This window comes from Paramisgurnus dabryanus, chromosome 13 (assembly GCF_030506205.2).
Source record: "Paramisgurnus dabryanus chromosome 13, PD_genome_1.1, whole genome shotgun sequence".
NCBI lineage: Eukaryota > Metazoa > Chordata > Actinopteri > Cypriniformes > Cobitidae > Paramisgurnus > Paramisgurnus dabryanus.
Genome location: NC_133349.1, coordinates 35690032 through 35978389, shown reverse-complemented (window position 1 = coordinate 35978389; position 288358 = coordinate 35690032). Strand labels below are relative to the sequence as shown.

Here is a 288358-nt window from a genome sequence, read left to right as displayed (position 1 = left end):
CTTCACCACATCGGCACTGGTGAACTTTGTAAGACAGTAGAGTCGAAAACACTCTGGCAGCCATTTCTCCACCAACCACAAAGCTTACACCGGAACACTTTGTTGATGTATTTTCGTTTTTTGCGTAAATGGTCTATAACGTGTAGAATGATCAGTACTTTAACACATGAAACGAGAAACACAACGCATTATAAGAAAAAAATGACTGCTTTTGGAATTTACTACTCATGGTTTAAAACACCTTTTGGATCTACACACAGAAAACGCTGAGTAAATAACGTGATATTTGTCAGCTTTGTCAAGGGTTTGTGTGCTAAAGATGTTATCATAGTTTGGGATGCAAATGTTATCAGGGCTGGGAGAAAATCGCTTTCGTCCCATGTTACTTTCGCCCCGGTTCTCCCCTACTATGAATCTGTCAAATCTGAGTATATTCATGTGGGTTTATTATCAGTAATGAACTATAGGTACAGTAATCATTCACCCACACACCAGAGTTTGCGTTAGACATTTTCACTTTTAAAAATCCCGTCATAGTCAATTATCCATAATTTAATGTTTTAATGATAATAATTGTTTTTGTTCACCTGTTCATTTCTAATCATTACCTTACAAGGCGAGCATACAAGTTCAAATGTTTTTATTTATTTGTGAAGAGAACAAATAAACAGAGACTGTGCATCACTTTACATGTTTAACATCACATGAAGCAGATTAATGAATTAATTTTTCTCAAAGTGACAGTTGAGGCAATAAAACACACAAACTTTGTGCTGATCCGATCTGCATGTGACGTCTTAGCACCGCGAGACCGATTCAACAGTAAGTGACTCAGTATGCATTTAAATCGATCTCATGGTCGTGTGATCTCACAAGCCAACAGGTCTGCGCCCCATAAAGTAAGAAAAAGTCAAATTGACTCCCAGATGATGAATCAAATCACAGACAGAGGTGCAACTCAAAGGAGGACAGCTGCGTGATTCCTCAGATTGGAAGTGCAAGAAAGATGTAATTAAACGCTTACTATTATACAGCTGTATTAGATTCAATTCAATTCAATTTTATTTATATAGCGCTTTTCACAATTGTTAATTGTTGCAAAGCAGCTTTACATGAGTAGATGTAGAGGAGAACACTGAAAATCTATAGATAGGATAAGAAGTAGAATTTAGCGGCTAAGAATAAACCGTACAAGCGAGCGTATTAATAATGTAATGTATACAGTAAAGTGCTAAGTTAAAGAGTAACTAAACCCCAAACCAACTTTTTTTAGTTAATGATCTGTAAGAATGATGCTTTATTAGTGCTGTTCATTGATTTTAGTAAGTTTTTTGACATTTGGATATAAAGTGTTTCAATACTATAATATATGGTGTAAAAACGTCTGAGTGCTGCCCTCTTGAGGTTGAACGGTGGCTACTGCAGTTGAATTTTCCTATTGGATGTTGGGTCCAAGAAATGACTCGTGACGTAAGCAGTTTCAAGCTCACCACGCCCTTGTTACGATCTCACTACACACTTGGGACGAGCTTAGTTCATCCCCTCTATCTCCGTTGGGATCTGCCCACTTTTCTTGCATTTTTCAAATATTGCAGTGGGTGGAGTCAGGCTCTGACCAGGGGTTTAGTTACGCTTTAAGCCAAAGTTGGCTAACTCTCCCTGGGACTAAAAAACCCCCTTAGGAGAAAACCCGGTGGGAAAAACTCCTAGAAGGACAAAAAACCCTTGGGAGAAATTAATATATATTTATATATATATAGACACGGTAGGGATAGGAAGCGGGTAAGCGGATTAAACTGGTTCAGCCGGTGGTCGTTGGTCGCGCATCGGCTGGGCATCACGTTGAAGGACAGCCAGTAGATCAGTGGTGCGATGACCTTCACAGCAGCAGGAACTGGGTCTGTTTGTCTCATTGTCCTCGGGGTCGAGGACGAGACAGGGAGACAAAAACAGAATTCTATTAGCGTAGGGGCCGTTCACATGTAATACAAGTGTCATACATTATAGTGGTTTAATTCAGCTCGGTTCCAGACAGGCTAACTATTGCGGCAAGAGTAAATTACCCATATGAGGTATGTGAGTGCTTTGTTCTAGAAAAAATAACACTTATTGATTCACAGCCTTGAACTTGTAAATCCGACGCATCGTGCGCGGCACAATGCTTAAATAAGCCCATGTTCGTCTTTTTGCTTAAACGGACAAATTCACATAACATTTGTGGATGTAGCTGTCTTAAATGTAAACATTTTATTGCATTTGGTCTAAAGCCTGCCTAATAAACACTATCCATTTTGAAGTCATTAAAGTTAAACAAAAGAAGAGAAAATCACTCACTTGTCTTGTCTGTAACTTTGTTAAAAAAAAAGGATTAATCCATATTTACTTTTAAATAAATTACTTTTTTTGCCAAAAAATCTTAGTGTTGAGCTTTCTATTGAAGTAAGTTTAAGGTTATTTGTGGAATTTAGATTTCCTGAACAACTTTTACTAAAATTACTTCTTCATTAACAGACAGTAAATCAAATGTGAGAAGTTTAAAATGCAGCCTTGCATTATATCTTACAGCAGGAAAGCTCAAAGATGATTATTTGTTACACCTGACCTAGATAATAACATGTGAATATTAGCCAAAGCAAAATTCTTATGACAGACAGGAGGCTGATGGACCATTATAAGGGCCCAATATGTAGTAATTTCCTGAATATAAGCACCATGCATTGTTTTATTCACCGTGTTTTATGTAAACATAAAACAAAACCATGTATTAACCTCATCTGTGTATTAACCTCAGTTTACTAAAACAACATATTGAATCAGATCATGAGTTGACGATAAAGTTGAATAAATGCAATGCCATGTATAGTCCTCACTCATGCATTAACCTCATAAATTATGACCTTATAATCAACAGTACTTGATTCAGGGGAGCTTGATGAACTTTCAGCTCTCTTTCAGCAAAGCCCCTATCATAACAATCACATAATAAATCAAATAGTCAAAGTAACATTTAACAAAAAGAAACTTATCAAAACAAAAAGAAACTTGCCAGAAACACAAAGAAACTTATCAAAACAAAAACATCAAACATTTGGAAATTAATGTAGTCGGTGTAGGTTTAGATGTTAAGAGGCTTGTGGTGTCCACCGGCCAAAATTTCCAGTAGGCCGCTGCATGCGCATGTTTGGGGAAAATCTCACTCCAGACAAATCACCAAAGTTGGCAACCATGCTGGTATTCCTATCTAATTGGTCCCCACAATGTGATAATTACCAGGTACACACACACGCACGCACACACAGTAAAGTTGCCTAATTACAGACCAGTATGTTGCAACAAAGTTGACCAAGCCACGGAAAATACAGGATTATCTGAGCATCATGTCCATGCAAAGCCAGCTCAAATGAGGCAAAAAATATCATGCAGTATATCATGCAGACAGGGAAAACAATAAATATGACTTACAGAGCATCCAGCTAACATTAGCCAACTTGGTTTGCCATAAGTGCTGGAAAAGCACACAGTATAAGCTCATTCGCGATCACTTCTTGCTGCTCAATCTGTTCCAAGCTCCTAAATCCTTTATTTATTCTTCAACCAGACGTCTTTTAAAGGGTGATTTTGAAAGCATGAAATAGTATTTTCTTTAGTCTTAAGGTATTTCACTTGCTTTCACTGATCAGGGCTGGGTTACCCGATAACGATTGAACTTAGCACTTAAGAGCACTTTCTACGATCTACTTAACGAACATTCATTGTTCATTTACGTGCATTTCCGAAAGGTGCATGTAAAACGATCGCTCGCAGCTGGGTTTTAAGTGCTACTTACGAGCTGCTATCCATTTGTCAAGTGCTGAAATGTCACCAATAGAATGACTTTGTTGAATTTGTAGCAGAAGCTTGTTTAGGCTAATGATCTTTAGCCGATGTGCACTAATATTTTTAATATTATTATTCATAATTGTTAAATGTTTTAATAATTTGTGATTAACAAAATATTATTTTCTGTATTTAGTAAGGACTCGTCCCACTGCGCAATACCTTCTGCATTTTATATTATAGTTTAGATTATTATTATTATTCGTTTTTTATTATGTATGTTTATTTATTATTATGTAAATATTATTATAGTAAATATTCATTTGGTTTCTTTAATTAGATGCTATTTCCCTTCAATTTTTTAAGATGAATTATAGCAGCAATCTGGAACCATTTACTTTTACCAGAATACAAAATAAACTTTTACAAACTTGTACCAAATACGTTTTCCTTCTTTATTCATTTATGTTTAGTCATTTAAATTTGATTTCTCATTTGAATTTTAAATATATTATATTATATATTTAATATAAAATAAAGAAAGAAGAATCCAATAAATAAATATACATTTAAAACATTACATTATCCAGAGGACTCGTAGATCTACGATGATTTTCAAGTGCTGCTTAAGTTACAAAGCTTTTGGGAAACGGCCCGTAATTGTAAGATGATTCATACGATCGTTTTTACAAATACTTAGCCTTACGATGCTTTTGGGAAACCGGCCCGGTACTGTATGGCAATCTGCAACGCAATTATGAGAAGGATCCAATCACATGAGGTCAAAGACATAAAAGACAATATTGATTCGCTTACAACATAAGTGGGAGGGATCCGAAACCAGCCAATTAGAGTTCAGCCTCAGGTCACATGTTTTTACCCTTTTTACTGACCTACATAGACAATCGTTGGGGTGCATCCCAGACACACAAACATGACACACACACAACAAACTTTTGATTATTATTTTTTTAAATAAATGATAACATGACAAAAAGTACAACTTAACGATTTTATTTTGTATTAATTTTAGTTAGAGACTCAGCTGGCTATGGATAAGTGTGTTGTGTTATGTTGTTGATTTATAACATAAGAGAATGTATGATGATAATAATAATTGGTTTCTTGAATGTGATATTTAAATGTTACACAAATTTATTGAAATGTAAAGACCTTTCATATCTGTTCTTAGATGTGTAGGGTACTGACCTTTTAAGAATATTTTTATCAAGGAATCTATCTTCTCTTATCGGCAGAAAATCTTCATCACAAATAGTACAGTAAACAAGGGTGGATGTTTTTTAAGTGTTGCTTTAATTTGTGCCTGTCCTGCCGGAACCTTGTCGTGTTTTAGTATTTAGTCCAGTATGGCAGGGTTCTGACAGTAACATGTTTTGTGTGGGAATACGTGGTCTGTATACTACACCATGTATTTCCTGTGTCTCGTCACTTTTTACCCGCTCCCCTACCAGTTATTACTATCACCTGTTCCCCTCGTTATTTTTTTCCCTATTTAAAGTCTTTGTGCCCAGTGTTCTGTCTGCGATCGTACTGTGTTATCTAGATGTGTACCTGTTTGTTTCTATAACAAGTAAGCCAAGTTTAGTGTCTGTGCATTGTATGTTATTAGTGTTTAGTCAGTCAAAGCCTAATTTAATGTCACAGTCTAGTCTAATTTCTAATTTAGTGTTTATCCGGTCCTGTGTATATTGTCTTGTTTTACCCCCTCGTGGGTTTTTAACATTTTTAATAAGCGCCCCTCGGAAGAGAAGTCACCGGCTGCCACTGATCCTATGTAAATCAAATTCGTATTAAACAAATCTAAGCAGACTGTCACGACAGTAAAAAAAAAACATTTAACCAATTAAATACAAGACTTCTCTGAAATACTTTGCAAATACATAACACATACCACTGTTTTGGAGAAGAGTGACAGCTATTGCTTTTCTTAAATTTTCCACTCCTTCCATTGTGTTAAGAAAAACAATTGGTTCTTCTCTGAGTACAAATTCAGCAAACTAAAAAAGTAATAAAAGGAACAATTTTTACAGAGAGAAATAAAACAAATTGACATTATCAGAATAAATATGCAGAATATAAATATGGAAAATTCATTGTGTTCTCCAAGACCATATTTTATGGCTTTGATAGTTTAGAACAGTGGTTCCCAACTGTAGTCCTCGGGCCCCCCCCCTCCCAGAATGTTTTAGATGTGTTCTTACATGAAACACCTGAATCCACTCATCAGGCTCCTGCCAGAATGTTTGAAACGTTTCCTTAAAGTGCCCATATTATGAAAAACTCACTTTTTCTGGGTTTTGGGGTGTTCATTTGTGTCTCTGATGCTCCCACACGCATACAAACTTGGAAAAAAATCCATCCATGCTGTTTTGAGTGAGATACAGGTTTCTGAATGTCCTCTGCCTTGAGTCTCAGATTGCGCGAGATAAAATTCAGCTCCATTGTGATGTAACAAACCGTTTCGTCACATTCAGTTTGAATTTTTCCGCCCACCACCCCACTCGCAGGTCTCCACCCACCATGGAGCTAGAGAGAGCACAGAGAGAGCAGTCACCTGTGCTGTCATCATGTCTTACGGAAATAACAGCAATTTGGATATTATCAGAGCCATGGATATGGCTCTGGATATTATGGATTATACTCCCGCCTACTTTTAAAAACAAAGTTTTAACGCGTGGTTATAGGGAATGTTAAGGTACGTCACCGCAGTGTTGCATTATGGGACGTGGGCGCCATGTTTAGAGGCACCGCCGACCGCTATGCCATTTAATTGTGGGTGTGTTAAGCTAAAACTAGGTAAACTTGAAGAAGAACCGAAGAAATTGAGGAGTTTGAAAGAAAAAGAGAAGGGACCCTATCGGGAGAAACTAAGTGCTACTGCCAAAAAACTTTATTTGGACAAATAAACAACAGATCCATATGATTTAGCAGCCCATGACTGGATTACAGATCCAGACGCACTACCTCCGCTCACATATCTGTTATTATTACCTTTTTTTTGGGATTGAATGCATACACTTTGCAGGAGTTTAAGAGCTATAAATCCCTTCAAGATCATAGTAAGATGACACTTCTTCTTTCGGAGTTTTATGACGGTTGGCAAACCAGCTAAAAGAAATATGCCATTTACTTACAATGTATTAACACCCAAGTATGATTGGGTATTAATGATTCTATAAAAAAAATATCCGTTGTATTCTGTGCAATGAATCAACACATGTTCATAAGATGGCACTTCTGTTCTTGGCCAAGTTATTAAAACAAACAAAATGCTAAATATTTAGTTAACGTTATGTCATTTTAAAGAGTCACAAGCATTGGGTTTGAGCAGTTGCATTTAATAAAAAATATTTGTTATAATCGTCAAAATTGTCTAAAGATTTATTTTTATAACTCATGTGGTGAGGTTGATCAGAAATGAATAAATAACGTTACATAATTTACATTTACAAGTTAGTTTGACAGTGTTAGCATAAAAACAAGACGATTTAAGTGGTTCTGCTTTTATTAATCACAAATTACTGAATGACAGATGAATGACTAAATGCAGCAAACACACTCTCGCTGATGCAGGGATTTTTTTTAAAAGTAAAAGTTTTTCTCCTGATTGGGACAGGCAAACCACGCGATCCGGCGTCTTTTCGTCAGCTCCTCCACCGACTTCCCCCAAATAAAAGCTGAAAAAACGTATTCCGTTGTTCAGTTTCCTCCCTGAACGATCGTGTGACCTGCTGTGGCAGTTCTTGATCAAGCAGTTTGACCAAACATATCGAAGTTTATTAAAATCTCGACAAAAAAATATAAAAACAACCTCCAACACACTAAATCAAATACAGGGGGATAGGAGGCGATCCTGCAAATATGGCGGATTACTCGCCATGCCACACGGCGTGACGTCAACTCCACATTCCCTATAGGAACCCGGAGTAATCTTATATACAGTGTGTTACCGAAATGTGATGTAAACAACAGACTATCACAGACGGTCACTATGTATATTTCACGGATTATACGCATTTGTGGACAAAAATAGTCATTGAATGTATTTTATTGGACTTTCATGGATCATTCACACATCTAAAACAGACTGGATTCGATTCGCGATCGTTGTTCAACAAAAAAGGTAAGAAGTCACGTTATATTTTGCATGTTGTCATCTTCTGTCACAAAATACTACATTAGAGCATCTATATCTCAAAACAGAGATCATACATTGATGCTAATCCCGTAAATTATACCTTTTAAATGTATAGTGATGTTAAAATTGTTTAAGTTTGGCTATATAGATATTTTTGAAGGCTAGATAGTTTGCAGCGTGGTTTGGAAAGTTAAAAAACATATTTAACGGCTTTATTTTACAATTCTACAAGAACTAATTAATAGTGCTTTGCCAAACTAAAAGTGTTTTGCCAAACTAACCGAGACCGGGCCTTACCGCCCCAGCTTTTCTGACGAGGCTAACCCCCAAGCCTCTAATAACTGTTACGGTCCGGACCTCCCGCTAGCTTCTAGCAATTAGCACCAGGTCCACAAGCAGTATACATCCCCCGCCGGGTCTTAATTTCTGTAATTTGCGAAAATAATGCGTTTGAAAATGTTTTATAACGGGAATATGTTAACATTGTCCTGGGAAAACGAGTTTATTGTTGAAACTGCTACATCACAATTTACACACCGAGACCGGGCCTTACCGCCCCGGCTTTTCTGACGAGGCTAACCCCCGAGCCTCTAATAACTGTAAGGCTGAGTTTACACCAAACGCGTTTTGGGCGTCAAAATCACGTCTACTGCGCCTAGTTTGCCGCTTGAACACTTTGAATGCATTCGCGCGTGTAGAGCGGAGCAGACGCATGGAAAAAGCAAGCATTTGACGCGCGTCTGAAGCAAAATCCGCTCCTTGTGGGAGGGGCAACTGCTGTGCGAGTGTCTGTTTGCAAGATGACTGATGTTACTTGTACATTTATCAAGAGAGTTACCAGTTTGTATTGGGTAACCTTACTATAGGGGGAAAATAAATGGCGCGGGTCAATAAACGTCACGTGACTCAAAAGTGAAGTGTGTATTACAACTTACCAGGTTGCCCAAAGTCCTTACTGACACTCTTCCAAGCGAAGTCCTTTTTATTCCTGTCTCCTCTATAGAAATAACAACTTGTGTCATATAGCTTCGAGTGACTGCTTGAGTGAGTGACTCCGGGCGGGGCTGCCACCACAGCAGCAGGCAGGCTCCTGATTGGTTAACGCGGCCCGAAATTCTGCCAAAGTTCAAATTTTTCAACTCGGGCGTCAGCCGCAAATTCGCGTGAACCGCAAAATGCACCAAAGCACCATTCAAATTGCTCTAGTATCATAAATATAGTATTTTATTACAGAAGTCCAGATAACAACATGCATAATATAAACTGACTCCTTACCTTTGTGCCGGTATAAGGAACGCGAATCGAATCCAGTCTGTTTCAGATGTGTGAATAACCCATAAAAACTCTCCAACAAAGTACATCCAATGACCATTTTTGTCCACAAATGCATATAATCCGTGAAATATGGATATATTTTCCATTGTTTACATCAGATTTCAGATGCACGTCTTGTAATAGATTATAATATACAATCTGAGGACTATTTACATCGTAACACTTGTATATGAGAGCACACTCGCGTTCAAAACCAGCGCTCAAACTTGATTGTACAAGTAGGCGGGAGTATAATACATAATATCCAATAAGATGACGTCATCTGACTCGCGCGTTCCTCCAATGACTTCATGGAAAATATTGATAGACAGAACGTGTAGCCAATTAGAACACGAATTCAACGATCGGTAACACTTTATTTCGATAGTCCACTTTAGACATTTTACTAATTATAAGTAACTTTGCAACTAATTATCAACTACTAATCTTTACAGAATTTGTAGACTGTCTGCTTAATATCTACTAACACTTTATTGTGAAGATATGTCAACAGACATTCAACTGACTATAAGTATCTTTGCAGGTGCATGTCAACTTATTCCACTAACCCAAACCTCTTCCCTAACCCCAACACTTACAGTCTACTAATACACTAATGACAGTTAGTTGATGAATAGTTGCAAATTATTGAAAGTTAGTTGACATGTAGTTGCAAAGTTGTTTATAGTTAGTAGAATGTCTAAAGTGGACTATCAAAATAAAGTGTAACCCAACGATCTTTGTGTGAAGCTTTATTTCCTGGTGTGGATACGGCATTTTATACGCTTATATAAGGATAAACAATAAAAAGAACGAACGTGTATGCATGTAAACAACAGACTTTTATTTTGTGGCTGACTGGCACTTAGAAAAGGCACTAGTCTTACAAAAACTCTTGCAAGAACCTCATTTTTGGGTCTATTGACTTCAAACGTGAAATATAACTTTTTTAGACTTGTGGCTTTGGCCTCATTGCATTTATAGGTTTCACACATATATTTATCATTAAGATTTTTAGTGTTAAAAATAATGTTATGCAAAAAAAAAATTTTTACAATGTACTTCAGCCTCTCTAACTTTTTTTTTAATCTTAAAATAATTTTGAAACATGGAAAACGAAGCTCAAAGTGTCTTCTATCTAATGATACCACAGTTATGCTTATACTATAAATGGTTTAGTAAAAACAGCCCTTTTAGTGAAAGTATGTATTTTCATGGTTTCGGGCCAGAATGGGGGTGCTTTTCAAGAGGTTAATTTCTGTAATTTGCGAAAATAATGCGTTTGAAAATGTTTTATAACTGGAATATGTTAGTATTGTCCAGGGAAAACGCGTTTATTGTTGAATCTCCTACATCACAATTTACTCTGGAATCATTGTGTGTCATGAGTTTCTTCTCCTGTAGTGTAACGTTACTTATTAGTGATACTTTTCTGCTTGATTTGTCTGTTGGCAACATAAACCGTTAATAATAATATATAAAAACAACACAGTATGGTCTGTACTGCTCAGGATACCACTGAGCACGCGCACATGACGTTAGTAGTGGGGCGTGATCAAAGGAGCAGCAGCTCATAAATATGTAATGACTAGCTCAAAACGGCACAATCTGAACTGCCCTGAAACAGAGGTTCCTAGAGATGGGTAACAATCTTTTCCTACAAGCTATTTCGAGCAAACAACTTTTGAAACATGCTTTATGGAACTCATACACCTATGTAACTTGTGGAAAAGCTGTCATAATATGGGCACTTTAATTAACACACTAACAAGCTGATAAACTGAAATAGGTGTTTTGTATATGAAGACATCTAAAATGTTTTAGAAGGGGGGCCCTGAGGACTGGAATTGAGAACCACTGGTTTAAAATAATGAGATGAACAAGCTATTTAACATCACTTACTCTCAAGGCAAAGGCATCACATGATGTGCAATCTTGTTGTTTTGGGTGAGGAAGTGTATCACAAGACCACCTTGAAAAATGGCATCCCTTGTGATGAATAAAAGCCATTAACGAATAAAAATATCATGTTTGTTAAACTAAAACAACTAATTTTAGAAAATTTTAGAAAATATACATTTCAAATGTTAGAAAATATACATTTCAAACATAAAAGGCACCTTTTTATTAATGAACAACTACCTTGTTACTAGGGTTGGGCGATGTCCCCTAAATTGGCAGTTGACGATGGTTACGTTAAACCATCCCGATGGACGATGATATCGTTAGGCGCGGGGGGGGGTTAATTTTTCGTTATTATATAATTATTATTCGTTATTTTACTTCATTACTTTCACTTAAGAAGAGTTGTGCACTTTTTATTTTAATATATATTTTACATAAATACTATTTTGTACTTAAAAGCTATAACTTAGTTATTTTACTAACCCAACTACTCTTTCCTATACAGTAGGTTGCACATAAGGGAAGCTTTATTCCACTTAAGAAGAGTTGTGCACTTTTGAGCACTTTTAAAAAATATCTCTTTACATAAATATATTTTTTTTTAATTTAAAAGCTTTAATTTAGTAATTTTACTAACCCAATGACTCCTCCGCGCTTTCTAATAGGTTGCACGTAAATATCTGTGCATATGTGCCACCAGTACTCCATCAGAGCGGGTCTTCAGCACCGCAGGGAGCAGCCAGGAACTTCAATCCGCAGCTTATAAAAACTAGACAAAGTGAACAAGTTGGTATTTCTGGCCAGAAACATCGAAATTTAAACATGGTCTGTGTATGTAAATCCCGCGTTTCGGTCGGAGTGTTGTTCCCTTTTTCCTGTTCTTGGCGTTCGCTGAATTCTGGGTTTATATCTTAAACTGCAATGAGCACGATCTCCCGAGACACTACAATAGGCTACTAATAAATTATTAATATGGGCTGTTTTCTTGTACAAAATAAAATATTTTAAGTTAAATGTACAACATGTCAAAAGACAAGATTTTAGCAATGTCAAGATCAAATGGCTGACAGGATATTTTCACAGACTAACACACGTCACGTCTCAGGCATAGACTACAGTTTAAAATAGCATATATGCATAAGTTATATTTTCAATTTAATTTATAGAGCAATTCCCGCAAAGATTTTAGGTTAACTATAGTCTATAGATAGTGTGTGACGACTCGCAGCGGAGTGGGGGCGTGGCATCACGATGGTGTCTCTCATCGTATCTCTCATCGTAATATGTCAGTCAACCATCACGATGGACGATGATATCGTCCATCGGCACAACCCTACTTGTTACATCCTGGCATCGTTTCATATTGGATGAACTTTCTCCCATAGGATCAAGAAACAAGGCCCTCCTTTAAGATTGCAGCATAACCTTTTAAAGTTTTAAACATAGAAACATCAGAATACAGAGCTAAACATGCAAATCAATTATTCAACATCTTTAGGAATGTGGTAATTCTGTGTCAAACTATAATCTGATTGGCATATTCCCCAGAACCTTTGGTATACTCTGCTTGCCTGCTGAACTACTTTCTAGCTGAATTTTTGCTGAATGTTAACTTTAAAAATAACCCAGCATTTTTGGGGGGCATTTCATTCAGGCTATCTGGATATGTGTGCATTTGGTTTTAATACATTTGATACAAGACTCACATACCAATAATGTTTGTACACTTGCTGTTTGTAGATTATGTTCATATAGTGGAATCCCTAATAATTTGAGCAATACATTAGATTATCGATGTTCTCAGCAAATATTTATTGGACAAGTTGGCCAGATCAGCTGTGTGAGACTCTTATAAAGAAGATTCTTTGAAAGGTCCAGTTTTCCCTGATCCCATTTTCAAACTTTAGTTAGTGTGTAATGTTGCTGTGAGAGCATAAATAAACCTACGAAATGATAAAGCTTAAAGTTCACTGCCAGGCAATATTTTCTTTAACAGAAGTCCCCTTTCCTACAGCGAATGGCCGGTTTGGACTACAACCCTCTACTTCCCAATTGGATGACGTCAATAAAACAGTTTTTGACTAAACTCCGTCCACAGGAATACGTAAGTCATCAGCTAAGCTCAAACGGTAAGCTAACCCTGCTGAAAAAACCAGCATACCAGCAAGACCAGCATATGTTGTGTTTTGGTGCTGGTTTTCTAGTGAACACCAGCAAAACCAGCATCAAACCAGCATCAGCACCAGCATTAGCACCAGCTAAACCAGCACCAAACCAGCATTAGCACCAGCTAAACCAGCATTAGCACCAGTATCCCATGCTGGTCATACCAGCATATGTTGTGTTTTGGTGCTGGTATGCTGTGACCACCAGCTAAACCAGCATAGACCAGCATAATTCCCATGCTGGTTTGATGCTGTTTTTTTCAGTAGGGAAGCTAAGCTGCTGTCAAATCACAACAAAATTAACAAACTACACAATCAGAACTTGTTACGTATTTCTGAAGGAGGGACTTCATAGAACAAGGAAGACATCAGCCCGTTTTCAGGACAGTGAAAACAGCGGTATACAAATAAGTAAATTGTGTGAAAAATACTGTATTTTTACACACAAAACATGAACCAGTGTTTCCCATATATTTATTTACTCGTGGCGCACTGCCACAGAATCAACACTGGCCGCCACAAATAGATTTTTCATGATTGATTCCCATTTACAATTATATTTTACTTTTTAAAAAAATGGCTTAATTCATCGTTGCAAGTGCTCAGCGCGCCTTTCCCTCCCTTTCTCTTTCATGTTGCGTGCAGCGAGCACCTCTCTCTCACATAACAATGAAAGGTGGCTGTGTTTTTAATGTCCGTTCCTCTGTATACTTTCTTTTTCGCGTAAACGTCAACAGTCACAGATTATACTGACAGAGAAGACTGCTGATTGAGTTTATCATGACTTGACGAAAGGTTAGCATTAGTGTTTCCCAAACACACAGGAGTTCTCTGTATGCCCGCGCACCTGTTTTATAGTAACTCTGTATAACAGTTAAAGTGTATTCTCTTATAGTTCTGAATTTGCACCGAATTGTCTGTGCCATACGCGATATACAATAAAACTCACATTTAAAATAAAATAGGGCTCATAACACAACAAGACATTGATAAGAAGGGCAAGAGCAGTAAGGCTTCAATGTACATGTATGGTCATTTTGTCAGGTGATGTCGCGTTTAGGATTTTAACAGCAGTTGGATGAAACACGAGGTGTAACTGGGTCATGTTTAGAAATGGCAATTCAGTTGTCTTAAAATGCAATATAATGTGACAGATTAAAGTGAAACATATTTCAGGTGCCAACACACAATCAAACGCAAACACATGATGACGTCACATATATGCTAATTAGAGTGTGACGTAATCACTGCCACAGTCTTTCAAAATCCTGTGGGAAACACTGCATTAACACATGTTATATTGCGCACTGTAAACACAATCAAGGCTTGTAGACACATTGGCAGATAAAACACAGGAAAAACGTGACCTTTAAGAACTCCGTAAATCAGTCAATAGATCCTAAAACCTAAAATTTGTATTCCTTTTCCTTTATTTATATAGGACCAGTAAACACAACGGACGTTGACCACTGTGCTTCACAAAGCATGAGGCAAAAAGATAGATACAATACAATACATAAAACATTCAGAGTGTTAAAAAAGACGTAGATTAAATGAAATTTAAGTAAATGCTCGCTCCAAAAGATACAGCCTCAATTTATGTTTAAACTGACATACAGAGGATAGAGATCTCAAGGGAAGAGGTAGGCTATTCCAAAGCCTAGGACCAACAACTGCAAAGGCACGGTCCCCTTTTGACTTTAGGCCTGAGCTAGGCTAGACCAGATTAAAATTACTCGTAGACCTTAGAGACCTTCCAGGTAAATAGATGTTTATGAGTTCGGATAGATAGGTGCCAGACCGTATTTATATATTCATATTTCTTTTGGGCTAAAACACTAAAACACACTATTTCCACAACTGCCAAGTGGTGGTGGCCATTGACAATGCCAATTAGGTAATTGTACATTGAGGAAATTGAGAAATAGTGCTAAAAACACTGCTAATTTTTTTGCTTGAATTAAGTGTTTAAGAAAAAATAAAACTTATTTCAAGATTTTTTTGTCTAAAAACTAGACTTATTTTCTTAGGTCATTTTGCTCATCAAGAAAAAGCATCTTAACATAATATAATTTTTAGATATTTCTACTGAAAACAAGACAAAAATACTAAGTAATAAAGTCATTTGATGTTTCAGAATTTGTAGCTAGCTACACATCTAAAACCTTCAGTTTAGATTTTTTCCCATTCCATATATTTGTCATTTCGTACGAGTCAATGTGGAATGCTTGTTCATTTCATCTTTCATTGAAGTGCTTCACAAAAAGACACATGTAAGCATTGATAACCTTCAAGGAGCAAGACAATGATGAATTAACAGTTGAAGTCAACATTTGATATACCTTTACATTATCTCAAAAAGTTTTTAAAGACTTCAAATTCTTACCTCGCTTTCTAGCTCATTATTTGGCCGCTTCTTTTAATGTCCGTGTAAAAGATTTTGTAATGTCCAATTTTGGACAGCAACACATATACATTCTTTCCTGCCCATGCCTCTTGAACAACTGTATTTATATATGTGAAAATAGTAAACGTAAGTAAATATGATTTTCAACTTCCATAGTTTTTTACCATTGGCCCCATTCCTTCTCCCAGCAATCAACTGTCCTACAAAGTTTCAACCCAAATCAAAAACACCAGCGGCAACTAATGAAAGTCTTTAAGATTACTTAAATTTAAAGCAGGTGTGTTTGATTTGAGTTGGAGCTCTAAACTTTGCGGGACAGTTGATCACAGGAGTAGGATTGGGCCTTCCAGGGCCCAGTTGTTTAGAAGTAATTGGATAATCTAATTGGATAAAAAACTTAAAAAAAACTTAAAAACTAGGTAATTCTGATCCCAGCAGGGGAACAAAATGTAATAAACGTACAAAAAAGTGAGAGATTGTGCAGCCACTTTGGAGGTAATGGGTGATTGTGGCATAGATCCAGATTTAAAAAATTTAAACAACTGGGTCCTGGTTTATACCTTATACCAGACTCACTGCTGTTGATGAGATGTTACTGCACTGCTGTTGTTGCAGTGGTGGGTGATGGTGGAAGAGACGCAGCTAGAGCAAGAGGTGTTGAAGCCACTTTTGAGGCGGTGGGTGATGGTGGCAGAGATGCAGTTACGGCGAGAGAAGGTGCAGCCACTTGCGAGGTGGTGGGTGATGGTGGTAGAGATGCAGTTGAGCCAAGAGATGGTGCAGTCACTTCAAAGGCAGTGGGTGATGGTGGCAGAGATTCAGTTGAGCCAAGAGATGGTGCAGGCACTTCAGAGGCACTGGGTGATGGTAGCAAAGATGCATTTGCACTGAGAGATGGTGCAGCCACTTCAGAGGTAATGGGTGATTGTGGCATAGATCCAGATTAAAAATTTTTAAACAAATGGGCCCTGGTTTATACCTTTACTTTGTTCTATTACGGACTTACTGCTGTAAGGGGTGATTGTGGCAGAGGGGCAGCTCGAGTAAGAGATGGTGCAGCCACTACAGAGATAATGAATAATTGTGGCAGTGATGCAGTTGAGTTGAGAGATGGTGCAGCCACTTCATAGGCAGTGGGTGATGGTGGCAGAGATGCAGTTGCAGCGAGAGATGGGGCAGCCACTTCAGAGGCGGTTGGTGATGGTGACAGAGATGCAGTTGATGCGAGTGATGCTGCAGCCACTTCAGAGGCAGTGGGTGACAGTGGCAGAGATGCAGTTGCAGCGAGAGATGGCAAAGCCACTTCAGAGGTAATGGGAGATTGTGGCAGAGGGGCAGCTTGAGTGAGAGATGGTGCAGCCACTTCAGAGGCGGTTGGTGATGGTGACAGAGATGCAGTTGAGCCAAGAGATGGTGCAGCCACTTCAGATGCAGTGGGTGACGGTGGCAGAGATGCAGTTGCGGCAAGAGATGTCAAAGCCACTTCAGAGGCAGTGGGTGATGGTGGCAGAGATGCAGCTGATGTGAGAGATGGTGCAGCTACTTTAGAGGCAGTGGGTGATGGTGGCAGATATGCAGCTGATGCGAGCGATGGTGCAGCCACTTCAAAGGCAGTGGGTGATGGTGCCAGAGATGCAGTTGTGGCGAGAGGTGGTGAAGCCACTTTAGAAATGGTGGGGGATTGTGGCACAGATGCAATGGCTTGTGATACAGCAGTTGGACAGGTGTTTTCTGATGCAGTTGCAGCTGTGGACTTTCCAGACACAATCTTATGAGGAATGCATGAATCTCCTCAGTATGCAATCTCAGGTGATCAATGTTGATTTTTGGGAAAATTACCCCTCTCTCATCTACAACATCAGCACTCTTCCCTTCAATGTTTTTAATTATGTATGGACCTAAAAAAATTGGATCCAATTTTCCACTTTTTCTCTGCTGACTTCGAATCTTTGACCTCCATACCCTGTCACCCAGAGAGAATTAAAATTTCTGTCCTTTCTGTTTGTTACTTTTCATTTGGTTTTGCATCCGATGAGTGGGGGTAAGAGCAGTCTGAAGAACTTCATCAGGTTTTAGGACATCTTCTGTCATTTGTTCAACTTCCATGACATCTTCAACAGAGTTGTCAATCTATAAAAAATAGTATATGAAGAGTTTGGTTCCAAAACGAGATTCAAGAGAAATCAGTTTTTTATTGTGCATTTCAATTAATATCAATCAAACTGCAGTTGGTTTGTTTTTATTTAAGTCTTTATAACTAAAAATACAGAAAAGCAGCTCAATAAAACACAATAACAACACGATAACATAACAAAAAACATGTTTTGACAGAGTCTAATCTCGTTTTGGAACCACACTCTTTATTTGTTTCTTTTCAACAGTTTTTCTAATTTGCGGAAATATTAACCATGTACTCTGAACCAAATTCCCATTTGCCTCAATTAATTTGTCAAATGCTTTACTCTTTTGGTAAAAACTTGAAACAAGTTCAGGTAGTTAGTAGGGGTGTTACCAGATAAAAATTTCACAAGATTTCTCGTGGAGGTGAGATAACTTGTGATATCTTTTGCAGTCTTTGTTGATACTTTGTGTGTATACAGCCATAAACAACACCACTTCTCACCTTTGTCATCCTTTACCCCCACTCTTGACATAAGAAAATTCTGTTAAAATCTTAATCAATGCCAGATTAGGTTTATAACAGTTCTTCAAAAAGGCAATACAGCTTTAAAATGTCCAAATAAAATCTTTCACATATCTTGGCATAAAAATTGCATAAATGCAGTACCTTTATATTGTCCCATTCATCCTTTCAACTAGACCATTAGTCTGGGGATGATAAGGCGAGGATAAACTCATCTTAATTTCTGAGAATTTTTGACATATTTTGGTTAATCTGATAATAAAACAAAACTATTAATTACAGGTACAGCCAATTTTTTAACTACATTTTACCATTACATGATATGGTAAAGTTTTAATTTACCTGATTAACAAACTCCCTTCCTTGGTCAGTAAGTATGCGTTTTGGTGCCTCAAACTGATAATAAAACTTGATTATGCAGTTTGTGACCTCTTCTGCAGACGTAGTTCTTAGCGGATAAGCCTGTGGCCTTTTGGTCAAATAATCAACCATACCATAACACATACATACTGATAGCCAGAATCTGTCTGAGTGAGTTTGCCAGTCAGATCCATCCCCAAAAGTTCAAAGGGTTGAGTGACCTTGCAAGAAATTTGATAAGAATCAAATTTTTTTAAATTATAAAAATCTTATGTTTCATACCTGTACAAATAACATTCTGGGGGGATACTAAGATAGATAGATTATAGATGGATAGATCTGTGGAAAATGTTATTTGGGGATTTTAAAAGCTGTATTGGCTTTTTAAAGAACTGATATAAACCTAATCTGGTATTGCCAGTATATATGATCTGTTTAAATTATGTTTTATTAACGTTGTTCGGGAGGAACGCGTCAAAATAAACGAATCAATTGTTACCAGCTGTCTACCATCAGTAAGCAAATACTCTAGTATCACCAGCTGACTACGATCAGTAATCAACATATCTACCCAATCAGCACAAAGGCAAGCCCATATTTAAACAGAGTCAAACTCACCTACACTGAAAAAAATGGACTTAGTGGGTCTTTGAATTTACATAAAATAAACATGTATATGCAACACAAAATATTTATATTCCTTGTGTAAACATAATTTAATTGATTAGGATTAAAATGTTTTGTTTGAATACAAAATGAACACATTATTCTCACATTGATTAAAATTGATTGAATTGAATACTTAAAGCAATAAAATTGGGTTTGCACACAAAACGGCACCTCCTGAGCAGCAGGTGGCAGTATAGCTCAATGAGAAGGACGTTGATTGCCATAAAAGAAGAATAAAGATTGTTTGTTTTGGGCGCCAAAATGAAGCACAGCAGTCAGTCAGAAGAACTCTCTCAGACGGACACCACGTTATTAAAGTAAGTTCTATTATTTATTTATGTTCGCTTCATAAGTGATACATCTTCACTAGATAGACTATTTTTTTACAATATGTAGCCATTGCAATGACTTGTAGTAAAAATTAGTTTGGAGGAGGTTGGTGGAGTAAGTTAACGTTACAGTCAGTCAGGCTCATAAAGAAAAACACAGCGTTTTAAAAACGTCAGCTGTTTAACGTTATTTCACGTTTGGTAGTTTTATCTGAGTTGAAAACTGTCAGCTTTGATTTGACTTTTGAGGCACTTTTTACTCAGCTGTTCTATGGAAACGTGTCAGGACAAATAAAACGCTAACCAAAAGTTATTCTGTCCAGAGTAACGTTATCCATGTAAGTAATTTACCAGATGATATCAATTGCCTACATTAATAATGACATTATTAAACAAACTGTCTGCTTAATCAGATTAACAGACCCGCGTCAGTTATTCGTGACTTCGCTGCGCCACAAGCAACACTTGATTCTATTAGAAAAATATTTTTTTAAATGTCTCGCGTGACGTCTGGTATAACTGAAAAAAATATCGCTTTGAAGTGGCCACACCTTAAAGCTGACGTTTTCAGAAGAGAACCTTGTTTTATCAATGTTTTGTCCAACATTGCGTCCTATGCAACCCAGTCTCACCCCATGTCGTCAATATTTGACGACACTTGACCATTCGTCAATATGTGACGCGGAGGGTATACCTTTCGCGTCATTTTTTGACGAACTGGGGACTTCAATACTATTACGTCCGTTGCATTCTCTTCTCCTATTTTCTTACCAATTTCGCGTCGGTTTAGGGTTAGATTTACATAATGACATCCCTACCCAAACCTAACTCTAACCCCAACGCCAGGTGACAACTGTTTCTAACCCCAACGCCAGGTGACAACTGTTTAATTTCGCGTACACTGTTTAATTTCGCATACACTGTTTAATTTTGCGTAATCTAACCCTAAACCGACGCAAAAATGGTAAGAAAATAGGAGAAGAGAATGCAACGGACGTAATAGTATTGAAGTCCCCAGTTCGTCAAAAAATGACGCGAAAGGTATACCCTCCGCGTCACATATTGACGAATGGTCAAGTGTCGTCAAATATTGACGACATGGGGTGAGACTGTGTTATCCTATGACAGATATAATACTTATTTCTTTATTGCTCTGTGTATGTGTGACCTTAATCATTTGAGGTTGTGTGTTGATTTCACCTCTGAATATTTCCTCTTATAGGTCCATCATCCTTGCATGCGCTACACACTCAAAAGCATTAAGTCATTTCTTTTCACTTTTGTACTGCTGTTAGGAGATAAATCTTATTTTTGTAACTAATATAAATGTGTTATTCTTTGACTCGCAGTACTCAAATATACAATGGTTGGTTAATTTGTTTTCAGATAAATGCTGAATTTAAAAGAATCACTACTGTCTTATGTTCCTGTGTCACCTGGACCTCCAATCCAAAAACCTGATGAAACTCTTCTATCAGAAAGGAGGACAGCTAGCAAACAGACTTCAAACAATTAATTATCAAATGACAGAAGTAAGGGTAACACTTTAGAATACTGTATCTTACTTACTGTATAACTAATAAGGAATTACTGCAGAATTAATTGTTAGTTCTTCATTAACACTCAAGTCACTACTATTAACTACTAAGGAATATGTGTTAATTAATCAGTATGTCATAGCGTTTTTTTAATTATGTTAAGTAACTATTAAGTAATCAGTAACTAATAAATTCAGTCATGCCTCCTGAAGAACTACGATTAAGTAACTACTAATTTCGCTTCAGGAGGAATAACTATTAAGTAACTATTAATGAACTGTGATGCTCAGTATCCGGTTATGGCCTGTCTTCTTCACTACTAATGTTAGTTGATTTACTTAGATGGAGCCATGACCTGCCAATACCTCAGGTATGTTTATGGCCTTATATATATATATTTTGTGTGTCTGTTTTTACTCAAGATATTTCACATCACTATTATAAAGTGATGACAAAGAATTCTGTATTTAAAGCGTAACTAAACCCCCGGTCAGAGCCTGACTCCACCCATTGCAATATTTGAAAAATGCAAGAAAAGTAGGCAGATCCCAACGGAGAAAGAGGGGATGAACTAAGCTCGTACCAAGTGTGTGGTGAGATCGTAACAAGGGCGTGGTGAGCTTGAACCTGCTTACGTCACGAGTTCTTTTTTGGACCCAACATCCAATAGAAAAATTCAACTGCAGTAGCCACCGTTCAACCTGAAGAGGGCAGCACTCAGACGTTTTTACACCATATTGTAGTATTGAAACACTTTATATCCAAATGTCAAAAAACTTACTAAAATCAATGAACAGCACTAATAAAGCATCATTCTTTCAGATCATTAACTAAAAAAAAGTTGGTTTAGGGTTTAGTTACTCTTTAAGGCAACGATCAAATAATTACTTTGAACCCATTGATAATTAATGTAGAATTACCACATCATTATCAAGGAATTACTAAGAACCTGGAACAGTATTCTAAAGTGAAAACAATGGGAACCCATTGACAATAAAGAATTACCACATAATTCTCAAAGAATTACTTCAAACCCACTATTAACCCATTTGCGCCTGATGCTGCATGCACCAGCATTAGATGTAATGTTTCGGCGCGCAGAATCAGGCGCAAATGGGTTCATTAATAAAGTAATTATTTGAGAATTATGTGGTAGTTCCCATTGTTTTCACTTTAGAATACTGTTCCAGGTTCTTAGTAATTACTTGATAATGATGTGGTAATTCTTTGATCATTGCCTTGAATACAGAATTCATTTGTCATCACTTTATAATAGTGATGTGAAATATCTTGATTAAAAACACACACAAAAAATATACGCAACTTTCTTTCTTTCTTTTTTTTATTGGAGAATCAAAGATGTTACATTTTACAGAAAGTGAAACAGTTCTCCAGTTTTATTTTATCTTAAACAACTAAGCCTTAGACAACCCCTCCCCCACCAAAAAAAGCAACTTTCTTGTACTTTTACAGTTCATTAATGTGGTATCTACAGTGTTTGGTTTAAGGGTCGACAGCGCATTGTTAAAATGCGATAGCGATGCACCTCTCCGCTGACAGTTGGAAACCCCCAGTCCCATCTCTCTTACAAAGTGGGAGATATTACAAAACTCACAGATATTACCTGTGTGCGCTCAAACTTTAACCTGAATGTAATCAGTATAGTAGGCATACATCTAAGTAAATCAACTAACATTAGTATTAAAGAAGAAGACAGGCCATAACCGGATACTGAGCATCACAGTTTATTAATAGTTACTTAATAGTTATTCCTCCTGAAGCGGAATTAGTAGTTACTTAATCGTAGTTCTTCAGGAGGAATGACTAAATTGATTAGTTACTGATTAATTAATAGTTACTTAACATAATTAAAAACTGCTATGACCTACTGATTAGTTAACACATATTTCTTAGTAGTTAATAGTAGTGACTTGAGTGTTAATGAAGAACTAACAATTAATTCTGCAGTAATTCCTTATTAGTTATACAGTAAGTAAGATACAGTATTCTAAAGTGTTACCGAAGTAAGTAATATAGATTCATAGACATAAAAATGTGTAAACCTTGTTGGAAGTACAGAACATTTAGTATGTTTTAGTTACAACATCTTTTGGCACACGGGTCATTAAAACACCTGGGAAGATTTAAAGGGGTAGTTCACCCAAAAATAAAAATTCTCATCACTTGCTCCCTATCATGTTGTTACAAACCTGTATAAATGATTTTGTTCTGATGAACACTAAGGAAGATGTTTTGAGGAATGTTTGTAACCAAACCAATCATAAGCCCCATTCACTTCTATAGTGGGGAAAAATAATTCTATTGAAGTGAATTGGGGCTCATGAACAGTTTTTTGGCAAACATTTCTCAAAATAAATATCTTCCTTCGTGTTCATCAGAAAAAAGACATTTATACAGGTGTGTAACAACATGAGAGTGAGAAAATGAGAGAATTCACTTTTGCTGTGATTGTCAGGTATGGTAGCACACACACGAAATGTGACCTCTTTATTTAACTCATTCCAGTGTAGTAAACGCGCACACACACCTGGAGCAGTGGACAGTGCAGCTGCCTTGTTTTGTAACCCATGTATTTGTAACCAATTGTAACATGCTGTGGCAATGCACATGGGTCTGTATACTTACATTTATATTTGTTTGCATTGTACTAATTTCCAATGACACTTTTATTGTAACAGTAACCTTTTTTCTGTTTCTTTAACTACATTTTTCTGTTTTGTACAGGGCATGGATGAAGTCAGCATCAGTGTGGTCATTTGAAGACACCAATGTTGGGATTTGTGCTCTCAAACAACATGCTTCTTGTGATGAAGAAGAGGATCTTTGAATAGTCCTGGAAGCCATGAAGGTGTTGCAATATCGTGCCATGTTGTTTAAGCTGATGTGTGCCTTAAACCTGAGCTATCCTGATCTCCGCTTTATTTTTGAGGAAATCCAAAAGATTTTAATGGAACTGCATTGAGAGTAACTTTAACGAACGGTTTCTTTCGGTGAAAGGATCAGAAAGACTGTGCTGCTCATTTTTGACTTTGTTTATCTGTTTTAAGTGTTTTCTCTTATTAAAACATTAACAGTTTGCTGCTCAGAGTCAATTTTGGAAATGGTTGTTGTATTTTGTTTTTGTTGAATCTTTGATTAACAGTTTATACAAATGCTGTAGCTCTGACTTTCTGAAGTATTGATATTTTCCAGTTTGTAAATCCATTTTAAAAATAATAGTACATACTGTTTTGCATGTCTCTTTGGAATGCAGTGTTTTTGCTTTAGCACTTCTAAATCTACTGTGATGGTAACTATTTTAAACATTTGGGTCAGTTTCACAGATGGGGTTTTTCCTAGTCCCAGACTTTTGCAATGCCATATATCAGTGCCATTGTTTTGTCTCAAGATGTACTCCAGTGTTGTTTTTGTAAGGTAGGTTTGTTTGTAAACTTTTTTTGTAAAAATATCCTAATATAACTAGGGCCTAGTCATGGATTAATCTACAACCTGTCTGGGAAATTGCCCCTTTATGTATGTACTGCATGTGCTGATTGTTGTAATAGTTATTGACTGTTATTGAATTAATGTGTAGTGATTTAAGTGAATTGATGATCTGAAAGCAATGGTTTGCCTCAATATCAATAAACATTTGTACAAAACTCTTTGCTTATGCCAATACAAATGTATTTTGTATTTAAAAAACAATAAATAACATTTGGATAATTATGGGTGATTATTCTGGTGCCAGAGACCTAATGAAATTGCTTTAGAGTTACATAATCCCATAATATAAGCATTAAAAAAGCATGTTGGAATTACAGATGAAAATCTAGTCCCCTTACATAATAAAATTACTTAAACATTACAAAATAAATGTGTTATAGTAAAGAGAAATATCACTTTGAGTCAACATATTTATATTAGACTACTTAAAATAATTAAAATGTTTTGGTCTGACACATAAAAATGAATTGAGGAAAATTATTTTGGTTTTAAACAATCGGATCATGTGGGACCGATGTACACATTAAAATTAATTAAATTGAAAGGATTTTTTTTTCAGTGTAAGGATTCTCCACAAATCTTCAAAACAGGTTTTACCTGTCAGCTATCATGTCAGAGATCGAATTATTCCCGTCTGTCGATTAATCCCTCTACTCTCAAGTTTCCTCACCAATTCCAGCCACCCCAAAGAGTGCCAATACATCATCAGGTGCCGTCGCAGAGTCCCCAGCAAATCCGTTCTGATATCCATACTCCAGAACGACGAAAACAGTGGTCACCTCCACCGACGAGAAGCCTACTTTCTTCCTCCTCATCATCATCCTCATCATCCTCCTACTTCCTGGCCAGCCAACCATTCCTGCAATCGGGAAATGGTCGGTGCTGGGTCTAAGGCAGATGTGTCCAGACTTTTTTGTGTGGTGATCTACTTTTAAAATGATAAAGCCCACAAGATCTACCTGTGTGGGATTTGATTTTGTTTTACTAATCGTGCTTTTTATTATCTTAATTAATGTGTATTGTTACAACAAAGATTTCTGTGCTGAGTACAAGAAAGTTGTCTGTGTGGTTTCGGTTGGGGGAGAAACAGCATATGCTGAGGAATGTACGTCTGGAAATTGTTAAGATAAGAGAGAGGCCTGAGGGGGAAAAGTAAACAGGCAACCATGTTATTAACCAATGCTTTAATATTCACAGGATAAAATATGCAATGTATTTCTTACTTAATCAATATTAATCATTGAATAATTGATGTAATAAATATAAGATGTTGTCTTTGATAAATGTGTATTAACCAATGAAATGAAGGTTGCATACAGAATAACCTAATGGGGGCAGGGCAGCTCAACCTTGAAGAACAGAATCTCCTGTGCTTGTTCTTTGTGTGTGTGTGTGTGTGTGTGTGTGTGTGTGTGTGTGTGTGTGTGTGTGTGTGTGTGTGTGTGTGTGTGTGTTTTCTTCCCTAACAGATGGTTTTTAATACTGATTAAAGTGTTTGCTTAGAAGTAGTATTGCAGTAAAAGATTTAATATGTGTTTATCTATCTAAAGAAGTTAATGTGTGCCTTATTCATATAACCAATTTTAGGAATAATGGAATGATGTCATGATATTGAAATATGTTTTACATAATAATCACTTTCATCTTACAGCTTATGTTTTTTATAAATGAATGTTTTATTAATGATTTGTTTTTAAGAAAGCATTATAACATGCTATGTGAAGTCAACCATATGTGAAGTGGAGGAGTACTAGGGAGGAACTGCAGGGCTCCCAGGGATGAGCAGAGAACAGTTTGTTTTTTCTTTGTCTGTCTTCACCGGCAGGCTGAAATTGGGTGTAGTGAGGGAGTCAGATTCACGAGGAAGAGCGGCCTTTGTGGGTGGAGATTCTCAGAAGAAGATCGACGTCACATATTTTATAAATATGCATGTTACTTCCTGAGCTGGTTGTTCGCCACTTGAGACGACTCAGCGCGCTGTTAAACTTTTTCATATCTGATCAATAAATATTTGAACTTACATATTTGTATCTTGTGCCTTTCCTCTAAATTATGAACATGCAATGGACGCCTTAAAGTCCAACACCTGCTAAAAAACATAGTTAATTATTTTTATAACACGTTAAATGCTTGTAGGACTATACTGCATATATCTCTACATTGAATATAGGGCTGTCACCATTACTCTATTCTTTTTGAGGAGTTTTAAAAAAAAGTAAATCGGGCCAGAGCTAGTTGAACACTATCCTTACGGTGTCTTTCCACTCACGTCTAAGTGGAGGAACGCCCCTCTCTCCTCTCAAACTCTTCCACCAGACGGCCATAACCATATGTAAATTAAATCTTCCTACCTTTTTTTCTGGTTAATCAGGAACGTCACCAAAGAATGTTTGCCCACGCGTCCTCCACCATTAACTGTGAACAATGAAATTTCCTTCCATGATATCTCGATTGAGAATTCCTTAAATAGCGGAGATGCGGTTTAGTGAAACAAACTAGAAAATGACAACAGTATCGGAAGCATTCAAATCAGCGCTACGCTGCCTCTCTCACTCGTTTGCTCGCACACACACACACACACACACACACACACACACACACACACACACAAACACACACACACACACACACACACACACACCGTGCACGTGGATCAGCTCCTACGTGAAGGCAAGCAGGGGCGTCATGCACCAATTTTTTTAAAGGGGGAACAGTGTGCACAGCTTACAGAAATGTGTGCATTCATAGTGATGGTCGTTTTCGAAGCACTGCTTCATGAGGCTTCAAAACATTTATTAATCTTTTGTTTTGAATCAGTGGTTCGGAGCGTGTTTCAAACTAGCCCAAGTCACGTGATTTTAGCTAACGAGGCTTCATTATGTCATAACTGTTTCGAAACGTTTAGAAAATCCGATGGTTAATCACTAGGGGGAGTTAATCACAAATGACCAGTGTCTAAAATGTTTAGGTGAACTCGGGTCTCGGGTTTTATTATGCAAGTTCATAAAACATTTATTCGATCTGACTAATAACACTACCATTTTATCTACTTTTTGTTTATATACAGATTTAATGACAAAAATGTGCATAATTAAAAGGATAGTTAGTTTTGATAATTTGTTTGCCCCAAATAAAACTAAAAACACATAATACACTTTTAACTATGTCTTAATTAAGTTAAATACTTTTTAAAACATATTTTAATAAAAATCTTGCTGTTATTTTGTAAAAAAAAAAAAGTGTAAAATGTTTGGACATATCTGCTTTTACACTCTTTTGACCAGCAGGGGTCGCCAGCAGCGGCGGCTGGTGCTAAAAAAATTTGGGGGGGCGCAAACACACTAAAAATCAAACTTTTACTGTAGTAATGCAGTACTCTTAATAGCCATTTATCAGGTGATGAGTATCATTAGCATTTAATGCTGAAAATGTTACAGTTGAAATCAAACGTACGAAATAAATGTACTATGAATCTGTAATTAACTAATATCAAGGTAATCATTCACACGCACGCACGCACTCACGCACGCGCACACACACACACACACACACACACACACACACAGAGCAACGAGAGAGAGAGAGAGAGAGAGAGAGAGAGGTTGCGACATTTTGAATCTCCGTCATTTTTTTTTGAAAAACAGCGTTGTAAAGAGTCCTTCGCAGTCATTTATTATCCGTCATTTCATGTTTTCATTATTTTCATTTTCGTTCACATGTCCATTTCTAATCATAAACTTACAAGACGAGCATACAAGTCAAATGTGTTTATTCATTTGTTTAGAGAACAGATAAACGGAGACCGTGCATCACTTTACCATCACACAAAGCAGATGAATTAATGTTTTTTTTCTCACAGTGACAGCGGAGGCAATAAAACACGGAGCTTTATGCTGAACAGGCAAATATGAACAAATCAAATAACAAAATACTACTGCGATTAAAATATCAATAAACATGTAAAAATCTTAATTAAACTAAACTCATCTGAAACCATCTTATGTAATAAACGCATGAAGGCAGATTAATGCAGACTCTTGTCATTAGATTTTGTATCTTTACCTTAGACAGGCGTCTTGTTGCAGCGCTCCTGACCTGTAGTGTTTAACTTCAGCAGCCATGCGCAGACCAATCAGTGTATGACATCAAAATATCGCGAGAATATCTAGAAACCAGGGCGTCATTTGAGCAACACACTGCCACCAACTGGACATACATAGGAATTACATTCTCAAGTTGAGTTGTATGGGCATCTGCCAAAATGGCGCTCATATTTTCTTTATCCTGCTTAAATTTTCTCCGTCAAAGACTTTTCGTTTAACGCGACCGAATACACACAAAAAGAGACACTAAAGTTGCCTAATCACAGGCTCGTATGTTTCTTTTTGCTTTTATAGCCATAGCACAAGCACATTTTTCCCTCACAACAGGGAGTACATACAGTCCATCAGCTCAATATGCACGGTTCGTGAAGTTTCCTTAAAAACAGTGGTTTTCTCGTGGGTGCTTTTTAAACTCTACAACACTGTACAACAACAAAACTAACAACAAAGTTGACCAAGCCACGAAATATACCGGATTATATGAGCAGCACTCGCTCTCATTATGTCCACGCAACACAAGCTCAAACGCGCCACAAAAGTTCATGTCGTGACGTGCACGTCTATCACGCATTCAGACTTTAAAACAGCAAACAGGGAAAAAATAAAACTCAAGAAGACTTACATAATATCCAGCTAGCCAACTCCGTTTGCCATGAAGTGGTGGAGAACACAGACTGCCATCATTTGACTCCGTTGGTCGATCTAATCCAAGCTTCTTAATCCTTTATTTATTCATCAATTAAATACCTTGTATATGGTGATTTTGTAAGGATAAAAGCATATTTTCCTTCATCTCAAGATATTTCACTTGCTTTCACTGATCTGTACTGTAGCTATCAGTTAACACAGCAATCTCCAACGCGGTTATGAGACTCTTCGAACCATCCAATCACAGGAGGTAAAAAACATTAAAAGCAATATTGATTCGCTTTCAACATAAGTGGGAGTGTTTGGGACGCACAGTCCTGCGCCCCAGGGCGGATCCGAAACCAGCCACTTAGAGCTCAGCCTTAGGTCACATGTTTTTACCCTTTTTCCTGACCTACATAGACACTCATTAGGGGTGCGCCCCAGACACACAAACATGACACACACACAACGAACTCAGTTTTGATTTGTAATTGTTTTAAATAAATTATAACATGACTATAGTACAACTAAATGTGAAATAGTGAAATAGTACAACTAAATGAATTTATTTTGTATTAATTTGCACTATATATTTAACTTTTTTGGTAACATGTCAAAGTAGCTTTCCTCTCTGGCCAGCTTTAAGGGGGCGGCGCCCCAGCGCCCCCTAGTGACCAGCCGCCACTGGTCGCCAGTGTGTGTGGTGTTTCGAACTGCTTTGAAAAACTGAATCAATTTTCAAAGCAATACCAATTGATTCGAAGCTTCAAAAAGCTTAGTTTCTCCCATCACTACACGGACATCAAACGAAATATTATATAGCTTTCAATCTTTTCCATGGCACTATTTTGAGCCTTCCTGTCTTCATGTAGCCTGACTACGTCAGACTTTGTACTTCCGCTAAATTTCATTACGCTTCTGTACTCAGTCTGAGATACCTCCCATTCAAACCGTTTTCCTCAGGTCTCAAAACAACCGGCGAATCAATGAACAGAGGGCGGGCTGAGAGCCGTGACGTAGACGCTAAGCGCCGAATGAACGGTTGTAGTTTGTAGTGGACATGGAGGCACAGAAAGCTATTTGCTCTGTTGTGGAGAACCGGCACTTGCCAACTTAATCCCGAACAAGAAAAGTGTTTGTTAGACATTTTGAATGGAGATTATGTTGTTGCCCTACTCCCGACAGGTTTTGGGAAAAGTTTAATTTATCAACTATTATCGATCGTCAGCAAGAAACTGTGTGCAGCACAGCTTGACGTGCACAACAATCGAGATATCATGGAAGGAAATTTCATTGTTCACAGTTAATGGTGGAGGACGCGTGGGCAAACATTCTTTGGTGACGTTCCTGATTAACCAGAAAAAAAGGTAGGAAGATTTAATTTACATATGGTTATGGCCGTCTGGTGGAAGAGTTTGAGAGGAGAGAGGGGCGTTCCTCCACTTAGACGTGAGTGGAAAGACACCGTAAGGATAGTGTTCAACTAGCTCTGGCCCGATTTACTTTACATAATCTGCAGAAGTCGTTCATAGCCATGTTAACTTCGGTATTTCGCTCGATGGGTTTGTTTTCACATCATGCGTGTGTTTTACAGCAGAAATTTGATGCGGCTGAGCTGGCGCATAACGCACATCATATCCAAACGTTATGTGATTGGCTTACGTTTAGACCAATGATTTTAAACTTCAGACAAGCCCCTCCCACGAGAAGGAAAACGATTGTCAATTATGCCCAGCCAGACTCTGTCTATGAAGCGAAGCAAAATAGCAGAGGATGGTTCTACCAGGCTAGTCTTCATGACTAAAACCTCCAAAATAAAAGTGTTGACTAACTTTCATATCAAATACTATGTAGCATCGGGTCAATATTGAGAAGGCCAGAACTGATGGTTAAATGATTTTTATTGCTCTCCGTGTCATCAACCAACGTAAGAGCTGAGTAAACAAATAAACCATGCATTACATTTCAACCGTAACACAACTCTTTACATTAGTTTTAATCCGTGAACTTTAAGTTTCACATTTCACAATGACATTCATTAAGTAGCTTGAATATATGTTTTATAAACTTTACAAACCTTGTTCCCCATATGACCGAAGCTAAAACCTTGTAATTTATCCGTGCTCTTTACTCTTTAACCGTGAACCTTTCAGACTTTCTTTCGTCTTTTTTCCGCCGTTCTTCTAAAGTGAATTACGTCCCTACACATCCGGTTTTCTGAGGTTGCCAAAATAAAAGCTCAATATTGTAAACATAAAACATTATAGCATAGCAATAATTAAAATGCATAAAAGTAATAATTAAAGTGCATAATTACTCTGTTGGCTTTTACACTCCCACCAAATTATTTGCTGTTACACAACTAAAACACAAATAATTTCTTCAAGTAACTTAACCAAAATATAGAAATAACCTTGTAAGCATATCACAACTTTAACTTTCAATACACTTAAGCATTGTAAATTTACTTTTCACAATCTTCTAGTAGTAGAACTAACTTATGAACTGGGCGTTCTACTACAGACATTTTGTTCACACGTTGACCCTTTTTGGTAAGGTTTCTGTCTGCAAAGCCTAATTTGACCTTTCTGACAAGTCCATCTGTATCTTTTACAGTGTCCAATATCCTTCCAAGTTTCCACTGGGATCGTGGTTGCATTTCATCTTTGTCCATTACTATGTCTCCTATTTGCATGTTTCTTTTAGGCTTGTGCCATTTTTGTCTGACCATTATGTTTTGCAGGTACTCTTTTTTCCACCTGCTCCAAAACTGTTCGAGCAAGTACTGTACTTGACGCCATCGTTTTTGTGCATACAAGTCCTCCTTAACGAACTGTCCTGGAGGAGGCAGAGGGGTTGAGGTTTTCATTGTGACCAGATGATTTGGAGTAAGCGGCTCCAAACTGTTTGGATCGTTGAGACTGTCTGTTGTAAGGGGGCGGCTGTTTACTATAGCAGCTGCTTCGTACAAGAAGGTTCTGAGTGAAGAGTCGGTGAGTCGACCTGGTGTGAGAGCTACTGTTGCCTTAAGAACGTTTCTCACAGTCCGTATCTGTCGTTCCCATACTCCACCTGCGTGGCTAGCATGAGGTGTGTTTAGAACAAATTTGCATTGTTTTTCTGCGAGGAAGGCTGTTAGTTTGTCAGTGTCAATTTCACCTTGTGCTGCATTTAGTTCATTTTTGGCACCTACAAAGTTAGTACCCTGATCACATTTTATTTTTTCTGACAGAGCCTCTTAGAGCGATAAAGCATCTGAGCCCATTTATAAAGGCGTCCGTTGATAGGTCCTCTAGCATTTCAACATGAATTGCACGTGAATAAAGACATGTGAAAAGGAGGCCATACCTTTTATATTCTTTCCTTGCTTGTTTGGTCAGGAACGGTCCAAAAACGTCCATTCCACAATATGTGAAAGGCGGAGATTGTTCCATTCTTTCTGTGGGTAAGTCTCTCATTTTTTGTCCTTCCACAGGTCTCCTTTGTTTCCGACAAAACACACACTGACGTATGTAGGATGCAACCGTTTGACTCAACTTTGGAATCCAATAGCCATTGGATCGTATCTCATTCATTGTGAAGCCCTTTCCTTGATGATTGACCCTTTCGTGACAGTAAGCAATTATCAGTTTTGTGATGTGATGTTCTCTCGGTATGATTGTTGGATGTTTAAATGAGTTGGGCAGCGATGAGTGATGGAGCCTTCCTCCCACCTTGAGCACATTGTCCTTGTCCAAAAAGACATCCAAGTTGTACATCTTGTTGTTCTTTGAAAGCTGTTTGCCTTTGCTTAATGTCTCTATTTCATTTTGGTATGCGTGTCTTTGCAGGTCTTTGATAATCACAGTCTCTGCGTTTTGTCTTTCAGTCACAGTTGTGAGTGTATTTGATTTGTCTTTGAGCAGGTATCGTCTGAGACGATAACCATTGTTGCAGTGAGGTACTGTTGCGGATTTTCTGCACTCTATTAGCAACAAACGTGTGGAACCGTCTCGCATCATTGTTTATGTATCCCAGCGTGACCTTTGAGTCTGTCCAGAAGAACTCCTCAACATTGTCGTAGAGCAGTTCCTCTCTTAGCATGTTACTCACAGCGACTGATACTGCAGCTGCTGTAAGTTCTAACCTTGGGATTGTGACGATCTTTGTTGGAGAGACGCGTGCTTTGCCCATGATGAAAGTACAGTGAACGTCTTCCCTTTTGTTTATGACTCTGAGGTATGAATATTGTCCATATCCTGTGGTGCTTGCATCAGAAAAGTGGTGTATTTCTCTTCTTACCACTTCTCCAAAATCTTCTGGAACATAACATCTGTTGATTTGTACATTTTTTAGATTGTGTAGATCTCCTTTCCAGCATTCCCACCGCGGCTTAAGATGTTCAGGTAGCGGATCGTCCCAGTCTGTTCCTTGACGACACATTTCTTGGAGAATTCCCTTTCCCTTCAGCACATAGGGAGCAATGAATCCAAAGGGGTCATATATTGCTGCGACTGTGGACAAGATGCCACGCCTGGTTGGTGGTTGGTCCTTTAGTGTGATGTTAAATGTAAAGCAATCCTTGTTCACGTTCCAATAAATGCCAAGTGCTCTTTCTGTCTGTGTTTCATTGAACGTCAAGCCCTTTGTTTATGTGTCTGTTGCATGTTCTGAAGCTGGAATGCTTTCTAAAACTTCAGCTTTGTTGGATACGAATTTATGCAACCTTAGTCCACCCTTTGCACATAGTTCACGTGCTTCCTTTGCCAATTGTATAGCATCCTTTACTGTCTCTGCACTGACGACTCCGTCGTCTACATAGAAGTCTCTTGATATAAACTGTGAGCCAACTGGATATGTAAGACTGTTCTCTTTGGCTAAATGTTTGAGTCCATAATTCGCACAACCGGGTGATGAAACAGCACCAAAGAGGTGTACTGTCATCCTGTACGCTTGTGGTTGGCTGTTCATGTCTCCATCTTTCCACCATACAAAGCGTAAGTAGTTGCGATCATTTTCTTTGACTTGGAACTGATGGAACATTTTTTCAATGTCGCACATGAGAGCTACTTGGTGCTGTCTGAAGCGCAAGAGCACACCGGTTAGGTTGTTGATCATATCAGGGCCGTTCAGTAAATGCTCATTAAGACAGGTACCCTTATGCTTTGCGGAGCAGTCGAAGACTACGCGTAACCTCTCAGGTTTCTTTGGATGATAGATACCGTGGTGGGGTATGTACCATGTCTCTCCTGGCGGTCCATTATCGTCAGTTTCTTCGGCATCACCTCTTTTGAAGATGTCGCTCATGTATTCCATGTAGTCCCTTTTGTATTTTTCATCTTTCATGAATTTGCGTTTGAGCTGGTTTAGTCTGGTTTCAGCAAGTTGTCTGTTATCTGGCATTTGTGGTCTTTCTTTAAATGGTAATGGCATTTCAAAATGTCCATTTTCAGTCTGTTTTATGCCATGCTCGAGCTTCTGAAGGAATATTAAATCATCTTGTGACACAGTCCTTTCATTTCCGTCGGTCTCCTTGAAATCTCTTTCCAGAGCACGTATTGCATCTGCTGGAGTGGAAGGAGGGATTTCTTTAACAGTGACTCGGTGACAGAGGCTGCTCGCCTTGTCTGTTTCGCCGTCTGGTGTCGAGTTGCCGATTATGCTCCATCCCAAATCAGTGTGAATGGCATAGGGCTCGTTTTCTTTGCCTAAGATTACTTGTTTTGGTGCAAGAGCTCTAGGACAACTATAACCTATGAGGAGACTTACTTCACAACTAAGCAGTGGAGGGATCTCGTTTACAATCGGCAGCAAGTGACTCCACTGTTTGGCTGTTTCACAGGTAGGTATGTGTTCTCTGTTAGCAGGTATGTAATCCTTTGTGTATGTAGTGGGGAGCTTTATGACTGTGGCTGAGTTATAACCTCTCACTAAAAGATCAGACACCTTTCCACTGCTTACAACTGCATTTTTACCCATCATCGTAGTGAGTTTCAGCTTCACTGGACAAACATCTGCCTGCAACTCATGCGTGACATCCTGATTGATGAAAACAGTGTCACTCTGAGTGTCCAGTAACGCATAGACCAGTTTTTCTTTGAGTGGGTTGGTGGTCGTCGAGAGCCACACTGGAACAATCATTGAAGTGCTGACTGACTGTTCAGATCTGGCAACGTTAAGTGACATGGCTGTTGCTGTTTCAGGTGAGTTACCTTGAGTTGCATTGATTGTGTTTACACGTGTTTCTCTTTGCAGACTGTTCCTGTAATTTTCATCATGAAGACACGTTGGGTGTCGCTTTGTGCAAGTTTCACAGGTGAGGCGGCGTTTGCAGTCCTTAGCGCTGTGTCCTTGTTTTAGACAACCATAACAAAGTCTATTGTCTTTCACATATTTCCTTATGTTTTCTAGGGACATTTTCAAGAGGTCAGGGCACTGGTGAAGTTGATGGGTGCCTTGGCACATTGTGCATGATGAGCCGTTAGGTATTTTTGTTATCATCTTTTTCTCATTTTGTACAGATGTATTTGTGTTAAATACGCTTGCCTTGTTTCCTTTAATTTCCTTTGTGTACCTTTTGTCGCTGTTTGTTTCAGTGTAGCGAAGTGCATGAATGGAGGTGACTGGATTGCAGGCGACTTCGGCTTCTAGCGAGAGGAAAGAGGCAAAAGCGCTAAAACTTGGAAACTCTCCGCCCTCCAATAAAGTCTTTGTTACCTGCCTGTTCCATCTTGCGTTTATCCAGTCTGGTAGTTTGTGCAACAGTTTTTGGTTCTCTTCACTGTCATTGAGTATTTGTAGACCCTTTACGTGAGGCATCGCGAGTAAGCATGCATTTATGAAATCTGCAAATGCTCTTAGTCCATCAGCATCTCTAGGCTGAACCTTAGGCCAGTTTGCTAGCCTTTCTCTAAATGCTTTCTGTATCACGAATGGCTGGCCGTACCTCTGATTCAATTTGTCCCAAGCGTCTTTGTATGCCTCCTCATCGTTTCTGAAAAAAGTCCCTTCAAGGCATTTTCGAGCTGGGCCCGTTACATATCTCTTTAAATAGTACAACTTATCTGCTGTTGAGATGCCCTGTTGTTCAATCAGTGATATGAACGTGGATTTCCATTCAATGAAGCTTAGTGATTCACCACTAAACACTGTTGGTTCTGGCGTGGGAAGTCTATTCAGTTTAATGCTGTCCTGTACGGCTTGAGCTAGTTGAGAGACATTAGGTGGAGTTGTCTGCGCAGGAGTGAAAGAAAGTGCTGATGTGGGCTGTCTGGGTATGAAGTATGGTTTCACCTGTTCACTTTTTATTGACTGTACATCATTCACCTATGATAACTCTCTGTCATATGCTTCAAACCTAGCACGAGCTGCTTTCACGTCCTTCTGTGCCTTTAAGCGTTCTAACTCAGATGTTTGAGCTGCCATTTGTTTCTTGTGCTCCTCTTCTAGAGCTTTTATCTTTTCCTGTTGTCTTAATTCCTCTAGTACAGTCTCATATTCAGCCTCCTTTGCAGCTAGCTCAGCTGCTGCGGCGGCTCGTTGTGCTGTGAGCTGTGAAGCTGAGGACCGTTGGCTGTGATTTGATGCTGCGGTTGAGCCGTATATGGATTGGGCGTAATCATGCTTTAAAAGTTCACGTAAACGAGTTCTTTCGCGCTCTGCATCAAATTCCTCATCAACACCACTTAATCTTTCCAGAATTATCCTTACAATGTCATGAGTTATTGCATCACATGCATCAATCTTCCTCCTTATGTCAGATGATGGTGCCATTTGGTTCCTTATTTCTGAATATAACCTTAATACATCATCTCTCCTTTGCTCTGTTATATCTGCAAGTTCTGACATCTCCTTGTCTGTGATATCTGATTTTAACCTTTCTCTTGTTTCACGTACCTGTGTTTTCCATTGTTCATAAAGAGTTGTTAGTCTTTTTTCCCTTTTACTCATTTCTTCCCTTTGATATGTTATCATCCTTTCCGTTTGTACTTTAACTCTTTCAGAACGTCTTGGTAACTCTGATATGCTTTGAGCTTTGTTTTGAAGCTCTGCTAAAATTTGTTCCTTGCATGTGATTGAATCTTTAATATTTTGTCTATCCTCACTTTCAGCTTCAAGCGAGTTTTTTAAATCTTGAATTTCTTGTTGTAAACTTGTGATCTGTTCATTTACATCCATTTGACTTACTGAAGCAGCCTGTGATCCTTCCATTTTGAGTGCTTTTAGTTGAACTGTTGTATTTTCTGACCAACTTCTGCCACCTGCTGGACGTCGCGGGTATTGCCGTTGAATCTTGTAACTACGTCATGCAGGCTGTAGCGGTGGTCAAGCTCTTACTGTAGCATCGGGTCAATATTGAGAAGGCCAGAACTGATGGTTAAATGATTTTTATTGCTCTCCGTGTCATCAACCAACGTAAGAGCTGAGTAAACAAATAAACCATGCATTACATTTCAACCGTAACACAACTCTTTACATTAGTTTTAATCCGTGAACTTTAAGTTTCACATTTCACAATGACATTCATTAAGTAGCTTGAATATATGTTTTATAAACTTTACAAACCTTGTTCCCCATATGACCGAAGCTAAAACCTTGTAATTTATCCGTGCTCTTTACTCTTTAACCGTGAACCTTTCAGACTTTCTTTCGTCTTTTTTCCGCCGTTCTTCTAAAGTGAATTACGTCCCTACACATCCGGTTTTCTGAGGTTGCCAAAATAAAAGCTCAATATTGTAAACATAAAACATTATAGCATAGCAATAATTAAAATGCATAAAAGTAATAATTAAAGTGCATAATTACTCTGTTGGCTTTTACATACTATTCAATCAGAATAATGACATATTGGCATCATATTTACATCTGGAACGGCATGTTTTGTTTATTTACATTTTGTTTAATGACTTGTTTAATTGTGTCAATGCATTTTGCACAACAACTGCATAATCCTATACAATTAATGTAATGTTAAATCCATAAAGTTTATAAACAACGAAAATTACATAAGCTATAGCCACGTGATTGAGTTTAATGTTCAATAATGATTCAAAAAATTTTTAGATAAAAATTATTAGAGGAACAAATTTTTGCATTTAACTTTACCTAATATGTGAGCATCTGTGATTCCGCGTCCCGGTGAACTCTGGCGAACTCTGGCGTTGTACCAATGAATCTAGAAATTCTCTACTAATATAACGTTGAGATGGTCACATTTTAACCCATACAATTTCTACACAGAGGAGGTTAACTGCACATTACCGTACTGGGGTTTGGAAATGTTGTGAGTGTTTCTTCCACGTTTTAATTCCTCAGATAGCAAAATGAAGCAGCAAAAGCAAAGAGCTCGTGAGCGCGCTCAGACGTTGATGACGTCAGCTACTGCGCTGAATGCAGCGTCTGCCGCCAGAAGTAATGTAACACGATCAAAACACTATCAAAACGGCGAAAATCTTCGAAAAGTGACAAGGATGCAGCACAGAATTAATAATATTGTGCTTAGTAAACAGATTAAAAGACAAATAACAGATTAATAGGCGTTTCTTTGATTTTGAGGCTCAAAAAACCAAGGGGGCAACTGCCCCCTCAGTTTGAATGGGCATGACGCCTCTGAAGGCAAGAATGCACATCCTTGTGAATTTTGGAAGTTAAAGATGACTGAGCTGTAGCGGCCTGGCATAAGATTTATAAAAACACATTTGAGAAGAAAGGCGCAGTTTTCGAAGCAGTTCGAAACACCACACACGCTGGCGACCCCTGCTGGTCAAAATAGTGTCAAAGCAGATATGTCCAAACATTTTACACTTTTTTACAAAATAATGGCAAGATTTTGATTAAAATATGTTTAAAAATTCTTTAACTTAATTAAGAAATAATTAAAAGTGTATTATGTGTTTTTAGTTTTATTTAGAGCAAACAAATCATTAAAACTAACTACCCTTTTAATTATGCAAATTTTTGTCATTAAATCTGCCTATAAACAAAAAGTAGACAAAATGGTAGTGTTATTAGTCAGAAGGATAAATGTTTTATGAACTTGCATAATAAAACTGACCCGAATTCACGTAAACATATTAGACACTGGTCATTTGTGATCAACTCCCCCTAGTGGTGAACCATCGGATTTTCTAAACGTTTCGAAACAGTTATGATGTAATTAAGCCTCGTTTGCTAAAATCACGTGACTTGGGCCAGTTTGAAACACGCTCCGAACCACTGATTCAAAACAAAAGATTCGTAAATGTTTCGAAGCCTCATAAAGCAGTGCTTCGAAACCGACCATCACTATTGGATTGTGGAGTTTCTTTCTATGTGGACTTACCCTTCCAACACGTTTTTTTGGATTACACTTCTATTATATATAAACTGGTGGACACTTTGAACACTTGGACTTTTAGATTTGTTTTAGATTTGGTTTTTATATTCCCTTCTTTTAACAGTCTTAAGTTTTAGTGTGTTGTTTTAAGTACCTTGTGTTTGTAAATACACTTATTTAAGTTGATTACACTTGTTTGTCTCATCATTTTAACTCTTTTAATCTCAGAGTAAAATCTGACCCCTTATTTTGTGACACAACCGATAGGGCTGATTGTTACATAGTGGGGGCTCGTACGGGGGCGTTTTAAGATTTTAAAAGCTGTGTTGAGAAAAAAGTTAAAAGATGACGACTAATTCTTTTATTGCTGCTTTTTTTAAAACATCTTCTGTTTTTAATGATCCATGAATGGATTTTATGTAAATGTGAGTGTACAAAACTGCGTGCTGAAGAACACGGTCCCACCTTATCACCAGGGCCAGATTTGCACTTCACCTTCCCTTACGAAAAATAAGTTTATTCAAGTGTGCTATAAGTATACTTCTTTTAAACTTAAAATAAAAAAAGTATACTTTCAGTTTACTTTTTATGTACCTCTCTAAAATGTACTTTAGGTACTTCTCAGAAATATCCTTAAATTGTACTAAAGTATACTTGACCTATACTGACCGAAATGTCTAAGTATATTTGGCCTATACTTGTTTACTGACATATACTTAACAGTATTAAGTAAAAATGCAACAACGAAAGCTACATCAAGAAAGCTGCAAAAAGCCATATGAATAGCCCTGGTAAAAAATAAATATACTTTATTGTATTTCAAGTATATTTAACTTAGCATGTACCAACTTTTAATATATTGAAAGTATGCTTACAACATATTTGCTTACAATTAAACTTTTAATATATTTCAAAATAATTATAATTTAATATATTTTCTAAAAGTATACTTTAAAAAATATACTTGGAGTTAAAGTTCTGTGCAATTTTTAAAGTATACTAATTTGAACTTATTTTAAAGTTTATTTTAGGTATACTTTATCTGTTAAAGTTATCATTATAATAATGCACTGACAGCATATTTATAAAATACATTATTTAGCATCCTTTAGAAACAGTATATTTTAAGTAAATTTTGAAAGTATATGTAGTGTACAGTACAAATGTGTATTATCTTCATGGAGAATCTTTAGTGTTAGTAAACTAGTAAGTTATTAATTTTGTGCTGCAGGTATACTTGCAAGTATTCTTTTACTATACTTGTAGTTAACTAGTGTACTCATACTGAAAGTGTACATGCAAGTGTTCTGTTAGTGTACTCTTAGTAAACTAGTAAGTTACTAATTGTGTGCTGCAGGTATACTTGCAAGTATTCTTTTACTATACTTTTAGTTAACTAGTGTACTCATACTGAAAGTGTACATGCAAGTGTTCTGTTAGTGTACTCTTAGTAAACTAGTAAGTTACTAATTGTGTGCTGCAGGTATACTTGCAAGTATTCTTTTACTATACTTTTAGTTAACTAGTGTACTCATACTGAAAGTGTACATGCAAGTGTTCTGTTAGTGTACTCTTAGAAAACTAGTAAGTTACTAATTGTGTGCTGCAGGTATACTTGCAAGTATTCTTTTACTATACTTTTAGTATAGTATACTTTACTATAAATATATATATATATATATATATATATATATATATATATATATATATATATATATATATATATATATATATATATATATATTGCACTTAAAGTACAATAAATTGTTCCTGTGTATTAATTTTTATACCTGACATATACCTTAATTGTACTTTCAATTTGAAGCTAAATCTTTCGTATGCTATCAGTGAGATAATCAAACAATAAAAAAAGAAAAAAAATATATATATAATGGGACACTACAGTGGACACTGTAGAAATTAAAAAAAAGGAATGGAATAATTTGCAAATCTCATAAATGTATATTTTATTCACAATAGAATATAGACTATCTCTGCCCATCTTGACTTCTGAGAGGCACTGCCACACTTTTTATACCCAATCATGTTGCCAATTAAGTTGCAAATTGGTCCTTTAGTTGTTCCTTATGTACATTTAACTTTTATACTCTTATTGCTACCTGTCCCAACTTTTTTTGGAATGTGTAGCTCTCATAAAATCCAGATTGAGCCAATATTTGGCATGACATTTCAAAATGTCTCACTTTCAACATTTGATATGTTATCTATATTCTATTGTGAATAAAATATAAGTTTATGAGATTTGTAAATTATTCCATTCCTTTTTTACTCACAATTTCTACAGTGTCCCAACTTTTTTCTGATTTGAGGTTGTATATATATCTATATATATGGCTGAACCCCCTGAATATTAACTTTCGTTCTGGACTCCATTTCCCATAATCCCGCATGCCTGGACTGATTAATCTGCACCTGAAACTCATTGGACAGCCTATATAAACTCTCTGGAAACATTCAGTCAGTCCAAAGTCTTGATTTGTACCGGCTGTCATTGCTGAGCCGTTTGCCTGCCTGCATATCCATCTGTATTTATTGATCTTTATTTGTTTTACCCGGTTTATGAGTATGTTGCCTGCCCTGACCCTTTTGCCTGTTTCACGACTACGAGATTTGCCTGCCTTACATTGCTGTGTTTGCTGTTGTTTGACCTTGCCTGTTGGAATATGAGTGTGTTTAATAAAAACCTGCAGATGGATCCTCAGTGTCAAAGTGCTTTGTTACACAAGCAGTATACAATAAGTTACATACTAGTTTACTAAGAGTACACTAACAGAACACTTCTGCATGTACACTTGAAGTATATGACTAATAAACTACTAGTTAACTAAAAGTATATTAAAAGAACACTTGGAAGTATACCTGCAGCACATAATAAGTAACCTACTAGTTAACTAAGAGTACACTAACAGAACACTTGCATGTACACTTTCAGTATATGACTAGTAAACTACTAGTTAACTAAAAGTATATTAAAAGAACACTTGGAAGTATACCTGCAGCACACAATAAGTAACTTCTAGTTTACTAAGAGTACACTAACAGAATATTTGCATGTACACTTGAAGTATACGTCTAGAAAACTACTAGTATACTCATGAGTTCACTTGCATTACAAATGAAGAACTTATTGTGCACTAGTTGTACACTTAAAGTTGACTACTCTTACACTTATAGTACACTTAGAAGTATACTTTTATATACTAAAAGTGGGCCAATTTAGTCCCAAGCGGTATTCAAGCAGTACACTTACAAGTATACTACTAGAACATAAATGTTAGTACACTTACTACATAAAGTATACTTAAAACTATACTCCAACATTACTTAAGTATACTTAATAAAATTAACTTGAAGTGTACTTCTTTTTCGTAAGGGTTCTCCAACCTCCCCTTCTCCAGACACAAACTTTGCAGCACGCAGGCTAGTGATGACATACTCCAGGGACTTAACATCTCTCCAACCACTGCCCAGACCACCAACATCAGCATGAGGAGCCACCAGGGCCTGCTGTTTCGTCATATCCAAAGGGAAGATGGCCAGGGCAAGATACAACTCCTCATACCTCATAGCCCTGGTCCCCCCGACGATATAGCACCTCCATTACAGGTCTGAGGAGAGGCATCACGGAAAGCTAAAAACTCTCCTCAGGATCCTGGAGGTGGCCTGGTGGCCTACAATCCGCAAAGACGTCTGGGCATTCCTCAGAAGCTACGAGATATGTGGTGTGGAGAACAAGGAGTATGTAGTCACCAACTCACATAAGAAACCAACATCACATCTTCAATCCCGTTCATCTGCTAACATCAACAGTCATCAGACCGGAAAGGAAGAAGGAAGCTGGGTGTAAAAGGACTGTGGGAGGAAAGGTACCGTCTTCCCAGGGGCACTCGGGCTTGTATTGGATTCCACCTCTCTACTGGATTTCCATAGATTTCTCCAGCAAGCTAGTGCCAATGTGGGCGGGCCTAGCACGGACTACTATGAACCAAGGACATTTTATTGCACAGTTGCGAACGGATACCCATTTCATGGATAATGGCTGATGGTAACTTTTAAAGGTCTTGTTCCTTCCCCGAGGCGGTAAGCTAAGGGGGGGGGGACTATTTGACACCGTCACACAAGAAACATGTTGTACCGCTCATTTTATACATTGTATTGTGGTTTTATGTATATTTGAGCCTTAAGTTTTAGTGTGTAGTTTTAAGTACCTTGTGTTTGTAAATACACTTATTTAAGTTTATTACACATGTTTGTCTCATCATTTTAACTCTTTTAATCTCACACAGTAAAATCTGACCCCTTTTATATATTTTGTGACACAGCCGATAGGGCTGATTGTTACATATTGACCTATCATCTTTCCTTTCGCTACTACCCCCTTCCGATTCCAATCGCCAGATCGATTGTGGCAACTTCTCTGTCACCCTAAAAAAAAAAGGTTTTCCCCATAGGAGGTGCAAGCTCAATGACTCAATGACTCTCACAATAGCGGCAGAGCTGGCGTTATCCTATGGGGATCACATTTTTACACGTACCACAAGCTGTTTGCAGCAAAATGCACCGTCCAAATTGCCCAGTAGAACCAGTGCCCATATTGGGGCGCGCTGGACATGGATCTCCACAGTAAAAAATTTCTGTCCGTTCTAAGTATTTTTTGTACAGTTAATAGCAGGGGCGATTCTAGGATTTTAATTTTTGGGGGGCTCAGCCCCCAGTAAGGGTATGATTAAAAAATATTATTTAAAGGAACAGTATGTAGGATTGTGGCCAAAACTGGTATTGCAATCACAAAACGTGTGGCTAAAACTGGTACTGCAATCACACAGCTGGTGGCCAATATACCAAACGACAACATAAACATCAGTTGAGGGCTGCAACTCCACTTTTTAAATGACAATATCCTGGCCGGACTGCTGTTGTCAGTGATATAAGTATTTGAAATGAAAAGGATTTCTTAATGTCTAGTGACATTTCAGGGCCATTTAATGATTAATTGATATAAATTTCTTACATACTGTTCCTTTAACTATTAGGTTGTATACTACTAACCTTATTGCAATCCACTATTCCATTGTATTCCCTGTGTGTCATATATGGGACTAGAAAATGTTCATTTGGGAATGGAGATTTTTTTTACAATGAAGACTTCCTGATTCATTATTCACTGTGCAAATACACATACACATTTCCAGTACAAACACATCATTTTACTGTTTGCATTTCTATGCTCACATAGAAACCTTAGCCAAGGATTTTTTTGACAAAATAAACTTTTAACCAGAAAATAAGATAAATGTGTGTGTTAACATAAATGTAAACATAAACCGGATTTGCTAATCTTATAGGTTAATATTATTAGTTGATCTGGGAATTATACAGATCTAAAATATAGAAAAGGGGAATGACCAACAAGTGATCTACCTTAATACTGAGTTGTTAAGATGCAGTATGATGTGGTTTTCAGGGCAGGGTTTAGATTAAGCCAGGACAAGGCCTTAGTTATATTAGGATGTTTATGTAGTTTTTACAAGCATACCTTACAAAAAGTGTGCATCTTGAGACAAAACAATGTGACTGATGTATTTTAAGATATGTTAGTGCAAGCTACTTTTAGTTAAGAACTAAAACTCAAACAGGCATTTTAGTCTTGAACTAGACTTAAGCCCTGTTTGGGAAACAGCCCCTATGTCTATACTGTAGGTCAGGCGTCTCCAACCTTTTTATAAGCAAGGGCTACCACAATGGATAAAACTATCTGGATGGGTACCCTTACGAAAAAGAAGTACACTACAAGTTAATTTTATTAAGTATACTTAGGTAATGTTGAAGTATAGTTTTAAGTATACTTTATGTAGTAAGTGTACTAACATTTATGTTCTAGTAGTATACTTGTAAGTGTACTGCTTGAATACCGCTTGGGACTAAATTGGCCCACTTTTAGTATATAAAAGTATACTTTTAAGTGTACTATAAGTGTAAGAGTAGTCAACTTTAAGTGTACAACTAGTGCACAATTAGTTCTTCATTTGTAATGCAAGTGAACTCATGAGTATATTAGTAGTTTTCTAGACTTATACTTCAAGTGTACATGCAAATATTCTGTTAGTGTACTCTTAGTAAACTAGAAGTTACTTATTGTGTGCTGCAGGTATACTTCCAAGTGTTCTTTTAATATACTTTAGTTAACTAGTAGTTTACTAGTCATATACTGAAAGTGTACATGCAAGTGTTCTGTTAGTGTACTCTTAGTTAACTAGTAGGTTACTTATTGTGTGCTGCAGGTATACTTCCAAGTGTTCTTTTAATATACTTTTAGTTAACTAGTAGTTTATTAGTCATATACTTTAAGTGTACATGCAAGTGTTCTGTTAGTGTACTCTTAGTAAACTAGTATGTTACTTATTGTATACTGCTTGTGTAACAAAGCACTTTGACACTGAGGATCCATCTGCAGGTTTTTATTAAACACACTCATATTCCAACAGGCAAGGTCAAACAACAGCAAACACAGCAATGTAGGGCAGGCAAATCTCGTAGTCATGAAACAGGCAAAATTGTCAGGACAGGCAACATACTCATAAACAGGGTAAAACAGATAAAGATCAATAAATACAGATAGATATGCAGGCAGGCAAACCACTCAGCAATGACTGGTTCAAATCAAGACTTTGCACTGACTGAGTTTATATAGGCTGTCCAATGAGTTTCAGGTGGCAGACTAATCAGTCCAGGCATGCAGGATTATGGGAAATGGAGTCCAGAACGAAAGTTAATATTCAGGGGGTTCAGCCATATATATAGATATATATACAACCTCAAATCAGAAAAAGTTGGGACATTGTAGAAATTGTGAGTAAAAAAGGAATGGAATAATTTACAAATCTCATAAACGTATATTTTATTCACAATAGAATATAGATAACATATCAAATGTTGAAAGTGAGACATTTTGAAATGTCATGCCAAATATTGGCTCAATTTGGATTTTATGAGAGCTACACATTCCAAAAAGTTGGGACAGGTAGCAATAAGAGTATAAAAGTTAAATGTACATAAGGTACAACTAAAGGACCAATTTGCAACTTAATTGGCAAAATGATTGGGTTTAAAAAGTGTGGCAGTGCCTCTCAGAAGTCAAGATGGGCAGAGATATTCTATATTCTATTGTGAATAAAATATAAATTTAAGAGATTTGCAAATTATTCCCCTCCTTTTTTTACTCACAATTTCTACAGTGTCCCACTGTAGTGTCCCATTATATATATATATAATTTTTTTATTTTTTATTTTTGTTTGATTAGCTCACTGATAGCATACGAAAGATTTAGCTTCAAATTGAAAGTACAATTAAAAGGTATATGTCAAGTATAAAAATGTATACACAGGAACAATGTATTGTACCTAAGTGCAATATATATATTTATAGTATGATGTTAAGTTCACTTAAAGTAAAGTTGAGTAGTAAACTACTAGTTTACTAAAAGAAGTAAAGGAATACTTGCAAGTATACCTGCAGCACACAATTAGTAACTTACTAGTTTACTAAGAGTACACTAACAGAACACTTGCATATACACTTTCAGTATGAGTACACTAGTTAACTAAAAGTATAGTAAAAGAATACTTGCAAGTATACCTGCAGCACCAAATTAATAACCTACTAGTTTACTAACACTAAAGATTCTCCATGAAGATAATATACATTTGTACACTAAATATACTTTCAAAATGTACTTAAAATATACTGTTTCTAAAGGATGCTAAATAATGTATTTTATAAATATGCTGTCAGTGCATTATTATAATGATAATTTTAACAGATAAAGTATACCTAAAATAAACTTTAAAATAAGTTCAAAATATGTACTATTCGCACGGGATTAGTATTACCTGGGGACCCTGTGTGATTTAGAAATTACCTCCCTACGTCTGAGTTTCGTGTGGCCGGTTCGCACGGGATATGCAAAGCCTGTGATTTCACTCAAATTTACTGACTTATCTCCCTGATATAATGTTGAGGCTTTGCATAACACTATCACGCAACACCGCGACATGCTGTAAAAGGTACCTTTACCAAATCATATTTCGTTAAATCATACAGTGAGTGAACGTGTGGGGAAAAAAGTGAAACTGAGATGACAGAATTAGCGTCCTCTGCCTCTAGATGCCGTTTTAAAGATTAAAATTACTTTTAACTATCTGATCAACACAAATACAAGGCGCCAAAATATGATTGCTTACCAGCATTAAAACCGCTTTTAATAAAAAACGAATTTCTCCGCTCCGTGGACGAGGAGGCAGCACCCAATGTAACGTCTGGCTGTATATTAACTGACTGAACACTTAACTCTCGCCCGGGCATTTAGATATGCAAGTTTTTCATCAACAATATCTGCGTGAAACATTAACATCATGATCATCTGCCGACTCGACTGTTTCAGCACGTCCTCTACGGAGAGTCTGCTTTATTAACGGCTTTTCGTTCGCTCCGCGTGAGCTAAATGTTTTTGTTCTGTACTTTTTTACTCGCATATATTTCTACATATTTTCAACCAAGGAACACACGGAATATAATATAAGTTATTATGAATAGCAGTTAAGCTTGTTCTGAAATGATGAAAAAAGCCACATGACTAAAAATGATCTTACAACTTAATTTCAAACGTTATAGATACAAATGAAAATGTCTTAATATGTATTGCCTTCAAGCCTAAACAATGTTCTTTAATATAATATATATATTCTCATAGGGGAAAGATAGCACCCTGCGTTCTACCTCAGTGCATCTCGTTGTTCTGGATTTAAGTAATAATCTTATTTTAATAAACAAAGGTATACCACGCTAGTAAGCCACGCAAAATCACCGCAAATGAAATTCCTTTACCACGACATCCATAGCTCCACCTAAACTTAGAGATCGCAAATATTGACAGTTCTGCATATTTTTAATCATCAAGATGGACGAGAGAGACTGATTAGAAGTTAAAAATTAGAAATATACTAATAAAGTCCTCAAGTTTCACAATGAAAGCCAAACAAATCGAAGGGATGTGTCTCTGTATGTGCGCTTCACAGCTGCAGTGCGAGAGGTGCAGAAACTGAGAAAATAAATAAATAAAAAAGGCTCACTGGTAACAAATGCTGGCCAAATTACAGAGATGCCTATTCGCACGGGACTAATATTATCAGAGGACCTCGGTGTTCGGCGAAATATGGTAGGTCATTTGCGGAGGAATTTTTACTTTACAAATTACAGACATGGCGGATTCGCACGGGATTAAGATCACAGACAACCTCTGTAATTATTACAAATCACTAGAGGTCACCAGGTAATACTAATCCCGTGCGAATAGGGCTTTAGTATACTTTAAAAATTGCACAGAACTTTAACTCCAAGTATATTTTTTTAAAGTATACTTTTAAAAATATATTAAATTATAATTATTTTGAAATATGTTAAAAGATTAATTGTAAGCAAATATGTTGTAAGCATACTTTCAATATATTCAAAGTTGGTACATGTAAAGTTAAATATACTTGAAATACAATAATGTATATTTATTTTTCACCAGGGCTATTCATATGGCTTTTTGCAGCTTTCTTGATGTAGCTTTCGTTGTTGCATTTTTACTTTTAGCCATTTACATTTAATACTTTTAAGTACATGTCAGTAAACAAGTATAGGCCAAATATACTTAGACATTTTGGTCAGTATAGGTCAAGTATACTTTAGTACAATTTAAGTATATTTCTGAGAAGTACCTAAAGTACATTTTAGAGAGGTACATAAAAAGTAAACTGAAAGTATACTTTTTTATTTTAAGTTTAAAAGAAGTATACTTATAGCACACTTGAATAAACTTCTTTTTCGTAAGGGTACTTACTACTTTCTGATATAGTTTAATCAAAACTTTTTTCTTTTACTTGTTGTTTTATTTTCTTTTACTTGTTGATACGTTTTTAGTATTGTTAAAAATGTTAAGATAGGTAAAGCAAGCCAAGCTAATATTAAAAATACCACATTGAACCCTCCAAAAACTGACTAGGAATACACAATGCCAAAGACAAATACTTTACAAGTGCCTTACACTTTTTAAAAGGAAGGAGTTCAAATGTTGAAATATTAATATTTTAAATGAAATGAAACAAACATATTTAATAAGCTATACTTTACTTATATTGTTAGATTTAAAAAAAAAGTTATTTTACTGCAAATATAAGGTGAATTGCCCATTAAAAGCTCGATTTGCACGTTTGATCCAGTTTTTCCACACAAAAAACTAGTTTTATTAAAGGATACACTTCACAATAACCTGGTATTTCGCTGCATGAAATGATCTGCCTGATGGGTTCAGTACAACAACTGTAAAGCAATGCATCACGCCAGCACCTGACTTAAAAACCTGTAACTTTAATAAGCAATATAGATGCGTGCTTTTACTGGTAACTTGACTGACCTGCTCCCTTCTTGGCGAATATTTCTGTGATTGATTTTGCAGCATCTCGCTGCGTCTGTCTCTCTCTGCGTCTCCTTTGCGCTGCATATTTGTTAGATAAAGCCAAAAAGCAGTGGGTTGCCGCCGTTTGGTCATGTGGTGGCATTTTCTCACCGCGATTGACTGACTCGTAGATTTTAAGAGGTCCGTCATTCATTCATATCATATTATTTCACATGTCAACCTGAGCTGACTGCACGGCAGGTTAGAACAGCCGCCAGGTCAAGATGGCCAGTCCGCCCTGTACTACTGATGTTCGCTCTGCTCGGCCCCCTGCGGATTGAAAAACGCGCTAAATCCATGCTGACTCATATCAGGGGAGGAGCCGAACTTGACGCAGCATGCCGCCTTTTCTAAAGAGTTTTTATAGGGGACTGAAGCGATCACAAATTAATATTCAAATATTTTTTAGGGGGGCTGGACAGAATTTTAGGGGGGCTGAAGCCCCCCCTAAAATGAGCCTAGTGACGCCCCTGGTTAATAGGTCCCTCGGCCATTCCACCAAATCTGGCCCCCAAGTAAACCCGTCAATTCCTACAATTTCCAGTTCCGAGTCAAGAAAAATCAAACAGTTACGTTCCATGGCCAGCTACTACAAACTTCGACTCCTCTGATAGAACCTCTGCCTTTTCCTCGAGACGTCAGGTCTGCAACCACACTTTAATACAGGAGGATGAACAAGAAAACAATGTCTGCTCCGTATGCCCTGTAAAAAAACACTTGTCGACTCCTGTGAATATTTTACGCTTGTCATCAGAACTGTCTTAGCAGCCTGATCCCCAATTTACTAAATACTTGCTATCCGGCCTTGAGCATGGTTTTGAACCAGGTCTCGAAAGCATTCCATCACAAAATATGATTTGTGATAATCTACAATCCGCTGTCATAGAACCCCACACAGTAGTCAATTTGATTAACAAAGAAGTTAATTCAGGTTTCATGATCGGACCTTTCAATACACCCCCCCCCCACCCCTGAACACTTCGCATCAGCCCTATCGGAGTGGCTACAAGGAAATTCTCTGGTATAAAAACACTTAATAATTATACCAGCCCTGCACAATTCCCCAATTCCAAGCATAAACAGCCTAATTCCGCTTGAGGAATTGCCAAAGTCGACATTACCTCGGCTTTCAAAGTGATGCCCATCCAACCAGATTGGTGGCATTTATTCGGCGTTTGATGGCACAAAATGTTTACTTCGTCGTCCGCCTAACCTTCAGCTGTAAAAGCAGCCCCAAAATTTTTGACATGCTATCGGAAGCTATTTGCTGGAATATTTTTCAACAATTACCCAATCCCCTACCTCATTCACCTGCTTGACTATTTCTTAATCATAATGCCTCCAAAAGCCATCCCAGCAGCGCATCTCATCACAGTTCAAAAAGTTTTTTTTCGATCTGGGTCTCCCAATCGCCCAGGAAATAACCAGCGGCCCAGACACATCCATTGATTTTTTTAGGCATCAATCTGACACCGTTAAATTCCAGGCTTCTTTACCCAAAGAGAAAATTGACAGAATAATTCTGGTCTCATCTACATTGCTAGACAGCCCAAATTGCTCTAAACTCAAACTTCTTTCTCTGCTCGGCCACCTAAACTGCAATGCGTTTAATCCCGCAAAGGCCGACCTTTCATCTCACATCTTCTCTCCCTCGCATCCTCGTTTGCTGCATTAGAAGACCAAATATCTTTAACTAACCCATGCCGTGAGGAGCTAAAATTATGGATAATCTTCCTTAAACAGTGGAATGGATTATCTTTCTTCTACAAGACTTTAGTGTCCCTCCTAACTGATATCCAACTCTACACCTATGTTGCCCCCTCCATTGGCTTTGGGGGGTTTTACCAAGGCTGATGGTGCACAGTCACATTTCTCCACCTCTTCAACACTGTTTGAACTCTATCCTCCGTCAAGCAGCATTTCTATGGGGCAAAGAATGGTCCACAAATAACATAATTGTTTACTGCGACAATGAAGCAACCGTGCATTGCATTAATAAAACCCGCTCTCTCGCACCTGCTATGATGACACTATTAAGACGTCTCATTTGGATCGCCGCTTGCGACAAGTTTATTTTAACAGCTAAACATGTACCCAGGGCCAGATTAACCATACGAGCAACTGGGCGATTGCCCAGGGGCCCAAGACCTCTAAAGGGCCCAGGGCAGCAAGGGCACGAGCAAAATACTGTATCTGGTAATCACCCGCTGGCCGCTTTATATTAAACACACTGTCAACACGGGCTTTTGCGCTGCACAGAGAGATGCTGCGCTGCCCATGACTTTGAACGTGAGTTGAGTGAGCGGAGTCAGTCTCATGCGGACTGACCAATGAAGAGAGGGCCTCAAGTTAAGACCCTCCCTCATTGGTCAGTCCGCATGAGGTCGGTCAAAGGTTCGCTGAGCGTTACGGATGCAAGGCGTTGCTTCAACTGAAAAAATGAGATGCTAAGTGGGAGCGCGAAGCGAAAATTAAAAAAGGAAAAGGACATCAGAAACGCAGAAAATGTAGAGTATAAACAGAGGTGTAGTATACGTGATACTCGGGTATCTGCACGATCCGATCGGCGTATGAAATCAAATTACTATAGCGGCGCGAAAGTGACTGGGGAGCAGAGAACCCACAGGCGAGTGACAGCAAAGTACCAGCTGTACTTTGACATCACCAAAAGGTCTGCTTAGCGCCAAATGAAGTCGAACCTGCAGTGTAGCTGCTCGTGCGACCCTGTAAACAAACAGTCCATGTGGGGAAGTGAACGAGTGCTGCAACATAAAATCCGGAGAGTTAACAACGCACATGTGAGTAAACAACATTTAAATAATCAGTCCAGTTTATTACTTTATCTGGAGGTAAGGCTCCAATAAAATAAAATAAGCCAGTGTTTATGTCCTGATGGTTTTTAGCTGCCTTCCAGCATGTTTGCTTTTGCTTCACAGTGTTAAATTTCCTTTCTCTGTGTTCATTTATATATCTACATTCAAGATGTATATGATCTTAAACTTCTGTGAGGATTGAAGATTGTAAACAGTTTATTTAATTTTAATTAACAGTTGAGTAACTTTTGGCCCTGAGTTGGATGTTGATGAACACTAAACTAGTCTAAAATTCAGTCCAGTTTCCCCAGCTGTAAACCCATTGGCTGTTAAAGTCTTTTTTTTAATAATAGATAACACATTCAGTTTATGTGTTTATGAGTACACTTTCAGAATGCTCTCAGTTACATGAAGATCCATACTGTATGCATCTGTGAGTGTGGTGCTGCTTATGGGGTGTCGCTCTGGGAAAAGTGAGCATAAGGGTGAGAGGGAAAAATCATAGTATACTCACTACAAAAATCTAGACTACACCACTGAAAATAGGTAATTTCTTCACTCCTATTAATGTTGCAGACAGTTTTGTTAAGTCAGCTTCCGTCAACGACGAGGACAACTCAGCTAGCCAGGACTTTTCTACACCGCCAGCTTACGTTTACAGCCCGGAGATTATACAGATGCTGATGTGCGAGTGAATGCCTTTGATAGGGGACAAAGTAGTGCATTTGTATGAGTATTTAAATATTTGTAAATCAAAATACACCTTATGACAGTTAGAATTTGAAGTATTGAGTATATTTACTGTATATTACAGTAATATATTCTGTATATGACCATATTATGGTGATCATGGGGTCGTGATGATGGGGCCCTTGAATATTGTTGCCCAGGGTATAACAAAGTGTTAATCTGGCCCTGCATGTACGCGGATCAAAAAAATATTGCTGACTCACTCTCACGTTTTGTCTTCCAGAAATTCAGACAGCTGGCTCCAGAAGTGTGCACCCCTACCCAATGCCAGTACTTCACTATTTAGAATTGATCTTCAATTCAATTCAATTCAATTCAATTCAATTTTATTTATATAGCGCTTTTCACAATTGTTAATTGTTGCAAAGCAGCTTTACATGAGTAGATGTAGGGGAGAACACTGAAAATCAATACATAGTATAAGAAGTAGAATATAGCGGCTAAGGATAAACCGTGTAAGCGAGCGTATTAATAATGTAACGTATACAGTGAAGTGCAAAGTTAAGCCAAAGTTGGCTGACTCTCCCTGGGACTAAAAAACCCCCTAGGAGAAAACCCAATGGGAAAAAATCCTAGAAGGACAAAAAACCCTAGGGAGAAATTAATATTTATATATATAGTCACGGTAGGGGTAGGAAGCGGGTAAGTGGATTAAACTGGTTCAGGCGGTGGTCGTTGATCGCGCATCGGCTGGGCATCACGTTGAAGGACAGCCAGTAGATCAGTGGTGCGATGACCTTCACAGCAACAGGAACTGGGTCTGTTTGTCTCAATGTCCTCGGGGTCGAGGACGAGACAGGGAGACAAAAAGAGAATTCTATTAGCATAGGGGCCGTTCACATGTAATGCAAGTGTCATACATTATAGTGGTTTAATTCAGCTCGGTTCCAGACAGGCTAACTATTGCGGCAAGAGTAAATTACCCATATGAGGTATGTGAGTGCTTTGTTCTAGACAAAATAAATACTGCAGGAAAAGTACATTTACTGGACATTTTATGTGAATGCTTTGTTAAAGAAAAAGTTTAGATTTAAATTGCTCGACTGTGTCTGATACTCGAACATTATTTGGTAAATCATTCCAGAGCTTAGGGGCCAAGTAGGAAAAGGATCTACCACCTTTAGACACTTTTGATATTCTAGGGATAATTAAGTAACCAGAATTTTGTGATCGCAGTTTACGTGGTGGATTGTATTCTGATAGTAGTTCTTTAATATACGAGGGTGCTAGCCCATTTAAGGCTTTGTAGGTGATTAGTAATATTTTAAATTGTATGCGATATTTAACTGGTAGCCAGTGTAAAGATGCCAGAATTGGACTAATGTGGTCATACTTTTTAGATCGAGTAAGCACTCTTGCGGCGGCGTTTTGAACCAGCTGTAGCTTGTTTACCTGATTTGCATTGCATCCCCCGAGTAACGAGTTACAATAGTCTATTCTAGAGGTCATAAAAGCATGGATAAGCTTTTCTGCATCTGATGCAGACAGCATATGGCGTATTTTTGAGATATTTCTAAGATGGAAGAATGCTGTGCGGCAGACGTTGGAGATATGACTATCGAAAGATAGATTGCTGTCAAACATTACGCCTAAATTCTTAACCGTGGAAGATGGCACCACCGTGCAGCCATCTATGGGCAACGTGTAATCTGACATATTATGTTTGGAGCGATTTGGTTCAATAATAAGTATCTCAGTCTTATTGGAGTTTAGCATAAGAAAGGTATGTGCCATCCAGTCCCTAATATCACTAATGCAGTCTGTTAGCTTAGCAAACTGGTGGGTTTCGCTAGGATGTGACGAGATGTAAAGCTGGGTATCATCCGCATAGCAGTGAAAACTTATGTTATGTTTCCTGATAATGTCTCCTAGAGGTAACATATATAACGAGAACAGGATAGGGCCTAGAACTGATCCCTGAGGTACACCGTATTTAACGGGGGAGTGATAGGACTGACCACTAATGCCAACATAGTTTTCTAGTCTATTGAGTAGGATTCTGTGATCTATTGTGTCAAAGGCTGCACTAAGGTCTAGTAATATAAGGATTGAGATTTTACCACGGTCGGATGTTAATAGGAGGTCATTTGTAACTCTAAGCAGCGCTGTTTCTGTGCTATGGTGGGGCCTGAATCCTGATTGGAACTTTTCATATGTATTATTTTTCGCTATGAATGTGCGTAGCTGGCTTGCCACTACTTTTTCTAATATTTTAGAAAGAAAAGGTAGATTTGAGATTGGTCTAAAGTTATTAAGATCTCCCAGGTCAAGGTTTGGTTTTTTAATGAGCGGTCTAATAACTGCTAGTTTGAAAGCTGTTGGAACATATCCTAATTCTAGCGATGAGTTAAAGATATTTAGTACCGTGTCGGACACTACATGAAATACCTCTTTTAGTAATTTTGTGAGAACAGGGTCTAATATACAGGACGATGATTTAGATGATGTTACTAATTTAGAGAGCTCTTCTATTGTAGTAGGTTTACATGACTCAAGATGTTCGTATGATAATCTAGTGGTAAATGTACTATTGGGTAGAGTGGTGGCTGCTTGCGTAGTTTCTATGTTTTCCCTAATAAACATAATTTTGTTAGTAAAGAAGTTCATGAAGTCATTACTATTGTGTTGGAGTTTACTATTGGTTTCTGTTTTTTCTTTGTTTCTAATCAGTTTCGCAACTGTGCTAAAGAGGAAACGAGGGTTGTTTTGATTTTCTTTAATAAGCGTGCTGAGATAGGTAGATCTGGCGGTTTTAATAGCCTGTCTGTAGTGTTGAACACTCTCTTTCCATGCTGAACGCCATACCTCTAACTTTGTGTTTCAGTAGTTTCTTTCCATTTTTCTAGCTACTTTTTTAAGGGCTGCAGTATGATGGTCATACCATGGAGCTGGCGTTTTTTCTTTGATTCTCTTTTTTCGAATGGGAGCAACGGCATCCATCGTGCTAGAGCAAATGTTGTTCAGGTTTTCTATTATAATCTCCAGATTTTCATGGTTATCTGCTACATGTTTCATTTGAGACAGGTCTGGAAGAGTGCTAATAAAGCTATCTTTAGTGGTGGAAATTATTGTTCTAGCTAATCTGTAATCTGATTTTCCCATAAACCACTCCTTGAGACCACTGCTTGACGCTTCTCTCGATTCAATTTCCAAGCTTTCTCCCCCAGAACACTCCAATCATATTTAACAGCTTGGAGGTGTTTTAAAACCTTTCATTTAATTTTTAACCTACCCTTTCCGTATTATGGTTAATTTTCGTAAGGGTGTTAATAAAATGGTATCTTAGATGGAGGATACGGATGCATTTGGTGAGAAGGTCTAGCGTTAGGGGTTGTTTAGTGTCTGGGCGGGTAGGATGGGTCTTCTGGATGCCTTTAATAAGCAGTAACGTCTGTGAGTTTGTTAAAGCAGGAGAGGGTGTACCGAAAATTTATTTGTGGAAAAATTGGATTCCACTTAAATAGCCTTTAATGGAATTAACTTGGAGGTTTTTAGCTGTGTTGAGGTAGGAGATGAACGACGTAATGGAGCAGAGAGAAAACCATGGTTTTATTGTGGTAAAAGTGTAGTAACCATGGTTTTTGTGTATTGATTACTATCAGCAAAACCATGGTTTTATTGTGGTAAAAGTGTAGTTACCATGGTTTTTTGTGTATTGATTACTATCAGCAAAACCATGGTTTTACTACACTAACCATGGTTTAACTATGGTTTTTGAAAACCATGGTTGTCAAAACCATGGATATTTTGTGGTTACCATGGTTTTACTACAGTAACCATGGTTTTGTGGTTTTAACTGTAGTAAAACCACCTTGGATGGAGTATTATTGGTCATGGGAAACCTTTATGTAGACTATGGTGATTCTATTGGAACCAGTCATCGTATAGTAGTAAGGCAAGTGTCACCAATTATGAAATCTTTTGTCAACATCAAAACTGAGGTACGTTATGTAAGCCGAATTAAAGTCAAAGAAATGAGTCCTTCAGAGATCATAAAGGTCCTTGAATCAGACTTCTCCGAAAAAACTGGAAAGGATGATCCTGTATCTCAAGTGGATCTGAAGTTCTTAACGATTTTAAGAGAAAACATAACACAAAAGAGCAATGGTCATTATGAAACGCCATTACCATTCAAAAAGGAAAACCCAAGACTTCCTAACAACAAAATATGTGCAATACACCACCTGAAATGTCTTGAGAAAAGATTCAAGAAAGATCAAAGTTACTTTGAGGACTACGTCAAATTCATGGATGACATAATATCACGTGGTGATGCAGAGCAGGTTCCTGAGGAGGAAACTAACAACAGTCTAGCATGGTATATTCCGCATCATGGAGTTTATCATCCACAGAAGCCGGGTAAAATATGTGTAGTATTTGACTGTTCTGCAAAGTTTCAAGATACATGTCTCAATGACCATCTCCTCACAGGTCCTGATCTAACCAATACATTGGTAGGTGTCCTATGCCGTTTCCGAAAAGGTTCCATCGCAGTCATGTGTGACATTGAAAAAATGTTTCACCAGTTTCATGTGAAAAAGGAGGATCAAGATTACTTGCGATTTCTGTGGTGGGAGAATGGCAATCTGGAGAGTGCACCATCAGTCTACCGAATGAAAGTTCACTTGTTTGGAGCTGCTTCGTCTCCTGGTTGTTCAAACTTTGGTCTGAAACATCTAGCGGCAGAAGGTCGTAATCAGTACAGTGAAGATACCATACGCTTTATTCAGAGAAACTTCTATGTAGACGATGGTCTTATTAGTGTACAAACTGAGAGAGAAGCTATCCAGTTCATCAAAGAATCAAGAGAACTTTGCTCCACTGGTGGGTTAAGACTCCACAAATTTGTTTCTAACAGTGAAAGAGTGATGGTAACCATCCCAGAAGAAGAATGTGCCACAGTCATAGACTTTGATATGGCTTTGAGTCTACCTCGCATGGAGAGAGCTCTTGGTGGTGTACATCTGACTCCTTCAAATTCAGAGTTCAAGTTAAATCCAATCTACTAACAAGAAGGGGTGTGCTTTCTACTGTAGCCTCTGTGTATGACCCCCTGGGGTTCATGGCACCATTTGTTCTTGTGGGAAAACAAATACTCCAGCAGATGTGCAGAGAGAAGGTTGATTGGGATGAGGAAATTCCAGAGACATTAAGACCTCGGTGGGAGTCCTGGATCAAAGACTTAGCCAATCTGGCTGAAATGGAAATCAAGAGAGGTTTCATACCTTAAAGTTTCGGCAAGCCAAAATGTATGAGCTCCATCATTTTGCGGATGCAAGTGTCTTTGGATATGGTGAATGCACATATCTGAGAGCAATTAATGAGTCAAATAAAGTTCATTGTTGTTTGGTAATGGGAAAATCAAGAGTTCCACCTACCAAAATAACGACTATACCCAGGCTAGAACTTTCAGCAGCATTTGTTGCAGTTCAAATCAGTGACATGCTACGGAATAGACTAGAAATACAAGATCTAAAGGAGTTCTTTTGGACCGATTCTACAATTGTTCTTGGTTACATAAACAACGACGCCAGGCGTTTTCAAGTGTTCGTAACCAATCGTATACAGCGAATCAAGTCTAGTACAAAACCTGAACAATGGGCTCATGTTGCATCTGAGGACAATCCAGCCGATCATGCCTCTCGAGGTTTAACAGCAGAGCAACTTACTGTAGGACCTCAAATTGGTTCACAGGACCACCGTTTCTCTGGCAAAAAGAACTACCTGACAGAAAATGCAAGGTGGGAGAAATTAAAGATGATGATGCTGAACTTCGTAAGGCTCTTGTGTGTAACACCAAGGCAAAGGAGAGCAGATCAATACTGGATTGCCTACAGAAATTCTCTGACTGGTCAAGGGTGATAAAGGCAGTTGCTAGACTAAAACGTTAAATCAAAGAGTTCAAAGGCATGAAACAAAGAACCCAAGAAAGTACAAGCTTAGAAGAAAGGAAAGAAGCAGAACATGTTATTATCAAGATGGTTCAAAAGGAAGCATTCTCAGATGAGATAAGGGAATTGAAGCAAAAGAAAGTAGTTCTGAAGAGCAGACAACAGGCTGTACAAATTAAGTCCATTCTTGGATTATGAAGGTATTCTAAGGGTAGGAGGACGTTTAAGTCATGCCACATTGCACCCATACATTAAGCATCCAGCAATACTTCCAAAGAACAGCCACATATCAGCCTTACTGATTAAGCACTTTCATGAAAAAATCCATCATCAAGGACGTGGTATGACAATGAACGAACTACGAGCGAATGGATGGTGGGTCTTGGGATGTAGCAGAAAGTGCAGAAAGTATAGACAGCCTACAGAAGAACAAAAAATGAGTGACTTGCCTCAAGATCGAATGGAAACAACTCCTCCATTCTCTTACACCGGTATTGACTGCTTTGGTCCAATATATATAAAAGATGGGAGAAAGGATCTCAAAAGATATGGTCTTTTATTTACCTGTCTCTGTTCAAGGGCTGTACACATCGAGATGATAGATGACATGACGACAGACTCATTTATCAATGCTTTAAGAGCATTTATTGCAATCAGAGGAAATATTCGTCAATTGAGATGTGATCAAGGCAGAAATTTTGTTGGAGCAAGGAGGGAATTTGCAGAAATCATGAAAGGAATGGAGCAAGAAAGAGTGAAGGCTCTAGGATGTGAATTTCTTATGAATCCTGCAGCAGCAAGTCATATGGGTGGTGTCTGGGAGAGACAAATAAGAACCATACGAAGTGTTGTTACTGCTGTTCTTGAGCAGTCGACACAAAGGCTCGGCAATACTTCTTTAAGGACCTTCCTGTATGAAGTTATGGCAATCATTAACAGTAGACCACTCACTACTGAACATTTGAATGATCCATCCTCACTAGAACCTTTAACTCCCAACCACATTCTTAAAATGAAGTCTGCAATTATTTTACCCTCACCTGGACAATTTACAAGAGAAGATCTCTATCTTTGTAAGAGGTGGCGCAGAGTACAGTATTTAGCAAATGAATTCTAGACTCCATGGAAGAGAGAATATCTTCTGAACTTACAACCAAGACAAAAGTGGCATAAGAACCGAAGGAACCTAAAGGTCAATGACATTGTCCTTTTGCAAGATAGTTTTGGACCACGTAACCAATGGAAGCTAGCCAAAATTACAGAAGTCTATCCAGGGTCAGATGGTAGGGTAAGAAAATTGAAGTTGCAAGTCAGTGAGACAACTTTTGATAAGAAGGGGAGAGCCACAACTAGAACAGTTTTTCTTGAAAGGCCTGTGCAAAAGGTTGTTATTCTGAACGAAACAGATTAAAGATAACAATGTTTGATTGAAAATCACATCTAAGTGTTAAATGTTGTAAGGCAGGGGTGCCCAACCCTGCTCCTGGAGGGCTACCGTCCTGCAGACTTCAGTTCCTACCCAGCTCCAACACACCTGTCTGTAATTATCAAGCAACCCTGAACACCTTGATTAGCTGCTTCAGCTGTGTTTGATTGGGGTTGGAGCTAAAATCTGCAGGACGGTAGCCCTCCAGGAACAGGGTTGGGCACCCCTGCCGTAAGGCATTGTGTTTGGAGAAATCTCACATTAAGGGTTGTGTGATTTGGTAGGAGTGTAACTGCTGTTATGTATTATTTATTTGTTGGTATTATATGTAATTTCTTTGTTTACATTTTGATAATATTTTTCATTAAGAATTGAAGCGATGTTTGTTGTGTAGACTTTTGTGTGTTATTCAATTTATTAGATGTCATGGGACTTTTATTTTGAAACCTCATTTCAAGAGTGTGCCTAATTCTCAATTCACGTGAGACTTCTAGTTAAGAGCTAGCAGCAAGGAAGACTGGACATTTTCTATGCTCGGGTTAAAGTTTGTTCAAGTCAAAAAGGATTTGGATGATTATAAGAAAGACTCTTCTCTATTTTTTATAGCATGCAACCAACGAGGTATTTGCTTAATTTTCTGTGTTATCTGTCTGTAAAATATTAGTTTGCGTCTGATTTACTTTTTGTCCAACTAATGCGATTACTTTATTTTGTTGTTAATGTTGTTTAGTTTCTATGGTGGATTTGGAGATACTCTTCAAATAAATCAGTGTTAGGAGAACCGCTTGTGTCTGTGTATGCTTGGAGGGAGAAACAAAATGACCTGTCAAACAATGTAAACAAACCTTGAGAAAATAATAGTGATTTTTTTACTCGCCTTCAATATCATAAATGGCAGATTTCTTTTGAAAATTGGACTTCTGATCCTTGGATAGTCCCTGAGTGTCAGGACTCTGCCACGAGAGTATGGTTTTATATTTATGTTTTATTGTGATGGCAGAGTTCTGACAGTCTCTTGTTTAATGTGGAGGCCATGCCTTGTTTATTGTGGCATGTGTCTCGTCTTTAGTCCCCGCCCCCTTGTTCTCCCTGTTAATTATTCATTATCAGTTTATCCCTTGCACCTGTGTTACCCTCGTTAAGTTTCCCTATTTAATCTCCTCTTGTCTCTTGTCCTGGGCTGGATCATTGAGTTGTATCATGTCATGTCTCGTAGTCTATTGTGTTAATTCATGTCATGTCATGTCAAGCAGTCATTTATGTTTTGCAAATGTTTCATCTTAGTCTAGTTTATCATGTTTAGTCAGTGGTCGTATTTCTTGTTTAATGTTGTGTTGCCCCCTCGTGGGTTTTTGTTTTCAGTTAATGTTAATAAATGTTATATGTTCACTCCCCGATATCGTCTGCGCTTGGGTTCTCCGTTCCTTGTCCCCAGCCCTCACAGAGATGATCCAGCCACAACTGAACCCAGCAGCGATGTCGGGGTAGCCAGCGCGTTCAGCGCGGTCGGAGTCCCCGAAGCCAGCGCGTCCAGCGCGACCGAAGCCACCGAAGCCAGCGTATTCAACGCCGCCGGAGCCATCGGTGTCAGCGCGTTCAGCGCCGCCGGAGCCATCGATGACAGCGCGTTCAGCGCGACCAGAGCTGCCAAAGTCTGCTCGTTCAGCACGGCCGGAGCCGCCGAGGCCAGCACGTCTAGCGTGGCCGGAGTTCCCCAAGCCGGCAGGTTCAGCGCAGTCGGAGCCGCCCATGTCAGCGTGTTTAGCGCAGCCGTAGCCGCCCAAGCCAGCACGTCCAGCGCGGCCGGAGCCGCCCAAGCCAGCGCCGTTCAGCGCAGCCGGAGCCGCCCAAGCCAGCGCGTTTAGCGCGTCCAGAGCCGCCCAAGCCAGCGCGTCCTGCGCGGCCGGAGCCGCCCAAGCCTGCGCGTTCTGTGCAGCCGGAGCTGCCCAAGCTTGCGCAGTTGTCCTGTCTACAGACTTTGTTTCATGGACTTTGTCTTGTGTTACCATGGACTCATGTCTGTTTTGTTTAGTTTGGTTTTGTCTTGTATGTTCCCCTGAGGAGCGTCTGGTAGTCGCTCCTTAGGGGGAGGCTACTGTCAGGACTCTGCCACGAGAGTATGGTTTTATATTTATGTTTTATTGTGATGGCAGAGTTCTGACAGTCTCTTGTTTAATGTGGAGGCCATGCCTTGTTTATTGTGGCATGTGTCTCGTCTTTAGTCCCCGCCCCCTTGTTCTCCCTGTTAATTATTCATTATCAGTTTATCCCTTGCACCTGTGTTACCCTCGTTAAGTTTCCCTATTTAATCTCCTCTTGTCTCTTGTCCTGGGCTGGATCATTGAGTTGTATCATGTCATGTCTCGTAGTCTATTGTGTTAATTCATGTCATGTCAAGCAGTCATTTATGTTTTGCAAATGTTTCATCTTAGTCTAGTTTATCATGTTTAGTCAGTGGTCGTATTTCTTGTTTAATGTTGTGTTGCCCCCTCGTGGGTTTTTGTTTTCAGTTAATGTTAATAAATGTTATATGTTCACTCCCCGATATCGTCTGCGCTTGGGTTCTCCGTTCCTTGTCCCCAGCCCTCACACTGAGGATACCCACCACCTGTTTTGTAGGCCACAATACTGGAGTATGTGGCAGAGTCCATTATCTACAGACCAAAAGCAGAAATTAATCCTTAAGGGTTAGCACAAAATTAACTTTACAAAAGGGTAATATCTAAATTGTTTACCTTCTTAAAGTAAACATACCCTGTACAGGCAATAGGCTTTATGCCCAGCTGCACTACTTCCTGAACTTCAGCCAGCTCCTTGTTTCCTCTCTGCCATTATTGGACAAACTGATTAATCCAGGTGTGCCTGACCTCAGTAGTCACAACAACAATAATCAGACACACCTGAATTAATCAGTTTGTCCAATAATGGCAGACTGGAAACAAGGAGCTGGCTGAAGTTCAAGAAGTAGTGCAGCTGGGCATAAAGCCTATTATAACCTTAATGTTACAATGTCATTGTTTCATTTATTCATTTATTAATTCATTTAATAATTATTTTAGTAATTTAAAATCAAATTACTACAATAAGTTAAGAAAAACATATATTTTCAATATGAAGGCAGTAACTGATTGGGATCATTTTAAATTTTTTAATTAAGATTTGCAAGTCTATAATAAGTTATTTTACAAATAGCTTTCCGTTTTCACAAATTGTTTTAATAGACTGATATTTCTGGAATTGTAATAGGGGAGGGACAGGTTAACACATCACTTGTGGTTAATACACACACACACACACACACACATACATATTCTGGTTTCCATGTTTTGTGGGGACATTCCATAGACGTAATGCATTCTATACCATATAAACTGTATATTCTATTCCCCTTGCCTACCCCATTCCCTAACCCCAACCATCACATAAACCTTTCTTGTACCTTAGATTTTCAATAAACATAATTTTGTTGGATTTACAAGCTTGTTTCCTCATGGGGACCTCAAAATGTCCCCACAAGGTCACAAAAACACTGGTATTCCTATCTTTGTGGGGACAATTGGTCACCACAACGTGATAATTACACACACATACACAAATCTAATGGGCCTAAAACAATTGTTGCATTGGTATTTTGTTCTGTTTTATTTTATTTTTTAACAAAGACCTTTGAGAGTTTTTATGCTGCTAGTTTATATATTTTATGCTGCTAGTTTATACTTTTACTTACCACAACTTACAAATATATTAACTTAGCAAATTGATGTGTGTTTCAAACAATCACAGCCCTAATGTAAATCTGGCTATTATTTTACCTGTTTACCACCATGTAGAAATGTGATAATGTAATCATCTTTACCTTTAAAAGATGACAATTTTGAGAGTTCTCAATTTCTTCACGACCTGCTTTTAACACAAATATACAATATTAATGTTGTCCCTAAAATAGTCCCATATAAACTGTAACAACTTTGTTTAAAACGTATTAAAGATTTTTTTATTGCACTGCAGGTGCATGATTGACCACACCTTTAGGTAGCACTCCTTGATACTGTTCTAGACATCCCACTGCAAACGCAGCATCGCCACACTGGAGACTGAGTCCTGATTGGTCGATCCCTCATGTGGTCCTGCTTAATCGTCACCACAATCCCATAATAGTTGCTGCATTCAGAGCTCTTTATCAAAACCTGAGCAAGCCTATTGGTTTCCCATCTGTATGTAACAACAGCAGTAATAAAGTCATTTTGTAAATAAGGCTATAACTAGTGTTTCGCATTCATTTAAGGGTGTATTATTATAGCATGATTATAGCTCATTGTTAATATTGGTAAATATTGCACTTCACCAGTGCCATGTAACACGGTCACTCACTGAAAAAAATAAAGATTTCTTTGTCATACAGTATTGTTTATTTAGGTATATCAAATTCATTTGAATGGGCATTGAGATAGAAAAAATATGGGGTGAAGAATCCAGGCAGATGAGTAAAATAGCAGTGCCCAGTTAATACCCCCCCCCCCCAAATAATCTTCTTTGTCATATTATTAAATGTTGCATTGGACATAGAGTATTGGTTATGTAGGGGTATATCATACTCATTTTAATAGCATGCAGTAAATAACCCATTCAAATGAAAGCTTTGTTTGTCAATAACAAACCTCTCTATGTCAGTTTAATTAAATGTCCTTTTAGGTATATAATTTTAATAAGGGCATCTAGACAGAAGAAATTGGAAACTAAACTAAAGGAATTAAACCCATCAGTTTTATGTAATTTTCAAAAAAAAATTTAATCATTCGTTTATTGAAATATTACATCTGTTTTACGAAGCGTCATTTCCCATTGTGTATTGTTGGAACATACTTCAGAAAATAACAGAACATTATCTCTGATAATCTTAATTTCTTTGTTTAAGCAACTGGTTTTTAGCTCCAAGCCAGCAAACAATGAAGTTTGCAAAGCATTGAGTTAAATGTCTATACTTATACTGCCATCTACAGGAAAGTTAATGAATTTTCATCTTTATGAACCTTCAAAGGCCCTGTTCCAAATGGCACACTCCGGACTTGTGGACCTCCTCAGAGTCCACACTTTGATGACATCATGTAGTGCAGACCCTAGGGACCCTTGACGCGAGTGGGTGCACAGAAGTTGTATTTTGGGACAGACTCGAGCATCACGCCGGAAATAGGAAGAGAAGTTGCCCATCAGTGTGAACTCCTCCCTTCCCTTGTCTGATTGGTCTGATTTCTCTTTTGCAAGGACTTCTGGGTTTGTAGAGTGCGCGAAGCCTACAGACTCGTAGACTCTGTAGACTAAGTGAGCACGTGCAATTTAAGGCCACGAGACCGAAAGTCCACATGAAGTGTGCCATTTGGGACAGGGCCAAAGTGTGTTAATTGACATAATTTCCTGTCTACAGGAAACACGAAGGTAAGAGCCGTTTCTCAATGTCAAGGAAGGATCCTCGGAAGCCATAATTTCGAGGATGCTACGTCATCGACGATGTCGAGGATCCTCGAAATTTCAGCCAAGGACTGAGTCCTTCGTTCGAGAAATATCCCATATACAGGAAAGGATGCATATGCATATCCTTTGCGCTCTTCACGCGCTGAAATCACCCACAATCATATGCGCGCAGCACCGAAAGCACACCTTTCAATCACGCAATGACGCAATGACGTGCACTTGCTAGCCTGTTCCATTTAACGTCTTCTCCGAATGAATAAGAGGAGCCTCGCCTAGCCTCTGAAGGAAGTGACTTGTAAGGACTAGTCCTGCAAAGGAAGTATCCTTGACATTGAGAAACGGCTACTGTGTGTGTGCCCTGCGAAGAGGGGTAGCCTCCAGGCAGGCATTCAGAATTAGGCACAACACCGGCTCAGTTTCGTTATTTTCCCTTCCTCCACCAGGGGGCGGTCAGACGCTTCATTTTCTGTCTCTGCTCACTGTCCAAAACAGCACGGCGGAGGTGCGCTAATAAACATAGCGCTGTGTTGTAGGTGATTTACGCCTTTCACATTTCAGAACATGCCTATGTGCTTGTCTGCTCTTTTTGTTGTTTACAATGCCGCATTCGCTTCCTCCTCTCTATAGGATGATGTATCTTTTTAACTGTATTCATTCATTCATTTATTCATTTATACTCCATAACATCAGTAACGAAATGTGGTGGAGTAGCCTTGAAGGTAGAAAATGTCTGCTATCCGATGGGATACCAACTGAAATTTAAGTGATGGAGCGGAGGACAGGAATGCTTTAAAAACTGTAACGGACAGAGGTGAGGTACAGCTATAGAGGCCTATTTTTGCTGATTGTAGCATTACATGACCATGCTCCTCCTGAACATAGATAAATAAATGTATATGGCAAAATACATTGTAAAAAGACAAGTGGATGAATCATAAAAATAAATAAATAAATAAATAAAATTATTAAAGACACCTGCATTGTATGAAATTCAAAAGATGTGTTGGGTGTATGACGGTTTTAGTAGGGTCAGTGTTGTCCTATTTGAAAATGGTTTCGGTTTTAAGTGCCACAAAACGTGCATGCATGTTTGTCACACTTAAAAGTTTCAGATCATGAAACAAATGTAAATATTAGTCAAAGATAACACAAGTAAACACAACACGCAGTTTTTAAATCCAAACACAAATGGCCCTGTGTGAAAGTGCTTTCCCCCCTAAACCTAATAACTGGTTGGGCCACCCTTAGCAACAACAACTGCAATCAAGCGTTTTTACCTACTGTAAGAACTTTCAATGAGTCTGTTACAGCGCTGTGGGGGAATTTTAAATTTGTTGTAATTCAGCCACATTGAGAGTTTTCGAGCATAGGCACCAGGAAGTGGTTGGTCATAAAAGTGGATATTTTTATGACCATACTTGGCCAACATGATGACGAGACATTGGAGATGCTAAATTGCAAACAGATTTTTGATATCTCGAACGCTGTTGCCATGGCAACGGGTCAAAGTTTACTTTAATTTCAGGCATATTTAAGGCTCTTGGCGTGCTTAGATTAACTTAACAATTGGCCCAAACATCAGAGTTGTCGACTGTTAAGTGTGGACAAAAAGGTCAGACAAAGGTGTGTCTCTTAAGTGGCTCACTAGCGCCCCCGTTTGTCTAAAATGTGGGGTTTGTTTCACCTACAGTACCCAAATGGGTCAGTAACAACACAAAATAGTCCATTGATATTTACCCACTTGATGCACTTGCCCACTGTGCATAGTTTTCTCAGAGGCACTGTATAGTGATAAAAAATGTGCGAGGGCCTGCTATCACTGCTTGCAGCTTTATTTCTTAGTGTATTCTCGCCTTTGATGAAACAGTTGTGCAACGTTTTGTCGGGGCTGAACGCAGCCCTGTTCTACTGACGTTATTAAAGCAGGAAGTACAGGGCTGTAGTCCAAACCGGCCATTCCCTGTAGTCTTTGAAAGGCGAATTCTGTTAAGGGAAATATATCGCCTGGCAGTGAACTTTGAGCTTTATCATTTTACGACAGTCTTAGCTGGTCAGGCTGGGAGACCACCTGTACTGTTAACCAGATATTGAAGATATTTTCAATGAAGTAAACATCACCCAATATTTTGAGTTTTGGAAATATACTTTAAAAAAAAAATCTTAGTTCAAGTGTATACAATTAATTTAACTAAAACATTCAAGTTAAATAAACATAATGATCAGTGCATGTTGTAAGAAATACATAATCCTTTGTGCCTGAATATTTTGATGATTTTCACAGAATTAGAACTGATATAAGAACTTTAATAAAATGTCACAAATATATAATGTCACAGCTCTTATATTATTTATGTTTTGTAAATTATAAGTTTGTGTTTTTGCATGTTGCCATTTTATTGTAGGCTAGTTCTCTCCACTATACTGACTACATCAAAAACTTCGTTTTGTGTGTTTCTGTGGGAAATCTAGTTTATTTTCAAGTTAAATGTAATCTATTTTAAGTTAAATGTAACCTTACTCTTATTTTAGTTCACATTACTTACGTTTTCCTCCATTTTTTTTAAGTCAACTTGTCCAGGTTTACAGTGTGACCCCCCACCTTAAACCAGCTTGACCAGGATGCAAGCTTTGGCTAGGCTGATTTTCTGGTCTTCGCTGGTTTAAGAAGTAGCTGATTTTAGCTAGTCTTTCTAGTCAGGCAAAGCTGGCCTTGGAGCCAGTACTGATCAACATATAATACTTTTTGTATTAGGCTACATTATTTGTTGGTAAACCCAACTTACATCAGCTTCTATTTTTAATTTATCTATTTGACTTAATCAAAACCCATGTGATGCGGATGATCACAGGTTTTACTGCATTGTGTATTCACTAGTATGCACGCGCTGGACCAATAGTGTCTGTCTGCGGAGTGCAAGAGAGGGGCGTGCCGTTAAGCGGCGTAACTTTTAGCAGGGGGCGGAAATTTAAGTTGTCCAAGTCACACAGAATCCCGCGAGATGTCCGACTTCCGCTAAACTGACACGGCACATCCGATAGCTAGTAATAGTAAGACGATTGTTTATAGCTCTCTTTCAACTTTAGCGCAATGACAAATAACGTTACTGCCGTAAATGTTTTAAATTGAGGGCACGGAGGAAGCTTCATAAGACGCTCTTTTTTTTTTTTTTTTTTTTTTTATTAACTTGAAATCACATTACATCAATACTCATAATAACATACAAAATAGAAATTACAATCAGACAATACAAACAAACAAATAAAAAAGTATAAACATACAAATTAAGTATAAAAAAATAAAAAATAACATAAGAGCATGAGATCATCATACAAATAACGTAAAAGCTTCACATAAGGACCTAGTGCGTTTTGCTTTATTATTTTTCAATCCAAGAAGTAACTCTACATAATGTTTCATATCTATCTGAAATAACAAAAAGTTAGGTTTTCCTTTAGCCCATTTTTGTTTATGTATATGGTATTTTCCCATAATCAATAAAAGATTAACAACAAAAGTCTCATTTGGTGGCAATTGTTCTCTATTAAAATAAAAAAATACATCTTTCTCAAAAAGGTAAACTTTAATACCAAAACACTTATAAAGGAGGCCTTCCAATTCTATCCAAAACATTTTGCTATATATACAATTGAAAAATAAGTGTACAACATCCTCCTTTTCTGTCCCACAAAAATCACATCTGACATCAGCATCATCATTAAACCTAAGAAAAAGTGTTTTAACAGGGTACACCAAATGAAGTATTTTAAAATGTACTTCTCTCACCTTATTTGTTATACAATATTTTTTCGGCAGCAACCATGCATATTTCCATTCAATGCACTCAAATTTAGAATGCCAAAATGTTCTAGAAGATATTGGGCTATATTCTGTAAGTAACTTCCTAATAAAATAATTATTCCATCTTTTATCAGTAATGATCACTCCTTCAAGTGCAATATCAGGTTTAAAACTCACATTCTCATTATACACATATCCTTTAAACAGACATTTTAAACCAGATGGTATAGCATCGAACACTATACAATATTCTTTAGGGACTATTGGAATATTGTACGCTTCATAAGACGCTCGGATGGTCTTATATTGTCTCATTCATCGTCATTGTTAACGTGGGTAGACAATATGGCCATATACGGCATATATGGACATATTTACCATCCTAAAATTATTAAAGTACCGAGGCATACCAATATTTAAATCGTGAACTGTTACACAGTGAGGGTGATTTCGTCTTTTTTTTTAAGTAAATGTGCACCTCAGACAGTTTAATATGTATTAAACAAAGATGAAATTCACTTGCAAACTTAATTCTTTTTAAGTTTTAAGAGGAATCTACAGAGCTCACGTGGTTTTATAAGAAATGGCTACTAACAGATAACATCTGGTGATATTGTGAAGGTTTATAAAAATAACTATTCACAACAGGTAACATTGTAAAGGTGTATAAAATAACCATTCACAACAGGTAACATTGTAAATGTGTATAAAAATAACTATTCACAACAGGTAACATCTGGTGACATTGTAAAGGTTTATAAAATAATTATTCACAACAGGTAACATCTGGTGACATTGTGAAGGTTTATAAAAATAACTATTCACACAGGTAACATTGTAAAGGTGTATAAAAATAACTATGCACAACATGTAACAACTGGTGACATTGTAAAGGTTTATAAAAATAAATATCCACAACATGTAACAACTAGTGAGATTGTAAAGGTTTATAAAATAATAATTCACAACAGGTAACATCTGGTGACATTGTAAAGGTTTATAAAAATATAATTTTAGCAAGATCACCCTGCAATAAATTATAACACAGCATTATGAGAGGCATCAGGAGCTGATCCCAAGTGAGCTGGAAGCTGTTGATGTATGTACAGTATTGGTAAAGTGCACATGAATGCATTTTATAATAATAATGCATCAAATGTCAACCCTGTGTAGAGCTGAGAAATGTGGTTGTTTCTCAGCAGCAGTAATGTCCAATGGTGCCAGCTTAACACATTGGTGCAGTTTCCCAGACAGGGCTTAGTCAGGGGTGCCCAAACTCAGTCCTGGAGGGCCGGTGTCCTGCAGAGTTTAGCTCTTACTTGCATCAGAGCACCTGCCAGTAAGTTTCTAGTATGCTTAGTAGGACATTAATTGGCTGCTTCAGGTGTGTTTGATTAGGGTTAGAGCTAAACTTTGCAGGACACAGTTTGGAAACCCTTTGTTTAGATCAGGGGTGACCCACCCTGTTCCTGGAGATCTACCCTCCTGCATATTTTAGTTCTAACCCAGCTTTAACAAACACACCTTACTATAATTTTAAGGTTGCCCTGAAATGCTTGATTGGCAGGTTCAGGTGTGTTTGATTGGGGTTGGAGCTGAACTCTGCAGGACAGTAGATCTCAAGACACAGGTTTGGTCACCAATGGTTTAGATTAAACCAGGACTGGGCACTTATATTAGGACATTTTAGTTTTTACAAACAAACCTTACAAAAACAAGACTGGTGTGCACCTTGAAACAAAACAATGGCACTGATATGTTGAGATGTGTCAGTACAAGGTGTTTTCTTAATTACAGTAGCTCAAACATGCATTTTAGCCCGGGAACAGTATAAGCCCTGTCTGGAAAACCGCCACATTGTTTTACCATAACAGATATGGGTTGTTTAAGGTTGAGTTGTGATTTTGAAGTGTAGACAGATGGATCATCCTATTGTATTTCTGCATCACAGTTAAGGTGCATGTGGATGGTATCACCCTCACAAGTTGTCCACTGCATCACTTCACATCAATGCAGCTGTGAAAATAATAACCATAAACAAACATATTTTACATTTGTACTTAAAATAAGCTTACATTATGAGAATATACAATGGCACCCATACTTAAACAGAATAGGGTTTGAGAGAGATACATTAAAAACGAGACAGTAGTACACACATCCTTTAACTCCAGTGTTATTATGACGTTTAATAGGTCATTAATGAATTACTGTCATTTGAAATGTCGACAACTTACAGGAATAACTGTAAAATTCGAATGTACTAATATCTAACGTTACTATCGTAAACAGGAAAATATATAGGTGAGCAATGAAACTCATGCAAGATTTGTTGCATTTTGTTAACTACTCGTTACTGATCATAAGTGTAATCATAGAACGGACTTCACAAATCTAACATTAGGCTAACAACACATAGCTAACGTTAGCGAGCTTACCTGAAACGGTCGACCTTAATTCAGCCCCTGCGTGACTTCTTAACATGTGTCGTAGCCGAACCATTTCTCGGGAAAAGGATGTTCGTCAGTCGGCTTCCCGTCCATTAAAATTGGTACGAACAAACATGAAGGCGCTTGGATGAGCAACTTTAATAACGCCTTTAGCCGCCGTATCTCTATGCGGGCAGAAGAGAAGACAGAATGACAACATCTCGTCCTGACGTCTCGCGTGGTTCTGTGTAACTTGGACAACTTAAAGTTACGCCCCCTGCTAAAAGTTACGCCCCTTAACGGCACGCCCCTCTCTTGCGGTCCGCAGACAGACCCATCTCCGCTGGACCGCTGCACACTGAGACATGTACACGGGTTAATCATTGATCGATGACGTTATTGCCGGTGCTGTGGGACTGCTGCGTGTTTGTGGACCGCACAGCAATGCAGATTCTGCATTTCGTCTCTCTTCATCGTCTGATCACAACACTCAATGGGATTATATTATACACGCATGGATGTGTGAGGCGTTTATAAGTGAATCGAGCGTGTAGTGTACTGTATGCGGGTTTGACTGGACCGCGGACAGCTGCCAGCAGCGCATACGGTAAGACACATAAATGTTTTCCTATTGATCTGTATTTACAATTAGATTTTGTGGATGAACAATGATACCTGGGGCGTGTGCAGGTTTAGACAGTATACTTTACTTGTGGGTGTCTGTCGTCTGTTTTGCGATGGGTTAGTAGGATGATGAATATGTTCTGCAATGATGCACCGCAGCCTACTCACAGGCATTCATAAAGTTTATATGGGCTTGAATTACTACTGCCAACGACCTTTAATATAACCACAGAGTTGTCATCTAATATGTGTAACTGACTGTGGCTCTTTTTGTATCCATGCATTACTCTTTATAAAAAGCTGATAAATATTTTCTCTGAGAATGTAATGTATGATTTTTTTTCAGTTTCTACTAGTAAGACGCATTAACCAGTGTTTGTTGTCAAACTTTTGTATTGCAACGTTACACTCGTTCATAACATGCATTAATAACCAGGACTGCACTGTTAAATGATTTTAATCTAAATATGAAAGTCCTTTGTCTAACAGCTACTAAAAATCACATACACATCACATGAAAATGTTTCTAGAAGTGAATTTTCAAACATTATAGAAATGGGAGACTCATCGTTTCTCTTGTGAAGATAAATACAATACAAAATGATAATATACAAAATTGTTACTTGTTCATTGACAACAGTTTTGGGGAAAGTTACTTTTAAAAGTAATGCATTACAATATTAAGTTACTCCTCAAAAAAGTAACTAATTGCGTTATTTAGTTACTTTTCATGAAAAGTAATACGCACGTTACTTTTGTTACATGGCTGAGGCTTGATCTCTTTCAGGCCTTGCAAGTGTTTTTTATGACTGAGAAGTTCTGCATTCAGAAATTTCATATTTCCATTGCAAATTGTTTTATTCAGTACATTATTGTGTTTGAATTCAAATGAATTACCTGAAAAGTAACTTGCATTACTTTTTTAAAAAAGAAAGTAAAATATTAATGTGTACATTTAGAAAGTAATGCGTTACTTTACTCGAGAGAAGTAATATTATTACGTAATGCACGTTACTTGTAATGCGTTACCCCAAACACTGATTGACAAGCAAGCTGCATATCATTGGTCGTTGGCTGTCATACTGAAGCACGCTAGTGTAAAAAAAGAATGAGCTTGTCTTTAACATGAGCTGCAAATTATTTAAAGGTTCAGATCAGGTAACAATAAGGTATGTAACCCTTGCACTTTTACAGTGTACCATAAATGTTCAAACATTGTAGACATAGTTTACAATTCAAAACTTTTATATATGTTACCCAATAGACTTTTCGTCCAGATATTCAAAAGGGCACTATGCCCGCGTCAGGGGTTCAATTTAATGAACAATTACACAGTATAACAATACACGGTTTCTTTTATTAGAAAAATTTAAAACAGCAAATACACTGTTCACAATAGAAGTGTTTGACAATAAATCAACAGAACAAAGACTTAAACAAACATTACACAAAACACTCAAAATGGCTGCAACCGGAATAACGGGCCTAGTTATTGATGGCAAGTCTCTGAATACAATTTAGTCACTCTCAGCAGTGTTATTATAAATCACATCTATCAGAAATGCAACCCACTCTCAGTGCTCACAAGTAAATCCACGCAGGTATTTATCACTACACACACACACACCACCCTCTAGAGGCCGGAGTGATATAATACGCTGGCCCGTTAACCAGGCAGAGAAAAAAAACAAAGAAAGAAACAACCAAAACTACAATCACATCAGAATACAAAGTAAAAGAAAAGAAATACAATCAATCCAAACACTTTAATACTGGGAAAAACAGTGGTCATTTCGTTACAAGCTGGCAAGTGAATTAGCTCTGTCAAACACAATTTCACATGATTAATATTGATACACAAGTTACTTTGTCACACAATTCCACATGATTAATACTAATGAACAAGTTACTCACAGTTACACATTTTCAAGTTATTAATACACTGCATTTAAAATATATTTTTATTATATAAACACTTCCATACAAAAATAATTATAAAAACATGGCAGCATTAAATTACCTTAGTTCCCATCCATTACATTGGAAAGGTAGCGTCGTAACAGTATTTTGCCGAAGCTTACAGCGTCTTGTTGTCACCTTCGTTATTTCCTCCGCTCTCGCTATTAACAAAAGTATCATATTACACACATCAACTGAATAGCGGAGTAAATTCTTACAGGCTCTTATTGGGTCACTCGCCAGCTCATCCAAACACACTTAACATCATGCATGCCACCTACCTAAAACATCGTCCAAGCCTTCGCATGCAATAGGTTAGTAGAAAGAAAATGCACGATACAGTGCTTTTAGCCCAACAGCACCGTATCACCAATGCGCTGCTGCTTTACAGAGTCTATATCTGCACGTAAACAAACGCGCATTACATTACATTAACACATGTCATATACATAAGAGATAAAAACCTACCCAGACACACACAATGCACGACATCCAGGACAAATTGGTGGCATACACGATATTAGTCTAGTCACCCCACAGAAGAACAGTTGTAAGAAGCGGTTGTTTGTAGCAGCACGCCAAACAGCCAAGTGCACACAATTGCTACGTCATCTGATGCGCCTTTTATCATATGCAGGCGGAACTTACATAGAAAGGTCTATAATGACGTCACCCATCATACCAACCCACTACATATAAAAAGAGAAAATGTCTGAATATAAAGTACAAAGTCATAGTTAACATCAGATCCTCTGTACAAACAATTAAGATATGTTCACCTCTTATTATGGGCATTGAATGAGTGTAGTCATAGACTCATGTGTCTCACTCTTTAAATTCATCTCGTAGACACAAAGAGACTCATTGAGATATAATACATATATAGTAAATGTGGCTCAGAATTGCTTACTTTTACAGATGCTGGAATGATCAAGACAGTTGTTAAACCACTTTAGATGACTCAGTTAACAGGGACTGCTACCTTAACTAAAATTAATGGATATCTTTACACCAGAGATTTAACACACTTTGAATTACAGTACCTCTGCTCTGTGTATGAAATTTGCTATACAAATAAACTTGCCTAAGGTACTAATGGGTATCGCCGCAGCGACAGCTTTTCTACCTTTATTTGTGAGAGTGTGTACAAATGCAAATATAAATGTTCTACATTAATGTGGAAATAGTTTTTGCACTTTAATAATGACTTTATTGACTTTTATGTATGTTCATATGTTCTCCCATGAGCTCATAACACAGGTAATGTTGACTTTTTACAATATACATTTTTTTAAATGCTGCTCTAATCTGATTTTCTAATTTTAAGGATTGCTTTATAAAAAAAATTGCCTTCACATTTCCCCAAAAATCAGGTTGGATATTTTGGCCCCTTCAGAGAAGTTAATGTTTACTGCAGGTGTTTGGAGCTATAGTTTTATCAGGCTAATAAACCGCTAGAGGTTATTTACATCTCATTTCCTCACCCTGCTTTGTCCATCAACTTATAACACATATTCATGCCAACAGTCACACAGAACCAGGCTTTGTCACTTTGTGTAGATGTGTAGTGTTCGTGACTGAAGCACAAAATAAGCACCATATAGTTTGCATAGTCACAATAGGTTTGTGTTTACATGTACTTTTGGGCCATTTCCCATAAACATTGCGTTAATTGTGGTAAATGTTAATATTGTGCCTCTCTGAATTGATACCACTATCTACATGACAGGAATAAAGTGTTTATATATATATATATATATATATATATATATATATATATATATATATATATATATATATATATATATATATATGTATATTTTATATATATATAAATGTAACTTTTATATATATATATCACACTTACATAACATTATAAAGCAGGTAATATGTAAATGATTTTAGATATTGCACTCAGGCCGGGGTTAATCAATTACCCTTGATCCTGGCTTTAACACACGTGTCAGTAGCTTAACCTCAGATAAGTTATGTCTTTCTCACTAAACAGGTGGATGTTAATCTTTATATCCTATACTGGGCTTTCAGCGAGTGATCTATACTAAAATACATAGTTATGTAAAAGGCTTTGACACTATGATGGCGTGAGTCTACGATCACAAATGCATTGCAGACATGGTTTTACGTTTAATTATCCTTACCTTACCAATCTGTTACATTCTGCTTAAGATGCACTGGCAAACTTGATCATTTAGCTTGGTCATCTGCATTTTTTAGATCAGATTCGTGCTTATATTCATATAGTAAAGACAATTTAACCTCCTGTTGGAGCTGATTTTCCATATATGGTAAGAAGCATCACATTTTCGCCAGACGCTAGAGGTATTCGGCAAATCACAACGCCTGGCCAATCAGAGCACACCATGCCATTGAGAATGATGGGCTTTGTACAAATTCGTTTCAGAAAGGCAGGGCATAGAGGAGCAACAATAATGTACGGTCTGTGGAAAATAATTTGTTTTTTTGAACCATAAACCACTCAAACACATTGCATACACCAAATACACACACAAAAATATATTTTTAGCAACATAATAGAGTTTTTTAAATGAATGATGTAAAATGAAGAAAACTTAGTAAAGAAAAAGCTGGCAGTAAGGGCCTATAATAGATGAGATCACTTTCAATACTGTTTAATAAGCCTTTTGCAGTAAGACCTTGATGCTGGCCGATTGCCAAGAGTACATTTTGTACAAATTCTAAACAAAGTGTGACCACAAAGTTGGTTAAAATATAACATAGTTTTAACTTATTCAAGATTTGTGTCTTTTCTTGTCACAATATTCTTCTTAACGTTACATTTGTGTTTTTAAATGGTTTATTATTATTATTTTAAAGTGTGAAAAAATGTTAATAAAAAACGGGTAAGTTACCTTAAACTTTTGGTTGGTAGTGTATATGGACCGCATGTAATTTCCTTTAAATGTTGTGTACCTGTAGGTGATGGCTGCTGGCCGCAGGGAGAAACTAAGAGAACTTCCTCCGGTGCAGCAGAGCTCCGGTGACAGGAGCAGCTCTGTAGGAGACACGCTCCCCTGGAACCTCCCTAAACATCAGCGGGTCAAACGATCCAAGTCTGCCTCTGCAGAGGTGCTGGACCCGGCTGAGAGAGCCGTCATTCGCATCGCAGGTACTACTCCACTCTGATACTGGTGAATGTAAGCAACTCCACCCTGCAGTTATTACCGTCTGGATTTGAAAGAGGGACCTGGGTTGCAGTTTATCTATAGAGACACTCTACTGCATAACAATGCTCTGACAAATTTTTTTTTTTGCGTTTTCACGTATGTTCTGCATAGTTTCAAACAAACAATTTGCACCCAGATGGTCTTGCACAGTGAGTCAGTGGGTTACCTTATTCATGAATATCAGTCATGTGACCTTTTACGTCATTCCAGTTGCCTGCCGCCATCTTGAGTACCTACCGAGTACCAGTAGGCTACGGATAAGCATTGGCTAACTTGCTACGATTTACGGATGTCTTATCTTTTACTGTCTATGATTCTTACGGATACAGTAAAGGGCTACGAAAGACAACATTTCACACCTCGACTGTCATGAAAAGAAACGCTACTTTATAAAAAATATCTTGGTTAGGGTGTGATGCCTACTCGATCCCTGATGCGTTCTTCCAGTCTCTGTCCGATGCTACCGAACTACCACAATTTTACAACACTAAGAAGGCTCGACACAACATACATCTTTGCTCGAAGTATCACCTGGATCTTTACACATGAAGAGCCTCACTGCTGCGACAGGCCATCCTTTGTCTAGTATTTTAGAGTGAGAAAGTTGGCAACCCTTGAGCGGACACCAAAACAACCAAAGTCTGTTGTTCAAAACCTTCTTTTTAGTAAACAGTGTGTACACAAACAATTTTCTCAATATTTGAGTTCACGTGTAGAGACACAGGTGATACTTCGAGCAAAGTGTCATGTTGTGTCGAGCCTTCTTAGTGTTTTAAAAATAGCGATTTTGATGCTCACAATATATTAAAGGCATAGCTTCTAGTTCTTTTGCGACCACTTCAGGTACTCAAAATGGCGGAAGACAAGTTTGAGATGTGAGTGACGTCAGCTGATGTTCATGAATAGCAAGAATCTCTTTGAGCATCGGCAAGGTCGGGGGCCTTTTTGTGTTGAGTTTGTATGTTCTCCCTGTTGTCAATGTGGGTTTACTTCAGGATTAGCCAGTTCTTGTCATGAATATAGCCATAGGTGTTGGAATGACATTAAGAAATAAGACAGGCACTACTTAAAAACAGCACAATGACCAGTTTGATCTGTGACAGGGGTGTCCTCTTTGGCAAGTGTAGATTCAGCATCTAACAGGACTTGCAGTACCAGCTCTCATCTCTGTCAGAGTCTGAGTCAGCAAATGCATGCACACTGATGGATGTACACACTAAGAGCTCATGAAGACAGACTATTGAATAGCTCTGCCTTTTCTTATTATGCTGTATGATTTGAGAGATCTTTCTTTTATTTTGTGACTTATGTTGGGAGAATAGATGTCTCACATGCTTATAGCCAAAAATGTAGATCCTGTTTAATTGCAGTCAGTCATGTTTATTGTGAGTATGTGCTTCATTATTCTTATTGTTGATTTAGCTTTTGAGCTGCTTTATTGCCATTATTAACTTAAAATCAGTATTATTTGTATAATATCAGTATATACTCCTGTATAATGTGCGGACAAAACTCTGTACATTCAGAGGCTGATTTCATAAAAGAGTCTGTGTGCTTCTATCCAAGCATTGCTTTGTTTGTTTGACTGGTCTGCATGTCAACTTCTGACTTAACCAATAGCATGTTGAATGGGTTTACCTGGTTAGCTGAAAAACATAAGATATGCAGAATATTTGGGTAATAGTAACCTGTATACAACATTTCTCCATAGCTGTTTGAATACAACAGTCCTTATTTATTACATATACCAGGCTCGATCAGCTACAGCAAATAAAACTGTATGTTTTTTTATATAAACTGCCTTAAATGTGCTTTTGCAGCATCGTTCCTTGACAAAGATGGATTGCATGTAGGCGGCTGCTATAACAGCCCTCAAAAACGCTGAGTCAGTGTGGGTGTTTTGTTGAGGTTCACACTGTTTCACGAGTCCTGCATAAGTGAACATTGATCTCTGAGGACAGTAATGCTCTCCTCCTGTTTCACAACGTTTATCTGCTGTAGGCTATGTGTGTACACTGAGACATAAGGGATATAGATGTGTTACGTTTATTTTATGGTCCTTAAGCAATGACAAACCTGGCCAAATGTGACCCTGTCTATAAACTCCAGGCTAAAGTCTCATAATCTTATTATGAGATTTGGAGCATCAAAGTTTGATTTCAATCATTGATTTCACATTCAGTCTTTGACATCTTGATCTTATTTAGTCAATATTAAAGATATCAAGGTTATATTTTCACAGAATGTTTTTTACATCATGTAGGATGATTTTATCTAGAAAACAGTAAATCACAGGCAAGTTCACATTTTGCACAAATGTTATTACTGCAGTACCATTGTTATCCACTAGATGTCAGTAGGTTAAAGTTGTTAATGTCACCGGAAAGAGGTTTTCACCATCCAACAAATGTAATGTCAAATTCCCCGATAACTTATTAACTCATTCTTTTCAATAAACATTTTCACATTGTAAATGATTCATTCACAAATCAAATTGATTCAGTTTAATTTCCCTGAATCCATTATCAAGCCACTGAATAGCCGTTGGCATTTAATTTACTAGATAATAATGAGATACCATTTTGCTTTGAAATACTTGGAAAAAGTTAATTAACTGTATTGAGCGCAAGTTTTATTGTGATTTTCGTGCATCTATAATGAAACTCTCCAAGTTACTTACAGTTTGTATGATTACTACCTGAGGTCATAAGCGAGGGGTCAACAGTCATGGCAGCTGTGTGCTATAATAGGTAGGTGCGAGGGGTGTTAACGTGGTCAAACAGAGTCGAATCGTTCTTTGAGCGTGTCAGGCATATTTAATTTCACTCTCATGTCAGGTTTCTCTTTGATTACACAGGGATGTTAAATATTCGCATGTTGCCTGCATTCTCTCACACACTGTACAGACCACACACACACATTTACGCATGCTATTGGGAGCAGTGTAATTCAAGCCCACAGTAATGGCCTCACACCAGATCTAACACCTGTTTTTGGGGTCAGGGCTGTAGTCCTTGTAGGAATGTCTCAGGTTGTTAGAGACGTGCATACTGTATGGCCCTTAAACACACATGTATTCATACCCTTTATGCCAACCACATGTATTCCCAAATGCAGTATGTGTGTATGGTATTTGTGCATGTATGGTACAGTATTTGACAGTTAAAGTGTCATTAGTTTTCATAAGATTGTTGTAACATGTTTACTAGAAAGATGACTACTCCTGCTGAAGTCAACATGATGTGTTTTTTGGTCAGTACTAAACGGGCATAAGAGTCACTTCGTTGCTTCCGTAGCCCAGTTTTGTCTTTCACTCTGAAAGCTAATAGCTGCATCAGCAAGAGTCTGCTTAGACATGAGCAAGTATTCTCAGAAACACAGCAATCTCTACAGTGAGTAGGTGTGGGGCTTCTAGATTGCACCATTTGGGGAAGTGTTATGTTTATTTATAGGAAAACCTTAAAACACCCATGCGGTCATGTATATGGGGTTTTTGTATAATCATGGGTGTGACTTGCACAGTACAATAGAAAAATGTGTCATGAATATTTTTGGCAGTTTTGACCAAACTACCTACTGTAGCAGTTTACCCTTAGTTTTACTTTGAAAAAGTTTTCATACATACTTATTTTAGGAATACTGTAAAAATTACAGAAGATGGCTGGTGTATTTGCTGCCAGTATTTTACTATACAGTAATGGATAAACACGGTAATATACAGTATTTTATGTTTAGAGTAATATGCTGTAAAGCAGTGGTATGGAGCTAGAAGAGTCTCAATAAAGATAAATGCACACACTACATTCACATATGCACACACAGGATTCATAAATACACAAACAGGATACACAAATGCGCACAAAATTCACAAATGCACACACAAAATTCACAAATGCACACACAAAATTTAAGAAGCTCAGAAGATTCACAAATGTACACAAAATACAGAAATGCACACAAAATTCATAAATACACAACCAATTCAGAAATGCAAACAACATTTACAAATTCACTCAAGATTCACAAATGCACAGGACAAGATTCAGAAATGTATTTCTGATGCACACACAAATATATCTTGATTTACAAACTGTTTTGTTCTGTGAACTTTACTGCATTTTAGGGCTGTCAAATTTTAATTCGAATTTCGAATATTCGTCGAATGTAAAAAAAATATGCATATTCGAACGTAAAACTTTGCATTCGAATTTTACCTGTGTCAGGAAGCTCACGCAACGTGATAATGCATAACTGACGCGGATTGTTATACAGAGCGTTAGCGGCTCAGCCAACTATGCGGAGCAAGCCAGCGTTATTCATTTGAAAAATAGCAAGAAAAGACAGTGGGGATTACGAGTCGGACAGAATACATATTAAAAGGGCTGTGTGATGCTTCTTTGGTTTTTGGAGCATCAACTGGAATTCAACCGCAAAGTGAAACTAACTGAGATGAATTATTGTCGTCTGCTTCTGAATGCAGTTTTAAAGTTTAAAATAACTGATCAACGCGAAAGTGCCATATTTCAGCTCCTTGTTTAGCAACATTAAAACCATATGTGCATCTACAGAGTCCACACCGCATATGAGAGAGTTGCAATGTAACGCCGCGGTGGCTTTATTTTAACTGACTGGAAACTTGACTTTCACCTGGACATTTGATATGCAAGTTTTTCATCAACATTATCTGCGTGAAATATAAACATGATGATCATCTGCCAACTCGACTGTTTCAGCACGTCCTCTATTAATTACGGAGAGTCTGCTTTATTAACGGCTTCACTCTGCGCGTAAGTTAAACATTTCTGTTCTGTACTTTATTACTCGCATATATTTCTACATATTTTCAACCAAGGAACACACAAAATAATATAATATAAGTTGTTGTGAATAGCGTTTAAGCTTGACAAAATTTAAATGACTAATGATCTTTCCCACTTATTTTGGCTTAAATAAAGATTCATTCGTTTTCATACTTTATTAGAAACACGTTAATTTACTTATATAAAATGCCCTATATTAGTATGCATTGTCTATGTATGGCATTCGTTTTGTACATTTACAGGTGCACAACTATACTGGTTAATTTTGATTTCATTAGTAGTGTTTATAACATTCGTTTTAACAAAAAATATGCTGTGCATGATTATATTATTGGGGCTTTGTGCTGCGCCCTCTTGTGGGCTTTTAGGAGTATTTTCTCCAAGATAAAGTAGGTCTTTATAATTCGAATATAATTCGAATTTTATTATTTTTCAAGGACGAATTTCGAATGTACTTGTTCAGCCATTTTGACACCCCTACTGCATTTGTGTGTGAATTTTGAGACTCCCCTGACTTGGCTCGACACACAAATGCCTTTTTTTAAACTGGGAATGATCTGCAACCAAGGAGATTACTAGCTACACATTTTAAGTTCTACATACCGCTCCCCTGTGGTTGCCAGAAGCCATGTTGAGGTCTCAACCAACCAACTGACAGACAGAACTCCACCGCGCTAACGTTAGCTCGCGCCCGCACCACGTGCATATCACGCTGTGTAAACTTCTTCTTCTTCGGTTTTATTGGCGGTTGGCAAACCAGCTTAAAGGTCATGTGATTGGCTTATAAGTAAACAATCCCCCACGTGGGGTGCGTTGTTGTGATTGACTAAAACAAGGGAGATATCTGATTGGTTGCAGATCATTCCCTGTTTAAAAAAACGCATTTGTGTGTCGAGCCAAGTCAGGGGAGTCTCAAAATTCACACACAAATGCAGTAAAGTTCACAGACCAAAAACAGTTTGTAAATCAAGATATATTTGTGTGTGCATCAGAAATACATTTCTGAATCTTGTCCTGTGCATTTGTGAATCTTGAGTGCATTTGTAAATGTTGTTTGCATTTCTGAATTGGTTGTGTATTTGGGTGATTCTCACGAAACCATTGAAACACCACGGCACTAATGATTTTAGCTATAAAATGTGTAATATAGTAATTTTAAAAAGCATCAGAATTAACACAATACTGTGTTCTACCTTGCACAATGTGTGATTTTAACATAAGAATTTATAATTTGTCAATTTTATCTCCTTTTCTGCTGAAATTCTCATTACCGCAATGCGTCCGGGTGTGTTTGAACATGTGTTATGTTTTAATTTAAACAAATTATAACAAAAATATTTAGAAAAAAATTAAGTGATTTTTTTGCTAGACTACTTTAGATGACAGAAAATAATTTACTGAATATTTATGTATAATAATAATAAAGAAAAAATAGGAAAACGATGTGTCCATGCCTGATGTTCTCATCCTCCGCAACACTTTTTGAGAACAGTTTAAGCACACATACAGAATTTAAATAAAGTTTGATTTTGAATGATCAAGCACATGGACCAGGTACTTCAAGATGGCTACCAGGTAAGATCATCTCTTTATATCTCTCCAGTTAAATTTGAAATATTCTCTTGTCAGAATGTTTACACAACATTTCGATTCTCATTACCGAAACAGGTAGTTTTATACATTTCAAAAATTCTTTAATTCACAATTTTTTTATAAAAATGTTCTTTATTAAAGTCTAATAATATGCACTGAGTAGAAAATTAGCAAAGCCTTCATGGCTTCTCTACTATTAGCAAAACATACTGGGGTACCTCATCCTCCACAACACCATTCTCATATACCACAATGATTTAACAGCAGTTGCGGTAAAGAGAACATCTGTTTCGGAAATGAGAATTTAAGCACATTGTTTATTACTTTTAAATATCTATTATGAATTTAATAAAGTTAAAATGTAATAACTGTTGATATTTTGCCTTACGATTTTCCATTCCAGACAGTCAGCAAATGAAAGAAAAAAAGCTTTGGCAAAGGCCAGGTTGACAAAGTTCAGGGGGAAAGTATATAGCAACCCAGAACTGCTCGAGGAGTACAGAAGAAAGGAGAGAGAAAGGTTAGCTTTGGAGATGTTGCAGCAGGTGTAATTAGCAAAAAACACCCTACAGTGTTAGGAAATGTACATGAGAGTATACATGCACACACACACACACACACACACACACACACACACACACACACACACACACACACACACACACACACACACACACACACACACACACACACACATTCTGGTTTACATGTTTTTTGGGGACATTCCATAGACGTAATGCATTTTATTCTGTACAAACTGTATATTCTATTCCCCTTACCTGCCCCATTCCCTAACCCCAACCATCACAGGAAACTGCCTGATACCTTAGATTTTCAAGAAACATCATTCTGTTTGATTTATTAGCTTGTTTCCTCATGGGGACATCAAAATGTCCCCACAAGGTCACAAAAATACTGGTATTCCTATCCTTGTGGGGACAATTGGTCCCCCCAACGTGATAATTACCCGGCCACACACACACACACACACACACACACACACACACACACACACACACACACACACACACACACACACACACAAACACACACACACACACACACACACACACACACACGCACAAAGCAACAAGTCTATACTATATGATGATGTGTACATACGTTTTTTTTTCTCTCCATAATGTGAGACATGCTAATTTAATGTTATGCTTTCTTTCCACTTCCAGGTATCAAAAACGAAAACAAAATGGCAAAATAAAGAAAACTGAAGTACTGACTAAGAAGCAACATGAAAAGAAAAAAAAGACAGTGGCGGGAAAGCTCAAAGCGTAATTATAAAAGAAAGAAACAGCTTAAAGCGGTACTAGACAAAACACCATCTAGTGAGGAAGATGTTTCACTTCAGCTTATTCAAGTTATTGAAGAAGCAAATGAAGTTCAAGAAAATCTTCAAGCAGCAGCACCAAAAGAACAGCCATTCTTGTCTCAGCAGGTAAATGTCCCAGAAAATTCCAGTTTTCAATAGGGCTGCCTAACGATTAGTCGTGATTAATCATTTGCAGAATAAACGTTTTTGTTTACATAATATATGTGGGTGTACTGTGTATTGTAACTATGTATACATTAATACACATATTATACTTTTAACGTAATTAAGTTCAACTAACACAACACACTATTCTCAAAAGTTCTAAAGCTCTTTTTAGTTTTTGAGTTTCCAACTTATAGAAATATATTTTACAGTGTAGTGACATCAACTTAAAGGAACAGTATGTAGGATTGTGGCCAAAACTGGTATTGCAATCACAAAACGTGTGGCTAAAACTGGTACTGCAATCACACAGCTGGTGGCCAATATACCAAACGACAACATAAACATCAGTTGAGGGCTGCAACTCCACTTTTTAAATGACAATATCTTGGCCGGACCGCTGTTGTGAGTGATATGAGTATTTGAAATGAAAATGATTTCTTAATGTCTAGTGACATTTCAGGGCCATTTAATGATTAATTGATATAAATTTCTTACATACTGTTCCTTTAACTCCCCCCAAAAATGAGATACAGAAACCAAGACAAATCAAAACATCTACCCCAAAAGACTCACCCAAAACGAAGAAAAGAAAAAGAACACTATCCAAACTGAGGGCAAAGTTGCGCAGCACAGAAGAGAAGCTTCTGGAAAGAAATAAAGAGATTATCAACCTAACGAAAAGACTAGGAAGACTTGAGAAGAGGGAGAGAAAGCAGGAACTTGTGAACATGGAATGCAGAGAGGACAAAACAAAAGCTAGAAAGACAGATCAGAGAATGTTACCTAACAGCCAGAGAAGATTTATGCGCAGAATTGTTAGCGACTTCTTTCACCAAGATGAAGTTTCGACTGTAATTAATGGCAAATCTGGTGAAATTCGAAAAAAGGGCCAGATATTTCGCAAGAGAGCCTTGACAAACAACATGGCAAATCTACATAGAAGATTTCAGACTGAGAATCCCAGGCACAAACTTTCTATGTCTCAGTTCTGTAAACTTAAGCCATTTTGGATCATCCAACGTAGAGTAACAGACAGAGAAACATGTGCTTGTAAAACACATGAAAATTTTGGCTTGAAGATAAAAAAGCTGCATCAGCTAGGAATCATAGCTACATCCTCTCCAAGACAGATTGTGCAGGCCAGTGTGTGTTGCGACAACGACATGTCCTGCATGTACAGGACATGCAGCAATTGCAAAAATAAGAAATTTCCCACAACACAGAATCCTTCACTGAAAGAAAACATCATAGTATGGGAAGAGTGGGTTACAAAATCTGTACCAAAAAAAGGTACAGTTGTGCCCACTGAAGAAAAGGAAGTGAGGAAGGCTTTCCTTGAGAAGAGACATACCTCCATTGAAAAGCTTGTAGAACTGACACAGGACCATCTCTCAAACTTCTCAAGACACATATTCAACATCAAGCATCAATATGAAAGACTGAGGAAATTGAGAGAGTCCCTTACTCAGAATGAAGTAGTAGTTCATGTTGACTACAGTGAGAACTATGCTTGTAAATACAGCAAAGAAATAAAAGAAACTCACTTTGGAGGTGGCAACCAGCAGGTAACCCTCCATACTGGAGTTATTTATCTCAGTGGGGGGAAGGTGAAGTCCTTTGCATCACTTTCGGACTGTCTTCAGCACAATGCCATAGCCACATGGGCTCACCTTGATCCGGTACTGAGGAGCATTCGAGAGGAGCATCCAAATGCAAGGGACATCCACTTTATTTCAGATGGGCCCACATCTCAATACCGGAACAAAACCAACTTTTATCTAGCCTCAACAGTGCCATTCATGAGAGGATTTAATTGTGTAACATGGAACTTCACAGAAGCATCCCATGGAAAGGGTGCTCCTGATGGAGTGGGTGGTGCCTTAAAAAATCTGGCTGACAGAATTGTGTCCTATGGTACCAGCATACCGGATGCCAACACTTTAACTTTGAACAGCTAAATCTCAATTCATCTGTAAGGCTCTTTAAAATTACGGAGGAAGATGTCAAAACAAGTGCCGAATTAGTACCACCAGACCTGAAGACAGTGCCTGGTACAATGAGAATTCATCAGGTAAGTAAACATATTGAAAAACATGAGTGTGTCCATATGTAATATATTTTTTATAGATATATTTAAATCAAAATTACTGTTTGTTTCTCTTTAAGCTGACATCAACAAAGGCAGGCCTTATCTACACCAGAGAAGTGTCCTGCTTTTGTGATTTTGCCTGTGGATGTTTCAGTCCAAAAGAGTTTGACTTCAGAGACAATGTTGAGCCAGAAAAGGAGAACACAGAGTCAGTTTTGGAAGCAGGAAAGTGGGTCCTTGTACAATATGAAGGAGAACTGTTTCCTGGCACAATCACACAGGTATGAAGTATTTGGTGCATGGATATTTGTTGTTGTTGATTTAAAATCCTTACATTAATTTATGTATTATGTATTTTTACTCTCTAGATTGTAGATGGTCAGTATGAAGTTGACACAATGAGTTCTGCTGGACCGAACAAATTTTTCATTCCATCCATAAGATATGAGGGAGAAAAAGTGTGGTACTACTTTGATGACATAAAAGCAATCATTCCAGAGCCACAACCTGCCACATCCTCAGCTCGACACTTCTGTGTATTGCCTGAGATCTGGGCAAAGTACACAAAGAAACATGTGTAAAACATTCAATTGGTAAAGATGGTAGCAAGAGATGTTGGGGTGGTGATAGAACCACACCATATATTGTTCGTTTGCAAGGTAATCCCAATATAGTAAACCAGAGTGGCATTTAACCTACTGAAGTATAGTTAACTGATTTTCGTCTATTACAATTTCCTGTTTGCACCAAATCCAATGAATTAAATACCTTGGCAATATAATTAATTCCTATTTGTTTTTTGTTTTGAAACAACCAGTATTCTACATTGAAAGAAAAATGTTTATTCCTGTTGTAATTTTGTTTTCTCAAACACTACACAATAAAGTTTTGAACTTGAATGCATGATTGTGCAAATATTATCTGTTTTTCTACTTTAAAATTAGTTTGTAATTTCAGGCTAGTATACTATGTATTCTCATTACCGAAATAATTAACATCATTTCCGAAACCTATGTATCATTACCGCAACACATTCTTATTAAATGATAATTTAATTAATAGAAGCATAATACTTTGATTTTAAATGCATGTGCAGACTCTCTAAAATATGTTCTTTTAGGTTTGTCATGTCATTTTGAAAATATGTCAGGTTTCTTCGAGATATAAAAAAAAATTGTTGTAAATTGTGGAAGGTGTTGCGGTATATGAGCTAAATAAAACAAAATAAAAAAAACTTTCAATTAAAGATAAATATTATTTCAGAATTTCAATTTACTGTGCATGACTATTAATAATCCATTTTTTAAAATGTGAAAATATATTAGCTTTTCTAACAGTGTTAATGTTTTCTGACTGTTGCGGTAATGAGATTTTTTAGGACTTACTTTTGAAATTATGTTACAAAAAGTGTTAAATGATAAGTAAAAGTTTTTAAATTAATGTTCCCATATACTCCAGACTTTGTTTCTAATGTCTGGTGGGAAAAAAAGTAAATTTAAGCAATTTTTTAATTTTCATGCTTGACATTTTTCAAACCAAGTTTTCGTGAGAATCACCCATTTATGAATTTTGTGTGCATTTGTGAATCTTCTGTGGTTCTTAAATTTTGTGTGTGCATTTGTGAATTTTGTGTGCATTTGTGTATCCTGCGTGTGTATTTATGAATCCTGTGTGTGCATATGTTAATGTAGTGTGTGCATTTATCTTTATTGAGACTCTTCTAGCTCCATACAGTGGTTCTCAAATTTTTCTGTGTGTGGCCCCCCATTGCTGTTGGTTAGTAGCCTTATTTTTTTTTAGGCTTAATTACACAGAATTCATGATAAATTAATGTATTTTATAAAATGTTATAAAATTGGGGCCCCCCTGGGGGCCCTGGACCCCAGTTTGAGAACCACTGCTGTAAAGTAATTTCACAGTATAAATTGTGCAAAATTACAGAACATGGCTGGTGTCAGTGCTGCAAGTATTTTCCTATAAATTGGCATTTTATGTTTACAGTAAAATGCTATAAAATAATTTACAAATATAAATTTAGCAAAATTACAGAACATGGCTGCCTTCAGTGCTGCCAGTATTTTACTATACAGTAATGGATAAATACAGAAATATACAATATTTTATGTTTACAGTCCTATGCTGTAAAGTAGTGTAAAGCACAGTATAAATTGTGCAAAATTACCGAAAATAGCTGGCGTCTGTGCTACAATTATTTTACTGTATATTGATGAATACAAGAATATACACTATTTTGAACCCGTCTCACGCGCCGTGAGGTTACACACACGTTCAGTCTGATTTTCTCTGATTGCTTTTGAAAAGCTTTGAGTGCAGGAGTAAATACAGCCTGAAAGACTCGTTCTGTTACTATACAGTTCTCAGTGCACATGTTTCATTGTTGCATGAATGAAATCACGTCACACCAAAAGTATGCAATGATAAAAATCATATGCAGTGGTATTTTGGCATTGTCACCTGTCTGCAATATGTGGTTCTCATTCATTCATATTTTTTATATTACAATAATCATAACCGGAGGGTATTTTGGTTGTCATAAAAATAATGTTACAAAGCAAAACATTTTATTAATAGATCCTAAAAATACTTTATTTATTTCAAGCAAAAATAATTTACTTTTTCTTTAGATGTAAAGTATGACCTGACACGCTTTTCTAGATTCACCTCCTTCCATGCCAGTTTTGTTTGTAAGAGGTGTGTCAAGGTGTGCGCTGTCATTATTTCCATCTGTGTTTTGTGTGTCTTTAAGAGGCGGCCCTCCTCTGTCTACTGGTATTTCCCAGTCGGGAAGGGGGGAGGGGGGCGTGGCCAACGCTTAACTTTAGGAATGAAGTTTAGAGCATGACCACAGCATTGCTTCACACAATCTTAGCCACACTCGTATAGAGGTGGACATCATTTACCGGCTGAAAGAGAGACGCATACGAGGGGAACCAGTGACTGACCTGCCAATGGCCATGTATGAATCCATCTGCCTTCCACCCAACGCAGACGAACAGGACTTTGTTCAAGCCTATGAGAACGTCAGAGAGAAATACAAAGGTACCACACAATAGAAAAGGGCGGACTGGTAGCGATGACATGCGTGTGCGTGTCTGTGTGTGCTTGCTGGGGCCACGTGCTGCTTGTTTCAGCTGTTGGCTTCTGGGTGTTTATTGATCGGCACACATGCTGTCTGTCAGTGAGTCTCATGAGGTTGGGAACTTCAGAGGAGATTTTTGAATGCTCTTTGTACTGACAGTTGTGACATTTTTCCTGGAGGAAAATTGAAGTTGTCTGTGTACTTTAATTACCTTATCTTTGTGTGGCTTAATTTAAATGTTCATATTTCATTCATAAAAGCACATGCATATACAAGTTCACTGGGGGTCACTTGAGTTGACCACATGCTTTACCTTGTGAAGGTTGTGTGGTTATTCTTTTGCATTTTGCTCACACTGGATCTCATTTACTAATAAATCTGTACAAATGTCATTGCTTGTGTGTACAGATAAGGTTTTCATGCAAAATGTATGCTGGATTCAAAACATATACGACAGCCACCAGCAGCTTGCATTTATGCATTTGGCTGATGTTTTATCCAAAGCGACCTTTCATTACATTCAAGCTAAACATCTTTTTTATCAGTTTAAGCTTTTCCTGGGATCATACCTATGAACTTTACATTGCTAGTACAATGCTCTACCAATTAAGCTACTGGAAAACTTGATTTGTGTGTGTGTTAGTTTGGTTGAATCTTAAATCAAATCACTATATTTTGATGTATTCATTCATTCATTGTGAACAGAATAGATCTTGCTTGCATGACTACTAATAACACACACAGGTTAGGGATTTAAAAAAATATTTTATTTCAGTACACAACTTGTTTAGCATGTTTAACCTTTTCTGTCACTGCGGTGGTACCCTCAAAGGTTAATTTTTGTACCTTACTGGTATAAAACATTACTGTTGTCCCTTATGGGGTGCAATATACCCTAAAGACATATAGTGTACCTTTAAGGACCAATTTTGTACTAGTTTAATGTTAGGGGTACAAACCATTAACTGTACCTATAAAGGCACACAAAAGGTCATTAAGGTACAGTTATGTACTAAAAAGGTTAAACATTGTACAGTTTTCTGACAGTGCACCTTTATTATTTTGTCTTGCCAATCTACACCTAGATTAAAATCTCATAGGATAGACTGTTTTACCTTTGGTTAGTAAGTAACCAACCAGTTTCTGCCATAAACACCTCACTTCTTAGCACAATAGAACCATTACAGTAAAAAGACCCCCAACCAGTGCTTAGCGACACCCCATGGATGTACAGCAGTTTGACAGGTCAAGTCTCTGTCCTTTACTCATCATGCTTTTATCTTCTTTAACTTACTGTTCAGTAGCTTTATTACATCTTTAGTCCTGCTGGAGTAACCCAGAGTTAATTCAGTTTATACATCAAACCATTAGGCGATTTGAACCAACAGCTTTTCAGTTGCCAACCCAAATATTTAATCGCTAAGACACAGAACCCCATTCTGTCTTTTGTTAATCTCGTGTTTATTCCTTCGCTCTCACAAGGGCAACTCAATGTGGGGGTGTGATTTATTGTTGATATAAATATCGGCCCACTTTTTTCTATGTTGAGACTGAGACATAAAGGGGTCTGTGCTGAATCACTGTCTCAGCCTCCACGTACTGCTGGCTTGTGTGTGTTTGTGTGCGTGTGTTTGCGGCAGGTTAATTTGGAGTTTACAGAAGAAGCGTTCCTGCTGTCCCTTCTTCCTCCGACAGATCCTCTATCTGATCTCCTTATTAAGGCACATCAGGCAGGATGTAAGGCACATGCCATCTCTCTTCTTCTGCTCTTTCACTCATACTGATTCAATCTTTCATTTTCCATTATGTCTCTATCTAGTCATAATGCCAGTCTTTCTTCTCTGATTGCTCCTTTCCATTTTAAAGGAATAGTCTACCCTTTTGCCATATTAAACTATGTTATTACCTAAACCTAAACGAATTAATACAAACCTATCTTTTTTCAATGCGTGCACTGTACAGCGTGTTGTGAATGTGTTAGCATTTAGCCTAGCCCCATTCATTCCTATGGTACCAAAAAAAAGTTTTATTTTGTGGCAGCATACTTACTGGTATAACTCCTCATGTAACAGTCTTTAAATAGGGAAAACACGGAAGTGTTTGGTGGCTTCCCTGTTTGGTACCATAGGAATGAATGGGGCTAGGCTAAATGCTAACACATAGTTTAATATGACAAAAGGGTAGACTATTCCTTTAAAGTATCAGGGCTCTCTGACTTCAAGAAATAGCTGTCATTATTTACGCATCATCATGTCATTCTCGACCTTGAATGTTTTTTAGCGCAATTTAAGCTTGAATAACAACAGTTATGGTACTACAGTTGATGTCAAATTTAATTGGTGGTCAGTAATATGTTGTTTAATTGTGGTTTTAGCATTCAATTATGGAGATATCTGTCTTTACCCATTTAAGTAGATGGGATTTTAGTCCTGCATGACTGAAATAAATGCCTGAAGGGGTTGCAAGCTGTCCACCGAGTGGCGCAACTTCCCTAAAGGGGCTTTTGCTAATACCCTAGTGATTGATAGATTGATAGCAGCCTGCTCTCACTGTTAATACATACAGTAGTATTAATACGTATCTTTTAAAAACACAAAATATTTTCTTTGTACATTTAAAAAATGCTGAAGCGTACGATGTAGACATATTTGAAACATATAATTGTAGTATTATTATGTTTTTACAGCTAAAACAAAACATTTACAAATATTTCATACCATAAAGATTGCTGTATAATTTCCCTTTAACCATTTTATTGATAATGTTACCACCCTAACCCTAGCCCAATCTTTACCCTAAACCAAAACCCTATTTATACCAAAAAAATGTATTCTTTTCATATTATGTAACGTAATGGACAGAAATGTTTAGGAAATTTTTTGTAACAATAGTAACAATATAGCATTTAAAGATATTTTTAAACACTTATACAGTCCTACCCCAAAACACACCCAAAACAGTTTATTAAAATCATGTACTGTTGTGTAATTACAATAATTAATTTATTGCGAAATTTCAAAAGCAGAACTAAAAGAAGTTAAAATGATGATGTGCTGCTGCCTCTGGAGTTTATGAAGTACAGAGAAATATTAAAGTTATTAATCCATGGGAACGTTAATCCAGCTTCTCTCTGTCAAGACGCGCTTTTTACATTTCAAAAGTACATTGACTGAAAGGCGGTAACGTCGCAAATCTGTGATGTAGCACAAAAGGGCAAATGAGCGTTTGATATCGCTGCTGTAAAGCAATGTGTTGTGAAGCTTCTTGAGGTGCAATATTTGAATTCAAATTCATATCGAGCGCAAGATTTGTTTTTAGTCACTAAGAACTGGGATCAAGATTGCTGGATAAAGGGCTGAATTTAAATCTGTTTCTCGCAATCGTATGAATTTTTAAGATGTGGATTAGAGTGAATACACGTTTTAACACATTCGTTTTAGATTGTGACCACTATTTCCATTTTAAGTGATTTAAGTAAATGAGGATTGCATCTTTAAAGCTACAAAATAAATGTCACATAAAAGTTATGTCACACATTGTGTTTTCACGTTTGATTGTTGCTGTCATTTTTGTGCACGCTGGTACAGTATTTGTGTCCTTCCTGTGCCTCCCTACTTACAATGTGGTCTCAGAAAGAGCATGAGCTGATGAGTTTGACCTGACTTAGTTAGCCCTGGCTTTCCCAAAAATCACCACTGTTTCATCCCTGTGGTTTCTTGAATTGTTACAGTGTTTGTAAATAGTTTTCTTTCTGTTGTTGATGTTCAAATTCAGACAATTAAGCGTAGTAATGACTATAAGTGCAGTTAGATTAAAGTGATTGCATTTGCACTGCCGTTTGGGTAATATATGTGTTGACATGGCACTATGTGCCACTGTACTGCACTGCGGATGTCTGAAAGTGGAAAGAATTTGCTCTGTAAACCTCAGCGCCTGCTCTCGTGGGTTCATTCTAGTCTGATGGTAACGTCAGATCTTCATTATGGCTTGTTCACTGTGTAAGCACTTCCTGCTGTTGAGAAGAGTGGTTGCCATGGTACCGTTCCATCATGAAACCAATGAGTTTCTTATACAGCTGGAAAGAGTTCTGCGTTGTCTATCATTTACTAAAAATAATGCAATAGAGTGTTTCCTTTTGACTGAAGCATATGGAGAACCGTTCAGAAGTCTGGAAACACATTATTCTTCATTTATATTCCATATTTTAAAATAATAGTGAAGCCATCAAAACTCTGGAATAACACACATGTATATATGTATTTTAAAAATACAAAAGCTGGGTCATTATCATACAAAAAATATTTGAGTTAGATTAATCATTTTTTTCCCAATCCACACACATCTCTGCTACAAATGAACACTTAAGTTTGTTTGTGGGACCTACCATTATTGTACAATTACACTGAAAGTAAGAGGAGTTCAAACTTTAAAACTTACTCCATAGGTGGGGTTGTAACATACAGAGGGTTTGTTGTAACACCTGCTAGAAAATGTAGTTTAAACACAAATAATTTAATAAAAATCTGTCTATATACTAAAAGTGTGTATTGTTTATATATCTGCCTATAATAGATAGATATCCACACATTCATCCATCCATGATCCTTCATCTAACCATCCTTGTATTATGCAGCAATGTATATAAATAGATTTTTTTGAAAGGGCTGCACAATTAAGACAAAAAAAATCATAATTGTGAGTTATTTCCTCTGATATTGTATTAACAGTTATCATTTTGATGAATAGTATTTACATTGTTTTCATTTCATTATCATTGTATTCATGAGGTTTAATTGTAACACTGTGTTACAACTAATACAAATGTTTTCATTTACAAAAAGCTTATTGAGCATCTTAAATTTTAAATAAAATTTTAGTTTACTAATGAAATATATGACAATCTCTGTGAAATCTAGGCTTAAGTCTTCGAATCTAATTATGAGATTAGGAGCATCAAAGTTTGATTTTAACCATTAATTTCACTATGATTTCAATCTCTGACATAACTTTACTCAGACAATATTAAAGATATCAAGGTTATATTTTTCACTTAATGTTCTTTACATTATTTACATTACATTAAGATGATTTTATGTAGAGAACAACAAAAAAATCTTAAAAAAAATAAAATGTAAATAATTTTTAAAATTACTTTAAATGGAACCATAAAGCCTGACAAGAGGATCTTGAGAAAATCAGTTAAAATCATTTTTTTGTAATTTATTTAGTATAAATTCAGTTAAATTCATTCTGCCTTTGTATATTGCAGTTCTCTTTATTTTTGATGAGTCTGTAATGTAAGGCTGAGATGGCCATTTATCTTTAGCCTCGAGAGTTGAGAGCTGCATCTTCTAATGCAATTTACAGCAGCAGGTGGCGGGACGTCACTTCTATCTGGGGGGATTATTATTATTACCCTAGACCATCATCCACAGCCCTTTGCCCCATGCAGACCGAAGGACTTAAAATAACCTTCCACATTACCCTGCCTTGCCTGTCCTCCTATTAAGAAACTATTTTTGAGTCATTGCCAGTCCCAATTGTTTAGCAAGGGCAATTTTAATACCACTGTATTTTTGGCACTTGATAAATACATAGTGCTTTAAAACACAATGCTTGTTTTCTTGGTGTTAATTTGTATTATGAGTAACATAAAGTGTCATTTTAAATGATTTGTAGTTTATCAGTGAATTATAAGTGTGATATCAGAGCGTCTGTATGCGTTTTAGACCGATCCATAAACAATTATTCCTGTAGTGGCCAGTGGTAGTGTACAGTACACAGAATTTTGTAGATATGATGTAAAATTATGACAGACATTAATTCATATAGTCCTGATTGTGTGTCAAATCAGTATTGTGTATGAGATTTTTTCAGTTTGTTGCTGTCAATTGCAAAGAGATATTAATCTGTCAGGAAATGAGCCCCAGAGATATTTACAAACTCAAAGCACATTGCCTTATATGGCTGCTTGATTCAAAACCCTTTATTGGCATGCATAAGTCTTTGTACCTTGATTGAAAAGTAAAAACTGTCATAAAACGTGATCATATTGTTAATTTAATAGTGCCTTAGCAGTATCATATCAGTTGATATAATTTCATTTTCAAGTGCAGGATAAGGTTTATATGCTGGCTTTATATTCAGTGCCGGCCTGAGCCTCTTGGGGGCCCTAAGCAGAATGTGTTTGGGGGCCCCCCTCCCACCACACGGACACAAATGTCACGCTCTAATGTTACATTATAAATGAATAATAATTTAAATAATGAAAAAAATCTATACTTAAATAAAATACTTTATTCTTCAATGTGTCATGTCATATTAACAGGCTATGGAATGTTAACATTGGCCAACAAGAAAAACCTCATCTGCTGCATCATCAGCTGTGGAGACACTGACACTTGATGAAACATCAGGGGCGGGTGGAGTTGGTTGTGCTCCAAAGTACTTCAACAGTGTTCCTGAAAAAAATAGCATTGGATAAGTGCATAGTTGATCGAGCAGAATGAGTTTATTTTGCTTATTTTTCATTACTTACACAACAAGCAATAAATAAATAAATATAGGATAGCACTGTTACATCACTACCCACCATATAAATAAGATTGAAGTCCATTTTCATCACAGAAATCTCCCTACCCAACATGGTATTGGTATATATTCTCATAAAGTCCAATACCATCTCTTACCAAAGATCTTAGACAGAGAGCGCATGTGCTTTGCCTATGAAGCTGGAACGTTACCGATGTTGGAACGTTCACTTCAACACATACAGCAATGCTAGCTAGGGGTGTGATGGATCACAAAACTCACGGTTCGGATCACATTATGGTTTTTGAGGCACAGATCTGATCATTTTTCGGATCAGCAGAATAAGGGGTTGGAAAAACTAATAAAAAAATGAAGAAATTACTTACAAACATTTATAAAAAGAACAAAGTTGCACATTAAGTAAGGGCTAAAATTAGCATTAGGTACAGAAATCAAATCAAATGAATCATAACACTTTATTGTATGAATTAAATATAATTATTCTTTTTTAGAGCTACAGAAGTGATTTTCTCTTTGTCTTGGAAGGTTTGATTAACATTAATGACACAGACTTAAGTAGGTTAATTAAGGTTACTGTCTCTTTAAGATAAGCACGGACCTGGTTTCTGCCTAATCTATACATAAACCGTCTAAAGACATAAACAACTGTTTTTATTGGAAAAGAGTACTGTGGAGATCATTTTGTTTGTATGTGCCCTGTCAAGAACAGAAAGATTTTGTGTGCCCTACTAAGTGCACTTATACGCGGCGCGCTCACACAGACGGAAATACAGACGGCGGAGCATAAAAACGTTATGTTCTTTTCAGTGCTCTATTCCTCAAATATATGTTAATGGACTACAGTATGACAAAAAATAGCGGAACTCTCTCTAAAGTTTAAACATCAAGTGTTAGTGTTCTGATCTCTGAAGGGAGCTGGGCTGGACAATTTAAACCGCATGGGCTTGCAGAATACTGCTCACCTTAGCGCCTTTTTGCGGGATAAATTGTTTAAAATCACTTGAAATGTTAACTTTTGCAAGCCTTTGAAACACGTGCAAATGATAAACTTTCACTATTTAAGCGCATGCGAGCCGAACCGTGGGTCGATCACGGTCACGGATTAACGTCGATCTGTCACACCACTAACACAAATTAAACATACTGTATATAATCATGCAAACATACCTTTATCTTGCTCTTTTTTTCTCATCCTCGGTCCTTTTCTTTGTTCTCTTTTCGGCCCCAGAGGGATATATCCTTTTTTTTGACATGTCAAATGGCTCATCATTGTTTACAGTGAGTGACGACGTTGTGCACTTGCGCGCCGACGCGCAGGTGGCGCAGGTGTCTATGTTGCGCCTGACTAAAACGCTAGCACTGAGACACATAGTTGTCTGCAAATCAAAATTTTCTTGTCTTTAATTATTCATTTATAAATTCGTATTCATTCATTCGTCCATTTATATTACCTGTTTAAGTTATTTAATTGTATAAAAAAATAAATAAAAAAAACGATTGGGGCGGGGGCCCCCTGGTGGCCAGCGGGGCCCTAAGCAGCCGCTTGGTTCGCTTATGCCTCGGGCCGGCCCTGTTTATATTGGTATTAAAGGGGCTGTGAATGGAGAATTAAATTTCTTCTTGATCTTTTAACAGTTAAGAGGTGGTTATACTATAAAATATTCTGTAATTTAAAAAAACTCAACATTTCCATTTTATTTTCAAAACGGCTTTTTTAAGACCGCCTCTGCAGGAGAATACCAACATAATTTTAAATAATTACAATGTGCAATTCCACACATGCACAGGCAGAGATATTGAAAGTTTTTAAATATGCAACACTGTTACCCGATAATAGCAGTGGGCGGTTACTTTCAAGTTTTCCATGTGGCACACCCACAAAAACAGAGAGTTTTAAAATAGAGGCTCAAAAATAGGGTTAAAGTAAGGACTACTACTTATTAATTATGACATATTTTTAGGTGAATACATTCTAGCACTATTAGTTAACCACAGAGGACAGTACTTTTACTTTTAATTGTTCACAGAAATAACTGTTGTCATATCATTCATTCAGTTTTAGGTTAAGCTTGGAGACACAAGATCCAAAAGGTTGATAAAAGAGTTATCAATTACTTTTTTTTACTTCTAGTAGTTATCTAATTTAAAATGGCTTCATCTTTCTTCTTCGTTCTTTCTAACTTTTCATGGTTTCTGTCATGTTATCAACCCATCTGTATATGTGTAGATGGTGCTACTGGACATATTGTGTGCATGATGTTCATAAAGGAGAGGAGCTTCATTCTACAATAACTAAAGGATGCAAGCACAAGATTGTGTGTAAATAGTTTATGGATGTGTGTGTGTGTGTGTGTGTGTGTGTGTTATGGCCGAGGTTCGGCTGCAGTGACATAAGCCAGGTTAAAGCTCAGTCCTGCTTTGAGTGACTGCATCTGCCTTATTAGGAGTTTCTACCCAACGACGCCTACAAAGTTTTGTATTTCACTTATCAGATAAAAAAAACAATACTGTGGAGATAAACGGCTACTGTCAAGCTACAAACACACACACAGAGAGAGTGAGAGAGAGAGAGGACAACTTTGATGAACTTTTTTGATCCACTTCAAATGTTGACTATTTGTATTTATGGGTTCTGCTTTTTAACCAATCGGTTTAATGTGTTTTGTGTTCTTCACCGTTCAAACTTCTTGTAAGAAAAAAAGTGATCAATATTAGTTTGCTAAAGGCAAAACGTTTTAAAGTTAAACATCTCAAGTTGCTTTCTTCTGGTGAAACCTACCTGGTTGTAGTATACATTTCAGGAATAACCACATTCATAACCACATTGATTCCTGAGTGTCTCTAGTAATGTAGAGCAGAAGCTCCTAAACTAAAAATCCTACAGTCATTGTTAGATTTGTGGACTACCAGAAAGCTGCTGGTTGGCTTGACAACGTGTTCCCTTTACCACAATTATTATGAAAAATATTGGTTTAAAAGTTTTCATTTTTAAAATGGGGTTTTCTGCAAGGCCTCAGATGTTCACAGGCCCTACTTAAAGGTCACGTTCTTCCTGATACCATTTTTTAAACCCTAGTTAGTGTGTAATGTTGCTATAATAGCATAAATAATAGCTGTAAAATGATAAAGCTCAAAATTCACTGCCAGGCGATATATTTTCTTCAATAGAATTCCTCTCTAAAAGCCTACAACGAACGGCCGGTTTGGACTACAGCCCTCTATTTCCTGCTTTAATGACGTCAGTAAAACAGTTTGTTGACTAAATCCGCCCACATGAATACGTCAGTCACCAGCTTTGGCTCAAACGGCTCTGCTAAGCTAAGCTGCTATCGCATCACAGCACACTAAACAAACTACACATGCATTTTAGGAAGGATTGTTCCAGTGCACATATAAAGCCATTATAGAGGTGGGAGGTGAAACACAAACACCTGAAAATTCTCGGGGCAGCCGCATATGTCGAAATTTCAGTCAAAACCGTTCTATTTCATCATAAACAATCTAAAAACAGGGCTTTAAGTGTAAAATACCGAACTTGTCTTTTAACCATTATGCCAAAGTTGCGTCCGAAAATCTAAGGTAGCTGACTTGTTGCCTTGCTGCCTCATGATTCAATGACTTTGGCGGCATAAAAGCAGCTCCGGGAAATGCATTTTGGACAGCCTTTATAGGCAGCGTAATGTTAGTGATGTATAACAGTGATATAACAGTGATGTGCGGGTTGATCCAAAATGATCAGGTGCCTGCAGTCACCTGCGGTTACAAGTCATCCAAAAATGTTTAATGATATTCAGGTCGTTTGAAATAAAGATGGCAATTAACAAATTAAAACAATTACTACTTATAAAAATGCGGGCCAGGAAGTGGGTCGGGTACAATATTTCTTTTTTTTGCAGTCTGAGTTGCAGGCAGGTTAGTTGAAAACGCTGGTCGGGTGTGGGTTCTTTATACATTGACCTGTGGATCACTGATATCTAATACCATATTTGAGAACTGTAATACTAATTTCTCACTATAAATGCAGTCAAAGGGGGTAAAAAGTGAAAATATAACCTTATTTGCACTAAATTTGTGCTCCGGATGCTTTCTTACTCGACCTGACTCAACCAATCACATTCTTCATGCACAAAATTGTGGGACAAGACAATGAAGGTATCTCAGGAGAAAAAAAGTAAACCAAACATTGGATTTGGACATGCCCCTAAAGGTAGCATTTAAGTACGTTCAGATGCAGTCCTTGTTTATCTCATATATTTTTATTTGCTAAATAATATGTTAATGACCTGTGATGCAGTTTGATGATAGGAAATCAGAACACAACATTGCTGACTTGTACACTGTAAAATGTTAATGTTAGATCAATTTATGAAATTACTTTAAAGTGCACCCGTTTCATTGCTAAAAAACTTTATTTTGTGTATTTGGTATAATACAATGTGTTTGCGTGGTTTATGGTTAAAAAACTCATTATTTTGTACATTATTGTAGCTCCAGATTTCACACTCTTCCTGTAACGCATGGATTTTGTAGAAAACACATCGATTTGAAATGCGCTGGGTCCCTGATTGGCCAGCTAATCTGTACGTTGTCATTGGCCTGAATACCTCTGACGTCATCTGGAAATGTGATGCTCCTTACCATGTTTGAAAGATTTGGTCACAATGCAATGCTGACAGGAGTTAACTTACAGGCTGTGAGTCAAAGCGGGAGGAATTATGATAATGTCGGTCTTTACTACATCACCAATCCCAGGAAGTAAACAATCCGTGTGTTCGTTGTAGTCCAAGAGAGATTACGAGATGATAACTCGTGTCATTGTTTACTTTTGGGTTTGAACCTTTTGCATATCGTTAACATGAACTAATACACACTTACACAATGTAAAATCATGAATCTGATAATTTGTGCTCTTTTATTGGTAATGCCTAAAATGTGAAAAATTTAAGTTGAAAATGTTTAAATATTTTATGCGTTACCAATTGAAGTTGATTCAACTATTATTATTTGTATCGTTTTCCCTTGAAGCGAAACAATGAAATTCTGCTGTTAATTTATTCAACCTCATGCCGTCCAAAATGTATAAGAAACAGAAATGGTAGTAGATCAGACAGAAAGTGGAAAATGGTCATAAATTAAACTTTAACAAATATTTAAAGAGAAAAGCAAAACAACAAAAATTGAATGGTACAAAACTGTAAAATTTTTTCAGCTCAATGATCATAATTTAATGAAAAATATGTTGATGTAGAAAATGAAAGCTAATTCTGAAGCATTCCTAATTCATAAGATAATATGAATCTTATAATAATGCTTTCTCATAATGCATGTTACTGTATATATAAAGACAATGTAAATTGTTGGCAGAATATTTATTTCAGTATTACTTCATTTTTCCACACTGATATTACTACTTAATTTCCAGTGTTACGTGAGGCGATTCTGAGGCATACTGTAAGTCTGACACTGAGTGGGATTTCCCTTGATGTCAGTGCTTTTTTTGTCTTTGACCACACTGCTCCCTTTGTGGCAAATGGAAAGCACAGTAGTGGTTTCCATGGAGCTTTTCCGAGATCAGTTCATAAATGTGTGGGTAAGTGTCTGTGGTACTTTTAGGTAATATCTGACTACACAAGTGCTTCTGTGTGCTGTTTTGCTTACTCGTTCCCTTTTTCCTGGCTTCTTAAAGCTGGGAGGTTCGCCATTGACCCAGTTGAGTTTTTATATGTGTTACCCGTTTTATCTGTGAAATTATCAGCTCACCCCCAAGTTGTCCAAGATGCATATGTCCATAATTTTTCAGACTAACACATTTTCAGTTATTTTAGAAAATGTCTTACATCTTTCAGTTAATCAAATGTAAAGTTACAGGGTCCACTTCTTCAAGTAGAAAAAATGTGTATCCATCCTTCACAAAATAAATCCAGGCTCCACAAAGGCCCATTGAGGGTAATCTGTACTGTTTTGTTGTAGAAATATCCATATTTAAATGGGACATTCAACATAACGTTTTTAAGATATTAAATAAATCTTTGAGTCTCAAGCGCTCACGCTGTAGTCAAGACAGAGCATCAGGGAGATATTCTCACGAAAGAAGTTAGTAAGCGATGTTAAGCATTATATATTTGAACAAGTTTTAAAAGTCAATCATCTGTTTTATGCATACTAAATACATGTTTATCAGCAGATGGGGAACATTGTGGAATAAAAATAAAGACTTTTAGGTCTCATGCTGCCAGTGTTTTAAACAGGCACAATGATTTTCAGCATGTTACAATAAAATACACTTCCACAAACACTCAGAAGTTTACTTTTTGACCAAACCACACGAGCACATTTAAATGATCTGTAACAAAACAACACGTTTAATGCTTAAACAGATCAAATGACATGTTTAAGTTTATTGTGATTGAACACATTCGCTTTTCTGTCTTGTAACTCCTCGTATTCATTTAAAACTTGAGAGAAACATTAAACAACATATTTATGCTTATTGTGTATGATAGTGAATACGCGTTGTTCTCTCACTCTCTCTCTCTTGCACTACGGTAACGTTAATCCTTTAGAACGTTAATTCAACGTAGAAAGATTATTAAAACTTCACGTTATAAGATTGTATGCTACTGTTTTTGTTTGAGGGAATACAAACGCGTCGTGCTGTCAGTCATTCTTTCTCTTTGACTCTCGCACTCGAGGCAGCGTTCATGGTTGGATAGCGCAGATGAAGGGGCGGTATCATTATAATAAGATCCCCTACCTAAGTCATGGGGGGAGCAAATTCGAATGACCTATATATTCACATGCTTGCAGAGAGAGCCTTACCAAAACAAAGTTACAGGGTTGCTATTTTTCATGTTTTCTGGGTTGGTAGAAGCACTGGGGACCCGATTATAGCACTTAAACATGGAAAAAGTCTGATTTTCATGGAATGTCCCCTTTAAAGGGACATAAGGCAGCATTTTTATGTTAATAAATCATCTTCGTCAGTCGGTATATGGTTAAATGACTCATTACATGACGAATGAAGACTCTCTCGCCCGCCCCTACCGTCTGTAGGAAGAATACCCCACTTGCAAGTTCGCTGTATCCGACCCGGTGTCCTTCAGTCTCGTATAGTCTTAGATATAGAACGCATTTACTCCCAGACACTAGGGTGAGCTAGTAGAGAAATAATACTCAGACTTGCCTTGTGTGCCTTTAAAACTTTATAAATGAAAATATATAGCTTTCAGTAACGCCGCCATCTTAGTCGCGTCCGCATTTAAGTTAAGAGCATACACAGTTTATGGAGAGTTCTGTGCTGCTTTGTGCCCCGCCCTCCAAATTTGTCATACGTCACTTAGAAAAGTGCGTACACTACGCTGATACTCTCTCCTGAATACAGAGGAGTCTCCGATGGTGGCGGTAGCTGAAGCTAGTTATTTTCGTTTATAAAGTTTTAAAATAGCATTTATTTACAAGCTATTCTTGCCTGTACTGAGATGGTGGGCCTGTTGACATATCTCAGCAGCTGACCAAAGTGGCCAATGAGCGAACTATGTATTTAATGAGCACATATTGCCCGATTCACGTTTTACATTTCCTTTGGTGTGTAAGTGTGTATTAGTTCATGTTAACGATATTCAAAAGAAACAAACCCCAAAGTAAACGATGACGCGAGTTATCGTCTCTGACTTTTCTTGGACTACAACAAACACACGGATTGTAGGCAACAGTTTACCCATTGGGATTGGTGATGTAAACAAGACTGACATTAATATAATTTCTCCTGCTTCAGACTCACAGCCTGTAAATTAACTCCTGTTCTCTGTTAAACTTTTAAAAATGGTAAGGAGCGTAACGTTTCCGGCTGACGTCAGAGGTATTCAGACCAATCACAATTTACAGATTAGCTGGCCAATCAGGGACACAGAGCTTTTCAAATCCGTGCGTTTCAAAAAGAGAGTGGAATCTGGAGTTACATCAAAATGTACGGTATGTGGAAAATAATGTTTTTTTTTAACCATAAACCACGCAAACACATTATATTTCACCAAATACACAAATAAAGTTTTTAGCAATGAACCACTGTAGGCAAGGAGAGTGCATATTTTTATAGTGTATGGTTTATGAAGTGCAGTAAAAGAGTATACCTTAACAAAGTTAACAATAAATACTATTTACTTTGTATTAAATACTGAAATATACTACAACTTACTTTTTACAATAAATTATATTTTGTGGGATGTTGGATGTATACGCCCTTTTTTATGTAGTCACGGACTAATGTGCATTGAACTTGATTAAGTTATCTCAGAATGTTTCGAAGATAAAATGGTATCTTGCGTGTTTCAATGAAAGCTGACATATTAACATGAAATCCTAAATGTTTCTGATTCATTGTATTTCATATGTTTTAAAATATTCAGTAACATCCTCAAACTAAATTTTAGATGAGAGATTTCAATGTGATCTCCTTTGGACGTCACTGCATATCGTTCATGAGTCAGAGAGTAAGAAATGTTGGCATGCATTTATCAAGGGCAAGTGAGTATTTGTGTCCTTTCACACTTGTGGGCACACATTGATTTCCCCACCTGCTTTATATGGTGTAAAATCACCTGACATCTAGAGCATGAATCTGTGTGGGCTGCTCAAATGCAAACCAGCTAACATACCAGTCATACAATCCAGAACTTTCTCTATAAACTTACAGTAGAAGCCCATCATGGCAGAGTGAGAACCAATAGGTGACATTTTTATTTTTAAGCACCCTGAGAAGTATCCAATCAGATTTAGGGGAGGAGAACATGTTTCCAAAGAAGAAACAATGGTGATAATCTTTAGTGTGTGAACTCTTTCAGATTAATGAAGACTTTATTCCTCCTGTGATCTGTCAGTCATTTTACAAAATTGAACTGGATGACACATTTGCAACATTTACAAAGAGAGAATTGGGTAGCTTACTGCAGCACAGTGGTATGTGAAGCAACTCAAGCTTGCAGGAATGGATCAACGTGAGGTACGGGAATGTCATGGCAGGTCACCCGAAACAGCTGCTCACGCCCACCTGTGACCACTCATGTACTTATTCATATATGAGTGAAATACTCAATAACGTTTGATGAAGTCTTGATAAAATTTGTGTTTTGAAAACACAATACACTATTACCATGTCACTGTGACTTTGGGTCATTTAAATTCGGGTTCCACTGGCTTACTGCTTTTTTTCCACTATTGGAGCCGTTTCTTAAACAGCCGATGATCAGGGCAGATTATATCCTGGCAATCTAAAGGGACGAAATAGCATCAGAATTGCAGTTTGTATGTTCTGCACTTTTAGGATATCATGATGTAATAAACACAAACGATCAATATCTATATCTACTGTGTCGGTAGATGGCATTCTAAGTAATCAAATATCAATATTGGCACATACATTTTAATATATAAAAAATGAAATCTAAGTCATACATTTGCAGTTTAATAACTTATTTCTATAAATCATAAGTGATAAGTAAATAAACAGCAAACTTTCCATTCCTAACTATTGAAAAGTCCCATGCCTCATTAATTCTGTGCTGTTAAGAGGTGTAAATGCTCTCCGTCTCTGATCTGAATGTCAAATGCTTTTTTTCGCATGATCCCTGCCCTGAAATGGGTTTCCCCTTTTCTCGTGATTGGCATAACCCCTCTGTTTTTTCTAAGTGTTGCTGATAGTTTAGTAATATTTGTTGCTTTTACATGACGGTTCAAGGGTTTCCTGTAGTAGTTTATTTGGGGCCTGTTTTGGCAGATCTTCAGAGGCAATTCATTATGGGCGAGGTCAACAGGAGATCTATGTAATTAGTGAGTCCGATTATAGTGACATTCATTATTTCTGGTTGTTTCCAGAGCCGATGGTTCATTTATACGCCAGCAACAGTCAACAAACTCTCTTTGGAAAATGTAATTGCTTTGTTGTGCTGTGCTTGTGTTTATATACTGTAACATGTTTTTTGGATCTCAGCTCATGCAGTAGATCATATATCGTGTTTCTTATCATAGAAATGTGTATGCACAACTCCAGAGCTGAAAAATGCTGAAGAGTTCCTTACTGTAACCACAAACTAATACTAATATTAAATAATATGTTTGGAAATGAAAGTATTTGAAATGTATTCATAATTAAATAAAAAAGTTGTGTGTTAAAATTTGCATAGTAAATGTTTATAATAAAATAATTGTCATAATGTCACATTAAATTTTCACAGTATATAATAAAAGGTCCTAGTGGTTTTAGTTGCATCTAGTGGTGAGATTGTGAATTGCAACCATGCACTGTAAAACCCAACAAGTTCAGAGTACTCAAAAATTTTGTTGAAACTGATTACATAAATTTTTTTAAGTAAACCAACATCAAACATTTTAAGTAAAGATAACTTAAAAAATTTCAGTTAACCCAAATTTAAAAGTTTACGCTTCATATTATTAATTCTTCAAGTACAATATACATAAAACTACTGTTTATTATAAGGACTGTTTACCATATATATTTTTTGTATACTGTACTTAAAACTTCTTTTTACCATTACATTTTGTTCACAAGTCACAGAAACAGATCATGTGACTCATGAAAATGAAATACCAGTGAAAGTGTGTTGAGACTGAACTCAGTGCAGACTTTCACACAGTCATAGTTTATATGATAAACCAACATGTATCCGACCTACAGCCTAAGCACAGGCACTATACTTCTGAACAATGGTGACCACAAAACTAAAAAATAGCAAACTCTTCTAAATCTCCAACATAAATAAATGTTTAACACTATTGAGTCTTTCTCTTTCCTAAAAACCACATAAAATAGCACTTAATTTCAAAAAATGCTTTCGTATTGCAGGCTCATGCAAAGCATGCTGGGAACTGGAACCTCCTCAACCAATCGTGTTGATTTAACTTTAAACTGAAGTAAATTTGCAGTGCCAGACTCTTTCTTAGCTAACCTGGCAAATTGAACGGATCACAATCACCAAAAGTTTGTAATTATTTGCAGTGTTTGTTACAATGAGGCTGTGGTATTGAAATGACTCCGTTTGGAAGTAATAAATACATTTTTTGAGTTCTTTGACTCATTTTATTTGAGTTTGTGGAACTTAAAATGGCGAACTTGTTGAAAACACACAACAATTTTAAGCTCAATAAACTTTTTCACAGTTTTGAGTTCAGTTCACTCATTTTAAATGAGTACATTGTACTGTTCGGGTTTACAGTGTGGTTTAGTCCACAGCTCAACCCCTTCTTTTCGAAATGCATAGTGAAGCTATGGTAGCCACTACAGGACAAACATGTCATAATCTAAGACATTGGTCCTGTCCCAAATGGCACACTATGGACTTGTGGACTTCCTCAGAGTTCAAACTTTGGTAACATCATGTAGTGCAGACCATAGGGACCCTTGACACGAGTCCACGAGGGCGCACCGGAGTCTTTTGGGACAGACTCAAGCGTCATGCTGGAAATAGGAGTAGGAACTGTAGAGCAGTTTGTACTGTAGAAACATGGTGTTGGAAATGGCGACTTCCATGTAAGGAAAGACGCAGTGTATGTACTGTAGATAAAAGGTTCTAGAAACATTACCGTTTATTTTGTAAGGGAAACCACTGATAATAAAGTTAAATTATATTGCATTCCTGTCAAGAGATCCTTCTAAAAGTAAGGAGAGAACCAGGGCGAAAGTAACGCGGGACGAAAGTAACAAAGCGATTTTCTCCGAGCCCTGATTATATTTACATTTCAATCTATGACAGCATCTTTAGCACACAACCCTTAACATTTGCGCGTCTAGGTCTGTAACATTGTTTTCAACCATGATAAGTAAATTCCTAAAGGTTCATTTTTTTTCTAATAACACATTGTGTTTCTGGTTTCATGTGTTAAAGTACTGATGATCAATCTACAGGTTATTTAGTGACCTACTGACAGTGACATCCTGAAGTTTGACCTCTCAGAGTTTTTCAAAATAAAAGTAAATTAGATTTTAATGTCAGGAGTTCTTGTCGGTAGGAAATTAACACATGTTACTTTTGTCCTGCTGCTAATACTGTTGCATTAAGATAAAAATGTATATTATTCTAATTTGATTTAATTTAATTTTACAGTGTTCAAACTATTAATTTTTTTTTATTTTAAACAATTCAAGTTTGTAATGTCAAATTGCTTTTGAAACATTTGGTATAACTGAAATTGAATCAGTGTAACATAAAAATCTATCTTGATCTGTTGTGTTACTTTTGACCCACCTGTATGATACTTTCGTCTCTACTGACAGGGTCAAAAGTAACAATGCACTACTTATGTTCAAAGTGAAATTATACTAAAGTCGTTTTACATTTGTTCAAAATTTTACCTGGTATTGATAGAGTACACTTGTGAGTTATTGACCACAGCAAAAATATATATCTCTGTCTAAAACATTAACTTTTAAAGGCAAAAAATCCCAAATCCTTCTTGTCGTTTATTGGCTGGAACACTGTTATGTTTCCTGGTGGTAGGTTTGACCAATTTGTTTTTGTTGCAGTTTGCGGAGCCTGGGCTGTCTACAGAGATCGCGTTTTTTTACAGTGTGTTTAGAGGACAGGCAGCTAGCAGATAGTGAGGAGATGTTTACTGTATGAAACAAAAAATGTTGTATGGACTAAAATGCGTGAAAAATTGTACTTTCGCCCCTGCTCTCCCCTACACAATGCACCTTTAAATTGTGTAATGTTATTTTAACCATGTACTTTGACTTGTTTACACCTCCTGAATATTTGATATGCTGAGTCACTGCCAGTGAAGCACAAAGCACAGTTATCTTTCTCTAAATGTTTATGTCTGTATAATATGCATGATTGATATAGCAGTCAGTTATTATATATGAGGTCTGTACAGTATATCTACATAACACTGCAATGGGCAAAGTAAATGCAATATCATTTGAAGTATACTTAGGGTTAAAGTTAGCTCCTGATACGTTGATACATCTGATTCATCTGATTGGCTTTCTCCAGAAATTTTCCACACAGACACAGTGTCTAAAATTTGTGAAACATTATCTGTAAAGTCTTAACACTTAAGTGAAGAGACATAGGAGCAAGTCCCATAAAGACTTCATTCATGCTAAAATACAGGAAAAATGAGTTTTTTGATTTAATTATTGTGTATTTAAGTGTATATGGACTGGACCAATGCCAGAAGAATTGTTTTTTTTTTTTTTTTTTTTGATCAAAGTTTTTATTGTTAGAGAGTTTCACCGTACAAAAGGATTGCCAAAATACAGATAATACTCTGAACAATTTTCCCATTTTCCTTTCCCAAATTGCCCTCCCATATTCCCAGGCGACCAAACCCACCCCATCTCTCAGTGGTTAAATAAAACAATATACAGTATATATAATATATATATTTATATGTAAAATAATTTCTAGGTAGTGCAAGATAAAAGGCATATACAACTGCATGCATAAAGAAAGAAATTGAGCAGTCCTAGACCATCAGGACAAGGTTAAAGTTTTACAGCTGCTCTTTAATTTTTAAAATAACTTCTAACCAGGCTGAAATTGTCTTTTGAGAAGCACCATGTAGTCTTGCCACTGAAAGTTCCATATTGGCAATATCCAAGAAGGATTGCATCCAATGGGTCCAATTTAAAGAATGTGGGGGTTTCCAATGTAAAGCGAGCATTTTCTTGGCAGCCGTAAGTCCACAGAAGAGCATTTTTTTCTGGGTTAGCGAGAAGTTGTAAGAAGAGTCATCATTCAGCAGCAAAAGTCTGGGGCAGCATGGTATTACTACCTTCAGAATGTCCTTCAGGGTAATGGTTACTTGTTTCCAAAAAGTGTTAACTTTATTGCAGTCCCAAAACATGTGCATAAATGTGCCAAGTTCTCCAGTGGAGCAAAAGTTGCATATTGGAGAGGTGGAGGTTTTCATTAAGAAACACTTTCTAGGGGTATAATACATTCTGTGAATCATTTTGAAATGAATCAGTTGGTGATTAGGGTTTCTGGAGACATATTTAAGATTAGACCATATTGTGTCCCAGCATATGTCGTTACTCCCTCCAGAGTCCAACTCCTTAGTATCTCTATTCCAAATGTTTTTGATTGGCAGATTTTTGTAAGTGGATTCTAAAAATAACAGGTATAGGGAAGAGACCATACCCCTTGTACCCTCAAGTGAGGTCAACAACCTGTGTAAAGTAAGGCAAGGAATATTAGAGCCCCATGGGACCCCATATGCACGCATGGCAGATCTCAAACGTAAATAGAAAAAAAATGAGTTGCCTGGTAGGTTATATTCTGCACGGAGGTCATTAAACGATCGCAAACCATTGTCCCCCCAAACATCAGCCAAAACATTAATCCCTCTGGTACTCCATTGAGGAAAAACAAAAGGTTTACTGTCAGAGAGAAGTCTATGATTATGAAATAACGGGGAATTGGAATGCCATTTGAGATCGTTCTTAGAAATTTTTGAGGCGGTCCGCCATATGTAGATAAGATATGCTATTATTGGTCCAAGGCGCCGTTTAACAGACTTCATTGGAATATTACAGTATATCAAATCCTGTAATCTATAGGGCAGTGCCAAATTTAGCTCAATCGGTAGCCAAGATACTGTTGAGTCAGAATTTAGCCATACTGTTAGAGGTCGTAAAATAAATGCCCAATGATAGAGCCTAAAATCTGGTAGTCCCAGACCTCCTGCTTCTTTGCAACGCTGTAGAGTTTGATACTTTATTCTAGGGGACTTGCCGTTCCATATGAACTTGGATACAACTCTCTGTAGTTTAGACCAATAATCTAATGGTGGAGGTAAAGGTATCATGGAGGAGTAAAAATTTATGCGAGGTAAAATATCCATTTTAATAACAGCAACCCGGGCTTGTAACGATATAGGTAAATTTGACCAACGAGTTAAGTCCATTTCTACTCTGTTATATATACCCTGGAAATTTTTCAGTGCCGTCGTGTGCAGGGAGGGGAAGATATCTATACCCAAGTATCTGAAACTACTAACAATTGGTATAAATGAGGGAAGAACAGAATTTAAAGAAGAGTTGTTCAGATGCATCAAGGCAGACTTATTCCAATTAATCTTGTATCCAGAAAACTGGCTGAATGTATTAAAAGTTGACAAAATGTGTTGAATAGACTTAGTTGTGTCACTAAAATATAGTAGGATATCATCAGCATACAGTGAGATCCTATGGGAGCTGTTGTTAAAAGTAATAGGGCTGATCAAAGAATGTTGGCGGATTTTCTGTGCAAGGGGTTCAAGGGAGAGGGCAAACAAAAGTGGTGAGAGTGGGCATCCTTGACGGGTACCACGTAGAATAGGAAACTTCAAAGACATAATGCCACATGTCATAACAATAGCTGATGGGTTTGAATATAAAACTTTAATCATATTAATGTAATCATTGCCTAAACCAAAACGATTCAGTGCTAACCAGAGATACTGCCACTCAAGCCTATCAAAGGCTTTCTCCGCATCTAAGGATAAAGTAGCGCATGATATATCTATTCCTGTAGCCGCCTGAATAATATGTAGCAGTCAGCGGACATTGTCAGTTGCGAGGCGAGATTTTATGAAACCAGTCTGGTCGTTATGCACTAATTTAGTCATAAATATCTCTAAACGAGAGGCCAAAACTTTAGCATACAATTTTACATCACTGTTTAAAAGTGATAAGGGCCTATAATTTCCACATTGAGTCAGGTCTTTGTTAGGTTTAGGTAGTACAGTGATAATGGCCATATTAACACTATTATTGAATGATCCCACCCGTACCGAATAATGAATCATATCTAACAAGGGCTGCCCTAACTGATCCCAGAAGGCGAGATATAGCTCAGGGGGGATGCCGTCCCACCCAGGAGCTTTACCCTTTTTCATGAGCATGAGTGCATCCCTCAGTTCTTCCAATGTAATTGCAGTATTTAAGGAGGTGGCCTCTGCCTCAGAAAGACATGTTAGTGTCAGGTCTTTAGTAAAGCTATCATATAAAGTCTCACTAAAGACCACGTCCGACCTATATAAATTCTGATAAAAATGTTTAAATTCTGTATTTATAACTTTGGGTTCACTTGTCAAGCCCTGAGAAGATTGAATTGCTGTAATATTAGAATATTTTTCATCATTTTTTAATCTGAGGGCTAGGAGGTGGCTGGGTTTAGCACTGTTAAAATAGTATGTTCTTCTGACTTTATGCATTAAAAATTCAGCTCTGTGTCTTAATAGCGAGTTTAGATCTGAACGCATAGCATTAATTTCTTTCTGAGCATTCTCTGAATATAATGATTGCTGTTGAGACTCTAATCTATTCAATTTTTCCTCCAGGATGTTTATTTCTTCCAATCTGGATTTATTTAATTTGGATGCAAAACCAATAGAGACAGAACGTATATGGCCCTTAATGGAATCCCAGAGAAAACGTGGATCGGCAACACTACCAGTATTTAGTTGTATAAACCAATTCAACTCTTCCTTGAGCTTTGTACAGAAGTCGTTGTTTTGTAATAGTGTGATATTAAAACGCCAACGTGATGCTCTAGTAGATGTAGCCATAATAGAGATTTTAGATGATACCATATTGTGATCTGACAAGGAACATGCTATTATATCTACACTGTGTATTTTGCAGCATGAAACATTAGACAGCAATAAGTAATCCAATCTAGAATAACTTTTATGCCTGGCCGAGTAAAATGTGTATTGTTTCTTTGTGGGGTGAAAAGATCTATATATATCGTTCAAATTAAGGTCAGAGATAAATTTAGATAAATCATTGGATGATAAGAGTTGCGCCGGGTAATTCTGTACACAAGAACGATCTAGGGAGTTGTTGACAACAGCATTCATATCTGCCCCTATAATTAAAAAACAGTCTTGAATACGCAGTAAGATCGTTGTAAGATCAGGGAGAAAGCTGGAATCAAAATGAGAAGGGGCATAAATTGAAATGAAGGCAATGTTCTTACCTGAAATAACCGTCTTAATATATGATATTCTACCCCCCTCACAGCTATATCTCTCTAAGATGTTAAATGAAAGTTTCCGTTTCAACAAAATCAAAGTACCGCACGACTTGCTATCTAATGAGGAAAAGGCAGCCACAAAATAGAACTTATTAGAGAATTTGTTAACATCTATTTTTTCCAAATGTGATTCCTGTATAAGTGCAATATCGACCTGATGTCTATGCAGATAATCCAGGCAAGCAGTGCGTTTAATGCGGTTATTCAGACCATTTACATTCCAAGTAATTATATGAAGCCTTGTCGAAGTCATAATCTAACTCTTAAGTGTTATCAATCATCAACAAATGCAGAAGCAGCAAATCAAAGGCACCACCGGTATATAAGAGATAACAAGGAGAGAGAACCCACCCACCCCGGTCGCCATGATCCCCAAAATTTCCCACAATTAAAGAAAATAAATACAACAAGGCAACTGCCGAAAAAACAAAAACATAAAAATTGAAACAAAAACACAGCAAACATAAACCACCAAACGGGTGATATAATAACCATTTACTGGACAACGTGACCCCAAGCAGGGCGGCAGACACACATTTACCGCTCCCTACTCAATTATGTCAATAAACAAAACTATCCAGGATCAAAATTGACAGAAAAAGTTACCAAATGAGGCTTGATCAAACCGTGATGTGCGGTACATATTGACTTACTCTCACTATTAGAGAGAGAGAGAGAACAAATCCTCTGATTTATAAGAGTGAGACTTTACACTGCATCACTTTCCGGAGTTGAGAAATCGCTTAGGAAGTCTTCGGCCTCCATTGGGGACTTGAAAATGTGTTGAGCCGAACCGCGTATTACTTTCAGTTGCGCAGGGTACAGCAGAAAGGTCTGAAAGCCCAATTTTTGTGCTTTTTTGGTAACTTCCACGAAGGAGCGCCGCCGGTCAACAGTGTACGGACTGTAGTCTGCGGAGAATCTGACCTCTTTCCCGTCTACTTTAACTGGAGATTTCCTCGATGCCCGGATAATTAAATCGCGGTCAGTGAAGCGTAGCATCTTCATGATTACAGTGCGAGGTCTGCCAGAATTATTCGGAGGGCCGATGCGATGAGCTCTCATGATCTCGGGTTTGGTCTCAATCAGCGAGGGGAACCATACAGGTAAAGATTCCGAAATATATGTCATGATCCTCGAAGCTTCCACACCTTCCGGGAGATTTATAATGCGAACATTATCTCTGCGGCTTCGGTCTTCTAAATCCGCTAACTTTTCCTCAAATGATGTTAATCTGGTGGCGCACCTATCGTAGTTTTTCTCAGATTTGCCAACACGGCTACTCAGGCTGGAATATCGGTCACGTAACTCTCTCACCCCATTTGAACAGCTGGAGAGCTCCGACTGAATATTATCCAGCCTGTCTTGCAGAGATTTAAACTGTGCTTCGATGAATTGTTGCTGTTTTTCCATAGCGGAGGCGATCATGGTGGCGAGGGCCTCCTCGGTCCTGTCCGCCTCGTGCATTTGGTCGCGCTGAACTTGCCTACCGGACGATTTACCTTGACGAGACGTCATATCGTTGATATCCAATGTCAAAACAAACAACACCGTGTCTAAATATTAACAAAAATCCTGGAAGTATAAATTATAACGAGTAGGGTTAGCGGAGCAGAGACGCTATGCTGCCATCATGCTCACAGGTCACGTGACCCTCCTTCTGCCAGAAGAATTGTTGAAGAAGTGAGATAAGCAGCTGTTTCTGTTACATTGTGCTCAGCAGGACATGAACTTGCACCTTCTGAACTTGACCTCAAAACTGTTTTTAGCTGACTACACCCAAGACTTTTTGGTGATGTGTTTTACATTTTTTGCTGTTTCTTTGTATATCATTTGTGTTACAAAGATTCTTTGGATGATTCATTCAGATTCATAACGGACATGAAGAGACATTTATCTGTGTAAGCACATCCCCTGGTGGACTGTTGTCTCTGTAACAGCAGAAACAAATCTGTGGTAGATTTAGGAGATCAGTGAATCTACAAGTACAAGATATCTTCTTGAGATGAGAACTCTTCTGAAAATACACAATACAGATTTGACAGATGTCTGTGTCTCATTGTTTGACTAATGAAGCTTTCTGGTTATATGGTCTCCTGTCCTTGACCCTTTCTTGTGTGTGTGTGTGTGTGTGTGTGTGTGTGTGTGTGTGTGTGTGTGTGTGTGTGTGTGTGTGTGTGTGTGCGTGCGTGTGTGTGTGTGTGTGTGTGTGTGTGTGTGTGTGTGTGTACCTGGTAATTATCACGTTGTGGGGACCAATTGTCCCCACAAAGATAGGAATACCAGTGTTTTTGTGACCTTGTGGGGACATTTTGATGTCCCCATGAGGAAACAAGCTTATAAATCTAACAAGATGATGTTTATTGAAAATCTAAGGTACAAGAAAGGTTCTTGTGATGGTTGGGGTTAGGGAATGGGGCAGGTAAGGGGAATAGAATATACAGTTTGTATGGTATAAAATGCATTACGTCTATGGAATGTCCCCATAAAACATGGAAACCAGAATGTGTGTGTGTGTGTGTGTGTGTGTGCGTGCGTGCGTGCGTGCGTGCGTGTGTGTTGGGTTGTTTTCGTGCTACACTGTGAGATGCAAAACAAAGGAAACCCATGAGTGTCTGTCTAACAACTTCCACTTTCCTTCATTCCCAGCATTCCTTAACAGAAAGGTATGTAGTGTCAGACCCTGGGTTCCCTATTACTACTGTTGTTGTGGCAAAAAGTCTTAGCTTAATTCTTCATAAGAAAATCTCAGGTTCTAGGTGCCCAACAAAATTACTTTATTTGGTCGAGCCAACAAAGTGAAACAATCAAAAACCCCTCAAAGAGGCGCTCAGAGATTACCTTCCCTCCCAAAATCTGACTCCATTCTTTACACACTTGACTTCAAAAGTACACTTATCTGAGATGATGTACACTCTGCTCATTATTCTCTCTTGGCTTCGGCCTGCCACCATTAGTAGTTATTCCGGTGTTTTCCACTCTAATTGTGGCAAAAGTGCAGCTGGAATATTTTTAATTAAATTGATTAACTTTTAAACGTTAGTTTTGAAACGATAGTTCACTGAAGAAACAAGAGTTCACTGAAGGTATGGCCCTGTCCCAATATTCACCCTACACCCTAAGTTCTTCCTCAAAGTGGACACTTGTTGAAAGTGCACTCAGCAGAGTAAGTGCGCAAGGGCCCGAAGCTGTAAAGAGCAGAATTGGGAGTGGGACAGTTCCCTTTCAATACGGTTCACTTCGCATTGCGTCAGTTTGCTGACGCTATGGGGGAAACTCCTGTTTACTCCGTGATTGAAGCCTATTGGTTAACGTCTGTAGAAAATACAGACCAATGACGTTTGAGCCCGCGCGGGGGCGTGGCACACGTCCCTATATAAGCCGGTGAAATACGTCAAGAGCTCATTACTTTTCTCCTTCAGCGCGAACCTTCTTGCTGCTCCGAAGAAGAAGCCCTTACTCGCCGTCGATCCAAGCACTGCAGCGGACTACAACACACCAGCGTGTTCCCCTGCCGCTTTCCGGTGAGCCTAAAAGAGAGTATCTAAAAGAGCAGAAGCGCGTTGAGATAATGTCGCTTCGGCATTGCGGCTCCTGCCGAGCCCCTTTGCCTGTGGAGGATTTCCACAAGGAGTGCGTCATCTGTCTGGGTCCTGCCCACGCCGAGGCCGTACTCGCCGAGGCGGGCTGCGCCCACTGCGAGCTCCTTCCTATCGCGGTGCTGCGCTCCCGCCTCGAGATCTTTAAACGGAAGGCTTCCCGTGCTCTCCCGCCTAAACAGCAGCGGAGCCGTGAAGCTGGAAGACGCCCTGAGACCGAGTCCACGCCGGCTCATCCCCCGCGTGCTCTGTCTCCCCGCCGTCACCCTGTCACCTTCGCCCATGAAGACCTGCGCCCCCTGCCGAGTGCTAGCGGCATGGTTTCCTTTGGGTCCGGTGACAACTTGGAAGTGATGTCATCCTCTGAGGAGTTAGAGGATTGGGCGGCTTCGGATGACGACGCCCACGCAGCCGCCGCTGATGAACCTACCGAGTCGCGTCCTCACGACTCTGAGCTCATCCGCATCTTGACGCAAGCTACGGCGGAGCTCAACATCAAGTGGTCGCCGCCGTCAGAGCCTCAACTCAGCCGGTTGGACGAGTGGTTTCTGCAGCCCGGGCGCCGTCAATCGTCCCGCCAACGGCCGGCGCCGTTTTTCCCTGAGGTTCACCAGGAGCTCACCAAATCTTGGCGTGCTCCCCACTCCACCCGAGCTCAGAGCGCCGTCTCCCACGTCCTCTCCGTAGTGGACGGCGCCGACGAACACGGCTACTCCAAGATGCCGCCGCTCGAGGAAACTGTCGCCGCCCATCTCTGCCCGTCTTCAGCCGGCGGATGGAGGGCGAAGTTGAACCATCCATCAAAGCCCTGTCGCCTGACATCGACCCTGGCGTCAAAATCTTACGCCGCTGACGGCCACGCTGCATCCGCTCTCCATACGATGGCGGTGCTGCAGGTATACCAGGCAAAGCTCCTCCGTGACATGGACGAGACAGGTCCGGACCCGTCGACCTTTCAGAACCTGCGCAGCGCGACTGATCTGGCCCTTCGCGCCACTAAAGTCGCCACTCAGGCTGTAGGAAGAGCCATGGCCAGCCTGGTTGTTCTGGAGAGACATCTGTGGCTGAACTTGACGGAGATAAAGGACACGGATCGGGTTGCCCTTCTTGACTCGCCCGTGTCACCGTCGGGGCTCTTCGGCTCCGCTGTGGAGGGGTTCACCCAGCGCTTCACTGAGGCACAGAAATCGTCGCAGGCTATGCGGCATTTTCTACCTAAACGATCTGCCTCAGCGTCTGAGACCGGCCGCCCAAAACCGCCGCCAGCTCAACGCCCTAAGCCAGCACCAGCTCAGCCCCAGCAGAGAGCTGAACCGGAGGTCAAGCGCCAGCGTCCTGCACGACCGACTGGCCCGCCTCGACGCCGCGGTCCCCGTCCTCGGATTACGCTGGACCCGACGCCGGCGCCGCCTCCCTGAAGAGAGTCTGAGGAGGAAAAGAGGCTCTGGTCCCGCTTCGGCCGGCCCGCCCTCGAAAGTTCTGCGTGTTTCAGTCCCCTCGGGCGCTGGACACACCCTCGCTGTAACAGCGAAACACAAATTTTTACCTTTTCACAAAAAGAGCAAATTTCCTCCTCTGTACACACAAACACACACACACGGCTTAACGTCCATAAGCATATCGACGCTCGCCGTCAAATTTCACGTTTGGCAATCCACCCCCGGTATGCCGGGCTGGATTCTAAACGTAATCCAACACGGTTATTCACTCCAATTCGCCCGGAGACCACCCCGGTTTCGCGGCGTTCTCTACACCACTGTCCCAGACGATCGTATGCAGATCCTCAGGGAAGAGGTGCGTTCTTTATTACTAAAAGACGCGATAGAGACGGTCCCGGCGGATCAAAGCGAATCAGGCTTTTACAGTCGTTATTTTCTCGTTCCAAAGAAAGACGGCGGCCTCAGACCGATATTGGATCTACGCGTTTTGAATCGCGCTCTTGCCAAACGGCCGTTCAAAATGCTTACAGCCAGACGAATCATGGCGTTAATTCGACCGGGCGATTGGTTCATATCAGTGGATCTGAAAGACGCTTACTTTCACATTCCGATAGCGCCACGTCACAGGCCGTTCCTAAGATTCGCGCTCGACGGGACAGCATACCAGTACAAAGTTCTGCCCTTCGGATTATCTCTGGCACCACGCACATTTACCAAATGTGCGGATGCGGCTCTCGCCCCTCTCAGACAGAGCGGCATCCGCATATTGAATTACCTCGACGATTGGCTTATTCTAGCACAGTCAGAGAGGGTAATTACTGCGCACAAGACCGTTGTACTCCAGCATTTGGAGAATTTGGGGTTCAAAATCAACCTCCAGAAGAGTTTGCTTACCCCCACGCAGCGAATCGCGTTCTTAGGCACGACGCTCGACTCATTAAAGATGCGGGCATGGCTTACACAGGAACGCGCGCTCACGGTCAGACGCGAGGCGGCATCGTTCAAAGCGGGTTCACATCTCCCTCTCAAACGATTCCAAAAAATGTTGGGTCTGATGGCAGCAGCATCCCCACTAATACCGTTGGGAATGCTGTTCATGAGGCCGCTTCAGTTTTGGTTGAAAGCGAAAGTTCCGCCCCGTGCTTGGTTGTCGGGCCGCTTATTAATCAAAATCACGTACAGCTGCGTGAAAGCGCTTTCGATATGGACATCCCCTCACCTTTTCCTCTCGGGCACGGAGCTCGGCTCCGTGAGCAGGAGGAAAGTGGTGACTACGGATGCGTCTCCGACGGGTTGGGGCGCTCACTGCGACGGCGAGCTCGCCTTCGGTGCGTGGAACAACCAGTTGTCTCAGCTACATATCAACCACCTCGAGATGTGGGCGGTTATCTTGGCGCTACGACACTTTCGACCGAAACTCCAACATCAACACGTTCTAGTGCGGTCGGACAGTATGACGGTGGTTTCGTTCATAAACCACCAAGGAGGGCTGAGATCTCGCTCCCTATCCAGGCTGGCGAAACGGCTTTTATTATGGGCTCACGCGAACGTACGTTCGTTAAAAGCGACTCACGTACCGGGTGTAGCCAATACGGGTGCAGACATTCTCTCGCGCAACGGTCCGCCGCCGGGAGAATGGAGACTGCATCCTCAGACGGTCGAGAGAATATGGACCGTCTTCGGCCGGGCGGAGATCGATCTGTTTGCATCAGACGAGAACGCGCATTGCCCGATCTTCTTCTCGAGACATCACGATGCCCTGTCGCAAGCATGGCCGGCGTGTCTTCTGTATGCTTTTCCTCCGGTGGCCCTGTTACCACAGGTCCTTCAGAGGATAAGAGAGACGAAATGCGCGATAATTCTGGTCGCCCCGTTTTGGCACAATCAACCATGGCTCCCCGACCTATGGCAGCTGAAAACATCAGCACCATGGCCAGTACCGCTGAGGAAAGACCTCCTATCTCAGGCGAGAGGGACGATATGGCATCCACAGCCGGAGCTATGGAATCTACACGTTTGGTCTCTGAACGGCAACCATCACGCCTTTCAGGACGAGTGTTAAATACTCTAACTGAAGCTAGGGCCCCATCTACCAGGCGCCTTTACGCTCAAAAGTGGTCTATTTTTTCTGATTGGTGCACGACGAAAGACTTAAACCCAAACACCTGTGAAGTGGAGCATATTCTCTCCTTTCTGCAGGAAATGCTGGACAGCGGTCGCGCGCCCTCGACGCTTAAAGTGTATGTGGCGGCGATAACGGCGAATCACGCCCTTATCGCCGGTCGCACCGTGGGAAAACATGATCTCCTCATTAAATTCCTCAGAGGCGCTCGCAGACTAAACCCACCGCGACCTAACACGGTCCCGTCTTGGGATCTGTCCACGGTCCTGAAAGCGCTGCGCGGTCCCCCTTTCGAGCCCCTCGAACAGGCTGACCTGCGCGCTCTCTCGTTTAAAACCGCTCTCCTCCTGGCGTTGGCATCGGTTAAACGAGTGGGCGATTTACACGCGTTTTCAATTGACCCGTCGTGTCTGGAATTCGGTCCTAACGATAGCAAAGTGATCCTTAGACCGAGAGCGGGATACATTCCTAAAGTTTTGACCACGCCATTTAGAGTTCAGGTGGTTTCACTTCTCGCCCTTCCGACGGCGGACGGCGAACAAACCCCGAACACGCTCTGCCCCGTCAGAGCGTTAAGAATATACACGGACCGTTCTGCCTCATACCGCAAGTCAGATCAGCTGTTCGTAAGCTTCGCGCAACATTCCTTAGGTATGCCGCTCACTAAACAGAGGCTATCTAAATGGATCGTCGAAGCCATTGCTTTGGCTTACGCCTCCCTGAATGAACATTGTCCAGTTGGTTTAAAAGCTCACTCCACGAGGGGTATGGCTTCATCTTGGGCTTGGTCTACGGGGATTTCTATCGTTGACATTTGTAACGCGGCCGGCTGGTCCTCGCCGTCTACGTTTGTCAGATTTTATAGCCTGGATGTCCCTGCCTTACAAGCACAGGTCTTATCGGCTTAATGATTCACGCGACTGTGTTTCTGTATGCCTTCACGGTGCGTTGCTAGCTCACCGTCATGGCTACCTATTAATAATTCACGCACAGCTCGCGGCGCGCTCAGGGAACCCGCCGTCTCGTGCTCTATTGTATATGCATCATGGTGCGTTTAGAAACTTCACTGTATGCGTATTACTGTCTCATATATGGTGCTTACACTTGCGCTCGCTAGAGCTATGTATATGCTGGGTTAGGGCCACATGCAGTGTCTCTCCGGTAAGGGCACCTCAGTCCGTTGTGTATGCACGGCGGGATGGGATTACGTTCCCCCATAGCGTCAGCAAACTGACGCAATGCGAAGTGAACCGTATTGAAAGGGAACGCTTAGGTTACTCACGTAACCCCGGTTCCCTGAAATAACGGGAACGAAGCATTGCGTCGCTGGCCGTGCTACAAACGTCTACGCAGCGAGTGTTATTCGGCTGCGCGCTTCAGTCGAATAATAATGAGCTCTTGACGTATTTCACCGGCTTATATAGGGACGTGTGCCACGCCCCCGCGCGGGCTCAAACGTCATTGGTCTGTATTTTCTACAGACGTTAACCAATAGGCTTCAATCACGGAGTAAACAGGAGTTTCCCCCATAGCGTCAGCAAACTGACGCAATGCTTCGTTCCCGTTATTTCAGGGAACCGGGGTTACGTGAGTAACCTAAGCGTTTTGCACATGTCACTATCTACATCACTTCTGTTGTGATCAGGAGAGGAAACATGGCACTGGCCACAGTTGCGGTATTTGCAGTACTCCTGCTCAACTTACCACCAGTTTCTTACCAGAAGATTTAGGAACAGCATGAGAAGAAGGCTTTTACACCTTCTGCTTATTTCTTGATACCAGGCCGCTGCGAAGCATAACACAATGTGACCATAAAAAACAGAGCATTGCTATGGACGCGGAATGCACTATTTTCTTTAGCAGAAACAATTCAATCATTTTTAAATCATTTTTAATGCCTCGCTATACATTATCCCTTACATAACAAACTTGTCTGCTCATGTTATGGCCATGTTAACTTACTCATTTCTAAAGGCTGACTAGAGGCATTTCTGTGCCCCGTGAATAGCCGCTCATTCTCTGCCCTGAACTTTATAAAATTGAAAGTCAGCTTGTCGGATCCTCACAAAAGAAAGTGAAATCATTGTGTCATCATGTATTATTTTATTTATCGCTCATAAAAAAAAAACTCACTTACACTTAAACATAATTTTCTTCTCCATTTGTTTTTCCTCTTGCCAACTTCGTTTTTCTTCTTAGATTTCCCGGTGTCTTGTTCCCTCATTGGTTATAGCTGTTTGAAACATCATGACACTACAAGGATTCTGGGTAATAGCTTATAGCAAAGTGAGCTCTGATGCGCACTTGCGAAAGGGGTGCATTAAGTGCGGTGATGATCACCCCTGGAGAACACCATTAGAGGATCGGGACACCCTACAGTTTTGCACCCCTTAGCGAGAACGTGCAAGAAGGGCGGATCTGAGGAAATTGGGTGTCATTAATCAATGATAAAACAAATGAAACCCAGCAAAAAACTACCAACCTGTGCATATGGAAATTGCACAATTGCTATATTGTGAGGACACCCAACTAAACCATCTTTCCATACTGAATAATGAAAAGAAATATTTAAAAATACAAAAATGTTCCCTTAAAGGCTTTGCACTGAGAAAGGGTTTGTATTACAAAGTATCAAAATAGTCACAAAATATCAATCTATTGATTCTTGTTCATGGACTTTTGGAAAACAACAGTTCTGATTTTCACAATGCACAAAGATCCATACAAGTAATATCCATACAAGTAATACAAGGTCTTTTTAAAACCTGTGCTCCCACATATGGCCTTTGATGGACAACGAAGTTAGGAACCAGAGGCTGACATTTATTCTTGATCATATTATATCGGCACATTTCAGTAGACATTGTTTTGTGAATAAGTCACAATGTAATGCAGGAGATGTAAAGAGGGCTGTTACTGAAGAATGGGACAGTTTCTCACAGCCTGCGAGAAAGTGTGGATTATTTCACATTTAGAAGAATATTTGTTTGAGGATTCCAAAATATGTATTTCAATACAGTCACAAGAGAAATACTGTAAGAAATACAGAATATAATTTGAAGGAAATAAAAAAAACAATTAAGCTATAGTAAATTGTTGTATAGTAAATGTTTTAAATAAAAATAATAAACCAATAAATCATCATTTGAAGAGATAACTCATGGATATCCTGTCAGGCGTTTGTGAAGTGGAGTCCAGCACCTAAATGTGGAACAGTACAATGGCCCAAAAACAGTGAGACGTGATTAGAGGAGATCCTGTGCCAAAGATCCCAGCCCTTTAAACACACATTGTACATTCATGTAAAAGGAAATGCAAACAGTTTGCATTTGCGTTTAAATTAAGTCACAGATTTTACACCCACAGGTAGGAAAGGCAATTGCAAATACAATTTACCATTCCTTTTTAATATTGTCGGCAAAAATGCCCCATGTGCGAGGTCTTAGTCTACAGTTATTTAAGACTTTGTTTGCGTTAGCCTCCGCACTGTTAGGGGGCGTTGACACCAAAGCATTTAAACACGACTGAATACGCCAAGCGGAGGCTGACTGTAGGTGCTTGCCAGCTTTTTTCAGCTAAGCGCTTTGGTTGCTATGATACTTCTGCTTTGTTTATCAGTCATTGAATGATGTGCTGATTGGTTGTTGTGATATTTGTTCTGCCTCTTCTCCACTGTGATTGGATGGCTCGAGTAAGAAGTGACATTGGTGCCAACTGCTGGTATTTTTGACAAGCGCAGCGCTTCCATTGGAAGAAACTGAAAACCTAAGCACGTTACCTTATGGTGTTTTTGTGCATGTATTTTCTGTATTGGATGACCTCAGGAATAAAATGTTTGTCTGGACATTCAGCTATGGCACGTGTGGCTATTGGGAGGCACTGGTCAGTGACAACAGAGAGAAAGAAAGAAAGAGAGACACAATGGGTGTCTTAATGTAAACTAAATTAACTCCATGGATCAGTCTTTGTGTGCTATCTCATACATCTTCCACATTTTCCACAATTAATTCAGCTTTTTTTGTCGAAATCAGATTCATTGTTTTTGCCATTGTTGTGCTTTTGACCTTTATTTCACTTTTTTGTGCACACCAAAACTTTTAAACGTGGCTGAAAACGCCAGGAGGACGCTGAATGCCAGCTGTTTTTTTTTCAGTTGAGTGCAAGCTTTCTTCAGCTGTGAGCCGGTTGGTTGCTGTGGTAATGTCCCGCCCCTCCTCCACTGTGATTGGGCGGCTGTGTGAGAACTGACATTGACGAGCGTAGCTTTTCCAAAACCACTAGCTGCTGGCTTTTTGGAAAAAAAAGCTTCTATTGGAAACATTTGAAAACATGCGCCGCCACGGGCGTAAAAGCTTTGGTGTGCACACCCCCTTAAGTTTCATTGGTGGCTGGTGACTGCTCCTCCGAAGGGCGCAAATTCAAAAATATGTATTGGTTGCATCATGTGTCTTGTCAAAATAAGTGCCTGCTGCACACCTGTTGAAACCGTTTATGATAAAAGAGATGCTCACATTCACAAAATACTCGCAAGACACTAACTTGACAGTAAACTCTGATTACACATGAGATTTAGAGAGTATCTGGCAAACGCAGTCATCTCTTTTATTATAAACCTTTAAGACGGTTCACTTGATGTGCCGAACGTATGTTTTGAAATGACGAACCACACACATGATGGGCTACATATACTGTACATGTTGTGACGAGCTTCGCATCGTACGCCCTCGAAAAAGAAGTCTGTCACTGGTTACTTTTAACCAATAAGATGATAGATGATGCAAAAGCAGGTTCTTGCAGTTGTTTTATATTCTATTGTGTGTGCTTTTTTATGGCTGTGGTGGTTTAGGTTGTTGCAAAAGATGCATACTGAGTGTTAAGAAAATGGCAAAGAATATAGTGCTTTGCAGAAAATTTTGCATATTCATACATTTTGTAAGTGTGGCAATTATTTTTTAGGGCCATTCTGTATGGTGTGGGTCGGCATATATTCACTGTATATGTTATACACATTGTGCAATAGTATACACACAGTGTCAATATGTTGTTCACTGAACACAGAAAATCAGAGCTGAAAAAGCCCATTGTGAGTAAGTGTTGACACGTTCCCCATTCATTTATCTTGAACAGGAGAGAGAGTTTTACAAAGTCTGCCAACAGCCTGTCTACAAGTTCCTGTCTCTGTTCTTTATAGAGACATCATGAGTTAGGATACAGACGCTTTGTCTGTTTTTACACACTCAATACAGTTAAATCAGAGATGAAAAAGTGTCTTATAGTCTGAAACAAAACAAACTTTGCCTGTATGATAAAGACTTGAGGACAATTATACACATTCCAATATATATTGAATATTTTTTGTTGTTGGGATGTTATTTTTACATTGTACAGGAAGCAAGTCTGCAGAGATGTAAACAGAAGCCCCCCCCCAAATATTTTATATTTTTAATATTGCCCTGAATGTTTTGGTCCTCCCAATGTTCAATGTGTGGTTACGGCTTTGATTTTGCTTATCTATGAGTTAAATAGTTAAATGAAATATAAAGTATGTATTTACAATATTAGTTTATTACTAAACAGTACATTAAAAATATACTTTATAATATTTACCATAAGACTTCAACAAGGAGAGTACTTAAATCAGAAAAATCATGTTTATGATTGAATGAATATAGTATCTTTAAAAATGAAGCAATTTCATAAACTCGACAAGTGTATTAAATTGCTTTATCTCAAAGCTGTTTAAAGATTCAGTTTCAGAGTCTGTTTTTCATAGCTTTGATCAGTAATGTATGCATGTAGCAGTTTAGGGATTGGCTGGGCCATCATGAATATGAATGCTGGGATTGACTCAGGCAGGATGCTCTCAGTTCAGGGGTGAATTCAGGCGTCACATGAACAGATTCCAGTGTAGTGAGAGAGGTGGGCATGAAGCAGATGGGTGTGAGGAAGAGGAGGAACAAGACCACAGACCGCAGAAGCCAAAAGAGTGAAGACGAAACACACAGACAGACAGCAGGTGCTGGAGGACAGACATATACAGTACCTGAAAGAGAGAGAGATCTCAGGATAATCTTCATCATCCAGTCATGACCTTCAGATCTATACAACATGAGATCACAGCTCTGAAAGGTACAACCGTTTCACTTTGATCAGATGAGTTTTGTTCTGTTCAAAACATTTTTCAGTCTTTTTAAAGGGTTTGGTCTGGACTTTTTAATGAAATGACTAAATTGTTGGTTGGTTGATAAAAGTGATACATATCTAAAGCCTTGATTTCAGGTCAGGTGCATTGCTGAAATTTTCCATGTTCATTTTAAATTTATACCAGATAAAGTGACAGGGGAAAAAAATTCATTGTTTTGTCTGGTCAGGGGTGTGGCGTCCTGTTGATGCACTGTGCTCAGAAAGGCAGGAATATTCGGCAAACTGTCCCTCACATATTGTATGTTTGAGGTGTCATTTGCGTTTGGTGTAGTTTTGGTACAAATAACTTATTTTTAGTAAGCTATATCTGATCTCCATTTTGAATGCCATTTAGAATATCATTCCTGTTCTTCCAAAAGCTTGTATGTCTAAATTACATTTTCTCCAGAAATGGAAAAATACTATTTTAAAATGATTACACACTGTTATCCAAGTTGACAGACATTTCTTAATACTTATGGGGGTTAAATATTTGCAAAACCCACTGAAAAACATAAAATGTGAGCAATATTTATGACAAAAAAAATCACAAAATATTATAAATATATGCGGACAGCAGCGATGTCCACATATTCTGAACAAAATGTATCAAAAATAGATCAAATAATTGTTTATTTTTTAAGGGTACTGTAGGCTTAAGATTTACTTTTGGTTGAAACAATAAAAAATGAATGCTATGTTCCCATTTAGATAACTACAGGAAGAAACAAGTATTGATGAATGTATTGATGGATGGATGAGCCTTTATGAGTCAAGTTTGTTATGCACACAGGTTTGTCTGCAGTGCATCTGTGTTACCACAGGTTTTAATGGTAAATAGTGTGTACATTTGCAGATGGATCACCGGTGTGTATCAATTTTCATGTGTGTATGGAATCTGACTTTGTTGAAACAGCAAAAATATTACAAACACCATATGTGTGGTTCATCCTTCATGTTAGTTATCTGGCCCATGTTCTCTATATGTACAGTAGAGTAGTTCCAAAAATGTCTGTCCAGCTTAAAAAATGTCATCTTCCTCTTTATTAAAACTAGATTAAAATTTATGTAACATTTTGTGTTTGGACTATAAACTGAATCTCACTCAGGTTTAAGAAAAATGTAGGAATGCTTAGCAAAACGATTTATTGTAAACGTCTGTTTTGTACCATTCATCTCGTGTTTTGAAAAGCTTTTAAACCAACTTATGTACAAATCCCCCCAGACATCACTTTTGACCACTACTGTTAAATACTAAAGTATTTAACCATAACCCTTAAGTATTGGGAGTTCAGATAATTGTGGACTTGTATCTACAAATACACAATCTAGCTTATAGATTAATTAAAGCAAACGGTAAATGGTAAATGGACTGCATTTATAAAGCGCTTTCATAGACCAATGGCCATCCAAAGCACTTTACATATTGCCTCACATTCACCCATTCACTCACACATTCATAAACTGACGGCGGTACAAATATACAATGTAATGTTTTTAGTTATACCACATGGTTGTTGAATGTTTTTTTTTTGATTGGTTCATTTTGTGCTATTAATAATATGAGTTAGTCAACAGTCCTGCTTCATTGCATATTTCCTGTTTATTCATGCTGGAAATGGATGAACATTTTGGTGTTTGCTCACAGACATCACTCACAGGACAAGAATAATAATGGCATGGCTTCTTACACTGATATTTAAATAAAGATACAGTGGGAGTTATTTTAAAAATTGGGAAAAGCACGTGCACTAGAAGCCCTGATGCTCATTCTCATTGCAAACTTTAAAATTCACTTTAGCGTGTCTGAGGATTTTCACGCTGATCGCCTGATCCCACAAGCTTACGTGAACAAGATTTATCATGCGTTTGACTTCTTTACCTCTCTCAGCTCTTCTAGCTTCTATGTGAGACTGTCTCGGTGTCAAACCAGCGTCTCACAGTCTTCACATTCATTATAGATGGTCTGTGAACATTCAGACCTCAATGTGAATATTATGTCATGTCACAGAGCTAAGTTTAACTACAGTATGACTAAACATTCCACTTTTTTTAGCTGTGGTAATTTATGTCATTATTTTATCCTTAGATAGGATGTGCTGTGATGGATATCTTAACCTACAATAGATCAGATCCAGATCAGTTCTAAAAACTGCTAATGCAATAAAAACTCACATATATTTCTGGCACAAATTCAAAATATGAGTTGTTGCGTCATGTTAATCATGTGTCTTGTCAAAATATGTGCCTGCTGCACACGCGTCAAAAAGTTTATGATAAAAGAGGCGCTCACGTTCACGAAATACTGACAAGACACCAACTTAACACTAAACTCTGATACATATGACATTAAGCGAGTGTCTAGCAAATTGGAGCGTCTTTTATCTTAAACCCTTTAGACGCGTGTGCAGCAGGCTCGTAATTTGAAATGATGCTTGATGCACATAAGTTTACATGTAGGACCAAACAGATATTTTGGCATGACAAGCAACACGCGACAGGCTAAATTTATGTTGTGACGAGCTTCGCATCATGCGCCCTCGAGAAAGAAGTCAATGGCCGCCACGGTTTCTAATAAATATATATTTTAATTTTGGGGTAGAATGTGATCAGGACGTGATTGACCTTTTATATTATATTTAACATTTATTGCATCCACCTTAAGTTATTTACAGTTGCTATAATATTATTAAATATAAGTTTCCACAATATATTAGGGAAAACCACAATATAAGGTTTCTTTTGTTGTTAACGTCCCACTGTGATGAACATCATGTTTTTTATTGTTGTTTATATGTGTATGTGGTGTTTTTAATGTACTTTAAGACAAGCCATGTGCAAATTCACCTTAAAATCGCCTTGGTTTCCAACATCATACGAGTGCTGCAACCTGTTAACATCAGCGTTTTAAGATTAGTGCTGCAAATGCCCAGTTCACATATGAATTGTGTAAAACTGAACTTAGCATGTGTCTACCAAATGTAGCATATATATATATATATATATATATATATATATATATATATATATATATATATATATATATATATATATATATATATATATATATATATATATATATATATATATATATATATATATATATATATATATATATATATGCACCCATTCTCACCAAAAAGCGTACAAATGACACGCAGTGTGATTATCGTGCAATAGATACGCCAAATTCCGATTTTGCGTGCATATGATACGCCAGTCCTTCCCATTCACTTATATGGCGAATCGTTTCGTGACGTTTTATTTATTGTTTTCTCATTTGTTTTCTGTTTTTTTTACCATTTTCGCTTGGGTTTAGGGTTAGAACAACTTTTTGTTATATAAAAATGACATCCTAACCCAAACCCAAACTCTAACCCCAACTCCAAGCGACCATGGCTTACATATAGATAAAAACTTAGAGAAACCGCAACATGATCTCACAAAGTTCCGTGGGATAGTCACGGAATTTTTTGCTCATTTTTCCGTGGCATTCTCACGGATCTCCGCATATTTCCGTGGCCCTGCCACGGACTTTCTTTTCCGTGGCATTCTCACGGATTGGTTACTCAACTGCTTTTTCCTATTTTCAAACCATTGTCGCTTCGGTTTAGGGTTAGATTTGGTGTTTGCATTAGTTTGTCACTTTAAGTATTGGTTTATACTATTTTTTCTGATGTATTCTTTTATATTTTCTAAACTTTAATCAATTGTTGCCTGGCGTTGGGGTTAGAGTTGGGTTTGGGTAGGGATGTCATTTTATGTAAATCTAACCCTAAACCGAAGCGACAATGGTAAGAAAATAGGACAAAACAGTTGAGTTACCAATCCGTGAGAATGCCACGGAAAAGAAAGTCCGTGGCAGGGCCACGGAAATATGCGGAGATCCGTGAGAATGCCACGGAAAAATGAGCAAAAAATTCCGTGACTATGCCACGGAAATTCGTGAGATCAGGTTGGAAACCTGTATATTAAATAACCTGCTTAAACAAATGTGAAATCTAACCCTAAACCCAAGCGAAAATGGTTTAAAAAACAGAAAACAAATGAGAAAACAATAAATAAAACGTCACGAAACGATTCGCCATATAAGTGAATGGGAAGGACTGGCGTATCATATGCACGCAAAATCGGAATTTGGCGTATCTATTGCACGATAATCACACTGCGTGTCATTTGTACGCTTTTTGGTGAGAACGGGTAGAAATATATATATATATTCATTACAGGAAGACTTTAAAATGACATATATTTTGAAAGACTGAAGCGCTTTCTTGTTTCATGTACTGGCTCATTACAGTTCATATTTGATATTTTGCAATGTATGTATATCATCTAAGTCTGAAGAGTTTAGAAATGAGAAGTGAGAAAAAAGGCAGGTTCTTATGAACATTTAGTTCAATATATTTTTTATGATTTTTGGATATATTTTAGATATTTTTAGAATGAACTCTAATCTCCTCTTGCCCTTTGTTTTGTTTCTATAGTTTCTGATTGAAGTTATTGAATGTACACTGATGTCTACAATGATTTCATAGAGTGTTGCTATTTCTTGAAGCACAGTCACACGCACACACACACGCACAGTTATTGTACAGCACTGACGCACAGTGCCAGACACAGCAGGGATTTCACCCTAGGAGGGAATCCCAGAGTTTTTCCTCCTTGTATGCACAATGAATTCCACATTCCTTCACTTCCTGTTGGCTTCTCCCCTGAGCTACACAGCTCATAGTCTGCGGCCGGCTGCATTTCCGCAGCTGTCATGCTCGCTGATGAAGCCCTACAAGGAAATTACAGTGATGTGTGTGATGCATGGGTGTATTTTTAAGAGATGTATTACATTCAAGCAATTCTGTCAGCAGCATGTATAATTTTGACAGTGTCATTGTGAAGCCTTTTGAATAATTTCCATAACAGTTAATTTTAATTGTTTTGATTAAATCCCTTAACTTGGCAATGAAATGGGTGACTGTGCAAACTTTTGGACAGACTGTGTACCTGTGTAATGTTCAGTGAATAAGGGTTAATAAGCTGTATGCAGTATAAAATGTGGTGCCGGTAGGGTTGTTCCAGCTTAAATGGCGAACAAACTGACATCAGTCTATAGGTCTTTATTTGTTCTCTTATTGGCCTGGTTTTACAGCTGATACTTGGATAGAAAGTCTTTTTTTTTTCTTAATCACAAGGCTGTAAATATTACTGTAAGTGGCCTAATTCAACTCAATATGATTTCAATTAAATGACTCACAATCTGACTCCAGAGTGATGCATCTTAAGTTTTTAGCAGCAGTGTTGGGACTCAGGTTTTTGCCTGTAGTTTAGGTGTGTTTTTGCTTATGTCTGTGTCCATAATTGTGCCTAACATCTGTGTGTGTGCGCAACCTGTCTATTGAATAAGCAAGATAAAAAGGTAGTCATGTATAGAGTTAGTTTTGTGTGAATGAAAGTCTGCATTAGACTGACCTGAAACTTTTCCTGAAATATATAACATTTTCAAATTTGTGGTATAAATGCCAAATCTGTCATTTTTGTAACATTGCACATTGCAAGACATTTATCTGTAATGGTAATGTTTTGTTCTTTATAACCATTTAACCAATTTATTTCATATTATATATTTTATTTTGATTTCTGTGGATCAATTCACAATCATTTGTGAAAGGATTGTAATATAATTAGCAAAACCCATCTTAACACCGTACACATTACAGTGTACTGTATTTGTATTTGATGTCAGTTCCACCAGTCTGAGTTTTGTATGAGATCTGTTAATATGTGAGTGCTGAAAATGCTTGTCTGTTTACTGTCAACTGAAAGTTAAAAACTGTATGGGAAAAACACGCCCTCTTGTGCAAACATCTTGAACCTCCAGTCAGATTCCCAGCAGCAGACCGTAGACAGCGGTGCTAAAAATAGAGCAGAATATTTAAATGGTTTAAACTTGTGTTCATGCACGTACGGTAAAGTACAGAAGTGTATAGGTCTTCAGATCTGATTTCATACGTGTGTATGGATAAGAGCATCGGCTTGCTTTTTAAATGAGTTTGCATGTGTTGTCTCATCGCAAAAAGCTTCAGAACAAAGCCAGGAAGACACTGCATAGTTTGTATCTGAAGATTTATAGACATGTTTACATTGAATCTGTTCTGTTGAAAGGCCAACTGTTTGCATTAAGGTGATGTACAGTCATTTGATCATTTTACAGTCTGGAATCACAGGTTTTAACTATAAATACTAAATGAATTAAATAAGTACATTACAAATGCTCAATATTTATAACAAACAAAATGAGTATTACACTATAAATTAAAGCACAAGGCAAGGGTGAGTAAATCATCACAATTGGGCTGAACTCTCCCTCTCACGTGGTACCTTCAGTTTCTCAAAGGTTTGGAGCCAAAGTGGGGTAAAGTGCTTAAAGGCACTGAAGTGAAATAAGTGCATTTAAAAACTCAGAATTAACTGCAAGTAAATTTACATTTCTGTGTAATGTAATCCATAGATTATACTTCTCTAAATCTAAAATTATTACTTAAGCCAACTGTATTTAGTGTTATGTAAGCAGGGACAAATACATAAACTGCCTACTCAAGATTATCTACTTTGAAAGATCAGCGAGATGGAAAACATAGTGGTGCTTCTCCATTTGGCCTTTTTATCAAAAACATTGCTTTTTGCCATTTTAAATGTATGAACCCAGTTGTTCTGAATTATTTTAGGTTTTGAACACCCATGACCGTGTGCTCTTATTAACAGCGGAAAGATCTTGGTTTGAAGGATGACTCATGTTTACAATCTCAGTGTTTTGTTAGTGGAGATAAGCAGTGTTGTCTGGTGTTATGCGATTAGTCACACTGTTGCTGAAAAAGCAGGGGTTTTTTCAATATATTGTTCAATATATCTTGAGATATACTGTCGAGAGAGATTTTAAAGGGACAGTTTACTCAAAAATGTATTTCTTTCTTTACTCACCCTCATGTCTTCAGATAATTATGACATTTTCTTCTTTTAAGCACAGAATGAGACATAAGGCTCTTTTCTGTAAAACAAAAGTAGGCTAGTTGCTGTCAAGCTTTAAAAATGTAATGACATTACAAAGTTTTGTGCGAGGAAAAGAAATTTGAGGCTTCCCTCTGAGCTAAAGGAAAAAAGCCCAATGTTCTGTCATTTATACTAACGGCTGATTGTGATGCTATTAGTGTTATTTAAGTTATAGACTTTAAGTTTTCTAACTATGTTTAAGTTATTTTTCACAAATGGCTATATATACTGTACATCTTTCTATTCATTTGAATACATCACTGTAGTAAAACTCATACAGGGTTAATCATCCACGTAATGGTTTAGTTTGCTTCTTTACGTCACCTGCTCTGTGTATCTACTTAGCTCCCAGCTATAACTTTTAGAAGTGTGTGTGTTTGTGAGTTAGGATGCTCACACCCGTTTAAACCAACTGGATTTGTTTGGAATTAGAAGTGAAAGATTTCCTGGCACAAAAACTTTGTGGGAATGTGGGAATAGCTGCTCTTACCTGAGTGGGAGGGGGCACGTTGTCAACCTGTAGCTCTGAAAAATGAGACGTGCAGTATGTGTGGCAGAGAGAAAAGCAAGAGGAAAACCGAGCGTTCAGTTACGGTCAATAAAAAACAGTAAAGTAAAACTCTTACCACTGTTGTCTTAGGCGGCTACTCCTCGTCGAACATTTGTACGATGGATTTGTACTCCTCAAGTAAAGGTAGGAGATTATTGTGTTTGGAGCGCAGCGGTCACAGGACAGATAGAGAGGGTAGAACCTTAGACAGCAGGTGTAAAACATTCAAGTACAGATTACACACCCACTGTTCAAGTGTGTGTGTGTGTGTGTGTGTGTGTGTGTGTGTGTGTGTGTGTGTGTGTGTGTGTGTGTGTGTGTGTGTCAGGCATAGTACCAAGGTTAACTTAGTGGAGTGATTTGGTTACACTGTAAAAAGTTTGCTGTAATTATGCAGCTGGTTGCCAGTAACTTACTGTAGAAGATAAAGACTGAAAATGTTTAATGTTCTTTGTACAAACTGTTGCCAGTAAATAACATAAATAGTAAAATATATACATATTTTATATAAACTTACACTAAAATGTATTGTTTTTAATAAAAAAATCCTTTACATTTTAATCATATGTTGTAGCAGGTTAAGCTGTGCACATTATGTGCAGAGTGAAAATGTGATTATGTTGTTTATGAAATAAACTTATGCTCAGATAAGTTATTTAGAAACCTTCTATCTCAAAACAATATCAACAAGGTTAATAAGTGAACACTAAAGGCTCCTTGTTCAATACGTCAATAAGACATATACACAGTGTGAAAGTACATCATAGAGTTAATTTTAGCTGATCACTTCATACAGACAGATAATTATAAAGACGTGTGCAACACACATTTTCACAGAGTTTAAAATAGATGTCCTTCATAACTCAGTGGCCACGGTCATTACGATAGCTCAAAGATTTGTGGGTTTATGGCATTTGAATAAATACACTAAATACATTTGATGAGGCACAGCACTGAGAGTTCAGTACATCTGTGAAGTCCTCTGTTCTCAATGTTCTCTGTTGTGATGAATTACTCGTCTCATTCTGTACCCAGTGTATTTACACTGGTATTTACTGGATGTCATGTAAAGCTCTTTGAGCTAATGGAAATATTCAGAGGAAAGGTCTCCATTCAAACCCTTCACACATTATTGTGGAATGCGTCTCTTCATCATGTGCGTTACCGCCCGTCAGGGTACAATGTCTCTGTCTGAGGAAAGATGCTTTATTTGTTTTACTGGCTAAAGACGAATGGATGCCTTTTTCACCAAAAAGTTTCATTAAAAGTTTAAAGTGCTCCTCTTGTATAGCTTTGTGGTAGAGCATTGCAATAGCAGTGCAGGTTCAAACCTAGGGAACACAAATACTGTGTCTTAAGTCACTTTGGATAAAACTGTTGGATGAATACGTTAATGTACATTAATGGAAGTTTGATTTTTTTGCACAAAATCTTTGCTAGAATTCAGATCTTTTGTTTCATTAACTAAGCAAAACTTTTTTTTGGATGCTCACTGGGATTAAAACTTTCTAAATTGTACTAAAAGCATAATTTGTTTGTCAATGCTACTTGCTTTGGTATATCTAATGCACTTACATTTTTAAAGGAACAGTATGTAGGATTGTGGCCAAAACTGGTATTGCAATAACAAAACTTGTGGCTAAAACTGGTACTGCAATCACCCAACTAGTGGCCAATACACAAAATGACAACATAAACATCAGTTGAGGGCTGCAACTCCACTTTCTAAATGACAATATCCTGGCCAGACCACTGTTGTCAGTGATATAAGTATTTGAAATGAAAATGATTTTTAAATGTCTAGTTGCATATCAGGGCCATTTTATGATTAATTGATATAAATTTCTTACATACTGTTCCTTTAAATATGGTCGAGGCGTCCTAAAACCCTTCACAAAATGTTTTTCTATTGGAGTGTCTGATCACATTACTGTATGCCCACTTATCTGGTTCACCTCAATCACTGCACTCAGTAGCAGTAAACGTACACTAGGTGGCAGTGTTTGAACACTTCTGTTTTGAATTAAGCTTTCTGTTTTGTGTTACTGTGAAATATTGCTCCCTGTGAAATTGCATTGTGTCTAGCACTTGCATGAACATTTATCATCTCTTTAGAAGTCTTTTGTGTGCCATAAGTGTTTTGCTACAAGCCTGGCTTTGCAGAATCATTCTACACAATGCATCTCTGTATACATTTTTTTTTAATCAAACATATTCTGATGCTGAATATCCTCTGGCCATGAAGTAATTCTCTGTTTGTTTGTGTGTTTGTCTTTTGCAGGTGAGTTTTTGCAGCTTTCTTCCTACACTAAGCTGAGGAACTGTTACAAAGCAATGCACACCTGCAGATGTCTCTGTTACGCAAGTACTGCTTACTCTTAAAGGTGCAACACTGCTCGATTTAACACTATCGTAGGTTTGTGTTTAGTCCGAGAATTAATAAACACATTTTACATCTACTTGCCATTTCTTAATCTCAGTGACATTGTCTGGTCACACAAGTTGACTTAAGCGGCAACTCTTTTCCCAACAAATCTTTTCTTAAGTTTTATGGACAGCTATTGAAATGGAGTGGAGTGTAGATAAGATTGAACATGGGTGTGGTGAGACTCCCTTTTGTAGCCATAGATGTTGTTTTTCCAGAACTAAAGCTTGTGAGGCCTTTGGTCTCGCAGCTGTTTTTGAAATCCTGCTTAAAAAAGTCGCATCCTTGGGTGTAGTGCTGCCCAATAGTGTGTGAAGATCATTGTGCTGGTTAGGGTGGAGTTTACTTCATTGTTCTCCAAAGAAATCGAACCTTCTTCATACTCTTTATACTGAATGTAACTAGAGAAGCCGACACACACACACACACACACACGTACACGTTCTGTTGACTCTATAACGTACTACTTGGATAATGCTTTGAAATTTACCTGCAGGACATGAAAAATGTTCTGGTTTCTTGCCACTATACAAATGTTTTCGAAGTGAAATAAACACCTTATGGATGTGACAAAAAGGACACGTTTTTGGAAGACAATAATATAATTTTCATTCGTGCATTTGTAAAAAAGAAACAATGTTATGGATGTAACATTTCTCTGTCATGGACACTTTTGGTAAAAACTGTTATATTTGTTCATGGTAAGGTTGATTGACATTTCATGGAATTGCTCAAATAATAAAATACAAATAATTAATGATGGACTTGCATTGAAAGAAGAACCATAGAGGGGCCAGGAATATAAGACTATGCAAATATATGCAGTATATCATATACAGTATGCAATAATTAGATGACCCCATGCCCTTAATCTTGCTGTATTGCATTTGTTAGCTGAAAAGATGTTTACTTTAAAGATCAAAAATAATATCAAATCACAGAATACAGAATTACAAATGGCATTTTCTCAAACCACACTGAGGTTTTTGGAAGCACACAAGGGCAGCTTCTCATAGCATGAATGAGCGCTTTTAAACACACAAGAGTGAGCGGAGACAACCGATCACAAAGCGTTTATTTGTTTGTGATTGGATCAGGTCGGTTCTGCCGAAATCACAGGCTTTAATTCTGATCTTTTTCTGCGAAACCACCACACCCGTCAGACTGCAGAGCACCAGACATCTGACATTTAAATAGTTCAGTGATGTGGGATGGAGAGCTTGACTTCTCAGCACTGTTTGGGGTTTCTGAGGAAATACTTTGGATTGAGTAACTAATTGATGGAGTGACATTAATGAAAGCAAAACAATGGACTTCTTCTGAAATCTCTGGCTGGGTTACAGTGAAATGCTCAGCATTCCTTGAAAATGTCAAGGTTTTGGATGGATTCACTCGAGGGAATTTCCATTGTGGAGGAGATTTAGTTTTATAAGGGAGAAAGATTTAAATGATTAAAAGATCTTAAACGATCAAATATGATTCTTCGTTATGCATTTAACAGATACTTTAATCCAATATGACTTATTTAGTAAATTCAGACTATTCGTCAGAATGTAATATAACAACCTTGCATTGTCAGCGACAAGATCTCCCAGTAGAGCTACTTTACACGAACACCAGAAAACATATGAACTTCATACATCAAATACAATATGCAATATTTTCTTTAGTACCGGAAACAGATATGCATTCTTTTTTGTCAAAATGAAACATTGTTCATAGTCTATTTAACTTGTTTAATATGAAATATTACTAAGTGACACAGAATTTTCAATGAGAATATTTTTTTTCCATTGATAATTGATTTTATGATGTAAAGTCAAAGTCATTTCAAGTATCTTGAGAATAATGTGCACAAACACTAAGAATGTGCATGAAGAAAGTAAAGAAAGAAAGTTGCCTGTGTGCATTGTTGTTAATTCTTTAAAAGATCTTTACTGTATAAACCATTTCTGTGAAATGTAAATTGAGGGAAAAACTGAATCTTCACTTTTTGATTGACCGAAGAAACGGCTGTAAACTATTAACTTACACCAAACAAAGCATAAGGAGGAGCAGAAAGTCATTTGGACTGCTGGGCCTTGTTTAGTCTGACTACAAATAAGTAATGTTTCCCAAAGCCTTTATCGTTTACAGACATGAATAAGACAAGGGCCCTCTTGTGGTTCATCCAGCCTAATGAAATTCAATGAACAACAGAATGATCCCAGTAGATATGCTGATAATGACTGACAGATATTCCAACATTATGTAGAAAAAAGATAACAAAAACTCTATTTACAATAGAAAACATCACTAGTTTTTGTGCAAATAGTGTTTTATGGGCAAGGGATGTTTTATAGATCACTTTTATACATCATCAATGACAGATATACATATTTATTTTATTATGTGTTTATGTACAGCATCTAGCCGTTTTAAACGTTGGTAGCCGGTGGGAATTGAATTGGTTGTTGGTAAAGGTCGGATTTGGATGCAAATATACTAAGGTGTCTGCCAAGAATGGCGCTCCTGTTTCAGTTTTGCTTTTTTGTTACCGGGGTAATAACAAAGCTAAAGCTGAAGTCCAGGCGGTCCAGACGGTATTTACCCAACAGATCGCCCGCATGTGACTCATGTTCCCATAGCAACCACAGGCTTGGGCTGGCCACACCCTGATGTGATGTTTGTCCTGTGAGTCAGCAGCAACTGTTCTGCATGTTTGCTTTTTTCTCAGTTTTGTGTACCTTTTGACAAATCAGTTGGGAGTGTTTGTTTATTGATATTTACCTCTGATTATGCTGTACCTGAGCTTGTTTATCTACAAACAAAAATACCAAACTATAAATGACTTTGTATACTTTGGTTGCATATGAAGTGTGTGGTATTTCTAACTATGCGTAAAACCACAGATGACTTCTCATTACTATAATTAGGTCAATGTAATTACATGTTATACCAAACAACCCTTTATATTTGTTGGTAAATTTGTAGAATGATGAGTTAAAAAAATGTACAGTTTTCAACTTAAAAAATTACTTTAATTGGTTAACACCTAAAAAAAAGAAAAAGAACATTCAACCTAAATTTTAAGTGTACTGTAAGTAGCCTAATTATGAGAAAGAAATTATAAGTGAAACTTTAAAGGAATAGTCTACCCTTTTGCCATATTAAACTATGTTATTACCTAAACTTAGACAAATTAATACATACCTATCTTTTTTCAATGCGTGCAATGTACAGCGCATCATGAATGTTAGCATTTAGCCTAGACCCATTCATTCCTATGGTACCAAACAGGGAAGCCAACAAACACTTCCGTGTTTTCCCTATTTAAAGACTGTTACATGAGGAGTTATACCAGTAAGTATGGTGCCACAAAATAAAACTTTTTTTTGGTATCATAGGAATGAATGGGTCTATGCTAAATGCTAACACATTCACAACACGCTGTACAGTGCACACATTGAAAAAAGATAGGTATGTACAGTATTAATTCGTCTAGGTTGTGGTAATAACATAGTTTAATATGGCAAAAGAGTAGACTATTCCTTTAAGTTGAATAAACTAAATTTTTGAGAGTGTTATTAATTGAAGTATTTTTCATTTTTTACACTGTAGAGAAAGCTCAAAATGTCATCAATGTTATCAAAGTCATCATTTGCGAAAGGCTTGCAAAAACTTGATTTTCTATTTCACAATAAATCTCTTTGAACAATGACTAAACATGTGCAGGCAGGAATGTAAAGCATTTCAGGCAATCCTGAGAGAAAAGAGTTACTAAATGCCTGGGGGTGTTTAACCGTAGTGCCCTTTATTTTTACAATAATGACTTTAAAACAATATAAAGTTTAGTAAGACATTATTAACATTAAGTTTAATATTAATGTTAAGTTTCACTATGATCTTTAACCACTCTTGCAGTGACTGTTTTTAAAAGGGTGCCTGGGTTTATAAAAGTAATGTGAAAATGCTACAGTAATTGACAGACTGTAAAACAATTGCTGTAATTATGCAGCTGGTTGCCAGTAACTTACTGTAGAAGATAAAGACTGAAAATGTTTCATGTTCATTTAACTTTGAACAAACTGTTGCTAGTAAATAACATAAATGTGAAATCTACAGTAAGTTACTGGCGGCTAGTTGCCAGTAATACCCAGTAATACTGTCATTTCTACAGAAATTATTTACAGTGTACACACATATAGTACAGTAAAAATTTACATCTGAAAAATTTAACAAAACATTTGTTTTAATTTGTGAAATGACAATGTTTACTTTATGAAAGTACATAAAAAATCTGTATAACAGTCAACAAGAAGCTACAGTACATATGGACTTTTAAAATAATGTTACAATATAATTTATTACAGTATTGTATTGTTGCAACTGTTACAACAGTTCAAGGACATTCCCATAATTCCCTGTTTGAATTTACACAAATTATATTTTGTATATTTTGTAAATATTAAATGCTGATTGTGTTTTGTATGTGTGTGTACTATAAATATGTTTTGTAGTGTGTGCCTATAAATATTGTCTATATAAGTATTAGAAAAGGTCTGTGGAAAAGCAAATTGATTCATGTATTCATGTAACTGCTTTTTTAAAGGTTAACTGTGTACAGTATTATAAGGTACACTGTCATAAAAATATTGTCAAAACTGGTCCTTAGCTGTCACTGGGTACTCTTTAAAAAGGTTCTAATATATATCATTTAGGTACAAATATGTACCTTTAAGGTACTTATATGCACTCATCGGTAGCAATGGTACTATTATGAACTCTTTAGGTACAAAGGTGTACTTTTTGAAAGGGTACCGCCCCAGTGACAGCTAGTGACCAATTTGTAAAATCAGAGATACATAACTGTATGTTATGCATGTGAAAAATGGATACAATTGAAAGTAATTGCATCTTAGGGTTATCAAAAAAGAAAGGTTTTAAGCTCCAGAGCACCACAGATATAAAAATGTGAGAAAATGTGTAAAATAAATGTTTTTTTTTTTTTCTAAATAAAAGCCTAAACTTTCATAAAGAGTAACGCATAAAACCTCTCAAGAATTTAATTTATGAACTTTTAACAAAAGTACCCTCTCCGTGAAGAGCAATTAAACCTCTTAAATTGACCCAAAGGATTGATGTGGTGCTAAATTGGTGGGCTGGATGTGTGGTTGCTATGGTGAAGACATTTGTCTTAATGTACTGTATATCGATGGTCCAAATCCTTTAGCCAAGGTTTAACCTTAATTCAACCAATGAATGTTTATTGGTATAAATTTGGCTGGAATTTTGGTTTAATAATTGGTGCAAGCTAGTCCAACCTCTAAAACCCAATTTCTGGTTGTGTTGCTAAATTCGGTTATAGCCTCTAAGATCGCTAAGCACAAACCCATGTGCTTGTACTCTGCAACTTTCTCTTTCACAACAGCACAATAAACTTGAGTGCAGGAAAAATGTGTTGTGCCTGTGTGACAGAACAAGCAGTGTTTGTGTGTAAGCGTAGCTGGAACAACGCTGGCCCAGATACAGATATATGTGACACGGGAAGAATAAGAAGGGGCGGCCGAGGCAGATTTATAGACTTTGTGACTTTGTTTGTTTGTGGGCAGAACATGAAAAGAGGCTCTTGTTTCTTTCCCTTGTCATTCTTCCACATGTGCCCCCTCCGGTCCTCCATGCCCCCGTCCTGCACGTTACAGGGAGAGTAGGTTTTATATGGTGTTTTACCGTCCACATGGGGAAGATGCGGTGGTGCAGTTAGTCCGCTCACCCGGGGCAAATAAAATATGCAGTATCAGGTGAACCGGGATATGGGTGATATTCTGGGCGATCGTTTCTGGCGCAGCAAGAAGAAAGGTAGGTGGTGTCTGTAGAGTAGTGTGTGACCAGTGACATCATCATCCAGAAAGGGCAGTTCAGTTTTCGAGAGCAACTGCGGGGTCCTGCATTGATGAATTAAGAGGTTATTGTATCCTGAGGGGCTGACATGCAAGCTGCATCTCACCATTTTATTTCAGCCTTATTTTTAAACAAGAAAAACTATGCATAAACTTTACAAATAACATTTTAATTCTGTAGTTTGGGTAAACATATTATATGTTGATATGATATCAGTTTATTAGTGATGCCTGTCAGGTTTAACATAAACGTGGAAGTGTATCAGGTAGCAATGTTCCCGGTCTCCGGTTCGAGCTTTGGCTGGGTAAGGTTTTTTGCATGTTGTCCTGTGTCAGTGTGGGTTTGCTTCAGGTATTCCAATTTCCTCCCACAGTCCAAAAACATACAGGTTATGTGTAATGGAGATGCCAAATTGTCCTTTCCCAACTTGTGTATGGATTAACTTGTGTGTGAATTAACCAGTTCGTGCCATAAATGTAGCAATAGATGCTGGAATGGTGTTGATAAATAAACAAATATACAACCATACTCATCCTGCACTATTTACATTTCATGGGTCATAATGTGATGTGAGCTGACCTCACAGTTTGCGCTACTTTGTTGCTGTTTGTTTGTGTATCCTAGGCTTGTGACACATAAGGGAAGTCATACCACTAGGTGGCCATGTTTGCAACGCCTCCAGGCACTTATTTCAGGCATGCAAATCTAACATTTTGTCTACTTGAATTGGGAAAGATAGAAATCGCATTCTAAAATCAGAATTAAGCACCTTATTGTCAACCAACAATTAACCCTGACGCCTGTATTATAACTTTTCTTTCTTAATCTCAAATTGCTTTAAAACACCTTTTTCAAAGTCATTTCAGCTACTGTGCATGGGCACAGGTTGCCAAGCGGCTCATGAGAGAGCCCTCCCCCAGACAATGGTCTTTATCAATTGATGATTGGTTCTTTTAACTTGAAGGTGGGACTTCCGTAGCCAAAGCAGCCATATTACGCATTGCATTGTCCGCTATTCATAATAATAGAAGTGCCCATTCTTGATATGTCTTATGTCTTTGATGACACCACAGATGTTGTGCTATTGCTTTGTTGATAAAACAGAAACCAGAGGCTGTATTTAGCTAGAGAATTAATAATCAAAGACACTTGGGATAGGGTCTTGCAACCACCCAGAACAGACAAAACACAGCTGGTGAAGCTGTTCGACTCAATTATACAGATCACAATGCATGCTGGTGATCAACCACCCTGAAATTTAAACATGAAAGAAGGGATGTTGGTTCCCAGATTTCATTATGACCGTCTGGACCTAACGTTAATGACCATTGAGCAAACGTATCAAGCTGGTCACAATGAGTCTTTCCAGCAGTCGAGAGCAAAGTGTTCCCTTTAATTCTTATTAGATGAAGTGAACCTGTAAGATGGCCTTAATCCCACACTGATGTGAGATTCATTAACAGTGCTGCCTCTCCTCTTGCGCTCATACAAAGGAGAGTTTGGAAATCAGAGCTGTTTAAAATTCCTAACAACCTCAGCCGAGAGCCTTTCCTCTGGAGCTGTTTACTGCTCCCAAAGCATTCTTGTGTTTTACTTCCATGCTATCACGCTCCAACTCCAATCCTGTCTTATATTAGTAGACATGTAACAGACAATTAGATTGGGAAACATGCAAGAACATGAGAACAGAGTAAAAAGTTGCTGACTTTGCAATGGTTTTCATAATGATTAGTACCACAGGAACAAAAATCTATTATTCCTGGAGCTAAAATGGAGTCGGATACTTCTTAGACATTTCTCCTGAGAAAACATCATTACAAAAATCTTACCTGTTTCTGTCTTCTCTATATTTAAAAAGAGACCTCAAACTGTGTTCACAAATTTCTCATCAAATTCAGAGATCAAGCTGTGCGATATGCATTAATCTTATTACAACAGTTGTCTCATTTGTGTCACCTTTATCCAGAGTAATTTTAGAAGAAACATCTAAGACATCCACAACCTTTATTACCTCAGTAAGCTTTAAATGGGCAACCACAGAGCTATCCAGTGTTCTGGTGAGATCCGTTCCCTCTCCCGCTGCACCTTTGAGAAGTGTGTGCTGGACGTTTGTTGAACGCTGGCCAGACGGGTGACGGATAATCTGAGACTCTGTATTTCTTTCCACTGAGGAAATGGACAAATCACGGAGATCCATGACTCATGTTGTGGAGAACACAAAGGAGATTTGTATTTTTTGCCATGGTACATACTTATACAACTTTTCCATAGCCGCTGAAGACTCCAAACCAAGTCAAGATTATTTCCTCTGCTCCCACGCCATATACCTCTGACGTCAGAGGATAAAACCGTCACTTCCTGGTAAAATGCCACAAATGATCAGTGAAATTGGATTTGCGGTCCTTGGCCCTTTTGTTTTATTCAACAAATGATATTTTAAGAAAGTGAGAGCGTGTCCAAGAGTTCTGGGAGGTTCTAGCCAGTAAGCCAATCTTGACAGGGTTTAGGTCTGGCATTTTATTTTATTTTGATTAATTTATTAAAATATATTATATATTTAAGCTAGTCAACATTTGAAGTGGATCATAAAAAGTTAATCAAAGTTGCCATCAAAGAAAATAATGGGCATTATTAAATTTTAAAGACAACTTTTATTAAATGAAATTCAATTTATTTTTATAAAGTGCTTTTCACAATTATTTAAAAACTACTATTTTAAAAAATTACAGATGACAAAAGTAACAAAGTAAACGACTTAGATTAAGTCACTGTGTGCTCGGGTTTGAGGACGGGACAAGGAAAGAAAAGCAAAATCTTATTAGTGTAGGGGCCACTCGCATATAATACAAGTGTCATACAGTATAATGGATGAATGTGTGCTCAGTTCCAGACAAGCTAAATATTATTGGCATAAATTGATTGACTGTCTGATTCTCGAACATTTTATTTATTTATGCATTTGGCATTTTATGAAAGGTTTTGATCCACTTCAGATGTTGAATAGAGTAACATTATTTATTGATATGCTAATTTATTTAGCAAGAGGCAGTTTCCCAGACAAAGCTCAAGTCTAGTCCCAGGCTCAAGTCTTAACTGAAAACAGCTTGCACTGAAATCGTAAAATATACCAGTCCCATTGTTTTTCCTCAAGATGTACACCAGTAATGTTTGTTTTTTGTAAGATATGTTTGTGAAACCACCCCTAAATGTATTTCCATCATAATGCATGTGCAAACATAAAGCTGCCGAACACTACCTCATTTGTCTTTAAAAAGGTGCAAACATCATTGCTTTCATTTGTATTCCTAATTACGCTTGTAAAGGTGCAGTACTTGTCGCTAACACAATATTTACATTCACTTGGATAAGAAATGGTGTTGTTTTCTCATTAAAAAATGGTTTAACAGAACAAGCAGTGGTTTACTGAAATGTCTGGCCGCATGAGAATTTCCTCCATTTCAGAAATGTTCATGAGGTACACCTTGGAAACAGCTCTTTACTGGCTTGGATCAGCTTCAGCCGTAAAATCTAAGAATCTTTCCCATGAGCACCAGTTAGCGCTTATTTCTCCCTGCTACGGTAATAGTCCTGAGGGCACATGTCATCTTTATCACAAGAGCCATGTGCACATCTCCGAAGGTTTACCGGCTTGATTTTTCATGTCAGTTTCTGTTGTTTGTTGTAGGAGAAATGATTGGAATGTGCAGAATTTTTTTCTTTTATGAGCTACAAGGGAACTGCTGTTGCCTTCGTGCTAGTTTCCTTGTGTTCAGAAATAAATTACATTTCAAATGTACTTCTTGAGTATTTATTTGTTCTGTGTGGGACGTTCTGAGGAACACAGAGGCGTATTTAGGACTTTCTGTGTGAATCACATGAAAACCACAAGAAATGTCTGGATCATTTCACAACAAAATCAAAATAATGAAAATTATTTTTGGTATAAAATCCAGTTAAAGCCATCTCTCCCCTTTCACAATGTGAATTAATCTTATAGTCATTATTGTAATGGCCGTCTTGAAATTAATTTTTGCACAAAGTTTTTTATTTTATTTTTGAGCTGAAATATGACCTGTACGTTTCTTAATGGGATTCACCCATTTGCACTTCTATTTTAAAGACTGTTTAAGAAACAGGTGAGTACTGTTGCCTATTTTAGGATTTATATTCAGCCTTTGTGGTCACTTATCAGAGATCGCCCCCAAGACCCTTTAAATACACATACTGTAGTGTACACTGTGCCTCATTTAGCACTAAGTGACTGTGTGATGGTTTAGGTATTATACACTGTGAGTAAAGGCACCACAGAATATTGAATAGATGCGGATGATCCGCCTTTCATCCATATTTGGCATAGTGAGAGTCATGAGAGCATAGTATGATTCAGTTTCATCTTGGGTGTGAACAGGTGCTGGGGGTCAGAGGTGATATTGGTGGTTTTGATGGGAGAGGCTACAGCCCATAGCCGTGTTGACACTAAAGCTCTGTACACAGCGTCAGGTACAGCACGCTCACCTACTAACACTTGAACGCTTGTAGATCTGACTGTTATGATATTTGCTGCTTCCTAATTTGCATATGCTTACACAATAAAAATTAAAGTACATCATTTTCCAGTAAGGCTACAGGTACACAACAGCACAATAGAAAATGATGACTTCAGTGTGTTAGCAAATATTGGGTTGGAAAGCTAGAGAGTGTATTGTGTACTTTAGAAAGGCTGTGACCTTATTAACAGAGCTGCATTCTGTGTACTCGGATCGATTTGCATTGTAGAGTCGTTTTTGCAAATCATGCTCCACTGTTCATGCATTGTTCTAGTTTAGATCCAAAAACAAGTTGCCTCTGACACTGTGATGCAACTGCCAGTAATACCCATTTAGTATTTTGATCTTCCCAAAATTTGCATTTTTGATTTGAAAGGCGCTTTTATGCCTGCATGAGAATTAAACTGAAATTTTTCCTGAGTATGTAAAAAAAGTCACATGGTCATTAATTATATTTCACCTGGTTGAGTCCCTCTGTTTCCAGGGACACATGCAAAACTGACCTCGTGGGCATGTCGACCTTTGTCAGCAGCCTGAAGGGGGAAGGCACGTGTTTTTGAGATCTAGCGAACACTTTTGGGCACGTACCCAACTATCCATATCTATTATAGGAAACTGGGCATGTAGTCAGTTGTAGATTAGATTAGATGACCTCTAATTCATTTTCTGTTGTCTCTTTATCTATATTTCACAAACAATACCTTATTTTCTGCATGGAGAAACATTGTGCAGAGTAAGCTCCTTTAAGAATATACATTCATATAATACTGGAACAAAAGGGGAACAGTAAATCTCGCCTGCTTTTAGAGATTTTATTTTTGTAAAGCTGTCCTAAGGCATAAGTGCACTAGTTAATTTTTTATACATGCATATAGATTTACATTTAGGCCTACATAAGATTTAGGTATTAAAATAGCAGAAGCATTTATCCAAAGCAACTTACAAAGGTGAGGAAAACAAAAAATTCTATACATACATGTATACAGGTATGTGTTCTTTTTAACACATACATAATATGTAGAATAAAACATCATATGCAATATGAACTATTTTTATGTATAATAATATTAAGTGTAATGAATATTTTAATCTTGTTGAAAAGTGCACACTTCTGTCCTCTTGTCTTTCAATCTGAATTATTTACGAGACTTTTAAACTGAGCTTTCAGCCAAAACCAGTCAGGCCGAAAACTCATGCCCCAAGGTGTTTTTACAAGCGTAAAGAAAAATGAAAGAATCAAAGATATGTTACTGCTCCTTCTTGTGAAACTGAATACCACTAATACTTTTTGTATAGTAAAAATTCAAGTGCTTGAAATGTTTATTAGATTATATGTAGTATATTATAAATATATAAAATAGTTTTTACAAAGGGAAAATTATAGTTAATTAAAACTAATTCTATAAGTAAAATTGTACTGATAAAAAATCAAGTAAATAATTTCTCAATACATTTGTATACAACATTATTAAAATTATTTTTATTAAACATTATTGTTACACTATTTCCGTATCTTTGCATCATGCAGTTTAACTTGTGCACATCATCTCACTCCGTTATATCTGACAGATTGGGTTGTTTTTTTAGTACGTGTGCTGTGATGTCCCACACAGCTGCCCACAAGTTATTTTCATGACGCTGGAGAGGGGCGAAAGAGGATCTTTGACTTTCCCGGAAATGACACACTGTATGTCTGTTTCCATGGTGATTAAAGTCACAACATTTGTGAGCGGTCCGTCTGAGGTTTGCAGTGCTGTGTGTGCGACCACTTTTTCCTACCAGAAAAAAATGGTAATTGCAGAGATTAAGAGGTTGCATTATGAAGTATCGATTGAGTTTTTCCAGAAGCCGTAATAGACAATCGGTGAAACGAAAGCCTTCTCACTTTCTGTGCTCCGTTTCTGCATCTGTCTGTGTCTGTCCTGCCTTTCTCTCCCTCACAAATCAGGCAATGTATTCTTGGTTCCTTTGAAAGGTTAGCATTGCACAGATCTTTATTTAGTGTACTCTCTCATACTGTTAAAGCTAAAATACATAAGCTATATTGAGATATATAGCGGTCTTAACAAATTGTGTGTTTCACACTGTTGCATCATGTTACTTTAGTGCCAATGGTGCTTATAACCTACGGTGCTTATAACTTTAAAACTTCTTTTTACTGTCTTTTTATTTTCTTTAGCAAATTTTCCATAACTTGGATGTTACTGTAAAGAAAAAACTATATTAATGCTGCGTCATTTATGTAAAACACAAACCAGCAACCAAATCTCTGCATTGTAAATTTGCCTTAGCCTCAGTAGGAGCTTAAAAATTAACATCTGCTTTTCTGTTCTAGTCTATTGTTTTTCTACATGTGATTGCACAACAAGGATCTGAGCTAAACCTAAAAAAAAATTGTGCATGATTTTTATTGGATCTGCTGGGTGTATGATACTGCTTTTCATTGAAATCTGTATTGTTTTTCTTCCTGTATAGTATCAGGTTTATTCATCAGTTATTCATGCTCATATTATCTAAGCCAACCTATTTTTCTCTTATCAAAATGAGTCCCTGCCGCTCCTATTTGCATATAGCATGTGGTCAAATAACCAAACGTAAAACAGCACTCGTGAAATCTAAAGATTTCTCGGAGTAATTCAAGTGTCTTTAAGGAAAAAGGTGTGTTTTGTCACATGATATAAAGTGTGTAAACTTGCCTAGAGGGGTGTGTGACACATGTAAAGGGCGTCTCCTTTTACCTCACAAGTTATCAATGACCAATCTACTTCTGTTGGTTTGTAAGACTGTCCAACACACCCCGGGCTGTGTTACATGTGCTGTAAAAGTGCCGTGGGTGGTTCCTCATGGACACTGCTGTACACATGCTTCAGTGAGACATAGGTGTGCTGATCCGGCACTTCTTTTCACTATTTTTAGAGTTGTCTTTTTTTTGGTCAACTTTTAGTGATTATCTATGCAACTATTTACTTCAAGCCATATGTTACAACTGTTAAACGTGTGTCGACCCGGCTGTTTCATTCTAACAGTTTGTTCCTTGCCTGACTGAGGTGGGAGGGGCTGGCTGGCTCACAGTTCTCTCTCTCTCTTTCGCTCTTATTACACACACCCCTTCTCATTGCAGCTCTGCCAGTTCGGACTATGCTCACTTGCAAGGAAGGCTGGTTACAGAAGGGAACAGTTTTCCTTCTCTAAGTTTTTCCTTGGCCTCTGAGAAAGTTTAAGAAGAAAGAAGAAACTTTTTCTGAGGAGGGAAGTTAGCTAAACAACAACAGACAAACAAGGACTTTCAGGTTGTATTTATTTTTAGCTTTCTTAAGTGAATTATTAGCACGTGGCAGCCGGCTCTGCTGCAGGACCTAGAGGAGTGAGGTCATTCACTGATTCGTTCTTTATTGGCATTGCTGTTCCTGTTTACTCATACGCTGTGAGACAAAGGAAGCACGATGGTGGCTGGAATGGTAATGCCCCTTGATAACCTCAGAGCTATCTATGAGCGTCTCTTTCGGGATGGCGTCATGGTGGCCAAGAAAGACAAGCGGCCGCAGATCAAGCATCCTGAGATTCCTGGTGTGGATAACCTGCAGGTGATCAGAGCTATGGGTTCACTGAAGTCCAGGGCATATGTGAGGGAGACCTTTGCATGGAGGCATTTCTACTGGTACCTTACTAACCCAGGAATTATTTACTTGCGTGATTACCTGCATTTGCCTTCAGAGATCGTGCCCACCCCACTACAGAGAGTACGACGGTCAGCTGCAACTCTGCCCATCGCCCCAAAGGGGGCACGGGTACAAGCCGTTCAGGGTCCAACTTCTTATGTTCCCAAACCAGGTAGGATGGGCACAGAAACACAAGAGGCTCTGCTTGATCGCCAGGAATACCGCCGCAAAATGATGAGTACTGACGAGGCGGAAATGATGGAATCCAATCCAACCCCAAGATTTAGAGGCCGTCCAACAGGAAGCAGTCAGATTAAACCCAAAGAATCATGGGAACCCAGGGACCAGCCCATGCTTTCTCAAAGTCACACCAAAGAGATGGAACCAAGTGTTAGAAGAAAGGCTGCTATGCATACAATCTCCAATATGCCTTCTATTGAATCTCACCATGTCAAGCCTGTCAAACAGGAAAGGATGATGAACATGGAACTCAGGGAATGTACCAAGACAACACTAATCCAGAAGACACAAAAGGTTGATGTAAGATCGGATGTGCCAACCGTTTTATCAAGCGTGGAGGTAGTAAAAGAGAAAAACATAGAAGAGATGTTTATGAAAGTCTCTCAGGAATCAACATCCACAAGCCAAACAGCTAAGGAAGCAACTCGTCCTGGTTCCTTAAAACAAAAGGTAGAAAAAATACAGAAAACAGTTGTGACCAAAAATGTTCAGGGTGTGCCAGCGGTGTCAACAAAAGCTGAAGCAATTACAATGGAATCTTCAATGTCTTTTGTCCCCACTGAAGCAGTCAAAGAAAAAGCCAAAGAAGATGTGGCTATCAAGATCCCTCAAGAAACCACATTCACAGGTGACAGCAAAACAACTAGAGATGCTCCACATCATACTCCTTCAAAACCAAAGATGGAGAAAACACAGAAAACGGTTTTGACTGAAATTATGAAGGATGCCCAAACGATTTCCTCATCATCTGGATCAATTACAGAGCAATCTTCAGTGTCTCATATCCACACTGAAGAGGTCAAAGACAAATCCAAGGAGGATTTGTTTATCAATGTTTCTCAGAAAGCTGCATCCACAGTAACAAGTGACAGCAAAACTATTAAGGATGCACCTCATTCTGCTTCTTCAAAACTGAAGGTGGAAAAAACACAGAAAATGCCTGTGAACAAAAATATGAAGTCAAATGTTTCCTCGTCAGCTGAGTCAATTACAGTAAAATCTGCTGTCCCCACTGAAGCAGCTAAAGAAAAACCCAAAGAAGTGTCAGATGTTTTATCAACAGCTGTGTCAGATACAGTGAAATCCTCCATGTCTGCTGAACTCACTGAAGCAGACAAAGAGAAACCCAAGGAGGAGGTGGCATTAAAAGTCTCCCAGAAAACCACATCCACAGTAACATGTGATAGCAAAACAACTGCTTCTATTTCTGCTTCTTCAAAACCAAAGGTGGAGAAAAAACAGAAAACAGTTGTCACTGAAATTGTGAAGGATGCGGCTGTGTCCTCATCATCTAAATCAATTACAGTTGAATCCTCAATGTCTGCAGTCCCCACTAAAGCAGAGAAAGAAAATCCCAAGGAAGAGATGGCTATCAAAGTCTCTCAAAAAACAACAACCACGGGTGATACCAAAATAGATATGGATGCTCCTCAACCTATTTTATCAAAATCGAAGGTGAAGAAAACACAGAAAACTATTGTGACTGAAATGATTAAGGATGTCTCAAATGTTTCTTTAGAAGCTGAGCCAGTTACATTGAAATCATCTTTTTTTTCTGAACTTACTAAAGCAGACAACGAGAAACCCAAGGAAGAAGTGGTTGAAAAAATGGCAAAAACACAGAAAACAAATGTGACTGAAATTGTGAAGGATGTGGCTGTGTCCTCATCATCTAAGTCAATTACAGTTGAATCCTCAATTTCTTCTGTCTCCACTGAAGCAGAGAAAGAAAAAATCAAAGATGTGGCTTTCCAGGTCTCTCAGGAAACAACATCTAAAGGTGACAGCAAAAAAGCCATGGATGCTCCTCATCCTGCTCCCTTAAAACAAAAGGAGAAGAAAACACGGAAAACAGTTGTGACTGATATTATTAAGGATGTCTCAAATGTTTCTTTAGAAGCTGAGCCAGTTATAGTAAAATCCTCTGTGTTTTCTGAACCTACTGAGGCAGACGAAAAGAAACCCAGAGAAGAAGTGGTTGAAAAGGTGGTGAAAACAGCTGTGACTGAAATCATTAAGGATGTGCCTGTGTCCTCATCATCTAAAGCAATTACAATTGAATCCTCAGTGTCTTCTGTCCCCACTAAAGCAGAGAAAGAAAATCCCAAGGAAGAGATGGCTATCAAAGTCTCTCAAAAAACAACAACCACAGGTCATACCAAAATAGATATGGATGCTCCTCAACCTATTTTATCAAAATCGAAGGTGAAGAAAACACAGAAAACAGTTGTGACTGAAATTATTAAGGATGTCTCAAATGTTTCTTTAAAAGCTGAGCCAGTTACAGTGAAAACATCCATGTTTTCTGAACGCACTGAAGCAGACAAAGCGAAACCCAAGGAAGAAGTGGTTGAGAAGGCGGCGAAAACACAGAAAACAATTGTGACTGAAATTGTTAAGGATGTGGCCGTTTTCTCATCATCTGAATCAATAACAGTTGAATCCTCCATGTCTTCTGTCCCTATTAAAGCAGAGAAAGAAAATCACAAGGAAGATGTGGCTATCAAGGTCTCTCAGGAAACAACATCCACAGTAACAGGTGATAACAAACCTGATATTGATGCTCCTCAGCCTATTTCCTTAAAAGCAAAGGTTGAGAAAAAACAGAAAGCTGTGGAGGAACAACCTCTCACTAATGCAAATGCAGCCACTACAAACGATACCTCTGTTGCACCGAATCATGGGTCTCCTGTGCGTGTATCTGAGGTGAAGACAAATAACTCTGTCACCACACAAATACCTGACAAGCCTGCAGAATCAGCATTGCAATCTGTGTTTAAAAATAGAGCTGATTTTACAATGGACACTGCTGAAGCGAAATCAGAGATTCATTTGCCACAGAAAACTCCTGAGCTTTCTTTACAGGAGAGTGTCACTGTTTCGGCTACAACAGCAGTGCCGCCTATAGTTTCTAGCGATGAGAAAGGGCCTGGTTCCCAAAAGACTGAAGACGTCCAAGAACCATCCAAAGATCACAAAACTGTGAGGTCAAAGGTGGAGATTGAGGCTAAAGCTATTTCTACTGCTGAGGTCGTGTCACAGGTTAAAAGTCATAAGGCTGATTCCAGCCCTGTATCTCAGTCCCTATCTACAGCTTCTGATGCAAAGTTAAACACAGCTGACACAAGTAAGACTTCAGAGGTAACTCAGCAAACTGCAATTAAATTGGAATCTACAACAGCGACACCCTGTGTAAGGGATTCAATTCAACAAAAATCATGGACTGAGGAACCGGTTGTTGCTGTAGAGGCTAAATCAAAGCCTTCAAAAGGAAAGAAGAAGAAACAGAAATCGGCTGATAAAACTCCCCCTGTGGACGAGGCAAAAGCGACAACAGCCCAGGATTCCAGTAAAGTCGACCCTGCAAGGGTCGAAGATCCGGAGCAAGTTTTAACAAATGATTCTGCAAAGACATCATCTGAAGGAATGCACACTGTGGAGTGCATGCAGTCCACAGCTGTACACAGTGAGGCCCCGGTTCACAAAAGGGAGGTGGAGCTTGCTCAGCTCTCGGCTGAGAAACGGGAGGCTCCAAAAGAAAAAACATCCTCCACCAAGAGACAGAGGGAAGCACCGGCAGCCTCAGCGTCAGCAGCAGCAGTCTCAGCTCAGTCCAACCCCCTCCCTGACCACAGGGAACCTCCCAGTGTTGCACAACCCTCTGCTGCTCCTGAAACACGGCAGAGCAAAGACAGGCAGAACAGGCTGTCGGATAGCAAGGCCCCTCCACAGCCTGTCAACGTTGGCCATCCTTCCTCTGTAGAGCTCACGTGTGACGCGCCAAAGCAGCCCGTAGACGAAGCCATGCGGAAGAAGATCGTTGTGGTGGAAGAAGTGGTTGAGGTGCAACAGATTGCCAGTCCTGGATCGGATCAATCTGTTGCACCTCCTTTGCAAGAAATTCCAGGAGATGATTTGGACTATGATGTCTTGGAGGAACTGGCCATAGAGCGGGGAATCCTGAAGAGTCCTGACAAAGAGACTTTTTGGGATCATTCACTGCAAGAGCCAGAGCAAAAGACCTTCCCCAACTTCATAGAAGGTAAAAAACATTTACTGTTCTTTCTGCCCTCTTTCTCTTATGTTCTTTTCATGTCAGTTACCATCTGTATTTGCTGTGTGGGAGGTTCAAGGTGACTACTGTGGTGTTAGAATAGTTGTGCTGTTATTAGGCTGCCGGGCATGCTGTGCTGGAAAGGCGTGTAACATTGTATGTAGGTAGAATTGTTGAGAGTGAATTGTGTCTAATTTCTCTAGGATTAAAAAACAGCAGGTTATGTGTTAACACGAGGTAAAGCATGCATGTGCTTCGGCATTTAATTTTTCAAAAAGGCATGCTTACTTTTTGCAGTAAGTCATAATATGTTTTATGATCACATGGTTTTTTGGAGGCATTTTTATTCAACCTTCCCTGTTTGCTACTGTTTCTTTCTGAAGTAGAAAATCTGGGCATATTTCCACTTGACTTGGAGACATTAACCTCTGTTAGTGATTGACACCCACACCCAAAACATCAAATTATGCATCCAAAATTTCACAATCACTCTTTTTCTATTCCCTTTCGCTTGTGACTAGATTGTGATTTTCTTGTGAGGTTTTATTGGTCTGGAAGGGGAAAACCAGACCGGTTATAATAAGCAGTTAACCAGCACTATGTTTCTGACTGGACAATAATGTTTGATGTCAGTTCTTCCCACCCTTTTGCCAGGCACAATGTAGTGCTATAGTAATTCGCTCTCTGAGGAGAACAACAACTATTTAATACCATTTGAGACTCATGAAACAACAAAACCTGTAGAATTGAGTATGCCATTGTTGCAGGAAGCATGTGTGTTTGGTTATTTCCTGTGGTTTGTTCTCCCTGGTCTCTGGTTTTCAGAGATCAGCTATAAACTGGGGTCTTGTGGCTGCTTTCAGTATTATGTAATGGGGCATACTGCAGATAAGGTTATTCATACCAAATTCTTCAATGTCTTACTCAACTCCATCTCTACCAGCTTGTGCAAAAGAAATCTTTGGAATGTGTGCGGCTTTTGTTTTTTGTTTTCATGTGGATTCCAGTTGTGTGTCTAAATGCAAGAATGTTAATGTTAGCTGTTAGCATTTGTAGCAATTAGCATTGTATTTTGTATATTGGAGTGGTTAAATATATTGCAGCAAAGCCTGTGGGAGTTGCTGGATCATGGGTGGTGTGAAGCTCTGACAGTAAGTATTTAGATTTGGCACAATCTAAAGGGTGTGTTTAGTAGGTGTCTCACATAGGAAAGATACACAGATGATCAGCCTTTTGTTTTAATGTGTTTGCTAGTCTGTTTATCATAACTTTGGATAAGTCACAATTCCCATGAGAATTCCAGAATTCCAGCTGAATGCTATTAGATTTGAAGTGTAAGTTTTACTATATTATGCTCAGATGTCAGCTAATATGAAAACAAGTCAAACTCAAGTCAGATGTGTTTGACATTGTACGCATCTTAAGTAATTTTCTGCTGCCCCCTACTGTATGTCCAGTGCTCATAGCCGTTCTATTTCTATCACCTTCAGATGAAGCATTTCAACAGGTGCTCAGTCATACACTGATAAATTAACTACATGAAATTTCCTTTCATCTGGGAAAAATATGAATGGTGTTTAGTGTATGGACATGGTCTTTAGTATGTTGTGTATGAGCAGAAGTTTGATCTTTAGTAGCATTGTCCACTGTAAGTAACACTGTATTGTGTCAGTGTGCTGTTTGTGATTCTTTGTCCACCTCCAGCCTACATTCCTGCATGTTTGTGATGTTATGACAGACCCTCTGATGTTCTCAATGGCATGTGATTATGATACAGTATATGAGTCATCTTAAGTTAAATTCAGAGAAGCAAAATCTATCTGGCCTTTCAGACGTCAACATGTCTCCAATTCTGTTAATGACTTTATAAAAATGAGCATATCAATTAGCAAATAGTTCCTGCAGCAACTGGATTAACAGAAGTTCCAGGAAATGTTTGTTTAATTCAAATGAAAGCATTAGAACAAATACATTAATGTGCACAGTAGTTTATAAATATGATTTTAATGTCATATCTTTAGTTGAAAACTAAAGATATGACATTTCCATGATTTATATTTAAAAACCATTTCCATGATTTATATTTAAATGTAAAGTATAGAGATAGAGAGCAGGGCCAGATAAAAATAATGCTGTTTTTCAGTGTTCTATTTAGTTTTTATTAATGTTTAAATTATATAGTTTTTTAAACAGTTAAAATTTCTGGGGACAGAAATGGTACAGATTCAGTGGAATGGCCCTTGACTCCCAATTCCCATAGACTCCCATTTTAAAAATGCCCAACTTTACAGTAGAAAATAATGTGTTTACAGCCTGGTACAAAAAAAGTGTTTTTGGTCTATATGGCTAATTTTGCCCTTCATGAAAACTGTGAGGAGGTGAATTTTTTTGTAACTCATTCGTTTAAATTATATTAAGCCTTAAACTTCAGCATAATTAAGGGCGTGGCAGCTTGAGTGACGTTGAACAGCCACTGCTGTCACTAGACTTGCGATAGACGGGCGTGGATTCACCTCAGCTTCACACATGTCCCGCCTCTTTACCCATTTTCGGTTTTCCGTGAGTGATTCGCGGTGATGCGCGGCCAAGATGACGACGGCAGGCAACGCCTACTTAAAGCTTCAAAAACGATCTTCGCAAACCAATGGGTGACGTCACGGACACTACGTCCATATTTTTTTACGGTCTATGGTATAGATCAGGGGTTTTCAAACTTTTTGTGTGTGCGGACCACTATTTGTAATAAAGAATTTTCGTGAACCACCTCATAATACTTATATAATAAAATATGTCTACACAAAGTCCTGAATTTATCTGCACCTCTAAATAGGCTTCCTAGCACTAAAACTATAACTGGTCATCACATCAGTACAACAGATTCTTAAAACATATTCTTAAAAAATATATTTTTCTTCAAAAAATATATTATTTTATATTTTATTTTGCCTTTACACGGACCACCTGCAGTGCAGTTTGGGAATGGTCGGTATAGATAACTAAACTTGTGTAAATAACCAGTTCTTGCCATAAGTATAGACATATCTTAGATGCTAGAATGGCATTAAAGAAATAGTTCATCCTAAAAGCTAAATTCTGTTATCATTTACTTACACTAATGTTGTTTAAGTTTTTTTTTTTGTTATGTTAAACACAAAGGAAGATATTAAAAAAAATGATGGTGCTACAGTTGACAGTACCCACTGACTTCCATAGTGGGCAAAACAAATACTGTGGAAGTCAACTGTGTAATATGCAATATATTATAAACCTTATCTATGATCAAAATATATATGTTTTGTATTCAACACAATAACAAAACTCATACAGTTTTAACATTTTTATTTTTGCTGAACTATCCCTTTAATAATTAAATATATAAATAATATAAAGGTGGTTGATAGAGTCTGATGTGAAAGAACTTGACTGAACAGCATAAAGCCCAGGCCTGAACACCTTTAGGGTGTTTTTATCTCAGGAATCTAAACGCTGCTTCAAAAAACATCTGTGCTTCGTCTGACAGTAAAATGTAAATGATTTATTATATGTTTCACTGAAATAATATTACAGGGACAGAGTTTATTATGTTCTGTGGTGTTCGTGACAAAAATGTCATCAAGTTCTTTTAAATCTCTTAGCATAATTAAAATTCCCCAGGCGAGCATCTTTAAAAACAAGCATGAACTTCTACTTGATTTCCCCGCCGGCATTTCTCACAAAACTGTGCGACAGTTTAGGTTCATAGTAATTTTTGTTGTCTCACAGATTGACTGTTCTTGCACTTTGACACCCACTGGGTGAATGCAAAATAATGTTTTTGTTTACTATTGTAGAAACTTTATTCACATGGGTTTTGGTCACCCGTTGATTTTGCAACTATGTAAAATGTGTTTGATAAAATGAGTAATCTGGTCATGGGATCATAACATGGCAGCCACTGTAATGGAGTCTGACCCCTATCTAAAATTAAACCACTTTAATTATACCGCTGTCTGATATCAGTTAAGTCTTCATCACATGTTTTTACAGTCTAAAGAATATTTAGTGCACATTTCATTTGCTTAAGTTTATTACGGTGATTGATTTCAGTGTAAATGCTGCTACTTAAAAAAGAAATGCGCAAGTGCCGAGTGTTGATTCCATTAAATATCAAATTTAAGTCCAGCCATACATAATGTAAACATACTGTCAACACAAGGATTAATAATCACATATGCAAATTTAAGTGCACTGCTATGTAAACTATAGTATATTTAGCATAGTCTGGCACCATGGGAGGTCTCAAAAGGCTCATGATATGGCTCAAAAGAGGCAGAAAATCTCCAGCCATGCCAAGCATCCCATTACTTCATTCCACATTTAAAGGCAATAAAAAATAAATTCATGCACTCATGTGGCTTAGAATTGTTAAACAGACTTTGCAATATATTATAAGCCTTATTCATGCCAATTATTCCATATAAACGTCAATGAAAATGGCGTCATGGTGCCAAGAGCAAGACAAGAGCTTTATGATGCAGTGTCATAGAATAACTCCACCACCAACCAATGACAAACTGATCTCTATCAGGTCCTCTCAAGCCAAAGCAGGCCACAACGGTTTCATCATTTTCTAAGTGTGCCTAAATGAGCAGCTTACCCTGCTTGATATATTTATATCTGTACAAGGTTTTATATCCCCTCTCATACGCCCCTCACCCCAACTCTCCATTGCCCCCCTCTGCCTCCACCCACCAAAGAGCAAAGCCACCAGGGGAAGCAGAGCTGACATATCCCAACAGCAGGCATGGGTTGTCAAAACTAAGAAGGGCACAGTGCTGACCAAACAAACGGAGGCTCATTCTTGATCTTTATTCTTGCTCTTGTTAGTCATCTCTTCTGTTTCAGACTTCCAAACTTCATGAAGATCATACCTGGTAGGTCAGCCAAGCTACATTTTGACTTTATCTAAGTGTTTGTTTGTTATGTGAAATGTTGTTGTGGTCGAAGTAGGAGGGGAAATGCTTCGTGTTGACATAACACAGATGCTTCAACTTTCAAAAATCAAGCTTAGAATTCTGTGCCATATTTAAACCCGTTCACACTTGAATTACATTTGATACGTTTTGGTTATAGTAGTAGATTATTACTTTATTTGCTGTCTGGCATCTCGCTGGATCTCAACCCATAGTTTTGTGTAGCTGATATTTGTTCAGGGGGTCTGGTTATATTGTAGGCGGGAAGGAAAAGAGGGTAAGAGTTTCCAAAAGACATTCTTTATCCCGTATCTGAGCTATTTGTGAGAGCTGTAAAAAATGCAACCACCTGTTTGGGGTTTGAAGAAGACCTCTCCTGCGCTGTAATAATAGAAAGCATCTGCCAGTTAAATGGTTGCAGGTACATAGCAAGAAATGGGCTGTAACTCGCAGTGGGTTTGGTTTCAAAACAGCTTTCTGTCAATGAAAAAACTCATGCACAATTCATATCAAATGCCAAATGTGGGTTCAATACAAGTCACAGTCTAATGACAATATGCAGTAAATTATCATTAAATTAAAATATTTAAACTCAAACAGAGGTGTTTACAGGAATAGTCTTACTTTTAGTAGTGTACACTTTTTAGCTGTCAACAAATGTTTTGCGTTTTAGCAAAATAAGGTACGAGTCAATATTACAACTATATCTGTTTAAAGTGTGTTTTACAGTAGATATCACAATATAATCAAGTGACTTGAGAGAAAGGGATGGAAAATAAAATATATCGTTGACATTACCCAAAAGGGAGAGCATTTTTTCTTTGGAATAATGCAGTGAATCATTTATACCATGAGAACATTAAGAAACTGGAAAATTCAGTTCAGCACATTGTACACACAGCGTCTTTAAATTTTCCACAAAGTGAGATTTGGGGTAAAGTGCTATTTATGCCCACATGTCAGTTAGTTGTTCTTGTGAAACTAGGTGTGTCTTTTCATTTATAATGAAAGATAACGTAACATGCATTTGATTAGGTTCTCAGGTAAAACCAGTATAAAAGTAAAAGTTGAAACTACTTAAAAAAAATTTAAGTTTACTTACTTTAAGTGAAAATTTTATTTCTGTTTTAGGTGTTGCAGTATATTTTTTATTAATCCAACTTTTACTTTTTACAGTTCATGAATTCATTATTATTATATCCTGTATAGAAACTTTGGTATCACTTTACAATATGATTTTACAATGAGCATACAGCATCTATCAATCATTTTAATTTTAGGTAATACACTTATACTTAGTTCAATGTACATAACTTTATATTTTAGTGTATTTTAAGAACTAGGTAAAGAGGTATTGTTCATTGTTACATTATCATAACCGGAGTAGTTAAGTTAACTAATGCTAATAAAGGGAACCTTTTTGGACATTTTTAGGTTGAAACAGAAATGGTGAAGTATAAAGGAAATCTAAGTGAGGTTTAATATACTGCAGACGCAGGGCTGTGACAATGTATTTTAAAAATATTCTATCAAGATAAAGCAGTATAAGATACTTCCTTAAGAAAGTTATGAATTAATTTCCTTTCCCAATGTCTAGTTGACAGATGATGCCTTCTGCATCTTTATTTGTTTTTTTAATGTCTTATCACTAACTCACTGGGACAAACCCTATTTCCACATGTCTCTAAATTCCCTCCCACCTGCTCTTGTCTGACTCATCCCGGCTTAATTCAGCCCTAATGCCACTGAGCCCATCAGATTCGGCTCTCCCCACCCTGGTGGTTTTGGGGCACATTGCTATCCTAATTGCAGACTGGCATTTGAGGCAACAAGTGGTGAAATTAAAAGATTTACTGTCAGAGGCATTTCAAAAGGTCTCGGCTTGAAGTTTCCTCCACAAGTCAGAGATGGCCCTAAGATTTTTGGGGGGTGGGTGGGTTTGGCTTATAATCCTCAGAGAGGATGTGAAGCCAAATCTAGGCCAGTTTTACTATATACATTTTTATATATTAAATATATTATTATTATATATTTATTAGCCTCTGTTTCCAACTCTTTCTCCACCTGTTTGCTATTTCTGTCCTCCAGCATTTAAAAGATCTGATTTGTGTTTGTGAGGCTGAGCAGTGAGCTATGAACAGAAATTTCATTTGTGTGGGTTAAATTTGGGTATTATGAATGACACTGCCAAATTTTAAAATAGCCCAAATGAAAATTTTCATATTCTTGTATATAGACATATATAGACATTGTATAAAAAAATATGTTGTTTTTTGTGGGCAACTAAAATCCCCATAGCTTTAGTTTGCAAAGTGTGAGCAAGCAATTTGAAATATAAATGGAATAGCAACAGGATAGCTAAAGCCCCCCTTTGAAAGGGTCGTGAACCGCCCCTGACTTAAATCATCCTCTCTTCTGGTCCGGAGAAGCTTCTACTGGATCATTTTAACCTTTAATGTCATAGATTATGTCTGATAATGAGCAAGGGGGAGTGGTTATCAGATTCATTGTTGGACAGGTTGTTCAAAGTAGTTTATGATATGAAAATGCATTCATTACTTTATTATTTCTGACTCAGAATAACATTTGATCTTGTCATCATGAGAATATCCTGTGTAGATTGGATTTATGCATTTGTTGTCAAGTAGCAAAAATCTGATCATATGGACAGTCATTCTGTTTTCACTTGGGTTTGAACAAGAATAACAATTTACCAAATACACTGTTTATATTTCACAACACTTCTGTCTACAAAAATTCTTCTTTTGGGAATTTCAAGATCAAGTCTTTATGCAACAGTGATTGCTTATAATGAAATATCTTTCACTATGATAATAATCCAGTACATTTTCTCTGTAGTTACTGTAGGTCATGAATCTCATGATATCATGCATGTGTGTGGCAATCAGATGTATGTGATGTTGTTGCTCAATGTGTTGGTCTGCATTCTCTCATAAAGGGACACTTAACTTTTTTTTAAATATGCTTATTTTCCAGCTCCCCTAGAGTTTCCTATTTAAAACTCGACTCTTTTGTAGTCACATCGGGTACTAAGACCGACGGAAAATTAAAAGTTGTGATTTTCTAGGCCGATATGGTTAGGAACTATACTCTCATTCTGGCGTAATAATCAAGGACTTTGCTGTGATGACTGCAGGAGGCGCAATGATATTACGCAGCAGCCGAAAATAGTCCCCTTAGTAACTTTCATTGGCAGGGGACTATTTTCGGCTAGTGCGTAATTAAATTATTGCGCCTGCTGCAGCCATGTTACAGCGGCAAAGTCCTTGATTTTGCTGAATGGATTCCATAACGGTAAGAATCAAATGTTTAACTCTAGCGGAGATGGAAAATTACGTATTTCATATTTTCTAAAAAGGTGGAGTGCCCTTTAATGTCCCTGGCATGTGAAATTTAATTCACGCCTACATACAGTACAGCACTTGCCTGTGATCAGGGCTATGCCTAAAATCTTTTACCTTATAAAATGTGAGTAAAATATTGAAGAAATCTCAGATAATCACATTCTAGAGATATATTTAGACATAGTTAATAGTAAAAAAGCAAGAATCTATTGTATAACATTTCTTCAAGCTAATGAAAATATAAAAACTTTTTGGATTAAGTTACACTAAATGTTACACCACAGTCCCTTTTGAGAAGTCGCGCCACTAGGCGGCCATGTTTGCAATGGCAGTTGCAGTATTTCAGTCATGCATAACTAAAGTCCTGTCTTGAATGGTGAAAGACAGATATCTCTGAAATCATGAGCTAAAATCATCATGTGCACATCAATTATACAATAAATGTGGTCTCTTTAGCTCAAATTGTCCTAAAACACCTTTTTCTTAAGGTGGTTTCAGCTACTGCATATTGCCGCTGATTGTCAGTTGCCTCATGTGATTCCTCCCCTAGTGCATTGTAAATCTTGCATTGATTGATGATTGGTTCTTTTAACTGGAAGGCGGGACTTCCATTGCCAGAGGCCCTGCATTGAACTATGCATTGTCTCTTATTCATAGTAATAGGAGTGCTCTTGTTATATGAAATATCTTTGGCTATACTTAAGAGCTGTACACTTCTTTTAAGACTTATTTACATACAGTACGTGGCAAAACGGGGGTCATTTTTAAGGGGTTTTCGACCAGAGATCCCTCTCTTCCAGACGAGTGCCGTGTTTCAGTCTCATCTCACAGTGGCTGTAAACAAGGAGCTGTTTTCTGGAATGATCTGTTGTGATCTTGTGACATCGACCTCTGTGAGCGGTTGGCAGATGGTCTTTTTCACTGACACCTCACTGGACCGTGATGGCTTGTCGCCTTCTCCTTCAAGCACTTGTTTGTTTGATTATAAAGCTCATATACAGATACAACCGATCATATTACCCAGTGTTTCTTTACTGCCATTTTGTAAATAGAAAGGAGGGAACATATTTGACCTTAATAATTATGGGTTTTCTACTGTATGGGGAGGGTGAATAACAGCTACACGATTCACAGATGTTTTGTTTTAATGCACACTATGAGAGGTCAGAACCAAACACTACCCTATTATATAATTGTGGGTTTAAATGACTGCACCTTAAATCCTTTGATCTTATATGTCAAAATCATTTAAAGAGGTAAGAGATGGGGGAGGGCTTTAAATGACTACGGCAGTGTGCTGTATTTAACAACTTTGAATTGCAAATGAAATCAAACTTTGAATAACAAACGAAAGTCCACTCTCAGTTTTTCCGCTTGCACATTGAGAAAAAAATAAGAGTTCTTTACATTTCCTGATCATATTTCCAATCCCACCATATTGTTTGGTACCTCGTGTTATTTTCCAATGTAAACAGTTTCTTCTGAATGTATATTTTCACTCATCACCCTGTACAGCTTTAGGCTTGTGATGTAAACAAATATGCTGGAGGGCTCTCTGCAGGGCTGAAAATGAGATGTGTGATGTTTGATACTGTTGGATGAAGAGCAACTCATACTGTGAAGAGCTTATAAAGGACACTTGATTTATGATCTCAAAACAGCTTAGATAACTAACTTGCAAGACTAGTCCAAGCAGTTTTACCACAGGTCCAAAGCGATGCATTTGCTCTCTCTGTAACTACAGTATGATAAAGTCACTGTTAACTATTGGGCTTGTTGCTTATTGCCTCAGTCAGCAACACTTTGTTATACAATTTAATATATTGTAAAGTCCAGCCTGTCCAGCATTTTGGGTTGAAAGAACCCAGCAAAAGTTAAATTACAATTTAACAAGCTGGGCTCGTCCCTTTTTGAGCTAACGCTAGTATAACCCAGCATTGTTAGAGTGTAAACTCATTGAAATTTGTACTTTTTTTAATTGTATAAAATGAATCGTACAAAAACTTAAGATTTTTAGATAAAAACACAATAGTGAAACACCACCCCAACCTCACATGGGCGAAGGCAAATCATACAAAGTGTACGAATGTGGTCGCACAAATTAATACAGTACAATTTAGCCCCTTCGTGAAATACATAAAATTTCCATGAGATTGTGTTCACCATTTCATGCCATTACTATATATATATATGTTATCAAGGACAGCTACAGTTTAAAGTGTAACAAAGAGCTATTCAAACTTTAAAATTTGAATTGTAGAAAACTGAATAGCTCTGTTTGTGATATTGTTCAGTAAAGCGCTGTGGTATTTTGCTTTTGTTATTTAAATGGTCATTCATCAATGGCAGATTAATGATTCGGGCTGGTTTGCTATTGGATAAAGGTGACTTCCTTGTAGCTTCTTTATAAGACGTGGCTAAGGTCACGGTGAGGGTTAGAAGTCATTTACTTGCTCCTTAAAATGACATCAGGAGCCCCCAGCAGTGCCTCGGGTTGTTTTGAGATATGTGGCCTTTGTACCGATGAAACTATTAACCAAAGATGCTATGGAGAAAGACTTCGATTATTGTACAGCAAGATGTGCTGTTTTGGTAAGTGAAGTTTTTTTTTGTACTGTATATGGTGACAGGGAGGAGTTTGTTAGTCGCGGGCGTGAACATGTACTGTATCTCAGCCACTGCCTCTCTTCACTACATTGACTAGATCAGTGTTCAGATAAGTGTTATATGTTTTTATTAACATAATTGTTTGTTGCATAATTGCTGGCCGGTTTCATTACCTTCAGACCTGGCAGAGAGATTATAAATTACAGTCTGGCGCCAGTTTGTCAATTATGCAACATAAATGTGCTAAATGCCCATAGCATCTTAATACACAACGAACAGGTGGCAAGTTGTTTTACTTCTACTTTAGTTTCTAGCATAATTATGTTTTTATTAAATTATATCAATTATACATGATACAATGTAAAAAAAGTAATAATCATACAGAATATACTGTAAGTAAACTGCAAAAAGTCACAAGTAGTTTGTGGAAACTTATCGTGAACATATTTTGCATAAAGCTTTTATTGCACTGGGAGTTTGTTTCTCATAGTCGCATCATAGGATCATCAAAGTTTGATTTCACTTTAATTTCAATCTTTGACATGACCTTACTTAATATATCAAGTTTACATTTTCACAGAATTTTCTTTACTTTATGAAGAAACTTTAGCTGGGTTTCACAGGCAGGGTCTTGTCGCCTCTCAAATTCTTTAGTAACTGCTAATTTAACAAAAACATTTGCCACTAATTTTGACCTCATCATCCTTCTCACCAAATCCGCAGAAATATCAAAGCTAATGGTTTTTGAAAACAGGTTTACTGATCTCACCCTTCATTAGCTGCTGATTGTTTAAACAGGTAGGGCAACCCTGAACTCATGCCATTGGTTGAGCCAACATGTCTGTGGTAAGGATGCTCAAACACTTTACCTTCCAAGTTATGCAAATATTGTGTTTTGCTGCCATCTAGTGTAAAAATTATGGGGTTTTACATTGACAAAAAATGTATTAAATATTTAGAGAATCAACTTATTGATAGACAGAGTGAAATGCTGGTGCCGGTTTCCTTTATTTGCTCATAAGTAAAAAATTGTGCTAATCTCACCATCTGTGATGTAGTTATGTTAAGTTTTTTTTTTTTTTTGAAGTCGCTTCCTCCCCGTGGATGGGGATGTTACGTTTGGGGTATAAATATAGACGTGAGTCTATAAATGTGTGTTATTCAGTTGCCATGATCACTGTGTGTTTAGACAACAGATCTCAGATTTACAACGTTCTAAACGCCTCAGCACCACCAGCGTTTCATGTGATCAGGTTGTTATGTCACCAAGGCAATGTGGGCAAAAGATGAAGTGGTGTCATATAATTTCTGCTGATCTCATAAAGATCATACCACAGATAATCTGTCATTTCTAGTGAACTAGCTGTGTGCTTTATGTTTGTCTCTTTAGCCTGATCATATTTCAAAGCACTTACTCTTTCAAGTAGCTGCCAAGTGTTTTGCCTTCGTCTTTCTTGGTTATTGTCCAGAAGAGGGAGACATTTATTTATTAATTTATATATGTGTGTTTGTTGTGGAGTGATTAACTAAAAGCAATGATGCTCTTAACTACATTTCATCAGTAGTGTGAAAGATCAACACTGTTAGTAGCTTGTTGCATCGCTCAAAGGGACATCAGTTAAACAAATACTCTAGTTTGCCAAGCTACATACTATTCACAAATGAAAGAAGCTACATCAGCATAAGTCTTATATTACATTTATGCTTTATGTCTTGATTTTCCAGAAGGACGTTCGGGTTGGCAGAATGATTTGTTTTCCATGTTGGCTGTTAGTGAAAGTCTTGTAGGTTATTTTAGATCTCAGCTGCTGTTAGTGTTCTGTTGTGAATCGGGCGCTCAAGTGAGATTTGACCATCACATTACAACTTGATTCCAGGCTTTAAACAAACATGGATGATGGACGTCCTGATGGTGGGGCGTTTTCTGACTCTCAGAGTCATGAGCGAATGGAAAGACTCTTAATTATGGCCTATGCAAATTATACAAAATAATGAATGGAGATTAAGTGAGAAGGAAAGAAAACATAAAGAAATTACTGGAATACACAGGATTCAGGTGTCTGTGTTATTAATGTTGGGAAGGACAGGGTGTGTCCAAGTGTTCAAGTGTGATCAAAGCAGAATTACAGATTTTGCATTCCACTCTTTTAGGGTGTGACAGACATCTCTCTACATGCTTTCACATGCAAAAGGGAGAAAGACAGATCGAGAAAGAGAGAGAGAGAGAAGGAGAAAGAGTTGTAGATGATTTTAGAAGACACTTTCACTTTTAATGTGGTTTGTGGTTTTCCACGCCCTGCCCAGGAATGTGAGAAATAAATACCATGCTCATCTAATTTTCGTTGAAGACAGCCTTTAGTTTGATCTCTGGCTGTTTTGAACTCAAATTATTTGTGTTATTTAAGCAATTCTGTATTTGTAAATGTTGATTTTGGTTAAATTGTTAGTGTACTTCATTGTGAAATGTTTGCATTTTTGTTATTCATTTTATCTTACTAATAAACCGCGTCTGTGTGTGTAGCAGGGGTGGTTTTATGACATGAGATGATTTGGTTGTTAAAGTACATTTTTTTAATTATCATATAAATCCTTTATTACATAACAAATGAAAGACTAGCATCAGTCTTAAAAGAGACGATTACAACCTTGTTACTTCCTATTGGTTAACACCAATACTAATGTAAATGATACCGCTCAGCGCCAGAGGTTATGCACTAACTGGATGCCTCATATCTCACTTAACAGATGACCTGCTATCTGTCTCATTAAACATCTGACCTTTACACCACATATTCTGAGCAGGGCAAAGGAAAACATTTACAAAGATTAGCAATCCGATAACGGTTGAGATCCATGATCCGGGTCATGGCACCAGAAAATGTTTTCTGCTGTGGACATGTAAAGCTGAATGATTGATAATGATTCAATCAGTGTGTTATGTTTTGCTCTGCTACTCTGAAAGATTTGTGATGATTTAGTCTTGGGTGGACTTTAAGAAAAACTGTCTGTTCCACATTTCAGTTTTAGCCAAGAGTAATATGGTGTAATATGCTATTCAGGAATGAAATCTCAATGGAAGGAATGATGTTTGAAATCTGATATGAATGAGAATATTTAGGTCTAACAGCCAGCCAATCAGAAAGTATCAGAAAGTCTGCTTTTGCCAATTATGGTGTTTATCATACAGGCTATGAATGGGCGGTGGGCGTGTCGTCTTGAAGATGACACTAGTAGATTTCTATCCAACACCTGTGGCTGATGTTATAACATATGGAAACTCTTTAATACTGTAGGGTCTTGGTGTCCCAGAAATATTGTTGCTTATGCCACTTTGGTAAACTTGCTATACCATCAGCAATGTTACACTTATTGAGACATAAGGTAGATGTTTTGACTGTAAGTGCCCCAACACACATTTTAAAATAGAATTGGTTAAAAGGTTCTTCACAGCAATGCCATAGAAGAACCTGTATTTGGTTCCTCAAAGAACCATTTCTTTTTGCAGTACATTTTTATTATCTGAATAACTTGTTTTTCACCTCAAAGAACCTCTTCAGATGTTAAAGGTGCTTTATAGAACCATTTACACAAAAAGGTTCTTCGATGGCACCGTGAATCACCTTTATTTTGCACAAGGAATCAATAAGTACATATTAAAAGATGAATTGTTTGTGAAGTTAAGTTAATAACTAAACAGGTGAAGTAAACATCACCCAAAGCTAATAAGAGGTGGTGTAACTTTTTTTTATTATCTAACATTATGTTACAAATGGCAATGTCGAAAAAATATTTCTGTGGCAGAATTTTTTTTGCCTCTTTCTAACTTTACTGAATAATGTCCTCAAGCAGGCCTCACGATGATCCATGTCATTCCTGCCTGTTCTGAGAAAGTCCTCAAGTATATTGTCCACGTTAACGAAAGTAAGAAAATCTGAATTTGGTGCAGAAAAATAAACAGGACCAGTGTCACATTTGCTTACATTTGACTAGTGACCTAGAAATAGTGCAGGATCATTCATCTTCAAACTTTCAGGTTTTCACGTTTCCCCAGACATTTGGAGCCCACTGTAGAAGATTGTTTAGTTTGTATGGCACACCCTCATACTTTACCTGTATCAACACACATACACTGTATGTCTTTATATTAAAAAGTAATGCATTGGGCGTAACCATCCATATCTGCAATGGAAAATTATAGGTCATAAATACTCAAGCAAGCACACAGAGGCACTGTAAAGCTCAGGATATTTCACTTACTGGCGGGCCTGAACAGGTTGTCGGATGAGCAGATTGCTGAAGTGTGTGGTACTGGGCTGCTCAGATGATGAGACACAACCCATCCTCATCAACACACATACTGTACAATATGAGATCTCCTGAATGGGCATTGCACAATATTTTTTAAAATCAAACATATCATGATACTAGGCATTATGTAAATGCTCATACAAAACACATAAGCAAATTCAAACAAATGGTTCTTTTAAAAAGGGAATATTTTGGCTTTGTAATTGTGTAGCCTCCGGTCATGGATTTTGGTATAGATTCAGTAATGTTAGTCTCATAAGCTTGTGTAGACATGAGCAGCCCATCCTTGAACCCCACCCTGTCTTATTGGCAGAACAGTCATTCGGTTAGTCATACTGTACTGTTCAAACACTCAGGTATGTTACGGGTGGTTAATCATTAAAGTGTTTTGTGTGTGTGTGTAGTGTTTGTTGGCACTTTTAGAGTGTAATTGTACAATGGTACCATAATGTCCAGTGTTCTCGTAAAGTTGTGCAACCCTGTCACTCTCCGTTTCCTGTTGCTTTCTTCTTTTGAGATGATCATGTTGTGCATGACCGCTGAGGGAGGGTGTGGGATTCTAGATGAGGCATGCTGGCGGACACACCTTCCCACTCACTTTCCCTAATTCCACCCTTTTGTACCCGTCCCCGCTCCACTAACATGACATCTCGTGGAGGCGGGACAAAGCGTAACCTGCGATGTCCTCCGACCTCAATGTCTCAGAGCAGTCAGATTAGCACCAGAGCAGACCCAGTACCTGCAGGCATCATTTATATGAGGAGAAGAGAGGTTGTGTATAAAGGCAAAAAATAAGCAGAAGAAGGCAAAAGAGGAATATTACTGTAGGTGCTAGGTCACACAGAGAACGCTACTGCAACTTTTCTTCTTGGAAAACTGAGGAGTACAAACGTGAATAAAGGAACGCATGAGGAACAGCAGTTGATTGGAGACAAATATTTGAGAATTTAGTATTTTGTTGCAAACGTGCACGACTTAAAGAAGATGAATACACAAGAGAGACAGAGACGGAGGGAATTCTCCACTGATGGCAGTGGAAGAGACAGGATCCTGTCAGATGACTTTAACTATCATGGAATGCTGAAAGCCATGGATGATAGGAAAGGTACTTAAGACAGCTCTCTAATTATCTTCAAACATTCTCTTCTCATTTCTTGTTTGTATCAGTTCGAGGTTTTAGAAATAAACGTCATAGTCCTTCATAAACTCAATGTCATCATTTCTTTGTTCTTGCTTTGCTGACATCAAACATGAGGGTTTTTGTCCCTTGAACTGTCATTGTGTTCAAACGCAATGCCGTAAGTAAATGTTTGACTGGTTTTGAAAGAAACCATAGTGCAAACAACTCAATATCTTGTCTTAACCTGCCTATAAAATCTATATCTTGTGAAGCAGTTTTCCTCTAAGTCAGCTGTGACCAGTAAGTGACAGGACAATTTGTGTGGCAGCGGGTTTACAGTTCTGATGTGTAGCACTGCCCACAGTAAAAGACTATTGGCCAAAAATGTGAAGGGTCTGGTTAGCTTGGTGTAATATTGAATATAATGATCCTTCACGGATTTGCAGTTTTAGTAAACAAAAATACAATGTCAGGTTTTGCTTTTTAATGTTTACTTAACAAGTTAACATTTACAAATAAGTCAGATAGAATTAATGGTATGCGTATTTGGCGCCTGTCCGAGGAAAGGGGGCTCCGAGCTATGTATTTGGCCCAAACCCAGAGCACTCCCCCTGGGTTTCTGGTTAGGAAAGTAACCAGTCGAATGTGGAGAGGCGGATCTAATAAGTTGTTCAAGAAGGGTTTAACATTTTTGGTAACATTAAACCAGTGAGAGGAAACTGATACCCAGCAAGCAATTTAGCATTTAAAGCAGGTCTAATAGCCGTCCAAACACAACCCAGGTCTAGCCTAAAACAATGCCAAATTTAGGCTGTCAGTGAACAATAAATAATATAAATATATAAATGAAAGCAAACATCTTGTTTTCATTGTTGACTTTGCTTATTTGATTATACATCTCACAAGTTATTTTGGCAAAAATGACATGTAACCAAATTCAAATTTATTGACCAACTCATAGCTTGACTACATAAGGTTTATAGTTAAAATAATAGATGTTGCAAGCTGGGAAAAAGGTACTGAACAGCGATTAAAGGGTCTAGGGAGTTCATACAGAAGCTGACCCCATACGCTGCATCATTCATCACTCTGTAAGCACTTACTGTTAAAGGAAGCCATGCATTACATTGGTTGCTGGAGGACAAGGTTTAGGGTCTCCACCCATGAACAGTTACCGTGGTAACATTAGTCCTCAAAATTCTCACTTTAATCCACCCACCAAAAACAAAGTGTTACCTGCGGGCGTGTCTGTGATCCTTCACAATTACTCAACTTGCCATTGCTCAAGAAACATGCTTTATTTGTGTGCAGTATTGTGCACTTTGTACTTGACTGATGTACCATGAATTTGAATGGGAGCCATTAGAGAACACGTCATTTATACACAGGAAATTCGATTGGGGTGTTGGTCATTGCCTAGCCACACCTGGACATTATCTCATATGATATAACTTTAATTGTATGTTTTGAGTCATCTTCCTGTTTGATGATTAAATGCTTAGTAATGCGACTTTTCTCCATTTTCAATGGATATTGCTCCACCTGTTTTGGCTTTAAATTTTAAGCATGTAAAACCTGCATCACCAAACAGTAGACACCCAAACCATCTGTCATTGACACGACAAACAGAAAACATGCTGCTGGTTGAGCCAGTGTTTCTGTGCCTGGTCGAGATACTAAAACAAACCAAGCAATGTTTTTGAAACCACCACAGGGCTACAATGTTTACACTTTATATTTACAGTTGATTCTGCATATGAAAATGGTACATACAAAGTTAAAAATCAGCATTTGTTTATTTGCCCTCATGTTGTTCCAGACCCATATGATTCTTCTCTGTGACACAAAAGCTTGACTTCATGGAGTGCTTTGAAGACTACACCTAACCTTGTGATTCAACCCTATGTGATATGATCACTATAGAGATATTAGTCACACTGTATGTACTGTGAGACAGCAGTATGAGTTGTTTTCTGTGTTGAGTTTGGTGAAGGGATTTGCAGACTGTGGGTGTGTCTCTTTTTCTCTCTTGTGTTGGGGTAATCGAGCCGGCGTGCTTTCTTGAAACAGTACACACAAGATGAAAGTCAAATACTATGGCATCATGGTTGTTTTTACCTGCCTGAAGGCTAACAATGCATAGCGTTGTCTTTTCTCCAAACCTGTGCTTAGTCTTTGCTTGACAATGGAGCTGCCCAAACACCTCCTGCAGTCATGATTCTCTAGCGGTACAGAGAGATGGGAGTGTCTCAGGGTGGGTCTGTTTGTACAGTAGGAACGCTTAAAGGACAAGTTCGGTATTTTACACTTAAAGCCCTGTTTTCAGGTTGTTTATGGTGAAATAGAACGGTTTTGACTGAAATTTCGACATATGCGGCTGCCCTGAGAATTTTCGGATGTTTGTGTTTCGCCTCCCACCTCTACAATGGGTGTATAGGTGCACTGGAACAATCCTTCCTAAAATGCATTAAACTTTCGTTTACAAAGACGTGAAACTCACCGAGTGCTCACTGATATGCTCACACAAAAATCGCTGCAAACGATGCTTTCCAACAGGTGTTTTAGCATTCGTTGTTAACTTGTGGACCTATTTTTCCAAACGCCTCACACCCGTACATTCTTCCGCTGAGAGCTTGAATAATAGATACTCCAGCCCAGGTGGTGGCGATAATCAGCCTTTGCCAATTGCAAGAATAGAAACAAAGTTCCCGGCGTGGAGTAATACCGTACCTCACAGCACATCTAATACAAGTCAATGGAGTTGGCAAAAACTATGATAAAACCTGTTGGAATGCGTATTTTGCAGCGATTTTTGTGTGAGCATATCAGTGAACACCCCTGACCACTCGGTGAGTTTCACGTCTTTGTAAATGAAAGTTTAATGCATTTTAGGAAGGATTGTTCCAGTGCACCATTAAACCCATTGTAGAGGTGTGAGGTGAAACACAAACCCACCAATATTCTCGGGGCAGCCGCATATGTCGAAATTTCAGTCAAAACCGTTCTATTTCATCATAAACAATCTGAAAACAGGGCTTTAAGTGTAAAATACCGAACTTGTCTTTTAACATCTCTTAACATACACAAAAAGTATGTCTAAATGGTAATTCTTGTTGAAGCAGAGCACCTAAACTTGAACAGTTGCTTTAGCTGGCATAAACAAACACTATTGGTTAAGCCAATGTTGCTACTATATGCCAGACAAAGAAATGCTTGAACAAAGAAAGCAATGTACTGATAACACCACAGTGTTTACACTTTATATGAGAATAAACCTATGAGCAGTTTTCTCACAGTAGTCTCTGCATATTAAACCAGAAAAAAATCCAGACAGTAATCCTGATCATTTCTGACATGTACTCGCTTTCTCTTTTCTCGCTGTTTTGCAGATGAACGGGACAGAGTGCAGAAAAAGACTTTTACAAAATGGGTTAACAAACATCTGCAAAAGGTAAATTAATCTTTTTATTTCCCTTTACATTTTATTCAATTATTTGTATGCTTTTAACCAGCAGAAAACATTGTATCAGTTTGGTGGTGTGTTCCTTGGATTTGACCCTAGTGTTTGTACAGTAGCATCATTCTCTACCCTTCAAACTATCTGAACCCATTTCCCAATACATTCATGTTTGTGTTATTAAACATATACCTAAACTCTCCTAATATGTACAGAAATGTGTACATTTGATGCCAATATGTAGCATTGATATACTTATATGTACTCATTAGTACCTCAGAGGTCCATACTGGTACCAAAATGAACTGGACAGGGCTTATTCCCAGTCTAAAATGCATGTTTGAGCTGCCTTCATTTAAAAAAGAAACCTTGTCATATCTTAACATATATCAGTTACATTGTAACATACCAGTAATGTTTTTTGGTAATTTTTTTTTGTAACTACATCAATGTCCTATAATGTAACCAAGGCCTAGCAATGGATTAATCCAAACGCTGTCAGGGAAACCACGCCAATATGTTATTACGATAAGATTATGTTTTTTTATATGTTCCCCTAAACATAAACTATTGTAGTATTGTCAACAAGTAGTTTAAAACCCATCTCTTCTCATATACATTAGCGCTAACATCAGTGACATCAATTTATCATTGCCTAACCTAAAATAAAGGCTATTTAGGTAAAATTGGGGTGTTGAAAGGCAAACAATTCACTGAAGACATTTCCATTACGAAAATGAAAACACAGTTAAACATGATGTTGTCTTTTGCACACTTACAAATCACTCAAGCCTGTTTCGAAACAAAAGACATGATAAAAGACAAACCTGTATGTATGTGATGAACACCTGGAACCGCTCTGAAACAGGGTTCTGTAGTCTGGGTTTAAACCCATGCCACAGACATTTGGCAACCCATCTCGACTTCCCTAATTTTATTAGTTGACAAAGCTACAAATATTTAAATGTAACACACGTGAAGTCTCTTGCGACAATTATTTAAAAATAGGAAAACAAAATGAGAAAACAATATATAAAATGACATGACAAATAAAGTTAATCCACGGACAAGGAAAACTATTTATAGAAATTTGTTATATCCTAACCACTTTCTACTCTGTATCATAAACATAATTTGCTGAACCCGACTTTAACCTTGACCAGCACTCACACAGCAGACAAGCAGATGATAAAATAAACACAAACTGTGAGCGCTGTTTTTGTTTTTTATCTGTCATCAGAACAGATAATGCTATTGCTTTGTGCCGATAGAGTCTATCATGTGAGAATAAGAAAGGGACTGACAGACAAAAAAAGGGAAAAGAAATGAGAAATATTATACACAAAAAAATCTTCCCTGAAATGGTCACCAAATATTAGTGTTAATTTACTGGACTAATATAATCTACTGTGTAATAGTCATTGATGATGATGAAGTTCATTACAATCACTAAACACAATTGTTTTTAAATGGTGCTAATAGGGCATTTTTAAGGTAGCTGGGTAACGTGTAATGCATCACAGACCTCTAGTGGCGAAATTTTATCACTACCTTTTTGCTCTCTCTCTCTCTCTCTCTCTCTCTCTCTCTCTCTCTCTCTCTGTCATCTATCTGCTGTGTTTTGCTTTATCTTTGGCTTTTCGCTTTAATTTTGGTTAAATGAATAGTTAGAATTTAAAGGAGTTTTTTATATGCCAAGGATCAAAGAGAGCAAAGAAGGCTGGAGGTTTTATATACAGTAGTCGTTGACAATTGTTTGATTTTATTGTGCTAAACTTTGAAAGTAAAGCTTGTTGTCATTTTTAAGTGTTATTAGTCTTTTAAACAGCAGTTATTTCATAACAATTACTTTGTTCTTATTCACTTTGTAAAACTGGTGATCACATTATAATTTACTGTTATAGCATGACATAATCAAGGTCAATACTATAGCTAAGTCCAGTATACGCGTTCAGAAAGGTTTAAATGATCATTTTGGTTAATATTAGTTGATTCTTATCACCTCCAATAAAATTAAGAAATTAAAAATGACTTGCAAAACCAAGTTGTTTTAACTTCGTTCTGCATTTTTTTACAGTGCAGATGAAGTAAACATTCTTCTAAAAACACAAAAGATGAGCGCACTATAATTTAGCATAATATTTAGCATTTTCCATACAACAGTAAAAAGTAAATAAAGCGTCATTAAAAAGTTGTCTAAATAGTAATGTGCCACATAATGTCTTGGCATAGAGAATAATGTACATCCACGTTTTCGGAGTAACACAAACTAAATTTTAATCTCAACATTTACCTAAATGTTGTGCTACTTTGGTAAACTTTAATTTTTCACATCTCTAATCATTATTTCTACAACTCTAACTCCATTAATTTTTCCTCTTTTTCTTCCATCATTATAATCTCTCTTACCTTTCCTGTCATCCTTCATTCATTCATTCATTCCAGCACTGGAAGACTGAGGTAGGTGCCATCTGCCAGCGTGTTTCTGCAGGTCTTTCACATGCATGTAAATATGTTATCCTCAAGGCATTTGACCCTGATGGTTTCTTCTGCTGTCACTTGAGGAATGTAAAATGGAGCTCACAATTTGAGCTATGAAAATGGTGAATTGTTACAAATAGTCATTCAATACAGCAAAAGAAATTCACAGCTCACTGTCTGATCTTATGATTTTGTCACTTCTGTATGCCTTTAATTACTTGCTATGCTATTGCTCATTTGTAAAATAATAGTTACGTAACATTAGTATTAAAACCAATACTTTTAGAATGTAAAGCAAGCAAAAAAAAGATTTTTTATACATTTTTTTATATTTGCAAAGTGCACGCTGAAGCTGGATGGTAAATACACGAGAAACTCCAGTCCAGCTAGAAAAAACCCCCAAATTATATAAACATTTTATGAACAGTTTAGATGCTGTATCAAGTCACCATTTTATTGACGTGTTTCACCATTTTATTCACTTTTTGCAGTCACCTTTTTATTTTTTAATAGTCCTGCAATATGAAAGATGATTTCTGAAAGCACAATAATATCAATGAATAATGAATTAATTATTGTACTGTATGCAGAACTCTAGTATTGACACTCTAGGACACAAATGAAACAAGTTACAACTTAATGCACAGTAAGCTTTCATTTTCCAAACATATATACAGTTTGATCTAATGCACTTTATATAGCATTTGTAATTGAGCCAGGCTGACAGTGAGAGATCAAGATAGTAAGAGAAAGAGATTGAGATTTCAGAAGTACAAAGCTTCAGAATTATATTTCAACTCGGTGTAAACCCTGTAAATCAGTGAAGTTATTGACGTGTGGCAGCTGGGCCGTTCTTCTGCCTGGAGCGAAGCATTGCCTCGTCCTGTTCTTGCTGATCAGGGCAGAACATTTTAAGTGTTTGAAGTGTTGTTTTTCTCCATAAGCAAGACATCAATGTTGCGTAAAAGTAGTATCCCATCTCAAATCACTTTAAAAGTGTATTGCCTCAAGTTGATTAAGATGTTTATTGTCGCAGGGAGACCAACTTGAGCTGGCAACCAGCACTCTGAAACTACAGTAAAGCATAAAACTACTATACATTTAAACTGATCACCGTCTAAACTATCTTGGGTGGTCTACTCTGGTCTAGGTTGATAATCATCATAAATTGATCCATGTTCTCTATTTATTTTTCAGACCCGGCCCGAATTGAATGATCTTTATGAAGATCTCAGAGATGGACATAACCTGATCTCCCTGCTTGAGGTCCTCTCTGGAGAGACACTGGTGAGTATCAGCGATCCTCTGACATTAGAATCTCTGCAGATCTGTCTCCATCAGCTAAACTAACCAACAGAAGACCCATTAATAATACCGCTCAGATCCCAAGCTTTTCAACTCCACTTTCTAAACTTCACCCTTCCCTCAGGCCTACAGATCCACACCTCACTCCCTCAGATCCATAGTCTTGATCCAGACCTCCAGGTCACAAACACACAAAGCCACACACAGGGCTAATGCCTCGAAGTACTCCCAAAGTCAAAGAACTGTACCAATCATATACAGTAAAGTTGAATCACAACCAAAACACTGGGTTCAGATATTCAAGGCGAACTCTATCCAGAAATCATCCCATTATATTGCTTCATTTCTCAGCTTTAGCTAAGACATTAACATCACTGTATGGCTTTTCTTTCTCTCTGCCTATAATTTCACCTTCCTTTGACATTGACCCCCATCTCTTTGCTGACCTAAACCCCTTTGACTTCTGTCTGGTCTTTGTGCACTTCTCTTGTTGGGAAAGCCGAGGGAGAGAGACGTTGTGCGGAGCGTACGCTTGGTGAGTGGGCTTGTCATGTACTGTACATGCTTCGATGGCATGTGGCACTCGCTGTGCATGATGTCACTCCAGTTTCATCACAATATTGCTCTCGTGTTTTACTCTTGCAGATTTCTTAAGTCACACTGATGATGTCAAGAACTCTGTAGGCTATCTCAGCTAGTAAAATTGGCAGCTAAAAGTCACAATGAAATTCATTCAACTTACATTTTTTGGAATATATTTTTTTTTTTTTAGTAGTGACTTATCTGTAAGCTTTTTTTATTTATTGTTTATTAATGTGCCCTAATAATCTTTAATCAAAAACACTAATCTCATCCCCTCATCGAAACGACCTCTATTTACTTCCCATCACGAGGAATGGCGGGAGGGCGGGGCCCAGGAATGCAGTGATTAGCAAATACCAACATGACCCAACTTCCAATAATCTTATAAATTCTTAATGGACGAATTCAAGTAACGCCCTACCTTTTATCTCATTTCAGAAGTCGTTTCATATACGTCATGACGATGATAAAATACAATTGCTACTTTTGGTTCATTGTGACTTTAAACTTTTTTTTAGGATTCATTATTTATGCGATTTTTTATTTACTCTTATTACTTAGTAATGTTATTTCTATATGGCTGTCTGCTTTGAGTTTAAGTAATATGTGCATGCTTTTTGCTAAATTGGGGGACATTTAATTTAGCATTTTTAAGAATAACATTACTCAGTGAATGTTCATTTACTCCTATAAACAGTTTGCGCATGATGTATGCTGGTGCTCTTTATGACAGCATTTATCTGAACCTCATATTTTGGATGTGAGACCAATATTTTAAAATATAAATGATTACTTACTGTCCAATGCTATACTTTGAAGCAGTATGGAATTATAAAGGCAAATGGAGTTATAAAGTTTATCATCCATTATACAGACATTCAGAAATTGTTCCCAAAGTGGTTTTCAACTGGTGAACTGTGACCCAAAATAGACCCAGTACATTATTTTTTATGTACAGTAAATTTCTTCCAAATAATTTAATTATTTTGCATATTGTATGCAGAATAGTTTAATGTAAAGTTAATACTTTAAAATGTTTTAATTGACCTAATTTTTGGTGAGTTGGGTTACATTTGCCCTATGCACATCTGAACTAGAACCAGTTGAAAATCAATGATTTATTATAGTAATCCTTCACAATATTAAACCACATACCACCAGCTGAGACCACAACACCATCACTTCTGTCATTCTGTCTCTTGTTTGATTTGTTTGTGATCATGAATTGTATGCAAACATTATTTTTAAGGTGTTTTTATTCTTCATCACGATCTTCTCTGAGAAGTCCAGGACACACCTCAACCTCTCTGTACCTAACACAGCCGAAATGTTTTATTGTTTCCCCACAGCCTCGCGAGAGAGGACGTATGCGATTCCACAAACTTCAGAATGTACAGATAGCACTGGATTTCCTCAAACACAGACAGGTGAGAGATATTTTAGTTCCTTTCAACGATGGGTTCTTCTTCAGTTGAAAGGAAACTGAATGTGCCGTATGGATCCTTTTTGCACAGGTCAAGCTGGTGAATATCAGGAATGACGATATCGCAGATGGAAACCCAAAGCTGACGCTGGGTCTTATATGGACCATCATCCTCCACTTCCAGGTGTCCCATTCTGTCAGTATTAAGTTTCAATACCATTTACCTCCTCTGTCTCCTGGGCTCAGAATCAGTCTGGTGAATCACTTCAGTCTGGGTCAATTACTGGTTCACTCCATTCCTTGGGTTTCTTGGGTCATAATGATTGGTTATATCGAACATAAATGGGGTCAATGAATTTGCTTTACTTTCTTCAAACCAGTGTCTGCCTCATGCAGTCAGATATATTTCTCAATTAGTTTTACAGTCTGCTTCAGTCATGAAGATCCATTATGATTTAAACCACCACAATGGTCTTATTATTTGAAAATGAGGCAAACAACTCGTTTGATTCTAAAATTTAATTTGGGCGCCGTAAGGAATTCTCTGATTAAATCTGATTTCATAATCTAATGTACATTACAGGCTAGACATATTTGAAGTTCAAAAGTTCAAGTTAAACCACACCCACATTTAGTCCACCTAAGCTTACAGCATGACAATAAATACAAATAAAAGCTTAGATGCTTTGTGCACAATGCAGTTGTACAGCTGCCACAGGCTTGACTCGTGAAATCCACCCAATTATTCTCTGTACTCTTTTCTAAGTCTTAAATCCAGTTTCTTTGGATGAAGGTGAATTAACTTGCCAGAGCACCTGGTTAGTCAAAAAGTCAGCTGTCTGGATTCAGTGTATTATATTTCTTTAACATCTTTCTTTAAACATTTATGTTTGGTTATTTAAAATAGCAAACTTGAAGAAAAAAATGATCTCATAATTTTGTCAATCTCATGTCTCATAGATGTATAGTATATGACTTCCTCACATCAGTTGAAAATAAACATTTTATATAAAAACGCAGTCATGCTATCTTGGGGGTACGTAGCTCCAAAAAAGACAAATAACCTAAATAATTTCTACAGGTACAAATCACTACATCTTTCGATTGAATGTCCACTAGAGGTGTTTTTCTCTGTTTTGATGAAGGATTTTTATAAGTTTCGAAGCAGACATATAAAATTAAACCCTTTTTCGTGTATGTTAAATAGATTTGTGACGTTTGATATTTTATTTATTTATTTCACAGCCAACTAACACCTACTGTACGGGTGTATTTTGAGCATTTATTACCGTCCCCTTTGTAAGTCCCTACTATGATTCCTGTAAACAAAAAGTTCTTGACATACCTCAGTCTAACACGATCAATCCTGACAGTAATGTAAGTCTGTACTGAAGAATATACGCCAATAATGTTCAGTATTGTGTGCGTTGTGAACATTGAATGAACCCGCTCAAAACAAGCGCCTCTAGTGGACACCACAACCAAAAGATGCAGCAATATATACCAAAATAAACGTATTTCAGGTTAAGCAGAAATGTTGGCAGAGGTATGTAATTCCAATGAGAAAAATGCACAACCATCCATCATTAAAGTAATCCAAATACCTCCTGCGGGTTTGTGTTTAACTGAAGAAAAAAAGTCCTATACATCTGTGATGGCTTGAGGGTAAATGAACTGAGAATTTCATATTTGGGTGAACTATTCCTCTAAAACAGTAACTACAGGCAGATGTTTTAAATGTACTTGTAGAAGTGTAGCTTTACAAATCTTACATAGCCTTTTTTGTCATATTGGATTTAATGAATACATATACAGTACAGATTGAATTCAACAAAAATGTTAAAATTCAGATTATATAAATTAGATTACATCAAATAGCATGTAAAAAAGCACAAAACGCTGTAATGTAGTTAGTTTGTTTATATATATGGGCTACAAAATGATTAATCGCAACTAATCGTTTGCAGAATAAAGTATTTATAATATACATTATGTATAAATATAAAAATGTAAATACATATATATACATATATTTCTTTAATATATTCTTGCATCTGTGTGCATTTGTATATAAAAGTAAAAGTTGGGTTAGAAACCAAAATTTTGGTTGTTTTCTACCAATACTGTACTTACACAGCGCCCTGAGAATTTTAAAGGGTCTCAGAACCAGGAGGTCAATGGTATTCAGTGGGTCTTGACAAATTTATGGCATGCCTATATTTACATCACGGGTACACATAACTAAACCCATAAAACTCATATTTTTGGGCTGGTAGATTTCAGATATCCAGGTGAATGGTCAATCAGATGATATGTCAGCCAAGGAGAAACTGCTGCTGTGGTCCCAGCGTATGTCTGATGGATATCAGGGCATTCACTGCCAAAATTTTACCACCAGCTGGAGGGACGGAAAACTTTTCAATGCTGTTATACACAAACACCAGTAAGTTCCTCTTTACCCAAGTCTAATACTGTCATTCTCACATTTGGTTGGATTATATGGTTAGTAAATTGCTCTTAAGTGCTTTAGTGGGAGATGAATAGCAATGTCACATCATTCATTAGTTTTAGTGTCTTTATTACCTGGTATTTTCTTAAAATATATATCATCACTCTTACAATTTTGCATTCCTTCGAAATGACAGCTTTATGTGAAATGTATTAGGCTATAGAAATGTATTATTAAGTAACTAATTTGGCTCAACTTTAAGTTTCACTCTTTATCAAATACAAACATGTTCTTAACTGAATTCAGGAATTCATCTTTTAGTAGTGATAATAGCCCTGAGCACTCATATCAAATCAGCCTTGTGCAAACAGACAGTTTATGGTGCCATTCACAGTTTTCTTGAGTTAATACACATACATAAAATCACTTTACGCAGCTAAAAGTGTAACCTTTGTGTGAACTATTTCCTATATGAATATTGATCACTAACACATCACAATAAACAAATGACAGTGTTTGATAAAAGAAAAGGTATACTAAATGAAAGCAGTTTGATGGTAACAAGGGTGTGTCCCATGTCCCACAATCACAATAGACTGCAGGAAGGCATTGGAGAAGAAAGAATTTTTATAAAGAAGTGTACGCTGAATGTGATTTAACAGTGAAAGTATAAAAGATAAATACTGTAAGGTGTGGTGCATGCTGGAGAGTCATTATTAGTTGGGAGACAGGCCTCGCCGTAGGGAACCTTTCCTGAAACATAGAGTAGGCATGTACCTGCAAAGCTTGGATACGCCCTACAGACACTGCTGAGCGGAGAGAGAGAGAGAAAGAGAGAGTTTGATGCTTTTGTCAGTCAGGAACACCCTTGAGTAACAGTGGAGAGTTTGTACTGCACAGAATACGTTAGTTTGCAACAAAGTTTGCATTTCGTTTTTGGAGCTCTACGAGACAAAATGAATTCGAGAAGCAGAAGAATAACTCGTACTTGGATGGTTCACCCTTTCATGGAGAAGTGATACTCATACCGCGCATTTCTGGAAAACAATTCTGGACTCTAAATCCTTGAAATCAGACCATAACCAGAGGACACAATGATGCGAAACATAAAGAGGCGTTTGTCCCAGAAGCGGGGACGTACCAACTCGAACAGTTCTTTGAACGATCTGGAGGACCGTGTGATCATGCTGTGTGAGGAGATTCCTTCCGAATGTTCACTGGATTCCGGCCGGGGCTCACAAAGTTCAGGGGCTCATTCCAGTGGGGACTCTCAGATGGGAGATGGACACGGATGGGGTTCGGCTCATAATTTACGAGAGAGGGACCTGCAACATTCCTATGGAGGGCACAGACGGGAAGATCTGGCCATGTTGGAAGACTCTTCGTGTCAAACTAGAAATTTCTTTTCTGTGCCTTCCACAGTACATTTCCACGAGCAATCTGGGTGTGCTCCGTTTCTAGCCTTCTATAGATGTGTATGATTGTGTAGAAATCAAATGTAGATTTAGATTTTGTTTGCTTTGTATTGCTTTCAGCCCCGCCCATCTTATAGCTTGTCAGGTTTGGCTCCATCCCTTAGGATACAGACGATAATGTGGATTTATGGGACAGGTGGACAGATAACCTGGTTCTCTGAACTTATTTTGTATCCCATTGTAGTATTAAAGTATATAAACCATATATCTGCTTTATTGTATGTTTTCTGGGAATTTTTCGCATTAGCATTTTTAGCTCAATTCAGTCTATAGCTTAAATGGTACAGCATGGTGTAGGCAACCATGGTGTTGGGTTTTAGTCTCAGACACATAGACTTTGGACAAGATGCAAGTCGTTTTAGATAAAAGTTGCTTTAAGCAACTAAATGTTTAATTTTGATTCCTCAGGCCCATGCTTATCGACATGACGAAGGTTTATCGCCAGACCAACCTAGAGAACCTGGAGCAGGCCTTTTCTGTGGCCGAGCAAAAACTTGGGGTCACGCGACTGCTTGACCCAGAGGGTGAGATTAAATGCAATAGCTCTGTAAACGGATTTTGAGTCAAGTTCCCTAGATACTAGTTAAAATAAACCCTATTTTTTTGTTAAATTCCAAGAAAGGTCTTCTTTAACTGTTCAGTGAACAGCTCTATTGATCCAAATCCAACAGGTTTAGGTAAAGCATAACAGTGAAATATAAAAATGACCAAATAACTATTTTATTAACTTCATCCACAGAGATTTATGACTATAGCAATATGCCACTGAAAAACATAAACTGGAAAATGTTCAAATGTAAAGCTCTAAACAGTTATGAAATAGATAAAAACAGTTATTGATGAATAAAAACACGTTTTGATTGATTCTAGATGTTGATGTGCCCCATCCTGATGAGAAGTCAATCATCACATATGTGTCCTCCCTTTATGATGCTATGCCACGTGTTCCTGATGTCCGGGATGGTGTCAAGACCAATGTGAGTATTTCCTCTTATCATTTTAAAACAACAGAGTCACATTGGTACTAAATCTCATAATTATTATATTTTGATGGATTCTTAAAAATGTTCTACTTGATTTTTGCCAATCCCACTTCATGGATAAATAATAATGAGCATCTGTCACTTTAACACTACAGAGGTTTTCTCAAAAATGTCCAAGCTGTTCTTTTCACATACAAATAAATCTACAAACATCCAATCCCCTAATAAGAAAACTGACAGATATTCAGCAATATTTATCTTTATAATTTCATGGCATTTACAGGGGTTGTACATAATCTTCTCACACTGTGCTTAACCCGTTCTAAACCCTGCTTTTAACCCTGGGTTAAAGAGCGTTTCACACTTGTAATTTAGAAGCGAGGTTATCACTAAAATTAACCTAGGGTTATGAAGCCAAATCTCAAAAATCGAGCTTAATGGATCGACCATATCAGTCGGATTCAATTTAAACAAATGCTACTTTTAATAAAATATCTTTGTTTGGGTTTGGCTGAAGACAGAAAGTCATAAAAGCATGGGATGTCATGAGAGTGAATAGAAATAAACCTTTTTATCTATATTAAGTAATATATTTTGCGTGATCTGGATTTTGGCCAACCTTACATAACTGGTACCAATTGCTGTCAGATGCATCCTATATATTTGTTAAAAGCTACGTCATTATCCATCAAAGTGTCCATCCCCGTATTCACTATTTTTGCACTTGGATCTGTGGTTGGCTTTGTCAAAACCTAATTAAAGTAGTGTGATAAGCGAGTTAGAACAGGAGGTAAAGAGCTCTCCCGTTCCTCTCTGAGATGTTTTTCCTCTCTTTTTGCCGCAGGAACTGGAACTGCGCTGGCAGGAATACTATGAGCTGGTCACCATTATACTCCAGTGGATCAGACATCATGTTGTCATCTTTGAGGAGAGGAAGTTCCCCGCCAGCTATGAAGAGATTGAGGTGAGGAACGTTAAAGTCTGCTGTTGTGTTGTGGGTTGCTACTAGAAACCTTATTTATATTAGGCAGCAATGCAGTCTTCATTGTGTGCTGTTTGTGGGATGCACACAATCTGTTATCTGTTAGTGTCTGCTGGTCATTGTCATATGTTGTGTTTTAAATACTGATGTCAACATAAGACATCTTAACTCATTTAATCAGTAAGATTTCCCTGGCGAACCAGTTTCACCAGAATGGCAATGCTGATTGACCAACTTTACCAGCTTTATTAGGTTTTTGCAGATGAACATCACAGCTGCTCTTCAGTGTTGAGTAGCAACATTTCTGTAACTAAATGTTTTTATCCTGACATTGATGCTGACTTTGACTTTGTCTCTAACTTGGTTATATAAATTAGGGTGCTCCTGCCCCCGGATGTATCTGTTCAAGTTCGCCTGTAAACCTTATTGATTCAAATAGATCAGATTAATATCTTTGTCATTTGATTCTTACCTGTAAATATTTTTTTTTAAAGTGCATGACTCATGTCATAAGACACCACACAATACAAGCAGGAACATCTTTGTTTGAATTTGAATGGATCCGTCCAGTTAGGGTGGGGCAGATATATAACAGGTATATTATCTTGGTCTGAGGGCATGCTATTTAACTTAACTTCAAAGAATCCTCAGTTTAATAACTCCAGGATAGATGACTAATATACACTAGGTGTGCTTTCAAAATAAGATATCCAAATCCATATTTAAAGAATAGAGAAAGTTTATAGGATTGTTTAAAAAAATCCAGCATTTATGGATAGTGTTGAACGAAAAATAAAAGAAAGTAATAAACTCTTTGAGTTGAACCTCAAATTAGTTTATAAGTTTAACTAACTTCAGCTAACTACTGTACCATATCTCAGCAAGATTATCCTCAAACTGTTGCACTAACATGATCTTAAATAACCTGGAAGAGTGAACTTAGATGAAGTAGACAGTTCGTCAATGTTACGTATAGTGCCCCTTGTGGCTGTGATGAGAATGAAATACAATAATATGAATTGTATTCTGATCATAGATTGTAAAAATACGAACATTCCTGACATCACCGACTTGTTAAGAGCTTTTTTGAAGCTCTTCTTGGCAGCTCATCACTCACCGAAAACTGAAAATGGGTAATGAGGCGGGCCATGGGTGAGCTGAGGTGGCTGCTTGCTGAAACCATGCCAGCCTATCGCGACTGTACTGACAGCAGTTGGCAGTTCACCTGTCACTCAAGTGGCCACGCCTTTAATTATGCAGAATTTTAAGGCTTAATATAATTTAAACGGAGTTACAAAAAAATTCACCCCACTCACAGTTGTCATGAAGGGCAAAAGTAGCTATATAGACAAAAAAATACTTTTTGTACCAGGCTGTAAACATATTATTTTCTGCTGTAAACAAAATTTGGCAGTTTAACATGGGGGTCTTTGTGAATTGACTTTCTCATGGAGCCAGCAGATGAATTGCAGTTTAAGTCACTTCTGTATTGGCTTCATCAGAGAGATCATAAGGTTGCCCCTCCACACAATACAGAATTTAATGACTTGTAAAACCAAATTTGTGCTACAAAAGTTTCAGATATTTACTAAATGTAAAATCAGCCTGTGTTTCTCTTCAGCTTCTGTTGACTTTTAGTGAATTAAATACTTATATATATATATTTAACTTTTCCGGCCTCTTATTGCTACCTGTCCCAACTTTTTTTGGAATGTGTAGCTCTCATGAAATCCAAAATGAGTCAATATTTGGCATGACATTTCAAAATGTCTCACTTTCTACATTTGATATATTATCTATATTCTACTGTAAATAAAATATAAGTTTATGAGATTAGTAAATTATTCCATTCCTTTTTTACTCACAATTTCTACAGTGTCCCAACTTTTTCTGATTTGGGGTTGTATATGTGTGATGTGATATGTTACTAATATATCTCACACTGTGTTAAATGTGCGTGTTTATTATTATCTTCATTTAATCATTTTTATATTGTAGATTCTGTGGCGTCAGTTTCTGAATTTCAAAGAAACCGAGTTGCCCTCCAAAGAGTCAGATAAGATCCGCTCCAAACTACTCTACCAGTCCTTTGAGGTTTGTACCTCACATGTACTATAATGTCAAATTTACAGTGCTTAAATCTGATAATTATTTTACTCTTTTAAATAACACTTGTATCTTAATAAACCTTAATACAATTTCAAACACTTAATTTCTCCACAGAGTGCGGTTCACACTGGTCAGATTAAAGTGCCTCCAGGTTACCACCCCATCGATGTTGAGAAGGAATGGGGGCGGCTCCACGTCGCCATTCTGGAAAGAGAAAGACTTCTCAGAATTGAGTTTGAGAGGTGCGATATTACAATATATTACAAAATATAAGATCAAATTGTATATAAAACAGTCATTTTTTGTAAGTGACACTAGATATGTTTACATGGACACATTTTGCCTCAATTGGAATGAAATCATTCTGATCGATCCTATTATAGCGTTTACATAAACACTTAATAATGCGATCAGATTGATGTGCGTGTTTATATTGCACAAGCTTCTAGTCAGATTTGATAATTCTACATGTGCACATTGCACAAATATAGTTTTTGGCTGTTTCAGGATACACATACAAGCCATCCTTCTAAAATCACTGTGAATCATTCAGGTCATAATTAATAAATGATGAGGACACAGAGCTTTGTGACTGATTATCAAGCAGCAGCAAAATCACGCCTTCACATGTGCCCAAGAATCGTGTTTGACTTCATGCGGTTCTGCAGTGAATGCCTGCGAGAGCGAGTCCAAACACACACGTTTGTTTAAATCATGGACTGACCAGACAACGCTGTCTCGTATCACTTTACAAGGGATTGGAAGGAGATTAGGAAAATTAAAGAATGACAAGACAAGCTCACGTTTTTTTTGCATCATACGTCATTGCGCCAATTCTAAGTCATTGCACATGCTCCACACTCCAGTCCAGTAGGTGCCGGAAATACACCTGGTGGATTTGCCAACCACCTTTAAAAAAAAGGAAGAAGATTGCACATGTTTCGTCCCAGTTTCAGTTATCAACCCAATCAAGTGTTTACATGTCCTTTTGAGCAGATTACAAAAGATATAAACTCCTCTCTAGCCGATTAGATCTTTTACAATTTGGGATATTTTTATTCCATTTGGTGTTTTCATGCAGATTGATCATTTAAACCAATTACAATTGTCCATGTAAACGCAGCTTCTGTCTAAGAGTGACATTAATGAATATTATTCCTTCATCAACATAATGATATTTGAGAGGGGACCTTTTTTTAGTCAACCATCAGTTGCCATTGTATTATCTGGTTTTTGGCTTTCTGGATTTTGGCAATGTTAAGGATAGTATACAGATGTAATGTAATAACAGAGACTAACTGGAAGAGAGCACACCAGACATTACACTCAATGCTTAGCCTCATAACACACAATGAAAACTTCATACAAGTACATTCTGCACTAACACAATTTAAAGAGAATAACAAATCTGGAACAAACAGGCAATCTTTATCTGAATGGAAAGGCATGGGAACAAAATCTGTAGGAGAGAGGGTGGCACATATAAGATAATGTGGGACTCAATGGCCATAGAAGTAGTACAGAAGGGCTGCAATAATATTTGCACTTTTAAATCTGTATAACTGAAATAAAAAAAAAATAACTTTCAAAGTTACATCTGGAAACCTTTTCCGAAAACTATTTCACTGTTCTGACACATTTCTGCAGCTTCCCCAGTATCCGCAAACTCAAGCTATATCATAGATTTCGACATAAAGGTATAAGGGAATGGTGGAATATGTTTTAGAGGAAACAGTGAATGTAGATGAGGAGGGTGTATTGGTAAGGACAGGGCACATCCCTTATCATGTGACAATGTTACTTCATTCTGGATAGGACTAATGCATGACACAATTCCCATGGATTGGGCTGTGGAATAGCTGCACAACAACTTTTTCCTGGCTGTGGTTTGGTCTGTCCAATGTTGGGGTTGTGTGACAGGAATTTTACTGGACGAAATGGTTATATATTCAATTTTTTTTTTATAACTGCTGTTGGACTCTAAGAAATGGCTTTTGTAACAAGCCCATGTAGTTTAGAGTATTTGCTTCGTCCTGGAAAACTGTGAGTGTCTTGCTAAATATTTGATTGTGGTATTTTTTTTACACATTTTTGTAACCTTTCGCACCTTGCTTATGTAATGTTATTTTAGAGAAAGGTAAATGCTATAATGAGTATTTTTTTTGTTTATATTTCTATTACATTTACATAACGATACATTTATTAACAAAGAAGCAATATCAGTTTTAGTTCATTGTAGGAAAAATGTAGGGGAAAAATTGAGACCACTAGTATAAATTCTACAGATTTATTTATAATCAGCTTTTTATTAACTCTCACTCAACATCGATAGGATGTTTAATGATGTTTTAATGTTTTGGTGTGGGTCTGTCTTTCAGGTTAGAACGTCTTCAACAGATTGTTACTAAAGTGCAGATGGAGTCAGGCGTGTGTGAGGAACAACTTAACCAGATGGAGTCTCTAATGCAGACAGTAAGACTGCATAATTCTCACAAACTCATATATACAGTTAATATTACTCTAGATCAACTAAAGTTACTGTATAAAGTTGGTTTTCCTAGGGGTGACTGGCATTGCATAATGCGTAACAAACATACATTTTTGTTGCAGGATATCCGGCTCCTTAACGCAGGAAAACCAGCTAAGCGCACAGCCGAGATGGAGAGGGATCTGGACAAAGCCGACGGAATGATCCGCCTCCTCTTCAATGACGTTCAGCTTCTCAAAGATGGGCGCCACCTGCAGGCGGAGCAGGTGTATCGCAGGTAAAATCCCATCTGATTTAGGAGTGCATCCGTTATGCAAGTTATCAGATTTGTCAGAATCTGTAATGATTACTAGAACCAAAGGTATTATGTTTCATCAAAGCCAACAGAACGACTCCTGATTTTCTTTTTTCAGGGTCTACCGTTTGCACGAGCGCTTGGTGAACATGCGTAGTGATTACAATCTAAGGTTCAAGACGCAACGTGTGCGACCTGAGGTGGATGAGGTCACCCTACGCTACGCACAGGACCTGTTGGCCTGGGTCGAGGAGAACCAGCGCAGGATTGAAACTGCTGAATGGGGCATTGATCTGCCTTCTGTGGAGTCTCAGCTGGGCAGCCATCGTGGTCTTCACCAAACTGTTGAGGACTTCAGGGCTAAGATTGAGCGTGCACGAACAGATGAGGTATAAACAACCATGCTCATTTATTATGGCATGCATCCTCTTGGCCAAAGATTTACTTGAAGACATTTTGTGATGCATCTACGTCTGTCTATCTTACAGAACCAGCTGTCGCCTGCTAGTAAAGACACATACAGAGAATATCTGGGCAAACTAGATCTGCAGTACAACAAGCTGCTGGTGAGTTATTGTGTCTTTAACATTGAACAATCATAGAGTTTGTGGCACTGTACAGGGTCAGCTGATATTTCATCTCCCTCCAGAACTCCTCCAAGTTCCGTTTGAGGAATCTGGATCAGCTGTACACCTTTGTCAGTGCTGCCACAAAGGAACTGATGTGGCTTAATGACAAAGAGGAAGAAGAGGTCAATTACGACTGGAGTGACCGCAACACTAACATGACTGCAAAGAAAGAGAACTACTCAGTAAGTGTAGCATTATTCCTGTTGTTCATTCTTATGAGACATGAAGCATTTTGTAGTTTCGGAAGGTTTCCCTATTTGCCACTAGTGATAGAGAAAGATTGCCCCAGCCCGAATTTGCACCATTGGTTGAGGCAATATTGCTATTCTGGGCTGGTCAGAATGTTTAAACGGATAATAAATTGAATAGCCATGTGCACCAATAGCCCAGTGGTTAGTGCACTGACATATAGCGCCAGTGTGCTCCTGGCGATCTAAGTTCAATTCCTTTCTTGAAAGTCTTTTGCCAATGCCAAATATTTTACAGTTTTAAAGAGTTTGTAATGTTCTTCATGATACTGTATATCCAATTTCAGGGCCTCATGCGAGAACTGGAGCTTAGAGAGAAGAAAATCAGTGACATCCAGGCCACGGGAGAGAGATTTATAAGGGATGGCCATCCAGGCAAGAAGACAATTGAGGTACAGTGTGAACTAAACTCATTACACTTAGATTTCATTGACATGACGTAGGTTACATTTTTGTTGTGTTGTTGTTCCTCAGGCTTTCACAGCAGCTCTGCAGACCCAGTGGAGCTGGATCCTTCAGCTGTGCTGTTGTATTGAAACTCATCTCAGAGAGAACACTGCATACTTTCAGGTACAGCAGCAGCCTCCCTCTGCAGCGATGTAACCAACTACAACTATTCATCTCTCATCAAATATAACTTGTGTTCATTTCTTTTCTTGCACTGTTTCAGTTCTTTGCTGATGTGAAAGAGTCAGAGGAGAAGATGAAGAAGATGCAAGAGACCATGAAGAAGAAGTACCTGTGTGACCGCATCACAACTGCCACTCGTCTGGAGGACTTACTCCAGGATGCTGTCGTGAGTGACACTGCATGCTTGAGCTGGATCTATTGTACAGCAAAAATAACTTTCTTTGTTTTACACAGGAACGCCATCAAATTATACAGTGATGGGTAGCTTTAAACTAACCAGATTGTTTATCACAGGAGGAAAGAGAACAGCTGAACGAATTCAAGAACAACATCGCTAACCTCAACAAGAGAGCCAAATCCATCGTCCAGCTTAAGCCACGAGACCCCACGACCCCATTCAAAGGCAAACTTCCCATCCAGTCAGTGTGTGACTTCAAACAGATGGAGGTAAATATTGTCACGCTCACTGTTATTATTCATAACACAGCCATCCTGTGCTTCATACTGATATTCTTTTTGTCTAGATCACGATACACAAGGGGGACGAGTGCGCTCTCATCAATAACTCACAGCCCTCCAAGTGGAAGGTTCTGAACCGTTCGGGTGATGAGGCCATCGTACCATCTGTTTGCTTCTTGGTGCCACCCGTCAATAAGGAGGCTGTGGAGAGCGTGTCCCGGTAAATGATAGCAATTTCACTCTAAAGACATTTGCTACAGTGCTTTAAAGTCACAATGAAACAAAAGTGTGGAAATGGCTTGTAAAATGACACAAAATGCTATCGAGACTTAAATTCGTCCATCGAGAACTAAATGGATCGTTGGAATTTGGGTCATTTTGCTAATTGTTACGCTCATTTCCCGGGCCCCACCATCGTGCCATAGCTTGTGACCGGAAGTAAAGAGAGATCGTTTTGAGGAGAGTCACTCTTGAATTGCATTTAATACAATTATGTTTTTAGTTCAAGACGATGAAGCAGGACGAGTATCACTTAATCTTAAGGGACCTTCAGCTTAGCTTAGTTGATGCTACTCCCATTTCTATCAATAAAAGTTTTTTATTTCAATTTCATGTGACTTTAAACACAGATAAGAGCTTTGGTTCACTTCAAAACCTTGTGAGCTGTCTTACAGCCTTCCTCAATATTGCTCAACATTGGCAATGACTCTATTAACGACATTATCATTACATCGTCTACAGCAGGGGTCCCCAACCTTTTTTTCACCACGGACCGGTTTCAGCTTTAAAAAAATTTCGCGGACCGGGAGGTGAGATTGGGGGGGGGGGGGTTGGGGTTGCTGTTCAAACGTGCTGAAAATCCTCCTTTTCGAAATGTACGTTTTAAACGGAAGTAAAGATAACAACCATGCATTAGGAAAATTAATAATTGCTTTATTTAGGCTATAGTATATTTTCTTTAGACGTGTAAAACCATATTTTGGCAGATTGTTTTTTACTTTCATTGTTTTTACTAGTTTGCCTGCCTATTTAGTCTTAATAATTAATGGAACCTAAACGAACTTGGTTTGCTGTTCTCGAAGGCAGCTTGAATCTTGGTGGTGCTCGAGACCCAATTCCAAGTAACAGTAGAGAAGAAAAATGCAGTGAAGGAGGAGAGATGCCAGAAGAATTGCGGCTGCACGGAGACTCACGTTTACCATGATTAATGATGATTGACAAGTTTAGGTTCCTTTCAAACCTACGTTAAAAGTGTAGCCGTTAAAATATTATTAGCCTAATAGTTTATTTTGATCATGGTGCTACGATCGATGGATAATTCTGAAGTTGTTTTAAAGAAGAATAAAATAATTACTTTTCAGTCATTTGCGCTGTAACACATTTGAACGTCTCCGCATATGTACATCATTGCGACGTACATTTGCAAATGATTCATAAAGTCATACCTCGGCAATTCTTTGATCGATTGTGTTTTAGAAGTACTGTATGCTCAAACTCTAATGACAGCAATGTGATTGCTGATGCGCTGGTAGAGAGAGAGAGAGGCGGAGAAAAAGAGAGAGAGCGCTGCTCTGTTCAAAAGTGGAAATGATTGATGTTATTTGAGTCGGCTCTTACAGTACAAAATACCCGATTAAGCTATTACGTGGCTATTATACACATTTTTTCGGGACGTTCTTGCGACCCGGTGGCAACTTGTCCACGACCCAGTACTGGGTCGCGACCCGGTGGTTGGGGACCTCTGGTCTACAGTATCTCACTTGCAATGTATTCTGGGATTGTAAAATTCATGAATGATACTACATGCAATGCTACCATAGATAATTAAATAATGTATAAGTTCTGTAAGTTCATAATGTTTGGAACAGCATTTGCTTTAGTTAGGTGCACACACTTTAAAGTACATTTTTGGCAATATGGTATAAAACACAGTGACTGCTACTGTAGTTATTAACACTTGTGTTCATATTTGTGGCAGTTTGGAGACTAGTCACCAGCAGATACTGATTATGTGGCAAAAACTACACGTTGACATGAGAACTCTACTGTCCTGGCAATACCTGATCAAAGACATTCAGCTCATTCGCTCCTGGAACATCACAATGGTTTGTTCTCTTTATTTCATTCATTTTGCTGTATACTGTATATAGATTTGTGATATAATCAATAAATGATGATGTAGTTGTAAATAAATTCAGAGAGAACTTGTTTTTTGCAAGTTCCTTCACTATCATTACATTGTACAACCTGGTAATTTTACATTTATAAAAAAGTAATAGTTTAATTGACCTAAAATGAAAAATTCATGGCCACCCATTGGTTGTCCAGGAGCTTTTTTTTGATTGTAAGAAAAATGCAAACATGAGGGCTTATTTGTTTATCAGAAGCACTCTTGAATTGCATTTAACACAATTATGTTTCAGTTCAAGACGATGAAGCAGGACGAGTATCAGTTAATCTTGAGGAACCTTCAGCTTCACTATCAGGACTTCCTAAAGGAAAGCAAAGACTCAAATATATTTGATTCAAACGAGCAAATGCAAATCGAAAGGGACTACAAGGACTCTGCACAACATTTTGACCACCTGCTTCGCACCCTGGAGAAAGGTACAGACTTTAGCCCTGAAACGCACTACGACATGACATATCCCAATGTTCAGTACTGATATAGTAGTTTAAAGGCTAGTTTTTCATATGGATTTTGGGTGACTTTTAAATTCACGTTTCAGGAGCTGGTATCAGATCTCATGGTGAGTTATTAACAGTGGAGCTCCTTCAGACAGTAAAGTCTGATTGCCACGTATGAGCTTAAAACTGAAAAAAAAAATTGTCAGTTTATATAGTCTGCTGTTGTCGATGTTTCCTGCGCTTCAGCTAACTATGCATCTTTACAGAGTGTGCATGTTTTTCTTTATTTTATTGATGTGTATGTAGTGTATGTTATTATGGTTTTATTCTCATTTCTTGTACCAGAGTATAGTGCATTCTCAAAAATAAAGGTACAAAGGTTGTACCTTTTTGTCACTGTGACGTACCTTTTAAATAGGTCTTAATATGTACCATTTGGTTACAGATATAAACCTTTGAGGTACCACTGTGTACCTTTTAGGTACAAAATTGTACTTTTTGAAAATGTATTGCCCCAGTGACAACTTTGGTACCTTTGTGTACCTTTGTATCTGAGAGTCTATTATGTAGAAGCAGAAAAACATATCTTATCAATACATATTTGTGTTTGTTAGATGTCTTTTTATACTATGTTGAATCTCACAAAAACCTATTTAAGTTTAATTTTCATCTCATACTTCTGTCCAAAATGAAAAGAAAGACATGATTAGTTGTGACCCCTTACATGGTTTTATGAGATTCACCTGGTAACACGATGATGAAATGTGTGTGACCAAACTGAATTACAGGAATGTTGCTGCCATGCACAGATGAAAACCAATTGCTAATATTTTTATTTTGAATGGTTTAAGAAACATTACTAAGCCTCTTTATCTCACAGGTGAACAGGATGAGTCCGTGTGTAAGACCTACATCAACCAGATCAGAAGCCTGCGGATGCAGATTGAAGATTGCGATTCTCGCACCGTAGCTCGTATCCGAAAGCCTCTGGATAAAGATCCACTCAGAGACTGCATCCAGAAGACTGCTGAACAGACGGTATGACTAAAACTCACTCTCTCAACCTACTCTATTTTCTTGTTTTATCCAAACACCCAAGATTGTCTGTTTCTGACCTGAACAGAAAGTACATGTGGAGCTGGAGGGTATTAAGAAGAACCTAAATAATGTGGCTAAGAAAGCTGAGGAGGTCCTGATATCTCCAGAGCAGTCCAGTACTCCAGTGTTGCGTTCAGAGCTGGACATTACCCTGCAGAAGATGGACCAAACCTACAGCCTGTCCTCGGTGTACCTGGAGAAGTAAGAATATTGATCTCATGCTGAATTTGTGACTGTAGCATCTGCTGTTTACTATGCAAATATCAAATATGTTGCTTTGTCATTCTCTTCAACAATTTAAGCATAAGATAAGATCAAGATAATTCCCTCCTCTGTAGGCTTAAGACAATTGAGCTTGTGATCCAGAACACACAAGGGGCCGAAGATGTTGTGAAGAAATATGAGAATCGCCTGCGTGATGTTCACACTGTCCCTACAAACATCCAGGAAGTGGATACCTACTGTACTGAGCTCAAGGTAACCTGTACAACTGTGTAAACCTTACATTTACAGTACTCTTACTGTACATTTTAACCAAAGCAACTTACAGTGCATTCAAGGTTTACTTTTATTATGTGTGTTTTGCAGAAATCAAACCCATAAGCCTTTGCACTTCTAACACAATGCTCTACCGTGCTTAAACTAAACTTTAAATCATTATTTCATGTAAGAAGATAGATTCAGCATTAAAAATCATTTACTAGTAGTTTTTGGTAAAATGACCCAAATTACATAAAAAGCAAATGCAACTAGACAAAGCATGATTTTTACAGAACAAATGTGTAGTAATATATTTCAAATAGTGCTGCAAAATATTTTTGACACCGCGTGAGGTCGCCACTGATGTCTTTAAAGTGCCGCAGGAAAATTTATTTTAGGTAAAACCCGGAAGCGAGTTTAGCACTTTCGGTTCCATCGTCCCGCCGGTTTTGAATGGGAGATATTTTCTTGTTTTATTCTACCCCCACAAAGATGCTAAAATGTTGCTACATGGGACATAAACTTTAAACGTCACCACGCATGAAGATATCATAACAATGCGACATGGGCACAATACCCAACAAAGATTCATCCACGGAGTATTCCCTTATCCTGGAACATGTTTTATGTGTTTAATAAAGTATGAAAGAGCTGTCGGAAGCTTGATGGTGATGACGTTGATGTCAAGAGACCATGATGTGGTTTGCTTGTGGACTAATGGTAGCTTTTCATGTCTAGTAAACACATTAAGACTTCAAAATGCCTAAAAGTTGTGTTACTCTATGAAGATGATTTTGTTGGACAAAACGTGTGTCATAAACATTTGTTAAACACAGAGCTTATTTTTTTGGTATAATCCAAAAGTCTATGGGAAAAATAAAAGGGCTTTTTGAAGAGGGAACCAGTGTCCCGCTAACTTCTAGGTTGGCCTACAAAAATACATCATCCCTGTTGGACTATTATAAAATTTGGATTGTAAATCCAGAAATACTGATTACATACAATTGATAACGTATGTAAATAAGTTGATATTTATGCGATTCATTTCAGAAATAGTGAGTTAACTTTTTCTTTTACTTGTTTCTAACAGAAAATGCGCATGGATGCAGAAGCTCAGCAGCCAGTGCTTGATGGTATGGAGGGCGAGCTGTCCAAAGCCAAAGCGGTCAGTCTTCGTATGGTTCAGGTTCACACCGAACGAGATACTGAGTTAGACCACTACAGGCAGCTCCAGGGCAGCCTGCAGGAACGCTGGCGTGCCATCTTTGCTCAGATCGACCTGCGTCAGCGTGAGCTGGAACTGTTGGGTCGTCAGCAGGGTTACTACAGGGAGAGCTATGACTGGCTTATCCGTTGGATCGCAGACGCCAAACAGCGACAGGAGAAGATCCAAGCGGTGCCTATCTTTGACAGCAAAACACTGAAAGAACAACTGGCACATGAGAAGGTACGAAATGACTGGAAGCAAAATATACTTTGTTTAGTTGACAGCCTGGCAGGCAAAGCATCTTCGAGAGATGAAATGTTTCGGATATTTTAAGCAGAAGAATAATTGTAACGTGACTTTATCCACAGAAACTTCTAGAAGAGATCGAGAAAAACAAAGAGAAGGTGGACGAGTGTCAGAAATATGCCAAAGCTTACATTGACACCATTAAGGTAAGAAGAGCAAAACAGAGATGCTGTATGTTGTGTTTTTTTTTTAGTGTTTCTACTTTCTACATGGAGTACTGAAACTTAAGTCTTTATTTCTTTTTTTTACCAGGATTATGAACTACAGTTGGTTGCCTATAAAGCTCAAGTTGAACCCATGCTGTCTCCTGTGAAGAAAACCAAGATGGAATCAGCCTCAGATAACATCATTCAAGAGGTTGGTTAACAGTTAATTATCATTTATATATGTTTTTGATCTATTCATCTGTCCCCTTATGAAAGTTAACCAGTAAAACCATGGTTTTGCTAATAGTAATCGATGCACAAAAACATGGTTGCCATACTTTTACCACAAAAACAACATGGTTCATTTTCGTAAGGGTCATGTCATTTTTATTTATTTTTTTAAGTACTTTTATGTAAACTAGTAAATCCTACCTCACACTGTACCGACATATGTCATCTTTCAATTAAAATGTTTGTCTTTTTTTATTTTAGTATGTAACTCTAAGGACTCGCTATAGTGAACTAATGACGTTGACCAGTCAATACATCAAGTTCATCACGGACTCGCAGCGTCGCCTAGAAGATGATGAGGTGCGTGACATTATCAGGGGACACTAATCTTATTAAGACTAACCCAACACACTAACATCAACCAACCCAACCCATCAGAGAAACATTAACTTACATATACTTAATGTATGGGTGACTAGACCTTTTTATATCGTTTTGAAAGAAATAGTTTCAAGCAAAGTAGAAAAAGCTGGTTGAAGGAGTTTGTGTCCTGTATTGGCTGCTAATTGATATTTAAAATATAAATTAAAATTTACCAAAATTATTTTCTAAATCTAAAATGACTTTTTTACAATTGAAAATTGTACCGTTTTTAATATGTTAACATGCATATTAATATATATTATGCAGATAAATTATTGGAATGCGTCCTTTATAGGAAAACACATCGCATTATAAAGTATTTTAAAATAATTAAACAGGGCAGAAGAACATATTATAAATGTACATCAGGCAAAGTCTGATGTTGGAGAAAGCCCACTTTTTCTTACAGTATATACAGTACCTACCTTTCTCTCACTGTCTTTCAAACCCTAACCCTTGAATTCTGTGCTTCTCTTAACTGCTTGCCAGTGCTTTGTCTTGATGATTGCTTGATCTTTTTTGGGCTCTAATGAGGTAAAACTTTTCACTATGCTCTAGAAATTCCGAGTATCCCTTTTCATGTATATTTGTTTTCTTTTCAACATGCTTATGTTTTGCTATTTCTTCCTAAATGTTATTGTACTGTACTTTTTGTGTGTACTTTACTTTTCTATTGTTCAGTAGTTTTCTGATTCTCATAGCTCATGAACACAGATTTAATTTATTTACTTTTTTGACTGCTAAACCTAAAATGCCTCCATATTAAAGAACATTTTTCAATTTTAATATTATATAAAAGTACTACCATTATAAAAAAAATTAGATTATTTCCCCATATACGATTAGGTAAGATTAGGATAACATCATGTTCACAAAAAATCAATATTAAGCTATATTTAAAATGCAAATTCATTATGGCTGAGAATCAGACTCCTACATTTTCCCCACCTTTGCTGCATCTCTTTAACTGTGGACCTGGGTCTCTAGAGCCCAGTCTGACTGAATCATTGTTTATAAGAGCTACTGCTTCCTTTCCATAGACTCACTATTTAGTTTCTCTCTTCTCATCCTGGAATATCCTTGCAAAGCAGTGTTTTTAACTAGACTTTGCTAGACTTTCATCAGACTGAATTTAAAGATTTAAGCTTTTAGGCTTTAACAATATTTATATCTTCCTATCAGAGCACCATATGTTGCTTTATCCAACCGAAATGCAGCAAACTATTTACTGGAAGCTACTATTCAGGAACTGCTTCCATGCATGTAATTAGACTGTGGAGTGGAGTGTTTTGAAGGAATGTCTTGTATCCCCATGCATTAATTATATCATAAGGTCATAACCCACATAACTGCTTATTTTATCTAATTATTTGCTTCAGTTTTGACTATTAATTTACTTTAACATCACATTTCATGTGTGCATCCAAACCTGTTTTTCTTTGAGCTTAACCATAACCTTAACACTTAAAGGGATAGTTCGGCCAAAAATGATATTAAACCCATGATTTACTCACCCTCAAAGCTGTCCGAGATGAATATGTCCATTATTTTTCAGACGAACACATTTTCAGTTATTTTAGAAAATGTTTTAGATCTTTCAGTTAATCAAATGTAAAGTAACGGGGTCCATGTCCTTCAAGTCCAAATTTTTTTTATTTATCCTTCCCCAAAGAATCCAAACGGCTCCACGATGATAAACAAAGGCCTTTTGAGGGTAATCCATGTGGTGTTGTTGTAGAAATATCCATATTTAAAACTTTATAAACTAAAATATCTAGCTTCCGATAGCGCCACCATCTTAGACTCCTCTGTATTCAGGAGAGAATATCAGTGTAGTGTACGCACTTTTCTTAGTGACGTATGACAAATTCGGAGGGCGGGGGCACAGAGCAGAAGCAGAGACCTCTCCGTAAACTGCGTATGCTCTAATCTTGAATGCGGACACGACTAAGATGGCGGCGTTATCGGAAGCTAGTTATTTTCGTTTATAAAGTTTTAAATATAGATATTTCTACAACAACACTGTGGGGATTACCCTCAGAAGGCCTTTGTTTATCATCGTAGAGCAGTTTGTGAAGGATGGTTGGACATTTTTTTGAACTTGGACCCCGTAACTTAACATTTGATTACCGGAAAGATCTATAACATTTTTTTAAATAACTGAAAATGTGTTCGTCTGAAAAATAATGGACATATACATCTCCGACGGCTTTGGGGTGTGAGTAAATCATGGGTTTAATATCATTTTTGGCCGAACCATCCCTTTAACAACCTTCTTGCTTTACCCTAATCATACTTTTCTTTACCATTTGATTCCACTAATACAGAAAGCTGCTGAGAAACTTAAAGAGGAAGAGAGAAAAAAAATGGCTGAGATGCAGGCAGAGTTAGAAAAACAGAAGCAGCTAGCTGAGGCTCATGCCAAGGCCATTGCCAAAGCGGAGCAAGAGGCAAATGAGCTCAAGCTCATGATGCAACAAGAGGTTAGCAGACGAGAAATTGTTGCAGTGGATGCCGAAAGGCAAAAGCACAACATTCAACAGGAACTTCATGAGCTCAAAAACCTCTCTGAACAGCAAATCAAATCAAAAAGTCAGCAAGTGGAAGACGCTCTGTCAAGCCGGACCAAAATAGAGGAAGAAATCCGCATTATAAGACTTCAGTTGGAAACCACAGTAAAACAGAAGTCCACAGCAGAAGATGAGCTGAAACAGCTTAGAGAGAAGGCTGCAGAGGCAGAGAGACTTCGTAAAGCAGCTCAGGAGGAGGCTGAAAAACTTCGCAAGCAAGTTACTGAAGAGACCCAAAAGAAGCGCCTGGCGGAGGAAGAATTAAAACAGAAGCTTGATGCGGAGAAGGAGGCTGCTAGGCAGAAGCAGAAAGCCCTGGATGAACTTGAGAAGCTTAAGATGCAAGCAGAGGAGGCGATGAGAAACATGAAGCAGGCAGAGATTGAAAAAGACAGGCAAATGAAAATTGCTCAAGAAGCAGCTCAGAAAACTGCTGCCGCTGAGCTGGATAGCAAACGCATGTCCTTTGTTGAGAAGACATCAAAACTTGAGGAGTCACTCCGAGAGAAGCACGGGACTGTTGTTCAACTGCAAGAGGAGGCAGAACGTCTCAGAAAGCAACAGGAAGAGGCAGACAAGGCAAGGGAGGAAGCTGAGAAAGAACTTGAAAAATGGAGGCAAAAGGCCAATGAAGCCCTTCGCCTTAGGCTCCAAGCAGAAGAAGAGGCCCACAAAAAGTCTCTGGCACAAGAAGATGCTGAAAAACAGAAAGAAGACGCTGAGCGTGAAGCCAAGAAACGGGGCAAAGCTGAGGAGTCTGCCTTGAAACAGAAAGAGATGGCTGAACAAGAGCTAGAGCGGCAGAGGAAGCTGGCAGAGAGCACAGCACAACAAAAGCTTTCAGCAGAACACGAACTGATCCGCTTGAGGGCTGATTTTGAACATGCAGAGAAGCAGAGAACCCTGCTTGATGATGAATTGTACCGTCTCAAGAATGAGGTTGTTGCTGCAGAGCAACAACGAAAGCAGCTTGTGGATGAGCTTTCCAAAACTAAAAGTGAAATGGAGATTCTTTTGGAGTTGAAAGCGAAGGCTGAAAAGGAGAGCATGTCAACTACGGAAAAGAGTAAACAACTCTTGGAAGCAGAAGCTGCCAAACTGAGAGATCTTGCAGATGAAGCATCCAAGCTCCGTGCCATTGCTGAAGAGGCAAAGAGGCAGAGGCAGGTGGCTGAGGAAGAAGCCAACAGACAGAGAGCCGAAGCAGAGAGAATTCTCAAAGAGAAACTTGCTACTATTAATGAGGCCACTCGCTTAAAAACTGAAGCAGAGATAGCACTTAAGGAAAAAGAGGCAGAGAACGAACGCCTTCGGAGGAATGCAGAAGAAGAGGCTTATCAGAGAAAGGCTCTTGAAGATCAGGCAGGCCAGCACAAGCAAGACATTGAGCAGAAGATAGACCAGCTCAAAAAGTCTTCTGAAGCTGAATTAGACAGACAGAAAACAATTGTGGATGAAACTCTTAAACAAAAAAGAATAGTTGAAGAGGAGATTCGTATCTTGAAACTTAACTTTGAGAAGGCTTCATCTGGAAAGCTTGATTTGGAGCTGGAGCTGAATAAGCTAAAGAATATCGCAGAGGAAACACAAGTAAGCAAACTTCGAGCTGAGGAAGAAGCTGAGAAGCTCCGCAAGCTTGCCCTTGTGGAAGAGAACAGGAGAAGGGAGGCAGAAGAAAAACTAAAGAAAATTACTGCTGCAGAACAAGAAGCAGCTCGACAACGTCAGGCTGCTCAAGAAGAAGTGGAGCGTCTTAAAAAGAAAGCAGAAGAGGCCCGAAAGCAGAAAGAAGACGCTGATAAAGAGGCTGAGAGGCAAATATTTGCTGCTAAAGAGGCTGCTGAGAAAGCAATTTCAGCTGAGCAGCAAGTCCAAAGTGTACTTTATCAACAGAAAGAAGATAGTCTTGTGCAGAAAAAGCTCAAGGAGGAGTATGAGAAAGCCAAGAAGCTTGCCCAAGAAGCCGAAAAGGCCAAAGAAAAGGCAGAGAGAGAGGCTGCTTTACTCCGTCAAAAAGCAGAAGATGCAGAGCTTCAGCGGCAGGCTGCAGAGGTTGAGGCAGCGCATCAAGCCAATGCTCAGGAGGAAACCGAGAGGCTCAGAAAAGAGGCCGAGCTAGAGGCAGAAAAAAGAGCCCAGGCTGAGGCAGCAGCACTGAGGCAAAAACAGCTGGCTGATGAAGAGATGGCTAGGCACAAGAAAATTGCGGAGCAGACACTCAAGCAGAAATCTCAGGTAGAACAAGAACTGGCTAAAGTGAAAGTCAGGTTGGATGAGACAGATAAACAGAAGACTCTCCTAGACGATGAGCTTCATCGCCTTAAGGACGAGGTCAGTGATGCTGTTAAACAGAAGGCACAGGTAGAGGACGAACTGTTCAAAGTCAAAATTCAAATGGAGGAGCTCATTAAACTCAAGCTCAGAATTGAAGAAGAGAACCAACGTCTCATTCAGAAAGACAAAGATAATACTCAAAAATTCTTGGCTGAAGAGGCTGAAAACATGAAAAAGCTTGCTGAAGAAGCTGCCAGGCTCAGCATTGAGTCTCAGGAAGCTGCTCGAATGAGACATATTGCAGAAACTGATCTTGCTGAACAAAGAGCACTTGCTGAAAAGATGCTAAAAGAAAAGATGCAGGCTATTCAGGAGGCTTCTAAGCTTAGAGCAGAGGCAGAAATGCTACAGAGACAAAAAGATCTTGCTCAAGAGCAAGCTCAAAAGCTGCTTGAAGACAAACAACGGATGCAGCAACGACTTGAAGAAGAAACTGAGGGCTTCCAAAAATCCTTAGAGGCTGAGCGCAAGAGACAGTTGGAGATTTTGGCTGAGGCAGAGAAACTTAAACTTCAGGTGTCCCAACTCAGTGATGCCCAGTCCAGAGCTGAGGATGAAGCCAGGAAATTCAAGAAGCAGGCAAATGAGATTAGTGCCCGGCTTCATGAGACAGAAGAGAAAACCAGAGAGAAAATGACAGTTGTCGAAATATTGGAAGTACAGAGGTTGAGCAGTGACAGAGAAGCAGATGATTTACGCAAAGCCATTGCTGATCTTGAGAATGAGAGAGCAAAATTGAAAAAAGATGCTGAGGAGTTACAGAAAAGGTCAAAAGAGGTATTGTGTGAAAGATGTCTCAAATTTGTTGATTATGTCATTTTAACCCTCTCCTGAAAACTAACAATAATTATCAAATCATACTTGTCGCTTAAAGATGATCTGAAATATATATTCATTTAAAGGAATAGTTTACCCCCATAATGAAAATATGCTCATAATTTACTTGCTATCATGCCATCTCAGCTATACATGATTTCCTTTTTTCAGCTGAACACAGTCAGAGTTATATATCAGTTTGTAGTTTTGGCCTCTCTATCACCATCTCTGTTTGAACTATAACACTGCAGGTTTTTGCAGAGTCATTTTCTGTACATGCATTGTGCTTTGTCCCGCTCCTCTGGGCGGATGAATATGATGTCTGTAATCACTTCATTGGAGAATATCTGCCATTATAAATCAACATGATAGTAAGAAGTACACCTGAAAATTCTTATATCCGAAAAAAAGACATCTGAACAAGAAGTATATCTGCCGCATTTGGGCCAAATCTCAATTTTATTTTATAACCCTATGCCTACCACTCACCCCTTTCCCTTGCCCATAAAAACAGACTGGAAAGGGTTAAAATATTCCCCTAAGAAACAGGACACCAGTACTACTCCGCCATACGTCATCATACATCCTACGTCAAAGTGGGTTAAACCCTAAAAGTGGCCCTGGATTTTTTTGCCAAAAGCATCACACCACACACCCCTCTGTTGGTGTTTCTGAGTGGTCTCCCTCTCCGTCTATTCACGTTTTGTTTTCCCAGTCTGTTCGCAATCACCATAGTGGACTGGCAATTTAAAATACCGAGAGTTTCCCCTGCTGTGCTGCCTCTGAAATTAGTTCAAATGGGGGAACCGGACGCGATCACGTTCCGGAGGTGGCACACTGGGGAAAACTTCCAGTGCATCAAATGGTCAGTCCACTTACAGCTACTTTATGACATTTAACGCGGTATGTTAACAAACTAGAAATTTTTTGCAAACGTTTATTTAAATTACATGACCATAAATATGAATACAAGATTTAATGTAACATAAAACAAATGATTATTTGTCATTAAAAAACTTTATTAATGCAAAAAATAATACTTTAAAACTTTAATAATACTCGCATGAGCAGCCAATTTCTCACCCCTTTGTTTGAAATGAGGTCCGAAAAATTCTTAGTTTGAAGGGCTATCTGGCCCTTCCCATATCCTTCTAACTAAAAGAGAATTGAGACATCCCTAGCCCTTCATGTGAACGCACTAAACGGAGGGGTAGGGGAAAGTGTAGGGTTAAGGGGTAGAAATGGGATTGGTACTGTATTGTTCTGACTAAATGAAATGTTAATGTTTCAAAATAAATGTTTTAACATAGATGCCTTAACTGTTCAAAAAAATATTATTATTTATTGTTTTAATAACAGATTATTACCCAGATGTAAGAACATAATACATTTGCATATTTACATGACATTATAAGGCCCAGATAATCATAGTTAAAAACTTTACAGATCAACCGTTATCATATATATGAAAAGTTTAAACTCTAAGCATCTGTTGTATAAACAAGCTAAAAACTAATCCCCAATCCCCATCCGCAGCACATACATGTAATGAAGTAGCGGGTCCTCTTCTTTCTGGTGCAATCATGGAAAGACAAATAACTTTTTCAATTTGTTTCCAGTGAAAACAGACCCGGCCACTCAAATCATGAATCATTATTATAAGCATACCATTGTGAAACACAGTTTTTTCTACTTTCCCAATAATTGATTTTTCTTTATTTTTAACTGAAATCCAGGCTAAAATCTCATTATCTGGTCAGGAAATCCAAGATGGCATAAAGGCGGAAATAATGAGTGAATTTTCTTAATGTTGTCAACTATTCCTTTATATGTTTCTTTTTTTAGTTTTTTTTGTTTAACTTTCAATCATGCCTCTTATTAAATCAATAATATCTAACTAAATATCTACTAAAATAGATGTTTACTCAATTAACTTTATTTAAGCATTGTTTTAACTGTTTATTATTTCTTTCTCTTTTATAGATGGCAAATGCTCAGCAAGAGCAAATTAAACAGGAGAAAACTATTCTACAGCAGACGTTCATGTCAGAGAAGGAGATGCTGTTGAAAAAGGAAAAACAAATTGAGGATGAAAAGAAGAAGTTAGAGAACCAATTTGAGGAGGAGGTAAAAAAATCAAAAGCCTTAAAAGACGAGCAGGAACGTCAAAGAAAACAGATGGAGGATGAAAAAATTAAACTGAAGGCCACTATGGATGCCGCTTTGCAGAAACAAAAAGAGGCTGAACAAGAGATGCTTAGGAAGCAAAAAGAAATGCAGGAACTCGAGAGGATAAAGCTTCAGCAAGAGAGGATGCTTGCTGAGGAAAACCAGCAACTGCGTGAGAAACTTCTGCAGCTCGAGGTTGTTCAGAAGGTCTCTCAGGAGACAGAAACCAAAGTACCTAATGGTCAAAGTATTTGTGTGGAAGTTGACAGTTTCCCTGCGCTATCTTTTGATGGCATTCGTGAAAAGGTGCCTGCAAGCAGACTTTTTGAAATAGGACTTATTAGCAAAATGGATTATGATAAGCTCCAGAAAGGTGAAATCACAGTCCAAGAACTCAGCAAGACAGACAAACTTAAAACAATTCTCAAAGGGAAGGACTGCATTAGTGGCCTACTTGTTCATCCAAATCAAAAGATGTCTATATATCAAGCCATCAAGGAAAAGAAGATTGCTCCTGGCACAGGCCTAGTGCTGCTGGAGGCACAGGCAGCATCTGGATACATAATTGACCCACTTAGAAACAAGAAACTGTCTGTCAATGAAGCAGTGAAAGAGGGTCTCATTGGGCCTGAACTTCATAACAAAATGTTGTCAGCTGAGAGAGCTGTAACTGGCTACAAGGATCCATACACAGAAGCAAAAATCTCCCTTTTTGAAGCCATGAAGAAAGGTCTTATTGGGGAAGAACATGCTTTTAGATTGCTAGAGGCTCAGATAGCATCAGGTGGCATTATTGATCCAGTCAACAGTCATCGTGTGCCAATTGAAATAGCCTATAAGCAGGGTCAGTTAGATGCAGCTACCAATAACATCCTACAGAACCCTTCAGATGATTTAAAGGCATTCTATGATCCAAATACCCAAGAAAATACCACATACCAAAAGCTAATGGAAAGATGTGTCACAGATTCAGAAACAGGACTTCTTCTTCTGCCAATCTCAGAGGAGGCAGCTCTAAATGCCAGAGCATTCACTGATGAGGAAACAAAAGATGTATTTGACAAGACAACTGTGTCCATACCGTTTGGCAGGTTTAAAGGAAAGACTGTGACCATCTGGGAGATAATAAACTCTGAGTACTTTACAGAGGACCAGAAAAAAGATCTCATCCGTCAGTACAAAACGGGAAAGATTACAGTTGAAAAAATAATCAAAATTGTGCTAACTGTGGCAGAAGAAAAAGAGAAAAAGAATGAACTTACCTTTGATGGGCTGAGAGCAGCTGTTCCTGCCACAAAACTACTTGAATCCAAGATTATTGACAAAGACCTCTATAACAAATTGCAAAGAGGACAACTCTCTGTTAAGGAAGTGTCTGAGATGGAGAATGTGCACAAAGCCTTAAAGGGCACCAACTGCATTGCAGGAGTGATTATTGATTCCACCAAACAAGTAATGTCCTTTTATGATGCAATGAAAATGGACATGATGAGACCTGAGCCCGCTCTTAATCTTTTAGAAGCACAAGCTGCCACAGGATATATTGTAAATCCTATTAAAAACCAAAACCTTACAGTAGATGAAGCTGTTAAAGCAGGTGTTGTTGGTCCAGAGCTTCATGAGAAACTGTTATCTGCAGAAAGAGCTGTCACAGGCTACAAAGATCCATATACTGGAAAAACGATTTCTCTGTTTGAAGCAATGAAGAAATATCTGATCATGAAAGACCGGGGAATTCGACTTCTTGATGCCCAGCTGGCAACAGGAGGCATTATTGATCCAGTTCAAAGTCACCGTATTCCACAAGACATTGCCTGCATAAGGGGATGTTTTGATGATGAAACTCACAAGTCTTTGACAAGTCTAACTGATGATGTTAAAGGTTACTTTGATCCAAACACACAGGAATATGTGACTTATCTGCAGCTTTTTAAAAGATGTGTTACTGACAAAAAGACTGGCCTTCAACTTTTGCCTTTGTCTGAGCAAGCCATCAATGCCAAGGAGGAGCTGAAGTACAGTGAGGCTCAGACCAAAGATGCAATGACTCAGTCAACTGTTGAAGTTCAGAGTGGACCTTTCAAAGGGAGAAGGGTCACCATATGGGAGCTCATCAACTCTAACTATCTTACTGAGGAGCAGAGGCTTGACCTAATGAGGCAATACAGATCTGGGAAAATAACAATTGAGAAGATTACAAAGATTTTTATTGAAATTATCAATGTGAAGGAGAACAAGACCCAAGAAAAAGAGTGCTTTAAAGGGCTCAGGGCTCCGGTTTCATCAAAGTCATTGTTTGACTCCAAAATTATTGACCAATCCACATATGATTTGCTGGAACAAGGAAAAACAACTCCAAACGAGGTCAGTAAAAACAATTCGGTCAACAAATATCTCCAAGGCTCTGAAAGCATTGCTGGGGTTTACCTTGAACCTACAAAGGAAAAAGTTAGCATCTACCAAGCAATGAGAAAGGCATTCCTCAGACAGAACACAGGTATTGCCTTGCTTGAAGCTCAAGCTGCCACAGGTTTTATTGTGGATCCCTCAAGAAATGAGTTTCTCACTGTTGACGATGCTGTTAAAGCAGGCCTTGTTGGTCCTGAGCTTCATGAGAAACTTCTCTCTGCTGAGAAAGCTGTCACTGGATATAAAGACCCATTCACAGGCAATAAGATCTCCCTACACCAAGCCATGGAGAAAGACCTTATCCTGAAAGAGCATGCCATGCCACTCTTGGAGGCACAGTTGTCAACGGGTGGAATTATTGATCCTGTAAACAGTCATCGTGTTCCAGTTGATGTTGCAATCCAAAAGGGATACTTCAGCAAACAGCTTGCCAGCAGCATTACCGAAAGCAGGTATTTCTCTGATCCTGCAACTGATGAAAACATATCATATAAAGTACTGAAAGACAAGTGTATGACAGACCCTGATACAGGATTAAATCTGATGAAACTCTCCAAACCACAAGCCCCAACAGTTGTGGAGAAAACATACCTTTACAGTGAAGAACAAACTCAGAGTGATCTTTCCACTACTCAGATTGATATACCTATTGAAGGCCAGGGGTCTATGTCACTTTGGGATGTCATGAATTCAAATATGCTGCCTGAGGAGCAAAGAAATCAGCTTTTAGCGGATTATCGTTCTGGCAATATAACAAAAGAACGGATGATAATCATTATAATTGAAATTCTGGAGCAGACGGAAATTGTAAGAGGTGGAGGCATCCAGACCTACAGCACCAGACGACGCCAAATCACTATTGAAGATCTCTATAATGCCCGCATCATTGACCTTGAGACTTACAACTTGTTGAAGAAAGAGAGAACGACTATGCATGATGTTATGGAGATTCAGAGTGTTAAAAAGTATTTGTATGGAACTGGCAGTGTTGCTGGTGTGGTGATTGACCTAAATACCAAGATCAGCATTTATGAAGCTATGAAGAGAGGATTAATTAAGCCAGACATTGCACTCAGTCTCTTAGAGGCCCAAGCATCCACTGGATTCATCATTGATCCAATTAGGAACGATATGCTTACAGTTGATGAAGCAGTGCGCAAGGGTTTGGTTGGCCCAGAAATTCATGATAAACTTCTGTCTGCAGAGAGAGCAGTCACTGGCTATAAGGATCCATATAGTGGAAAGGTTATCTCCCTTTTCCAGGCAATGAAAAAGGGACTTGTCCCAGAGGACTATGCCCTAAGGCTACTCGAAGCTCAAGCAGCCACAGGAGGTATTATTGACCCAGAATTAAACTTTCACCTGCCAACAGACATTGCCACACAACGTGGATACATTAACAAAGAGACAACTGAAAAGTTAGCTGATGAGTTTAAAGGCTATGTTGACCCACTAACTGATGAGAAGATCTCATATGCTCAGCTGATTAAAAGATGCAAGGTTGACAAAATTGGGCTGTATCTATTGTCACTATCAGACAAAAGGTTGTTGTTCAAAGGAATCAGAAAAGACATTACAATAGAGGAGTTGCTCCTATCAAAAGTCATTACTGAAGAAACAGTCACTCAACTTAATGAGGGATTATTAACAGTGGAGGAGTTGAGCAGTAAATTGCGGAATTATCTTGAAGGTTCAAGCTCTATTGCTGGTGTGTTTGTTGAGTCTACTAAAGACCGTCTATCTGTCTACCAAGCCATGAAAAAGAATATGATCAGGCCAGGTACTGCTTTTGAACTGTTAGAAGCTCAAGCTGCAACAGGTTATATCATTGACCCTATTAAGAACCTTAAGTTAACTGTAAATGAAGCCATTAAGATGGGAATTGTGGGTCCAGAGTTCAAAGACAAGCTCCTGTCAGCTGAGAGGGCTGTGACTGGCTATAGAGATCCTTATACAGGCAAAACAATCTCACTGTTCCAAGCTATGAAAAAGGGCCTTATATTGAGAGACCACGGCATTCGTCTTCTTGAGGCTCAGATTGCCACTGGAGGAATAATTGATCCTGAGCAGAGTCACCGCTTGCCAGTTGAAGTGGCCTACAACCGAGGTTTCTTCGATGAGGAGATGAATGACATCCTCAGTGACCCTTCAGATGACACAAAGGGCTTCTTTGACCCAAACACAGAGGAAAACCTCACTTACCTGCAACTAATGGAGAGGTGTATTGTTGATCCAGATACAGGTCTTGTGCTTCTGCTTCTGAAGGAAAAGAAACGTGAGGGAAAGACTTCTTCCAAATCCTCAGTTCGCAAACGTAGAGTTGTAATTGTAGATCCTGATTCAGGCAAAGAGATGTCAGTGTATGAAGCCTATCGCAAAGGGCTAATTGACCATCAGACATATCTTGAACTTTCAGAACAAGAGTGTGAATGGGAAGAAATCACAATGACGTCATCAGATGGGGTAGAGAAATCCTTATTGATTGACAGAAGATCAGGTCGACAGTATGACATTGAGGATGCTATTGCAAAAGGTCTTATTGATCATACTGCAATTGACCAATATCGCTCTGGCACTCTATCAATCACAGAGTTTGCTGATATGTTATCTGGAAACATTGGCGGTTTGCGCTCCCGATCCTCCTCCTTTGGGTCCACCTCCTCTTATCCAATGAGCCCTGTACCTTCAATCAAAACTCCCACAACTATATGGAATGATCCAATTGAGGAGACTGGTCCTGTTGCTGGAATCCTTGATACAGACAGCTTAGAAAAAGTCTCAGTCACCGAAGCCATGCATAGGAACTTAGTGGATTCCATAACTGGCCAGAGACTGTTAGAAGCACAGGCCTGCACTGGTGGCTTAATTGACCCATCTACTGGAGAGAAATTTACAGTTGCCGAAGCAACCGAGAAAGGGCTTGTGGATAAGATAATGGTTGATAGACTCAGCCTAGCCCAGAAAGCTTTTAACGGATTTGAGGATCCTCGAACTAAGGTCAAAATGTCTGCAGCGCAGGCCCTAAAGAAAGGTTGGCTTTATTATGAGGCAGGGCAGCGTTTTCTCGAGGTGCAGTATCTCACTGGTGGCCTTATTCAACCAGATGGCACAGGACGAATGTCTCTAGAGGAGGCAATCAGGACAGGTTCCATTGATGGCCGTACAGCCCAAAAACTAAGAGATGTGAGTTCTTACAGCAAATACATTACGTGTCCTAAAACCAAACTAAAAATTTCCTACAAAGATGCAATGGACAGAAGCATGGTTGAGGAGGGATCTGGCCTTAGGCTTCTAGAAGCTTCATCAACATCCAGTAAAGGTCTCTACAGTCCTTACAATGTCAGTGGTGCTGCATCTGCCTCTGGCTCTCGAACTGGGTCCAGAACAGGCTCTAGATCAGGTTCAAGAAGAGGAAGCTTTGATGCCACCGGATCTGGATTAACCATGAACTTTTCATCATCCTCATACACTTCCTCTAGTTACAACCGCAGATTTTAAAATGGACCCTACAATGGACCTGTCACATGGGGTCCTGCAACATTTAAACAAGGGGCTCTAATATCAGCCTTGATTCGACACACTACAGTTACAAATTGCAAACACATTAATTTGACATAAAGAGAATGCCTTTACTTTGACTTGCATGTTTGATAATGCATTCCAAAAACTACCAGTATCTTTATCTGGGGACTGTTAGGTTCCTATTTTTATGTAGTTTGGATGCTTAACTTTAAATTGACTGCTTAGCTTTAACCATAGTTTCTAATTGAGATTTATTTCAGTACATATAGATCATTTTTGAAAGTGATTTTGTATTTTTTTATACTTAAGTACAACATTGGATTTCAGGAGCACTGCTAAGTACATTCTAAATTTTGGCAATCATTTTTTTTATCCAACACTGATGGGATTGTATGTAATATTTCTTAAAGCATACTGTTCTTAAAAATTAAAATTATTATTTTAGAAGGGTTGGGGCGGTTCTTTCAGGTTAATGTACCAGAAAATACATCCATCTTGAAAAGACATGTTTATTTTTATTTGTTTTACATATTTGTATAGACTTGACAAACTGTGGACTGTCAGCCAACTTTTATACTCTATTTAAGTTGCTGCTGGTTTCACAGAATGTGAAAAATCACTACATTTAAACATAAACACTAAAGGAGAAGAGAACAGATCTTTATCATGTGGAGTATCTGTAAGAAAAGTCCATGCCATTTACTGAATCCAATACATCTCCCAAGTCATCTGCAAAACAACTCATTGCTCCTGACCTGACAAGGCCCAGATTCACTGTCAGTCCTCCAGTGGTGTGTTATCCAGTGAAGATTTAAGAAGTCTCAGGTGTCTGATCCATTCCTCATATATAACATCTGGACAGATCTGGATGAATTTTAGTACTTGTAAGTGGAACAACATTCAAATAAATTGCAGCTTTTTCTATTGACAGCACTGATGCTTATTTATCTTACACTGTTTTGACATTTTGCCTTTTAAAACATCTAAGAGTAGTTTATTCAATTTTGTAGTGATTTGAATGGAACATATTCTTGACCCATAAAATAACTTAGCCTGTTGTATCATGTTTTTGACAGAGGTCATCAATTAATAGATGTCAACTTGATGATGCTGCAGATTTGGTCTTGGATCACGAGATTAATGATGCCCATCAGCAGCTCACATCCTTAGACATTCAGGTAATATTGTATGCTGAATATACGTATGTCTCTTAGCGTATGCATTCGTTTTCTTCATTCACTGTTTTGTTGGCTTTATTTTCGTTATTTTGTTGCTTCATAGTACTTTTTTATGTTGTTTATAGATCCTCACTGAGACTTACTACCTTCCATTGCATCCGCCATTTGCATGAAGACACTAGAAGCTAGGGCTACTGTACCTTGAAGTTTGCACTGGATATCATACCAGGAACGGCCACTTTGGTGAACTGGTCCTACAGTATTTTGACTGACATACACATCAACTGGGAGATTGACTTGGGACTTTACATATTCATAGTTTTGCAGCCCCGAAATCGTGGTGTTTATTTTTGAATAAGATTTCAAATAAGATATTATGCAATAGATGTGCATACCCTTTGTATTACATTGCTCAGAGAGATACATATTTTTTTCTTAACACTGATAAATAAAATTGCATCATTAACTAAACGTATTTAGGTTTATTTGGTGTACGGCAAATTCATTTTTAGTTTATAAATTTCCAGTGCCAAAAGGTTTTTTGTTTGTTTGTTTGTTTGTTTTTGTCATTTGTTGGCCTGTCTGTGTTTCTTTGCTTGTTTTTTATTTAGTGTACTATTCTGTTTTTTGAAAGTACTTGACTTTTTCTTTCCTTTTTTGATGTATATGTAAAATATTTGTTTGCATGTTTTACCAACTTGCTATAAAGTGTTTTAAAAGTTGAAGAATAGATTTTGGAAAATTACAGATATATAAGGAAGATTATATGAGTAAAAGATGTATGAAATACTAACTGGTGGATGATCGGTTTTAAATCTTTTCATCAGAGTCCTAATATTGGTAATAGAAAATGAGTTTTTAAGAATAACACTATATTCAAGTGTAAATAAATTTATTTTGGAAACAGTTTCAACCTTTGTTGCCTTTCTGATATAAGAGGATCATTTCATAATCAAAAACAATGATGTTTAAAAAAAAAGACATCCAACAAAATAAATGATATATAAAAATATATACTGGTAAGAAGTTGATCATTTGCTAATATGTTTATTATGATCATTAAAACCTTTTGATCAAAAGACACATGCCTAAAATGTTTTGTACAATAAATAGGGTAAGCGCTACAAGACATAATGTCCAGTGGCATGTTGCACAAAGCCAGTTGAACACAAATTTAACCTTGATAATTTTGGGTTATTGGTCTCATGGTGCTGGCTATATCTCTAACGTCAAGTTAAAATACAACGTTAAATATAAATCATTCACTTGAAAGGCTGATGATTTCATTGAACAGCCAATGGCAGTTAACATGAGGTAAAGAAGGTGTGCAAATTTCTCCACTGAAGAAAATATTATATGAGGAAATAAAAAGCATACTGTTTGCTTTATATTAAGGTGATTGTGCTTTTACAGTACCTTTTTATAGTCTTACAATGATGATAAAATGATTGAAAATGTATAAATCTGAAATATTTCATGTAATAATATTTAATATAAAAAGTTTTATTGATTTGTGAAAATAATACAGGAACAATACATTACAGGAACAATGACGAGTCAAAGATAATGAAAAGTCAAAGATGGTATCATATGAAATAAATTAATCATTTAAAGTGAGTCATTTTAATGTCATGTGGTAATAAAATGTATTTTCTTTACTGCAAAAGTAACACTGAGGCTGGCCTCACACTAAAGGATTTTTAAAATCCTGGCTGATTATAAAATCTGGCTGCTGAACACACAAGGTCTTTCATTCTTAAACATGATCAAACACTAAAATACATTATTAAAGTCAGCATTGAACAGAAATAGTATTTGTCTTATTTTCCACATCGTGATGTACAAGCACTTTTAAACGTTTATAAATATGGACTTTGCATATTTGCTAATGAATTTTTGCGTACGCACACTTTATGATCAAATCTGTGTGTACACACGCACGCTTTATAAATGAGGCCCCTGGTCTGTTTAAAACAGAGACATTTTCACCTCAGCTCTTGTTTTTAACTGAAAAATCAGGATATGTTTTCATGGATGAACTATTCAACGTCGTTGTTGTTTTCAAACTTCCCCAAAACCTTTCTGTTGTGTACCAGACCCATACAGCAGCTTGTTTCATGGTCACTATTTCAGAAGGTCTGTTTTCCTCAATCTCTGGCTATTGTGAAAGTACTGATTTAATCATCCTGAATAATAATCCAAAATATCAAGCATGTTTGATATGATCAGGACAGCCCCAATTTGCCAACATGCGAGCACATTGAGGGTATAGGATTTGATCTGTTAATATCACACATTACATGATAATCTGAGCCAAACATTGGAAATGATAAAGGTACTGGATGCATTATGTCACTCTGCTAACAGCTTATAGGTCCAGTTTGCGTTTCCAATCTTTTACATGAAATAAAACCTGCAGGTTAGCTGTGTAGCATAAGTTACCATGTCAATAAACACTGAATTTAACCAATCCACCGTCCTGAGACCAAAAACTGGGTTTGGTTACAAACAAACAAACTTACATGGGTAGCAACTGAAACCAGCTTTGTGCAACATGCCACAGACTAAATATTTACAAACTGGAATTACTATGCATATTATATGAGCCATTGTACATAGTCAATATTAATGGATGGTGCCTTTAAGAGGTAAGTAGTTGGAGATGTGCAGATGTGACATTACATTCATGTTTGTTATATGTAGGCTGGGAGACAAAATCCAGAGGGGATCACATTTATAGGTGGACAGCCTTTCTGCCATTATGATACTGACAATCCTTCTGGACTCCCTGAAATAACTTTGCCAATGCCTGACCTTTCTTCACACTATGGCGGCTCTAAGGTATTCAGATCAACAGAGTAATAGAATAGTATTTTTGGGGAAAAGCAAAACTTAGATGTAATTCTTAAATTAATGCTAGATTAACATTTCATAAGAATAATTTAATTTAATAATAAATCTTATTGTGTGCAATAAATCATGTGTCTCTGTGGTGGTCTTATGTTTCAGGAAGCAGCTGTACAGAAGGGAAGCCAATATGGGTAAATTAAGCATTACAGGATAATTTCCTATTTTAAAATATTTTTATTATCTAATAAACCCACTCATAACTGTATACTTGTGTATAGACGGTTTCATCAGACGCCCATGAGTTGTCGCGGTTACGGAAATTAACTTCCAGTCTCCGTCTGTTTAATGGTCAAAACTGAACTCTTGAACAAACAACATGAGAAATGTTTTGTTTCCTAAAGATGAGGGGAGATGGTGATCATGGATCACCGCTATGTGAAGGGAGGTTTGGCAGCCAATCTGTAGTTAACACTATATACATTATATATACATTATGTATACACATTTTACACATTAGCTCAGTGAATTTTTTGTTACGCTTTTGCATACTTTCTGCGATGATAAATGGTGAAGATCTTGACTTTTCGTTAAGGGACGTGTCTGTGGCGGCAAAATATGGTGAAATGAATCACATTTTTGAGGGCCTTAACATACTTGAAAATTCACGAAACACTGCAAACGCGTGAGATGTGGTATAGGCTTCAGAAATATGCATGTAGAAATGGCTCGATAGTGCCACCTACAAAAATTCAAGAGAGCAGGTAAGACCTACCCCAAATGTCACAGGTTTGATAATGGTCCTGACCTGCACACAACATGGCAACATTCAGATTCAGTCATAATAAGTTTAATTTCTATAACGCCTTTCCCTTGCTCAAGGACGCTTTATAAAGACAATTATAATACAGCAAACATTATACACTTAAAGAGAACATAGAAATATGTAGTAGTTATTTGCTACAGTCCAAAACATAAACGATTGCAGTTGCACATCGCTGGAGTTCAGATATCTATGCTCACACAGAAAGCTGAAGAATTAGAAGAGATACATTATGACTGGTAGTACTAAATAAAGAGATAAGTTTTGAGATTAGAGCCAGGGGCAGTGAGTTCCATATAGGGTTGTGCCGATAGACGATATCATCGTCCATCGTGATGGTTGACTGACATCACGATGGAGAGACACCATCGTGATGCCACGCCCCCTCCCCACTCCGCTGCGAGTCGACATACACTTACTCTCTTCTATATAGACTATAGTTAACCTAATATCTTTACGTGAATTGCTCTATAAATTAAATAGAAAATATAACTAATGCATATATGCTATTTTAAATACTGTAGTCTATGCCTGAGACGTGACGTGTGTTAGTCTGTGAAAATATCCTGTCAGGCATTTGATCTTGACTAGGGATGGGCACGGATATTCGAATATTCGAATGGCAATAATAATTTGAATTAAAAAAATGCTATTCGAATGTTTGTTTGTTTTTAATGTGCCACCAAAGGGTAACAACTTATTTAATGCTTTTTTACTTCATCTATACTGTCTTTTACAGACTTAAATGTAAAATATACATGAACATTAATTTGTATGCATTTCTGATTGTTTGGCAATGCAGATTGCAGACGAATTTAAGTTTTTCCTTTTATCTCCGGGTTTGTCCGCGCCGTATTTGGCCACTGGCTCAGTGAGGGCTCACGTTATTAAACGTGCTTCGCCGCCGCCCGAATCAACACATCAGGAGAGATTTGTAAGCTTTCTGTTATAAAGTCTAATTTATTTTGTTAATAAGGAGACAGACACGGAGAACGAAATGAAACGGCGAATATTTATTATATGCGGTGCTCTTTCGAAAATGAACCGGATAACTGCACATGGCAGTTTAAAGCAAAGCACCGTCTTTGTGAAATGTTGTTAAATTAAGCTAACGTTAGTAACTTTTCACAGTCAACAATAAGGTATCGAGCCGCTTACGTTATTTGTAAAATAATGTTAAATACAGATATTCAATCTTGTTCAATCCGTCTGTTGTTTTTATCGGATAACCATCATCAGGAAGAGTTTTCTCCGCAGCACCGGCATTATTGTATCTAGTCAGAAGAACGGGCTTTCACCGAAGCAGGTAGGATAAATATGGTTTTCTTTATTCACAAATACGTCAAACTAAACTGAGAAGATATTAATATGGCGACTGAGCAGTCGGTTATGTAGATGTGTTTTTTCGTTTGCTCCGGGCTCTTGGTGTTTTGAGTCTGTTTAAATGATGATAGCCTACTTTGTCAAGTCCTCAAACTTTAAACTTCGCAAGTCCTCAAACTTCGCTTAGATTTGGGGTTAGTGTATAATATTTGGTATAATATAATGTATGTAAGATCAAACAGTAATGAATTAATACTAACGACCGACTTGAAACTATAAGGATTTGACTAGACTTCGCTCCGCATTAAGTTTTAACGCATTTTTTTCTGTAGGATATTTTTTTAAGAAGAATTAAAAATATATATATATATATATATTTTTTTTTTACAATGTTTTCAACTTAAAAATACATACATATATATACATAATGTTTAGCTTGTTGTGGATATTTCCTAATTATAAGCCTTCTGTGAAATTATGACAAAATGAAAAATACAAAACACGCATGTCTTAATTAACATAATTTAAATAAACGAATATTCGTTCTTTAAGAGCTTAAATATTCGAAAAATTAAATATTAAAAGTAATAGTAAATTACTGGTAATAGTAAGTTACTGGAAAATGTCCATCCCTAATCTTGACATTGCTAGAATCTTGTCTTTTTACATGTTGTACATTGATCTTAAAATAATTAATTTTGTACAAGAAAACAGCCCATATTAATCATTTATTAGTAGCCTATTGTAGTGTCTCGGGAGATCGTGCTCATTGTTACATTGAGGCTATACTGCACTGAAGCGGCAGATTAAGATATAAACCCAGAATTCAGCGAACGTCAAGAACAAGAAAACGGGAACAACACTCCGACCGAAACGCGGGATTTACTTACACAGACCATGTTTAAATTTAGATGTGTCTGGCCCTGTTCACTTTGTCTAGTTTTAATAAGCTGCGGATTGAAGTGCTGGCTGCTCCCCGCGGTGCTGAAGACCCGCTCTGTGTTAAGGGCGATTTATAGTCGTGCGTAGGTCCTACGGCGTAGCTACGGCGTAGGCTATCCGTAGCCTGTGCGTAGCTCTGCGTAGCCTGACGCGCACCTCACAAAATTTCTAACAGCGCGTCGGCTCTACGCGGACCGTAAGCGCTGTGATTGGTCCACCAAAACCCCTCCCGTCAGGTAAAAAAACTGCGTCATAGGTATTTCCGTTTGAGACGGTGAAAACAAAGATGAGCCAAGTTGAGGAGTGATTTAACTCAAACTGAAACATAAGTCGCTGTTTATTTACTTCCATCACTGCTGGTCTTCTCAAATTATACACAACAAGTTGCTACTTCGTCTTGGTTTGTGGGTTAACTTGCTTAGCTTCTTCTTTTGTGACGACTTCTGCTGCTACTGTGGTTACACGCGTGATTACTGCCAACCAGCAGTTTGCGTGTGTTTGCACGTCGACGCGGACGGCGACGCACAAGTATAAATGAAAACCGACGCGGAACCTACGCCGTCGCTGCTACGCCGTAGGACCTACGCACGACTATAAATCGCCCTTTACTCTGACGGAGTACTGGTGGCACATATGCACAGATATTTACGTGCAAAATTTGGAAAGCGCGGAGGAGTCGTTCGGTTAGTAAAATAACGAAATTATAGCTTTTAAATAGAAAAAAATATTTATGTAAAGAGATTAAAAAGTGCTTAAAAGTGCACAACTCTTCTTCAGTGGATTAAAGCTACTTTTTCCCCTTATGTGCAACCTATAGGAAAGAGATATTAGTTGGGATAGTAAAATAACAAAATTATAGATTTTAAGTAGTATTTATGTAAAATATATATTAAAATAAAAAGTGCACAACTCTTCTTAAGTGGAAGTAATAAAGTAAAATAACGAATAATAATTATATAATAACGAATAATAACGAAAAATTAAAATACCCCCCCCCCCAACGATATCATCGTCCATCGCGATGGTTTACGTAACCATCGTCAACTGCCAATTTATGGGGACATCGCCCAACCCTAGTTCCATAGCTTAGGAGCAATAACAGAGAAAGACCTCCCACCCAGGAATCTGGGTACACATAGAAGCTTGCAATCAGAAGATCGAAAAGAACAAGGAGGAGGGAGAGAGTAATTCAGACAGATATGATGGAGCAAGACCATTGAGAGCTTTAGAGGTAATCAGGAAGACATTGAATGTGATACGAGAAAGCACAGGTAGCTAGTGAAGGACAGGGGTGATATAAGTAGATCATTTAGTGGATGTAAGAATTCTTGCAGCAGAGTTTTGAATGTATTGCAAGCGGGAAACAGACTGCACTGTTAAACCATAAAATAGTGAGTTGCAATAATCAATGCGTGATAGGACAAAACCATGAACTGGTGTTTCAGTATCTTTTGAACTGATGTATGGGCGGAGTTTAGACATTCGGTGGAGTTGAAAAATGCAGCTTTAGTGAGGCTACTAATGTAGGCATCTTAGGATACGGAGGGGTCTAGAGTGATACCTTGATTTTTGATAGTGACAGATGGGATGATAGATGTAGCACAGAGGTCAAAGCTCGGAGAGATGTTTTTGTTAGGGTTGGGGGGCCAGTAATTAAGATTTCAGTTTTGGTCAGGTTTCGACTTAGAAAGTTTGAAGTTAGCCAGGTCTTTAGCTCACTGACACAAACTGAGAGTGATGTAATCTGGTTAATGCAGGCAGTATAGATCTGAATATCATCAGCATAGCAGTGGTACTGAAAACCGTGACGCCGGATCATTTGTCCAATAGGCATTGATGTACAGTATTGTTCAAAATAATAGCAGTACAATGTGACTAACCAGAATAATCAAGGTTTTTAGTATATTTTTTTATTGCTACGTGGCAAACAAGTTACCAGTAGGTTCAGTAGATTCTCAGAAAACAAATGAGACCCAGCATTCATGATATGCACGCTCTTAAGGCTGTGCAATTGGGCAATTAGTTGAATTAGTTGAAAGGGGTGTGTTCAAAAAAATAGCAGTGTGGCATTCAATCACTGAGGTCATCAATTTTGTGAAGAAACAGCTGTGAATCAGGTGGCCCCTATTTAAGGATGAAGCCAACACTTGTTGAACATGCATTTGAAAGCTGAGGAAAATGGGTCGTTCAAGACATTGTTCAGAAGAACAGCGTACTTTGATTAAAAAGTTGATTGGAGAGGGGAAAACCTATAAAGAGGTGCAAAAAATGATAGGCTGTTCAGCTAAAATGATCTCCAATGCCTTAAAATGGAGAGCAAAACCAGAGAGACGTGGAAGAAAACGGAAGACAACCATCAAAATGGATAGAAGAATAACCAGAATGGCAAAGGCTCAGCCAATGATCACCTCCAGGATGATCAAAGACAGTCTGGAGTTACCTGTAAGTACTGTGACAGTTAGAAGACGTCTGTGTGAAGCTAATCTATTTTCAAGAATCCCCCGCAAAGTCCCTCTGTTAAAAAAAAGGCATGTGCAGAAGAGGTTACAATTTGCCAAAGAACACATCAACTGGCCTAAAGAGAAATGGAGGAACATTTTGTGGACTGATGAGAGTAAAATTGTTCTTTTTGGGTCCAAGGGCCACAGGCAGTTTGTGAGACGACCCCCAAACTCTGAATTCAAGCCACAGTACACAGGGAAGACAGTGAAGCATGGAGCATGATATGGGCATGTTTCTCCTACTATGGTGTTGGGCCTATTTATCGCATACCAGGGATCATGGATCAGTTTGCATATGTTAAAATACTTGAAGAGGTCATGTTGCCCTATGCTGAAGAGGACATGTCCTTGAAATGGTTGTTTCAACAAGACAATGACCCAAAACACACTAGTAAACGGGCAAAGTCTTGGTTCCAAACCAACAAAATTAATGTTATGGAGTGGCCAGCCCAATCTCCAGACCTTAATCCAATTGAGAACTTGTGGGGTGATATCAAAAATGCTGTTTCTGAAGCAAAACCAAGAAATGTGAATGAATTGTGGAATGTTGTTAAAGAATCATGGAGTGGAATAACAGCTGAGAGGTGCCACAAGTTGGTTGACTCCATGACACACAGATGTCAAGCAGTTTTAAAAAACTGTGGTCATACAACTAAATATTAGTTTAGTGATTCACAGGATTGCTAATTCCCAGAAAAAAAATGTTTGTACAAAATAGTTTTGAGTTTGTACAGTCAAAGGTAGACACTGCTATTTTTTTGAACACACCCCTTTCAACTAATTGCCCAATTGCACAGCCTTAAGAGCGTGCATATCATGGATGCTGGGTCTCGTTTGTTTTCTGAGAATCTAATGAACCTACTGGTAACTTGTTTGCCACGAAGCAATAAAAAATATACTAAAAACCTTGATTATTCTGGTTAGTCACATTGTACTGCTATTATTTTGAACAAGACTGTAGATGATAAATAGAACTGAACCTTGAGTGACACCTTGTTTGAGAAGGACAGTTGGCAATTTATATTTGTGCATAGAAATAAAATATTGTCTGTCAGATAGGCTGAGGCTGAATAAGCTGAGCTTGCTCCAAGGGGGAAGTAGTCTTGATATCAAAAGCCATGCATAAGGCATCTAGTTTATTTTGAAAATAAGTCAAGAAGGAGCAGCAAAAGTCATCAGATTCCTGTAGAGTGGTATTATGCATGGGTGACTTGACTAACCTGTTAACCATATTAAACAGTGATTTGGGCCTGTTGTTAGCTTTATTAATGATACTGGAGATGTAGGAAGAGTGGGTGTCACTCAGAGCTGCCTTGTAGTGGTTAATATGTTCTGAAAATGCTTGAAAGTGAATGGTTAAGCCCATTTTCCTATAGAGGCATTTAAGTTTTCTGCCTCTTGCCTTCATAGCTTGAAGCACAGGATTAAACCAGGGACAGGAACGAGACACGTGAACAGGAAGCTTTGGCGGCTGTGTCACACGTTAGCGCAACGTCACCAGCATGCACTTGTGGTAAACAAATACCAGCGTACAGGTCGTAGCAGCAAACACAATGTGCTGAATTTCTGAAACTGTCAGATCTAATCAACCAATCACATGGCAGTTGCTTCAATGCATTTAGGGGTGTGGTCCTGGTCAAGACAATCTCCTGAACTCTAAACTGAATGTCAGAATGGGAAAGAAGGTTATTTAAGCAATTTTGAGGGTGGCATAGTTGTTGGTGCCAGATGGGCCGGTCTGAGTATTTCACAATCTGCTGAGTTACTGGGATTTTCGCACACAACCATTTCTAGGGTTTACAAAGAATGATGTGAAAAGGAAAAAACATCCAGCATACGGCATTCCTGTGGCCTTGTTGATTCTAGAGGTCAGAGGAGAATAGGCCGACTGATTCAAGATAGAAGATAGAAGAGCAAATTTGACTGAAATAACCACTCGTTACAACCGAGGTATGCAGCAAAGCATTTGTGAAGCAACAACACGCACAACCTTGAGGCGGATGGGCTACAACAGCAGAAGACCCCACCGGGTACCACTCATCTCCACTACAAATAGGAAAAAGAGTCTACAATTTGCACGAGCTCACCAAAATTGGACAATTGAAGACTGGAAAAATGTTGCCTGGTCTGATGAGTCTCAATTTCTGTTGAGACATTCAGATGGTAGAGTCAGAATTTGTAAACAGAATGAGAACATGGATCCATCATGCCTTGTAACCACTGTGCAGGCTGGTGTTGGTGGTGTAATGGTGTGGGGGTGGGGATGTTTTCTTGGCACACTTTTGGTCCCTTAGTGCCAATTGGGCATCGTTTAAATGCCACAACCTACCTGAGCATTGTTTCTGACCATTTCCATCCCTTTATGACCACCATGTACCCATCCTCTGATGGCTACTTCCAGCAGGATAATGCACTATGTCACAAAGCTTGAATCATTTCAAATTGGTTTCTTGAACATGACAAGAGTTCACGGTACTAAAATGGACCCCACAGTCACCAGATCTCAACCCAATAGAGCATCTTTGGGATGTGGTGGAACGGGAGGTTCGTGCCCTGGATGTGCACCCCACAAATCTCCATCAACTGCAAGATGCTATCCTATCAATATGTGCCAACATTTCTAAAGAATGCTTTCAGCACCTTGTTGAATCAATGCCACGTAGAATTAAGGCAGTTCTGAAGGCGAAAGGGGGTCTTAGTATGGTGTTAGTATGGTGTTCATAATAATCCTTTAGGTGAGTGTATGTCCATACCAGGGGCAGAGTGGGACCCAAAAATCTACCAGGAAATTTCAGAGACCACCAGCCCGCTGTGGTCAAAAAAAAAGAAAAAAGAAAATGGTTCGCTGTAAATAAGCAAATGCTGAAATCTAAAATTACAATAAAATGACTGCAAAACAACATGAAAAACCGAGTGTAATAATTATTATTTAAAAGATCTTAAAGTCAACAGTTCCCTAGTTTTAAGTAAGCTAAAGCTTACTTTGGTTGCAAAGCAGTTGCTTATCAAATTATTAAGCCTGTTTGGAGAGAGATATTTTATGTGACAAAATGTCAGTCATCGTGTGATAACGAAAATATAACGAGGCTTAAACTAACTTGCATGTTCTGAGCAGGTGTTGTCAGTGAACAGGCTGTAAGCTGTTGGCTAAGTTACAGACACTCGTGAAAAACTGATGCTGATTATCTGGGAAACATTCTCTAACAGCAGTCAAGTTGTCATTGTTTGTGTCAAAGTTGTGCATTTGTTGTAACATTAAAACAGGAGATCAGACTCACTCTGTGCTGCTCAAAGTGATGCCCAGAGCTCCATTCCTCTGTGGGTGTGCGAGGCTATGCTTTTTTATTGGTTGTTGCGTTAAATCTTACCCAGATACCAGTCCTATTTTCTGATTGGCTATTGTGTAGCCTCTTTCTTAATTTTTTGATTGGCTGATAGAACTCCAGGGGAGACGGGCTTGATAGAGAGAGCGGTGCGGCCAGATACATTTTGAGCGCTGAAGCATATTAAATATATGATAAATAGTTTTTAGTGTGGCTGGAGTGCATGGCTAAAGACTGAAACCACGGCTATTATCAGACCAGCCCTCGCAGCCTTAAAACACTACCGGCCCACCGGGAAAAGTCCCGACTCTCCCGATTGCCACTCCGCCACTGGTCCATACAACGTTTGCCCGAACAAAAAGAAAAAAAAACCTAAATAATCTAAATAAATAAATAAATAAATAATCAGATATTCGTTTCAAATAACAGTATGCTCTATTATTTAAAAATCAGTTTTGACCATTAGTTCAAAACAAGCAACATGATTTTAAACAATAAAGTAATTAGAAAGATTTAATTCCACGAAAGCCATTTGTTTATGTTGTTACTGCTGAAACCGTCTATACTTGTATAAAGTATATTTGGAATGTTGCATTCATTGCAGGTGCTTTCCCTTCAGTCTGTGGCCATATTTGTAATGCCTATGGGGAGCTATTTTGGTCATACAAGACCATATCTTCAAATACAAAACATCTATAATATTGCTAGGATCACAAAAACGTTATCCCAATGTTTTTCTTAATGTCAGGTTTGTCTAAATCATTTTTCAGTTTGCGCCAGTTTGGCTAAATTTGGGTACTTTGGGTACCAAGGAAAACGGTTTTAACAAAATCTTATTGAAATTGTCAATAACTATAATAGCTAAATAACCAGTTTCCAATAATAAATTTGAAATTGAGCCAGAAATGCTGTGAACATGAACCTGTAAAGTGATATAGACAGGTAAATAACTGCAGTAAGTTAAAATGTAGGCTACATCTCCCCAGTACTTATACTGTACAATGCGTGTATAATTATTATGGAAATCAATATTTTGATCACATTTTTTCAAGAACATTTTACAGATTCCAAACCAAACCAATCTTAGTAACTACAATTATTATGGTATACAGTATAATCATTTATAAGTGATATATTGTTGCTAATCATTACTGGAAGTGAAACACCTTATATCCAGTTGTGCATCATTTTTATGCAGGTTTTCTTTTACAGATTAACTGGGAATTTGTTTTAACTCACACTGAAAATTCTATAAAAATCATCCAAACTAAAATATTGTGGTAAAAGTGATCAAAATATTGACTTGCATAATAATTAAGCTATGCATGCAGTGTAGTTATGTAAATATGTGTAACTGCATTTTTTAATGTAAGATTGTTAAACTTTTTTTTAAACTTTTTGTTGTTAGCGTAGAAAATCTTTCATGAGCTAACCAGTGTCTAAAAGTACATTTAAATGTGTTTTCATTTAACACAGTGTTTTGATATGAAAACAATCCTGATCCCGTTTTAGAAAAGATGTCGGTCCGCACTATACACGGCCATAAATGCATGAACATGACCATTCATGCACACTGCCCATGCACAAACATGTGTTAAAGAGCTTATTGCTCTAATAAAACTGTTCTCTTTTTCCCTCTTCAGAATGGAGGCAGAGGAGTGGAGTCAGTGGCAAAGTGAATTTAGAGGACAGATCAGAGCTTTGCGACACTGGCTGAAGGCCATGGAGATGAGACTTCCTTCACTCGATCCTGATGTGAGTTCTTCAAATACTGTACCATTCAAATGTCTCAGAATATGTTTGTTTCAGTGTTTTCGCGGAACAAAGTTTGATAATGTCACATCCATAAACAGTTGCTTAGATATAAAATTCTATATGTCCGCATTTGAGCTGTAAAGTTTTACAATGATCATCTAGGGAACGTCATGTAAATATGTAAATTTATTATGTTGTTACATCTGGGGAATCATTTGTTGTTAAAACAATAAAAGTGCGAAAAGCCTCCAATTAAATAGAGAACGCGACAGAGCTTGTGCTAAATAATAGTTAATATAAGCAAGGCTTTTTAACATCTGACTAACAACATACTGGACCAGAGATAGCAATTTCCTCAGAACAGTTAAGACATCAATCAATCAATCAATCAACTTTTATTTCTATAGCACATTTTGCCAACAAGAACAGTCTCCAAAGTGCTGTACAGTAGCAACAATAGACAATAGGAAGGCACACAAGTACAAAATCACAATCATTTAAAATAAATAAATAAAACAAAATAATAAAAGACACAGGACCACATAACTCACGCCGTGTTAAAAGCCAAGGAATAAAAGTGGGTCTTAAGACGAGACTTAAAACATTCCACTGTGGGGGCCGCACGGACCAGAGGAGGCAGAGCGTTCCACAGTCTGGGGCCAACTACAGAGAAGGCCCTGTCCCCCCTGGATTTAAGTCTGGACTTAGGAACCACGAGCTGGAACTGGCCATTTGACCTCAGTGAACGCACCGGTGTATAAATTTGGATGAGGTCAGTGATGTATTGAGGGGCCAGTCCACTCAACGCTTTAAAAACAAACAATAAAATCTTAAAATCGATTCGGAATCGAACAGGAAGCCAGTGCAATGAAGCGAGGATGGGGGTGATGTGTTCGCGCTTTTTAGTTCCTGTTAAAAGTCTAGCCGCAGAGTTCTGGACTAACTGCAGGCGCGAAAGTGCATTTTGAGATATTCCAGTATAAAGTGAATTGCAGTAGTCCAGACGTGAAGAAATAAAAGCATGCATGACTAGCTCAAAATGTTTCAACGTTAAAAAAGGTTTAATTTTAGATAAAAGCCGAAGATGGAAAAAACATGATTTAACGACTTTGTTAATTTGTTTATCCAGTTTAAAATCACTGTCTATAGTGACGCCAAGGCTGGTGGCTATGGCATGCACGTGATTATTGAGGGGGCCCAAATCAACCAGAGTCCTAATGGGACCAAATAACATTATCTCAGTCTTTCCCTCATTTAGAATTAAAAAATTCTGAGCTAACCAAGCCTTGACGTCACTTAAGCACTCAAGTAGGGGTGTCAGAGGAGCATGATCATTTTTAGTCAGTGGCAGGTATATTTGGCAATCGTCTGCATAAAAATGATAAGAGATACCATGTCTTTTAAAAATCACACTGAGAGGGAGAAGATATAAGGCAAAAAGAATGGGCCCAAGAATTGATCCCTGGGGGACTCCACAATTTAAAGGAGCAGTGGACGAAGTGGAGTCCCCCAGTCTAACAGTAAAACATCTCCCAGACAGGTACGACCTGAACCACTCTAGCGCTGTTCCCCTGACACCCACACAATTTTCCAAACGAGATAAAAGTATTGTGTGGTCAACTGTGTCAAAAGCAGCCGTCAGGTCTAAAAGTACTAAAACAGCAGAATCACCCGTATCAGTTATTAAAAATAAATCATTAAACACCTTTAAAAGTGCAGACTCAGTGCTATGGAAGGTTCTGTAACCTGACTGGAAAGTGTCAAAAATGCAATTTGCATCTAAAAAAGGCTGCAACTGTGCAAATACACTCTTCTCTAAAATCTTCGACAGGAATGGCAATTTAGAAATTGGCCGATAATTTGATAAAGTTGTAGGGTCAAGACCACTTTTTTTAATAAGAGGTTCAACAACAGCCTTTTTACAAAAAGATGGCACAATACCAGAAGACAAACTGCCATTTATGATTTCTCTGACATAAGGGCCAATAGTCAACCAAACCTCTTTAAAAAAGCGAGGAGGAACTGTATCAGTGGGAGAAGAGGAGGGTTTTAGTTTATTGACAGTTTCTGTTAGAAATGACAACGACACAGGCTTAAACTGATTAAAACTATCAGAGCATTGTGTCATTGTAGGAAGATGATACAGGGGGGAAGATATATTGGCTCTGATAGTAGCAACCTTGTTGTTAAAAAACTGCAGAAAGTTTTCACATGTTTCACGTGTAGCTTCCAATACAGTGGTAGGAGTGGGATTTAAAACTAGACCAATAGTTTTAAACAGAACTGCGGGCTTATCTATATTATTTAATATGATATTAGAGAGATGTTTTGTTTTTTCAACTTTAACAATATTCTGATAAGTTCTCCATCTATCTTTAAGAATTTGGTACGACACACAAAGTCCATCTTTTTTCCACCTGCGCTCTGCCTTTCTACACTCACGTCTTGCTGCACGCGTGGTGTCATTGAGCCACTTCTCTTCTTTAATTTTGGGGCGAATAGCCTTCTTTGGGGCTACAATGTCCAAAACATCAGTACAGATGGAAGTAAAAGCTTCCATAAGTTGTTCCGTGTCTAAAGAAGAGGCTTGGCTTATTTGAGCTTGCGCTGACGTAAACAAAGAGGAGAAATCAGCTGCAGTGGAAGGCTTAATAAAACGCCCAAAACGCACGTGAATGGGCCTTTTTATATCATAGTTTACATTAAAATCAAACATGACAGGACTATGATCAGAAAATACTGCATCGCCCAAAAAGACATTATCTACAGAAAAACCATATGACAGTACAAGATCTAAAGTGTGTCCGTGCATATGAGTTGGACCAAAGACATTTTGTACCAGACTAAAGGCATGAACCAAATCCAAAAAGTCTTTAGCCATAGGCTTGGTTGGACAACAAACATGTACATTAAAATCACCAACGATTAAAATCCTGTCATAGTTAATCCTTATAGCAGCAATGAAATCAGAAAATTCTTTTATAAAGTCTTTGTTGTGTTTAGGAGGTCTATAAACGACCGCACACAACACTGGCACAGTCTGTCGTAATTCAAAACAGCTCAGTTCAAACGAGGAAAATGACGTAATCGATAAGGGTTTGTGAGATAAACAAGTCTTTAAAACAGTAGCTATACCTCCTCCACGACCAGTAGTTCTTGGAGTGTTTAAAAACGTACAGTCCAGAGGTAACAGCTCTGAAAAGGCTGTAGACTCATCAGCATTTACCCAAGTTTCAGTTACAAACAGTATATCCAGAGAATGCGATTTGAAGAAGTCTTGTAAAATGAACGTCTTATTCATCAACGATCTTGCGTTAACAAGTGCACATTTTGTTGAAGCCTGAGTATCAACAGTCGCTAGAGCTGCCCGGCTCAGCGACAAGAGGTGACCGGAGTTCACACCGCCTGCAGCTCCAAACGGAGGGCGGCGAGGGCGCAGCTTATTAAACACCTCGTGCGGTCCTACAACTGGGACCAACCAGGCACCAACAGAAGCGAATGTGCGGCGTGAGATATATCGGTGAAAGCACTCTTCATAATCCTGCGGAATATTCTCTGGGAGCCGGGTTAATCCAGGAAAAACAGCTAGCCAGCATTTGAGTTTCACTAGTCTGCCACCTCGCACTCCTCGGCGTCTACGTTTCCTAGAAACCAGTGCCGTTACCCGCCACAGGTGCGCTGGCACATCCGCCAGGTAAGAGCTACGCGGTTTGTTCGATTTCGATTTCATTGATTCAACACTCGGTCCATAACAGCTAGATTCCGCATATGAATCCACAATGTCTTTGATTTTCATCAATTCCTGACGATCATACACCAGCAGAGAGTCAATAGTCCTTGTAACAAACGTTAAAACTAACATAAAACAAATCAGAGTAAGCTGATTCAAGCGGCGAGCCAGACACACCGGCGCCATCTTGTTTGTTAAAACATTTGCACTGTCAGACACACCGGCGCCATCTTGTCTGTTAAAACATTTGCACTGTCATTTAGTCAGAACAAACGTGGCAAATATACAGTATAGTGGCAAGATAAAGTATGTGAACATTTTAGGAATTTCATGGTTTTCTGAATAAATTTGTCATAAAATATGATCTGATCTTAACCTAAATCAAGGGGATTGACAAACATAACGTGTCATATAATTACACAAGAAAATTCTGATCGTTCATATGTTTATTGAGAACAACCTACTTGTGAAAATGTATGTGAACCCTCAAAAAAGCTAATTGGAGTCAGGTTTTAGCACACCTGGAGTCTGGTTGAGATAATACATTTGGAGGTGTGGACTAAAGCTACTTTGACTGATAAAACCCCTCAAACTTCTGGAGTTTGCTCTGCACAAGAAGTTCTTCTTGTGTAACCCTTATGTAAGCCCTCCATGCCTCACCAAAACAAGCTTTTATGCTGCATTTACACCTGCCGCGGTAGAGGCGTTAAGCGCAAGTGATTTTAATGTTAAGTCAATGTGAACATTGAGCGTCTGACGCGTTTTTTGCATTATGCATTTGACGCGAATTTGCTGCTGACGTCCAAGTTGAAAATTTTTAACTTTGGCGGAATTTCGAGCTGCATTAACCAATCAGGAGCCTGCTTGCTGCTGTGGCGGCAGCCCCGCCCGGAGTCACTCATTCAACATGAAGGAATGCTTCACTGTAAAAAAATTCCGTAGAAATTTGCAGCTGGGTTGCCGGTAAATTACCGTAGATTTAAATTTATGTTATTTACTGGCAACATTTTGTTCAAAGTTAAATTAACATTAAACATTTACAAGTCTTTGTCTTTACAGAATAAAACTAGAAAAACAGCATCAAGCAAAACATTCTGGGAAACAAAATCTGAAGCAAAAAACAGAAAAAGGTTGATGATGATTTCTGGTTCCCAGAATGCCTTGCATGCGGCTGTTATTGTATAGTTTTATTCTGTAAAGATAAAGACTTGTTAATATTTAAAATTTATTTAACTTTGAACAAACTCTTGCCAGTAAATAACCTAAATTTAAATCTACGGAAAATTTACTGGCAACCCAGCTGCAATACCATTGTAATTTCTACGGATTTTTTTACAGTGTTGATATTGCCCGTAAGCAGTCATCTGGAGCTATGCGACACAAGTTCTTATTTCTATAGACACAGGAATAAAAAGGACCTCGCTTGGAAGAGTGTCAGTGAGGACATTGGGCAACCTGGTAAGTTGTAAATACACATTTCACTTTTGAGTCACTTGACGTTTATCGACCCGCGCCGTTTATTTTCCCCCTATAGTAAGGTGACCAAATACAAACCGGTAACTCTCTTGATAAATGAACATAGCACTTGCCCCTCCCACAAGAAGCAGATTTTGCCTCTGACACGCATCAAATGCTTGCTTTATCCGCGTGTCTACTTCGCTCTAGACGCACGAATGCATTCAAACTGTTCAAGCGGCAAACTAGGCGTGGTCGACGCCTCAAACACGGTTGGTGTAAACGCAGCATTAGAGGAGCTACGATCAAGAATTGTTGCTTTACATTAAGCTGGAAAGGGTTACAAAGTTATTTCAAATACATTAGAAATGTACCAGTCTACAGTTAGGCAAACAATCTACAAATAGAGACTCTTTGGGACTGTTGCTACTCTACAAACAAGTGAACACCCAGTCAAAATGACACCAAGAGCACAATGAAGAGTCATCAATGAGGTAAAGAAACAACCCCGAATGACAGCCAATGATTTTAAGGTATAATTGGAACTTGCTAACCTCTCTGTTTATGAGTCTACAATACGTAAAACACTAAACATGCAGGGTATCCACAGCAGGACAACAAAAAGGAAGATTGCTGCACAACTGAAGTTTCCATAAAGCTCATTTACACTCCACAGCGGTATTGGCAAAATGTTTTGTGGACTGATGAAACTAAGATTGAACTATTTGGAAGAAACACACAGCGCTACATCTGGCATAGAAAGGGTACGGCATATCATCATGAAAACATCATCTCAACTGTAAAGTATGGTGGAGGAAACATCTTGATTTGGGCCTGATTTGCTGCATCAGGGCCTGGCTAGCTTGCAATCATTGAGGGAAAGATGAATTCCCAACTATGTCAGACAATTCTTCAGGATAATGTGAAAATATCTGTACGTCAGCTAAAACTGTGTAGAAGGTGGGTGATGCAACAGGACAACAACCTAAAACACAGCAGCAAGTCCACAACAGAATGGCTTTAGAAAAACAAAATCTGCCTTTGGGCTCTGACTTGGCCACTCCAAGACCTCAAGCCAATAGAGATGCTATGGGTTGACTTGAAGAGGGCCATACACATGAGACGTCCAAAGAATATGACAGAGCTAAATCACATCTGCCAGGAAGAATGAGGTAAAATTCCTCCTCAACGATGTGCAGGTCTGATCCACAGCTACAGGAAGCACTTGTTTAAGGTTTTTGCTGCCAAGGGGGTCAACCAATTGACCTATGGCTAAACCACGCCCCCAAACACGATGAGCCAATCACAGTGCGCCAGAGGTGGGGGACTCGAGTCACAATTTTCAGGACTTGTGACTTGCTTGATTAAAGTATGAAAATGACTTGACTTTGACTTGAGAACAAGTTACTTGAGACTTGACTTGACTTGACTTGAAGGGGAAGACTCGAAAATGACTTGAACTTATAAATAATAAACAAACAGCAATAAAATTAATTAAAATAGAAAATATTATTGTGAAGTCAGCACCACTAATCAGCGCATGTGACCGTGCGGCGCGCATACGCGGAAATCCCTAGTATACTTTCGTCTTGACGCTGCACAAATCAAACCGCGCCAAACATGGCATACAGTAACGTTTTAGTCGAGCTCCACAAATAGTCTTGTTTGGCTATAAAGACTTTGAACTGGACCGTGCCAATAAAAAAAGATTTGCCAGATGCAAAATATGCAACGCAAGAATATCCAACAGGACAACCACAACGTCAAGAACCATAAGGTAAGAAAGTCATCTCTTTATAGTCAGTTTTACTCTATAACGATTACGCAATAAATTAACGTTAATCTTTCCTGTTTGTCATAATTTGGCCTTGGTTGCATATTATGCTTTAAATGTGACCATTATCATTACTGATACGTCTCGTAAATATGTATTGGGGAATTTGGCTATAACAGTGGCATAGCTGCTCTATATTACATGTAGGATAATGTCTTTATTAAATGTGCACATTTTGAAGTGTTTGTGTGGACTGCGTGTGGAAATTGCGCTTGCAGTTGATCTGTGATCACCACCCACAGTTCGGCTCGCATGTAATTCTATTCGCGGATTGATACGCAAATTTCAACAGGCAAAGTTTATCATTTGCATGTGTTTTAAGGGCTTGCAAATGTTAACATTTAAGTGATTTAAACTGCAAAAAGGCGCTAAAGTGAGTATACTGTAACTAAGCACAGACGCACGTGCAGTTGAATGTGTCTGGTCCAGCTCGTGATCAGATCATCATCCCTAGATCAGAACTCTTGATGTGTAGACTATCAAGAGAGTTGCGCTACTGTCTCTCACACTGTAGTCCATTAAAATACATTTGACGAACAGAGCACTGAAAAACAACCAAGTTTGTATGTGGAGCGACTGTTGTGCTGCGCCGTTTGCCTTTCGTCCTCCGTTTGTGTGAGAGAGACACATTTCAAAAAACAAGCGAACATAAAATCTTTCTGTTCTTGACAGGGCACATACAAACAAAATGATCTCCACACAGTATTCTTTTTCTAATAAAAACATTTGTTTATTTCTTAAATGTATGGATTAGAGGCAGAAACCAATCTGTTTTAAAATCTCAATTAACCTACTCAAGTCTGTGTCATTAAAGGGATAGTTCACCCAAAATGAAAATTCTGTCATCATTTACTCGCCCTCATGTTGTTACAAACCTGTAAAAATTTAATTGTTGTGAGGAACACAAATGAAGATATTTGGAGAAATGTAACCAAACTGTTTGTGGACCCCATTCACTTACATAGTAGGAAAAAAGAATACTATGGAAGTAAATGGGGTCCACGAACGGTTTGGTTACAAACATTTCTTAAAATATCTTCCTTTGTGTTCATCAGAACAATGACATTTATGAGGGTTTGTAACAACATGAAGGTGAGTAAATGATGACAGAGCTTTCATTTTTGGGTAAACTATGTTAATCAAACAAAATCAAATCAGTTCTGTAGCTCTAAAATAATTAAAAAATAAATAAAGATAATAAATAAAGAAAGTGTTATTATTAATTTGATTCGATTGCTTTGTCTAATGCTAATTTTAGACCTATCGAAAAAATGTACCCCTATTTATTTTAGTACTGTGACTTGACTTGAAACTTATCAGGACTCGACTTGACTTGCTTAGGGTGAACCCTTGACTTGACTTGACTTGCTTGATTTATCTGAACTGTGCTTTGATGTGTGTGATTTTGGTTAGATGACAGTTGTAGGTTACAGTTTACAGTTTGACAAAAGCAAATGTTTTGTTTTATTGCGACTGTATACAAATATAAGCAAACACTTTGCCATTTGAATTATGTCCCATATGAACAAAATGACAGGCTATGTATTGTTTTTATGTTTCCACTGTTCAATCGCGCCCGCGCCTCTCTCTCACACACACACACACGCGCGTGCGCACACACTCACATCACGTCTTTCTCACATCACGTAACACTAGTTGCGCATTACGTTAATTTTCAAGCGAGTTTTTTTTATTTTTTTTATATGGTGTATATTATATTATAATGTCACGTGTCCTGCTACTACTGGCACTTAGCTCTTGCTGATGTGAAGTTAACTCGGTCTGTCCCTCATCATGACCAGGCTGTGGATGCTCAGGCTCGCAAACATAGACGCTCGCAAATTCCGGGAATCCGTGGACCAATCACGGCTAGTAGGCCGACTCTTCTTCCTTGTTTTTTACACGTAGCAGCATATAAGTGATCGTATTAGTGCCTCTGCTGTTGGCTGTTCATATTGCATTATTAGACTTTTTTTGCCATCGGCCGGGGGCGACGGCCCTCCGTTGAACGGCCGTTCTGGACTTTTCCAGAACGCACAGATTGCCAATCCATCCCTGTCTACATCTGTTTTAAGCTAAGTCAACAACGTATTTGAACATTATCTTTAACATCTCTAACATAACGTTAGCCTAACATTACAACACGTTAACTTCTAGCTGCGTTGTAGATCATGTCACTTATCTTCATTCACTTTTCTGTACATAACCGAGAACAAATGTTATTTCAAATCTTACTCTGCAAATAACTGCAATTTTATAGTTTAAACATAGAGGGCAACAGAGAGGTCAAAACTACAGACTGCAGGTTAAAAAAGAAACTCTTTACAAACTAAAATATTAACATAAAAATTTGAATGAAACTTTTTTTGAAATATCAAGTTTCTTTTATAATAGTTGTTACAGTCTATGACTGCCTGGCATGGATAAACCAAGGGACCTTTTATCCAGCATACTGTAATGTGCCCCTTATTTTTATCAGTCTAAATTATTACTTTCCTTTCTGCTTATTTTCTGTTTATTTTCTAAAATGGGGATACCTCCAATGTATTCAATGTGCCTATTTTATATATAACTTCCATTTCATATTTATCATTTTGACTGATGTCTGTTACAAATTATACAAAAGCTTTTAGTTTAAACACTGAATATGTTCAACCGTTTTCATATCACATATGACATTTGTTGTGCTATTATTCACCCTATTTTAAAAGTGTCTCCACCCAGTTTCATCCATTAATCCCGTGAGAATGAAGTATGATATTTCAAGTCTTATGACATCATACTGTAAACAGATTAACTGCTTTCACACATACAGTCTTTACTGGTAAAGATTGCCCAGGTCCTTTACACACTCTATGTGAAGCCTTATATTTTTAACCACAGATACAAAGTCATAACGCACCATTGATTACAACACAACACCGACCTCACACACATGGTGATTTAGAGAAAACTTTCGCTTTCTGTCTTTACCAGTATTTTGGTACTGATGTTTGAATGATATCTTAATAGTAAAAAGTCGTAATGTTGCTGTGTGTGTGTGTGAATAGCATTTTTATGTATTTACTGGTAAAGTCATTCTGGTAAATTACCAAAATTACTGTGTGAAAGAGGCTTGTATTACCTTACTTCCTGTTGGCCATGTTAAAAAAAACTTGTCTATGAATTCTCCTCTTTCCTCACTTAACTAAGAATATATGAGATAAACAAAAATTGATCCTGAGGCAGGATCATGACAGACCCATGTTTTGTGTGGGATCACGTGGTCTCCTGTATTGTTTTATTAGACCACGTGTTTCCTGTGTCTTGTCACTTTGTCTACGCTGCCTTGTTATCCTCGTGTCTGATTGTTAACTGTGATCACCTGCCCCTCTCAGTACTTCTCCCCTATATAATGTCTTGTATCCCTTTGTTCTGTCTGTTATCGTACTGTGTTTTTGACTGTGTCATTTATTGCTTTGTACTGTCGTATGTCTTCTAGTCAAGTTAAGTAAACTGTTCAAATTAAAGTCACAATGAAATTGAAATGAAAAACTATATATATATATATATATATATATATATATATATATATATATATATATATATATATATATATATATATATATATATATATATATATAGTAACAAATGACTTATCTCTGAGCTTCATTATTTTTTTAAAATTTGTGTGTGCTCATAATCTTTAATCAAAAATGCAAATCTCCTCCCCTCCTCAAAACGATCTCTCTTCACTTCCGGTTAAAAGTATGGCAGGTGGGCGGGGTCCGGGAGAAGATTGCAGCGATTAGCAATTAGCAACACGACCCAACTTCAAACGATCCAATCAGATCTCGATGGACAAATTTAAATCCAGCCCTGCCTTATTTCATCTCAAAAGCCGTTTCATTAGGATATACGTCACCACGGGGAAAATAAGGCAATCGCTACTTCCGTTTCATGGCGACTTTAAGTATTCAAGTCTAGTCTAGTCTATGTGTTTAGTCTTAAGTCTTGTTACCTTGTTTGATATAATTTGCCCCCACGTGGGTTTTTGTTTCTGTTTTAGTCCAAATAAATATTAGTTTCATCCCGACCTGTCTGCACTTGGGTTCGTTCTCCCACCATTCCTGACAGAACGATAACAGCACAAGGAACCCAGCAGACATGAACCGTCGTCTGGCGAGGAGAGGTCGGGGTTTCGTCCTGGAGTGTGAATCGGGTTTAATTTGGTATGATCCTCTCGTTTATGGACCCGGGATTAACTCCAGGCGGAACCCGACCAGAGCCGTCGAGCCTGTGCTCCTCTCATCTATCCCGGAGGGACGAATCATGGGAGTGTTGGCACTCGGCGACCCAGAACTTTCCCCTCCAGCTCCAGCGAGCTCCTCCCCACCTATGTCCCTTTGAGGGAAGTGAGAGAGGAGGATCTCCTGGGAGTCTTCGTCTGGGGGGTCCTCCTCCGAGTTGGTCGCGCCACCTTCCCCACTCTCTACAGCTCGTCCACATAAAAAGAAGAGAAAGAAGGCAACGCAGCCAGCCCAGCCGCCGCTGTCCTCAACGCAGCCAGCCCAGCCGCCGCTGCCCTCAGCGCAGCCATCCCAGCCGCCGCTGCCCTCAGCGCAGCCAGCCCAGCCGCCGCTGCCCTCAGCGCAGCCAGCCCAGCCGCCGCTGCCCTCAGCGCAGCCCCTTCACCCGTCTGCGCAACCAGCGCAGCCTTTGCCACAGCCAGCTCCAATGCCCCCTACCCCATCTCTGTCTGACCCGCCTGGAACTATCCCTCCTTGCCCTGTCCCCACCAAGCCTGTCCATTTCAGGCCCCCTGTCAAGCCGGTCTGGCTCCCCATCCCAAGCCTTGCCCTGGACCACCTCCTGTAAACTTTTTTGTTCCCCCGCCTTCTTCCACTTTGCCTGGACTTCCTCATGTGAACTTTTTTGTTCCCCGCCCCCCCTCCTTTGTTTGTTATTTTTATTATGTCATCCTAACCAACAACGTCGGAACGTTCCTCTTTCTCCAAAACATACTGGAATGTTTCCCTTAATTTCTTCTTCACTAAACGAAGAAAGACATAAAGCCCTTCTTATCCATGACTATATCTTGGAAAAATCACTGGATTTTATATGTCTTACTGAGACTTGGCAAAACCAGCAAGAGTTCATAAATCTCAACCAAGCCACTCCCCCAGGTTATGGATATATCCAGAAGCCTCGCAGTCTTGGCCGTGGTGGTGGGCTTGCTGTTATACATCGTTCTGGCATCCCAGTGAATACTACCTCCTTTGAATGTATTCACTTCACACTGACTGGGTCCTAACAGCTACAGGTTGTTCTAATCTACCGCCCCCCAAAAACCTCTGCCTGTTTTCTAGCTGAGTTTACTAAACTGCTTTCCACTGTTTGCCCAAAATCCCTGTCTACTATCCTGCTGGGTGATTTTAACATTTATGTGGATTCCAGAAATTGTTCCCTCGTTACTGATTTTCTATCATTGCTGGATTGCTTCAGTTTTACACAACATGTAAATGGCCCCACACATGACAAAGGGCACACCCTGGATGTGGTGTGCTGTGCTGGTAAAAACTCCCTCCCACCTGCAGTGCACTGACCTTGCTGTCTCTGACCACCATGCCATTCTATTCTTGGTCCCTGTGCCTCTCCCAAAGCAATGCACAAAACGACCCATCACTTTCAGGAACATCATTGCCTTGCCTGAAGTTTTATGTGTTTTTGCGTGTGATTGCCTTGGTAATATGTTTTACGACCTCAAGTACTTGGTAATGTGTTTTATCTGTTCTTAATTGTGATATTTTGGTTTTATGTCGTCCTATATTGGTTTTATGCTTTGCTTTGTACAGCACATTGGTCAATGGCAGTTGTGTTTAATTGTGCTCTATAAATAAACTGATTGATTGATTGATCAAAGGGGTGTGTACTTCCACGCTATCTGACTCCTTAGTGATCCATCTTGCCACCCATCACCCCTGTCATACAGTGGATGACATGGTGGAACACTACAACCGTGCCCTCTCGCTAAGCCTGGACTCTGTAGCTCCTCTCACAACACATTATGTGTCTTTCTCTCTGAAGACCACAGGACGTAGGCTTGAGAGACGATCCAGAAGATCTGGCCTCACTGTCCATCATGAAGCATTAAAGGAACACATCAAAAACTACAAATATGCCCTTTCTCAGGCAAAAACAAGTTATTACTCTACATTAATCAGTAACCAACAAAAACACCCCAAACTGCTCTTTTCCACCATCAACCGTCTTATTCACCCTCCTGATGCCCCTAAACCCTCAGATACAGCTGACCTCTGCTCCAAGTTCCTGGATTTCTTCCAGCAGAAAGTGGACACCATCCACTGGCACCTTCAGTCCCCTCAGCTCTCCCCTTACCCCATTGATTCTTACCACTCAGCTTCCTGCTTGCCTCAGTCCAGCCTGTCTGTCTTCTCTCCACTGGATGCTTCTCTCCACTGGAAGTAAAATATCTGGTCACCTCAGCCAAGAATTCAACCAATTTTCTTGACCCAATACCCACCACTCTGGTTAAGGTCTGCATTCCCATTCTCCGCCATCCAATGGAAAACATCATTAATGCATCTCTTGCCTCTGGTGTGGTACCATCCAGCTTCAAAATGGCAGCAGTCATCCCCACTCTTAAAAAGCCTGGCTTAGACCCTGATGACCTCAACAATCGACCAATCTCCAACCTTCCTTTCCTCAGTAAAATCCTGGAAAGAGCAGTGGCTGCCCAACTTCAACATCACATGTCTCAACATGAGCTCTTTGAACCTCTTCAATCTGGCTTTAGGACCCACCACAGCACTGAGACCGCCCTTGTTAAAATCACTAATGACCTCCTGCTCGCTGCCGACAAAGGCCTTATCACTATTCTCATCCTCCTGGATCTGTCTGCGGCGTTGATACAGTTTCCCATGCCATCCTCCTTCATCGTCTCTCTGATCTCATCGGCCTCAGTGGCACAGCACTGTCCTGGTTCCGGTCCTACCTCACTGGCCGGTGCCAATTCATTACTCTAAATGGCTCCAACTCTGATCCAGCACCCGCCAACCATGGTGTGCCTCAGGGCTCAGTACTTGGTCCTCTGCTCTTCACCATTTACATCTTACCCCTAGGTCATATTATCCGTAAACATGGACTCAACTTCCACTGTTACGCTGATGACACCCAGCTGTATATAAGCCCAAACCCCTCTTCCCAGCTTCCACCCACACAACTTGTCAATTGCCTTCAGGAACTCAAATTATGGTTGACTACTAACCTACTCAAACTCACTAGTAATAAGACCGAGTTCATGGTGATGGCCCCTCCGCCACTGCTCAGGAAAAATTGCAGACCTAGCCCTGGTTGTGGATGGCTGCTCTATTTCCCCATCTCCTGAGGTGTGCAATCTGGGTGTTATGCTGGACTCCACCCTCTCCTTTCGGGCTCAGATCAACAATGTCACTAAGTTCTACCACCTCAAAGACATCTCACGACTCCGGCCTTCACTTACTCACTCAGTAACTGAGACACTCATCCATGCCTTCATCACCTCCCGCCTGGACTACTGTAATGGTGTCCTCTCTGGACTGTCCTCCAAGGCCCTTAGCAGACTTCAGTATGTCCAGAACTCAGCTGCCAGGGTTCTAACCCGCACAAAGCCATGGCAGCATATCACTTCCATCCTCAAACAGCTCCATTGGTTGCCAGTCAAGTCACGAATCACCTACAAGATCCTTCTGCTAACTTACAAATCTCTCCATGGACTCTCTCCACAATACCTCACAGATCTACTTTACCCCTACACTCAGTCACGAGACCTGCGGTCCTCTGACAAGGACCTGCTGGCTACTCCACGCCCAGGGCTGTGGACTTTTGGAGACAGGGCATTCTCTGCCAATGCTCCCAGACTCTGGAACAGTCTACCACCTCATGTCCGCTCTGCCCCGTCCCTGCTAATGTTCAAAAAGCACCTCTATGCACTAACTCCTTTGTCCCGTAACTCCCCCTCCCAATTTGTTAAGCTACCTTGGGTACTATGAAAGGCACTATATAAGTCCAAGTTATTATTATTATTATAAACATCTTGGATGATATGAAGGTGAGTAAATTATCAGGATTGTTTATGAAAGTAGAATATTTCTTTAGTTTTTCTAACTTTGGAATTTTAAATAAAAAATTTATAGATATATGTTAAATGATGTTAAAACATCACCACCATGAACACATCCAGAATCTCCTAAATCTCTTTGTTCAGTGGTAACTGTTGGGCAGGGGCCTGTTTTGATGAAAGAAAACCTTGGTGATGAGAGGAAAAAGCAGATCAAAGCCAGAGATTTGAGGCCTGTTGCACACTGTCCCCATGGTGCTTGGTAAGCATCCCTATCAAATATGCTGAAAGAATATGCTCGAGCTATAGCCATAAAACCCAAAGCCCTGGAGGCCTGGCCTATGAGAGAGAGCAGCTCCTCACAGGAGAGATCTTTTGTGTTAAGAGTGGTTGAGCAGAGCGGGGTGCAGGTTTGTGTTGGGGCCCTGTACACACATGAGAGAGCTTTCTGAAAGCACATTAGACTCAGATTGGAGGGGAATCGCAAGAAAAAGCCCAGGATCTTACAGTGGGAGTTCTTATCTATCCACAATAAAAAAGGTTTTGACTCTTCTTCTGTTATCTCAACACGTTCATTCAACAGTAATTGAGTCATCTACTGCTGTTCTTTATGGTGTAGGATTACACTTATGGTCTCTAAATTATCATTAGCAATAAGATTTTTACATTGTCATAGGAAATGTAAATGATGCTTACCTTTGAACAATCTGATGGCAAAGAGTTAAATACTGTAATACAACAATTTTCCAATCATTTGAATCAATATTAATTATGAAATAATCCTACTTCAAATAATCTATTGTATTGTTTGTGTGTCCATCTTAACTTCAGTGATAAAGTCTGTCTGTTTTCCATAGCGTGTCTCATCCATTACTTCCTGCTAACGGTAAACAGTTGGGAAAGTCTTTGTGTGACTTTGCTATTTATCCTGAGTCTGCATCTCAAATGAGCCTTGCACACATAACCTGCTCACAGAGCAATGATGTAGAAGGGTTAAGGGTTACAGCACAGCGTGCTCGCCACTTTTCTGTGTGAAGTCTTTTATGATGGGGGCAAACTTCAGCTTCCCCCCACTAGTTCAGTGCTGCTCACAGAAACAAACTCTCACACTTTTTACGGGGCGGTTTCCGGGACAGGGATTAGACTAGTCCTAGACTAAAATAAATGTAAAAACTCACCAAACTGAAATCTTAAACCAGTGCCCTTTGTTTGCCTCAGAATGCACACCTGTTATGTTTTAGTAAGGCATGTTTGTTAAAACTATTTAATTAAGCTAAGGCCTAGTCCTGCCTTAAACTAATCCCTGTTCAGGAAACCACCCCTAAATGTGCATCAGTGAGTCGCATTGAGACGCTACAGTAGCCACCAAAGAACAAACACATCATCATCTGACACATCGTAGGGATAAAACTCACTTTGTAAAAGAATGTGTTTGTTTAGTACTGTAGAAACATGGCGTGAAATGTCGACTTCCATTTAAGAGGACAGCGTGTATGTAAATAAAATGGAAGTAGGTAATAAAAAAACTTCTAAGGTAATAAAAACAATACAGTTCATTTTGTAAGGTCTTTATACACCACTGATAATATAGTTATGTAGATTATATTGCATTTCTGTCAAGAAATCCTTATAAAAGTTACATAATGCACCAGTAACTAATTTATTTTGCGAAAATCCTTCAAAAGTCACACTTTTATTTGTATTTCAATTAAGCACACATTTAAAGTGTGAGATGCAGGAGGTGTGACTTGTTGCCTCGGGGACGTGTTATTTTGCTTACATCAAATTGGTCCAATATCAGTTTGCAATCTGGCAGTTTAGCTGTGTAGGTTTAAGTTACCATGGTGATGAACACCGCTAAAACAGGCATCTAAGCTCATATGGTAAACAGATGTCTAATAATTAATGGTGACAAAATGCTGTTTGGACATAACCTCCACACCTGTGTCACTTACAGTCAGGGGTTTTTTGAATGAACTCTATTAGCGTGACAGAACAGAACAGTAAACGTAAATTAATGACAATAAAATACATAAGGATGCTACATAACTAATCCACAGAATAAATGTTTAACAACACTTGAAATAAATATCTAAGATGTATGTATATTAAGTGATGTAGTGTGTTGTCATGCTTCTGGGAAAAACTATGAACATTTTGAAAACCATGTTGTAAGATGTAGTTTTTAAACATGTATTTAGGTTAGTAGAGTTTATTTATTTTAGTAGCACAACGGCTGATTTTGAATATGAAAGGGTTGGAGTGAAGCTCGAAGCTCATCTGGCAAACAGATTTCTGAATCAAGCAATTAATGGTGACAACCCATTAATTTGGTCAGAACCTCTACACCTGGGTCAGTTACTGCTTGACTGCCAAAGTCCTCCGTGAACTATGACAAAACAAGATATGCTTGTTATTTGAGTAATGCTAAACATTTCTGATGTGAACTAAAAGCTTTACATTTGTATTTTATGCAGCCATGAAAAAAAATCTCACCGGATCAATAAATACCTCTTAATAACCCAATCACATATAAGTATATGCATAACATGGCATGAAAGTACATATGAATGGCTATTTTCAATTAACCTGCATTTTATAATTAATATAGCTTTATATGTTCCAAAACAAATCTTGACCATGTAAAATAAATATGAAAATGTATCTGTAGATATTAAATTATTTATGTGAAATAAAATAAACTGCTGTTTAAAAGTAAAATAATCAAGACCCATGTGGTTAGTTTCTTATTTCATCATGATGAAAAATCATGTGATGGTGGTCCAATTTCGAGTAACCCAGTAAAGCCCAGCAGGGAAGCCCTTCACTTTCTGTGACCTGGTCATTCTTAGTCTCTTCTGGGAAGTGACCACTATGATGACACATAGATGTGTTTGGCGAATGGCACTTTGATATTTCATGATGTAAATGTTCATAAATCATAAGGCAGAGCTCACGGATGATCCTCACCAACTGAGTGTCCACTGAGGTGCTAATTATATACTGCAGGAGCCATTGGAGTGTTATTTGATTTGAAAGGACAGAGATGGTGGGGGAGGAAACGAGACTGGAGGATTAATCCACTTATGGGCTCTCTGGGTATTTAGACACAGGGGAGCAGTGATCAAATTTGGCCACATGTGCAACCCATTTGGCATTACGCTGATTCATCTGGTACTCTCTGAACATATAAACCACATTCATCTGACATATGAAGCAGCCCATTAGGAAAAAAACAGATGTGAGAGGTTTATACTAATATTAGAGCTTTTGTGCATAGTGCACAATAGAAAGTCATCATGTATTTTAAATAATGCATAAGCTCTTTTCTTGTCTTTAATTTGTACAGTTTTAGGTGTAAATGAGATGTGTCACATACAGTACAGAGAGAACAGTTAAATATATGGACATTAATGTGGTGAGCAAATGTGAGGATCAGGTGTCTTTGTTAAAATGGGAATCTTATGACAAGAGCACCAGGACAAAAATGGACATAAGAGAGGCGTTCCCTTTGATTTTTATCTTTAATCCAAATTAAAGGTATACGATTGATAATAAACTAATCATCAACATCTCAATATGCAGATAAAATCATTATCCAACATGAAAATAAATATTTAGCTTGTAGCTGATTTAAATGGGTTAAAAACTATAAAATATATCACATATGTATATAGATGTAACATTTCATTGACATTATCATACTGATGCTTCACTACATTGGATTTCAAGTCTCTATTAGAAGCATAACTCAACCAGACATCGATGGCCCATCTCTGTTTAAGAGCCCGGTCAGGTTAAATAACTTGACCTCGTGGGATCACACAACTTTCCCAGGACAGTCAGGGTGACAGGCATTGTGTTGTTTCTTTTTTACTTCATCTCCTTCTTTTGTCTGTTTTATTTTCCTGGCTGTTTCAATAGGGGGATGGGCTGGGGTTAATAATTTAAGTGCTGTGGTTAGTGTAGTGGACCTGTCATCCCCTCTTCTGTAGGTCCCTTCTGAATCACGAGGACACAAATGGATGTGTGCACTCTCTTCTGTGCACTTTCATTTGCGTGCCCTACTCATCCCCATCCCTGTTTTTTGGGAAGCATCCCTTTCACAGCGCTACCCTTCGGGTCTGGTGGGCGTGGCCTTCCTGTTATCGTGGGTGGTTTCCACTTTGATGCCTCATGCTGCTCCAGCTCATTACGCTCAAGGTCAAGGATTTCAATGCCTCTCTCACATTCTCACACTTTCTGTGCTCTATGATGATTTACACTGCTGAGTATTTTGAATATGCTGGATATTTGATCTAATTCACAGAGTTTATATTGTTTACACTGTAAGGAACAATACAATACGTCTGTGAGAAAAAACGAAGTCAGACCACTAGGCGGCCATGTCTCTGTGCAATTATTTCAGTCATACAAGACAAAGGTACTCTCTACTTGAATGAGGAAAGACAGATATCCCATGCTATAATCACAATTATTTCAAACTTATTTCTAACCAACACTTAAACCTGTCATCAACTATACAATAACTTTTGTTTCTTAAACTAATTTTGCACAAAAAAAATTCAGGGTTGTTTCAGCTACTGTGCAAACGCACAGGTTGGCAAGAGTATCACGCGACTCTTTATATAGCCCCTCCTCCAGGCAATTATCTGTCTTTATCGATTGATGGTTGGTTCTTTTAACTGAAAGCCGGCTATATTAACCATAACATTGTTCCCTATTCATAGTAATAGGAGTGCTCAATCTTGTTATATTCTATAGCTGTGTTCCAATTTGAAGGCTGGATCCTTTAAGGTTGCATTTTTAGAATGCAAGTTCTCAGTCTTTGAAGGATGCAGCCTCCAAAGTCCACAAAGAGAACTGAAATAAGACGGTCTAACCTAAGGAGGATACATAGCTGCGCCACCTGTTGTTCCCGGTCGGTCTTGGAATGCAGCCTTCGGACGTCCAAGCCTTCGAATTAGGACACAGCTAATATCTTTGTTAATGCATAGGGTATCCATAGCAAGATAAAGTAATTTTCAATATGGTGAAAAATACTAAACAAACCGTTTTATTCAAAAATGTGTTCTCCTCCAAACCATTTAGTGCGTGTTCATGAGCAGACTACAGCACATGCTGCTGACGACACCCGCTGACATAGTTGCCAATGTTTTTTTTATTATCCGCTTTTTTATTTAAGTCATTAGGCAAACATTGTAAACAACACTTAAACAGCCCACATACAATGCACAAATTACAACTTCGTCAGCAGGTGACATCAGTAGCATATGCTGTAGTCTGCTCGTGAACGCGCAGTGAAAATACAATGAGGAGAACAAATTGTTGATTAAAATCGTTTTTGTTGTTTTCTTTGCCCACAAAAGTTCTCGACGTTCATAATATTATTATTCAATGACACAGGGGTACGTTTCACACCGCAAGAGTGAGCAGCATGTATGCGTTGCATGAGCAGCGCGTGAGGAGAGCGTTTGCCGCACGTGTCCATTGTGCTTTCACACCGGCTGCGTTTGCAGCGCATACTGTGCAGTTTAATAACAGTATAAAAATCTCAAGTTCACATTACTTTAATTTATATGCATTTATGAGCAAAACCTCTTCAATACGCCTTTTTGACGGTCAGTGTGATTTATATAACTGTGATTTGTTTAATCCACTTTTTTCGTGCTGTTCTGGTCCGTGTAATGACAGATATAGACACAAAACACAATTATTGACATAAAAAGCACATGGCACATTATTAAAACTGTTTCTCTGAAGATTATAAGGATCAATGAGGACTCATTGTGCTGGGCAGAGAGTGAATGACAGCGCAGTCTTCTGGCTACAGTGTGTTTTTAAATATTTCATTGCTTTCTTTTAGATTGCTCAAAGTCAGGACTGTTTAAAACACACTTGGCGCCACATTCATGATTTTATTGTAAAATTACACTTTTTCGCGTCAATTCAGGAAAATGTAAACCATAAACAATGCACTGTCACTTTAATTGAAGGTGAGCAGCGCAGCAAAAATAGAGCCAACGCCGCAACGACTGCGGTTTGCATGCTTTAACTTTGTTAACATGGGCGCCGAAAAAAACACGTGCCCCTTACACGCTGCTCACGCTTGCGGTGTGAAACCGGTGTTAGTGATTTATGATAAGATGATCATTTTGGGGTGACTTATTCCTTTAATGTTATCATTGTGCCATTGTATTTGAACCTAAAGAGCGGATCTCTGTGTTGCTATAGATATGGCGTAAGTGTGGAAAAACTAGGAGAGAATTTCTATATTTTGGTAAACTGTACCTTTACGCCACACTTGGGTCAAAAATGTATGATAAAAGGAAACATTCAAAAAGGCTTTTAAAAACATGTTTTTTACAATAATATTCAACTGGTGCCAAGGTGAAATTGAATGAATAGGTAAAGTCAGTTGTTATTATGGCAACATGACATTAACTTTAAACAACAAGCACTGAGTTTGCAATGACATTCATTTTTAAGTGTGGCACATATACTAGTGTGTCAAAATTCTAACCATTGTATGTAAACTGATTTAATGGCACCTAAAGGACTTCAGTTCTTTCCCACATATCCTTTTCTATTGAAGAACTGGAAGTCTTTTCTTTTGTGGGATAAAGGATAAACCCAAGTAACAGTGCAGGCACTGGGAAGAGGAGCCTTTTTGTTGGAAAAAGAATAGGGGGAGGGGTGTGTGCTACACACCTGAGCCCTTGCCTTCCCTCAGGCCTGAATGCACCTGCTTTTCACCTGTCTACAATCTCCCATTCTTTACTCATGGGAAACAATCAGATCCAACACCTACACATAGCAATGATAGGACTTTTGATTTTTTTTAGCTAGCAATGAATCTGAAAATAATTTAAAACTCGAAAAGTCTTCCACTAGAAACTTATGCAACACCTTGGAGTCTGTCTTCTGTGCTGATTTCTCTGTTGTTCTTTGTTTGTTTGGCAAGTTTGGTTTTGGAAGTGACTTAAAAGTAATCAGAGATGTCTTACAGTAATTAGTCTTCTTTGTAGTGGTGGCAAGAGCTGTGAATAGCAATCGGGGAGTTGTGTATGTGGGGATGCCTGAACCTCCTTTTGTGGCACGCCTCGGTCTGCCCTGCACTTGCTGCGGAAAGGGAGGGAAAAATGAGAGGGTGCATAAGGGGCTGGAGGCAGCTGTCACTTAACATGTGAATGTTCGGGAGCAGCCTGGGGTCTTTAGAAAGCTTTTTTATTCTCCTCTTTTCATTAGAAGCAGAGTTTGTGAGCCAAAAGAGGACCTGGGGGAGGGGCTAACACTAGGACGGGGGTGCTTCCCTGTCTAAATGTCTGATACAACAGAAACACAACAGTTCGTACACCAGGCTGACGACTTATGGACCTACCTTAACTACACCAAAACCACCGGATAGGAATATAGAGTATCTATGACCTGGAAATGCGGACTTCTGAAACTGTTGGACTTCTGTGTCAGCTTCATCTCCCATTAGTTGCCTCACTGAGGAATTCCTCTATCCGAGTGTGGACAACAAAGGCAATAGAGAGAGAGAGAATACCGCTTATGGGAGGGGGCAGCCGGAGGGAGAGCGGGACATTGTTTGCTTGTGACTGCGGGCGACGGAAAAGCATGGGTCATCTTGCCTAAAGTGTGTGTGTTGAAAACGGGATTTGTGAGCAAGCGAGGTTCTGGTTAAGCAAGTAAATGTGAAGGTTTGTGTATGTTTGTGTACGTATTTCCCGCTGGAAAAGAAGGCCCCTTAAAGGATGCTGAGGCAAGACAGTTTTTTTGTTCTCCTGTTTGAATGATGACAGAGGAACTAGTGGAATTGTTCAGTTAGCTGTTCGTCACAGGGGTAAGTATGCAATGCCGAGACCTCAACCGCCACAACTGCCACCTCATTCAGCCCACGGTGGGCTCATTCAAACTTTCTCAGTGAAACCGCCAACTGGATTGTTTGCAGCGAGTTAGTGTTGTCTAAACTGCTCAGCTTTGACTGACACAGCTTGCGAGGATTTGGTTGTAATTGCTTAATTTGCTGGTGTTTGTGATTGCCTCTACTGTGCTGTGAGTATCAGTTCTTTAATAATCAAATGTATGTGCTGCTATGCATGAACATAAACCATTAAACAAAATCGAAAATATTTTACTTTTTGCTAAATTACAATCAACTTTTAAATTATCAACATACAAACCAAAGTAAAGCATAATTTTGATTTAAGTACAGTACATTGAGAATAACATAAATGTGAAAAGTAAATTTTTATGTGATATATGCATATAATGCATTTTTACATTTACATCATTTACATATGGGACACATTAATGTTAATACTGCCTTAATATGGCTCTCTTTGTTAATTAAAGAGACCACTATCAGGATTACCCGACAGTTGATTTATGATTATTAGGAAATCCATAACAAGACACACGTCTCAAGAGACCTGCCACTTTCACTGCTTTTATTTACCAGTTAATCCACAAGCACAATGTGGCTTGACACCATCAAACACCGTCTGCCTGCCATATTGAGGTCAGACTGGAGAACACTCATATCATTGTGATCTATGGTACTACCCATAGCTGGCCACTGATTTTTTTGTATTTAACATATTTTGGCTTTCTTTAGAATATGATAAATCATTGAGTTTGATTCAGTTGTTCTAAGCTTAAGTGATGTATTATTCATGATATATGGATTGTTGATGCACAAAGCTGTCTGTGAAAGTGGTTAATCTAGTTCACCAGGGGTCAGTGGCCCGTCTGTGACATTCTTCATAAATCAATATCAAGGGTGGTCTTAAATCTGAGACCACATCAGAGTAAAGTGGAAGGCAGGATCAGATAAGACCTGATAATCCAATGGTGGATCTATCTGCACAATTAATCATATGACCATATCATCATATACAGTATGTTTGCTACTTTGTAAAGACCATTAGGTTTGGATTAGATATTGCTTTTATCGTTCTTTTTTACTTTATGTATCTTTATAAATTATGCAGCACTTAACCACTCCGTGGTTTTAAGGGGCAGATCTATTATGTAAATTAATTAATTGGATTGACTCTAATCTAATAAATAACATAACAGGTCTTGTGCACAGGCACCTGTATTGTGTTTTGGAGGCCGGTACTGGTGCTCTAACAGCGCTTCATGTTTAACTTAACCAGCAAGACTGTATTGATCAAATAGCATGCAGGTCAACCAGCTTGACATAAGTTCATAAGTTTTGGGAGTGAACACCATGGCTGTGGTGGTCCTCTAGCTAGACCAGCATAGCAGAAGCCAACATAAATCAGTGTGGTCTTTTCAGTAGTTGAATTAGCTTGTTAAGAAGTTCATTTTTAGCAGATGGTGATATCCAACCTGAGTTAGATGCCGCATCCTTAAATGTGTAAACACATGTGTTCACATGGCTTTGTTGGTTTCTTTTTTGCTTCTCTTACATACAATTCAGAGACAAAGAGTGGAAGGGCAGGCATAGGATGGGTTAATATAATTAAAACTGATTTTAAGAGCTCTTGTCAATGAGGATATTGTTTGATATTGATTACCTTTATATACCCATTTTGGTTTAGAGCTTATTTGATTAACCCTTAAATGCATACTTTGGGTCTGTACGCAGGGCATCATTAGTTTTGTACTATTTGGGCAGTTTAGAGATCCAATCATGTTAGATAAACATCCCGTGTCACTAAAGACCCGAATATGTAAGCCTTATTGTTCAAAGGCAGTTTACTTCCCAATATATCTGTATCTCAAGAATTTAAAGCAAAAACAAGTCCATAAAGCATTTTTGGAAAAAGTTTTAAGCTCTGTGAGTCTCTAAGATCTTTTTAGAATTCATTTAAATGACTTTGTTGTAGATCTGTTTCTATGAAGAGACTCGGTCAAGACTTAGTACAGTATTGGCAATATTTCTTGTCTCATGCTGATGTCAACTTAGCATGTGGTCTTATCCACCCTGCTAAAATGTGGTCTGATATAAAGTCTTCTGCTCCAGTGATCTAGACATCCTAGAGCATGTCTGGAGTCTGGAGCCAAATCTCTCAGCACCCATCATTAACATGCAGTGACCTGGAATGACCCCAGATCACCTGTGCCAATTAACATACACTCTAATCTCCTCTCAGCAGAGCCCTGTTTATCTACACTAGCCTTTTCACAAGCACAACTGCCAAACATATTGTCCCTTGTCCTGTTCAATGGGTCAAAATGTCATTGCAAGTCAGTTCTTATTACTATAGCCTCATAGTGGTAAGCTATGTGTGGAAGCGGTAACGAGGAGAGAACACAACAACTGTCTACTAGGCATTGTTCAGATTTACTTGTCTTAGGTTTGTCTTTAGTTGAAAAAAAGAGTTTTGAGCATATTCAACCTTACATATCTGCACAGAGATCTATATAGACTAGAATGTGTCGCTGTGTATGTTCCACTGCTGCTCTTAGGCATGTGGTCTCTGTTTCCCACTAAACATGTGCACTAAAAACACTGCTCATTCCTTTTTGGCAAGGAAATGAAGCAGAATTTCTATGCCTGTCATATTTGATCAGGACCTAAATGGTCTCCCAGGGCCATCCCGGGGGCAGCCTTGGCAGAGATCAGTATATCTGATTGCCAGGAGGAACCGTGGGTATCCTGGAGGAGAGTGCCATTATAAACAGGCTTGTCACTTGCATTTGTATGGCTCATACTTGCAATTCTGTGTTCACGTTGTAGTTCTTCAGCAGTAATCTGGCCCGTCTTGCTAAGAAGAGAGTCTTAGCCAAGTGTTACCCTCTCTACCGTATAATGATGAAGGCGATTCTATTGGTTAGTGTGAAAGCAGTCAAAGATGCTCCTTTGTAGAGGACCAATGAATCTAATTGAGATTTGCAGTTTTTGTCAGACTAATGCTGGTCTCTTGAAGGGTTGGAGAGATTTTTGCTGTGTTGGAAGAGAATCATCTCACTTTGAACTTCCTTGTGTTATAGGCAGCTCAAGTGACTCCTCTATGTGTGGCAAAGGAACCATCTTTAACCTCATACCCGATTAACCCATTTGTGGTAGAATCATGGGTAACCTCATTAGCAGACCTAGTTGTTTGGGTCAAAAGTCCAAACACGTTAAGTCAGATGAGAACACCTTAAAAGAACGCTACCAGCAACCCACCGAATGGCAGCTCCCAGAAGTTCCTAAAGAAAAGGCGAGGAAAGAAGAAGTGGAGGAGGTTCTTCGACAAACTCCGACACCAGACAAGCAGAGGAGTTCCCCAGCCCCTACTGTCACCACTACGAGCACTTTGGACAATGCCTGGCGAAGCACACCATCTCCGGTTAAAACACCACGAAATGGATCTTTGCCCAGAAGATCTAATGTTCCAGAGTATCGAAGATCCCCCTTGAGTCAGTATGGGTCGGTGGATAGGAGAGCCAGTCTACAGAGAAGGGATTCTGGAAGTCCCTGGTCCTGGAAGCCTTTGAGCACTCGAGAGGTTACCGAAGTCACCGAGGTGACTGAAACTATTGTGACAGAGATTGTGGAGGTGACGGAGTACCCTCCCGGGGGTAAGGGGGGTGATCCTATCATCACCAGAACCGTTAGAGTCCTTACGGGAGCTGCTGAGGAACTTGCTGAGGTTATTACATATATAAAAATGATAAAAAACCGCACTAAACATCAATGTCACCAGTGCCCTAACCATTACTTTTTACAGCTCTTTAGAGTATTATTTTGGAGTCAGTGTATTACCAGCTGTTCATTTTCCTGTTAAATTACTTTTTTCTCTACAGCTGCAGTCAAGTTCAGATCAGGAATCAAGCCTAGTTCAATGGAAGGTAAACGTTAGAACAAATTTAGATTCGATTGTATTATTTGCATGATAATAGTCCTGTTATACATTATCTGGTCTTATGTTAAGGGTGCCAAAAGTGCATTGGCTCTGGAAGAAGAATTTAGGGATCCACTGACTTTCCAGCAAAATCTGGAAACACTGATGATATGGGTTTGTGAGATCGAAGAGCTAACAGCAAATCAAAAACCACCATCATCAGAGTTCAAAGTGGTGAAAGCCCAACTGCAAGAACAAAAGGTACGTATAAAAAAGAATATACAATATGTAAAGATTATTGTAATAACTGCAGCTATTATTCAAATTTCAGTAGCATTACAGTAGCTCAGCTTCTTTATACAATAGTACAATGTTTAGTTCTAATATGTCATTTATCACTGTTTTAACATAATTGTTTCCCATGGTAAGCACTGTTTTACTTGCATATATTGAATATGCCAGCATCTAACTTGCTTCTGACTTTTTTAATTATTTTGTGAGAAAGGTTTTTTAATGGTACGAAAAGGTTTATTCATAGGGCTGCAATAGATTAACAAATAATATCTTCACTTAGTTAAATCACCTTTGAGTTGCTTGCTGCGACAAGCAACACTTTTAAAGAGCTTTCTCAACACAGAATTTTAAAGCATGTTATGTAATTTAAATATGTCCGTGTTAAACCATAAAAGTGTTTTAGAACGCTCCTTATATGTAATCTACGGTAAGTGGATTGAACCTCTGAATGCCTTTGCATAGAGTAAAGTAAAAGAGGAAAAAATAGTTATTCACCTCTTAGTTTATAATGGGTGGAGTTTTTGTTGTTGGAGTGTGAGGTGAAACATGCCTGAATGTTCACAATGTTCCACTGACACCTGAAACGAGTGGTTGGCTTACAAGTATGTGCCACAAAGAGAGGACAAGGCACATTGTAAAATGTGTGTTTGCGTCCTCATACAAAACACTGAAGACAAAACCATTAGCATACTGTAGGCATTCTACTAGGAAGTGTTAAAGAAAGTATTTTTACACAGCACTTAACCCTGGGTCGTCTTTTTAAACTCCTGGCATGTTATATTCCTGAGTAATATCACACTTCACACTTGTATGGTGTGTTTAGTAATTAGGGCACTAACAGTTTGCAGACTGTTCTCATCATTATTGTTAAGTAAGGGATAATGTAGAGGCCCTGATGCGAAGTGGAGGGTCTTGTATCACACTGAAGGGGCTTATTTCCCGATAACTACCGGCTGCCTCTACATTATCCCGCTTATTACACGGCTACTTGTCACATAAGAAAAAACCGGACATGAATATGAATTTGAAAAATTTTATTGGCATATTTGTTTTAAATTAACATTTTTATCCTTCAGCGAAACTTTGCACAGATGCATAAAATGATCGTAATACCTTATTAAGATCCTCTGCTTCATACTTGTCTGTCTCCATTTTTTCTCTTTTAGCCAGTCTTTGAGAAGTTTTAATGCCCATTCTGTATTTTTTTGAGTGTTGGTTTGGTAGCTGTCATGCTCTATTTTGTCAAGTTCAGTCTCAGTAAGCTGTCTGTGTCTTGTCGTGGTTGTCCAGTGTTTGTCACAAGATGGCGCCAAACAGTAATCTTTATTGATCTTTATTGGCGCAGAGCGATTTTACTCGTACAAGTAGTACCGGCTATGCGTTATTACTTTGGAGCGGTTATTATTTGAAAAGAACAAACCTGCAAATGTTTTAACTGACCAATCAGAATCAAGCATTCCAGAGAGCCGTGTAATAATATGCATTAAAAACCCCCGTTTTAAAGAGCTGAACGATATATCTTGTTGCGATTACGTGCATGCATTTTTGTTTATTATAAGCTCATATGAGCGGATGACGTGCTATTCTTTTATGCCGCTGAATGATCCCCGTTTCAGAGCCGATAGTTACAAGCTCCATAATCTTTGCTTTATTCCCATTTTGCAGACATTTCTTGTTGTGAATGTTAATCTGCATGTAAATCCCTGATTTTAAAGAGCTGAACCATAACTTCATTGTTGCGATGACATGCGAATCCTCACTACGGCACGCACCTTACGGCATTATTTCTACGTCTTGTTCACACAGAGGGCTTTCCAGGAATGTTATGGGAATGTTACTAGGTCCTCTTTCCGGGAGCGATCCCAAAACATTTATGGGACTTCATACACACAGAAGCCTGTTTCCAATTTTCTGGGACCAAAGTGCTGTGTGAATGTTAATCAAAGAACCCAAGACAAAGAGAAAATCACTTCTGTAGCTCTACAAATAATCATTTTAATAATAATAATATTTTTATACAATGAAGACTTGATTTGATTGTGCCTAATGCCAATTTTAGACCATACTTAATGTGCAAGTTTATTCTTTTTTATACATATAACATTTCAATAATTTCTATAATTTCTTTTCTTGTTCTTATTTTATTTTTCCACCCCTTATTTTGCTGATCTGGAGAAAATTTGATTTGTGCCTCAAAAACCATAATGTGATCCGAACTGTGAGTTTTGTGATCTGTTTCACCACTACAAATGAAACACTTGTCCTAATCAAGTGTTCCAGGAATAATTCTTGCAGGATGTGGGAGAAAAACATTTATTCCCTCAAACATGTATTATTATCACATTATTCTTGTCTGGCAGCTCTTACAGCGCCTCTTAGAGGACAGGAGACCCAGTATGGAGACAATGATGCAGGAGGGTCCACACCTGGCAACAGAGCTACAAGGAGATGACGGTGAAAAGGCCAAACTACAGCTTGCACAGCTCAAACTCAAGTGGGAGGCTCTCATTCAAGCTGCCAACAGCAGGTAAAACAGACCTTGTGACTATCGCATAAAGTCTGTAAATTGTCTGAATTGACTCTTGCAAATTGTCCAAAGTGAGCCAATCAGATTGGAAGTTGCTGTTTATTAGAAAATCCGCCTTTTTTGTGCATAGTAATTGTTTTGTGGACCAGACTGCCTTTGAATGGGCAGGTTATCTGATGTTAAAGGCGGAGAGCACGATTTCTGAAAAACGCTTTGGAAAAGGCAGTAGGGCAACTACCAAACACACTTGCAGCCAATCAGCAGTAAGGGGCGTGTCTACTAACCAACATCGTTGCCTGGGTTGCTTATGTGTGGGGCGGGTCTTATGTGTGGGGCGGGTCTATCAAAAGAATGTCCAGATTCTATTGGGGTAGGGGCGTGTTTGATTAGGTGATTTTGAATATCAACATTGGCTTTCAGAGATCATGGACCCTGCCTTTAATACCCCCTTTGCACTAAATCGTTTATATGCCATCTGGGTCTTAAATTAACACCCCAAGTAATACTAAATGGTTTAATAAAGCCATATACAAAAAGCAGTTGATAAAATCAACAGCCATATCAACCTGTAGCCCAAGACAGCTTGCCCACTGAAGCTAAGCAGGGCTGAGCCTGGTCAGTACTTGGATGGGAGAACACCTGGGAAAACCAGGTTGCTGGTGGTAGTGGTGTTAGTGAGACCAGCAGGGGGTGCTCACCCTGTGGTCTGTGTGGGTCCAAACACCCCAGTATAGTGATGGGAACACTATACTGTCAAAAAAAGCACTGTCCTTCGGATGAGACGTTAAACTGAGGTCCTGACTCTCTGTGGTCATTAAAAATCCCAGGATGTCCTTCGAAAAAAAGTAGGGGTGTGCCCTGGCATCCTGGCCAAACTTGCCCATTGGCCTACTAATCATCCCTCATACTAATTGGCTTTATCACTCTATCTCCTCTCCACTAATAAGCTGATGTGTGGTGGTTGAGGAGATTCCCCCGTTCATATGTAAAGCGCTTTGAGTACTGAGAAAAGCGCTATATAAATGTAAGGAATTATTAAATGTGGATTATTCTGACAGATACAAGATTCTGGAGGTCATTCTGCCAAGCGCTCAAATATTCCAGGAGAGAACAGACGGTCTTCAACAGTGGCTTATATCTGTGGATCAAGACTTGGCTGAACTTCGTTCTGCAGAGAGAGGAATGCTTCATCTACAGGAAGCCGCATCACAAGCCAAGGTTAGAAGCACACACAAAATGTTATATTATACTTGCTGGATTGCATGAATCTTGCACATATATGATATACTTCTCAAAAACTTGCATGTCCTCTTTACAGTTTCAAAAGAGATCTTACAAGATGGAGATTAAAATAATATAAGGTTGGATTTGGTGACTTACACACCTATCTCAGAAATTAAACAAACCATAAGATGAAGAAATTTACTTGTATGCCTCCAAACCACTCTTTGTTCAATATCTTAACAAAAGAAAAAACAAATCAAAACTTTTCACAAATTCACAGGAGATCTTCTGACAGTAAGAAAAAAAGACCAAAAGCACAGATTGCTCGGCCCTGTATAAATATGTTATGTACCCTGAATTAGTTTGTGCCCCGCTCACCCCTACTTCATTATCTTTCAGGCAGTCATGGACGAGATTAAAGCTAAGAGTGTTGATTTTGGCAAACTCCAGCAATATGCTCATGAGCTCATGGAAGCAATCTCAGGTGATGTTTCTGGTCGTGCATATTTTTACCTTTGCTTAAATTAATAACTTGTTTTAATTAATACTAAAAAAGCACATTTCAATACCCGATTCTGTTTCGATTTTATATTCGGTTCTGTAGAGGAGGAAACCCAGCTGGTGCAGGAGCGTGTAGACAGTCTGCGTATCCGATACTCTGTGTTGAGTTTGGGCAGTGCTGATGTCCTACAGAGGCTGGAGCAAGCTATGGAAGCATCAAGTCGATGCACCTCCAGCCAGGAGGACCTGCACCTGTGGCTGGGTCGCATTGAGAGAGAACTGCTGGCCACCGGTACTCAAGCACAGACTGGAGACGCTGTACTATGTCATACCGAGAGGCAAAGGGTAAGTTAAATAACTACTGCTTTGTCCTTTGCTTTACAATATGAGCAGGGTGCGATTTGCCGGGGGGGATGCGTGGAATTTCCCCCTTTCTGGTCAATGTATCCCTGCCTCTGCTTAATTATTTTTATCCCCCCCTCAAAGTGATCAGTGCTACTACACTAGTGGCGAGACGGATCACAAAACTTACCACTGATCCGTGGTTTGATTAAAGTCTATTTTGTTTTAAAATGCGCTGCTTTGGCTGGCTCTGATACAGCTGCCGCGAAGCCTCTCTGTATTCATCACTCTGCAGACTTGCTCAATGTCCCGCCCACGGCACTATCTGATTGGTTACAGACTCGGTTACACCTCAACCTATAGCCTATCAACACATGCGAGATGGTTATGGAGCTGTGTGTCGAAACGATGGAAGGCAGCATATTCAGCCGCATATTAATAAAGCGGGAATAAACATCACAATCTGATTATCTGTTTATGATGACAAGTAGAGTAAGTGTCCCAGTCACACCACTGAGAATGGCCAAAGTTACACATGATAAATGCCGATGAGGCGTTTAGCGAGGCGCGGGCGCGTCCAGTTTGTGCAAATGAGGCTAATTGACTTAACACATAATGCATCTGTCTTTTCTATCATTTCACTGTAGCTCAGCATTGCGGTGTAAAGTTAATGTTATTGCTTTAAAAGCAGCAGTAAAGCTGTTTCTACTGTAATGGTTTAACTTTGCAATCAATCCATTGTTCATATTTATGTTTAAGTTGACACTACGTTGCGCCATACAGTTTTGCCATTCAAGATTTAATTCTTGCGCGTTTTTTCGTTGTGCATGATCACAGTTCATATGTGTGGGGAAAGATAAGCTATTAGAGTAAAAATATTACGTTAGGCTGCTTCATGAGTTAATAAGAAAAAATATTTTACAATTCCTGCAAATGCAGTGATGAAGTTCATGTTCTCATGATTTAGTTTTATGAATTAAAATGTTTTGAAATGTGCTGTGGACAGAGACGCATTATGTCAAGAATTATAAAAAATCGTCAATAAGCTCATAATTTGCGCTAAAATAGTCTAAATGTTTAGTTTTAAAACCATTTAAAAAAGCTGGTTATATTTCGCATTTCTGAATATTAGAAATATTTAAATTAGAAATATATAAAAAATAATAATAATATTATAATGGATTTTTGTTAGGTCGGACAATGATTACCACATTTCTCTCTCATATTGCTCTTCATAACCACTGAAAACAGTCAAAAAAGTAAAAACTAGTGGTGGGTACAAAATGACTCATATGGTGGGTACCCACCGTCGTCGAAATCGACGCCTATGAAAACATCCCCCCCTCTGTTTTTTTCACAAATCGCACCCTGAATATGAGGACATGTTTATGTTGTACTGTGTCCTTTTGTTTCTGTGCAACTAGACCAGACGAATACTGCTTTACCAATCTGTAAAATGATAAAGAAAGTAAACCAATAAGGCAGTTAAGCAAGCAAATTGTTAAAAAAGAATACTGAAGCAGATTACAGATTGTGATTCTTAGTTTATGTCAGTGTAGTGTGGTGGTTTAAAGGCCTGGGAACCAAAGAGCTGCAGGTTTAAATACTGAAAAAAGCAGTCAATGAGTTACAAATTCAATGAATGTACAGTAACAAGTACACTTTGAATAAAAGCAGCTGCTAAACTGTTATCTTATCGATGCATTTGTTGGTTTTCAGTTGGATCAGGCTGTTGAAAAAGAGTCAGCTTGGTTTAAAGACACCTCACAGGCGCTGGAGGAGTTTAGAGCCATTCATCTCACCCCAGAGATCATCACAGCCCAGCTAAATGAGCAGAAAGTGAGTTGTTTCATATTCACAAAAGCTCCCTCTTTTCATATTCACATTATACCATTGATTCCCAAACATTTTGCTTGTCTCTTGCAGATACTTGCTGTTGAAATTTTGCAGCACAAGTTTAACATCGAGAAAATGATGAAGATTTTAGAACTCCTGCAGACATACAGTGAGGATGAGGAGACATCAAGAGTGCAGGTACATTTATACATTTATATGCACTACTGCAATTCATTTTAAACTGCTTATATTGCTCTCTAGTATACACTGTCTGATAAAAACATTAGTGCAGTACCCTTTCAAAAAGTACACCTAAAGAGTTCATATTTGTACCTCAAAGGTACATTACCTTAACAAATGTATACATACCTGCACCTACTATAAATGGTACATATTAGGACGTTTTAAAAGAGTACTGTAGCAATGGGTTCTGTCCGTTTTTGACCACTTTTCTGATAGTGTACGGTGAATATTCTGGCATTCTGATCAATGACATCATTAGGCTTTGATATTCCCTTAATTAACATTTCAATTCCAGGGATAAAATGATATCAAACCGCTTTTCTGGGCTATTTTACTGGTGCTGACAAAATGTTTTAACATAATTAAATAATAACTAATAAAAAATTTTAATGGCAATTTATTATTTTGTGTTTATTTATTTTATTAAGGTGGCAAATAATCTCAAAGCTTTTTTACCAACAAAATACTACAGCAACTAATTAATGCCTATTCTCTTGTTATGTCTCCAAAGTCATGTCTAGACACCTTACAGGACCAGTGTCAGGTCACTACAGCCACCAATTCCCATGTGGTGCTTCAACTGGAGCATGCTCAGTCACTTTTGTCTCAGTTCTCAGAGGGCTATGTTGAGGTGTTACCATGGTTACAGGAAACCAAAGTCCTTATTGGCCAGTTCACCCTGAACACTATTAACTACGAGGCTTTTCGAGAGCAGCAGGACCTCTTACAGGTACTGGTAAACAAATATACTTTTCATTGTGCAGTGCCCTCTAGATATAGAAGTTAACTTTCATAAAGGGATTTTTCTATTGTAAAATACATGCTGTTTGTCATTCTTAATCTCAAGAATTCAAACAATTAAAGTCCCCCTATTGTCTATAATTTATCCCATAAAACTCAAATTTATGCATTATAATAGCAAATGTAAAAGATTTTCTTGTAACAGCAATTTATTTATGCTTTAAAATAGCTTGAATGTAACTGTACACCTTTGCCTCATAAAAATCATCATAAATGTGCAAATTATTCCCCGCCTCCACTTAAACACACCAGCTTGGACCATAGATATATTTGTACATAGATGCTTATTCAGCAGTTTCAGACACATAGCTGCTAAGTCTGGTTTCACAATGCATACGTAAGCACGCGTGACTTTAATTATAATATGTATAATTAGGCCTACAATTTCAAGGTGCATCGTTTTACCCTCAACTGACATTTTTGCTCTAATCCCTATCGATTTCTTATACTGTAAGCAGTAGAGATGCCACAATTCTCAATATAATATTAAACCATTGGTTTTATTATTCCCTGCGCATCTGTTTGTGTGTCTGCAAAGGCATACGGCTGCCATCGAGAAAATATTCAATCACTATGCGCTAAAGCCATAGGCGTTTAACTATGCTGGTGTCAAATTTTAAACACACGCTACCATGGCGGACAAAAAAGCGAGACACCAGTGCGAGGCAGCATTAGCCTGGCTCCGCCCTCCTACGTGCTTCCGCTTAATTTTCATTTCGCTTTAGCAGTACGTCTGGGATGGCTCTATAGAGTTTCGTTTTCTCCTGCAAAAATCTGCAGGACCAATCAGCGAACAGATGGTGGTGGCTAAGAATGATGACGTTGAGGTCGTGCGTCAGTTTGAGTTGTAGTTCAGTAAAGGCAGCGGAGAAAGACGTGAGAAAAGCTATTCGGTCCGTTGTTGCAAAACTGCCGAATATACAGAAGTTAAAGCCGGAGCAAGAACCAGGTTTGCCAAGTTTTGTTTGTCTGATTATTTTGACTTGTTGTTTCCGGCCGGTTTCGGTGCATGATATACGTCACGACCACATGTTAGCGATTGGCTTTGGCAGATCCTGAGTGACTCTGGGCAGATCCAATAGTTTTAAACTTCAACAATGGACCCTCCTTAACTGAAGTAACGCTTTGCAATGAAGCGTGGCCAGACTCTCTGTACAAATTAAATGAATGTACGAGAGTCTGGTTGGACCAGGCTAAGGCAGCATGGCAGTCTTTCAAATCTGTTGTGTGGATTAATTATTTACACAAGTAGGTTACATATAAAGGCAGTGAAAAACAGGAATAGATGCGAATTCGCATGGGCCGATGCAAATGACACACGCTATTTGCCATAAACGCGTCATCTGCGCAAGTTGAAAAATTGTAACTCTTGCAAAGAATTCGCATGACGCAAAGTTTAATCTCGTAAGTTTTCAACAAGGAACATGATATGAATATATGGTGTACTGTGTAAACAGCATAAAGTGATGTTGCACTTTACATTCTAAAAGAAAACTACTGTACTGCAGTATACAATTTACTTAAGTATAAGTATATTTATTTAAAATGGGAAATTTGTGTTTTAGTTTTTTTTTTTTATCAAAAGTAATTTTTTGCATTTATGTAAGGCAAATTGCAATTAAAGCCATTTTTTCTTCAAAACTCACTTTTCCTCTCACCTAAGCATTAAATAATGTAAAAACCCTTTAATGGGCTATGTCATCAGAACTGAACACAAAAAAATGTGGTTTAAAAACAGAGGTATGTATAGACCTTTCTCACAACTTCCGTATTTATGACCGGAAATACGCAATCGTCGCGGAAATTTACTTCCTCCGCAGTCAAGGCAATGTAAAAAGCCGTATCTGTTCCATCAATTCCCTGTTGATGGTGAAGTTAGACAGAAGTGGATTCAGGCTATCCGGCGAGACTTATAATGTGTCGTTTTAGTTAACAGTTCAGTAACAGTTAGACTCGCTCGCTACTTACCTAGAAATTTATGGACAAATTCTTCATGGAAAAAGTTTTCCTCCATTAGTCGTGTCACATCAGCAAATGTAATATTTGGCAAATCGGTTAACGAAGTTGTGTAGACTCTTTGATCCATTTTAAACTTGTCCGGGATTATGTTTTTCTAGTGTGTTGACGCTTGACAGGAACTCCGCTTACACGACGATTACGTATTTCCGGTTACTGTGAGAAAGGTCTATTGAACTATGTACTAACTGTATTGTTGCATCCCTAGTAGACAGAATACACTCTAAGCATTAACACTTTAGACTTTTAGTGAATACCCAATTTTTTTCTTATTTCAATGGAAAATATGAGGTTAAGGCTCCAGTTAGCATTCTTTTTGTCGTGTTTGATAGGGCATCAGGGAGTCAATAGCAGAGCATAAGCCACTGATAGCACGTCTGACCATGCTGGCCAAACGTCTATCAGACCTAAATCCAGCTCAAGGACAGGAGTTCTGCCAGAAAGCCATGGACCTTGAAGAGCAGTACCTGGCTATCAGAGACAAGGTTCGAGAGGCTGCTGGAGTACTGGAGGAGTCTCTACCCCGCTACACACAGGTAACACATACTTTAACATAAGACCCACCATCAATTACCCTGGGTTTTACAGAAAAATAATCAGTACCCGTGGAACAATTTTCAACCAATCAGAATAAAGCATTCAACAGCTTTGTGGTATTATAAATAGTAATTTGCCATTGGTAAGATCTTTAAAGCTTATTTGTTTGACATGGGTGAGTTACATAAAAAATGGTTCACAGACCACAACAGGTTGAGAACCCCAGCCAGAAGATATGGTTTCAGCTTAGTAGATCTGTGAAAGGCTGTTCAGAGCATTATGTCTATGCTTTAGCTTACTGTTTACACTCTGTACATTCTCATCAGCTGAATGAGAGAATGACACTGATCAGAGAGAGACTGGAACGTCTATGCAGTCACCTGCAGGCCTCAGTAGCTCTACAGGGCTTGACCCCAAGAATTCAGGAGCAGCTACAGGACAACAAGCACACACTTATTGAGCTCTCCAAACTGGATCTGGACCTTAGCAGTGTGAGGACACAGGCTCATGAGCTACTTACTAACACGCAAGCTGTTGGAGACAGCTCCATTGGTACAGGTACTTCCAAAATTTCATTTATTTTACAGTGGCAGTATCATATGGAGATGTAACCTGTCACATAACATTTGCAGAGTTTTTGAGAAACGTATGTGGCATGGGGTAAAGCTCAGGGCTGGTGACCAGAAAGATAATAATAGTAATAACATTTTCAATTTTCAGACATTCAAGAGCGGATGTGCAGTCTAACAGGCCACTGGGAGGAGGCTCAAAGACAAGCTCAGGAGAGAGAGAAGTGGCTTCTCAACCTTCTAGATTTGGCAGTCAGATTTTGGAATGATGTCAGTGACATGACAGCAGGACTGAATGATGCGCAGCAGGCTGTCCTGGACCTTAACTCAAGTCGATCAGATTCTGAAACCATCCGACAGAGCCTGGAGACCATGCAGGTAAGGTGCAATAATAACAAAGAACAGGTGTATCATTGCTGAAAACATGATAATATGATCATGATGGTGCTATTTTGAAGTTAACAGTCCTGGTTAAGCTAATTTAGCAGCCTGTTGATGGCACCAAAGTACTCCAGCATCCCTTACAAAACATATGCTTGTGACCAGCTACTGTATGTTGGTCCTTTCAGCATGGCTATTGAAGGGAAGAAGATACATATGCTTGGATGTGTGCTCAATTCCTCAATAATCATGAAGAACTGAAACTTACTGACCTTTTAAATCAGCTCTCTGTTATATCTTCCAAACCTTTTTGTCCTTTCTCCTCAGACACTCAGGGAAGACATTGATGTACTACAGGGTGATCTGGACACTCTTGGAATTCTGGGTATGGAACTTATGTCAGCTTGTGGTGACACAGACAAACCAGAGGTCACCAAAACTTTAGATGAGGTTTGTATTTGAAATACTAAACACCTAGAAACAAAGTTTTACATCATGTTCACACTTTACTATCGAGCAATCTCTCTCCACAGCTTTACTGCACTTGGAACAATCTCAGTAAGATCTGGACAGAGTGCAACAATAAGTTAGAGGAATGTCTACGAATGGCTCTCCAATATCAGGACAAAATGCAGGTAAATTAGCCATGATAAAGTTTTAACATTTTGACATTCATAATGAATAGTGTAGAACATTGAATTGCATGAATGTTATGTTTACAGTATCAGCTGGGATAGTTCGAAAAGCATCATTCTTGAATCTTTAAAGTCATAATATTCATGCCGCCCTGTGGTTACAGTGATGAGTCTCTGACAGAATGGGTACCCTTACGAAAAAGAAGTACACTTCAAGTTAATTTTATTAAGTATACTTAAGTAATGTTGGAGTATAGTTTTAAGTATACTTTATGTAGTAAGTGTACTAACATTTATGTTCTAGTAGTATACTTGTAAGTGTACTGCTTGAATACCGCTTGGGACTAAATTGGCCCACTTTTAGTATATAAAAGTATACTTCTAAGTGTACTATAAGTGTAAGAGTAGTCAACTTTAAGTGTACAACTAGTGCACAATTAGTTCTTCATTTGTACTGCAAGTGAACTCATGAGTATACTAGTAGTTTTCTAGACTTATACTTCAAGTGTACATGCAAATGTTCTGTTAGATTACTCTTAGTAAACTAGTAGGTTACTAATTTTGTGCTGCAGGCATACTTCCAAGTGTTTTTTTTATATACTTTTAGTTAACTAGTAGTTTAATAGTCATATACTGAAAGTGTACATGCAAGTGTTCTGTTAGTGTACTCTTAGTAAAATAGTAGGTTACTTATTGTGTGCTGCAGGTATACTTCCAAGTGTTTTTTTAATATACTTTTAGTTAACTAGTAGTTTACTAGTCATATACTGAAAGTGTACATGCAAGTGTTCTGTTAGTGTACTCTTAGTAAACTAGTAGGTTACTTATTGTATACTGCTTGTGTAACAAAGCACTTTGACACTGAGGATCCATCTGCAGGTTTTTATTAAACACACTCATATTCCAACAGGCAAGGTTAAACAACAGCAAACACAGCAATGTAGGGCAGGCAAATCTCGTAGTCATGAAACAGGCAAAAGGGTCAGCAATGACAGCCAGTACAAATCAAGACTTTGCACTGACTGAATGTTTCCAGAGAGTTTATATAGGCTGTCCAATGTGTTTCAGGTGGCAGACCAATCAGTCCAGGCATGCGGGATTATGGGAAATGGAGTCCAGAACGAAAGTTAATATTCAGGGGGTTCAGCCATATATATAGATATATATATACAACCTCAAATCAGAAACAGTTGGGACACTGTAGAAATTGTGAGTAAAACAGGAATGGAATAATTTACAAATCTCATAAACTTATATTTTATTCACAATAGAATATAAATAACATATCAAATGTTGAAAGTGAGACATTTTGAAATGTCATGCCAAATATTGGCTCAATTTGGATTTTATGAGAGCTACACATTCCCAAAAAGTTGGGACAGGTAGCAATAAGAGTATAAAAGTTAAATGTACATATAAGGAACAACTAAAGGACCAATTTGCAACTTAATTGGCAACATGATTGGGTATAAAAAGTGTGGCAGTGTCTCTCAGAAGTCAAGATGGGCAGAGATAGCCTATATTCTATTGTGAATAAAATATAAGTTAATGAGATTTGTAAATTATTCCATTCCTTTTTTACAATTTCTACAGTGTCCCACTCTAGTGTCCCATTATATATATATATATATATATATATATATATATATATATATATATATATATATATATATATATATATATATATATATATATATATATATATATATAATTTTAGTATTTATTATTTTTTGTTTGATTAGCTCACTGATAGCATACGAAAGATTTAGCTTCAAATTGAAAGTACAATTAAAAGGTACAAGTAAAAAAATTAATGCACATTGTATTGTACTTTAAGTGCAATATATTAATATTTATAGTATGATGTTAAGTTCACTTAAAGTAAAGTTGAGTAGTAAACTACTAGTTAACTAAAAGTATAGTAAAAGAAAACTTGCAAGTATACCTGCAGCACACAATTAGTAACTTACTAGTTTACTAAGAGTACACTAACAGAACACTTGCATGTATACTTTCAGTATGAGTACACTAGTTAACTAAAAGTATAGTAAAAGAATACTTGCAAGTATACCTGCAGCACAAAATTAATAACTTACTAGTTTACTAACACTAAAGATTCTCCATAAAGATAATATAAATTTGTACACTACATATACTTTCAAAATTTACTTAAAATATACTGTTTCTAAAGGATGCTAAATAATGTATTTTATAAATATGCTGTCAGTGCATTATTATAATGATAACTTTAACAGATAAAGTATACCTAAAATAAACTTTAAAATAAGTTCAAATTAGTATACTTTAAAAATTGCACAGAACTTTAACTCCAAGTATATTTTTTTAAAGTATACTTTTAGAAAATATTCTAAATTATAATTATTTTGAAATATGTTAAAAGTTTAATTGTAAGCAAATATGTTGTAAGCATACTTTCAATATATTCAAAGATCGTACATTTCTTTCTAAGTATATTTGTAATGTACTATTGCAAAGTTAAATATACTTGAAATACAATAAAGTATATGTATTTTTCACCAGGGCTATTCATATGGCTTTTTGCAGCTTTCTTGATGTAGCTTTCGTTGTTGCATTTTTACTTTATACTTTTAAGTATATGTCAGTAAACAAGTATAGGCCAAATATACTTAGACATTTCGGTCAGTATAGGTCAAGTATACTTTAGTACAATTTAAGTATATTTCTAAGAAGTACCTAAAGTACATTTTAGAGAAGTACATAAAAAGTAAACTGAAAATATACTTTCTTATTTTAAGTTTAAAAGAAGTATACTTATAGCACACTTGAATAAACTTCTTTTTCGTAAGGGTAGCTTCATGCCAATTTGCAAGACCTTTGGATGACCCTATGAGAATATGGATTACAGTCAAAGTATTTTAAAGTGTTGTTTCTTGTATGTTGAATTGAATGTCTAAAAGCAGTAAAAATGTATATTACAAGGAGCCCCACTAGAAAAGACAGTGTAGAAAATCCAGATTTGGCTGTGGTTTGAAACAGGATTTCTAAAGGTCTAAGCTGGTCATTAGCAAGTCCAAAGATCATGGTGGTCATACAGTATGAGGTTACCAAGCTGATGGGAACATGGTTGCTGTTCAACCATAGGGTGACCATACATGCCATTCTTCTGGTGCGTCTACCGGAAGTCGTATTTGTTGACCGCATACATCATAGAGGATTATTATTATTATTACAAAAAGCAACCGTTATATTTTAAGATAAGAATTAAACTACAACTATATGTCTTATGTTTTTAACTGAATGGCGTATGCGGTCAACAAATATGACTTCCGGAAGACACACCGAAATCCTGGCCAGGACGCGTCCGGGAAGAATGGCACATATGGTCACCCTATTCAACCAGGTAGCCTGACCTTCAGACAGAGGGTGGTTTTCATTGCCCAAGATCTGCCTAAGAGACTGTGTGACTCACATGTAAAGTTACCAGTCACAGTTTTCTCACAGAAAATCCTTTCATTATTCCAGATGTTTTTTTTTATATCTTAAAGGCAGGATAGGCAGGAATTATCTAAGAAAACTTTTTTACAAATTTGTTTAAACTGTCTTTATATACCAGTACATAAGTAAAATGTAAGTACTCTGAAAAAGAGAGTATAAAAATCGAGTGTCTGTAGACCTCTCACGACTGTTTTAAACACAGCTCATTTTTCCATTCATTCCACCCCCTCCCTTCTGGGTTTCTTCTAAAGCCACGCCCCCAAAACACAGGAACGCGCAACGCTGACTGGCTCTGCATTTACCTGAGACGAGGGGAGAGGAAGGAGCGCGGTGCATGTATTAACATCATGTCACAATCACATATAATAATACACCTAACTTTATCATTATGAATATAAACAAATAGGATGGCTTTTAGTACTCACTATCATGCTAGCATATTAATACTGATAAAGTTTAAAATATATTTAGTTTGATTCGGGAACAAACGAGCTCGTTATATTTATAAGACAAAGCTAAGAACAAAAAAACTTGTATCAATGCAATCTATCACCATCAGTTACACTGTGATGAAGGTGAATTTCGTGGAAAATTAATAACATAAATGGTGTTTTGCATGGAAGAGTTTCTGTGATGAAAGCATTGTTGACTCAGATGAGGACTAAACTCCGGAGACAATACCGCTACTGCATCGTCGACTCGAGGAAAAGCCATGCGATATTCGTTTGATTTCTTCATTTATTCCTTTTTTTGCCTTGTTTGCCTTCGCTGACTGTATATGCAGGTACTGTGAGTTCTGAATGCTCTTTCTCTGCTGTACGTTTGCTCTTCCTAGAGTGCCTTGTGCACGTTCAAATCAATCGGGTGTGGGCAGATCCTGTAGCAACAGAGAGAGAGAGTGATGGTCACGCAAGCCAATCATTTGTTTCGTCCCGAATGGAAATAATGAGCTTTGTTAAAAACAAGTCGTGAGAGGTCTACAGACACTCGAGTTTTATACTCTCTTTTTCAGATTACTTACATTTTAATTATGTATTGGTATATAAAGACAGTTTAAACAAATTTGTAAAAAAGTTTTTTAGATAATTCTTGCCTATCCTGCCTTTAAGCGTTAACGGATTTTAAGACTCAATCTGAGGATGAGATTAAAGTGTGTGTTGCAGCTTCTTTTTTTTACGAATTTGTGCAACTTGCTTGTGTGTAATAACCATTTAAAGTGTTATCCATTGTATTTTATGTTGTTGGGTATCACAAAACCCGAAAAAGTATGAAAAAGTACAGCGGTTTGCAATGATTCTTCTTTCCCCCACAACGCACTGTATGACGTCACGCTGGGGAGAGAATTTACCAAAGCCGCATTGAGAGCATTGAGAATGACTATAGAAAGACGAGTAAAGTACAGTTCTGATAGCGCAGATTATAGATAAATAGATAGACAGACAGACAGACAGACAGACAGATGGATAGGCTAGTATAGAGAGATAGGCAGACAGCCAGATAGCATAACGTTAGCATATCTTCGTGTAGAAAGTAAACAAACAATTAACATACTCGTGCATGCTGGCTTGAGGGGGTCCATGATCCTGCCTGAAATGGGTGTAACTTTATGCGATCTTCAGCACAAACGGTTTTGGCAGCATGTCTCTAATCCAGGAAGGTGAGTGAGGCACGTCACATCTGTTCGCGGGGACCAGCGACCCAAACGCACTCACTTTCTTACAGCCAGTAGCGGAATGGCAATCGAGAGAGTCGGGACTTTCCCGGTGGGCCGATCTGATAATAGTTATACATTTCGAGTTAACAACACCGTCTGGCGGCGTGATGTGCCCCGGTTCCCGCAGCCCGCTGGTCAAAGTGCAGCCTCTCTGCTCAACAAAGTATATGAAAGTGCTCAACCTGTTCGGCAGGTCCAAACATGTACAGGATTTATAAAAATACGGTGATCAATGAGCGGTTCCTCATCAAATGGCATAGTCTGTTGTGATGTAAAAAGCCGCCGAACGCCTGTTTATTACAGTATGTATGCGGTCGGATCCGAGTGTGCTGCAGCTGCTGACTGCTGCGTATAAAATGATCGTGTGATTCGTTATAATCGCATAAACAATATAACAAAGCATCCTTTTATTTCACAAAACAATATATTTGAGATATTATTTGATAGACTAGTAAGTGTGGATAAAGGATGTTTAAAAATCTCTAGCCTGGTGGTCAGGACATGAATGGATCAAATCAGCAGATTTGCGAAGTTTTATTTATCTCCACAGATATCATAAATAATAATTAGCATGGTATCTTTGCAGTATAACACATTATATATTTCCTACGATGTATATATGATTTCCAAATTGTATACGTAAGTATTAAACAGCAATAAATGTCTCATCTATCTCTATGGCTCTGGCTGAGGCTTTCTCCACTTCTCCCCAGCGTGACGTCATCGCAGAATTGCGTAAAAAACCGTTAATACCAAAAACGTAAAAAAAGTTTTTGAGACATTTTAAAAATTATACACATATCTTGAGTGATTTATGTACCCATTAATCGACAGTGGTGGTTAACCTGCAACACGCCCTTTAAGTTAAACCAGACATTTAGAAATCTAGAGGAGTCAGGAGAAAATTATGTTTAGGTTACGGTTAGGTTAAAAGTAAAAGTTTAAAAACATTGTCTTAAAGGGACTCTTTGAATGGCTGAAGTCTGCAGAGATGAAATCTACTAAGGAGTTCTCAGTTAGCTCTGACCTGGGATCAGTCAAAGAACAGCTATGTGACCTGAAGGTGAGACTTTATTGAACAAATGACTTAAGAAAACTAAAACCTATTTTGAAAGATCCAGGGTGTTCATTAGAAGTTTTATCCAAACACTGCCATCATCTCTCTTGTCAGGAACTGAAGCGAGAGCTCTACCAGAAGAAGATTGAGATCGAGAGTCTAAACCATCGATTTGTGTGTCGTCTTTCACCGGGCACTGAGCGGCCTGGATCCGTCTCTCCACTGTGTGACTTTCGTCAGAGATGGGACAGCCTGGAGTCAGAGACAGTCAGCAGACAGGTAAGATCTTACCTAATTGAATTAAGTGTTTCAACGTAAGTTTATTCAATGACACTTCAATGTGTTTGGAGCAGCACCAACTGGAGTGTGCGCTGCTGGGTTTGGGTCAGTTCCAGAACACCCTGGATGAGTTGCATGCCTGGATTTCTCACACGGCTGAACTACTACAGGCCTCTCAGCCAATCAGCATTGACCTGCAGACCTGTGAGATAGAGCTAGCCAAACACAAGGTATGAACTCAACACAAACTTTAAAGCTCTGTGACATTCAGGTATTTGTGGATTCTGTTGGTTTTGTGTAGAATAAAGTCAGTGTGCTCTCTTTGTTCCCTATACTGCACATAGTATTTTAGGCAGCAAATGGTACTTATTTGTTTAGCATCATAATATCTGGTTCATAATATTTGTGCTGTCAGGTTCTGAGGAATGATGTGATGTCCCACGTGCACACTGTGGACTCGCTGAACCAGGCCGGTCGGAGCCTGCTGGAGTCTGGTGCAGGAGACAGTTCACATGTACTGCAGACTCGTCTGGAACAGCTGAATGAACGCTGGGAATTTGTGCGCTGCGAAACAGAGCGCAGACAGCTAGAACTGGAAAATAACCTCAGTCAGGTGACCACAAGCACCAGAAATAAACCCAGATTAGAGAATTAATTAATACAGCGACTCTGTATATCTTAGTGAAGCTCAGATGTACATACAATATATTTTTCAATATATGAATTTCTGAAATGGTTACCAACAATAAAAATGTTTATATAAATGTTTTTAAGTTAAGGTTGCATTAGGTGACTTAAGCCCTGAGTATACAGTAGTCTGTACACACACAGTCGAAAGCACAACATTTGTCATGTTGAGAGAGAAAAAGACAACAGCACAGATTGTTTATCTGTGTGACTATGTAAAAGAGCTTTGTTACAATTAACCCCACATTCGTTTGTGTCCCACTCACCCCTGTTGGAGCATAAGCCTTTAGATCAAATAATATGTAAGATCATGGGAAACATAAACTCAGCCAATTGTGTTGGGCAACCAAATGTTTTAATTTGAGCATTTATAATTGCATTTTAGGTTCAAGATGTAACCATGGAGATTCAAGATCTCATGCAGTGGCTGGAACACACAGACCTGAGACTGTCGTCCAGTAAGACTGTATGGGGCATGCCGGACTCTGCCAATGAGAGACTTAACACTCATTTGGTAAGAGACCTGCTTATGGTTTTTGCAACATTAACACTGATGATCTCAAAGATTTAAATGGATAGTTTACCCAAAAATAAAAATGATCTGATTTACTTTATTTTGATTTATCCTTATGTTGTTCTAAACCTGTATGAGTTTCTTTATTCTTTTAAACACAAAAGAAGATATTTTGATAAATGACGGTAAGTTGCGTACAGTAAGCTGTGTTCAACAGCATAAAAAACTCATACAGATTTAGAACAACTTGAGGATGAGTAAATAATAACAGGATTTTCATTTTTGCGTGAACTATCCCTTTAAGAATGAAACAGAATGATGTAATGAACTTGGATTATTTTTTGCACTTCAGGATTTATGTAATGAGATGGACTCTAAAATGCACGCCTACACAAATGTACGCAACGCCATCCACAGGATGCTGGAGGGTACTGATGTGGCTCGTGGATCAAACACTGAGCACAGTTTATGCATACTGGAGCAGAAATGGAGCTCTGTCTATGCTAAAATGCAAGAACGAATGGTAAAAACAGCATATACATTGTTTTGTAATTTAATTACAAATTTGATTTACTCAAACTGTGGTTACCTGTATGATCTGTTGACATTGGCTGTTATATTAGCATATCGCAAATATTAATTGCAAAGAGAAAAGTTTTAGACTATTGACATTTAATATAAAATTTTCTATTTAGGCAAAGTTGACAGAGGGACTTGGTCTTGCAAAGGAATTTAACAGTAATGTCCAAGACCTTCTGACTAAAATGTCCAAGTGTGAGGAGACCATAAACACTCTGCCTGCACCCAGCTTTATCCTGGACACAATCTGCTCACAAATCCAGGAACACAAGGTGGGCATACGTGTGATTGTACTTGGATTTGTGTATGAATGTGATTTTTTCAAGAATGGGATCATTAGGTGTTACTCAGATAACACACTGTTGGAATCCTCTGGAGAGGGTGGCACAGTGGCTCAGTAGGTATAACTGTTGCCTCACAGCAAGAAAGTTCCCGATTTGAGCCCCGGCTAGGTCAGGTGGTTTGCATGTTCTCCCTGTGTCAGCACAGGTTATCTCCACATACTCAGGTTTCCTACTACAGGCTAAAAACAAGCAAGTTAGGTAAATTGGAGATACCAAATTGCCCCTCCCCCAACATGTGCATGGATTAACTTGTGTGGATCAACTTGTGTATGGATTTAATGGTTCTTGCCAAGAATATAGCAATAGATGCTGGCGTAAAGAATAAAGAAAGTAAGAATCCTCTGGAGAACATCAGCAACCTTTCAGTGGTGCTCTGAGTTCCCACAAGGACCTTAAATGCTCCCATTTGTTTTTCCAGGAAAGACATTTACTTACATTTTTACAACAGTACTTCTTCAGAGAACCTAGAGGTTCCTTCAATATAGCACCTTAAAAATCCCAAATGTCATCTTGACCTACAGTATCAATCTATGGAATCTATTTCTGATTTTCATTTTTTTATTCTTTTCTATATGTAGATGTTGGTGAGTGAGGTCCAATCATATGGAGAAAGGAAAACAAATGTGGAAAATGCTGCTACACGGCTGTCAGAACTCAGCAGGAAAGAAGATTGTGATGTAGTGCAGAACCTCATTATGACTGTTCGAGACCGATACAGGAAACTCCTTCAACACACAACCGAGAAGGGTAAAACTCTAGAGGATGTCAAAAGACATGCCAAGCAGGTATTCTGGTCTCATGTGAAGCAAAGTCATCTTTTCGGGCAATCAATTGGCAAACATTGTTGAAGCAATTTGAAGTACCACAAATTTGTGAGCTTGGTGTATCAATCCTTCACAGTTTAATGAATCGTGGCATCTACTGGTGGACTGGATGAAAGAGGTAGAACAGACATTGGATACGCATAAAGAGATTGCTGCGACACAGGAAGAGATCAAACAACAGCTTGGTGAACTAAAGGTACATCACATCTGAACCAGTACAGACAACACAATACATAAACATGCAGTGGGGTCAAAAGGTCTAAGACCACACAGCATAACAATTTGAGTAAATTTCATAAGATGTAAATGCAAAACTATAAACCCAAAAATAACTGGGTTTTCAGTGTCTTGTAACATGTTTAGTTTACACAAGCAGTTTGTGGCAATATGTTAATATCTTGAGACTTGTATTCTGTCAGGATTTCCAGAAGCTTCTCCGCACAAAAAGGCCAATGTATGAGGCCTGCCTGAAGAGTGGTCGCTCTCTCCTGGAGAAAGCTCAGAGCCCTGAAGACACACAGCACCTGGAGAACATGGTATCTGAACTCAGAGACTTGTGGGACACCATCAACGGCAAATCCAGTGAGAGGTATATCCAGTACTTGCTGTGACATAATCTGTTCCTTAGTTATATAAATAGGATGTCAAATCAAAGCTCTGATCTGTGCTTTTGTTTGTTCAAGGCAACACAAACTGGAAGAAGCACTGCTGTTTTCAGGAAGATTCACAGATGCCCTACAGGCTCTTAATGATTGGCTGTACAGGGCAGAGCCACAGCTAGCTGAAGATGTTCCCGTGTGTGGGGAAAAAGACCTGGTCAACAATTTGATTGACAAACACAAGGTAACTCTCAGCATATTTTCTTAATTTTTTGGTTCTTCTCTAGTTTCAACGTTCGATGATTTGTCCTGCTTGGATACAGCTAGCTGTAGTTAAACCTTCTCTGTGGTTGTAGGTATTTCAGCGTGAGCTCGGGAAGCGTGCCAGCTGTATCCGTACACTGAAGCGGTCGGTCAGGGATCTGACACGGAGCAGCTCAGCTGATGCCCACTGGTTGCAAGAACAGATGGAGGAGCTGGAAAGCCGCTGGGAGGCGGTGTGTAAACTCTCGGTGTCCAGACAGGCTCGGCTAGAGGCGGCACTTCAACAGGTACCGCAGCTCTCCACTATGTTGTTGCTCCAGAGAAAATCAAAAGTTGTTTTGTGAAACTGAAAATGTACCATGTACCTTTGTTATCTTCAGGCAGAGGAATTTGATGGAATGGTCCACTCTTTTCTGGATCATCTTGCGGAAGTTGAGAGAGTTCTAAAGTATGGAGTAATACCTGAGGAGGAGGAGGCTCTTCTGACGTTTCGTACACATCATCAGGTAGGATGGATATGGGCTCTCCCATCATACCTTATTACTTTAACCGTACTGATAAGTTTCATGTTTGTGATCTGCATAGGAGTCGATGAGTTCCTTGAACGCTCAGCAGACAGCGCTGGAAAACATTAGCAAAATGGGCAAAGAGATTCTGTCCACCTGTCACCCTGACTCTGTCATCACCATCAAATCATGGATCAGTATCACCAAGACTCGCTACGAAGAGGTGAGTTAGATGTTTACATCTATAATGAAGACATTATTTGCAATTTGTTGCAATAAAGTGCAAACAAATAAAAAAAATGCAAACAAATTAACTCAGAATCCCTATAGGCATGTATATACAGTGATACGCTATGTGTTATTTGGTGCTTTAGGTGCAGACCTGGGGGAAGCAGCAGGCTGAGAGGATCCAGAGCATACTGTCTGCTTTAGAGACAGAGAGAGATGAGGTACAGCGGTTACTGGACTGGATCTCCTCTGCTGAAGAGTCTCTCAATGTGAAAGAACAGGAACCACTGCCTGAAGACTTAGAGCTGACTGCAGAGCTGATTACTCAACACTTGGTACAAACACAACATTTCTCCTATACTTAAACTTATACTTGTAAACACATTACAATACTACAAAATCTACAGTGGTTCCATGCAGCACATTAGGTTCTGCAAAGAACTCTCTTCTTAGAGGAAGTTGTACCCTAGTGATTAGAGAGTTTGGCTTGAAACCTGAGAGTTGCTGGTTCGAGTCTTATGACCGGCAGGTTGCAACTGTGGACCCTTTGAGCAAGGCACCTTCCCCTAATTGCCACCATGGGTGCTGGGATAGCTGCCCACTGCTCTGGGTGTGTGTTCACGACTTGCAGTGTGTGTGTTCACTACTCACTGGGATGGGTTAAATTCAGAAGTCACATTTTGACTTCTTGTCACAAGCTTGTCACTTTCACTACTATTTTTGTATATGGTTCTTAAATTGAGCTCATATTTTTTGTATTTTTTGAAAATTTTGGTTCATTCACATTTCCACACTTAGCAGATGCATTTATTCAAAAACGTTTAAAAAGTTCATAATCATTTTAAAGCACCACAATACTAATGTTTTTAAGAATGTACTTAAGAATAGTTAAAAAATGAATAGTTGATGGGATAACCCAGATTTTAAATTACAGCTTTCATGCATCTTGGCATGCTCTTAGTATTCATTTCTGCTGTTAGGTGACTGTCGCTCCTAATGTTTGTTTTTCTTAAACAGACATACACTGGATTTGAATGGTTGCTATATATGTAGAAATGTTGACGAAAGGCAGATTTGCAAAAATTTAGAGTGTAGCGGTATTAATTACCAGATGGATCAGTTTGGTCCATTTGAAATTACTTCAATTCACAGCACTGCATGCACTCTTATTGAACTTCAATGAATCACTAATGCAAAACACTCTTCTTCCTTTCAGGACTTTATGGATGAGATGAAAGGGAAGATTCCAGAAGTTGAAAATGCCACAAAATCCTGTAAACACAAGAGTGTCCCTAAGCAACTGTTCTCACCCAGTCGCAAGACACCCACAAGTTAGTAAAGAAGAACTTTAGCTGAATCCGTACGGTTCACTGATCGGATTATGGTGCTTGGTTGTTCTGTTATGCCAGTGCCAACTGTTAACCTCCATTTTGGATTGTTTTGTATACATAGAAAGGAGAGGTACATCAAAGCCTCGACCATCAGTGCCTATCCCTCTGGAGAACTTGGAACCTCAAACCCCTCTAATGTGTCAACTGGTCAGTCACTGGCAAAAACTCTGGCTCGTGGCCCACAGCAGACAGAGCAAACTAGAGGAACATCTGCAGAGGCTCAAAGAGGTGATCAGGACTCCGTATGAAACCGTACTTTAATAAATCACTTTATTGAAGTTTGCTGTCTAAAAATGACAATTCTTCCCCCATTTTTACTGAACCTCGTAAAAAAAGTTACAATATTATGTTCGGGCAGCTCATTTTATTCATATAAGCACTTTTGTCTTGTTCTAAAAAGAGCAGATCATCATGTAAATAGTCAATTTGATACATATACAGAAGTCTAGTTGTTTTGCGTCCACATTCATAAATAATCAACAACAATGGTGTTGTCCGGGTTTGATATCTATGACACTAAACCGCATTGCTTCTTTTTGCAGTTGGAAGAATTTGCTAACTTTGATTTCAACATCTGGAGGAAAAGGTACATGCAGTGGATAAGTCACCTCAAGTCTCGGATTTTGGATGTTTTTCGTAGCATTGATCGAGATCAGGATGGCCGAATTACCCACAAAGAGTTAATCGACAACGTTCTGGCCTCTAGTGAGCACAGCTAAAACACTTTGGTTGAAATTGTGTGATATCAGGTGATGCTTTTATCACATAATTTTCTTTGTTTTGTTTTTTATTAGAATTTCCCACCAACTCATTAGAAATGACTGCTGTTGCTAACATATTTGACGTTAATGGGGATGGCTTCATTGACTACTACGAATTTGTAAGTGCTCTCCATCCAAGCCGAGACCCTTACAGAAGGACAATAGATGCAGACCAGATCAATGAGGAGGTACTTGTAGCTTCTTTCAACCACTGTAGGAATGCATTTATACTTAACATTAAGTATATCATTAAGACGACTAACAAAAGCAAACATCTTGCAGGTGAGTCGGCAGGTATCTCAGTGCAACTGTCCAAAAAGATTTGAAGTAGAGCAGATTAGCGCAAACCGCTACAGGGTAAGTGAAAATGCATTAAGTTCAATGTTAACATCCATCTCAGGAATCGACACCTGATAGTAACATACCTTATAAAGTCTAATGTTCACACCTACATGCTTTCTCAATTTTTGATTTATTACTCACTGGCAATTCAATATGTCATTTTCTTTAGTTCGGAGACTCTCAGCAGTTGCGAATGGTTCGAATTCTCAGAAGCACTTTGATGGTACGAGTTGGTGGTGGTTGGACGGCATTAGATGAGTTTCTTGTGAAGAATGATCCCTGCAGAGGTGAAGAAACTAAACATTTGTGTTTATCTGTAGATATATTGCTCATACAGCAGTTAAAAGGATAGTTCACCCAAAAACTTTGTCATCATTTTATCATCCTCTTGTTGTTCTAAATCTTATGAATTTCTTTTTTCTGATGAACACAAAAGAAGATATTTTGATAAATGATGGTAAGCACACACTTCATTATAACCATTGACTTCCATAGTAGGAAAAACAAATACTATGGAAGTCAATGGTTACAATCAGCTTGTGCTTCTTTTTTTGTGTTCATCAAAATAAAAAGACTCTTACAGGTTTAAAACAACATAAGGGTACAATAAGTAAATGACAGAATTTTTGGGTGAACTACCCCCTTAAAAGTAGGGATGCACCAATACAAATGCAAATGTGTGTCATTTTCTTGCTCTTTATTTGCAGTAAAAGGACGCACCAACCTGAAGATAAAGGAGAAATATTTCTCTCCAGATGTTTTTGCGGCATCGGGTCGCAGAGGGAGTGCTAAAGGGCTCACAGTCAGCAGATCAAACTCCAGCTTGAGTTTATACAGCAGTGCATCAGCTCCCAGCAGCCCACTCACGCGCAAGGTACAGATACCACCTAACAGCAAGAGTTTATCGAAAGATTATAATTTGCGGTCCTTCACCTGCTAGTGACTTTCATGAAGTAACTCTGTTTCGTACCGACACAGGCATTGCTGCGCAGAAGCTTCTCTGGTGAGAGATGTATACGTCCCAGGAGCTCTATTGCAGCATTGGGAACAGAGCATTTCTGTGCAGTAGGGGACGACGATTCGCCTTCACCTTCAGGTTAGTAAGTCAGGCTTATTTGTAGATAAGTTCTTTCTGAATCTTACATTATAAAAGTGAACTAAATTTGTCATACTTTTTTATCACTCCAGAAGAGTGTGAGAGGCCGCCCACATGACCACATCCTGTCCTTCACAACCATACTAGATTTCCTAACTGGACTGAAATAGAGGATCGACAGGACTGCCAATCCAGCAGACCTCAGATCAGTGGCCACATGTTGGACTTTCATTAAGACAGAACTTTTGATGCTGATTAGTGGTTGGACTTTATACTCTACAAGTGAGCGCCTCTTCCCCAGTGCCCTGAAGTGTCTGAAGGACACCAAGCAGGACATTTATGTGAGCTTTGTTTACGATCATAACTTTACATTGCTTTTTAAGCTCCACAGACTTTGTTTCAACAAAATGGACTTGATATTGTATTTTGTACTGTATATAAGAAGAGAACCACTGGAATGTTTTGCATGGGTTAAACAGCACGAAGCACATAGTCTCCCATGTACTTTAGTTCATCTAGTGCTATAATCAAGATGTATGAACAGAAGTCTTTATTCTCCTTAGTTGTCAGTTGTAAGGGTGAATGTTTTCTTTGTTTGATCCTCACAATGCAGAGTAAAGCCACTGCCTTTTTATTGATATAACATAAAATTAAGCATATCTAATTCAATGTTGGCCTGCAAATATATCCGTTTATAAATGTCAAGGTTTTGGCTTTATGATAAGCACTGGTTTTGGGTCCATGCTATTGTTCTTTGTATATGTGGCTGATATATGCTCAGGTTTGATATGCAAGACTATTTCAGAGTATAAAGCTAAAGGCCCTTATTAATCAGTTTTGGAGATTTCTGGCTTGTAGTCAATGTATGTTAGCCAAACGTAAACTAGTGTACTTGTAAAAGTTGATCTGCAGCCTTTCTTATTTTCGGAAAACAGGGCACTTCCAAATTCCTGTTTAATAAAATGCTCCTTAGAATAATAATAATAATAATAATGTCTATAACCCCAATACCACCTGAATATGACTAGCAATAGCAGCTCCATTGTGAGCTTTGACTGTTTAAAAATGTTGGCAAAAAGATAGACCAGGGTATGCTTTCCTGTCTCCATTCTAGTTATATTCATGTATATTAGTGTAATTTCCAGTTTATATGCATGTTAATGCTATTTTTCTTTGTTTATTTTCCTTGAGTACTCATTTGATTTCGAACAGTCATGCCACCAGTTCCTTTGAGGATATAAAAGTGTAGGTCTCAATGAGATTAGCCTGAAGTAATACCCATTTCACAAAAACTGCTTTATCATTGCCAGTGAACCAAATGTGATCACGCTGAAATCATCTTTCTTTTTATAATGTCCTCCTCAGGACAGAGTCTACTGTATTCATTTTTACTTTATTTGTTTTATAGGTTGAATTTTTGTCTCATTGTTCAAGTGTTATGGCTGTAGCATTTGATTAAGATTACATATCAAATATGTGTGTTGTTTGCTTTAATGCATTTGCGGTTTGGTTCTCTTAATTTTGGAGAGTTGAAATGGATTTTGAGGGTTTGAGGTTACAGCATTTCAATCAGTAGCAGCAGGTACACCTCAGGTGTTGTCCTATCTGAGATTTATGTGTATATTAAAGGAATATTTCAACCCAAAATGTATATTCTGTCATTATTTACACACTTTCATGTCATCATGTTTTCAAACCTGTCTGCTGTAAAATGACGGTTCATACTGACAACTCAAGCTCAAAATTGGAAAAACATACAAGTATTATAATATTAGAGACTTTTGCATTGAATTCCAAGTTTTCTGAAGCCGTTTAGCTTCTCATTAAGTTGTCATTAACTGAAGTTCTCTTCTGCTGCAGCTCCAAGAGGGGGCGCTTAAGCACCTTACGTTTTGTCAAAAGCCCATGATCTTTTTGAGGACTGAAAACATTTTAGTACACAAATTTAATAAATTGATTACAATCTTTACACCTAATTAGTTTTGCTAGTACACAAACTCTGTCAGTAGATCAGCTTGTATTGTACGCATGACTTATTCCGTTAAAAGCAGCCCTGCTGAAAAATCCAGCTAACACCAGCATAAGCTGGTTTTAGCTGGTCTCCCAGCTTGGTTTTAGCTGGTTTTGCTGGTGTAGCAAGCTGGTCTTGCTGTGTTTTGGTCACTTTTTAAGCTGGTCTAGCTGGACTTAGCTGGTCAGGCTGGAAGACCAGCTGGCCCACCAGCATGACCAGCTTTGTCAGGCTGGGAGGACCAGCATAAACCAGCTAGTGCCACCTTTAACCAGCTAAAACCAGCTTCCAGTTTATGCCTTTCAGTAGGGAGTAGTGAATCTCTTCATATGTGATGAGTTGTTAAACAGTACAGTATCTGTTCTTGCCTGCAGGTGGCACAGTTGACAACAAGCAGTCATATATTAACGTTTGGTTGGTGCCCCTTGCAATTACTTTTTAACAATGCTCAATGCTATTTCACAATGAAAGCCCAAACATAACGGTTCTTTTCGCGGCAGTTTTCGAATATGTGAGATTGCAGTTTTACAGCAAACAGTGTTTGCATCTGTACAAAACCGAATTTGAATAAATTGTGAATAGGATATCCTGTGTTTCATTTTATAAATAAAGGGTGGGTTTGGGTTAGGTGCTTACATATGTCTAAATAGTGTTATGTACAGGTATGCTGGCTGTTGTAAAATTAAATTAAAAATCATATGTCATATTGATAATGATACATTTATACATTATATAATTTCATAATGATTGTAAAATTCCCATATCACGTAGCCTATTGGGGTCAGTGGTTTCTCCTATGAAGTGCTCTGCATGTCAAAAAGCTAAGCCAGAAAGGGGTACCATGTGCGTTGAAAAAGTGACACGGATAGAGCGCTGACAAACGTCAATTTGTTTTGATAAAAAATAATATAAAATAATAAAAGTAGCAATTTTGTTATGTTGTTTATCATCATTCACAATGTCATGTGATTTTATTATGTTTATTTACTTCTTTTTGAGGTTGATGAGCATGCTCACTATGAACTTTTATTACAATGAAACATTTCTTTAAAACATCTCTATTTGTTATTATTGAAAACAAAATAGCAGCCTATGAATTCGAAATGATATAAATAATGTTAATAATGACAGAATTTGAACTTTTGTAATATATTCCATTAATAGTGAAACCTAAATAAGAATAATTTGCAGCCAAAATTATGAAGTCGCAAAGGAATGTCTTCAGTTTTTTTTGGATTAAAGGTGGAGTGCACAATGTTTGAAAGCCAATGTTGATATTTGAAATCACCTAAACATACACGCCCCTAACCCAATAGAATCTGGACCTTCTTTTGATAGACGCGCCCCACACATACGCAACCCCGGCAGGGATGTCGGTTAATAGACACGCTCACTGCTGATAGGCTACAAGTGTGTTTTGGTAGTCGGCCAGAAAAAGCGTTTTTCAAACATTGTGCACTCCGCCTTTAACAATGTTTGTAATCATTAGGACTGTAAGATATTGGGTCATTGCTGTGTGCAAACTACTAATATCTAATAATGTCAATATCTATGCAAAATCCATTTGACACTCCAATCTATTTCATCTGAACAGATACTGGAAAAAAAAAATTTTCCTCACATGTTTGTGATAACTTATGCTGTTTACACACTGTAACTGTTGATTTATGTTTTCAAACACTGGAAAGAGATCCTTATCAGCAATGCACAGATTACGTACTGTAAATCTCTGATCAGCATTACTGTCAGCAGCATTATTGCTTTTTTGCTGTAAGGGTCTGATAATGTAAAGTAATGTTGCCTACAATTTTTGTTCAGTCCTTCATTACTTTCGGTGTAGTAGAGGAATGTGACTAATTCTCCAGTTTCTTTGAAATCAGAAATCTCTTGTAAAAAATAAAATGTTTTTATCAGGTTGTGTATGAAGCGGTTTATAAAGTGCTTAGTGTGTTTTATTTTAAAATGCACAACTACATGTTTTTGCATGTTGCAAAGGAAGGGAAAAACAAGAAAAAAAGAAAGAAGAGTATTGATCCATTGATTACTAAACTAGATCAATTTTCTATGGCATTGCTGCATTAAAAACCATTTGTAGCACTTTTACTGTAAAGTGTACTGTCCTGTAAGGACTGCAACTTTAGGGTTTTTAAAAACATAACTCTCTAGCCTCAACATTCTTTGTGTGCTTATATAGTCTAAACACTGTGGGAACACAACTGAATTTCTATTGTTTTGATTCAAGCGTATTAAAAATGCTGACAACTCTTGCTGTGAGACCTTGGAAAATCCCATTTTAACGAGCGACCATTAAGCTGAACTTC

At 38.2% G+C, this 288358-nt stretch overlaps 2 protein-coding genes and 1 long non-coding RNA gene across 11 annotated transcripts; 2 read left to right on the top strand and 1 right to left on the bottom strand.

Moving 5' to 3' along the window:
• Positions 1 to 73417: 73417 nt before the first annotated feature.
• Positions 73418 to 217927, top strand: plecb (plectin b). 6 transcript variants are annotated; one of them, XM_073811694.1, is made up of 35 exons: positions 73418 to 73544; positions 78479 to 78668; positions 176898 to 176959; positions 180644 to 180733; positions 182683 to 182760; positions 182848 to 182940; positions 185033 to 185199; positions 187089 to 187204; positions 187551 to 187657; positions 188508 to 188627; positions 190644 to 190739; positions 190869 to 190996; positions 193133 to 193226; positions 193365 to 193519; positions 193656 to 193926; positions 194026 to 194103; positions 194187 to 194348; positions 194702 to 194806; positions 194889 to 194984; positions 195085 to 195210; positions 195339 to 195491; positions 195569 to 195723; positions 197482 to 197608; positions 197927 to 198110; positions 199012 to 199169; positions 199255 to 199430; positions 199568 to 199706; positions 200800 to 201156; positions 201285 to 201368; positions 201475 to 201579; positions 201861 to 201959; positions 204350 to 207703; positions 209726 to 216726; positions 216919 to 217020; positions 217146 to 217927. In XM_073811694.1, exons 2-33 carry the CDS (start codon positions 78482 to 78484, stop codon positions 215816 to 215818), a joined length of 13515 nt encoding a protein of 4504 aa, XP_073667795.1. In that variant the 5' UTR covers positions 73418 to 73544; positions 78479 to 78481; the 3' UTR covers positions 215819 to 216726; positions 216919 to 217020; positions 217146 to 217927. The 6 variants fall into 6 exon arrangements, with proteins under 6 accessions (XP_073667795.1, XP_073667792.1, XP_073667791.1 ...); XM_073811691.1 differs by lacking the exons at positions 73418 to 73544; positions 78479 to 78668 and adding exons at positions 152358 to 157144; positions 181251 to 181286; XM_073811690.1 differs by lacking the exons at positions 73418 to 73544; positions 78479 to 78668 and adding exons at positions 152358 to 157144; positions 181251 to 181286 and having other exon boundaries at positions 182848 to 182952.
• Positions 134398 to 136446, bottom strand: LOC135720966 (uncharacterized). Its single transcript, XR_010521379.2, has 4 exons — positions 136428 to 136446; positions 136292 to 136326; positions 135733 to 135799; positions 134398 to 134666 (listed from the first exon to the last, which is right to left on the bottom strand). It is a non-coding gene; the product is annotated as an uncharacterized lncRNA (long non-coding RNA).
• Positions 217928 to 230436: 12509 nt separating the features above from the next.
• Positions 230437 to 287876, top strand: macf1b (microtubule actin crosslinking factor 1b). Of its 4 annotated transcripts, none has more exons than XM_065246458.2 (40): positions 230437 to 230534; positions 256623 to 257266; positions 257421 to 257465; positions 257549 to 257719; positions 260113 to 260279; positions 261338 to 261497; positions 261903 to 261987; positions 262108 to 262349; positions 264066 to 264185; positions 264273 to 264380; positions 264937 to 265155; positions 267575 to 267778; positions 268106 to 268337; positions 268500 to 268726; positions 269057 to 269179; positions 269263 to 269364; positions 275517 to 275618; positions 275727 to 275891; positions 275966 to 276121; positions 276307 to 276504; positions 276964 to 277092; positions 277445 to 277615; positions 277788 to 277943; positions 278594 to 278800; positions 278916 to 279035; positions 279259 to 279428; positions 279523 to 279682; positions 279795 to 279989; positions 280083 to 280208; positions 280288 to 280431; positions 280583 to 280771; positions 281653 to 281767; positions 281889 to 282055; positions 282370 to 282532; positions 282622 to 282776; positions 282871 to 282945; positions 283100 to 283217; positions 283638 to 283804; positions 283909 to 284026; positions 284119 to 287876. In XM_065246458.2, exons 2-40 carry the CDS (start codon positions 256703 to 256705, stop codon positions 284142 to 284144), a joined length of 6261 nt encoding a protein of 2086 aa, XP_065102530.2. In that variant the 5' UTR covers positions 230437 to 230534; positions 256623 to 256702; the 3' UTR covers positions 284145 to 287876. The 4 variants fall into 4 exon arrangements, with proteins under 4 accessions (XP_065102530.2, XP_065102531.2, XP_065102529.2 ...); XM_065246459.2 differs by lacking the exon at positions 230437 to 230534 and adding an exon at positions 252866 to 253712 and having other exon boundaries at positions 284122 to 287876; XM_065246457.2 differs by lacking the exon at positions 230437 to 230534 and adding an exon at positions 252867 to 253500.
• Positions 287877 to 288358: the final 482 nt, after the last annotated feature.

Bases quoted from the DNA above. Each gene is read 5' to 3' on its own strand.
- macf1b (XM_065246458.2), top strand. From the start codon at position 256,703: ATGGGTAACCTCATTAGCAGACCTAGTTGTTTGGGTCAAAAGTCCAAA. The intron at 262,350-264,065 runs GTAAGTTAAATA...GTTGGTTTTCAG, and splicing joins GTCATACCGAGAGGCAAAGG to TTGGATCAGGCTGTTGAAAA. The intron at 282,056-282,369 runs GTGATCAGGACT...TTCTTTTTGCAG, and splicing joins ATCTGCAGAGGCTCAAAGAG to TTGGAAGAATTTGCTAACTT.
- plecb (XM_073811690.1), top strand. From the start codon at position 152,647: ATGGTGGCTGGAATGGTAATGCCCCTTGATAACCTCAGAGCTATCTAT. The intron at 176,960-180,643 runs GTAAATTAATCT...TTTATTTTTCAG, and splicing joins TTAACAAACATCTGCAAAAG to ACCCGGCCCGAATTGAATGA. The intron at 197,609-197,926 runs GTTTGTTCTCTT...ATTATGTTTCAG, and splicing joins GCTCCTGGAACATCACAATG to TTCAAGACGATGAAGCAGGA.